At 42.6% G+C, this 288,358-nt stretch overlaps 5 protein-coding genes across 14 annotated transcripts in view; 3 read left to right on the plus strand and 2 right to left on the minus strand.

Annotated features, from left to right (window-relative positions):
• Nucleotides 1–28,529: 28,529 nt before the first annotated feature.
• Nucleotides 28,530–37,270, minus strand: galr1a (galanin receptor 1a). The gene is made up of 3 exons (XM_035745345.2): nucleotides 36,241–37,270; nucleotides 35,926–35,991; nucleotides 28,530–30,597 (listed from the first exon to the last, which is right to left on the minus strand). Exons 1-3 carry the CDS (start codon nucleotides 36,913–36,915, stop codon nucleotides 30,280–30,282), a joined length of 1,059 nt encoding a protein of 352 aa, XP_035601238.1. The 5' UTR covers nucleotides 36,916–37,270; the 3' UTR covers nucleotides 28,530–30,279.
• A 10,125-nt stretch (nucleotides 37,271–47,395) lies between these two features.
• Nucleotides 47,396–98,671, plus strand: LOC127914276 (myelin basic protein-like). The gene is made up of 4 exons (XM_052489339.1): nucleotides 47,396–47,583; nucleotides 63,067–63,125; nucleotides 80,279–80,372; nucleotides 98,373–98,671. Exons 2-4 carry the CDS (start codon nucleotides 63,081–63,083, stop codon nucleotides 98,669–98,671), a joined length of 438 nt encoding a protein of 145 aa, XP_052345299.1. The 5' UTR covers nucleotides 47,396–47,583; nucleotides 63,067–63,080.
• On the plus strand, nucleotides 98,626–114,955 carry LOC118364227 (myelin basic protein-like). 6 transcript variants are annotated; one of them, XM_035745583.2, is made up of 7 exons: nucleotides 98,747–98,897; nucleotides 108,664–108,759; nucleotides 109,105–109,131; nucleotides 109,445–109,474; nucleotides 110,674–110,757; nucleotides 110,970–110,988; nucleotides 113,362–114,955. In XM_035745583.2, the coding sequence occupies exons 1-6, from the start codon at nucleotides 98,784–98,786 to the stop codon at nucleotides 110,970–110,972; spliced, it is 354 nt and encodes a 117-aa protein (XP_035601476.1). In that variant the 5' UTR covers nucleotides 98,747–98,783; the 3' UTR covers nucleotides 110,973–110,988; nucleotides 113,362–114,955. The 6 variants fall into 6 exon arrangements, with proteins under 6 accessions (XP_035601474.1, XP_035601476.1, XP_035601478.1 ...); XM_035745585.2 differs by having other exon boundaries at nucleotides 110,683–110,757; XM_035745581.2 differs by lacking the exon at nucleotides 110,970–110,988 and having other exon boundaries at nucleotides 98,626–98,897.
• Nucleotides 114,956–115,395: 440 nt separating this feature from the next.
• Nucleotides 115,396–212,864, minus strand: LOC118364226 (zinc finger protein 236-like). Of its 3 annotated transcripts, none has more exons than XM_035745579.2 (32): nucleotides 212,533–212,820; nucleotides 208,860–208,993; nucleotides 207,728–207,892; nucleotides 207,166–207,344; nucleotides 206,793–206,923; nucleotides 198,350–198,522; nucleotides 190,000–190,122; nucleotides 189,377–189,538; nucleotides 186,914–187,091; nucleotides 184,805–185,077; nucleotides 173,471–173,674; nucleotides 173,259–173,391; nucleotides 167,054–167,314; nucleotides 166,486–166,742; nucleotides 163,038–163,139; nucleotides 160,946–161,085; nucleotides 159,983–160,092; nucleotides 153,644–153,795; nucleotides 146,688–146,864; nucleotides 145,482–145,770; nucleotides 137,017–137,120; nucleotides 135,499–135,897; nucleotides 133,638–133,783; nucleotides 132,768–132,990; nucleotides 130,791–130,994; nucleotides 127,651–127,794; nucleotides 126,085–126,251; nucleotides 125,621–125,743; nucleotides 125,318–125,512; nucleotides 123,107–123,236; nucleotides 121,582–121,755; nucleotides 115,396–117,472 (listed from the first exon to the last, which is right to left on the minus strand). In XM_035745579.2, the coding sequence occupies exons 1-32, from the start codon at nucleotides 212,582–212,584 to the stop codon at nucleotides 117,330–117,332; spliced, it is 5,547 nt and encodes a 1,848-aa protein (XP_035601472.1). In that variant the 5' UTR covers nucleotides 212,585–212,820; the 3' UTR covers nucleotides 115,396–117,329. The 3 variants fall into 3 exon arrangements, with proteins under 3 accessions (XP_035601472.1, XP_035601473.1, XP_052345296.1); XM_035745580.1 differs by lacking the exon at nucleotides 212,533–212,820 and adding an exon at nucleotides 212,238–212,305; XM_052489336.1 differs by having other exon boundaries at nucleotides 117,331–120,307; nucleotides 212,533–212,864.
• Nucleotides 212,865–245,590: 32,726 nt separating this feature from the next.
• LOC118364230 (zinc finger protein 516-like) overlaps nucleotides 245,591–288,358 on the plus strand; it is a 67,988-nt gene continuing 25,220 nt past the window's right edge. The window contains exon 1 of one of the 3 annotated variants that reach the window (XM_052489338.1): nucleotides 245,591–245,770. The gene's annotated coding sequence lies outside the window, so the exon portion shown is untranslated. Of the gene's footprint in view, nucleotides 245,771–268,861; nucleotides 268,908–288,358 lie in introns of those variants that run through there. The other 2 variants (XM_035745587.2, XM_052489337.1) reach the window with 2 other exon arrangements.

Below are 288,358 nucleotides of genomic sequence, written 5' to 3' on the forward strand. Positions count from 1 at the left end.
CTACAACTTTCTATAGCCGAGGAGACAAAAAAAAGCCTTTGCCTGGGAAGTAATCTAATTCTGTCACTATCAATTGATTAATCTATTCACTTTCTGTTTAAACCCAGACAGCTTTTGGGAAACACTTGTGACCTTCTCCTGCTAAGTTAAGCCACGGATTAAGAATAGCCTGCAGTTAAAGCTTACATTTTTCTGTGTCAGTAGGCCTACTCTGTCTGAGGTGGAAAAGTAGACCTAACTTTTTAAAGTATCATGCTCAGATTCTAATGACTGTCAGTTTTACTAATTATTTGGAAACGGGACAGTTTCATAGCAAACAAGACACAGTGATTTGGCATTTGTACACCGTATGTCTACACGAGATCATTTTGGTTGGTATACACAACCAGAGGTGTAGCGACCGTTACATAAACCTCAAAGTGCTGAAGAGCCATTACCAAAGCGAGTGTCTCCTTCTCGATAGTCGAGTAGTATTTTTGATATGAGGCAAATTTCTTTTAAAAGTATCCCACAGGGTGCTCAACACTTATCGTCTTTCTGTAGGAGCACAGCCCCTGCGCCTCTGTCGCTGACATTGATGTAAAGAGCAAACAGACAATGGGAATCCGGAGCAGCTAGCACCGATGCAGAGAGCAAAAGGATCTTTGTCTTCTCAAAAGCCTGCTGACAGTCGGGGCTCCAACGGACAATGACTTTTGGACTGATCAAATATGTGAGTGGCGCAACAAGTTCTTGCAAAAAGCATGGTAGTAACCAGCCATTCCCAAGAATCTCTGCGGTTCCTGTCGAGAGGCTGGAACTAGAAAGTTATTGATGGCCTCCACTTTTGCAAGGACTGGTCGTACTTTCCCTTGCCCCACCACCTTCCCGAGACATTTCACTGTTGCTTGTGCAATTTCGTTCTTTGACAGGTTAACTGTCAGGTTGGCAGCTGCAAAGACTTGCTTCCATTCAGCCACATGAGCATTAGTGAGTTTGGCCAAATATGTTCAATCGAGTTGAGGTCAGAACTCTGTGAAGGTCAGTTCTTCCACTTCTGATCTCGACAAACCATTTCTGTGTGGACCTCACTTTGTGCACGGGAGCTTTGTCATGCTTAAACAGGAAAGAGCCTTCCCAAAACTTTGCCACAAAGTTGGAAGAACAGACTCGTCTAGAATATCATTGTATTCTGTCGCATTAAGATTTCCCTTCACTGGAGCTAAGGGGTCTAGAGAAACAGCACGAACCATGAGAAACGGCTCCAGAACATTATTCCTCCTCCATCAAACTTCACAGTTGGCACTATGCATTCGGGTAGGTAGCGTTCTCCTGGCATCTGCCAACCCCAGATTTGTCCATCAGACTGCCAGATGATGAAGCGTGATTCATCACTACAGAGAATGTGTTTTCACTGCTCCAAAGTCCAATGGTGGCAAGCTTTATACCACTCCAGGCGAAGCTGGCTTTGGGCATGATGATCTTAGGCTTGTGTGTGTTTGCTCAGCCATGGAAGCCCATTTCATGAAGCTCACAACGAACAGTTCTTGTGCTGACGTTGCTTCCAGCGGCAGTTTGGAACTCGGGAGTGATTGTTGCAACCGAGGAAAAATCATTTTTACACGCTACTCGCTTCAGCACTAAGCGGTCCCATTCTGTGAGCTTGTATGGCCTATCACTTCGTGGCTGAGCTTTTGTTGCTCCTAGACGTTTCCACTCTGATGTTGAGGAAGCAGCTGATTTCGGAACAAAGTGTCAACTGTAGGGACCTTCTCTTCCTTCAGCGGTGCTAAACTCGCTCACATTTGGAGTTTTCAAAGGAGAGGTCAACTCAGGAGGTTTACCAAAATCAGGATCACCCATAAACATCTCAAAAAGATTAATTTACTTACTAGGCAAGTCAGTTAAGAACAAATTCTTATGTTCAATGAGAGCCTAGGAACAGTGGATTAACTGCCTTTGTCCCTTGTCAGCTCGGGGATATGAACTTGCAACCTTTTGGTTATTAGTCCAATGCTCCAAACACTAGGCTACCCTGCCACCCCAAAAAACAGCCATGGTAGGATCGCTGACATTATTCTCAAAACTAGACTTGTTCCCAGTGACTTTCTTAGACATAGCAAGTGTAATGGCAAACGTTGGGAACACTCTAGGGTACTTCTCTGATAACCCATCGGGTTCCTCTACTCAGGGTTCCTTACAAACAACAGGATTTGGCACAACCTTCCCTCTAGCCAAATTGTTTCCCAAAATGAATGAGACCCACTTCACTGGTAGGCTAGAGCTCACTCCAATTACAACGGAACCAGGAATAACACCAGACTCAAATTCCACGCAACACATCTACAAGCCTTGTACTAACATAATGTAACCAGTTGCTGAGGTGTCAGACAAAGGCAAAATGAAGGACTGGGCTGCCCCAGTGTCTCGCAGTATCTTCACCGGCTGCTTAACAGCATCGCCACTCTGCAGAGACTCGAACCCATCTGAAACAAAGGCTTCATACACATCTGATCCAAAATCTTGTTTAGGAGATACACCAGTCCCAACCAGAGACTTAATGGGCAGGAGTACACCCACAAGAAGGAACTACTTTTTTCAGAAACGTTTCTGTTTCAACATAGGACAATGTGTCCTTTCTCACGACAGTAATGACAGATGACGTATATCATTGGGCACTGTAGGAAAAGACTGAAATCTTGCAGTAGGAGGTGATTTGTGTAGGGATTAAGTAGTTTTGTGTCAACACAAACTCATCTGCAAGAGAGATCCTTAAATTTACAGCTGAAGTCGGAAGTTTACATACACTTCGGTTGGAGTCATTAAAACTCGTTGTTCAACCACTCCACACATTTCTTGTTAACAAACTATAGTTTTAGCAAGTCATTTAGGACATGGACTTTGTGCATGACACAAGTCATTTTTCCAACAATCGTTTACATACAGATTTGTTCACATATTGTTCACTGTATCACAATTCCAGTGGGTCAGAAGTTGACTAACACTAAGTTGACTGTGCCTTTAAACAGCTTGGAAAATTCCAGAAAATTAGGTCATGGCTTTAGAAGCTTCCGATAGGCTAATTGACATCATTTGAGTCAATGGGAGGTGTACCTGTGGATGTATTTCAAGGCCTCCCTTCAAACTCAGTGCCTCTTTGCTTGACATAATGGGAAAATCAAAAGAAATCAGCCAAGACCTCAGAAAAACAATTGTAGACCTCCACAAGTCTGGTTCATCCTTGGGAGCAATTTCCAAATGCCTGAAGGTACCACATTCATCTGTACAAGTAATAGTACGCAAGTATAAACACCATGGGTCCACGCAGCCATCATACCGCTCAGGAAGGAGACGCATTCTGTCTCCTAGAGATGAACGTACTTTGGTTCGAAAAGTGCAAATCAATCACAGAACAACAGCAAAGGACCTTGTGAAGATGCTGGAGGAAGCAGGTTCAAAAGTATCTGTGTCCACAGTGAAACGAGTACTATTTCGACATGACCTGAAAAGCTGCTCAGCAAGTAAGAAGCCACTGTTCCAAAACCGCCATAACAAAGCCCGACGACTGTTTGCAACTGCACATGGGGAAATGTCATCTGGTCTGATGAAAAAAAATATAACTGTTTGGCCATAATGACCATCGTTATGTTTGGAGGAAAAAGGGGGACGCTCGCAAGCCGAAGAACACCATCCCATCCAAGAAGCACGGGGGTGGCAGCATCATGTTGTGGGTAACTTTCTGAACATTCGAGACGTGTAGTCCACTTGTCATTCCAATCCCCTTGCATTAGCGTAGCCTCTTCTGTAGCCTGTCAACTATGTGTCTGTCTATCCCTGTTCTCTCCTCTCTGCACAGACCATACAAACGCTCCACACCGCGTGGCCGCGGCCACCCTAATCTGGTGGTCCCAGCGCGTACGACCCACGTGGAGTTCCAGGTCTCCGGTAGCCTCTGGAACTGCCGATCTGCGGCCAACAAGGCAGAGTTCATCTCAGCCTATGCCTCCCTCCAGTCCCTCGACTTCTTGGCACTGACGGAAACATGGATCACCACAGATAACACTGCTGCTCCTACTGCTCTCTCCTCGTCCGCCCACGTGTTCTCGCACACCCCGAGAGCTTCTGGTCAGCGGGGTGGTGGCACCGGGATCCTCATCTCTCCCAAGTGGTCTTTCTCTCTTTCTCCCCTTACCCATCTGTCTATCGCCTCCTTTGAATTCCATGCTGTCACAGTTACCAGCCCTTTCAAGCTTAACATCCTTATCATTTATCGCCCTCCAGGTTCCCTTGGAGAGTTCATCAATGAGCTTGATGCCTTGATAAGCTCCTTTCCTGAGGACGGCTCACCTCTCACAGTTCTGGGTGACTTTAACCTCCCCACGTCTACCTTTGACTCATTCCTCTCTGCCTCCTTCTTTCCACTCCTCTCCTCTTTTGACCTCACCCTCTCACCTTCCCCCTACTCACAAGGCAGGCAATACGCTTGACCTCATCTTTACTAGATGCTGTTCTTCCACTAACCTCATTGCAACTCCCCTCCAAGTCTCCGACCACTACCTTGTATCCTTTTCCCTCTCGCTCTCATCCAACACTTCCCACACTGCCCCTACTCGGATGGTATCGCGCCGTCCCAACCTTCGCTCTCTCTCCCCCGCTACTCTCTCCTCTTCCATCCTATCATCTCTTCCCTCTGCTCAAACTTTCTCCAACCTATCTCCTGATTCTGCCTCCTCAACCCTCCTCTCCTCCCTTTCTGCATCCTTTGACTCTCTATGTCCCCTATCCTCCAGGCCGGCTCGGTCCTCCCCTCCCGCTCCGTGGCTCGACGACTCATTGCGAGCTCACAGAACAGGGCTCCGGGCAGCCGAGTGGAAATGGAGGAAAACTCGCCTCCCTGCGGACCTGGCATCCTTTCACTCCCTCCTCTCTACATTTTCCTCCTCTGTCTCTGCTGCTAAAGCCACTTTCTACCACTCTAAATTCCAAGCATCTGCCTCTAACCCTAGGAAGCTCTTTGCCACCTTCTCCTCCCTCCTGAATCCTCCCCCCCCTCCTCCCTCTCTGCAGATGACTTCGTCAACCATTTTGAAAAGAAGGTTGACGACATCCAATCCTCGTTTGCTAAGTCAAACGACACCGCTGGTTCTGCTCACACTGCCCTACCCTATGCTCTGACCTCTTTCTCCCCTCTCTCCAGATGAAATCTTGCGTCTTGTGACGGCCGGCCGCCCAACAACCTGCCCGCTTGACCCTATCCCCTCCTCTCTTCTCCAGACCATTTCCGGAGACCTTCTCCCTTACCTCACCTCGCTCATCAACTCATCCCTGACCGCTGGCTACGTCCCTTCCGTCTTCAAGAGAGCGAGAGTTGCACCCTTCTGAAAAAACCTACACTCGATCCCTCCGATGTCAACAACTACAGACCAGTATCCCTTCTCTCTTTTCTCTCCAAAACTCTTGAGCGTGCCGTCCTTGGCCAGCTCTACCGCTATCTCTCAGAATGACCTTCTTGATCCAAATCAGTCAGGTTTCAAGACTAGTCATTCAACTGAGACTGCTCTTCTCTGTATCACGGAGGCGCTCCGCACTGCTAAAGCTAACTCTCTCTCCTCTGCTCTCATCCTTCTAGACCTATCGGCTGCCTTCGATACTGTGAACCATCAGATCCTCCTCTCCACCCTCTCCGAGTTGGGCATCTCCGGCGCGGCCCACGCTTGGATTGCGTCCTACCTGACAGGTCGCTCCTACCAGGTGGCGTGGCGAGAATCTGTCTCCTCACCACGCGCTCTCACCACTGGTGTCCCCCAGGGCTCTGTTCTAGGCCCTCTCTTATTCTCGCTATACACCAAGTCACTTGGCTCTGTCATAACCTCACATGGTCTCTCCTATCATTGCTATGCAGACGACACACAATTAATCTTCTCCTTTCCCCCTTCTGATGACCAGGTGGCGAATCGCATCTCTGCATGTCTGGCAGACATATCAGTGTGGATGACGGATCACCACCTCAAGCTGAACCTCAGCAAGACGGAGCTCCTCTTCCTCCCGGGGAAGGACTGCCCGTTCCATGATCTTGCCATCACGGTTGACAACTCCATTGTGTCCTCCTCCCAGAGCGCTAAGAACCTTGGCGTGATCCTGGACAACACCCTGTCGTTCTCAACTAACATCAAGGCGGTGTCCCGTTCCTGTAGGTTCATGCTCTACAACATCCGCAGAGTACGACCCTGCCTCACACAGGAAGCGGCGCAGGTCCTAATCCAGGCACTTGTCATCTCCCGTCTTGATTACTGCAACTCGCTGTTGGCTGGGCTCCCTGCCTGTGCCATTAAACCCCTACAACTCATCCAGAACGCCGCAGCCCGTCTGGTGTTCAACCTTCCCAAGTTCTCTCACGTCACCCCGCTCCTCCGCTCTCTCCACTGGCTTCCAGTTGAAGCTCGCATCCGCTACAAGACCATGGTGCTTGCCTACGGAGCTGTGAGGGGAACGGCACCTCAGTACCTCCAGGCTCTGATCAGGCCCTACACCCAAACAAGGGCACTGCGTTCATCCACCTCTGGCCTGCTCGCCTCCCTACCACTGAGGAAGTACAGTTCCCGCTCAGCCCAGTCAAAACTGTTCGCTGCTCTGGCCCCCAATGGTGGAACAAACTCCCTCACGACGCCAGGACAGCGGAGTCAATCACCACCTTCCGGAGACACCTGAAACCCCACCTCTTCAAGGAATACCTAGGATAGGGTAAGTAATCCTTCTCACCCCCCCTAAAAGATTTAGATGCACTATTGTAAAGTGGCTGTTCCACTGGATGTCATAAGGTGTATGCACCAATTTGTAAGTCGCTCTGGATAAGAGCGTCTGCTAAATGACTTAAATGTAAAATGTTAAATGTTGTGGGGGTGCTTTGCTGCAGGAGGGACTGGTGCACGTCACAAAATAGATGGCATCATGACGAGAGAGAATTATCTGGATATATTGAAGCAACATCTCGACACATCTGTCAGGAAGTTAAAGCTTGGTCGCAAATGGGTCTTCCAAATGGACAATGACCCCAAGCATACTTCCAAAGTTGTGGAAAAATGGCTTAACCTCTCTTGGGCAGTATTTCCATGTCCGGATGAAAAGCGTGCTCAATGTAAACTACCTGTTACTCAGGCCCAGAAGCTAGGATATGCATAATTGGTAGATTTGGATAGAAAATACTCTAAACATTCTAAAACTGTTACAATTATGTCCGTGAGTATAACATAACTGATATGGCAGGTGAAACCCCAAGGACAAACCTTCAGCCTACCACTGTTTTCAATGGCTGTCACTTTTTTATTATAAGGCGAAATCCTCGCAGATTGCAGTTCCTAGGGCTTCCACTAGATGTCAACAGTCTTTAGAAAGAGGTTCATGCTGGTTTTTGGAAAAATGAGCCAGAAAGTTTTTCTAGGTGGCTCCCATTTTGCGACCTTTTGCCACATTTCAGGCTTCAAACATAAAGATATAAAACTGTATTTTTTGTGAAGAATCAACAACAAGTGGGACACAATCATGAAGTGGAACGACATTTATTGGATATTTCAAACTTTTTTAACAAATCAAAAACTGAAAAATTGGATAGACATCGATAGACTGAAATGTATTCCCATTCCTCCTTGCAAAACAGCTCGAGCTCAGTGAGGTTGGACGGAGAGCATTTGTGAACAGCAGTTTTCAGGTCTTTCCACAGATTCTCGATTGGATTCAGGTCTGGACTTTGACTTGGCCATTCTAACACCTGGATATGTTTATTTTTGAACCATTCCATTGTAGATTTTGCTTTATGTTTTGGATCATTGTTTTGTTGGAAGACAAATCTCCGTCCCAGTCTCAGGTCTTTTGCAGACTCCATCAGGTTCTTCCAGAATGGTCCTGTATTTGTATCTTTTTGTATCCTGTATCTGTGTTACGAATCCCTTTTGGCCCGACGGTCTATGGGGGGATGGTAATGAGATCCGTAACATAACTCATGCAAATTATTATTGTGACAAAGTAAAAGTGTGAACGAAATAACCACGACAACAGAAATCTACCGTCAAACTCTAGGTTTATTTATAAACACACAGTAATGGGGGGGGAGCAGGAAAAGGGGCTGAGCTGGACCCAAGGAAAGAAACAATAAGTATACAAAAACACACCCCTAAGCTAGACTAGCCTACTTTAACAACAGCTAACTAACTAACCAAAAATACAGTGGGTGGTCCGCCCAGTTCTAACTAGTGTATTTAACAAAGTTCACCTACGGGTAGTGTATGCCCATGGGCGACTTGTCTTGGTTTCCCCCTTTTCCCACCAGCAACAAACAAATACCATAACCAAAAATAATACTCACAGGTGATGACAAAGTGCTATGAAGTGCTTTAAACAAAAGAGAGGTTAAGACACAAAGCGAGAGTGAAACACAGAGACCTACAGACATGGCATTTACAGAGAGATTGAGCTGAGCTGAGCTCCAGAACAAACAAATGATGGGGTTTTTAAACCATGGGGAAGGAACTGTGATAGGGTAGGAAATAGGAGGAGGTGTGTCTTCTGATTGATGATTGATTGTTGACTGATTGGGGAGTGATGGTTTTCACCTGTGAGGGGAGAAGGAGAGAAAAGAAACACACACACAGGATACACACACACACAGGATAACTGTATCCGTAACAATCTGTATTATAATTTTGCACGCCCAATTTTTCAGTTTTTGATTTGTTAAAAAAGTTTGAAATATCCAATAAATGTCGTTCCACTTGTTGTTGATTCTTAACAAACAAATACAGTTTTATATCTTTATGTTTGAAGCCTGAAATGTGGCAAAAGGTCGCAAAGTTCAAGGGGGCCGAATACTTTCGCAAGGCACTGTGTGTGGGGCGCTGTCCTCAGATGGTGTGCTTTCACCGTAAAGCCTTTTTGAAATCTGACACAGCAGATGGAATAACAAGAAGATGAGCTTTATTTATTTATTTTTGTGATTTTATGAAAGTTAAATATTTATAATTCTGTAGTTTGAATTTCGCACTCTGCAATTTCACCGGATGTTGGCCAGGTGGGACTCTACTGAAGAAGTTAAGGACAACAAAGTCAAGGTTTTGGAGTGGCCATCACAAAGCCCTGACCTCAATCCTATAGAACATTTGTGGGCAGAACTGAAAAGCATGTGCAAGCAAGGAGGCCTACAAACCTGACTCGGTTACACCAGCTCTGTCAGGAGGAATGGGCCAAAATTCATCCAACTTATTGTGGGAAGCTTGTGGAAGGCTATCCAAAACGTTTGTCCCAAGTTAAAAAATGTAAAGGCAATGCTACCAAATACTAATTGAGTATGTAAACTTTTGACCCACTGGGAATGTGATGAAAAAAATAAAAGCTGAAATAAATTCTCTCTACTATTATTCTGATATTTCACAATCTTAAAATAAAGTGGTTATCCTAACTGACCTAAAATGGGGCATTTTTACTAGGATTAAATGTCAGGGATTGTGAAAAACTGAGTTTAAATGTACTTGGCTAAGGTGTATGTAAACTTCCGACTTCACCTATAGGTAGCAACCCTTTTGTGAACGCAATTCTTTAACTACTTGAGAAGTATAAGTGTCTTTAAGTCCTCAAGGTCCTTGACCTCTTGAGAACCACACCAATGATCAAAAAGACATGCTTGTTAACTCAACATGACTTTGGGGTTCTGTCTTTCGTAATTTATAGAACTGTTGTCTGTATGCCTCTGGAACCAACTCATAAGCTCAAAGGATAAGCAGCTTTAACATGTCATAATCTGAACTATGGTCAAGAGTCAGTGGCGTACATTTTCTGAGCTTTTCCCATGGGAACACTTTGGAGGAGCAGTAACCAAATATCTTGGTGCCATTTTAGGAGTGTGGCAATTCGCGGTCCAAGCTCGTGAGGAACATTACAGTGCCTCACGCAGTGTGATCATGCATAGTTTTCTCTTCAGACAACGAGCTCAACTGCCGGGTGAGTCCGTAGCACAGTTTGTCTCCTCCATGAGAGAGCTAGTGGGACCATGCAGATTCGAACCAATAGGATATTACTGCATGGTCGGAACTTGAAGCACAAGCATTTCGCTACACTCGCATTAACATCTGCTAACCATGTATGTGGCAAATACAATTTGATTTGATTTAAGCTGTTCTGTCAGTGGGGGTTGCCCAGCACCCTTATGACAGACAATGGCCAACAGTTTGTCTCAAACAATCGTGCTGCTGCTCCAATTTCAACTGTTCTGCCTGTGTCTATGGAACCCTGACCTGTTCACTTGATGTCCTACATTGTCTCGAACCTGCTGTTTTCAACTTTCTCTCTCTCTACCACACCTGCTGTTTCAAACTCTGAATGCTTGGCTCTGAAAAGCCAACTGACATTTTCTGCTGAGGTGCTGACCTGTTGCACCCTCTACAACCACTGTGATTATTATTATTTGACCCTGCTGGACATTTATGAATGTTTGTTTCTTTCTTTCTTTCGGTCACTCAGAGGACCTGAGCCGTAGGACTACCTGACCTGATGACTCCTTGCTGTCCCCAGTCCACCTGGCCTTTCTGCTGCTCCAGTTTCAACTGTTTTGCCTGCGGCTCTGGAGCCCAGACCTGTTCACCGGACATGCTACCTGTCCCAGACCTGCTGTTTTCAACTCTCTAGAGACCGCAGGAGCGGCAGAGATACTCTGAATCATCGGCTATGAAAATCCAACTGACATTTACTCCTAAGGTGCTGACTTGTTGCACCCGCTGGTCGTCTATGAACATTTGAACATCTTGGCAATGTACTATTATAATCTCCACCCAGCACAGCCAGAAGAGGACTGGCCACCCCTGAGAACCTGGTTCCTCTCTAGGTTTCTTCCTAGGTTCCTACCTTTCTATGGAGTTTTTCTTAGCCACCGTGCTTCCACATCTGCATTTCTTGCTGTTTTAGGCTGGGTTTTTGTATTGCACTTTGTGACCTCGGCTGATGTAAAAAGGGCTTTATAAATAAATTTGATTGAACAGGACCCTGAAGGAAGGAATACGGGTCTACTTGGCTGTGGGACAACCTTTTGATGTGGCTCTGTGCCTTACACTACTCCACATCTGGGGTGTCTCCTGGCTCTCTCATGATTGGCTGTAACTGAAACTGCCTCTCCCAAAAAAAGAACAAGCCTGCTGCAGCAACGCAAGCCTATGTTGGAGCACCACAGCAACAAATGAAACAACTTTATGATATGTCTCAGAGTGAAACAACCAAGCCTGAAGGCCCAGGACTGGGTGCGAATCAGGACTGACAACCATCGGAACAAGCTCTCCTCATTTTGGTCCAAGCCCCTGAGAGTGGGACGACAGCTAGGGCCTGCAACATTCCAACTTCAGGATGGATCCCATTGGCATGCAAATTCCCACAAAGGTCCAACCAGGCTCAGTTCAGGGCCCTTCCACCAGTCAGGCCTCAAATGCCTGCAGTTCCCCTGTCACAGCTCTGAACACTGGGAGACCCCAACGGTTCATAGCTCCTCCCTCGTGGCTTAAAGGCTATGTAAACTAAAGCGAGGAGGTTTTTTTTTGGGGGTGGAATGTTGTGTTCAGTAATATGGTGTCGTAGCTCAGTTGAGTATAGAATACTGTTGCTTTAAGAATGTTTCAGACACATTGTGTGTGAATGGAGGTGTGAGGACTCGATGAGTGAGTTTTGTACGAGTTGTTAACATGTTGATCTGAAGGAAAGACATTCAGTTTAATGGCACAACAAGTCTCCGTGAATCTGTAACACTTACGTTCTCTTTCCTTGTGCTCAAGTTCAAATTTCTGTTGCTCCAACTTTGCCTTTAGTTATAACTCTCGCAGTTGCATGTCTATGGGACTCACTCATTCAGTTTAACGGGACCCTTTTCACCAACCTCCCTCTCCGGAAGGATTTCCTCCTCCACCAAGGCAGTACAGACCAACTCTTTGACTACAGCTTTGGATCGCCAGCTGCCAACTTGATGTCAATATGCTTTGCAATGACAAGCAGATTCACCTTTGTACATTTATCAAACATCTCCCATGTAGGGTTTTACCACAAATGCTTCCAACTTAAAGTCCATGGTTTTAATTTGATAAGCCTGTGTGTTTCGGCAACTTTCAACATGATTGCACCAATGTGGAAACCCCTGTTAGTGAAAGAAACTCTAGTAAAGAACAAGAAGGCCTGTACACTCTTTACGCTCCACCACTTTATTGACTACGTTTCGATCCGAAATGGATCTCCATCAGGTCCAACAAACAAACTGAGTGCTCACTTCCCAAAGTATACATGCAGTACTTCACCTCACATGACCGTAACGCGCAAAACGCATGCTGGGTGTGGAAACAATTCAATTCACTTTAGTGCATAATCAATCATAATTCATTACAGAGGGACATATGGTCATAATGGAGTACACGCTGAGCACATGTTGGCTGCTTTTCCTTCACTCTGCAGTCAAACTCATCCCAAACCATCTCAATTGGGTGGGAGTTCGAGTGATTGTGGAGGCCAGGTCATCTGATGCAGCACTCCATCACCCTCCTAGGTCAAATAGCCCTTATACAGCTTGGAGGTGTGTTTTCTGTCATTGTCCTGTTGAAAACAAATGATAGTCCCGCGTATCGCTGCAGAATGCTGAGGCAGCCATCCTTGTTAAGTTTGTCTTGAATTCTAAATAAATCACTGACAGCGTCACCAGCAAAGAACCCCCATACCATCACAGCTCCTCCTCCATGCTTCACGGTAGGAACCACACATGCGGAGATCATCCGTTCACCTACTCTGCGTCTCCCAAAGACCGAACTGAAAATCTCACATTTGGACTCTTCAGACCAAAGGACAGATTTCCACCGGTCTAATGTCCATTGCTTGTGTTTCTTGGCCCAAACAAGTCTCTTCTTATTATTAGTGTCCTTTAATAGTGGTTTATTTGCAGCAGTCTCCTCTGAACAGTTCATGTGTCTGTTACTGCATTGATTTTGACTGCAATTTCTGAGGCTGGTAACTCTAATGAACTTATCCTCTGCAGCAGAGGTAACTCTGGGTCTTCCTTTCCTGTGGCGGTCCTCATGAGAGCCAGTTTCATCATAGCACTTGATGGTTTTTGCGACTGCACTTGAAGAAACTTTCATAGTTCTTCAAATGTTCTAGATTGACTGACCTTCATGTCATAAAGTAATGATGGACTGTCATTTCTATTTGCTTATTTGAGCTGTTCTTGCCATAATATGGACTTGGTCTTTTACCAAATAGGGCTATCTTCTGTATACCACTCCTACCTTGTCACAACACAACTGATTGGCTCAAACGCATTAAGAAGGAAATACATTCCACAAATTAACTTTTAACAAGGCACACCTGCATTCTACCTCATGAAGCTGGTTGAGAGAATGCCAAGAGTGTGCAAAGCTGTCATCAAGGCAAAGGGTGGCTATTTTGAAGAATCTCAAATATAAAATATATTTTGATTTAACACTTCTTTGGTTACTACATGATTCCATATGTGTTATTTCATAGTTTTGATATCTTCACTATTATTCTACAATTTAGGACATTTAAAAAATAAAGAACCTTTGAATGAGTAGGTGTGTCCAAACTTTTGAATGGTACTTTATATGTACAAAATAACCAAGTAGGAGACCTGAAAGGCAGGACAAATCAACATGACGTATTCTTGTAAGGAATGGTCTGATATCAAACTCTTGGTTCAAACCTTTAGGAGTCATGATACACAAACGATAAATATAATACAATTCCCTTCTCAGTAATAGATTATCAGTATCTCCCCCCTCCTAGAATTCTTATCATGTTCGATACCAATGTATATCAGAGAGCTGTTGTGACGAGTTTCCCAGCTAGCACTCGCAGTGAAATTGACTAGAATGTCAAATTCTAAAATGTTGAAATGTTCTGAGACTGAAGCAAAGGTTTACACTGCAAAGGTATCACAGTTGTAAAAACTATGCATTAATGTGAACCTACACTATGTAACTTCCAAGTACTGTAAATACTACCCAAAACAGTGGGACTTGACTCAACCCTGTCAACCCTGTTCATAATAAACAGACTATTTCAAGTGAGTATTCAGTTGAAGAATGAGATCTCTTCCATATGTTATTTACATAGCTATATGTGACTCACCACCTGGATTCAGTCTTATGTAGTGTTACGGATATAGTTATCCTGTGTGTGTGTATCCTGTGTGTGTGTTTCTTTTCTCTCCTTCTCCCCTCACAGGTGAAAATCATCACTCCCCAATCAATCATCAATCAGAAGACACACCTCCTCCTATTTCCTGACCTATCACAGTTCCTTCCCCATGGTTTAAAAACCCCATCATTTGTTTGTTCTAGAGCTCAGCTCAGCTCAGCTCAGCTCAGCTCAGCTCAGCTCAGCTCAGCTCAGCTCAGCTCAGCTCAGCTCAGCTCAGCTCAATCTCTCTGTAATGCCATGTCTGTAGGTCTCTGTGTTTCACTCTCGCTTTGTGTCTTAAACCTCTCTTTTGTTTAAAGCACCTCCATAGCACTTTGTCATCAGCTGTGAGTATTGTTTTTGGTTATGGTGTTTGTTTGTTGCTGGTGGGAAAAGGGGGAAACCAAGACAAGTCGCCCATGGGCATACACTACCCGTAGGTGAACTTTGTTAAATACACTAGTTAGAACTGGGCGGACCACCCACTGTATTTTTGGTTAGTTAGTTGGCTGTTGTTAAAGTAGGCTAGTCTAGCTTAGGGGTGTTTTTGAATACTTATTGTTTCTTTCCTTGGGTCCAGCTCAGCCCCTTTTCCTGCTCCCCCCATTACCGTGTGTTTATAAATAAACCTAGTTTGACGGTAGATTTCTGTTGTCGTGGTTATTTCGTGCACACTTTTACTTTGTCACAATAATAATTTGCATGAGTTATGTTACGGGTGTCATTACCATCCCCCCTAGACTGTCGGGCCAAAAGGGATTCGTAACAGTAGGAAAATGTGTAATGGTGTTTTTTTACATTGGATAAAATTACAAATGTTTTGGTATGTAGTGAAGAGCTCTTCTTTTCTTCACACATTCACACAATCTTAAACTTTAGTCCCACCCATCTCGAAGCGCTCTCAGAGCATACACTTGATGCTCTGACCTATGATTTATTTACCTCTTGATAACATGAAAACAGCTTACCCAGCTCTGCTGGCAACAATTTCATTACACTTTTTTTTGCTGACATTTACTGACCCTGAGCCTGCCTGACGTCCTGTACCATTTCCCCACTACTCTGGATTAACGACCTCAGCCTGACTTCGGCCTGCCTGCCATCCTGTACCACTACTCTGGATTATCTACCCCTGCCTGCCTTGATCTGTCATTTGCCTGCCCCTGTTGCTGTCATAAACATTGTTATTTCAACACGGTCTGCATTTGCGTCTTACCTGAAACGTGATAGTACGAACTGTCCCTGTCTGATCCAACAGACTTGGACCAGATCCGCAACACCATCTCCTTCCAAAGAGCCCTCATTGGTAGACACAAGGAGTTGCTTTGTGGTCTGATGGAAGGGTTCCAGGACATGGCCGAACGTCATGACCTAGCATTGGACGCTTTGTGGGAGAAATTCCGTGGGTTGCCTACTAGGCAGCCTACCACAACGATAACCTCCCAGTCCCTCAGTAACATGGCTGGTAGCAGCTCCATCACCCCGGATTCCCCGAGCAGCCTTCTTCATTCCCCTCGCACCGCTCGAATATAGTGTACATTATTACGCTGATATCCAGGAGGGCACTCGCCCTGGGCCACGGCGGTGTGGGAGAAACAATTCGCCATCTGCCACAGTCTGGAGGTATTCGTGGCGGAGGTGAGAAAGGTTTGAGGCTCCGGTGACTGGGAGAGAGGCTGCCCGGAAGTTACTCAAGCTTCGTCAGGACTCCCTCAGTGTGGCAGACTATGCGGTGGATTTCTGCACGCAAGCAGCGGAGTGTACCTGGAACCTGGAAGCGCTGTTCGACACTTTCCTGCATGGATTATCGGAGGAAGTAAAGGACGAGCAAGCAGTCTGGGAACTATCGACAGATCTCAACTCACTCATCACTTTAACCAGCTGGATTGATGGTCGGCTACGGGAACGTAGGAGGGACAAGAGGTCTGACTTGCGGCCCCAATCACTCACTCAATGATCCCACCTTGCATCTGATGAACTCCGGAATTCCCCGGCGTCTTCGTCCTTGAGAGGATCTGAGCTTACCGAAGTTCCTCCAAGACCCTCCGAAGACTGCCAATTTTCCACTTCCCAAGCCGATGCAGGGCTAGGCTGTCTCCAGCCGAACGCGTACTCAGACTTTAACACCCAGAGTTGTCTGTATTGTGGTGCTGCCTGTCATTATGTGTCTACCTGTCCCATCAAGAGACCTAGCTCATTGGTAGGAATGAGTACTCTGGTGGGTCTTAATGATAATGTTGCTTCTTCCCCTACTCGCCCCCTTCTCCATACCACCCTGCTGTGGGGTGATCAGTCCATGTCTCTCCAGATACTCATCGACTCGGGGGCCGATATGAGTCTTATGGACGTTACCCTGGTGTCTGAGCTGGGCATCCCCACTCAACCCCTCTCCATTCGCATGTATGTTAGAGCGCTGGACGGGTGCTCTATAGGCCGGGTTACCCACCATATCACCCCCATAAACCTACGAGTGTCGGAACCACAGCGAGACGATAAAATTCCTGCTAATTGAGTCTCTGCGGGTTCCTGTGGTATTGGGATTCTCTTGGCTCAGGTGACCCAATCCCTCGATTGATTGGTCTACTGCTTCATTAAATAGTACCCACAAAACACCACTCAACGTCAACAGTGAAGAGGCAACTCCGGGATGCTGGCCTTCTAGGCGGAGTTCCTCTGTCCAGTGTATGTGTTCTTTTGCCCCTCTTTTCTTCTTATTGGCCAGTCTGAGATATGGCTTTTTCTTTGCATCTCTACCTAGAAGGCCAGCATCCCGGAGTCGCCTCTTCACTGTTAATGTGGAGACTGGTGTTTTGCAGGTACTATTTAATGAAGCTGCCAGTTGAGGACTTGTGAGACGTCTGTTTCTCAAACTAGACACTCTCTAATGTAGTTGTCCTCTTGTACACAGCATTGTACAAGATCTTCAGTTTCTTGGCAATTTATTGCATGGCATAGCCTTCATTTCTCAGAACAAGAATAGACTGATGAGTTTCAGAAGAAAGTCTTTGTTCCTGGCCATTTGGAGCCTATAATCAAACCCACAAATGCTGATGCTCCAAATCAAATCAAATCAAATGTATTTATATAGCCCTTCGTACATCAGCTGATATCTCAAAGTGCTGTACAGAAACCCAGCCTAAAACCCCAAACAGCAAACAATGCAGGTGTAAAAGCACGGTGGCTAGGAAAAACTCCCTAGAAAGGCCAAAACCTAGGAAGAAACCGGGCTATGTGGGGTGGCCAGTCCTCTTCTGGCTGTGCCGGGTAGAGATTATAACAGAACATGACCAAGATGTTCAAATGTTCATAAATGACCAGCATGGTCGAATAATAATAAGGCAGAACAGTTTAAACTGGAGCAGCAGCACAGTCAGGTGGACTGGGGACAGCAAGGAGCCATCATGTCAGGTAGTCCTGGGGCACGGTCCTAGGGCTCAGGTCCTCCGAGAGAGAGAAAGAAAGAGAGAATTAGAGAGAGCATATGTGGGGTGGCCAGTCCTCTTCTGGCTGTGCCGGGTAGAGATTATAACAGAACGTGGCCAAGATGTTCAAATGTTCATAAATGACCAGCATGGTTGAATGATTATATCCAGATGCTCAACTAGTCTAAAGAAGGACAATTTTATTGCGTCTTTAATCAGAACAACAGTTTTCAGTTGTCCTAACATAATTGCAAAGGGGTTTTCTAATGATCAATTAGCCTTTTAAAATTATAAACTTGGATTAGCTAACACAACGTGCCATTAGAACAAAGGAGGGATGGTTGCTGATAATGGGCCTCTGTATGCCTACATAGATATTCCAGACAAAATAGCAGTTTCCAGCTACAGTAGTCATATACAACATTAACAATGTCTACACTGTATTTCTGATCAATTTGATGTTATTTTAATGGACACATTTGTTTTTGCTTTTCTTTCAGAACAAGGACATTTCTAAGTGATCCAAAACTATTGAACGTTAGTGTATATTACTCTTACAGAATTTCCCCGTGGGCGAGGATATTGGAAATGTAACCAAAGCGTACTGGATTTTTAACTAGGACAGAATAATTTATAACTGACTTTTTCCCACATAACATAAAGCAGATCCCCTTATTGTATGGGACACTTGCCTCTAAATGTGCCTTTAGAGGCCATGCAATTCAGTACTCATCTATAAAACAAAAGCAATTTAGGTCAAATGAGTCCATATTAACAAAGGATATAGAAAGACCTACAGTACAGATAGCAATAAAAAACTGTACCACAGAGGCTCAGAATAAGTCAGAGGAAAAACTAAAAGAAATGGAGGAACTTATTTAAGAAAGATCCAGTGTAATATATAAAGCGAACTGGATGGAATATGGGGGAAAATGCACCAAATTATTTTCAATCTTCAACATGGAAATGTTAACAAACCATTGTTTTCCTGAAACTTATTACAAATGATGGAGTCAATCATGATTCACCGAATTAGATTTTGAAAGAGGAAAGCATATGTTTTTGTTTCCGTCTCCTCCATCTCCACTAACCGAAGCTAATTGTATGTTTTTGTTTTCCTATTAATAACATCTGCACAAAAAAAGACTCACGTGAAGGCCACATTACAGAGGAGGAACTTCTTCCAATTAAATTAAAGCCGTTAAGTTTGGGAAAACTCTAAGACTGGATGGTATACCAGTGGAAGTATTCCAAACTTTTTTTGATGTACTCATAGGAACCATTATTAGCACGTTTGAACCACTCCTATGTAAATGGTAGATTATCGGACACTCGAGGTCTGATTTCATTATTGCTGAAACAGGATCCATATAAAAACATTTGGAGGCCTCTTAAACTTCAGTGTTGTGATGCAAAAATTATAGCTAAATGCTAAGCGCATAGAATTTAAAAGGTTTTGTCAGATATTATTCATCCAATACAAATTGGAGATAATATAAGACAAGTACTGGAAACAATAGAACGCTATGACATATCAGGGAAACCAGGCCTGGTTTCCTTAGCTGACTTTGAAAAGGCTTTTGTTAAAGTACGACTGGAGTTTATATATAAATGCCTGGAATACTTCAATTTTGGAGAACCTCTTTATGAAATGGGTTAAAGTTATGTATAGTAACCCTAGGAGTAAAATAGTAAATAATGGCTACATCTCAGGTGTAGGCAGAACATTTTGCGTTCACAGACTGTTTGTGAGAGACGAAAGTGCCTTGGGACACAAGTCATTTTTTATATCTCTCTCATGATTAGAAGGAGAGAGAATCAGAGCAGTAATCAGTCCATACTCCTGCCTGGCAGCAGGTGGCTAATGGGGGCCTTAGGCACCCACATCCTGCCTGCATATAGAACATCTGATTTGCTCCAGTGCATCTGATTGTAATGCATGCTAAATGAAAAACCCTGAGGACTGCAATGTTCTGAGAAGACCAGAGATACTGTACTGCTACCTGGAAGGAACAAATCCAACATACTCAGGATGCAGAGTATGAAACCTATGGTGTTAATTAAAAACTGAATGCATGTGGTTCAATTGAACCACATAATATGCACAACATATCTATGCAATATTATGCCTTGATTTAATTTAATTTCTGTTTTAGGTCTCTGAAAGGGGAAAAGGAAAGTCTGAAAAAGCTAAATGTTATGAGCAAAGGCTAGGTTCGACTTGAGTGCACCATCAGGTTGGGGACACACGTTGTTTCCTAAATGTCTTTCTGGGAAATGTGGCATTGTTGGAGTAATTGTTTTTTTGCACAGGGGTGTTTTGGCAGAGCAAATATCTTGTACGATCACTGTGACCTCAGACATCAGACTTGAGGCCTGAAACTCTACGGTCTTATCTATTTGAAAGAATATACATTTATCTGTTGTTTCTATATCTGTGCACATACAACTGTGTACATGTTTTTTTTCTTCGCTGAAGGAGAGGGACAACAATATTCCTGTGTACTCTGGGCAGCCCAAGGAGCTCAGCATGTGATCTCAAAATCTACCTGCAGAATCCTTCCAGGATCACACATTTCAGATTCTAAAGCTCTGTTCCATGTTTTGCGGTTAGACAAGTTCCAAAGACATCAAGATAGGTTTCTGTGCAGTGTTATACAACGGTTGGGTCTAATCCTGATTGGTTAAAATCGCTTTCCAGCTGGTGTCTATTCCACAAATTGCCACCGGCTAAATCTATGACGTCATAATACCTATTTACTCTGTTCCATCTGGCTGCGCAATGCACCGTCTCATCAGCCCAGACAGGCACTTTAGGAACTTGATCTCCACTATAAAAAGCATCTAGACATTATCTCACATTTGTTTTAGACTAACATTTCATTTTCAACAGCAGAGATTTGTATAGACTTTGATGTCTGTCTGTCCGACATTTGCAACATTGTTTCAATATTCAAATTCGATCTTCTGCTGTCCCATAGTAATGAACGAGACGAGACATACAGGCAGGCAAAGTTTCTCAGCCAGTCGAAATCATGAATCAGCTGGCATCATTTTTATATTTATATACTATATAATATACAAAAAAATCGCGCCTCATTGGCTCATGGATGTATCAAAATAAATGTCAATAGAAAACAGATTAAACAAATGCAAATGCGACTACTTTGGTGTTATTCTCGCTGCACTTTTTGACATGATTGTAAATCAGCCGTAGTTAGCTAGCAAGCAAGGGATAAGAACGTTGCCAGTCAGTAATAGAACATTTAGAACGAACGACTGGGTCTGTGTCCATAGACAGAACAAAAACACTGAACGACTGGGTCGCGTCTCTAGCAACCCTAGATTTGTGTCGGGACTATATCTTGTGGAAGGATGAAATAGTATAAATTAAACAAACTAATTTTTAAATTAAAATATGTAAATAATTATTTTAATATGTTGGTAAAAGTGATAATGCCCTCGAAGCCGGTGTTTGGAGGATATATGCCAACCCTCACTTTATCTCGGGCCTAACAACACCTGTGCCAATATATCCTCCTAACACCGGCTTCTCGAGCATTATCATTTAATAATTCAACAGAGTGAACAGACTGCAAGCACATTGTGTGCTCAATTCAAAGTTGTTTTGTTTTGTTGCAAGAACATCAATTTGTACTAATAATGCTGTTTACATGGACATCTGATAATCAAATGCACAGCAGGTACTTGAATATACAGTACCAGTCAAAAGTTTGGACATACCTACTCATTCAAGGGTTTTTATTTATTTTAATATTTTTTACATTGTAAAACAATAGTGAAGACATCAGAATTATGAAATAACAGATATGGAATCATGTAGTAACCTAAAGTGTTCAACAAATCTACATTTATTTTAGATTTTAGTTTCTTCATAGTAGCCACCCTTTTCCTTGATGACAGCTTTGCACATTATTGGCATTCTCTCAACCAGCTTCATGAGGAATGTTTTTCCAATAGTCTTGAAGGAGTTAGCACGTATGCTGAGCACATGTTGGCTGCTTTTCCTTCACTCTGCGGTCCAACTCATCCCAAACCATCTCAATTGGGTTTGGTTGTGGAGGCCAGGTCATCTGATGCAGCACTCCATCACTCTCCTTCTTGGTCAAATAGCCCTTGGACAGCCTGGAGGTGTGTTTTTGGTCATTGTCCTGTTTGAAAAACAAATGATAGTCCCACTAAGTGCAAACCAGATGTCCTGGTGTATCGCTGCAGAATGCTGTGGTAGCCATGCTGGTTAAGGAGACTGCATGAATCAGGCCTTCATGGTCAAATTTCTGCAAAGAAACCACTACTAAAGGACACCAATAATAAGACGAGACTTGCTTGGGCCAAGAAACAGACGCAATGGACAACAAACCAGTGGAAATCTGTCCTTTGGTCTGATAAATCAAAATGAGAGATTTTTGGTTCCAACCGCCGAGATGCAGAGTTGGTGAACAGATGATCTCCGCATGTGTGCTTCCCACCGTGAAGCATGGAGGAGGAGGTGTGGTGGTGTGGGGGTGCTTTGCTGGTGACACTGTCAGTGATTTATTTCGAATTCAAGGCACACTTAACACACACATATATATATATATATATATATATATATATATATATATATATATATATATATATATATATACAGTATATACAGTGCCTTTGGAGAGTATGCAGACCCCCTGGCTTTTTCCATATTTCGTGACGTTACAGCTTTATTCTCAAATGTATTGGTTTTTTTTCTCATTAATCTATACACAATACCCCATGATGACAAAGCAAAAACAGGTTTTTATCAATTGTGGCAATTATTATTATTTTTTAAAACAAAAATGTCATATTTGCTTAAGTATACAGACCCTTTACTCAGTACTTGTTGAAGCACCTATGGTAGCGATTACAGCATCAAGTCTTCTTGAGTATGACGCTACAAGCTTGGCACACCTGTATTTGGGGAGTTTCTGCCATTCTTCTCTGCAGATCCTCTCAAGCTCTGTCAGGTTGGATGGGGAGCATTGCTGCACAGATATTTTCAGGTCTCTCCAGAGATGTTCGATCAGGTTCAAGTCCGGGCTCTGGCTGGGCCACCCAAGGACAATCAGAGACTTGTCCTGAAGCCACTCTGTGTTGTCTTGGCTGTGTGCTTAAGGCTGTTTGTTCAGTTCATCTTTCCTTCGGTCCTGACTAATCTCCCAGTCCCTGCCGCTGAAAAACATTGTCACAGCATGATGCTATCACCACCATGCTTTACCGTAGGGACGGTGCCAGGTTCCCTCCAGACGTGACGTTTGGCAATCAGGCCAAATAATTCAATGTTGGTTTCATCAGACCTGAGAATCTTGTTTCTCATGATATGAAAGTCTTTAGGTGCCTTTTGGCAAACTCCAAGTGGGCTATCATATGCCTTTTACTGAGGAGTGGCTTCCGTTTTTCCACTCTACCATAAAGGCTGGTGGAGTGCTGCAGAGATTGTTGTCCTTCTGGAATAAACTCCCATCTCCACAGAGGAAGTCTAGAACTCTGTCAGAGTGACAATCAGGTTCTTGGTCACCTCCCTGACCAAGGCCTTTCTCACCCGCTTGCTCAGTTTGACTGAGCAGCCAGCTCTAGGAAGAGTCTTGGTGGTTCCAAACTTCTTCCATTTAAGAATGATGGAGGCCACTGTGTTCTTGGGGACCTTCAATGCTGCAGACATGTTTTGGTACCCTTCCCTAGATCTGTGCCTCGACACAATCCTGTCTCGGAGCTCTATGGACAAGTCCTTTGACCTCATGTCTTGGTTTTTACTCTGACATGCACTGTCAACTGTGGGACCTTATACAGGTGTGTGCCTTTCTAAATCATGTCCAATCAATTGAATTGACCACATGCAGCCAATGAAGTTGTAGAACCATCTCAAGGATGTTCAATGGAAACCTGAGATCAATTCCAAGTCTCATACCAATGGGTCTGAATACTTATTTAAGTAAGGTATTTCTGTTTTTTGCAAAACCTGTTTTGCGCTTTGTCATTATGGGGTGTAGATTGATGAGGAAAAAATTACTTGAATCAATTTCTGAATAAGACTGTAACATAACAAAACGTTGAAAAAGTCAAGTCGTCTGCATACTTCCTGAGTGCAGTGTGTATATATATTTATGGTGTTATGTGCCATGTTTTTCGAAACATATGCAAGACAGGTTTTAGACCATTTAACTAATTACCATTGCCCACAACCTGATCTCAACTAAGTTTGTACAAATGTTGCATAATGAATATAATGACTGAAACAAATTATTCAAGTGACTGAAATGTACAAATATACTGTATATATATTCTTACATGGATATCCAAATTCAACTCCATATCACCGAACATACCTCAACGTCATAGATACTGGGTTCATTTTTCATCCAATATGTAATTGTAGCTGATGTACCATCAACCCACTCTCAGTCTTCGTCTATTTTGATGTGATGCAGGCCAATCCAGACTTTCAGAAATGCTTTGAATCCATATATAAATTCCTGTTCCGCTTCGCTGTTATGGTCACCAGGTCTAACTCTCTCTTCTGACAGTCCTGTCTTCTCTCTTGCCAGGATTTCTTCTCAGTGGAGAGATAATAGATGGATTCTCCAAACGTCCTCTTTCCATTGAGCTCCAAGTCCAGTTTGTTCACCTTTCCTGTAACTGGTCTCTCTCATTCGTGAGGGTGTTGAATCTGGCCTGTTGGTGTTTCCCTGCATGATAGTACTGGCCAAGGAGTCAATTTTATGGAACAGTCAGTCCTATGATCCCAACCATTAGGATAACATGCAGCAGCCCCAGACACATAGCTCTGGAGGGCCTCTTCCACCTCTGAAGATGTAGAGAGACTTGAGCACCAACACCACCCCCAAAATTCATAGTCTTCATTGTGCTGGATTCCTCGTTTTCAAATCCATCTTCCTTTGCAACAAGGTCCTCTGACATCATTACAAACTTGTATGATAAAATACAGTAACTTGTGCTCTTATCTCAGCTCTAATGTGGGGCTTGTACCTGTGTCTCTGCCCATTATAATGCTCTGATTTGTGTGTGTGTGTCTGTGTACATGTGTGTGTGTGTGTGTGTGTGTGTGTGTGTGTGTGTGTGTGTGTGTGTGTGTGTGTGTGTGTGTGTGTGTGTGTGTGTGTGTGTGTGTGTGTGTGTGTGTGTGTGTGTGTGTGTGTGTGTGTGTGTGTGTGTGTGTGGCTTATGCGATTCACTGTTTTTTTTGTAACAGGACACAAAACAAAACAAAAGAGCCCTGTCCTCGTTTGACTCCAAATATTCTTAGTTGGAATGCAGTGTCTGATAATACCACCCTACTGCTCATTACTTTTTATACACCAAAAACATACACTTTTACTCATTACTATTGCCCAAACCTGGTCTAAACTGAGTTTGTACAAAAATACACCCTGCAGCTCACCCTTTTTTGCCAGTATTGTAAATATTGACCAAACATATTTCAGACTTTCCAGAGATAATCCTTATTATCCATTATCCTTAGGAGAAAGCTCTCATCGGTAAGTATATTTATTGCCTGTTCAGAGTATCCCTTAGCTAATGTCTTTTATTCCACAGGAGACAGATTAATGATGTTATTCATATTAATTAGCTTTGGAGGGCAGCATCTCTAAAATATTTACAGTCTCATAACATGGTGTGTACAAACCCTCCCCTACCCGGTGTATAGTCAAATATGAGTCATAATTATGCTGGCAAAACAGTGGCAGCAGTCTTAAACCAAACAGTGCCGTGTTCAAATCAAATTGTATTGGTCACATTCACATGGTTAGCAGATGTTAATGCGAGGATAGCGAAATGCTTGTGCTTCTAGCTAAGACAGTGAAGTAATATCTAACAAGTAATCTAAGAAATTCACAACGACTACCTTACACACAGAAATGTAAAGGGATGAATAAGAATATGTACATATAAATACATGTATATGGATGAGCGATGGCCGTGTGGCATAGGCAAGATGCAGTAGATGGTATAGAATACAGTATATACATATGAGATAAGTACTGTAGGATATGTAGACATTATTAAAGTGCCAATATTTAAATTAATTAGTGATACCTTTATTAAATCAATTTATTACATTTCTTGTGGCCAGAGATTTGAGTCTGTGTGTTGGCAGCAGCCACTCTATGTCAGTCTGATGGCCTTGAGATAGAAGCTGTTTTTCAGTCTCTCGGTCCCAGCTTTGATGCACATGTACTGACCTCGCCTTCTGGATGATAGAGGGGTGAACAGGCAGTGGCTTGGGTGGTTGTTGTCCTTGATTATCTTTTTGGCCTTCCTGTGACATCGGGGGCTGTAGGTGTCCTGGAGGGCAGGTAATTTGCCCTCCAGAACAGTACAGATGCTGTATAATCATAAGTAAATAGTCAAAGCTGTGTGGAAACATAAGTGGGTGGGTGAGATAAAAGCCCTCACATACAGCTAGCATATGTTACATACAAGGGAGGGAGCAGATTGCTTGTTTAGTCAGCTGTTATCTACCTGCTGGGTCGATAAACTAGAATTCAAAGAGCAGATATCTTATCAACTCACAAAATACCAGCCCATCCACGAAAGCACAAAATGTGCAAAATATACTTTAACTACACATTAATATTTGTACCTCAACGTGGGTAGAAAGAACATGACCTTGTACCAAAAAACATATCCCAAAAGCATACCCAGGATGAAACCAGGTTTGAATGGTACAGCCCTCAACAATAGTCAATAATAGCCCTTACTTTCATCCTCTTCAGATTTAAATACATATATCTCAGTCCTCCAAAATCAATTGTACAAGATGTGGTTGGAGTGTGTTTGTGCTTTTGAGAAAAAGAGTGACCTTGATACAGTACTTTACGCTAGAACCATGGATGTTCTCTGCATGATTAAAGAGTTTCATTTATTGCCTAATAAATTTGGTACAGATGTAGGATCTTATTTTGTAGCAGAGAATTTTCCTGAGCCGCAGGAAATGCAGATGAGTTTCGTGATTTGCATAAATTAAATGAAAACCTGCACTAGCACACAGTTATTTTAGTAGTATTGCACTTTTCATGTAGCCTAATTTTGGCCAGGTAATAGCCTAACAACTATTCAAGCAACATTATGGATTAAAGTTCAAATCCATTTGCTGCAGGATTATGCTGTGACAATACTGGCCAAATTAAGATCCTACATCTGTAGGGGACAGCATTATTTATTATTCTTATTGCTGAGCATGGTGACCCATGCATGATGACTCATGGTGACCCTTAAAAGTAAGAGGTAGTAAAATAGCTTGCCAAGAAGATTATGAGTAAGGATAAAGTGTATATTTGGATGGGAGCTAGTGGTGTTTATTGTCCTGAAAGGGAGCATGCTACCAACAAAATTCACCACAAAAAGTTTGCAAGAAATAGTGGTTCTGGTATCAACTTCATCTCCACATTCTTGGAGGGCTATGCTTCCAGGATTAGATTGTTTTCATGTTTAATGTTTTATGTATGTTTTGTGCTCCAAGTGTGTTTACTAAGACTACTAAGTTCTAGAGATGGCATTTTTCACGCTTTCTGATGTGAGACATTTATTCCTGCAGAACTGGGTGGCGCTGGATGATGTGGCTGATGATTGGTTGCTTTCTAGTGCAAAAAAGATAAGCACATTCTGTATTCATGCCTTGCAAACCAATCTATTCTGAGGGATGCCAGTGGTCCATTGCCTGGGCTAAACAGTCCAATTCAGCACATTAGCCAAATGCCACATTCAGGAAATTGATTCTTCTCTCATGGGCCAGCTGGTTGTTACCTATTACCTCAATGGAAACGAAGACTTGATTGAGGGAATAAAAGTGAAATACAGATGGTGAAATTCCAAAACATCTACCTTCATCACAATACTGTATATTGTATGTTCATAGTAGACAAAAATACAACAAATTAAACCAGTGAGTCTTTTCATGAGGAAACATATTGCTTGTCACAACATGATCAACAGTTTAATGTGATATGAACATGTATAAGCACCGCATTGGCAAATTATAAAAGTGTCGATTTTTTCCCAGCATAATATGGCACAAGAAAAAAGCCTTTCACATTTGTCCAAACATTTTAGAAATTGAAATACGGATAGATATTTTACAGAGTGACACGTGTAGAAAGTTTCTTCCATTTCAGAAAATAAACATTTGATTCACTGTGTTCTGGAGCAGAAACTAATTGTGGGGGGATTGAAAGAATCATCAAGAGTCTTAATTCATCAAGAGAGTCTTCATTAATATTAAACACACTGATAATGAGGGATTAAAAGGAATAATTTAACATGATTATCACTTGGTAGTCTCTGGGTTGCATTAATCCGTAAATACAAAATGAAATAATTAGTCGTTCCCAATCATTAGTAGTTCCAACGATTCTATGGGCAGCTGAGTTTGAGTGTAATTGTAAATTTGAGGACGTCCTTATGTGGTGGTGAGTGAAAATGTGACAAGAGTCACATTGCTTTGCAAGGTGGTTGGTTGGTTGGTTTTGGTTGGTTGTGGTGAATGTAAATTGCAGGATTTGCAATCTGTGAGTAGCAGAAGTATCTACTCCATGCATGTTCTTGTTTTCTAACCTTACCCCAACCCGAAAACACTTACCGTAACCACTTGCTACAGTAGCATACCCAAACTTAACCTTACCCTGCCTACCACTTACCCTAACCACTTATTAGCATGCCTAAACCTAACCCATTCTAGATGTTCATTACTGATATTTGTTTATGCTAAGTAAGAGTGTGCAACAGTGCCTCGCTATGGAGAAAGCCACACACCGTACAATGAACACAAAGTGAGTTTCCCATGGCAGTACTGAAATATATACAAATCTGTATTAGATAGTTTTGTCCTATACCATGGATAGAAATAACCAAAGTGCTGTCTCTCCCATGTTTTTAGTTTTTTACTGTTTCATTCTTGTTCTCTATCTACAACCACTGTGATTATTATTATTTGACCCTGCTGGTCATCTATGAACGTTTGAACATCTTGGCCATGTTCTGTTATAACCTCCACCTGGCACAGCCAGAAGAGGACTGGCCAACCCTCAGAACCTGGTTCCTCTCTAGGTTTCTTCCTAGGTTCCTGTCTTTCTAGGGAATAGTTCCTAACCACCGTGCTTCTATATCTGCATTGCTTGCTGTTTGGGGTTTAAGGCTGGGTTTCTGTATAGTACTTTGTGACATCGGGTGATGTAAAAAGGGCTTTATAAATACATTTGATTGATTGATTGATAGAGTAGACAATCCCTGATTGGATTATGTTAACCAAACAAAATATTTAAATATTTAAAGAGTATTAGCTAGCTTTCGACACATAAAATGAGAAGTGACTTTTTCAAATCTCTCTCACATACACTAAACTATCAAACATTAGCTGTGAAAAGGGGCAGGATATACTTTTGTGAGAATAGTTATGTTTTTTTCTGTTTACTTCTGATTGTAAGTGACAAACAAAATCTTGGCAGTCTCTGATCTTTGAAGATTTTTCTTTAGTTTACTCTGTAATGATGAGGGGAAATGGAAGTCAAAGGGTAACGAGATCCCACACAATGCCTTTGAAGCAAGGTTGCTCAGTGATCCAGCACTAAGATAAAACCACATACTGTACCTGTACAAGTTGTAATGTACAAGCCAAAGTCATCACAAAACAATACGCCAGAAAACATGGACTTAAGCTTTCCATATCATACACCAATTTAATAAATAAGATAAAGTAGGCTTATATTGACTAGACATTATACTATTTTTAAATAGTTTATACAATAGTATTATTAAAAGTCCCAACGTGTTTTTTTCTCCATTGAAAACTCTCTATTACAGATGGCAAGACAGGTTTAAGTTATACGGACAACATTTCCCTTGTATACACATTGGCAACTCGCAACAAGAGAATTGGCCATTACAATCAAACAACAAAATGCTTTCTCTTCAAAAAATATTCAACTTTAAAGAGAAAATTACACTGTGCATTTTTTATATTCTGAGCAATATCTAATAGAGCAATAGCTAATATTTTTTTTTAACAATTCAAAACTACTCCATGATAGGATACTATGTACAATATACAGCAGTAACCTCAGGCTTTAATGTGTAGAGTGAAGCTATATTATAGACGCTAATTTCAATAGCTACTTAAGACAGCCTAAATGCAGTGTTAAGAAGGACCAACAATATGCACATGCACAAAATATCTGCACATATAAGAAGGCAAATGACCAAACGTTCACAGTTTTGATTTATAAGAAGAGGGTCAGTGAAATATCAAAGTCCACATTCTTTCCATTCCTGAGAGTCAGACTCAGCAATCTTCCTGTGATAATGACAGAGAGAACGAGAGAGAAAGCAAGATAGAGGGAGAGAGAGGGAGCAAGAGAGAAAGAGAAAGGAAGAGAGATGCTCACTACACATATGATCGTATGTCCAGTATGGCACATCGTCTGGCGTAGCATTATTCTGATGACGGAACAGCGCTGATGTGGACCTATGTGGACCTTGAGTGCATATCCAGTTTTCTTCATATTGTCTTCATACAATCTCTGAATCGAAACATGGAATCTCATTGCATTATATGTCTCAGAAGGCCCCTTGAAAACAACCAATCATCATGTCCGTAGTTGAGCTGGCACTCGGTGTCCTCCAATCAGACGTTGGTGCAGTTGGTGGAGGGTGGTGTGTTGTCCACCTTGCTGCGGAACTCCTTGAGTTCGTTGAGAGGGGAGTTGGTAATCTGACACCTGAACACCTGCTTGTAGGCCTTTCTGAAGTTCTCCGAGAGGAAGGCATAGATGACAGGGTTGACGGAGGAGTTGCTATAGGCCAGGCAGTGGGCCGCCACCCGGAACAAGAAGGACCACTGGGTCAAGGGGAAGTTGCCAAACTCCACCCACAGGTGGACCACATGGTGAGGGAGCCATGACAGGCAGAACACCACCACCACTACAAGAACCGTCTGGGCAGTCTAGTGGGGAGAGAGAGGGGATGCATCTTTTAATGTCAGTACATTGTCTATTTGTTATAACGGTGTGTGTCCACTAAGCATGTGACATGTATAACCTTGTCTCTTTATGAGATTATCTTTCAGTCGAATCTGGGATGTTCTCATGCCTTTTGCCAAAACTAGCAGAGTTAACGGTGGCACCTGTCAGCTGAAATGCCAATTTCATGCTTGCTGGCCTGCTCTGCCTTTCCCCTGCATTCCTGGCTTGCAGATTGATTTACTGTTGTGTTAAATAATTAGCACACAACATGGGAGATATACTAAAGAGCGGGAACATACTAAAAAGGCATTGGGGCTGGGCTGGAGATGTTTACAAATGTCTTGCTTTCCGCTGCTTATTTAGGTAAAAGGGAGGCTTGAGTGTCTGCCTGCCACAGTAGTCCCCGAGCCCCACTAACAGGGTATCCCATGGAGCTTTACAGGAAACTGGGAAATGATGTTGAGAAAAAAGGAGGGAGGGATGGCAGGGGAAAAGATATATGGTCAAAGACCGATAGGAACGCAGGCCATTAAAAACAGACCTGTGGTATAAAGACAGAACGACAGAGAGATCAGACATACAGACACAGAGGGGTAGATGTAACTAAGTAATGACTTGATGAACGGAGGTTTTCAGTAAGCTTGGTGGCATCATGAAAATGTACATAAGTCCAGCTCAAACGCCTACCATTTAGCACTACAACCAGCCCAAAATCAACATCAACCACATTGTTGCAAAAGGCACAGCCACATAAAAAATCTCCCTTTCACCTGTTCCCAGGTCTCCTTTGAAGACTGACAGAACTGACTGTACACTGAACTCCCAATCATTCAGCGCTGTCAAATTGGTATGTGTCGTGTTCAATTGCTCATTGAACAGTCAAATCCCAAATTTAAAACAGAAATAACCTTGGAGGTGTTTGAGTCTATGTGGTGTTTCTCTAGAAAGACCGAGCACAGCTAATTTGACGGTGACAACTTGTGAATCTGTAAATAGGTCTTGGGCTCATATATGGAAAAATAAATATATAAATCACTCTCTTAAGCTACTGTATGTGGTATATAAGAGGAATCTGAATTTGTATGTATAGTACAGCACACACAAATGCCCACGCACACACACACGAACACGCCCACACACACACACACACACACACGAACACGCCCACACACAAACACGCTCACACACACACAAACACGCCCACACACACACACACAAACACGCCCACACACACACACACAAACACGCCCACACACACACACACAAACACACACACACACACACACACACACACACACACACACACACACACACACACACACACACACACACACACACACACACACACACACACACACACACAGTCAGAGGGGCTAAAAATCCTCCAAAAGACAAAATCAATGAAGTGAAACAGTGGAGGTAGAACATTGTGACTACCCCTCTGCCATCCTCACCTTGAAGGGCTTTAGCTCCATATTTAGAGGTTTTTGGAAGAACCAGTCCAGCATTGGCATCCATAACAATTCATGTGTGCTGTTTAAATGCCTAAATGAATGGTAAAACTGTTAAATCTGCTAATGAACTGTACCTCACACCTCCTACATAGGGAATTCATTAAAACATAGTGGCATGCCAATCAAAAACAAACCCGTTTCCTGCTCCAGGGAACACATTTTTTTTTGCAGAACAGCCTAAAGATGTTTTTGTAAGACTGCAATCGCTAACAACCGTCTGTTGACATTTAATTTCTATGAGTATGTTTATTATGAAGTGTCAGAAAGTACTGGAATTCATATGACACATCACATTTATAACCAAGGGCATGATACAAAAATCCGGGTTTATCTGGCCTCGTGTCACGATTCCCTTTATAATAATCCAAACACATTGTCAAGATTATTGTTTTGACATAGACTGACCAGGTGAAACCAGTTGAAAGCTATGATCCCTTGTTAAATCCACTTCAATCTGTGTAGATGAAGGGGAGGAAACAGGTTGAAGACGGATGTTTAAGCCTTGAGACAATTGAGACATGGATTGTGTATGTGTGCCATTCAGAGCGTGAATAGGCAAGACAAATGTTTTTAAGTGCCTTTGAACAGGGTCTGGTAGTAGGTGCCAGGCGCACCGGTTTGTGTCAAGAACTGCAACGCTGCTGGGTTTTTCACACTCAACAGTTTCCCGTGTGCATCAAGAATGGTCCACCACCCAAAGGACATCCAGCCAACTTGACACAACTGTGGGAAGCATTGGCTGTTCTGAGGGCAAAGGTGGGAGGAGGAACTCAATATTAGGAAGGTGTTCTTAATGTTTTGTACACACAGACACACAAACACACAATTTATTATACCTTTAATTGAACACCTTGTCTCTTGATCTGCCTATGGACACAGCCTCAGTTTACTCATTTGATGCATTTAATTGTATCCACAGTGATAGCTTTACCTGTAAACAAAATAAGGCTGGTTGGGTGAGATGATTGACGACTCAAACATGTGCATCGATTTGAACCAGGCAGCAGTATCTCATCAGCTAGGTTTCCATCCAATTTGCGACATATTTTCACACGAGTATACTCTAAAAATCTGCATAAAAACAATATGTGCATTTTCCCACCAGAGATGTGTTCCAATCAAATTGGCTTCTTGTGGCTGTGCTTGATGACGTAGTGCACATAAAAAATCACTTTTGTGGTTAAATTCCCATGTATCAGATAAAAAAAAGATATACGTTAAATGGGTTTCCATCACATATTCAACTCTACTGATGGTTTTGTCACAAAATAAATTGCGTTATATAGCGAACCCTCTGGTATTGGCACGTGCGCCCTTAGCCAACAGCTTGCAGATACAATGTGGGTATAGCCTATATGATGAGATTATATTATGGACAAAATAGCGAGATTGTTTTTATTTGTCAAATAGCAGCCAAGCATCGGTCATCATGTCATCAGAATAAGACCCTCGATATTTATTGGAAAGGAGCATCAAGTTCATCACCTTGCACTTTCACCACCCGGTGAAGTTCATCATAATTTATTTCATTTGTAGCCTAATAAACTGAATTCTTTCCTGAGTCGTAGTGAGAGGACCACACAACATGTAATGGAGTCACGCGATTACGTGATATGATGGTTATTATTAAAAGCGTATCTCGCATAATTGATTTTACTGACACAAAAAGATCCCACCTTGTCTGAAGTATTTAGTTGTGTTGACATTTGGAAAGTTTACCGACAAATTAGCCGTTTCCATCAGGCCTGTTGTGTCATTTATCCGACATGTACTTTACTCGCATGAAAAGGTTGGATGGAACCTGATTATAGCTATTCCCGGAGACAAATATTTCAGTAATCAGAGTTTATACTTATTGAATGACATTGAAACTGTCTAGATGTGACAAAATGAGAATACATTTTTGTGAACACTTTGTTCAGACCATCATTAATATGTTATTCTTTAGTTATGTGTAAGCCATATGGACCCATGTCTGGGCATATTGTAACGGCCAACACTAATGAGCCAATGTATGAAAAAATCTGAGGACACTACTGAACCGTTTATTTGGAGCATATTGGCTAGAACAAATATAGATCTCTGAGGCCCATATTTTGGTGTGTGATACAGTTCTGACAGACGGTCAGAGCCAGGCGAGCAGCAGCAGCGGGTTGGTTTAGACAGGCAAATGGCCATTAAAGAAGAGTAATGGCTGAAAGTCCAGTTTGATTGCACTTTCCCACCCTGCTGCTTCACTCAAGTGTGGTAATTGACAGACGCTTCAGGGACATTGTAAATTGAATGTACCGCCGATACCAAGTGCCGTATATTCAACTTACAATACTGACTAAGTTGATCGGTTATTTTTCTTCGCTAGACTTCTATGTTTGCCTACAAAACTGGCAATGGGAAGTTGGTTCTTCCATGGTATACGTTGCCGCTCTATGCAGGTGAATCATGCACCCCAAAAAATGTGAGCTGGCACAAAGTACGTGAGGATGGCTAGGGGGTGGTCTGGAGGGGATGGAGGTTGGAGATGTTTTCCCTTTTCAAACACCTGAAACAGCTTTTTCCTACCATCTAGAGCCATAATCATTATGATTCATTCTATGTCAATAATATGTATATTTGGCTGCATATCTAAGCATACCTCTTGAGCTGTCTGTGGTTCTTCTTTTAAAGAAACTAATATATGCTTCTCTGCATCTCTGCTAAAATCTGGGTAAAATATTGAAAGGTGTGCGAGTTTTGTTCAGTGCATGTCGTTATTGTTTGTTTTTCTAAAGTCTACCAATCTTGCCAGAAAACATGTCAGCTAAGATAGACAAGATAGCTACTCTAACTTGATTGATTGCATGAAATGGCTTCTTGGTAGCTAGTTATGAGTTTGGGAGATAAGGAATTGATCTGTGCCGGCTAAAGCCAACTTCATAACATTTCTAGGTGGCTAGTGGTATTACAGAGAAACAACAACCATTTATATTTAATGTTTTAAAACAGGACAAAACGGATAATGGACATGACACGTCTGGCTCTATGCTTCTATACACAATGTCTCTGAAAATGGCACATTACTAAACACGGGCTTTCTCAAATGACATTGAGATTGTGTAACGACTTGAACCAAATTGATAATCAACATCATTATAAACATCATCATAAAGTGCATTGAAAAGTAAGAGGGATTGGACATTGCACATTGAACATTGCATGACATGATTATATCTTTGAAAACATCTTATCCAAACAGTGTTTTTAGACTCCTAGAGTTCAAGACAAGATGTATAGAAAAAGTATTCAAGTAAAAATGTTTTTAAAAAACAACAAAACAGGGTCTCCGTCACTTGTTTGCCATATAGCTGAGCTGTGATGAGGCGTAAACTCCTCTCGAAATCATAGAACGCTCTTTAAAATGCAAGGACTGACAGGCCAAGATAGTTCAATCCTAGATATAGTTGAAACCATATTTTCAAGCTATACAATGTTTCTTTGCGTTCTTTGTGTTTGTAAACACGTAATAAAACCTTGTATTTTGGGTTATGATAAAGCAATAGTGGGTCATAGTGCTAAGCTCGTGAGACATGTAATAAGTTATATTCTTCAAGAATCATTAAGTAAATATTAAGAATTGAAATGACCATGCACGGCTTCCTCAATCCCAGACTGTAGCTTTAAATCCTAGACTGCGCCTGGACAACTGGTGTGGGAGACTGTAATACTCAAACATACTGCATGTCTGAGGCTGTACGCCATACAATGAATAATCACCATCAACAGTAAATATGTAAACGTGATGAATGTTTTTTTACATACCTTTTTTTTCGACGCCTCTGACTTTTTGGACATGTTTCTGAGTTTTTTGTGCAGGTGATTTAAAACCTGAAAATGCATAAAGAATTGTGTGATGACATACCAAACGATTGTTTAAAGCCTATACTCTAAAATATATATATATATTTAATAACATTATACTGAAATAATTTCTTTTCAAAAGCTATCTAATTTACGTCTTAGTTATCCACATTTTAGATGACCCAAACTCAGAAATTGACCTATGTAAAGGCATTCATAACTCATTGTGAATACAATTATCTATCAATAATAAATCAATCGGGATTGCTTTCTTACCTTTGCGTAGCAGAACGAAATCAGCAACAGGGGCAATACATAACCAAAAACAAACGTGCAAACAACATAGACTTTCTTTTGGTTTTGATCCGGCCACACTTCCCAGCAATAGGTGTGATTCTCGTCTCTCTGGTATATGTTGTGTATGACCGCGACTGGCGCCGCCATGGCCAAAGACAGTATCCAAATGACCACCACTCCGATCAAAGCGTGCTTTGACACACGGATGGAGGACGATTTTCTGGAGTGAACAATGGCAATGTAACGGTCCACCGACATCGCGGACAAGGTGAAAATACTGACCAGCATAGAAACGGTGAAGAAATAATGAATAAACTTGCAGATGAAGGCACCTAGAACCCATGTCGGCATCATGTAAATAGTTGACTGAAAGGGGATGCAGAAAAGCAGGTAGGACAGGTCGGCGATGCTAAGGTTGAGGATGAATATGTTGGTGGTGCTCCGTGGTTTTCCGGGTTTACTGTGGGCCAGCACCGTGATAACCATGGAGTTTCCCAACACTCCAAGTGTAAAGATGAGTCCGAAAACCAAAAGCGTAATGAAGTTGTCCATGCCAATCCCGAACAAAAGTTTCGGATTTTCCTCCTCGATATCCGTTCTGTTGACATACCATGGTGCAAATTCGGTTAGGTTGTCCAAACCTGACGAGTTCATCACTTTTTCTAGTTCTGAAATATTGTCAAATGTAAGTGAAGGGGGCACAAATGCCTTATTATGTCTTCCAGGGGCGTTTGACACTAGCTGGCAGGCGTTTTTGCCTATTCAGATAATTAAAGCATAATTTGTTTCAAGGTCTCTTGAGTCTCTTGAATGCAGCCATCACACAATATTGTATCTCAATTCGTTGCAATGTTCCTCATTGTTTTTCGATACAATATAAGTGAAGATATTTTTTATGAGACATTTTGTCAATATGTTTGAAGTTAGCTGCCCAGAGTGTACTGTTCTATATATTCTTGGTGCGTAATGCAGTTGTTGTCTCCACCTGATGCGTCCTCAGTCGCTGGATGGCTTCGCTCAAATCCCTCCTCGCCCTATTTCCCCCCACATATTATAGAAGGGGCTGGGCTGCGCGTCTCACGTCAGCTTTCAGTACCACCGCCCAAGATGTACTAAAAAGCACTCCAAAATTAAATTAGCCTGTCCACGTTCTCGTGGCCATAATTATGCACAATGCGATGTATAAGACATCGAATGACATCATTCTCTTCTAGGCTAACATGTGGGGCGATTGCAATTGTTAACAGCAGTCTAATATACACTGAGTGTACAAAATATTCGGAACACCGTCCTAATATTGAGTTGCACCCCCTTTTGGCCTAAGAACATCCTACATTTGTCGGGGCATGGACTCTTCAAGGTGTCAAAAGCATTTCACAGGGATGCTGGCCGATGTTGACTCCAAAGATTCCCACAGTTGGCTGCATGTCCCTCGGCTGGTGAACCATACTTGATACACATGGGACAATTTTGAACGTGAAAACCCCAGCAACGTTGCAGTTCTTGACACACTCAAACCGGTGAGCCTGGCACCTACTACTATACCCCGTTCAAAGGCACTTAAATATTTTGTCTTGCCCATTCACCCTCTGAATAGCACACATACACAATCCATGTCTCAATCCATGGCTCAATGCAAATAGTCCCGGTGGCTATTTGATTAATTGTTCAGCATTAATTGTTCTCTTGATAATGTTGTGTACACTCAGTGTAGTTGGCATTCATAATTTCTATGAAATGGGCTGTTGGCTTATGAAACAAGGTGCTGGATTTGTGCTTAGGTTTAGTGGGCCAGGCCTGACCAACATTATCTCATCCCAAAGTATTATTTTAACAAACAACAAGCATCAGCTCCTATCTGATCATGGCAAATGGTTGTGCCTGGCTCTTGTTCTGGCAGTAGGCCTAGAGCTTGTATTTAGGGATAGGCTACTTTATGAGATAGAGGCATTTACAGAAAAAGATACAGAATCCATAATAGCCCATTAGTATATCCCCCAATGTTCTCCGCACTGGATGGCCAAATCTTGGTGCCATTCCTCCTCTGCTGAACAGCATCAGGACAAAGAAAAGTGTGCTCTCTAGAACAAATCATTTCAGTTGTCTCTGATATCCTTCAATTTGCTTCCATTCGCCCATATAATTTACTAATTGATGTTACAGCCCTCTGGTTAATGTCATTTTTCAGTTGGGAACTCCCTTCATTCTCACATATGTGCAGGACTAAACAGCACAGATGAGATTTATGACTGGTGGATCATGCTTAAAACACACACACACACACACATGCATGCATGGACACACACACACACGCGTGCGCACACACACATACATGCATGGACACACACATACATGCATGGACACACACATACACGCACGGACACACACACACACACACACACACACACACACACACACACACACACACACACACACACACACACACACACACACACACACACACACACACACACACACACACACACACACACACACACACACACACACACACACACACACACACACACACACACACACACACACATGCACACACGCACACAAACACACACATGCATGCAAACAAACACACTATATGTGGGACTTGTACAGTTCCTTGATAGCGTGTGGGAGGGACTCTATAGTACTCTGTGAGTTATGACCTATTGTTCAAGATTGTGGCTGTTGATTAAGATTAGACAGTGTGACACAAAAACCCCGCTGTAGCCTATTGTTGAGGTGTCATATAGCTCTGGGGTATGATTTACCAGTATACATGAGGATATCAAAGAACAACAATAACCATGCTATAACTGGAATTGAGATGGAACTGACCACCATCTCTTCTCAGCACATCCAGGCATTCTGAAGGTTCCTTTTCCTATACCTGTGTTAGTGCAACGGCGCTGGCCTAAACTGGGAGATGAAGTAGAATGTACCTAGAAGTTCAGCGAGCACTGCCCTAGAAGCTATGGCAATAGAGCCACGATGCAAGGTAGAGTGGATTTCCCTCATTGTCCTGGGTCAGGGTCGAGTGGCTTTTCTCAGTCCAGCTCGCGACCAAACGATCAGTGCATACCCAAACACACATTTCCACACAGCACAAATATCATCCCAATCATGGCAGCTGTGTTAACCCACATCAGCAAAGAGTCATCAACAACAAAGGCAGAAAGAAGTAAACCTGCCACTTGAGTCAGAACTTCAAGACCTTTAGCTTCACAGACAACGAAGGCATTGTGTCTGACATGGTTACACAGATACAGGCATCTGGACCACTTTATTGCGTTGACCGATACTTCTGGACAAGGGAGAGTAGATTTATAAACTATAGCGTATTCTTCATTTAGCTGAATGTCATTGTTTACTGCACTCTTTCATTCAATGAACACAAGGAAAAAGTACTTTAGACAGCCCTAGTATTTTCATAAGAAATGATCAATAACATGCAGGTTTTATTCACAGGGCTTAATGTGATTGAGATTAAAATGGAATGATGTGAACAGATTGACACCAAACAAATGAGAGCAATCATAAAGATTATTTCCCAAGTAAATTGATTCTAATTCTAATTCTAAATGAGAGTAAAAAGGAAGGTTTATATAGATATTGGATTTTACATCTGATTTATGTGAAGCCTTTATGACTCCAGATGTTGTTTATGACTCCAGATGTTGTTTATGACTCCAGATGTTGTTTATGACTCCAGATGTTGTTTATGACTCCAGATGTTGTTTATGACTCCAGATGTTGTTCACAGCATCAATAACACACGCACCAAAATGCCTACAAACACAATACATTTAAGAATATTCTTCAATGTACTTAGAACAGATTGATGAATACAACAACATCCCATTTACAGTATTCAACTTATCGGGCATCAACCATTTCAGAATCTTTCATATTGGCAAACAAATAACTGAGATTATTGGCTGTAGAAAAATAGACTACGTGGTTAATATGGAATTTTACTTCCACTAGATGGGGATATTCTATATTGAAGAGATAGGGTTGTCTAAAGCAGCTGTGACTGTACTTTCTTTAGCTGATTAACTGAACTACTTAATTGAATGCTTAATACAGGCCACCTAAATAGGTGTGAAATAAATGATGTTTTTTCATCAAGGCTAGTGCACCAAAATGTCAAATTGGTGCTGTCTGTTTAAGATGTGAGCTTTCTCTGTACTTACAGGAGCAAACATGCAATGAGAATAAAAGCAAACATTTACAATCAAATAAGTACGTAGAATATATATGCAAATATTTGGTTTGGACAACCAACAGATACTGTTTCCTAGACTGTCAGCACTAAAATCTGTATTGTGAACACCCCATGTTGCTGCAACGCAATACAAATAAGACTGTCCCCTTTGTGATTGGTCCGTCATTTTGTCAGATATCAGAGCTTTGTGTTGTGCCTCTATTTGATGCTATTTCATCCTTGGCTCACCTAGCTACAGATAGAATGTCCATTACAGGCTTTCTGAGCACTAGGTGGAAAACCCCCAGAATGGCCTGTCAATTTTCTTCCGGTGTTGTTGCAGTGGACATTGCTGATGTGAAGGTGCCTCCGACTCCAATGATATGGCAATTACCTGGTTGTTGTTGTCCAGGAAAGGAAGCTAGCTGGCTAGCAGCATGCAGGAAACGTTTTGGGAATTATAGGCTACCAGTATACAGTTCTGGTATCAGCACATACTCCTAAGTGGCAGACATAGAGGAAACAGAACAGCAGCTCACTTGTAAAGCCCACTTATTGAGGTTTTAGCCATATGCAAATGTGTAATAGTGAGGACAATGACAATAGCCAACTGAACACATATTGATGCTACAATCTGATTGAGATGGATAACACAGTGACAATGAACAAATCAACGTGATGCCCTAAAATGGAAAGTTCACCGTCTTAATGGTGGTGTCAGCACCCCCCCCCCCCCTCCTCCAAAACACTCTAGATGATTGCCTCCCAAAGGAGAAGCCAAGCCTTCTTGATAATGATCAGAGTTTTACGAGGACGCCATTTACTGATTTTCAACGTGGAGACATTTCATGTGAAAAGGGTGGAAAACAACAATAAAACTTAGTAACATGAGATGGAAAATCTCTATATTTCCTGCTCCTATGTTATCTGAATGGAAAACACATCATCTGTGTCCTAAAGTCTCCAATCAGCATAATTGCGTTGGTCATTATTGATGAGAGACAAACACGGATTCCTGTAATAACCATAAAGAGGTTGTTCAGGGTCTTATTCACTGGGCACCAAAGGAAAGAAAACGGACTGACATCGAGAGGGACTGCTGCAACCTCAACTTGTTCAATTTGCATCACTCGCTTTTGTTTGTTTTGCATTGGTGTGCACTAATGAATACGACCCATGATTGTATGGATTGCTGTATGGTCTATTGCAAATGAATCCTACAGTAAGTGACATTTCCATACAACAGTTGGTCATTTCTTACATGCAAAATAAAACCAGAGATATGTGGACTGAGCTCTGGACCTGGAACTTAGAAAGACTATGAGTTATCACAACCCATTTCTACCATACCTTGCTTTTTTTACTTAATATTTACTGTGTAATTTGATTCCATCTGACAACTATAACGGGGCAGAAAAGCACAAACTGTCAAGGAAATTGAAAGTGAATGGTGAATTTCTTTTGTATTTGCCTCTGAACACCTGGTCCTGTGGGTCTACTGCGTTAATATGCTTTGATACAGCCACCAAACAGATTTAAAATGGGGCAGAGTGGGAATAGCAATTTGATCAAATATTTGCATGAGCAATTTCAATTCTGGGTTTGATTAGAATTCAAGTATAGTCTTTTGAGAAATTGGAAAAATAAATACTTGTGAATTTTTTGTACAAGTGACTTGGTCATTTTACAACAAGGGTGCATGGGTTGTCACAGGACGACATAAATTACATATAATCAAAATTGACAATATTACAATATTCATTTGCGATCTTTCCCCCCCCAAAATTGTTTTTAAATATAGCAACAATTATTGTTAAAAGTGAAAGTGACATTTTCTAGTTGTCGATTTAGCTGTCTATAGTTCAAGAGCTCTCCAGAGCTGACAATGTTATTGGCCTTACTTTGTGCACCTCATTTTAAACAATGTAGAACATAAAACAGGTGTGTGCACTTATTGCCAACACCTACCTAATATGGCGTGGCTTTCTTGCTCTTTTTGTTTGCATGAAGTTGAGCAAGTTTGACCATGGATACTACCAGCGACTGTGTCAAAACAGGCAGAAACGGCATGATTGGTTACCCTGGGGTCCAATGATACTGCTTACCCTGGGATCCAATGATACTGCTTACCCTGGGATCCAATGATACTGCTTACCCTGGGATCCAATGATACTGCTTACCCTGGGATCCAATGATACTGCTTACCCTGGGATCCAATGATACTGCTTACCCTGGGATCCAATGATACTGCTTACCCTGGGATCCGATGATACTGCTTACCCTGGGATCCAATGATACTGCTTACCCTGGGATCCGATGATACTGCTTACCCTGGGATCCAATGATACTGCTTACCCTGGGATCCGATGATACTGCTTACCCTGGGATCCAATGATAGATAGTGCTTACCCTGGGATCCAATGATACTGCTTACCCTGGGATCCAATGATAGATACTGCTTACCCTGGGATCCGATGATACTGCTTACCCTGGGATCCAATGATACTGCTTACCCTGGGATCCAATGATAGATACTGCTTACCCTGGGATCCAATGATACTGCTTACCCTGGGATCCGATGATACTGCATACCCTGGGGTCCAATGATACTGTTGTTTTACTAGTGAAACAATGAGTACAGTGTTCAGTCTGGTTTAATAAGGTTGATGTCTGTGCCTGCGCAGAAATTCAATTAGCACAAAATCTGTCATTTTAAACTAGAGATATCTGTTCACACAATACCGCATAACGACAAAGCAAAAAACAGGGTTTTAGAAATGTTTGCTAATTTATTAAAAAATAAAAAACTGAAATATCACATTTTCACAAGTATTCAGACCCTTTATGCAGTACTTTGTTGAAGCACCTTTGGCAGTGATTACAGCTTCAAGTCTTCTTGGGTATGACACTACAAGCTTGGCACACCTGTATTTAGGGATTTTCTCCCATTCTTTTCTGCAGATTCTCTCAAGCTCTGTCAGGTTGGAAGTGCAGTGTTGCTGCACAGCTATTTTCAGGTCTCTCCAGAGATGTTTGGTCGGGTTCAAGTCCGGGCTCTGGCTGGGCCACTCAAGGACATTCAGAGACTTGTCCAAAAGTCACTCCTGCATTGTCTTGCTGGGTGCTTAAGGTCGTTGTCCTGTTGGAAGGTGAACCTTCGCCCCAGTCTGTTCCTGAGCGCTCTGGAGCAGGTTTTCATCAAGGATCTTTCTGTACTTTGCTTCATTCATCTTTGCCTAGATTCTGACTAGTCTGCCAGTCTCTGCCGCTGAAAAACATCCCCACAGCATGATGCTGCCACCCATGTTTCACCGTAGGGATGGTGCCAAATTTCCTCCAGATGTGACGCTTGGCATTCAGGCCAAAGAGTTCAATCTTGGTTTCATCAGACCAGAGAATCTTGTTTATCATAGTCTGAGAGTCTTTTGGTGTCTTTTGGCAAACTCCAAGCGGGCTGTCATGTGCCTTTTACTGAGGAGTGGCTACCGTCTGGCCACTACCATAAAAGCCTGATTGATGGAGTGCTGCAGAGATGGTTGTCCTTCTGGAATGTTCTCCCATCTCCACAGAGGAACTCTAGAGCTCCGTCAGAGGGACCATTGGGTTCTTGGTCACCTCCCTGAACAAGGCCTCCCCCGATTGCTCAGATTGGCCAGGGGGCAGCTCTAGGAAGAGTCTTGGTGGTTCCAAATTTCTTCCATTTAAGAATGTTGGAGGCCACTGTGTTCTTGGGAACCTTCAATGCTGCAGACATGTTTTGGTACCCTTCCCCAGATCTGTGCCTCGACACAATTCTGTCTCGGAGCTCTACGGACAATTCTGAATACTTTCCGAAGGCACTGTATATGTCGGTTGTTTTGCTTTATGACGCCCACAGGCCTCGCAAGACTTCTGGTACCAGTCTAAAAAATGAATGGAAGTCTACAGTATTCGGACTGTTTAATTCCCAAAATGTGTGGTTAAATACATGCAAAAAAAAAATAATAATAAAAAATCTATCCTGATCTTTCTTATATCTCTCAGATATAGGAGAGACACTTCAGAACAAACTTCCTTTTGATATGTTTTTGGTACTATCTATTGTTTTTTTGTTTTCCTTTATTTAACTAGGCAAGTCAGTTAAGAACAAATTCTTATTTACAATGACAGCCTACCCCAGCCAAACACTAACAAAGCTGGGCCGGCCAATTGTGCACCGCCCTATGGAACTCCCAATCACGGCCTGTTGTGATACAGCCTGGAATCAAACCAGGGTCTGTAGTGACACCTCTAGCACTGAGATGCAATGCCTTAGACGGCTGTGCCACTCGAGAGCCACTCGTTGTTCCATGTCGTGAATCTGTTATTCAACGCATTTGTATGGGCAGTGAGACCAAAAATATTTTTTCATCAAATTATTTTATATATATTTTTTATACTGCAAGGGGTCATACAATTCTAAATCCAATAGCTAAATGATCCTTGGTATGACCTTCTTAGAACAATTCCATATAGCTTAGTAGAAACCCCCAGCCACTTTTTAAACATCATGGAATAATGGCCATTATTCTTCAGCCTGCAGTATGGTGTTTTGTAACATTGCAATTAGGGTAACAAAGTTACCGGTAATTTATCAACGTTACCAGAATCTCCAGTAACTTTGGTATTTAACAGAAAATGTATGGAAGTTATTGTAACTTTATTAATTTATACTTGAATAACAAAACAAAAAAATATATTAAAATATAGTATTAATTTGTTCTGTGTCCATATTGTCCATGGGTTTCTAGTAGATAGGGCATATGGTTAAAGAGAAAATAGCCCAATTAATGAAGAAAGACACATTTTCAATTAACTCTTACAACCCTCTACTGCCACCAGTTTGACGCCAAGACATTGACAACAAATACATTTAGTTGACATAGGCAATTTCCATGCAATTCCCATGAGCACCAACATGTGAAGTTCACAGGAGCATGTGAAATTGGGTTTCCAATGAAAGCGAAGAGTCTATATTTTTGAGAAATTAAGTCATATAAAGTACCAGTCAAAAGTTTGGACACGCCTACTCATTCAAGGGTTTTTCTTTATTTTACTATTTTTTTACATTGTAGAATAGTAGTGAAGACATCAGAGCTAAATACATCACCAACAGTGTCACCAGCAAAGCACCCCCACATCATCACACCTCCTCCTCCATGCTTCATGGTGGGAACCACACATGCAGAGATCATCCGTTCACCTACTCTGCGTCTCATAAAGACACGGCGGTTGGAACCCAAAATCTCATATTTGGACTCATCAGACCAAAGTACAGATTCCCACCAGTTAAATGTCCATTGCTCGTGTTTCTTGGCCCAAGCAAGTCTCTTCTTATTATTGGTGTCCTTTAGTAGTGGTTTATTTGCAGCAATTTGACCATGAAGGCCTGATTCACAGTCTCCTCTGAAAAGTTAATGTTGAGATGTGTCTGTTAGTTGAACTATGTGAAGCATTTATTTGGGCTGCAATTTCTGAGGCTGATAACTCTAAAGAACTTATCCTCTGCAGCACAGGTAACTCCGGGTCTTCCTTTCCTGTGGTGGTTCTCATGAGAGCCAGTTTCATCATAGTGCTTGATGATTTTTGCGACTGCACTTGAAGAAACATTCAATGTTCTTGACATTTTCCGGATTGACTGACCTTCGTGTCTTAATGTAATGATGGACTGTCGTTTCTCTTTGCTTATTTGAAGCTGTTCTTGTCATAATATGGACTTGGTCTTTTTCCAAATAGGGCTATCTTCAGTATACCACCCCTACCTTGTCACAACACAACTGTTTGGCTCAAATGCAATAAGAAGGAAAGAAGTTCACTTGTGTTGGTTGTCTGTAGCTTATGCCTGCCCATACCATAACCCCACTGTCACCATGGGAAAGACTGTTCACAGCTTTGACATCAGTAAACAGCTCGCCCACACAACGTCATACACGAGGTCTGTGGTTGTGAAGCAGGTTGGACGTACTGCCAAAGCGACGTTGGAGGTGGCTCATGGCAGAGAAATGTACATCCAATTCTCTGGCAACAGCTCTGGCGGACATTCCTGCACTCAGCATGCCAATTGCTTGCCCTCTCAGAACTTGAGACATCTGTGGCATTGTGTTGTGTGATAAAACTGCACATTTTAGAGTGGTCTTTTACTGTCCCCAGCACAAGATGCACCTATTTAAGGATCATGCTGTTTAATCAGCTTCTTGATATGCCACACCTGTCAGGTGGATTATCTTGGCAAAGGAAACATTTTCACTAACAAGGATGTAAACAAATGTGTGCACAACATTTGAGAGAAAAAGCTTTTAGTGCCTATTGAACATTGCTGGGTTCTTTTATTTCAGCTCGTTAAACATGGGAGGAACACTTTACATGTTGCATTCACATTTTTGTTCAGTGTACAAAATATTGGAGCAAACTTTAGGGCAGGGAAGTGAACCTGACTTGCTAGCATTGCAGGCAAAACACCCTACTCTTCCGTCAAAAGGCAAACAGCCCATAGGTCGTACCAATAGGATTAACTCACTTGTAGAGAATTGTAACGTGGCTCAAATAGCGAGGATCAGCACAGTATTTTAATTCCTGTGCAATGAATACTGTGTAATTAGTGGCCCTAACTGATTTGAATAAGAAACAGAATTCACCATGTCCAATTCCATTTCATTCAAAGCCTGTGTATGAATCGTATCCTATCTGCATGCTTAGCCTTCTAAAGCAACAGAGTACACTGCCGCAGTTTATGTGTTGCCCGATATACCTCGTTTTACAACAAAATACATTTTCTTCACAAACTCACAAGGGCAGCAACCACTCTATCACACACTTCGAACGAACGTGTCTCGTGACACAGACGTTACAGTAACGTGTGAGGGCATGCTCGGGACTTTTGCCCACATTTCTCTGCGTTGCATCAACATTCCGCCCCACCCCGAAGAAACAACCATCACTGTACGTAAAACAGGAAGCAAACGAGCCGTACATGATTACGAAGAAGGTGAAAACAACGCCGAACCGTGGAAGATAAAACGTTATGGTCCACGAGAAGAGAAACGTCACATCAAAATCACAGCCTCTTATGGTGGATGCATTTGGTTCGATCTAAACGGAGAAGGGTATGTAAAAGACAGCCGAAAAAGAAACTCAAATGATAGTAAATTGTGGTTGGAGCAGCGCCCGTCCATGTGACTGATACATTGCAGCTCTGTTGACAGCCGTTTTGTTGCGCGGCATCAACCGATTTAGTATACATGTATGTTGTCTTTCGCCTATAAGAGCTTGCTAAGTTTCGACCTGCGTAAGAATGTCGAGGAATGTCGTGTTATGCATGAATTCAGTTGAATGTTTGACAACGCGACACATCATGCCTATTGTTAATACGAATATTTCTATAGCCTCACATAAGGCCTACAGAACAAAATGGGCTAGACTGTCACTGTCGGTCGAATATCACGTTTTCCTCCAAGCAGTGCTCACACCAACTCTCAGTTGAATGTTATGCTAGGACTAGGCACCTTGGCCAGAACTATCTCACATTGGAATGGATGGAGAGAGCAGCCCACTCTGCGTAAAACAATACAATTATAAACAGATCGCTGAGGAAGATGTAAACAATACTAACACCATATAGCCTACCTGTAGTCCACCATGAGATGCACTGTCTGGACCTGCTGTGTTATAATCGAATGCCTATTTTATTCTAGTTGGTGAGAGGTTAGTCACCTAACCAGGCTTTTGTGGATCAGAAGAAAACATTTGACCCCAAAGCCATCCTCTCTTGATGTGCTGAGTTCTATAAATAAAAACACTTGTACAGGAGTGGGTTCAAACTGGACACAGATATTTATATTTCAAATACTATTTGAGGCTAGGTCTAAACTGACAGACTTATGTCATCGACATGTATCCTCTTCCATGTGCTGTTTTCAAAGAATGCATCTGGTAGTAGCAAATTAACAAAACACTAACCCCCAACTTAATCGGGGGAAAAAGTAATCTGTAAGATCAATCAATGTATGTTGCACACTCTGTTGTAGTTTTGAACAGAATCGACAGGAAAGTGATAGTTCTAGATTTTCTACTGAATTACAAGGTTATTGGAAGAGATTCCATAATATATTTGAGGTGTTGACTCAGTCAGACACAAATGCTCAGCTGTTTGTTTAACAGTCACATGTCTTGGCGCTTTAACGTTCCTTCATTTGCCTTTCACAAAGCCCTCCTTCTTGCACCTGACACACTGCGTGAACACGGTTTTGAGTGTGTCTATTGGCAATCAATCAAATGTATTTATAAAGCCCTTTATATTGGCTATAACCCTCAGCTTGTGATGATATAAGTTGGGGTGTTTTGTGACTATTCATAGTATTTTGGTTTGCTGCTGTAGAGACCCAGGGGAATGGCGTTGATACACAGGAAACCAGCTCAACAGTAAAGTCTTCTAGTTCTTTCCACAAGCTGGTCCATATTAGACATGCATATATCGGGCAATGAAGTAGCTTACAGAATGAAATGAAAGATGAAAGACTTGAAATGAAAGACTTGAAATGTGTGTTAATGTGTGTGTGTTTATGTTGTCCTGTGTGGGAAAGAACACGGAAGTGTATTTGTGTGTGTGTGTATGTTAGAGAGACTCCTGTTTGCATGTCAAATGTGTATGCGTACGCGTCTGCATGTGCATGCCTGTGCAAGTAGATGAATCACCAAGGTAACTTCTGTCCTCCCACTCTCACCAACTTCCTCCCTTCTGTCTATCTCACTTCCTCTCATGTCTGCACCAGTTTGTGTTGCTTTCGGGCATTTCTCTGCTGTGAAGGTCCTCCAGAAATCACATTTTATAGTCTTCAGTGTTTGGTTCTTCTGCCCAGGGTCTGGGAGAGACTGTGTGGGAGTATGAGAGCTAAGTGATGGACGTGCTGCTGCCAGGAACTGGAAATATCACAGGTCATATGGAGTATCAAGACCAGATGTTATGGACCTGAGAAGAACTGCCCAAACTTCCGACTGTAAAAGACACCGCTGTCCGCATCAATGATTCAGTGCTGACGGAATGGGCCTAAAGCAAAGCTTGGTTCTGCCACTAATGATGGGCTTGCTGTGTCAAACAGGACCACAGTGATGCTGCAATGGGGTTTATACTGGCATTTCTGCTAATCTTGGACCGTGGTGCGACCGTGGTGTTTAATGGTCATCCTTTCTGTGAACTTCTAAAATGACAAAAAACGTCTTGAAGCCCAGTGAACAGGGGAGTAGGACAGTGCCTTGCCCACAAACATGACATTCAAAACACTCACACAGGCATTCAAACACTCACAAATCTCTCTTCCCAGAGCTTGAGGGAGCAGTGGGTAGAGAGCAAAGGAAGGATGGAGAGATATTTAAACAATATCCTCTTTTCCCAGAGATTGAGAGAGATGAGTATAGAGGGAAAAGGAAGAAGTGAAAGCGGAGAACATAAATTGATAGGGATAGAGAAACCTGAGCCTCTCTTCCAAGTAAAGTTTTCTTCCATCCAACTCTGTGTCCAGGTTCATGTTCACTAGACACTAAACGCAATACAAATGTACTGAAACAAGGAAGGGATAACATGGACTTGTCCAATAAGAAAAAAAAAAAGTTTTCTGTTGCAAAAAAAAACGTTATGTTGTGTGCCCTCACAAACATGACCCTGATTGCTGTACACCAGATGCTCTCTCCAAGGACAGTAGTTGACCTCTGACTAGAGGTCGACCGATTAATTAGGGCCGATTTCTAGTTTTCATAACAATTGGAAATCGGTATAATTGGATGACGATTTTGCAGAATTATTATTATTTTTTAAATATATTTTTTTACACCTTTATTTACCGAGGCAAGTCAGTTAAGAACACATTCTTATGTTCAATGACAGCCTAGGAACAGTGGGTAAACTGCCTTGTTCAGGGGCAGAACGATTTTTACCTGGTCAGCTCTGGGATTCAATCTTGCAACCTTACGGTTAACTAGTCCAACGCTCTAACAACCTGCCTCTCAATGCACTCCGTGAGGAGCCTGCCTGTTACGCAAATGCAGTAGAATCCAAGTTAAGTTGCTAGCTAACATTAAACGTATCTTATAAAAAAACAATCAATCAATCATAATCACTAGTTAACTACACATGGTTGATGATATTACTAGTTTACCTAGCGTGTCCTGCGTTGCATATAATCGATGCAACGCTGGGGGATGATTTAACAAAAGCGCATTTGCGAAAAAAGCACAATCATTGCACGACTGACCTAACCATAAACACCAATGCCTTTCTTAAAATCAATACACAGAAGTATATATTTTTAAACCTGCATATATAGCTAAAAGAAATCCAGGTTAGCAGGCAATATATTAACCAGGTGAAATTGTGTCACTTCTCTTGCGTTCATTGCACGCAGAGTCAGGGTATTTGCAACATTTTGGGCCGCCTGGCTCATTGCGAACTAATTTGCCAGAATTTTACGTAATTATGACATAACATTGAAGGTTGTACAATGTAACAACAATATTTAGACTTAGGGATGCCACCCGTTAGATAAAATACCGTACGGTTCACTGAAATAATAAACGTTTTGTTTTTGAAATGATCGTTTCTGGATTCGACCATATTAATGACCTAAGGCTCGTATTTCTGTGTATCATTATGTTATAATTAAGTCTATGATTTGATAGAGCAGTCTGACTGAGCGATGGTAGGCGGCAGCAGGCTCGTAAGCATTCATTCAAACATCACTTTCGTGCGTTTTGCCAGCTAGCTAGTTAGCGGGGTGTGCGGTAATAGCGTTTCAAAAGTCACTCGCTCTGAGACTTGGAGTAGTTATTCCCCTTGCTCTGCAAGGGCCACGGCTTTTATGGCGCGATGGGTAACGCTGCTTCGAGTGTGGCTGTTGTCGATGTGTTCCTGGTTCGAGGCCAGGTAGGGGCAAGGAGAGGGACGGAAGCTATACTGTTACACTGGCAATACTAAAGTGCCTATAAGAACATCCAATAGTCAAAGGTTAATAAAATACAAATGTTATAGAGAGAAATAGTCCTATAAATACTATATTAACTACAACCTAAAACCTCTTACCTTGGAATATAAGTCTCATGTTAAAAAGAACCACCAACTCTCATATGTTCTCATGTTCTGAGCAAAAAACTCAAATGGCACATATTGCACTTTTATTTCTTTAACACTTTGTTTTTGCATTATTTAAACCAAATTGAACATGTTTCATTATTTATTTGAGGCTAAATAGATTTTTATTGATGTATTATATAGGGGTCGACCGATTTTTTTTTTTTAAATTTTTTTTTTTAAATTTTTAATTTTAAATTTTTTAAATTATTTTATTTATTTATTTATTTTTTATTATTTTTTTTAATGATTTTTTAACGCCGATACCGATTATTGGAGGACCCAAAAAGCAGATACCGATGAATCGCCCGTTTAATTTTTGTTTGTTTTTGTAATAATGACAATTCCAACAATACTGAATTAACACTTATTTTAACTTAATATAATACATCAGTAAAATCAATTTAGCCTCAAGTAAATAATGAAACATGTTCAATTTGGTTTAAATAATGCAAAAACAAAGTGTTTGAGAAGAACATGAGAACATATGAAAGCTGGTGGTTCCTTTAAACATGAGTCTTCAATATTCCCAGGTAATAAGTTTTAGGTTGTAGTAATTTATAGGAATTATCGGACTATTCTTTGACTATTGGATGTTCTTATAGACACTTTAGTATTGTCAGTGTAACAGTATAGCTTCCGTCCCTCTCCTCACTCCTCCCTGGGCTCGAACCAGCAACACAACGACAACAGCCACCATAGAAGCAGCGTTACCCATGCAGAGCAAGGGGAACAACTACTAGAAGGCCCAGAGCGAGTGATGTTTGAAATGCTATTAGCGCGCACTAACTAGCTAGCCATTTCACTTCGGTTACACCAGCCTCATCTCGGGAGTTGATAGGCTTGAAGTCATAAACAGCGCAATTCTTGACGCACAACGAAGAGCTGCTGGCAAAATGCACGAAAGTGCTGATTGAATGAATATGTACGCGCCTGCTTCTGCCTACCATCGCTCAGTCAGATACTTGTATGCTTGTATGCTCAGTCAGATTATATGCAACGCAGGACACGCTAGCTAATATCAAGTAATATCATCAACCATGTGTAGTTAACTAGTGATTATGATTGATTGATTTGTTTTTTATAAGATAAGTTTAATGCTAGTTAGCAACTTACCTTGGCTTACTGCATTCGCGTAACAGGCAAGTCTCCTTGTGGAGTGCAACGAGAGAGAGGCAGGTCGTTATTGCGTTGGACTAGTTAACTGTAAGGTTGCAAGATTGGATCCCCCGAGCTGACAAGGTGAAAAGCTGTCGTTCTGCCCCTGAACGAGGCAGTTAACCCACCGTTCATAGGCCGTCATTGAAAATAAGAATGTGTTCTTAACTGACTTACCTAGTTAAATAAAGGTATACATTTTTTTTAATCTGCAAATCGGCACCCAAAAATACCGATTTCCAATTTGTTATGAAAACTTGAAATCGGCCCCAATTAATCGGCCATTCCGATTAAGCGGTCGACCTCTCGTATTATATTAAGTTAAAATAAGTGTTCATTCAGTATTGTTGTAATTGTCATTATTACAACAACAAAATCGTCCGATTAATCGGTGGCTGTTTTTTTGGGCCTCCAATAATCGGTATCGGCGTTGAAAAATAATAATCGGTCGACCTCTGTCACTACCAGGGACTTAGTATCACTGAGTATCTCCAAGTGGGTTACATAAGCCCTTGGGCACCTGGAGGGTTAAATTAAGCACTTGTCCACCATCCACAAGGATGTCTGTATATTATCTAATTTTCCATGGATACATACACACCAGCCCCACACGTTCCTGGCACATATGTATCCATTATCTGATATAATGACAGGAAGTCTGTGTGTGTGTGTGTGAGGAGAGACCGAGATGATGAGTGAGTGTATTGGTTTGCATTCAGCACCATGGAGAGGGCAGTGTTTCTCACCCCTACTAAGACCACACACAGCTGGGAGATGCTACTGGTACTCCTTCTGGGAGTTTATCATTGTGGCTAGTTAACACTGATGATATGAGGACTTAGAGGGAGCGAGTCATGGGACACTTACACCCTGATATCTTAAAATGATATCTTCGTCTCATGGAAAAACTGCTCAGCACCACTGTGAATTGTTTGCTTGTCTTTCCCAATCTCCGGGGCTAACTCCAAATAGTGTCTACTTCACTCAGTGTGCTCGCTGACCTTGTGTTTGGTGCAGTGACCAGAATAACGTGTCAAAGAGGAGGATTCCCATGCAGGCTAAATAGAAACTCCAATGTTTAGAATACCATTTTAGGTTTGTTGTTCTCTGAGCCTGTAAAGTGTATACACCCAATGATGTGAACAAGAATATGTGTTCGTTCTGTCAAACTTGAAGTGTATCGCATTGTGTCTTGGATTTATTGTGCCCGCTGTTTGTATTACAGGGTAATCCATAGTTCCTTCTGTCAGCAATCATAAATAACTGTTTATCCCTAAAGGGCAATTTATGTTGCAGGAAAGTGATATCTGTTTCAGTCTCGCAGGTTGGGAAGCAGAATAAATGAATACTTATTTATCCATTTCTCACTGTAGAGAAGGAAGATAGCTTTTTCTGTTGATACTTAAAACCATCACTCTCGGATGGAGATATGGGGGTATGGCTCATGAATTGAGCTGTGATGCCTTTTATCTCCAAGTTGGTACATGTTAAAAATGATGGGCTCTCCACTCTTACGCTATGGGTGAGCAGTCATTTACATCCTCCCTGGATAGAGCATGAACATAATTTAAACAAACCCCCAGTTTCTTATGGGACTAGTTAAATAAATAAAAACATTAACTACTAGCTATAAAACAAAATACCAGCTGACAGTAGATGGGCAACCAAGTCAGAAGGCAGTATGTTGATATGAGGGAAAGTGTATGAGGTATTTTGTAATGAATTAAGCCTCTCAGCCAGACCAAATCAATATATTTTTTTATTTGATTTTCACAGTATTTGAGTCTCCTGGTCCTAGGTAACAGACAGCAGCAGAGCAATCACACAAGCAGAAGTTAGTCAGAGGGAATATAGATAATTGCTCATATGCATTGATGGCTCTGAGTGCTGCAGTACTGCGAGTGCTGGCCTATGTGAGGAAGGTTGTCCTATAATTAGCATGCCTCCCTGGTGCTGTATCTCCCATACAACCTTCAAATATAATAGGCAAGGTTCATATCCCCAGAGGGGTGTGTGTGAGAGTGTGTGTGTGAGAGTAAGACCTATATGGTTCTCCCTTATCATCCTCATCCACTGTCTCTGTCTCTGTATTTTCGTTTCCGCTGCCTGTAGTCTACCCCCCCCAATTGATTTGCAAAGTGTTTGAGTCATAGAATCTTATAGAGGCCTATGTGCAAAAAGGAAAGGAACGGAGCTTCTTTTGTTGGATTGGAGGCGGCTGTGTAGAAGTTTAATTACAGCATGGATTTTTCTTTCAGTTTTCTGCAACGCCCATGGTATGCAAGTCCTCGCAGGCTCCAGCTGTGGTTATGTCATATTTTTTGTGAGGGGGAAACCTCATCTCATCTGTATCCTCTCACCACTCTTTGTGACATAGATATTCTCTGAATGTTATTTTGGTTTCCCAGAATCTTGCGGATAATACGTTCAGAGTTTCTCACACTCACAACCTTGGGAAGAATGTTAACACATTGTCAGTGTGGTTACTGGAAAAGTGGTCTTGTTCACAGGCAAAGCCATGAACACATTTAAATCTTTCTGGTCTGGAGAAAGATGGCAAAGCGTATTGAAGGGTCGGCGTCTTACTTTGGTTTGCTTGTCTTTGTCAATTCGTTTTCCGCTTTTACGTTTTCATCTAGCCTAGTTGTTTGTTTTTCTTGGTTATACAGTGGGGCAAAAAAGTATTTAGTCAGCCACCAATTGTGCAAGTTCTCCCACTTAAAAAGATGAGAGGCCTGTAATTTATCATAGGTACACTTCAACTATGACAGACAAAATGAGAAAAAAAAATCCAGAAGATCACATTGTAGGATTTTTAATGAATTTATTTTCAAATTATGGTGGAAAATAAGTATTTGGTCAATAACAAAAGTTTATCCCAATACTTTGTTTATATACCCTTTGTTGGCAATGACAGAGGTCAAATGTTTTTTTGGGGGGGGGGGGCTGTTGCTGGGCAACACGGACGTTCCACTCCCTCCAAAGATTTTCTACGGGGTTGAGATCTGGAGACTGGCTTGGACTGGTTCTTATTTTTGGCTGTGTTTGGGGTCATTGTCATGCTGAAAGACCCAGCCACGTTTCATCTTCAATGCCCTTGCTAATGGAAGGAGGTTTTCACTCAATCTCATCATCTTTGGATGCAGAAAAACAGCCCCAAAAGCATGATGTTTCCACCCCCATGCATTATGGTGTTCTTTGGATGCAACTCAGCATTCTTTGTCCTCCAAACACGACGAGTTGAGTTTTTACCAAAAAGTTATATTTTGGTTTCATCTGACCATATGACATTCTCCCAATCTTCTTCTGGATCATCCAAATGCTCTCTAGCAAACTTCAGCAAACTTGGCCATAGTGGAGTTTGGAGTGTGACTGTTTGAGGTGGTGGACAGGTGTCTTTTATACTGATAACAAGTTCAAACCGGTGCCATTAATACAGGTAACGAGTGGAGGACAGAAGAGCCTCTTAAAGAAGAAGTTACAGGTCTGTGAGAGCCAGAAATCTTGCTTGTTTGTAGGTGACCTAATACTTATTTTCCACCATCATTTGCAAATAAATTAATTAAAAATCCTACAATGTGATTTTCTGGATTTTTTTTCTTCTCATTTCGTCTGTCATAGTTGAAGTGTACCTATGATGAAAATTACAGGCCTCATCTTTTTAAGTGGGAGAACTTGCACAATTGGTGGCTGACTAAATACTTTTTTGCCCCACTGTAGCTACTGAAGTACGTAACCATGCTTACTTGATTGAGCCCTCTCACACCAGAGAATGTTGCTTTAAGAAAGGATTAGAACTTGTTTCAGGACCTTGCTCCATAAGAGAGTTGAGCTAGCCAAAGCTTAGGCTATATGGCAGTTGTACAAAGTATGTTATTTTCTGTTAGTACAAGTAGATTAATTCCCAAAGCCAACATGTATTCCGTTTTGTAGTTAGCTGAAGTCGTGGCTGTGCGTGACTACCATAGTTCTTAGGAATCAGAAAAGCCCATGCTTATGTGTTTGGGAGCCTACTGTAAACGAGCCTACTTGCCAACTATTGTGGTGATATATTCTTCGCCCTTTTAAAGGGACAGGGGAACGATCACCTGGCTACTACTCTGATGTGCTAAGACCTCTTTTTGTTTTGAAGGGAAAAGTTGAATTCACAGAGCAACTCTCATACACTGCTTTCTTTGCTTTTAGCAGTCTTCCATAAAGGCCGAAGCAACAAAGCTGGAGTTTTTGGCTCTGGATCTAAAAGACATATTTCATTTGAATGCCTATCAAGATGCTGCTTTGTTCTCTGTTTATAATCTTCAGCCAAATGCAGTAATATACTGTGTGAGACGTCAAGAGCTACATTTGGCCTCTACAAAAATGCACTCATTTGCTCTATACTGTACATGCTGTAGGTAATACTCACTATATTGTGGAGGTAATCATCCTGAGACTGTACATGCTGTAGGTAATACTCACTATATTGTGGAGGTAATCATCCTGAGACTGTACATGCTGTAGGTAATACTCACTATATTGCAGAGGTAATCATCCTGAGACTGTACATGCTGTAGGTAATACTCACTATATTGTGGAGGTAATCATCCTGAGACTGTACATGCTGTAGGTAATACTCACTATATTGTGGAGGTAATCATCCTGAGACTGTACATGCTGTAGGTAATACTCACTATATTGTGGAGGTAATCATCCTGAGACTGTACATGCTGTAGGTAATACTCACTATATTGTGGAGGTAATCATCCTGAGACTGTACATGCTGTAGGTAATACTCACTATATTGTGGAGGTAATCATCCTGAGACTGTACATGCTGTAGGTAATACTCACTATATTGCGGAGGTAATCATCCTGAGACTGTACATGCTGTAGGTAATACTCACTATATTGTGGAGGTAATCATCCTGAGACTGTACATGCTGTAGGTAATACTCACTATATTGCGGAGGTAATCATCCTGAGACTACATGCTGTAGGTAATACTCACTATATTGTGGAGGTAATCATCCTGAGACTACATGCTGTAGGTAATACTCACTATATTGTGGAGGTAATCATCCTGAGACTTACACGCTGTAGGTAATACTCACTATATTGCGGAGGTAATCATCCTGAGACTACATGCTGTAGGTAATAGTCACTATATTGTGGAGATAATCATCCTGAGACTGTACATGCTGTAGGTAATACTCACTATATTGTGGAGGTAATCATCCTGAGACTGTACATGCTGTAGGTAATACTCACTATATTGCGGAGGTAATCATCCTGAGACTACATGCTGTAGGTAATACTCACTATATTGTGGAGGTAATCATCCTGAGACTTACATGCTGTAGGTAATACTCACTATATTGTGGAGGTAATCATCCTGAGACTTACATGCTGTAGGTAATACTCACTATATTGTGGAGATAATCATCCTGAGACTTACATGCTGTAGGTAATACTCACTATATTGTGGAGATAATCATCCTGAGACTACATGCTGTAGGTAATAGTCACTATATTGTGGAGATAATCATCCTGAGACTGTACATGCTGTAGGTAATACTCACTATATTGTGGAGATAATCATCCTGAGACTTACATGCTGTAGGTAATACTCACTATATTGTGGAGATAATCATCCTGAGACTTACATGCTGTAGGTAATACTCACTATATTGTGGAGATAATCATCCTGAGACTTACATGCTGTAGGTAATAGTCACTATATTGTGGAGATAATCATCCTGAGACTACATGCTGTAGGTAATACTCACTATATTGTGGAGATAATCATCCTGAGACTACATGCTGTAGGTAATAGTCACTATATTGCGGAGGTAGTCAACTTGTAACTTTCTTTTATGATGTCCATGAGAAAAGGTTGTTCCCGCATCTTACTTTAAACTCACATTTAAAATCACATCCGCGACACGGTAATCGTAACAGAAAAGTTATTAGATTGTTGCCGCTGCAATCTTGCAAATATTAAAGGGGCAGTCTGCAGTTGAAATAATAATAATACGGCTTCTCTCCACCACTGTTTTGGGAAAAAGCTGAAGGATGGTGCTGGAGAAAAGTAACTTCTCAAATTCATAGACAGAGCTCTGGTTTCAAGGACCAACCATCCATTTTAATAAAAAATATACTTGTTTTGGGGCCGTACAGTGTTTGTTTACGTTTACAAACATTGTAGTAAAACAAGCTTATATTTTGCGTTCTGATGCGGTATGACAGTTGAACTAAGCTCATGAGGTATTTTTAAGTTATTTTCTTCAATAATCAATGAGTATACTATATATAATTAATTTAAAAGTCCCAAAATGGATGTAGCAATCACAGATTGCCCCTTAGGTAGGCCTATTTCTAGTGCAGACCCATGCATTTATGCAGAGGTAAAATAAAGCCTGTCCCCCCCCCCCCTACTGTGAATGCTAAAGCTTATTGAAACAGCTCCCTATTACAGCATGATATCGGGACCCATTTGAAGCCCCATGTGACATAAAATATAACCATCTCACCTCTCGTACTGTAAAGGCTACTGTCACACCTAATTAGGGCCGAGTTCAGTCCCAACAAAAGACAATAACAAAACACTCATTCTTCATCTCATTATTTCATTGTCCAAAAGTATCCTTCAGTTGTTAGGAACAGTGTGTAGTCCTGTGCAAACCCCCTTGGGTAACAGGTCCTGAGATTTGGGATATAGTCAAACGCTATCATGATCTCACTCTCTAATACACTTCTAGTGTCTCATCTGCATTTGAAATGTACAGTAAACAGCGCTCTGCTGCTGCCAGAACAATGAGAAACGTTTCATCAGCTGCACAGTCCATGGCTTTGTCTCCATTTCCAGACTGTTCTGCTCAATGTTTCATGTGGTTATTTGCTTCGGGCATGAGGAAGGATGTGTTCTTTTAAGATATTGACCTTTTGTTAAGGTAAAGATGAGATTGGGACATTGATGCGGGGTTAATTCTTCATTACCTTGTCAATTGGATCGATGTTATTATAGGACACATCCAATTGATTTAATTCTTCGTTATTTTCTGGCCTCTCTGAACTAAAACCTAATTTTGACAAGACAAAGCCTGCCTATTTCTATAATGAATATGAACTGGGTGGGTTGATGTTATTAAGTATAAAAGCACTAATCCTCTCTCTAAAAGCTACAAAAGTTTTTACCTGAACCTAAACTGTTTCTCAAGTAGATTACTAAAACAAGCTTGTTGTTGTTTAAAAATTGCCTTTTTGCTTTTGTGCAGATTGCCCTGTCTAATTTTTGATTAATTAATCAAGTGAAACTTTGTTCAAAGTATCTCTTTTTCAGACAAGCATTGCAGAGTTGGTTTCAATTTCATCCCCCAGAAAAGGGAGAACAAATATTATGGTTGAACTCAAATGTGCTGGTTGATAAAAGACCTTCATGGAAAATATGTTTTGAAAACGGTATTTTGTTTTTAAATTATATTGGAATGGTTGAGTTATCGGAAATGTATAGGAAGGTCTGCTCAATCCAAGATTACAACCAACTGATTAAAGCATTACACCATATCGAGGAGGCAGGTGGCAGCGGGAGGAGGTAGGGAACTGGTCTGTCTGCCCAAGATAAAGGATCAAAACTGGCAGAGGAACAAAAATAGGATAAATTGGAAAGCATACCAGTTTCATTCGAGGACCAGGATGTTGACAGCTGTGTCATACAGATTGCAAAATAGCTGGGAAGTGATTGTTGATGTACTAATTACATGGCACTTGGGGTATGAGTGGATATATAAAACAATGCAAGATTCAAGACTTCGTGCCTTTCAGCTTAAATGATTGTAAGGGAATTCTTGCCACCAACAAAAGGTTGAATATGTGGGGCATACAATCATCACAGCTCTGGTATTGCCCTCAGGTAGCTTATTTCTGGTCTCAGGTTCAGGAATGGCTGAAAATGCGTAACATGAATCTAAAATTGACACTAGAAGTAGCATTGTTGGAGATCTGGAGAGACTTGGTCAGTCAGTTACTAATATACTAATACTCTTATTAGTGAAAGTATTTATCTTCAACTCTCAATCTGTGGATTCTATTCAATTACATTACAATTGTATGTTAAACATCACAGCATAGTTGAAAGATATATACACACACACACACACACACACACACACACACACACACACACAGTGGGGCAGAAAAGTATTTAGTCAGTTCTCCCACCTAAAAAGATGAGAGGCCTGTAGTTTTCATCATAGGTACACTTCAACTATGACAGACAAAATGAGAAAAAAAATCCAGAAAATCACATTGTAGGATTTTTTATGAATTTATTTGCAAATTATGGTGGAAAATAAGTATTTGGTCACCTACAAACAAGCAAGATTTCTGGCTCTCACAGACCTGTAACTTCTTCTTTAAGAGGCTCCTCTGTCCTCCACTCGTTACCTGTATTAATGGCACCTGTTTGAACTTGTTATCAGTCTAAAAGACACCTGTCCACAACCTCAAACAGTCACACTCCAAACTCCACTATGGCCAAGACCAAAGAGCTGTCAAAGGACACCAGAAACAAAATTGTAGACCTGCACCAGGCTGGGAAGACTGAATCTGCAATAGGTAAGCAGCTTGGTTTGAAGAAATCAACTGTGGGAGCAATTATTACGAAATGGAAAACATACAAGACCACTAATAATCTCCCTCGATCTGGGGCTCCACGCAAGATCTCACCCCGTGGGGTCAAAATGATCACAAGAACGGTGAGCAAAAATCCCAGAACCACACGGGGGGACCTAGTGAATGACCTGCAGAGAGCTGGGACCAAAGTAACAAAGCCTACCATCAGTAACACACAACGCCGCCAGGGACTCAAATCCTTCAGTGCCAGACGTGTCCCCCTGCTTAAGCCAGTACATGTCCAGGCCTGTCTGAAGTTTGCTAGAGAGCATTTGGATGATCCAGAAGAAGATTGGGGGAATGTCAGATGAAACCAAAATATAACTTTTTGGTAAAAACTCAACTCGTCGTGTTTGGAGGACAAAGAATGCGGAGTTGCATCCAAAGAACACCATACCTACTGTGAAGCATGGGGGTGGAAACATGCTTTGGGGCTGTTTTTCTGCAAAGGGACCAAGACAACTGATCTGTGTAAAGGAAAGAATGAATGGGGCCATGTATTGTGAGATTTTGAGTGAAAACATCCTTCCATCAGCAAGGGCATTGAAGATGAAACGTGGCTGGGTCTTTCAGCATGACAATGATCCCAAACACACCGCCCGGGCAATGAAGGAGTGGCTTCGTAAGAAGCATTTCAAGGTCCTGGAGTGGCCTAGCCAGTCTCCAGATCTCAACCCCATAGAAAATCTTTGGAGGGAGTTGAAAGTCCGTGTTGCCCAGCAACAGCCCCAAAACATCACTGCTCTAGAGGAGATATGCATAGAGGAATGGGCCAAAATACCAGCAACAGTGTGTGAAAACCTTGTGAAGACTTACAGAAAACGTTTGACCTCTGTCATAGCCAACAAAGGGTATATAACAAAGTATTGAGAAACTTTTGTTATTGACCAAATACTTATGTTCCACCATAATTTGCAAATAAATTAATAAAGAATCCTACAATGTGATTTTCTGGATTTTTTTCCCCTCATTTTGTCTGTCATAGTTGAGGTGTACCTATGATGAAGATCACAGGCCTCATCTGTTTAAGTTGGAAAACTTGCACAATTGGTGGCTGACTAAATACTTTTTTGCCCCCCTTTATGTGTGCCACGTATATGGCACATAGACATCCAAAGAGGGTGGCAGCAGAGATAGGTGGGATTGAAGGAAACTGAGGGTTGGGATGTGGAACTGGAGACAAGTGGGAGTGGAGTTGCTGGGCCGGGGATAGAATGACAGTCAAAGAATATAACTCTCAAATAAAGTTTATTTTAATAAGTAATACGTTTTGAGTGACACTGTGCCTCTTTGCCTGAGGCTGTTGCTGCGCAGGTGCTTGTACACATGCATATACACAAACTTGCATTCAAACACACACATGGGCACACACAGAGACACACACACACATGTAAATAGTGCTACACATGCACTGAAACGTATACAGTTCGCCTTGCTGTTTTGTTTTTGCATTGTTTTCTCTTTTTGTTTTTCTCTTTTTTCCTCTTTTTGTTAATTTTGTTGGTTGTTGGTTCATTGGGGAATGGAGGGAGAGTGATTTATGAAGTCGTGTTTTTCTTACTTTAATGTCAGCTCTGCTGCCACTGAAACCGACAGTCTCAGATTTTTAAGGGAGTGTTGTAATTCCAGATGGGTTTGATACCATTCTTCTCTTTTCTCCACAGTCTCTGTTGACAACATGGGACAGCATCTAGGTAAACGCGAGCCACAGCCGCAGAGCAAGGTAAGCATCTCAGTTGGAAGTGTATGTATGCATGATTTTGTGCAAGTATACAGGACATTAGTGCTCAGCGATGAACTGAAATGTGGGTTTATTTTCGTAAAAAAAATAAAATCAGTAAATGACGAACATTAGGTCAATTATTTTAATTCCATTTAGTAAAAATGTTTTCTGTGCACTCACCCACCGTGCCATTTGTGCCATTTCTCTAGAGCGATTACTCGCTGGGACATGTTGTCCAACCCATCTAAGTGAAGTAAATGTGGTAATTAACTACAATGACCAGAATCCATTACGCCTATAGCTACCTGTTTTCATTGGTTCAAGCCTGCCTGTGGGGCTGGCAGACTGACGCTGAGAGCGATAGAGAGACACGGGTGGGATGGAGAGCAGTTGCATCGGTATCTCTACCCGACAATGCATCTAATAGAGTGACAGGTGTTATTTAGCCGTCTTAAAATCTACCTTGAAGATCTGCTGAAATAGTGATTTTTGTCAGACAGCAGGCAGCTAGCCAGCTAAGCTAGCCTGCTAGCCTGCAGGACGTCTCTTTAGGAAACAGAGGTAGATGGCTGGCTGGCTGTTACTTCCTGAGCAGAGATTAGATAATGCCTCTAAATAAAATGTTGAAATATATATCGATTTAAAAAAAAAAATTTTTTTTATATGTACATAACTGAAATATTTTATTAAAGGAATATGAATGAAGGATGGTTTATTAATAAGTGATGTGCAGATATGGGCAGTCATTGGAGTTGTATTAATGAAATAACATCATCATACTGAAATCAAATGTGTAATATAAACAACCACAATATTTAATTTAAGTAAAAGTCATGTGAATAGATGATGGTTAGAGCCTAATAAGTGATAGTAATGGGCAGTCACTACCATCAATTATTTTATTCTGTGTTGTTGCAGCAGTGAACCCACATAATGCATTTGTTTTAAAGAAATCTGAACCGATATTGAAAATGTCAAAAAGCACTAATTGCTCAGCACTACAAGAGATACACAGTATACGCTTTTAGTGCACAAACAATTTGAAGTCGGAAGTTTACATACACTTAGGTTGGAGTTATTAAAACATGTTTTTCAACCACTCCACACATTTCTTGTTAACAAACTATAGTTTTGGCAAGTCTGTTAGGATATCTACTTTGTGCATGACACAAGTAATTTTTCCAACAATTGTTTACAGACAGATTGTTTCACTTTATAATTCACTGTATCACAATTCCAGTGGGTCAGAAGTGTACATGCACTAAGTTGACTGTGCCTTTAAACAGCTTGTAAAATTCCAGAAAATGATGTCATGGCTTTAGAAGCTTCTAATAGGCTAATTGACATCATTTGAGTCAATTTGAGATGTACCTGTGGATGTATTTTAAGGCCTACCTTCAAACTCAGTGCCTCTTTGCTTGACATCATGGGAAAATCAAAAGAAATCAGCAAAGACCTCAGAAGAACAATTGTAGACCTCCAAAAGTCTGGTTCATCCTTGGGAGCAATTTCCAAATGCCTGAAGGTATCACGTTCATCTGTACAAACAATAGTACGCAAGTATAAACACCATGGAACCACGCAGCTGTCATACTGCTGAGGAAGGAGACACGTTCTGTCTCCTAGAGATGATCGTACTTTGGTGCGAAAAGTGCAAATCAATCCCAGAAAAACAGCAAAGGACTTTGTGAAGATGCTGGAGGAAACAGGTACAAAAGTTCAATTCTTGGACCGACTCTCTTCTCTGTATACATCAATGATGTCGCTCTTGCTTCTGGTGAGTCTCTGATCCACCTCTACGCAGACGACACCATTCTGTATACTTCTGGCCCTTCTTTGGACACTGTTAACAACCCTCCAGGCGAGCTTCAATGCCATACAACTCTTCTTCCGTGGCCTCCAATTGCTCTTAAATACAAGTCAAACTAAATGCATGCTCTTCAACCGATCGCTACCTGCACCTGCCCACCTGTCCAACATCACTACTCTGGACGGCTCTGACTTAGAATACGTGGACAACTACAAATACTTAGGTGTCTGGTTAGACTGTAAACTCTCCTTCCAGACCCATATCACACATCTCCAATCCAAAGTTACATCTAGAATTGGCTTCCTATTTCACAACAAAGCATCCTTCACTCATGCTGCCAAACATACCCTTGTAAAACTGACCATCCTACCAATCCTCGACTTCGGCAATGTAATTTCCAAATAGCCTCCAATACCCTACTCAACAAATTGGCTGCAGTCTATCACAGTGCAATCCGTTTTGTCACCAAAGCCCCATATACTACCCACCATTGCGACCTGTACGCTCTCGTTGGCTGGCCCTCGTTTCATACTCGTCGCCAAACCCACTGGCTCCATGTCATCTACAAGACCCTGCTAGGTAAAGTCCCCCCTTATCTCAGCTCGCTGGTCACCATAGCATCTCCCACCTGCGAAGAACACCATCCCAACCGTGAGGCATGGGGGTGGCAACATCATGTTGTGGGGATGCTTTGCTGCAGGAGGGACTGGTGCACTTCACAAAATAGATGGCATCATGAGGAGGAAAAGTATGTGGATATATTGAAGCAACATCTCAAGACATCAGTTAGGAAGTTAAAGCTTGGTCGCAAATGGGTCTTCCAAATGGACAATGACCCCAAGCATACTTCCAAAGTTGTGGCAAAATGGCTTAAGGACAACAAAGTCAAGGTTTTGGAGTGGCCATCACAAAGCCCTGACCTCAATCCTATAGAAAATTTGTGGGCAGAACTGAAATAGCATGTGCGAGCAAGGAGGCCTACCAACCTGACTCGGTTACACCAGCTCTGTCAGGAGGAATGGGACAAAATTCACGCAACTTATTGTGGGAAGGCTACCCGAAACAAGTTAACGACAATGCTACCAAATACTAATTGAGTGTATGTAAACTCAAAATCATATTGAATGTGAAATCATATTGATTTCACATTCTTAAAATAAAGTGGTGATCCTAACTGACCTAAGACAGGGAATTTTTACTAGGATTAAATGTCAGGAATTGTGAAAAACTGAGTTTAAATGTGTTTGGCTAAGGTGAATGTAAACTGCCGACTTCAACTGTGGATGTGTAAGGTAAGTTTGATCCTTTTTGTTTTCATGGGAATAATACTGACACTGGTGAAGTTCAATGTGATTGTAGACTGTAGAGCCTCTTATCGCAGCTTAAGCCTTTTTATCAGGGAAGTGAGGCAAACCTTTGGACCCTGCTGTGGTTTATTCATGCAGTCCTCCGTCAGAACAATGGTGTTATGACCATAAAGAAGCTCTCAATCAAATCTGAAGCACTCAGAAAAATACAAATGGATTCAAAACGAGTCTGGCGGGGGACTTGAAAAATATAACCCTCAAATGAATGCCAGACAGAGTGCATTCCAAGTGACAACCTTTTCCCTTATGTAGTGCACTTTCATTTTTGGAGCTGAGTGGCGTTTTCCTTTTCAGTTCTAGCACAAGGAAAGGGGAATGGGGTTGTGGTGACTGTTCTGCTGTAGGGGCCAGCTTGTTAACCACTGAGTAAGGATGTGGTGTTTGGTAAATAAGCAAGTCATTTAAGGCCTTATATTTTTCCATGAATTGGTGTTTTTTGGAAGAATGTGAAAGTTAGCTTTTTGTTTTTATGATTTTGTATGTCAATACTGAAATGGTCCCCTCTTGAAATGTGTTGATGTTTGTAGTCATATAGGTAACTGGCAAAATAAAGGAAACACCAACATAGTTTCTTAATAGGGCCACCAAGAGCCAGAACAGCTTCAATGCACCTTTGCATAGATTCTACAAGTGTCTGGAACTCTATTGGAGGGATGCAACCGTTTTGTTGATGGTGGTGGAAAACGCTGTCACAGGCACCACTCCAGAATCTCCCATAAGTGTTCAATTGGGTTGAGATCTGGTGACTGAGAGAGCCATGGCATATGGTTTACATAATTTTTAATACTCATCAAACCATTCAGTGACCACTCGTGCACTGTGGTAAGGCATAGCCACGGTGGCCAAAATAATGGCCTGCTCAGCATTTTTATTCATGACCCTAAGCATGATGGGATGTTTATTGCTTAATTAACTCAGGAATCTCACCAGTGTGGAAAAATCTGCTTTCAATATACTTTTTATCCCACATTTACTGAAGAGTTTCCATTACTTTAGCAGTTACCTGACACTATACTGTAGCTATAGACCAAGTGTGTCAAACATACGACCCGAGCCCATTCAATTTGGCCCACGGTGGTTTGAGTAAATAAATAAACATATATCTGTTCTCATTAAAAAATAGAAATAAATATTCGACATTGAAATAACTCAACTGTATATAGAAGTGATAATGGACCTACAATTATAAACTTTCCACCCTGTCAAGCTTGCTAAAAAGCATTGAAAATTCCCCCCAAAATGTTCATAACGTTTGAAGGCGAGGAAATATACTAAATTGTAAGTGCAGACCTCCAGACCTTAGTGAAGTCCGATTGCGGCACGCAGGGCAAAATGAGCTTGACACCCTTGCTATAGACAGAACTATCTTCTGCATTTTTTTTTTTATCACTCACTCTCTTTTACCCTGCTCCTTCTCTCTCTCCATGCTTCTGGGGAGATGATTTCTTCATGGGCAGTCCAGACCTGAGAGAGGTGCTTCTTTTTTTTTCTGTGGGGGTGTTGCGACTCAGAGCCGCTGAGTCTTCTTATCGACTTGCCAGATCTTAGAGTGGCGGACTGGTGTTGCCAGGCAGTGGTTGATTAGCGACCATCAGAGTGTGCCTGGGTGGTCAGGACACTGGGATTTCAGTAAGTGATGACAAAGCTCGCCTGCTACTTCTGCAGGTCAGCCCGGAGACCCAGCGAGAGGAGGAAAGGTTATGTCAGGTCTCAGGAGCTAGCCTGGTTATAAAACTAGGCCGTTTCAGGTTAATGTTGGATGTGATGTACAGTATCTTTTTATTCATCATTTTCAGTAGATTCATAACCCTTTCTTGTTCGGGTCACAGAATCAGAACGAGGCATTTCAAATTACACACGGATGACTGTTAGAACACTTCTGGTGATGGACTGATTCCAAACTCACATTTCATTTGAAATATCACCCTGTTACACCTCAGAAAGATTACATTTCCTTGCTTGTCATTGCCATGGGTGGGACCCCTATGCAAGCTAAACTGCTCGCTCAAAATCGTAAAATAATCCTAAAATAGAACTCATTAAACTGTAATGAGTGTAGCTGTGCAGGGCACAGTGTTGTTACTTACTCAAGAAGAGTCATTTGTGTGTTATGTTCATTAAAATGGGAAGGACAAAGCAGTATCTGCATGGCACAATGCGTTTTTTGACAGATGGTCGTTTAGACATCCCACCAATGAAATTCTCACTCTTTGGTAGGCATATACAGTGGGGAGAACAAGTATTTGATACACTGCCGATTTTGCAGGTTTTCCTACTTACAAAGCATGTAGAGGTCTGTAATTTTTTATCATAGGTACACTTCAACTGTGAGAGGCGGAATCTAAAACAAAATCCAGAAAATCACATTGTATGATTTTTAAGTAATTAATTTGCATTTTATTGCATGACATAAGTATTTGATACATCAAATACTAATGTTACTAATTGTCAGTGTTACTAATCAACCCTGATGAAGACAGCTTGGCTGTCGAAACATTGGTATTACATTTTTGCATCTGAGCCCCTAGTGTGCGGCTTTCTTTCATTTTCAAGTTTCTACTCCGCTAGCCAGCACCTCGTCTTTATAGGTGTGCGTTTCTTTTTCTTCACTTAATCGTCAGTGTACCAAATACTTGTTCTCCCCACTGTATGTTGCCGTGGTGATATCTGATGCGTTATGTTAGGCCATTCAATGTCAGCGGCTACTTTCATCATCGCGTCACCCACATCCATCCACCCACCCACCTCACACAATACACAGAGACGAAAAAAACATCAGTGACCCATTTCCTTCTGTAAGGATGAATGGACTATCGGGCAGATTATTATGAATTACATTTGACATTTTAGTCATTTATCAGATGCTCTTATCAAGAGAGACTTACAGAAGGGAGTGCCTACATTTTCGTATTTTTTTTTTCGTATGAATCAGCTTATGGTCAATTTCATACTATCATTAGCTCAGGGCCAACGGTCCTGAGCCCAGCTGTCCAATAACGTTGAGCTCATCTCAACCTTCCTACCCAGTGAGTGATGTCATGTTTGATATCACGTCTCAAACACGGGTGCTTTTACCCTTTTGGGAAAAATCTGTCAGTTCCATCATCAGTTAATTAATGTTTTTCTGTTGAACGAGCCTACATTAATGATTAAATTAAAGAGCTTTTAAACGTCAAAAGTATAATCAGTCAATGGGGGTGTTTGGTAGGGATGGGGGGGATAAATCGATACAGTTGAGTGTCGCAATATTATTTTTTACTATAATATATAGACTCTGACTCCAACTATGAATTCTCTAAAAGAATGAAGGTTAAATTAAGCTACTGCTAGTCAGCTTTTCCTGTGCAAGAACTCCAGTATTTCTCCTTCTATAGCTTTTTCTCCATCTTCCTTTTAAAAAGGTAAGCCAACATTTTCAGCATTTTTATTACCATGACTGAAAAAAATCTCTCGTCACTCTGCCTCAGACATATAGTGAGCAATATGTTTGTGACATTAAATTGCAGTATCAAATTGCAATACATGATGGAACTTCCATCAGGAGCTAGCCCCGAGCTAGGCCCATATACCCGCTAATTCTGAGGCTACAATACCTCCTTTGCCAATTGGCCTAGACCTTTTATTGTCGACACGGAGCCCCGCCGATCCATCACGACTGGACTGCCGATGTGATTGCCCGATGTAGTCTCAACAGGCTATTCTGTCACGATGTCGCCAGAGAACCATCTACTAGCCCCGGGCCTGCTAGCTTTTCTGAACGCCGTGTCCCCTGCTCGCCTAGCGTATTAGTGACTACCAAACGGCACCCTGACTCACCTATTGCTGCTCTTTTGACCCTATGATCACTCGGCTACATAGTTGATGCCCCCTGGACTGTTTCAATAACACAGTACCTCATGTTGTTTACCTGTCGGCCCCAGCCTCGAAATCAGGTCCTGTATGTACCTAACTGACCCGCTCTGCCCATTCATCCCCATTTACCTGTTGTCTTAGCTCTCCTGATCAACAGCTGTGATTGCTCATTCTCTCTAATGTCAATATGCCTTGTCTACTGCTGCCGTGGCTAGTTCTTATTGTTTTATTACACTGTAGAGCCCTCAGTCCTGTTCAAAATGCCTTAAATAGCTCTTTTGTCCCACCCCACACACATGCAGAGACCTCACCTGGCTTAACTAGTGCCGCCAGAGACAAAACCTCAAATCGTCACTCAACGCCTAGGTTTACCTCCACTGTACTCACATCTTACCATACCCTTGTCTGTACATTATGCCTTGAATCTATTCTACCATGCCCAGAAATCTGCTCATTTTATTCTCTGTCCTCAACGCACTAGACGACCAGTTCTTATAGCCTTTAGCCGTACCCTCATCCTACTCCTCCTCTGTTCCTCTGGTGATGTAGAGGTTAACCCAGGACCTGTAGCCCCCAGATCCAATCATATTCCCCAGGTGCTATCATTTGTTGACTTCTGTAACCATAAAAGCCTTGGTTTCATGCATGTTATCAGAAGCCTCCTCCCTAAGTTTACTTTATTCACTGCTTTAGCACACTCCACCAACCCTGATGTCCTATCCGCGTCTGAATCCTGGCTTAGGAAGACCACCAAAAATTCTGAAATGTCTATCCCCAACTACAACATTTTCCGCCAAGATAGAACTGCCAATGGGGGTGGAGTACTTTCCTCACCATCTTAAATGTAAGCATGCCCCATTCAAAAAATGTAGAACTAAGAACACATATAGCCCTTAGTTCCCCTAGACTTGACTGTCCTTGACCAGCACAAAAACATCCTGTGGCAAACTGCATTAGCACAGAATAGCCCCCCGCGCTATGCACATTTTCAGGGAAGTTAGGAAACAATATACATGGTCAGTTAGGAAAGCAAAGGCTAGCTTTTTCAAACATACATTTTTCATTCTGTAGTACGAACTCCAAAAGGTTTTGGGACATGGAGAATAAGAGTGCCTCCTCCCAGCTGCCCACTGCACTGAGACTAGGAAAAACCGTCACCACCGATAAATCTACGATAGTCGAGAATTTCAATAAGCATTTTTCTATGGCTGGCCATGCTTTCCACCTGGCTACCCCTACCCCGGTCAACAGCTCTGCACCCCCCACAACAACTTGCCCATGCCTCCCCTATTTCTCCTTCACCCAAATCCAGATAGCTGATGTTCTGAAAGAACTGCAAAATATCGACCCCTACAAATCAGCTCTACTAGACAATCTGGAACCTCTCTTTCTAAAATGATCCACCGCAATTGTTGCAAGCCCTATTACTAGCCTGTTCAACCTCTTTCGTATCGTCTGAGATCCCTAAAGATTGGAAAGCTGCGGTGGTCATTTCCCTCTTCAAAGGGGGAGACACTAGACCCAAACTGTTACTGACTTATATCTATCCCACCCTCCCTTTTCTAATGTCTTCGAAAGCCAAGTGAACAAACAGATCACTGACCATTTTGGAACCCTCCGTACCTGCTCCGCTAGGCAATCTGGTTTCCGAGCTGGTCATGGGTGCACCTCAGCCATGCTCAAGGTCCTAAACAATATCATAACTGCCATCGATAAAAGACAATACTGTGCATCCGTCTTCATCGACCTGGTCAAGGCTTTCGACCCACCCGTAGCACGCTCTCCAGCAGGTATATTTCACTGGTCATCCCCAAAGCCAACTCCTACTTTGGCCGCATTTCCTTCCAGTTCTCTGCTGCCAATGACTGGAATGAATTGCAAAAATCACTGAAGCTGGAGTCTTATCTCCCTCACTAACTTTAAGCATCAGCTGTCAGAGCAGCTTACTGATCATTGCACCTGTACACAGCCCATCTGTAAATATCCCACCCAACTACCGCATCCCCATATTGTTATTTATTTTTTGCTCCTTTGCACCCCAGTATCTCTATTTGCACATTCATCTTCTGCACATCTATCACTCCAGTGTTTAATTGCTCAATTGTAATTATTTCACCACTATGGCCTATTTATTGCCTTACCTCCCTAATCTTACTACATTTGCACATACTGTATATATACATTTCTATTGTGTTATTGACTGTACGTTTGTTTATCCCATGTGTTGTTTGTGTTGTTTGTCACACTGCTTTGCTTGATCTTGGCCAGGTCACAGTTGTAACTGAGAACTTGTTCTCAACTGGCCTACCTGCTTAAATAAATGTAAAATAAAAATAAAACGTATAGAATTGTGATACATATAGAATGGCAATACATACTGTACCATATCGACACCTAAGTAACGTGATAATGTCGCGTTGTGAGATCCTGGCAATTCCATGCCCTAGTGTTTGGGTGGTCATTCTGATGCTGGTTAGCCCTCTGTGGTTTGTCCTGTCCACTCAGTAGAATAAACCGGATTAAGCCAAAGCCTTAGAGAGCCTTTGTGTTCGCTGATGGATGACATTTGTTTGACGTAGCCATTTTAACTTCTAACCGTTGGCTGTATAACACACCTAATCAAAAATGGGACCGTGTCAAACACTTTTGCTCTCAGACACTGGACATTATATCAGTGTTGATGTCTACTGTGTATGAAGTCATTCATCTTAGCCTATAGGCTGGCGTGTTGTTTTATAAACATGAAGATAAAACCTTTGGCTCTGACGTTGCTTGACTCATAGAAAGAAAATAGTAATTCTTCTATTTCTATGGCTTGATGTCTGTAAGGTCTTGGGTGGCTTTGTACTGTAGGTAGTGAATACAACACGTAAGATAAAAACATTATCACCTTTTTTGTTTGATTCATTTGAGTTTCATGTTTATCTCAAGAATTGTCCATATGACCTATGGTTAAAAGCCTAACTTAAAGGCCTACATTTTATATTTTTGAGGTCCATGCTCAGAGTGTTTTGTCTTTTCATAGATGGTCGACCTTTACCTGAAACAGTTTTCAGAAGAGGTTTAATCTGCCGTTATTCCATTTGCTCTATACATAAGGTCAGAGATCATGGCATAAGGACGTCGTCATTGGCGCCATAAAATTTGAAAAACGGATCTAACAAAGTGGATATTTGTCCAATCCGTAGTTATTTTTGTGTCCTAACAGGCCCACAATTTGGTTACTAAAATCTGATCGACATATACTGTATATTTGGTTGTTTTCGATGCATAATATTTAGAAGTTGTCCTTTGTCAGGTTTTTATTTATTCATTTGCTAATGGTTAGCTCTCGCTTGGATAAGGTGGTAGCTAGCCAAATAGAAATCGGTGGTGGAAGTTGAAGTCATTTTTTACTGTAATGTCGTTAATTGGTGATTATGAAACATAACATGCATTGAGGTTGACATCCTAACAAGCCTCATACTTAGATGTGTACCCCAACATAGTGTTGAATACACATGAATAAATGTAGGCTAATTATACGGGCTGCACTGAGAGATATTCTGGATCTATCTCCGACGGGGGGTGCATGGTGTTTCCATGGTTTTCGTTGAACTCTTACCTGTGTTTTGCATATACAGTTGCTGCCTCAATGCTGTGTGGTCCACCGATAAGGACAAGTAGAGGCTCATTTAACAATAACACACCACACTGTTTTCAGTCAGGTTGGGTCTGAGAGCTGCTACTTTACTGAGAAAAAAAAGCAGAATGCGATGCTGCCGCAATTGAACAGAACAAAGATGATTAAGAGGTGAGTTGTTTTCTCTGTGTCTCGCTCTCCGAATCCCGAAATTGCACCCCACCTATTGTTCCTGTCTGTTGCGGTGTGTGGGTGGGGAGGAAAGAGGGGGCTTTAAATGGCGAGTCATGTACTTTAACGACATCAGGTAATTAACCTCCGCCTTGCCGTAGTCAATTTGTCACAGATTTTGAAATTACAGCAGAGAAAATAGGCGCGCCATTAAAATTCAGCTGCGGCTGCAATCAACTTTTGCCCGACTCTTCTCCTCCTCCACCGCATAATGGAATTAGAAAAGACAGAGGAAGAAAAAAAAGGGAAGACAGACTTTTTTTTGAACGGTGTCAGAAGCACAGAATAACGAGGCCTTTAACGTTCCTGGCATGGGCTTACCTAGACAACAGGACAGTGATGGGGAAACCCAGGCTAGGGCCTGCCTGTCCTGGCCACCTGTCCCGGGGTTGATGAGGATGTATGGGGCTCTGTCAGACTCAGCCGGCCTGCTGGGTACCAGAAGAAATAACAGGAGAGCCCAGCCCAGAAAGGCTCACAGTGGTAAGGCAGGCAACTAAATACAGGTTTCAATTGGTTCCCGTTTCTGCAAGGCACACTCTATGAGAGAGCTGAGACCAGAGTGGGGAGGAGGAAAGTGTATGAAGAGAGTTTGCAACTGCTAGATAAGGTGTCAAATCAAAGACTGATGTCATATTTTTAAATATGTATTTGTGTTGCTGTCTTTGTTTTACCTTAGGTCAGTATGTGCTTAGAGACAATATCCGGGTTTCTGTCCAACCTTTTTCTGTGAGTAACACGTTGGATAATAAAAACATGTCATGACAGGCCTAATGGAAACAGCAAATTTGTCGAAAAAAATGAAATATGCTAGACAAGGTGGGATCTTTTTTTATTTATAAAATGTATTGTGTGAAATGTAGGTAGAAACACTTTTTTTTTTGTGCAAATATTTCTATAATAACCATCATATTGAAGTAAACTTGGAGTCACTCGATGACATGCTGTGTGGTCCTCCCATTACTAAAGCATGCAGATTACTAGGCTACAGATGAAATAAGTTACGTTGAACTTCACCATGTGGTGAAAGTGCAAGGCGATGACCTTGATGCTCATTTCCAATACATTTAGATGGTCTTATTCTGGGTACATGATGATCGACGCTTGGTTGCCATTTGACAAATTCAAATCTAGCTATTTTGTTCATGAAAATCTCATCATGTAGGCTGTGCCCGCAAGTAGTCTATGTATCTGCAAGCTGTTGGCTGAGGTGTACGTGCCAGTACCAGAGGGGGCACATTCGCTATGTAACACATTGTTAGTGAGACAACCGTCAGTAGAGTTGAAAATGCGATGGAAACCCATTTTAACTTGTATTTTTATTCAGTACATGGGGATTTAACGGCAAAAGTTATTTTTATGTGGACTCTTGTCATCACGCACAGATTTTTTATCCACAACAAGTTAATTTGATGGAAACACATTTCTGGTGGGAAAATGCACATATTTTATTTGTACAGATTTTTGAATATTCACATGATAATCTGTCAATTGGATGGAAACCGAGCTAAAAATGAATGGCACGATAGAATTAGCGTCTTTAATGACATTTTCAGTGGAGTGGATGGACTAAACACAAAAAGTATTCAATATAAACAATACTTTTTGAGTATTACACTCATGTGATTTAGTAGTATGCATTTAGTATTAGGCATGCTCATTTGACTGCGGTCTTTCTCTCTGGCAGTGTCATCTTCACATTAATCAGAGCGTCGACTTGGTGTTTTATCAACACAGCATTGTGACAGTGCTGAGTGGAAGCGAGAGGACCACATCATGTTTCGAGAAGTCAGTGGAGGTCACATGTTGAATCCAATGCTTCCCATTGGATATCCAATGCTGGATATCCTTTGGGTGGTGACACACTCAAACTGGGGCGCCTGGCACCTACTACCATACCCTGTTCAAAAGCACTTAAATATAAAGAGATCAAAACTTTCACCTGGTCAGTCTATGGCATGGAAAGATCAGGTGTTCCTAATGTTCTGTATATTGAGTTGTAATATTTTTGTATCACAGCTGATATATCCCCCCCCCCACACACACACAACATTGATTCCAAGTCAACCATTATGGTGCTGGCTATAAGGCCTTATGCATACACTGAGACACACGTACATCGGGGATAGGACTATTTATCCATCCTCACAAAGCCGATTTGGGAGACGTGGTTGTGTCTGAGGAAAATGTAATGCATTATCAGGCCTGTGGTAGAATCCAATCTCCTGTCTGATAAGCCTGCATTGTGAACTGTTGTGGAGACCCTAATCCATGTCCAACTTTCAGAGCTGTTGAGCACGTTCTGCCATCTTGAAAGCCACCTTATTGGCTTTTTCTCAGTTTCAAGAGAGTCATGTTGTATCGAGTAAATGCATTGTGGATTAAGAGGAGAAGCAGCGTGTAAATCCAGTCTCCAGTGGAGGGAGCCTGAGGCTCAGTTAGTGATCCTGAAGTTAGGCTATTGTCCACGCATTCCCTGCCCTGAGAGGAGTGTATTTTTGTGGTTTACTGTAACTTACACACTCTCATGTTCCTGCCTGACTGGAATTGTGTTTAGTAGCAGATATGGGTTGAAATACTATTTGAAAGGTTTCAAATACTTTGAGTGTTTGCTTTAGCCTGCCTGGGAGTGCCAAATGGGCAGGGTTTGCAGTTTGGGGCCTTTTTTTATTGGTTCATTAAGCCAGGTTAGTGCAATCGAGCACAGATAAAGTATCTGAAATGATCTCAAATAGTATTGAACCCAGGTTTGTTCAGTATCTTTCCCTAATGTTAAGGGGGTTGTAAGTAGCTCCTTATCATTTGTTCTAAACCTGTTTGTTCATGCTTGGGTAGCCGCAGAAGCGCTACCCTTCCTGTACTTGCTCTCCCCCATGTTACGCAATCATTCCCCATAGTAACATTCATGTTCACTGCTCTCCGAAACAAGGAAGTAAAACACCCCACAACATTCCTTTAAGGTAAAGCGAGTATCTCCGGATATTACTGCTAGAACGCAAATACATTCCACATTTGGAGACCTACGCAGGGACAAATGCAGCATATATATTTATTTCGTATTTAACTTTAATTTTTTACAGAGAAGAACGGATTCTTATTTGCAATGACGACCTGTCGAACACAGCAGACAAGCACAGCAGAAAGTCTTTGACTAGGTAATATTCATGAGACTAGGGTGCCTTGCAGTTGTACAGATGCGTGTTGTTTGATGCTGATACTTGTTTTCACCATTAATGTCACAGCACCACTGACATTTTATCCTATTACATTTTGTGCATGAATATACTTTTGAACACTAATTTGTTTTGCGCATAATTAAAGTGTGATACATGCTGTTAAATTACCAGCTCTTTGTATAATTATTAATTGTAATATTAAATTGTCAATACGCTGAGGGCTGTCATTTTCCCTGATCTCAAGTAATTGCATGTTGGTACTCTGATAAAACACCCTTATAGTTTCAGTTCAATGTGATCCTTCTTTGTCTATTTCCTGACACTGATTTTTATATCTGTGGCCAGCAATATTGCTTTACTCTCTGTTTGAAATGTATTTATCGGGATGCGGATTTAGAAGTTGTACGATCCCTCAGTAAGACTACATCCTTTTCGTCGAGGCCATGCTTTTTGTTTGGTATTGATGAGCTATAGGCTAGAAGTATCCCTTGGGAATAGAGTATTGTTGTTTTTATTGTTTTAAGAACAATGTCAAATTCCTAGGTGGCCACATTACTTGCCATGTCATGGGTGCTTAAGACGTTTGGCTAATTACCCTATACACTAGTTTGGTTGCAGGTGGTTTGAAATAAGTCTATTGAGCAATCATACTTAATGTGAGTAGGTCTGTGCGATTATTGTGAACATTTGCAGTGTGAGCACATCCTGCTGTTTGAGAAGAAATCTGTGGGATGGAGTCTCCAAGTCCCCGTTCACCATTCCTCTCGGGGATGAACACAAACGCTTAAGGGCACAGCTATCAGAGAGGAAACGGATAAGACCGTGACCTTTGACTCTCTAAGAAATTTCTCCAAGTCATGAGAGGTTCCAATCACTACACTCCAAATCCCCCCCCCCCAGACTATAAGAGCTTAGAAAGCTTTTGGAAACTACAAATGGAAAAAAGGAGAACCAGCTCATCTTTTATATACATCCATTCGAAAGCCCATCCAATTGATATTAGATAAAGACATTTTCAAAAGGTAGCATTTCAAGAAATATCAGACTGATAGGCCTAACCTTGGAGACATAGATTGGCATGCTTTATATGAAGAACCTCTTTGAATATAGAGAACAGACAGATTCCGGTTGAGATTGCATTCTCTCCCAGTCGACCTGTTTCTGCAGCAAGAGTAGGTATTATGCTGCTAGATTTAGCATTAACCTCCGCCTCAGCCCTCCTCAAAAAGGTGAATTGTATTCCCCCGCCATTGTGGTGCGAGTGGCTGGTCTTATCTCGTGCTGTGTAGCAGAGGCAGCGAAGCCCCAGGGGCCCATACTGCTGTGCTGCTACCCTCCATCTGTCCTCTCCCCCTGGGATGCTCTTCTCAACAAGATGGAAATATTATCCCTCTATTATGATAAGCAGGTGCAAAGTCACGTCGTTAGAATCTGCCTGCGGATGTTGACAAGAAGGCTAGGCCGCCGCTCATGTGGCTGCATAGCCCACTTTGTAGAAATAAAATAGTTTTCAAAGTCCTCCACGGTTTGTGATAAAAAGCAGTCCGAGAAGCGAGGAGGGGTGCTATCTTTTTGGGAGGAAATGGGGGAAGAAATGTGACTGGAAAGGGGATTTCAAAATGCTTTGAATGGTGAGTAATGGGAAATTAATACAGTATATTGTAAAGTTAATGTACCACCAGTGCTCAGATAATGGTACATTTTAATAGGAATTAATGGAACGGAATGTGTAAGACACTATTGACTTCAAGGTATACTTAAAAAGAACACAATTTCAGTCCAGCTGAGTCACCATAATATCTTGAACACACCATGAGCTTGGTTCCCGGAAACAGCTTCTTTAGACGGACAATTTTCTATATTTCTAATGTATATTTGTTGTTGACGTTTGTGCATGTGCGCTTGTGTGTGTTTGCACGTGCGTTTTTGTGTTTTGTGTGCGCATTTACACTGAGTGTACAAAACATTAAGGACACCTGCTCTTTCCATGACGTCGACTTACCAGGTGAATCCAGGTGAAAGCTATTTCTGTTCCCTTATTGATGCCACTTGTTAAATCCACTTCAATCAGTGTAGATGAAAGGGAGGAGACAGGTTAAATAAGGATTTTTAAGCTTTGAGACAATTGAGACGTTGATTGTGTATTTGTGCCATTCAAAGGGTGAATGGGCAAGACACAATATTTAAGGGCCTTTGAACAGGGTATAGTAGTAGGTGCCAGCCAACTTGACACAACTGTGGGAAGCATTGGAGTCAACATAGGCCAGCATCCCTGTGGAGTGCTTTTGACACCTTGTAGAGTCCACGCCCCGATGAATTGAGGCTGTTCTGAGGGCAAAAGTGGGAGGTGCAACTCAATATTAGGAAGGTGTTCTTAATGTTTTGGGGTCACTTAGAAAGGTTCTTGTTTTTGAAAGAAAAACACTTTTTTTTGTCCATTAAAATAACATAAAATTGATCAGAAATACAGTGTAGACATTAATGTTGTAAATGACTATTGTAGCTGGAAACGGCAGATATCTACATAGGTGTACAGAGGCTCATTATCAGCAACCATCACTTCTGTGTTCAAATGGCACGTTGAGTTAGCTAATCCAAGTTTATCATTTTAAAAGGCTAATTGATCATTAGAAAACCCTTTTGCTAAGCCCTTTCTTCTGAAACTCGTCAGTCTATTCTTGTTCTGAAAATTGAAGGCTATTCCATGTGAGAAATTGCCAAGAAATGGAATATCTTGTACACCACTGTGTGCTACTCCCTTCACAGAACAGCACAACTGGCTCTAATCAGAATAGAAAGAGTGGGAGGCCCCGGTGCACAACTGAACAGTAGTGTGCGTGATGGCGTGTGGGTGTGTAAGTGTTTAGAGGAGAGGGAGGTTAATGCATTTAGCAGTGTTTTTTTTGCTAATATGTACGTCCCCAAAATTCTGCAAATGTGCCTGACTTTTGTGTGCTTGCGATAATTCAGGTAAGGCTCTAAACAAATATCAGATTTGGCTCCATGTGGCTGATAATGAAAAGCCTCTGTTCTGTTGCCATGGTATCTCCGCTCACCTCTTTCTGTTTTGTGCCCTCTCTCTCTCTCTTTTAAAGCCTTTGTCAGCAGAACCAGAAGCAGAACAGACCATAGAACCAGCACCCATTGGTGAGACCATGGCAGAACCCGAATCACAAGACGAGGTCTTTGGTAAGGAGTTTCTTTTTATTTTTGTCGTTTTTGTGATTTTTGGTGAAGAACATAAGCAGACACAAAGCAAATTCTGCCATAATACATACAGTTACAAACGATGGAAAGGGTTGTCGTGATTAAATGATACTTTTTTTCTCCTATGCTACAATACTGTTGCATCATAATGATTTCAAGGTTGTAATAAAAGGTGTTCCCTAAATGCCTGATCTGAAAGCCCCTCACCCGAAAGATCTCTGAAACATTGCTTCAAGTGGAATAAAATAGGTGCCGGTACTCTAGGGTGCCAATATTTTGCATGTGTTTCTGGTACTAAAGTGGAACTTTTGAGTTGCTGGTACTCTATACCAGTCAGCAACGGCCCACTTCAAGCAGTTACCTTAAAGGATTTAGACAGTGTGAACCTTTTTCAGCGGCAAGAAAAAGAAAACTGTGCTTCTTTAACACAAACGCAGACCATCTCTCAATGCGGAGTATCTTTCAGTTCAGGGTCCGGGTCCGGGTGATGACAAGGTATCCGTGGCCCAGGGATTCATTGCTAATGGTGATGGGTGTGACCCAACCTGGTAATGGAAAGAGTGCTACAACCCCTGTTCCCTCCCTCCGCACACTGTCAACCTGTAAAATGAGGCTGTGTTTCATCTACCTCTACTCCTCTAGGCTACTTGGACTGTCTGATCTAATATTAAATTGAGAGCTTTGCACATTTTGAATTCACTGTGGATGCATCCCAGGGTATGACTCGACAAAATAAGAAATGTCGGAATACAAGAAATGTATAAAAAGATGATTGTGCCCTGACTGTAGTACTCCAACCTAACAGGTGAGGGCAGAATCCATTGTGTTCTAGCAGAGCCACAGAAAGCTGACTGAGAGTCCTAGCTGGTTGACCACACTGATTTCTCTACAGTGGTGGTGATGGCTACCAGTAAGGAGGCAAACGGTGCACTTTAGAAATGCTGATGTTAGTTAGTTTCATATTTTACATGCAGTTGAGGTTTCCCATGAAGTGTTCTAAATCAAATTATTTGGACATACAGTACCAGTCAAAAGTTTGGACACCTATTTATTTTTCTTTATTTTTACTATTTTCTACATTGTATAATAATAGTGAAGACATCACAACTATGAAATAACACATGGAATCATGTAGTACATTTTTTTTTAAACAAATTAAAATATATGTTAGATTCTGCAAAGTAGCCACCCTTTTCCTCTGACAGCTTTACACACTCTTGGTATTCTCTCAACCAGCTTCACCTGGAATACTTGGAAGGATTTCCCATATATGCTGAGCACTTTTTGGCTGCTTTTCCTTCGCTCTGTGATCCAACTCATCCCAAGCCACCTCAATTTGGATGAGCTCGGGTGATTGTGGAGGCCAGGTCATCTGATGCATCACTCCATCACTCTCCGTCTTGGTCAAATAGCCCTTTCACAGCCTGGAGGTGTGTTGGGTCATTGTCCTGTTGAAAAACAAATGATAGCCCCACTAAGCGCAAACAGGATGCGATGGCGTATCGCTGCAGAATAATGTGGTAGCCATGCTGGTTATGTTTGCCTTGAATTCTAAATGGATCACTGACAGTGTCACCAGCAAAGCACCATCACACCTCCTCCTCCATGCTTCACGGTGGGAACCACACATGGAGATCATCCGTTCACCTACAAGACACGGCGGTTGCAACCAAAAATCTCCAATTTGGACTGATCAGACCAAAGGACAGATTTCCACCGATCTAATGTCCATTGCTCATGTTTCTTGGTCCAAGCAAGTCTCTTCTTCTTATTGGTGTCTTTTAGTTGTGGTTTCTTTCGAGCAATTAGACCATGAAGGCCTGATTCACGCAGTCTCCTCTGAACAGTTGAGGCTGAGGCGGGTCTGTTACTTGAACGTATTTTTATTTGGGGTGCAGTTTCTGAGGCTGGTAACTGTACTGAACGTATCCTTACTGTGGCTCTCGAGTGGCGCAGTGGTCTAAGGCACTGCTTCTCAGTACTACAGACACCCTGGTTCGATTCGAGCTGTATCACAACCGGCCGTGATTGGGAGTACCATCGGACGGCGCACAATTGGCCCAGTTTCGTCCGGGTTTAGTCGGTGTAGGGCGTCATTGTAAATAAAGAATTTGTTCTTAACTGACTTGCCTAGTTAAATAAAGGGTACATTTGTATTATCCTCTGCAGCAGAGGTAACGCTGGGCCTTCTTTACCTGTAGCGGTCCAGTTGTGCCAGTTTCATCATAGCGATTGTTTTTGCGACTGCGCTAGAATAAACTTTCAAAGTTCTTGACATTTTCCGGATTGACTGACTTTCCTGTCTTAAAGTAATGATGGACTCTCGTTTCTCTTTGCTTGTTTGAGCTGTTCTTGCCATAATATGGACGTGGTCTTTTTCCAAATAGGGCTTTCTTCTGTATTACCACCCTACATTGCCACAACACAACTGAATGGCTCAAACGCATTAAGAAGGAAGAAATTCCCCAAATTAACTTTTAATGCACACCTGTTAATTGAAATGCAGTCCAGGTCACTACCTCATGAAGGTGGTTGAGAGAATACCAACAGTGTGCAAAGCTGTCATCAAGGTAAAAGAATGGCTATTTTGAACAATCTCAAATATAAGATATATTTTGATGGAACCCCTTTTATCCCTAATACAACGGCTGCGCCTAACAATCAAAGCAAAAATGCGAATTTAAGGTATCTACAAAGTATTTGAGCATAAGCTTAACCAGACACATTCATATAAAATATCAACATCTAATTGATAATCTCACCAATCCTAAATCAAAAGCCTCAGCCACACCAGAGACTCTGTGGATTGAACAGCAAACGGTCATTCTCTCCCCTTTTCACCTATATCAGCTCTGATTAAAAGAGCTGAGGTCTGGCTGTTGCACCCGGGGCGTTGGAGTAATGTTCTTTGTGTTCCTGCACATGAGCACAACCCTGGAACACAGTATCGACTGGGAGCCGAACAACAAACAAGCAGCTCGTTGCCGACCCCTGTGGCGCACCACTGCCTCTGATCACTGATCAGACATGGAGGCACATGGAGACACAAAGACAACACTAATTAATGGGGAGCAGTGTGAAGGAGGCAGGGGACAGAGAAGGCCGCTGCCTGTTATTCCTTAATGGTAATGATGACCCTAGTGCTTGTCATGTGGCACAGAGCAAAGGAAGGCCTTAGGACTTTCGTCACTTCTGCATTGAGAGAGGGAAGGGAAGATAAGGGAGGGAGGGGAGAGAGGAAAGGTAGAGAACACTGAAAGAGAATCAGGTAAGAGAGATGTGTACGTTAGAGAGGGAAGAGAGATGGGGCAGGGAGACCGAGGGAGGGAAGAGAGCGAGGGGCTAGGAATGAGGGAAGGAAGAGCAAGAAAGCGGGGAGACTGAGAGAGGGGGGATGGAAGGGGGACAGGGGGAAGGTAGAGAGTGCCCCCAAGTAGCAGAACAAGAGATGAAAGCTCAGTGTGCCCTGGTTACCATGAGCACCAGATCAATAGAAAATACATTTTCTCTGTGTCTCTCACAGCCTGTTTGCACGATGGAGTGATCTGGTCGGGGTGTGTGTGTGGAGGAGAGGTAATGGACAGAGGGAGGTATTCAGGGTTGGGGAACAAGGTTAACTACAGGTCAAGAAGCATGAGATGTAGCATGTAACTGGGATTATTGACTGGTCTAGTGTGTGTTTGTGTGTGTGCGTGTGCGTGCACGTTCTTGCTTACATGTGTACATTTTGTGCGTCTGCATGCGGGTGAGTCTGTGTGCCGTTACGGGCAGGTATTCCTTCATCCTCAATAATGCACCTTGTTATCAGCAGTGGATGTCACAGTGCAGAGCATTTAGATTGATCCATAACTAGATTTCCTCCTGCAGCCAATCCATGTCCCACGAGTTAAACACTTGCCATTGATCAATGCTGAGTGGTCCTAGGCTCTCCAATTGAAAATCAGTTGTTTCAAACCCCCACCTAAAGGAAACCCTGTTTTTAACCTGGCGAGATCAGATATAATATCACCTGATCATAGAATAACATGCAAACAACCTATACACAACTTGTCATTTATTAAACAGAAATGTTTGTCTGTCGGTGTACCTTGCTGATTCTGAGATAGAGGGGAAACCTATTTTAGAAGGCACAAAATGGTCACTGGTGACGTTCGGCAAGGAACGCCAGTGACAAATGATGATTTTATGAAGGTGGTGCATGAGGTGGCAGAAGGGATTAGGTGGGGATGATACCCTTTTGTGTATACTGTACAACGTTGAAAATGGAGAAACTCTTCCTTTAGCTGGAACGTTAGCCTGGCTCAGGTTCTGCTATAAAGTGTTAAGGGATTTGAGAGAGTTCCGATGCAGGTGAAAGTCGTTGATCTCATTAAGAAGAGAGACACTTACCTGGCACATCGAATACAATTATTATCCCTGCAGCCCGTATCAGAATTTTATAGGGATGTAATTTCAAAGTTGTTCTTATACAACCCACCTGGCTGCAACCTAATATAGAGAAAATCACTGGATTGGCTTTTTGATACATTAAGATGAGCAAAACCGGCCGAAGGACAGAGGAAGAGCTTTTGAGGCTTGATCTTTTTTGTTGCTGTTGCACTGACCGCTCTTTTTGAGATGTTATGTCAATGAGATAAATTATTATTACTGTTGTTGTTTATTATTATTCTTAGAAGTGTGGGCTTTTATTAGGGCACGATGCAACAGGTATGTAACATTCAGGGTTGGTGGATGCTGATCTCGAGTCAGTCTGTAGTCCAGGCTCTTTTACTGTGTGCTATTTTATCAGGCGTGGTTAATATTTAACCATTCTTAACAGGCTGTTAGCACGCTGTTATTTTGTCAAATACCTCTTTCTAGAACTCTCATCAACTTCGAGAGGAAAGAACATTCATTATTGCTCTCAACTTCCTGTGGGGTAAGCACGCTGACCGAAACCATTGCTTGGAACAGACAGTATAAAAAAAATATGGAATTTCCCACCAAATTGCCACGGTTAAAGTGGTTTATGAGAGCCAGCTTAGTGGTCTGTTCTGTTTGAGTTGTCATCAGCGAACCGCTCTGATCGCCGAGGCCTCTCGAGCGTTAAAGGTCTCCAATGTATCCACGCTGCACTTTCTGTTAACAGACTTTGCACTCGTTTTCCAGTCCCGAGCAAACACACCCGGTCAGCATTGTCTGCTGTTAAAAGGCCATTATGCCTCCATTACCTTGGTCTGCTCCGGGGCCTACACTCAGGCTGCAGCCACAGTCCCCTTGGTATGTCTGTGTCCGCCCTGGCTCCAGATCCTCCTGACCTGTCTGGCTACCTTAGCTGACCCTCTCCCCTGCCTTTCATTCTGTTCCCCCCTCCCCTTTCCCCGGAATAGAATTAAACAAACAGCAACTGGGACATTCTAATCAGGCTGTCTCGTGGTGCTGTCGCTGTGGTTCTCTTACACTGTCTAGGCTCTCTGAGAACATCCCATTTGCAGGTTAAATGTTTTCTCATGCTGGAGAACGTTTCAGACCATGTGGGTGTATTTTTCTATCAACTTGAACTTGCTCTTTAGGAAAGTGTGGCCAAAGTTTGTGGGACCGCCATTATGAAACCACAACTGTGTTCTCAAGCAGTCAACCTTTTTTAATGTCAAAATAGCTCAAAATGACTCGATTCAGATATTCAATTTGAATTCAAACGCAACTGGAAGGAATTGCTGAAGGTCTTGGATATAAAAGATTATACCGAGAAAAAAACAAATCTAAAGGGGAAAAAAAGAGAGGAAGAGACTTCTACCTTTTTAAAAAAAAAATTATGAACGACCAATCCTGTTCAAGATCTCCACCGTCTTGCCTCTTTCAGGAAAATGTCATGATTTCACCATAAGTCAATTATTACCTATTTCATGTTCGCGTCTTGGTTCTGATTGCATTTGGGACCTGGCCCGTCCTCTGCCTTTCTAATGGGTGTGTTGCTGCCTTGCCTATGCTGCAGCAGACTGCATTAGTCTGTCTCAGGGCTGATTGTGTTAGCGCTCTATGCTCTTCTGTTCTGGCTGAAGGAGAAGAGGATATGAGTGGGTGCTGCCGGTTTTTCAACCTGGCTCCCTTCCCTCCATCGCTCCATCCGCCGTTTGCTCGTTTGTCTGTTCGTTACTAACTCCATTGAGAAGCTCCAAGGGTCAGGATGTAAAATGGAGAGTGAATCACAACATGCCCGGGAATTTGATTTTCTTCTGGGCCTGTTTAAAAGTTGTATTTTCTTGTCTATCAGACAAGACTGAGAGGAATGTGTACTTTAGTAGTTTGTTTGCTGCTTGCACTTTAACAACAGACTGAGCGAGAATACCTCAGTTTTGTCTCGCTCTCTTTCTCTCTCCCGTCCTTTGTTCCTCTCTCTCTTTATATCTACCGTTAACTGAAAAAAAAAAAATGGAAACACTTGAGTGAATGAGTTATACAAAGTACAGTATATTGAAAGCAGGTGCTTCCACACAGGTGTGGTTCCTGAGTGAATTAATCAATTAACATCCCATCATGCTTAGGGTCATGTATAGAAATGCTTGACAGACCATTATTTTGACGATGGCCATGCCGATGCCCCCATCCACAGGGCACGAGTGGTGGTCACTGAATGGTTTGATGAGCATGGAAACGATGTAAGCCATATGCCTTGGCCATCTCAGTCACCAGATCTCAACCCAATTGGACACTTTATGGGAGATTCTGGAGCGACGCCTGAGACGGCGATTTCCACCACCATCAACAAAACCCCATATTATGGAATTTCTCATGGATGAACGGTGTCGATTCCCTACAATAGAGTTCCAGACACTGCAATGTGCATTTATCCCGCCCATCCTCTCTCCTGTAACTATTCTCCACGTCTTTGCTGTAAATGAGAATGTGTTCTCTGTTATTTTATCCTAAAATAAGGGTAAAATAAAACTATTCATTTTTTTTTACTATTGTGTATCATGGTGGTTTCATGATATCAGGGGGTCTTTTCAAACAGCTCTTACACTGAAAATGCATTATCATCATGTTCACAATTTCACAGTGTTGTTCCAACCTCATAGTGTGGAAATGTAAACACAGGAAAATTACATTTTTGACTGCACTGGGCCTTAGTGTTGAGCTTTTTGAGGTCTGTTCGGTTTCTGTTCGATTTATAAAAAATAATCATGGATTTCGGTTTCGATTATGTGGTTTGAATGCTGTAACAACACAGAATCAAACAATTAATACATGATAGTAGTGACTGCCCATTACTGCTTATCACTTATTAACCATCATTTATTCCCTTAGAAAATCACTATTTTGTAGCTCTTTAAAGTAAATAAGGCATACATTCGAATACCATCTATCAATCACTTAGACCATGCCCTTTCAGGTAGAGATGCGTCACGAAGCATCAGCTGCTCTATAATCCCCTCGTAATTGCACGTTCTTTTGCCTCTTCCATAGCAGGTGTAAAAGAAACACAAACCGGACAGGTGGATGCGCAATGGATTCAAGTCATTGTAGTTATTTACCATGTTTTATGCACTAAACTATGTTGAATATTGATTGACCTGTTGGAAACTACAACTCCCTACTACATTGCACAGTTCAGGCTGGATCTGATTTATCTCTAGAGAAACAGTGCAAAGTGCGCATTGAGCTTACTGAAAAAAAAACGGAATGAAATGGAGTTCAAATAATTGAACCGATTTTATAGGTCAATTAGTTAAAAAATTAAATTTTAAAAAGCAATATTCCGGTAAATTGCTCAGCTCTACTGGGCCTTTAATCAGGCTGTCTGTTTTCTAAGGTAAGTGTTTTTTTTTTTTTTTTACCTTCAAATGTGTTGGACATAATATCTGGCTCCTCGACATCCATTGTGTTTCACCTCAAACTGTAGATAAAAGAAATAATAACTGTAATTCCATTTTATTTTCAGTTCCAACCACAGGGGAAAGGTCAGTTAATAATCTGTTAACAGGTTTCCATTTATTTTGTGACATTATTATTTTGAAATGGAAGAACTGTTGAATTGGATATAAAACCATTTAAATGATAAGGATTCCTTTTGGCTGTGTGCTTTATACGGTCTTTGTTGTACTTACAGAATATATTTTCTTTCTTAGTCCAATGTCTATTCGGCAGGAATAATTTATACTTCATGCCTTTATTGGGAACAAATACAAAATAGGTAATCTGTCTATCTTTGTACAGCTATATGGTAGATTAGCTATAGCTATCAAGCATTTTTTTCATCAGTAGAAGTAGATCATCTATTTACTGTACATCTGTGTGCATGTGTATTGTCTCCCTATGTGCATTTAGCTACAGTCGTTCGCTGTGCCTTATGTCAGGCCGTATATAAAAGAGGCTGATGGCTCAGGCATTTGTCTCGGTGGCTGGGGCTACCACTAGCTGGTACAGCGGGCACTAGACCCTGGCACTGCCACAGCAGAGCTCCTGGCCACTCAAAAGCATTGATTGTTGAGAGCCACCATTCATCACTGGGCCAGTGTTCTCTGCTTTGACACCATTGTTCAGATTCTCTCACTGTCTCTTGTCTTTTCTCTCTTTTTTTTCTCACTCTGCCTCTTTCTCAATCTCACTGCCTCTCTCAATCTCACTGCCTCTCTCTCAATCTCACTGCCTCTCTCTCAATCTCACTGCCTCTCTCTCAATCTCACTGCCTCTCTCTCAATCTCACTGCCTCTCTCTCAATCTCACTGCCTCTCTCTCAATCTCACTGCCTCTCTCTCAATCTCACTCCCCATCTCTCATTCTCACTCCCCATCTCTCATTCTCACTGCCTCTCTCTCATTCTCACTGCCTCTCTCTCATTCTCACTGCCTCTCTCTCAATCTCACTGCCTCTCTCTCAATCTCACTGCCTCTCTCTCAATCTCACTGCCTCTCTCTCAATCTCACTGCCTCTCTCTCAATCTCACTGCCTCTCTCTCAATCTCACTGCCTCTCTCTCAATCTCACTGCCTCTCTCTCAATCTCACTCCCCCTCTCTCATTCTCACTGCCTCTCTCTCATTCTCACTGCCTCTCTCTCATTCTCACTGCCTCTCTCTCATTCTCACTCCCCCTCTCTCATTCTCACTCCCCCTCTCTCATTCTCACTCCCCCTCTCTCATTCTCACTCCCCCTCTCTCATTCTCACTCCCCCTCTCTCATTCTCACTCCCCCTCTCTCATTCTCACTCCCCCTCTCTCACTCCCCCTCTCTCATTCTCTCTCACTCCCCCTCTCTCATTCTCTCTCACTCCCTCTCTCTCATTCTCTCTCACTCCCTCTCTCTCATTCTCACTCCCTCTCTTTGTGCATGTGAGAATGGCTGAAGCAAATGTGAGAAGTGGTTCGACAGTGAACTTGCTAACCCATATAGTTGGTGCACTACTTTTGGCCAGAGTCTCCTATCAGGCAATAGAGTACCATTATGGGCACCTACTAGGTTGATATCCATCTGACCAACCGTGTGCTTCACTGGAGGGACTGGTCAATAGGCACTGTATAGGACCTGGGTCCACATAATGCTTCCACAGAGTGAGAGAGTGGCCAATAGAGAAATGTACACTATACATGAGAATGGTCAGCAATGTCTCGTGGAGTCATTCATTCCGTGATTGGACTACATGCACTGGGTGGGAGTTTGTGTGTGCATCGCATGTGTGTGAGTTAGTGGGTCCAGAGTCCCAGGGTCCACGTCATCATAGGGGCGGCAGCGTAGCCTAGTGGTTAGAGCGTTGGACTAGTAACCGGAAGGTTGCGAGTTCAAACCCCGAGCTGACAAGGTCAAATCTGTCGTTCTGCCCCTGAACAGGCAGTTAACCCACTGTTCCCAGGCCTCATGAAAATAAGAATATGTTCTTAACATTGCTGGTTAAATAAAGGTAAAAAAAAATAAAAAATCTTGCCTTGACCATCTGGCTGGACAATCGGGGAGTGTGTGAACAGCTGGTGATGGATAGACGATGGTTATTGTAGAGGAAAGAATGGACATCCATCACTCTGGGAAAGCATTTGGACCTAGTGTAGCCCACTGCTTCCCCAATCCCAAAATGGATTACAATGATTGACGTACAAATAGAACTGTAAATGCCTCCCAAAAACATATACAGTTTTCTGATGCTTCTTTCCTAACAAACTTGCCAGAGTGAGTCACAGATGGCTTTTTACGATTTGCTTTTTGAACTTTCCCTGAACCTGTGTGATAGGAAAGTGTCTTCTGGAAATTGAGTGAGCAGTGTTTTTCTGTCCTGTCGATACCAGTGCAGATGGTAGAGATAGATGTGTCCAGATGGTCTGTTTTTATGGTGTTTTTTCTGACTCTCCACTTGATACAAGCACTCAGGATGATGAGTTAATTATGCCAGTGGTCAGGTAGCGTATTGAACAACGTAACGAAGCTTTGTTGCGCCTTGTTAAATAAGGCAAGGCATTGTAGCAAACAAGTCTTTGGTTGTCTAGGCAACGCCCCCTCCCCCTTCCCTGCAACAGCAGCACACATAGAAATAGAATGAATAGGACAGACTTGGCACCTCTTACCCTGGCAATTTGACTACTAAACTCATGGGTATATTCGTAATGTCTACCTGGTATGGTAATGCAACAATTTCCACGGTAATGTAGAATATAAATTCTAATTATATAAACTAATGTAGCTCATACAATGAAATTTATTTTTTGTAATGTTGAGTTTAAAAAAAGACCAAGTCATATCAAGCCATATTTTATATATTAACAAACAGCTTAATCACATTTTTTTGCACCAATTTGTGAATTAGCATGGACAGGTTGCAGTATGAGATATCCCCAAGGTATGTTTGAGCAAAACACTCACTTGGTAACACCTCTATCTGTAAAACCTGTAAGCGAAATCAGTACAGGAATCCAATTAACCCCCTTGAGTCGATTGACACACTGGTGCGTCAATCTAAGTTGAGTTAATTCAATAAATAACAATCCCCATCAAACTCCTTCTATTTGGTAGTGTCCGAACACAAACTAATGAGACCTCACTGTGGAAAGGGGAGATTCTAACGAGCACGATGGTGTCCTCCGTTTTGCTCTAGGACCCCCACAATTTTCACGGGATGCATCTGAAGGTAACCTGTACGGATAGTTTTTTTTAACTACTGGAAGTATATTTCTTAGATATACACTTCCATTCACTTTTGAAAAAATATATATAAAGAAATATACTTCCATTCGTTTAAAAAAAATCCGTACCGGTTGCCTTCAGATGCATTCAGATGTTCTTTGTTTCTGGCCATTTTGTGCCTGTAATCAAACCCACAACTGCTGACGCTCCAGATACTCATCTAGTCTAAAGAAGGCCAGTTTTATTGCTTCTTTAATCAGCACAGCAGTTTTAAGCTGTGCTAGCATAATTGCAAAAGGGTTTTCTAGTTATTAATTTAACTTTTAAAATGATCAACTTGGTGATAATGGGCCTCTGTATGCATATGTAGATATTCCATTAAAAAGAAATGCCGTTTTCAGCTACATTAGTCAATTTCAACATTAACAATGTCTATCTACACTGTATTTTTGATCAATTTGATGTTACTTTAATGGACAAAACATGTGCTTTTGTTTTAAAAAACAAGGACATTTCTAAGTGACCCCAAACTTTTGAATGGTAGTGTATATACAGTACCATTCAAAAGTTTAGACACACCTACTCATTCAAGGGTTTTTCTTTAGTTTTACTATTTTCTACATTGTAGAATAGTGAAGACATCAAAACTATGAAATAACACATGGAATCATGTAGTAACCAAAAAAGTGTTCAACAAATCAAAATATATGTTATATCGGAGATTCTACAAAGTAGCCACCCTTTGCCTTGATGACAGCTTTGCACACTCCTAGATTTAGGACAGACACTTCAAAACCTTGTTTCTTATGATACATTTTTTGGCTGTCCTTTTTGCCATTCATGAATATGCATTTTCTATGGGTTTAGTAGTGAAGAACAAACTATAGATTTTTTTTCAAATCATTTTTTAAAAATATATACCCAAAGAGGTCCTAAAATTGAAAAATGTAATTTGACCATCTTAAAACAATTCCATATGTCAGCTTAGCACCCCCTCCTCCCCCAACGTCTTAGACTTTAAAGAATTAAACATAATGTAAAGAGGAAATGTCATGAAACAAGAAGAAATGAAGCAATTAGACGAAAGCCCACCGTACATGTTCATCTAAAGCAGAATAATGGTGCGTTGTGCTCGGGGCGTAAACAAACGCCATTGTCACCGACTGGATTTGCTCCTTTTCTGTTTAAATGTGCCAGTGATCCAGGACAGTGGTGGTGGGAGAGGAAACTAACTAGTGTATTCTCTGGGCATACTGTGAAATGTAGGCTGCGTTAGCTCACGTTCACACAGCTCACGGCTGTTTTGTCGAGGAGCTGGCAAGGCAATTGCCCTTCCCCATTAGAGACAACGTCCCTGTATTCAAACCCGCATGCATGCACACAGACACACACACTGTGGATTGATCAATAGCAACCTGTTGATGCCGAATGTGCCTGTTCTGTGCTGTTGTTACCTAACACCTTTTACCTGAGAGAGGAGAGATCACAGGCTAGAAACCCCACGGGAGAGAGAAATATAGAGAGAGAGTAAAAGACGGTGGGAGAGAGAAAGTGAGAAAGTGGAAGAGTAAAATACTGAAGGAAAGAGAGTCAGAGAGAGAGAATGCTCTGAGTGAGATGTTTTTGGCCAGTAAACAGATTAGTGCGAAAAGCATTTTGGGCGGTGTTGACGGAACAGAGTTAAGGTTCCATCATCGCTGGTAATGGTGCCAGCCTCACTGGGACTAGATCAGATTACGATGTAAACCTCAACACTGATGCTAAACAAGAACAGGAAGTGTAACCCAGCAAAGTGGATTTTGTTTTGCATGAGTGCATGCTGAAATAGTGAAGATTGGCACTACCACTGACACATTTTTCTAGATTTTTGTCCTGGGTAAAAGTTGATATCACATACACGCTTAGGGGGAAAAAAGTTCCAGAAGGGTTCTATCACTGTCCCCATAGGAGAAACATTTTTGGTTCCAAGTATAACCCTTTTTGGTTCCAGGTAGAACCCTCTGTGGGAAAGGTTCTACATGGAACCCAAAAGGTTTGTACCTCGAACCAAAAAGGGTTCTTCATAGGGTTCCTCTAAGAGTGTACACAGGTTTGGTTGAACTGTTTCTGACATACACATGATTCCCGACATACACATGATTCCCCATTTGGATTGAGCAGTTGTAGGAAGTGAAGGTCACAGAGGTCATGCAAGGGGCTTGGGGTTTCAAGGACATAGGCGAAAAATAAGGGGTTTAGCTGTAGCGTCTGTAGCATCTCCTCTATCTGCCGCTGAAAAATCTCCAGAGGACGGCCTGACCATGAATGCCTGATAAGTCTGAAGACAGAGGGTCATTCTACCCAGGGCCTGTGGGTGGAGGTCCTTGAGCCATGATGAATGCTGTGGCAGAGTGGGCAGTGGCAGTTTTTTACTTCTGGGTGGGAGGTCTGGTCAAGGGCCACATAACTGCGCTGCTTCTTAGAGGAATACTTCCCGTGCCTGGGTCCCACCACTGTAGGTGGATCCTGGCTGGCTCCTTGTTGTTGTTCCAGACGCTGGTCCACCAGAAGGCCAAACGTCCTCTGCTCTACAGGGGCCTTGAGGAGAGAGCCAAGGCCCACTCGCTGCATTCCTCTTCTCCTCGTCTTGTCTGTTTGTCAAGAGTTTGCCACTGTGGGTTGTCGCTTCTCCTTCTCCTCATCTCTCTCTCGGCACTACAGAGCTTCTTTTTATGGAACGGTCATAGCTTGGTAAATAAACATCTTTAAAGTACATTCTAAGATAAAAAGGGTTCCAAAAGGGTTCGGCGGCCGTCCCCAAAGAAGAACACCTTTTGGTTCCAGGAACCAAATGGGATTCTTTAAGGCTTCTCCCACTTTAAAGGGTTCTCCTATGGAGACAGCCGAATAACCCTTTTTGGTTTTAGACGGCACCTTTTTTTTTCTAAGAGTGGAGATCATTGACGGGCCTGATTGAAGTGGTCCGTCTCCCCAGCGAATATATATATATATATATATATATATATATATATATATATATATATATATATATATATATATATATATATATATATATATATATATATATATATATATAATTCAAAAAGGGTTATTCGGCTGTCTCCATACACTGTATCATGATGAGTGGCTGTGTGCTTTTCATCTGTTCACCAAGGCCTATCATCTGTCTTCAGCCAGGCCCTGTGCCTGCCTCAGCCCTACCCTGTGACGGACACGTTGCCGTGAGATGTTCTCATCGTAAAAGCACATGAATAATACGAAATTGAAGAGAGGGACCAAGAGATCAAGAAAAGTGAGCGCAGTGTGCTACATTGCAAACCCCGAAGCAGCTCTGTAGAGACCCTTCTACCTCCTACCCCCTCCTCAGTGTCATGCATCAGCCCGCACATTCATTTCCCTGAATGTTGTTGACAAGCACCAGTGTTTTATCATCCCCCGCTATCTCTGCTACTGGATCTTTTTTTGGGGAGAGGGGTAAGCATGATTTTGTTCATGTAATAAAGGAGCACACTGGGGATAAATCGCCCCTTTCTCTCTTTCGATCCCTGTATCTCACTGTTTCATCTCTTTTTTCCCCCCCAAAGATGACGCAAATGTTTATTTGCTTTGGGCCTGCTTCTGCCTGATTTTCTTTGACATCCCAGTACCGCTTCATTAGTATATTATAAAGTGACGTTTCTGACACAACTCAGTGTCTCACAGCAATACGGGGAGCGTTAATGAAATGCAATCGTCCACAGGTTTTTAAAGGCGTCGTAGCCGTGCTCCACGCTCCTCTGAGCATATGACTAACAGCATTTCCTAGTAGAATATGGAGTTGTATTAAGCTCCGTTATCTGTAGAGGGAACAGTGCGCTTAACTGATTTGGCAGGGAGAGTGTGTGAGGGAGACTATTTCATCAGCATTCCGCCCTGTTGATTGAATGACTGATGGTATGTGATTAAAGTGGAGACGGTGGCCCGGTGCAGATGTATTCTGAGTGCATCTGCAAGTAGTGGCTGAGCCTAATGGAGACAGAGTCCTGTTCAGGTCTCGGTCACAGTATTGCTGTCAGGGAACCAAAGACAAAAGCATTAAAGGGGTATTCCACTTCAAAATCAAAGTCAGTCAGGTGTTTTTAGACCTTTTTTCAAAGCAGTCTAAAGTCAAGATGACTATCTTTATAAACTTTATTCATAACTATATTTTCTGACAATGCACGCATGTGGAATAGATGGGCAATGCAAAACTATACAATTGTACATTTGTTTGTGTTTAATTTTCAGAGGTGTTTCAATGTCAAAACACTCTGGGTTGTGCACACATAGGTATACAGTTCCTGTCCCAGAGAGTGGGAGAAGGAAAGTGGATAAGACCGATTATTCAGTGTTTTTGTGTTTTCCAAGCATACAAGATACAAAGTGACTTGTCGTCATACTGTAAGTGCAGTGGAAAGTGCTAATCAGAACAATGCTATTTGATGGCAGTTGATGATGGAGGTGATGGTGTGAGATGACTCTGTAACATAACAGGGCCACTGCCGGGAGGGAATAAGTCTGAACAGTTTGCTCATATTGTGGAGCTGCTGGAGTCCCGGAGCACAGGCACGGCTTTCATCATTTTATAACATCAAATCACCGTGTCTTTATAGCACCGTCACAGCGGCACACACCTCAATCACATCTACTGGGAAAATATCTCTCTCCCTCATCCTCTCTCTCATTCTATCTCTCCCTCCTTTTCATACTATTTCCATGTATCCCTCTCCTTTTTATCTTCTCTCCATTATCTCTTTCTCCTGATCTGTCTTTTCTCTTTCCTTGCTCTTCTGGTCTCTCATATTTCATGTTGTGAGGTTTAGGGTCACAATTACAGTTGCCTTTCACCAAGGTGACAAGGGATGTTTGGTTCTGTGATTTTGTTCACTGGGAAAGTATCAAGGTCTTAGTGACTCCTAGAGAAATAAGAAAATACGTGCTGGTGGCGTCCTGGTTCCCCAATGGGCTTTGAGCTTCGGTTGAGACCAGCCGTCCTTCAATCCTTTCACAATCATATCTAAGAGCAATTTGTTTTAATAAGTAAATAGCTTCCGCTACAGAAAACCTGCTTTCATCGTAGATATTTAATTTCAGTGTCGCCCGTTCAAGTGCCTGTGATTTTTGTCGTTGTAGCTGACTCGAGAAGTATGGCTCTACCTCCATGTACATCATTCAAACAACTGTAACAGTTTCTGCTTATGTGCTTTAATTGTACTCAGATCCACGATGGCCCTTTGGAAGATCGCTGATCCGGATTGTAATACGTCTCTTTGATCATAGAATCGGAACATCTGTCAGTAGATCCAGAACTTTGGTTCTCCAAATTGCAAGTTTTAGTTTTTAAAATTCTAAATGCAGTGATATTCTTCCATCTGAACTCCTTGTTGATCCATTTTGAGTCACTGGGGCGGCAGGTAGCTTAGTGGTTAGAGTGTTGGGTCAATAACTGAAAGGTTGCTGGATCGAATCCCTGAGCTGACAAGGTATAAATCTGTCATTCTGCCCCCTGAACAAGGCAGGTAACCCACTGTTCCCCGGTAGGTCGTCACTGTAAATAAGAATTTGTTCTTAGCTGACTTGCCTAGTAAAAGGTTAATTATAAAAAATAAATAGTGTTGAGGTCTTTCACAAACCCAATGATCTGCTCAAACCGGCTCAAACCAACGCCTGCCTTGCAGTTGCTCAGGCATCAGATAAGTGTCACTGTGAATCGGGTTGAAAGTCCATACTTATAGGAGTTATTTTAGTGACACTGGCCTCCTTGTCCCACATAAACAACTATGCGGCTCTGACAATAGACCACTGTTGAGGAAATATTAGCATGCAGATTCCACTGTTGTTTTTTTCTACACCATTTCGTCCAGTATAGTGTTTGCATTGTTCTTCAGGGAGCGCTGCACTCCATGCCCTGTGCTCCGGGAGCTAGTTAGCATGGTGGCTTCTGTCAGAGGTGATAAGTTACAGTTAATGCCGTAGATCTCAGCATCACCCTAATGGCCATAGTGGAAAGCAAATGGAGAAAGTTCTGAATTAGCGTGTCAGCATTGGACATTTAAATGACAAATGACTGACCAAGGGATATGAGTACCACCCTGAATCCCACTGCTGGCCTGAAGCTAAGCAGGGTTGTACCTGGTCGGTCCATGAATGGGGAGACCAGATGCTGCTGGAAGTGGTGTTGGAGGTCCAGTCGGAGGCACTCCTTTCTCTGGTCTAAAAAAATATATTTCCCATTGCACCAGGGCAGTGATTGGAGACATTGCCCTGTGTAGGGGGCCGTCTTTCGAGTGGGATGTTAACCACGGTGTCCTAACTAAATTCCCAATCTGGCCCTCATACCATCGTGGCCACCTAATCATCCCAAGCCTCCAGTTGGCTCATTCATCCCCCTTCCTCTCCCTTGTAACTATTCCCCAGTCATTGCAAATGAGAATGTGTTCTCAGTCAACATACCTGGTAAAATGATTCCCGTACTAGTACAGGAATGTGGAAAGTATGCCATTATCATTCCAAGAGAGCTATTGTGCTTGTGGTGGGGGTTTAGGGGATGATATGTGTGAGCTGTTTTACTTTTTTACAGTATTATAACTGTAAGGAACTTTTGCCATGGACTGAGGAGGAGACATTGTGAAACCGTTTTGATAGTCGGTAATGACCCTTGCTAACCATGTATGGTTTCCCCAGTTGCAGTAATCTCCTAGCTATGTATTTGATCTGTGTTCTAGATCTATTACAGGGCATGTCACTCAGGATCCCTTCTCTGTTGAGTTTCTCTGGCAGAAAGGGCAGGGTCTTGTCAAAGGGACTCATTGTGCAGGGCCCTTGTGCGCCATGCAGGCCCATGGTCCAATAGATAACCCTTGTTTGTTTCTGCGCAGGCCTGGATGAGGCAGATGTGAACCTGAACAATGGCTGCCCCTCTGAGAAGGCGGCGGCGGTGACTGACTCCACGGGCACTGAGGGGCCCAGCAGCTCCTGGAACGAGGCCAGCACAGCTGATGCTGACGATAGCGCCGTGCCACGCCCCCACCTGGTCCGCCTCTTCTCCCGAGATGCCCCGGGCCGCGAGGACAACACCTTCAAAGACCGCCCTTCTGAATCAGATGAGCTACAGACCATCCAAGAGCACAGCGGAGCGGGATCAGAGTGCGGTTCAGAGGATCAGGATCTAGACTAAGTTTGTTTCTTTGCTCTCCTTTCTCTCTCTTAATACCCCCTTCGCTCTTACCTGAGAGACAGAACCCCACTTACAGAGATACTAGCTGCACTACCCAACCCAAACCACTGACATGGCAACTGCAAGCTCCTCTGGACTGTCTAGCCTGGGAAGGAAAAAGAAGTCCCCTGGCCTTATGGATCAAATTGGGAACTTCTTTGGAGGGGACAAGAAGAGGAAGAGCAAGGTGAGGAAAGGAGAGAGTTTGATTTGTTTGAAAGATACACCTCTAATGTACCATGGTTCATTTTTGTGTTCAGCCTTAAGTTGAGTGACTGATGTCTGATTTGTGGTTTTGGCAGATTGTGAGCTGCAAGAAATTTGTCACAAGTTTTTGTTTCAATTTGCTACGATTTTACGTCTTTTTAGAAAATAAAAATCATGTGATCTACCAAAGGTTAAGACATTCACCTGAAATGTACTTATTTGTGATTTAATGGCATTGAAAACCTCATTTAGACACTGGATAACTGATATGGGTGTGGTTTGAGATTGGTGTAGCGCAAAGAGGCTTTGACTTAGTCTTTTGAATAATTGTTTTGTAATTGTTATTTTATCGTGGTACTATCATTAAAATTGTACATTTTATTTCAGCTAGAGCTTCAAAGCATCTGCGGTACTTATATGGTCATAAATATATCTAAAACTGGAGCCATTTTAAAGTTGTGTATCAGGTATTTTTAAGAGAGAATAATGATTCTGCTGATTTCATGGGGAAATTTGAATAAATTAGATGTATTTTGGGAGAGACTGTTATGATTGTTAGGCTACCAATTTTCCTGATTTATTAGCTGTTTGCCATTTTAACTGTGGATGGTCCATAGTGGACAAATATAACCTAAATGCCTTGCGTGGACCTCCATCGGGTACCTCCATTGGGTGTCTTCGACTAGGATTCTCTCAGTCCTTCTTTACAAAGACAACTCTAGACCATAATATTGTACATAATCCAACATAAATAATATAATATACCATAGAATAGGAAAAAACATTTATCTCCGCTAAACCTTATCCTATATGGGTTTGTGTAGGATTCAAGATGCTGCGTTGTGTAGTTGGAGAGCAGGTTCAGATAATATATGTAATTTAGCAGACGCTTTCATCCAAAGCGATTTACTGTCATGCGTGCATACATTTTAAGTATGGGTGGTCCCGGGAATTGAACCCACTACCCTGCCGTAGCAAGCACCACCTGGACCCAGATGTGTGTGGATAACTGTTGCGGTACAGTGAGAATAATGGAGCCCACATTGCCTTGTTTGTCTCTCTCGCTCTCTCTGTGATGTGCTAATTCTAAATCCCAAAGCCTCTCCTTGAGCTGGTGACAAGGGATGTACTGTAGATATAAATTGATATAACAACCCAGTGCACATTTCAGTCAGCTTGCCACTGTTTGTGTCAGTTGTCAACTTTGGAAGCAGAGGAAAGTCTAACACACAACTTACTGGATATTACTACAGTTATGTGTTGAAGTTGGTACAGTGTATTGAAGAGAGAGTCCAACGCTGTTATGTTTTCCAGCTCTGTTTCAGTCCACTCTGGGGATTTGGAGTTAGTTCCTCATTGGTTCAGTGAGGAGAATGGTAGTTTCAGATGATCATCCAATAGGTTGCAGAATGTGGTCTGACAGTCGAGCCTTATAACAACTTCAGAGAGGACAAAAATCTTATGACTTTTGCATATAATTAAATCCCAGCTCAAAGTAATTTTAGTCGTATTTTCTTCTCAGTTTCAGAATGATTTGGTTGTGGGCATTGTAGATCAGATTCTTTCACTTTTTAAACAACATTGAAATGTACTGCTGAAACAGTAGAGTGAAAATGTCAGTGTTTTTGCCTGTCAAAATTGAATGAACAGAATTATTGTAAAAAGAGGCAGTATTCGCTTGCTTTTTAAAAATCTATTTGTTTGAATGTCATTGTCACCGCTCTGCTCTTTCAGGAAATCGTTTTCTACATCAGAGCAGTTAGTTTATGATTAAAAGAAACATGGAAAATATTTTCTACCAAGGGGGTTGCCTTCAGATTTGTGATAAGTGTTTTTAATTTCAAATATATGATACCTAACTCTGTTGCCTTGAGCATAATTTAGTTTCCTGCACTGATCAAAGTTAGAAAAAGGATTAAACAGATGAAACATTTTTATTTATTCTTAAAGGTCCAATGTAGCCGTTTAAAGAAAAATCTAATATCAAATCATTTCTGGGTAACAATCAAGTACCTTTACTGTGAGTGTATTCATTTAAAATGGTAAAAAGAAACAAAAATAGCTTCTTAGCAAAGAGTCATTTCTCAAGCAAGAATGTAGCTAAAACTGTGTGGGAGTGGTTTGAGTGGGGCGGAGCAAACTAGCTGTTATTGGCAGAGGTTTGGAATGCTCTTTCTTATTGGTCTATTAACTAATTGCGGTCAATTAGTAATTAGTAAGTCTGGTAATCCCACCAAAACGGGCTTAAATTTCAGGCTGTCATTTCAAACAGGTTTTAAACTAAAAGGGAATTGTCATAATTTTCACAATTTCACAGTATTATTCCAAACTCATGTGGAAATATTCTGAGTGTACAAAACATTCGGAACACATCCTTTGGGGGGTGGACTATTCTTGATACACACGGGAAGCTGTTGAGCGTGAAAAACCCAGCAGCGTTTACAGTTCCTGACGTACTCAAACCGGTGTGCCTAGGCACCTACTTCCATATCCCGTTCAAATGCATTTCAATTTGTCTTGTCCATTCACCTTCTGAATGGCACACAATACTACAATCCACGTCTCAAGGCTTTAAAATCCTTCTTTAACCTGTCTCCTCCCCTTCAAGTGACACAAATAAGAGCAGGTGTTCCTAATGTTTTGTACACTCCGTGTATATAAAACACAGGGACATCACATTTTTGACTGCACTGGGAATTACATTTTATAAAAAATAGTTTATAACGAAACATCAAATAGGTCTGATGTTTTCAATGCATATTTTCCATAGAAACTCACCATTAGAGGCCATGTCCATTACAGTGTTGAAAGAATGTGACATTTGATGCCCACTGTATCAAATGTCGCTGTGTACTCTTGAGCATGTTCGAGTCATACATTTATAGTTGCTTTCAACTGGTATGGGAGCCTCATATTCATTATCTCCAGCACCAAACCAGTCTACACATGTAAAAACGGTGTGTTTCTATGATCTGTAGTTAAAATAAATAAATAAATAAGACGATAGGTCCTAAAAATATTCAACTCTTCTCATGGTCACAGGGTAGGATTCAAAAAAAAATAAAAGTGATTATCGAAACCTGCAACGAGTCCCCATGTCACCGCGAATCTCATGCTGTTTGAAAATCACTGTTTTTAAAACGTTTGACATTGGGTAGAACTTATTGACTTTATATTTGTTCCTAAACAACGTTGAAATGAGCGGTTTTCACATATGTAGACACTGGTAGTGTGCTGGAGATAATGAAAATGAAGTTGAAAAGTGGTAGAATTCCCCTTTTAACTTTATTTTACTGCAGTGGCTAAACCAGGGTCACAGTGTTTGTTGGTAGTCTTAAACAACTTTTCTTTGACACAAAAGTATACACCTCTCACATGGTTATGGTCTTTAAAAAAACACACAGAAGTCCATCTGTCCCACGTCAGATATAGAGTTGAAATGTATTACATTTTGAGTTTGCGTCCCAATATTACATTTTATATACATCACTAAAGACTGAAATATAATAAAGCCGTTTGACATAGACACACCAGATTTGCCTCGTAATTTGATTTATTATTAATGATGAAATTCTGAAAATATGGATACCATTCCACCCATGACGCCACTACTGTAGGTCCTTTGACTGCAGGAAAGGCCGACTGTTATTGACAGATATGAACGTTCACTATTGAGCCATTGATCCTTTTACAAACTGGAATTTGCTCTTTCTGTTCTTGTCTTGGTTTCACCTCTATTTTTTTTGTTGTCTTTTCATTAGTTTACTCTGGTTTGAAACTAGTTCATGGGAATCTGCATGGTGATGTTATATTTTTCTTTAAGATATCACCAAAAAAACGAAGACAACTGGTTTAACCTCAGGAACTGAAGCCAATTTGTTACCTGTCAAAGCTGATTGATAATCCCTATTATTCAAAAAGGGGAAGACCTTATGAGACTAAATTGATGGATAAATGAGTGTCTATGTGCAGTCACCATGGAACTGAAACCCATGACAGGAAAATAAGCTAATTTAAATATGGGGTCTATTGAGTAACTTTGTGAGAACTAAGACCCGATAGCCTGAGTTTTGCACTCGTCCTTGGACTGAGTACCAATCTGTTTGTGCCATCATGCCAAAAAATGTTTGCTTGACAAGGAGTGGCATGATAGCAGAAGCAGACTGATACCCGGGCTAACTCAAACCCAGTGTCTTGGCCAAAAGCTTCTTAGAGCTGATCTCCTCTCGCCAGCTAGATGGAGCACCTCTCAGGTTCACTGGTGTCTTTTACAGAGACCTGGTTCAAATGCTATTTCAAATACTTCAGCTGCGCTTGATTGTGCTTGCCTGGCACAATGGAACCAATAGAATAGTCGCCAATGTGCAAAACCTGGCCATCTGGAACTCTTGGCAGACTAAAGCAAATGTTGAAAGTATTTTAAAGTATTTGAACCCAGGCTTTCCTTTACCCTGTCAGGAACTGTGTGTGTGGGGGAGTATGTTTGATCCCAGGGTGGATCCATGGATCCCAGGGTGGATCCATGGATCCCATTCGCTGATCTCTTTTGTAATGCTTTGAGATATCTAACCGGTGCTTGTATTTCCTGTGAATTGTAATGACCGACATCTGCTCCTGACCTGATCCTGTTCTGAGCTTTTGGATAAATGGCATGATTAAACTCTCTTAACAACACCCACCCTGAGCAGCGTTTTTGTTTTTTAGGCTTTTGTATTGTTGTTTTTATTATGTAATGTCATTTATTTAACAACCCTCCTCTGATGCAACAGGCGCAGTCACACCACAGAATGTTTGGAACGAAAAGCATAACTGGACACGGTCACACTGATTTGAGCGTCGTGGTTATCGCTGATTTTCACATTGTATTATCTCAATCAGTGACGTTGACTGACAATTCCGTTTCGATCCGGTCTAGCTTGAGGAGAAACCTCTCCTGCTGGGATGAGGTGGTCTATGCTAGGAATGGGTTATGGAGAATCTGGCCCAGTTGAAGAGGGGATGTTCATTGTCAAAACTATTCCCAATTGATTTGTCCTTTCACTTCTTGAGTGGATAAGTCCACACTCTGCAGTAACGGCATGCTTGTCTAGATGAGGCTGGGAGAAGTGTTGTGTAGACTTAATGGAATTACGAGGCCGACTCTTAGCTCAGCTTTTATTAAGTAGCTTAAGGCCATGTAAAAATGATTGTTGTCATGCCAAACAGTCTGGCCTCACCTCGATCTCCATATCTGATCATTCTGTCATTGATGGGCACAGTGAGAAGTTAAGTCGTGTTTGGCATGACAATGACCGTATGATTTGGCAAGACGGCGTTAACAAATCTGGGAATTTTTCTTTTGGAAATTCGTCTTTAGTACTGTCTGCCTTGTCACTTTTATTCATCTGAAAATTATATTTCAGTCACATTTGTATTTGATGCTTTTTTTTTACATTGAAAGTCTTTTAAAATAATTAGTCTTTAATTGAACATCTTGGAAGGTTTATCAAGATCTAGTAAATCAGGATAAAACAACAGTGTTTATTTCTTGTTTTCATTTTGTATTCTGTTTAGCAAAGGGGCAAATGACAGCTATTTTCAAAATCAACCTGAATACAAAATGAAAACAAGAAAGCCTGTCTCACTTTGTCCATCTCACTTTTTGGAGACTTCCAGTTAAGTATTTTCATTCGTAACTGAATATGAATAAGGACTGGAATCGCCAATGAGATGCTACTCGTCATTGAATTCATTAGATGTGCCTCATGGTCAAAAATGAAAGAGTCAATCCTTCCTTGTTCCTATTTTTTTTAAATGTGTATATTTTACAAAATGTAAGACATTTATAGTGATGGCCAGAGTCAAGTTAGTGCAGTCTCATTTGCATTTCTTCTAAAGTGTTCGTACTTGAGAGTGAAACAAGGGACAATGGAAAAATAACCTGAACTTCCTCTGAGCCCTACATTTATTTGACATATAGTTGCCATTTTATTTATTCAGAGTTGATGAGAACTGAGGAGTGTAGACCATACCTTCTATTAACTTACATTCACCTGGCACTGTAAGACAAGCAGGGTCTTTCTTACTCGACGTTCGTCCAGTACCCTGGTTTTGGATGGTAAAGAACCAGTTCAGCTATGGTTTAGTAGATTGTAGTCCACAACTTTATCTTACTGTTGTCAGTGTTAGGGAATGACCTAGAGCTCCACTGCTTTCTAATATGACACTTTTGTTGTAAACGGTCAAACCCCTTTGAGGTAGTTGTCCAATTCCTGCTAGCTTCTCCTAAATAGTTGGAGAAGTTGCAGCACAGAGACAACTGAAGAGGTGATCTGGCAGAAAGTCTGTCCTCCTGAGACTACCAACTGTCAAGTGGATTTCACTCCAAAGGAGTCCGTCGGTGGCTAGTGGATCTGCAACCCGGTGAGTCTTATTAATCAATCGCCGACTTGTCTGTTATGACACTGACGGACATTGACCTTTTGTGATCAATCAAGACCCAAGTCAAATGTAAAGCTGTGATGGGATTGAGAAGGAGCATGCACTGTATATTAATAATTGTAACGTATGGTGCGCGGATGTTTCACCTATTGTGGGTAAGACCTATTCATTTGACAGTGGGCGGTTTGTGATTTGTGTGTGTCCACAATGACTCACACACTGTCTCGATAGGATAGGATGTAGTGATCACTATGTGGCCTTCCTATCCTCCTTTTCCTTCATAAATAATACATTATTACAATGAATTTATTCCGGAATAAATTATTGACCGTGGTCCGTTTTTGAAGGAGTCAGCATCTGTCAAGGTTTGACCTGCACCTCCGAGGAGAGAGGTTTAACACTAATTAAATCCTCAGGGAGGTGTCCTATGAGTCCTGAATACTCTCTCGACCTGGGTTTAGGTGACCTTGTTCTTCACCGCAGGAAACTTTTGGTTACACTTTATTTGACACGTCACTATGACATTAACATGAAGGTGTAAATCTGGTGTCAAACCCATTTACTACTGCGGTTATAACGTATGACTGTTGTCATGATAGAGGTAACGTTTGGCTTTATGACTGTACTGGCCTAATGCCTCTGGATAACAGCCTCTATGTCAGAGGTGAAACTAAGTGTTGCCAAACTTTCTCTACGCCGGCTGGGCTGCCACGCTAGCAGCTAGCTGAGTTTAGAAATGATGAACGGACGTCCACTGCTGTGTAAATCCATTCACGTATGTTGAGGATGAAATGGGCTTTTTAGCTTTATGAAAGTTGGATGACAGTGAGGCATTTTTATAGTTTTTCTTTCCCGCTGTGGAACGAGCTCCTTTGTGAAATCTGAATTGTGGGTAAATAATAAAGCACTTCCGTGCCAGGAACACACACTTATCTCTTATACTCTTCAAACATCAAACCGAGAGAGAACATTTCCTCTATCCATTCCTCCCTCCCGACACAATAATCCCCCGCTCGGCTCTATCCTGAAAGGACTCTCCTTGCGTCAGAATGCCGTTGTCCTTTGAACACTCTTCGTGTTGGAAAATCAAAACCGATACTGACAACGTCTATTGCAAGATGATTCAGTAAAGGACATGTGAAGATCGTAACTGAATATTGTGATCCTTCTTTACAAATATATCAAACGGATTCTAAATTCAGAATTGAATCGTTCAATGTCTCTCTCGCTCTAACTTCTCTCCCTCCACTTTCGGACTCAACTTTCTCTTCCTAACTCTCTCTCAGGCTACTCGATCTCTGGACCTGTATTTAATGGGAACATAAGTGGAACGTCTGTGTGTAGTACCTAACTTTGATGGGAATATGTGACCAAGTCTATGTTCAATGTTCAAAATAAATAATTCCTAATCAACTGCAGGATCGGGTTCTGCAATGGCAATCAGTACTGAACCCCTAGCTGTGCATCCCAAACGACACCCTATTCCCTATAAAGTACACTACCTTTTGATGGGTCTTGGTCAAAAGTAGCGCACTATATATGGAATAGGGTGCCATTTGGGACGCAAAACCAGTTGTCTCCATTTTGGTGACAGAGCTGCTGGAACACACAAAGGATAAGCGTTGAGTCATCCAGTCGCAGCTGCGAGGCAGATCAGTTCTTCACAACAACCACAAGTGGTGAGATTAATTCACCTGTACCAACTCCAGCACAAACACAATGAGCATTTGGTTTGGTTGAAAACAACTTATTTTCCAAGTCTTTTCAACTTCTTTTGCTCATAGGGAACAAACTGACCGACCAACAACCATGCTACCTGGCTATTCTACTGAGCATCTTCTGTATTCATAAATGTGTTGGATATTATCATCCAATTCCAATAGTTTGATAGATTTTAAATTCCCTCTGGTCCTCCGGGTTAGAGGACCCGGGGCTAAGAACAAACACATGTTCTATGTTAATGTGTTTATTTCCTGAGGTCATTTTCTGCTTGAGTCTGCATCCATCCAGCCATCTATCCATCCATATATGGGCTGAAAAGACAGTGAATGAAATGCAAGTGGAAGCACTAATGAGTGTATTATATTGTGAATGATGTACAGGGGTGAAAGTTTGCCTTCTCATTTTGGTAAAGTTCTTTCATGGGGATAATCGCAGTGATTCAGTGAGAGCCTCAGCCTCTCCAGTCTCTTCAATCGCTGACATGAAAGGGGGCATAAAGGCCCCCTCGCTCTCACTCCACAAAATACCACAGAGAGAGAGAGGCACTCATTAGGATGAAATGGGTTTCGCTATATCAAAGGATGTTATTCACAAACATACCCCTAAATAGCCGACTGGGAATAATCAGGGTTATTATTGAGAAAATGACAATGAATCATTGCAGATTCACGCCATTTTAATTAAGGTCCCAGTTGTGTGTGTCTAGAAAGTACATGTTAGAGCCTATTGTGAGAGGGGGGTGCTATATATTCACGTTCAGGAGAATGAGACAGAGCTAATTTTGCATTCATCCCTATCCAATCCTCTAAAGGTTTATTTGTCTGAAGTACTTAATTGTATTGATTTCTACTTAACTTCCCCCTCAACAGCATTTAGTGTTGATATTTATCACACTTTGCAAAGATCCAAAACATTTCTTACTGACTTTATTAATTAATTTATAATTCCTTCATCCAGTTAGTGGATGGGCGTTATCTGTGTATGCCTACGTGAGTCTGCTGTGAATGACTCTGTGATGTAAGAGCTCCCCAGGTAGTCCATCCAGCTGAAGAGGAAGCCGTTCTACAGCCCCAGAAAATGTGCTCCAGCATCCCTGGTGTTTGGCAATATACCACCAGCTGTTTCCAATTCTAACACCTTTCAGGAGCTGGAGAGTGGAGACAGAGTAGAGCCTGGTCTGGTTCAGGGAGCACACTTTCTTGTTAGGTTGTGTTGGGCTATATGTATTCCCTGCGTGCCTTTATAACGTTCTTCCATCCCTCCCTCCTTTCCTTCTTCCATCCCTCCCTCCTTTCCTTCCATCACTCCCTCCTTTCCTTCCATCTCTCCCTCCTTTCCTCCTTCCATCCCTCCCTCCTTTCCTTCTTCCATCCCTCCCTCCTTTCCTTTCCTTCCATCCCTCCCTCCTTTCCTTCCATCACTCCCTCCTTTCCTTCTTCCATCCCTCCCTCCTTTCCTTCCATCACTCCCTCCTTTCCTTCTTCCATCTCTCCCTCCTTTCCTCCTTCCATCCCTCCCTCCTTTCCTCCTTCCATCTCTCCCTCCTTTCCTCCTTCCATCCCTCCTTCCTTTCCTTCTTCCATCCCTCCCTCCATTTCTTCCAGGGTTCCTTCCGTGGCCTGTCCTCCTCTCCTGCCAGACCTGCCAAGGCAGCCCCTAAGGGAGGAGAGAACGCTGTTGTACGCCTCTTCAGAACGATCGTGAGTCACCCCAATTGCATAGTTTGCCTACTATTGTTGATGTTTGACTTGTTGATATGAGGGCGGCAGGTAGTCTACCAGTCAAGAGCAGGTAGCCTAGTGGTTAAGAGCAGGTAGCCTAGTGGTTAAGAGCAGGTAGCCTAGTGGTATAAATAACTTTAGGCCAGTTAACGAAAGGTCACTGGTTCGAATCCCTGAGCCAACGAGGTGAAAAATCTGTTGATGTGCCCTTGAGCAAGGAACTTAACCCTAATTGATCCTGTAAATCGCTCTGGATAAGTGTGTCTGCTGAATGACTCAAATGTAATTGTGTTTCTAAAGGTCTGTGTCACTCTCTCCCCTCAGGTGTCCCCTGCCCCTCCTAAGTCTAGGGTGAGCCCCATTTACCTTACTCTTTGTCATTATTGTCCAATTGAGGAGTTGGTTGTTTTAGTCTTTGGATGTGATTGTATATTTGGCTTTGTTAACATATGATGTCACTGAATGTCATGTACTGTAATGTCACTGAATCTGTGCTCTCTCTGATGACGCGAGCGTCTGCCTTACTCTGCTATGCTCGACCCTGGATGTGGACTCCTCTTCTTGATGCCTTTGCTCTGAGTAAGACCTGAGTGTTTAACTTTCCTTCCCTCACCCCTGTGTCTCACCCCTGTCTGTTCCCTGTCTCTTACATGTCCTTGTCCAGTGGACGGCAATGACTGCGAAACTAGGCCTGGTACGTGGTTAAACGCTACAGCTAAAGAAAGCTAAGAGAAAAATCCCAGGCCGTTCCTTAAACAGTATATTCTGTAGCTATTTTAAGGCTTGAGAGCTTGTTCTAATCCAAGCGTACATGCATAACGCCCTCATCAGTTTTTCTCTTTTATTAAATAATGTTTTGAGTGGTTTTGTTTGGCAAGCTCTCCGCCTCTGGCTCAATTGAATATCCAGTTCTTTATTTGCTGAAGTCATTTTTCCCTTTTCGGTATGATAACCAGCAACTTAATCCTGCTTTTTCTTATTCGCCCTGCTGAATTTGAAGTCTTGTCCTCTTCTCTTGTGCGTGTGTGTCTGTGTGTGCGTGTGTGTCAGTGGTGGCTGCTGAGGGGAGGACGGCTCATAGTAATGCCTGGAATGGATTCAATGGAATTGTATCAACTGCATGGAAACCACGTTTGATACCATTCCATTGACTCCTTTCCAGCTATTATTATTAGCCGTCCTCCCCTCAGAAGCCTCCACTGGTGTGTGTGTGTTGTGGATGTTATGAGTCACACATAACAGCTAACACTGTGTGGGAGTAAAATAACAGAGTGATAAGGGATGAGACCTTTTAAAGCTCTTCTCTGAGGTAAGGGATCTTTAAATAACCCTTTGAAGTTTCCCTCCCCACATTTAATTCACCCTCATGCATGTTTATTGTGAACAGTTCTCAGTCTTTTCACCCTGTGAGAGTCAGAGCAGACACCGCTCCGCTGTTACTGAGATTGCATTGTCCCACCTTTGATTTAGAAAGCGAAACACTTCCACTTTGATTGATTTGCTCCACTGCTTCAATGCCACCGCAAAAGGAGCCACTTTTTGATCTAGGCTGGTTCCAATACTGCATGTAAAATTTCACTCCGTGATGCGCGTCACTGACTCAATAGCCATCTCTTCTATAACCTCGTCACCTGCTGGCTTTCAATTGAGCTCGGAGACGAGGCTATTTGCTTCTGTTGTTTTCACGCAACATGATATTATCAGAAAACCTGGTTTTGTACTAAACGGCCGTGCAATACCCACGTAAGATATGTACATATGATGTCGCTTTAGTCAATTAGTCAATCATTTAGATGAACAAAGACAGAGATGCAAAAGCACACACTGGGCCACCATGATAGGTGACAACAACAGTGTCCCCTGGTGTCTAACCTCACTCCTGCTCTCTTCCAGGCGTCTCAGAAGTCAACAGGATCCGCTAAGGCAAAGAAGGCCGGTGCAGGAGACAGCGGAACCCTGTCCAAGATCTTCAAAATGGTAAACTAAAAAAACAAAAGCCATTTTTAAGTGACAAAAACGCTCTCATCTGCCTTTGACATTAACATAAAAAAAGGGAATATCCCATTATATAATTCCCTTTGTATGTTATTGAAACGAATGCCAGAATGTGCGCTTGATTAAACAGATGGGATCTCTTTCTCTTTTATTCTTCCCTCCTTTCTCTCTCTTTTCTTCTTCTTTCACCTCAGTGATGATACCCAGCACTCAGTGAGTAACAGATGAGTCACGAGCGGCAATATATATGTACTCTTAATTGCTATTATGAATTTATTCAACGTTGATACGCTAAGGTGTCACCTTCCATTGCCTATCATACCGCCAGCAGAATAACAGCACCTTGAGACAGCCTCTAGACAGTGATAATTACAGTGTCTGGCTGATGCTACAGGCTTCATTGCATTAAAGAGTGCAGTTTGACGTCAAAGGTAGTGCTATTTTTGGCTTGGATATGGACATGTAGCGCCTAACATAATTGGCTGCTTACTCGCAGACAGTGACCTTGCACCTGTGGGCCTACACCTGGCTGTGTAATGAATGGATTAGAAACAAGCTTTCGGAATAGTAGCCCTGCTAACTCTTAATGGCTGTTCTAGGAGCTGTGCTAACTGCAATCGGATATGCTTAGCAATTACAATTGTGCCATGTGGTAGCTTTGCTTACTTTGCCGATGGCTTACGCGACTGCATACACACCATAAGGTAAGCCAAGCTATTATGGAAGCAGTGCCGTTCATTCTTTCTACAACTAGGATATTGCACTTTTCATTACATTGACCATCTGGTTCATGCATGTGTGTACCAAGTACACTGTATACGATACTGGGATGTATTACTACACAGGCAGACTTATACAAGGAGGTTTTTCTCCGACCTAGTAGGCCACACAAAGGCAAGGCAGACACACTTATGTGCACTTGAGTGAACATTTCCGGACTTTTCAAGGAGCAGCATAGTACCCCGATGTGTTCCTCTCAAACAGACGACTGAGGTGTTTGAACAGAGAGTATACCCTCCGTATGAGAGTTGATGTATTTGTTGCTACAATCGGCAGCATCCACTATTGACAGACTCTCCCCGTTTATTCCAGGCCACGTTTCTCCCTCTGCTCCTGCTGTAGCGCGACAGGCTCTGAACTGGAGCACATACTTAAGCAGTGCATCCACTTACTGTAATAAGCTGTCAGCAACAGCTGACACGCTCCCTATAACAGTAGAGAGGGAACATGCGCATTGTTGAGCAATGGCACGCTGCCCGTCTCTCTCCTTCTCTCTCTAGCTCAGTCTCTGCCTGTCTTTGTCCATCTTCTGTCTCTACTGTGTCTCTCTCGGCCTCTCTCTTTTGGTCTCTGCCTCTGTCTCTCTCTCTCCTTCTCTCACGCTCTTCGCTTATCTTTCTCACCTCTCACTCTGCGGATAGACTCACGTTCGTTCTCCTGTGAGTATTGACTCGGAGAGCTCCTGCATTCTGAGAGGCTGTTTGTCTCTCCTTGCGTTATCCATGGCATGGTGAATGCTAATCTCTAGGACATGCTCTGGAGGTCTCTGGCAGTTTTAATTATCCAGTCTGGCCCAAGCTTCAGATAGTTATTTTAATTAGGCAGAATAGGCACAGGGAGCATATGTTCTCGTAGGTACAGTCAGCGCACTCACAGTGGGTGTGTTGATTAGCAAGGCAACCAAGCACAGTCATCTTCAGCATACCCTACAGTAGGCCTACTTTGAAAAATGTTTAGAGTATCTGTATATGTTCACGTGCTCCCTGCATGGTGTCTTTGCTAGCTGGACTATGTGGCATTACGATAACTAAAAGATGACGAAGACTATCAAAATCTACAAATGTGTGGGTGAATAGACCACCAAATCTTCTCTTCTTCGCTTCCCCACAATCTCTCTGCCTAATTGGCGTTAAGCTAAAGCCACCATCTAGCGCTTCTGATTCCTCTATCTTGAATCGTTATCTGGGGACGGACTTTTATTTCAAATGTTCATTTGTGTGCTGTTTTCCATTCTCCAGTTCTGTTACTGCTTTCTAATTAGTCTGTTTCGAACCGATAATGATTTTAAGCTCAAATTGCTGTAAGAATGGCTCAGAGCTTGGCCCGTTTCCTCCCATCTCCTTTTGTTTTAGGAGATTTAAAGGCTTTGTACGTTATGGATTATATTCATTCCAATAGTTCTCCGTAAAGAATTGTCTCATTTGTATAATCTTTGTTCCAATCCTCTCCTCTTTCTCCTACTTTTATATCCCCACGAGAAAATGCACAATCTATTCTTAGGGAATGCGCTTGGTACAACACGTCATTGATCAGTTTTGGCAACAACATGCACATTTGAACTGGGAGATGTTTCTTTTTAAGGCATAGCTGAGAATTCACAAAATAAACAATTCTGATAATACCTAGAACTCACCCACTTATTCTAACCAAACAAAAGTACACAATGCTCAAGGCCACATAGACTGTACGACAATATACAGCTGGACATTTGTGTCCTAATGAGCACATCCCTTTAGTGAGCATCGTTAGCGAATGACAAAAACAGTCCATTTCCTGATTGTTATTTCGTCTCTCACTCTCTTGCAGGGCACAAGCCGGACTGGGTCTCTACCCAAAAAATGAGGTCCCCTTTCAAGAGCACAAAGGCAGATGTCAAGAAAAGGGACGCAAGTGGAGGAAAACAAAGAAGATACAAGAACAGATCTTTGTCGACTCACACACCTCTTCTCCCTGCTTTTCTAACACTTTCATTTTATAACTCAAATGCCTCCCCCACTGCACCCGGCTGGTAGATATAGCGACACAATCTGTGCCTCCCCCCACCCCACCCCACCCCTGCTCCACCCTCCTGTGCAACCATCTTGGATGTGAACTGTTGCTGAAGTCATCCGGACCCCCTCTTACAGCCTAAAGGACCCCTGTCATAGCTTTACAGTATCTGTGTCTTCATTTCTATTTCTCTGTCTGTCTGTCTGTATAGTCGTTTAACAAGGCTGGCTAACTGGACCAGACCTGGCTGAAGTAGCTTAGGTCCAATTGACCTGGCCCTGACCGCTTGTGGTTGTGGAAGTATGACCAGGTCTGGTTCTGGTTCAGAAACTAGTGATTATCTGTCGTGTCATGCTCGTCTTTGCACCCCCCCCCACACTCTTCCATTTCTGTACATCCTGACATGAATTCATAGCTAAGCATAGTCTTACTCAGTTGGTCATGTGTTTGTATGTCTCCCCTCCTGTATCATCAGTGTAAGTGTCCTGTCTTAAGTGTTGCTGTCTTTCCATGTTTTTACATTAGGGTCTATGGCTGGCTGTGATCTTCGGTGGTAAAATGACATCGAGCTACTGAAAGCTGTTAACCTACTAAAAGTCTCTTGTCTGTAGTATCCACTGAATTGTAGACGTTAATGGATGATATCATTTCTAATGTTGTTTTCATTTGATTTCCAGTACATGGATTAAGACACTAATGGGAGTTTCCCCATCCAGACACAACTGGGATTCGTCTAAAGTGCACTGTTTTGACCGTTGAAAAGCCAGACACTGACTGCTCTGAAACCAAGCTCACGCTGGACCTGCTACAAAGCATGGCATTTCCAACGGGGGGACAGATTCAGACCCTTCCCCCATTAGTGTAGTCTAGATTCTGTAGTCTTCTCTGTCTTAAGTATCTCTTGCTTTATATATCTATCAAAGCACTGCACACAATATGAATACAAAAACAGCTAGCTAAGCAATGCCATTTCTGACTGCCAAAAACAATGTGGTGTGTTTACTCTGTGTGGATATTAAAAGACCAACACTGTCATAAAGGTGCTCGTTATTTAACCGTGTAAAAGCATAAACGTTATTTAAACAAAAGATACATGGATATAGAGGACGTGGAGTTTGTCGACCAAGGCACGAGCGACAAACTGCTTATTACTGTCCAATACCCCCCCACACCAGTGTCTTTCCTCAATTTGTTTAAAAACAAACGTGTGTCATCTGTAGCATTACTCTGCCTGCCCCCGTCGCCCCTCCCCCATGTCTTAAAGTGTGCGCACGTTTTTGTATGGGTCCTGTGAATGAATGTAAATTAAACTCTTGAGACCCTCATTGTTGTATCTGTAATAAAAAAAATGTACGATCAGCCACTTAACTAGAAGAAATAAATAAAGCAATTAAAAATCATAAAACCGTTATGGGTCTCCGGTTGTGTTTAAAAGTAGTGTACACAGATGATGTAAGGTACAAGAAGTGATGAAACATTCAACACTATTAAGGTCAGGTCATTTGAAGCAGACTCATAAGAGCTGCATCTCACTCCTGGTTCCGAGAGTAATTGTGTTTGCATAATCAAGGAAAGGAACGTAATAATGCCTCAATGTGGGGGAAGCGACATTTGAATTTATAGAAGTTGAAAGTAGTCATGCTTTTTCCATATGCTGTGAAAGTGTAATAACTCTGGGACTAATGAAAGAGGGACAGAAATGGGTTTTGACAATAGATTTTTCATGTGCCTTTCACTTGCCTTTTCTAGATACAAGGTATTGACGCAGAGACATACTAAGATCTTCACGTATTACAGATGAAATGTAATCAACTTCACACATGATTTCTAAAACAATTGGCACACATTAAATCTGTAAAAAAATGAATGGTTTTATTAATTAAATACTTTAACATTACAAAATAACAAAAACACTTAACAGCTTATAGTCTGTAAACTGGTTCAGCAATTGACAAAAAATGTATTGTTCACAACCAATTTGATACGGAATCCAAAAATATATGCAATCTTTCATACACTATTTACATTGCAAAATAAAATAGATTACAAAATGACTGTGCATAAGCTTACAACTAAATTACAATTTCATGCAACACATTGAATGTGGAGAGTCAACCCCTGAAGCCCTCATACAGCAGCCAATAACAGTGGTATCACAGGTCATCATCATTGTCAAAATTACAGGCATAACATTTAAGAAGAGAGGGATCAAATCCACACCAAAACCAAGGTTTAAATACTATTCAAAATCATTATGCTTGATCGAGCTTGCCAGGCACAATGAAACCTATAGAGTAGTCATGTGCAAAATTGCATTCTGCAAACCCACCCATCTGGCACTCCAGGCAGACTAAAGCAAATGATTTCAAAGAGTAGCGTATTTGAACCCAGGTCTGATCCATATGAATGACCCTTAGCACTTTATAGTCTCACCATTCAAGGCTACCTTTAACTTTATGGCCAAAAAAATCACCAAAAACAAACCCTTTAGCTTGCCTTTTAGAAAAGGGTATAGGAGAAATATGCAAAAAAAATAATGTGAATTTAAAAAGAAATTTATTTTTCTGGTAAACTGCACTCCAATGTGTGTGCCTGTTAAAGCACAGCTCAATTGTCAAACAGTTAATGGAGCAGCCCCAGGAGCACGGGAGAGATGGAGTTGCCCGTTATATGCTAAGTGTAGATCTGAAATGATTGGATAGGAATAAGCAATAAGACTAACGTTTCATCCAGCCTTTCAGCGGGCAAGGTGAAGTTCTCACACTATTGCTTATACCTAGTATGTAATAGGTAATATGAAGCAGTTTGTGACTGATTACTGCTGACGTAAAAAAAAAAAAAAGGGCTTTAAAAAAATACATTATATTGATTGACTTATGGACTGCGGATCTACAGGGGTGCCTAGAGAGGGTAGGATCTGTTTGTGGATGGGGCTTGTGAGTGGTTAAACTACTCTACAGGGAGACATGAACCAGTACCGCAGGACTGACAGTGCAGCCATGCAGATCTATAGTGTTTACTCCTCTTATTGGCAAACAGAGTAAACAACAGTCTAGGAACAAACCGCCGGTAGCCTACCTCAGCTTGCTACAGCCCCGACCGGTGAACTGTACTGGGAGGTCAGCGTCTTGATTACCAAATGGCTTATTGACTAAAACGTCTCATAAGGGACTCGTACTAATGAGATTCAGAGCGCAGGCTGATTCAGCAATTTAAGTACCAGTTCTCTGCCTTTAAAGTGACAATCCGCAGTTCTAACAATAACAAAAGAGGGCACCCCGCCACTGATCTGGTAAATAGCTGAGGGATGGGGCAGGAAAAATGTAACCACTCTCAAATTCATGAGACAGAGCTATGGATGCCAGGACTAAACAACCATGATATCAAAAGGATAGTTAACCATAAAATGTTTCTTTACAATTGCTTATTTATTTTAATTTTATTTTGTAGCAATCACAGATTGCCCCTTTAATGCATATCTGAGGACAAGAGAAAAAGGCAGAAATAGCTGCTGCTAAGCCAATGTGTGTAGGTACAGCCGCACACGCTTTCCGTTTTCAGTATTTGATTGGCAACATCTCCGTGGGTATGCTTTAGAAAAAGTGCAGAACTGTCCAACTCAATTAAAAAGCTGTTGGTGGTGGTGGGGGGGGGTGATCTGAGTGCTGTTTTTCCACACCTACTTAGTAGTAAAATCAGTGCTTTGTATCATCAGTGCACAGACTCCTGGTAAAGAGTCTATGCTGGGATGAACAGGGATAGTAAATTAAATTCTGAGTTGGGATCTAAGGGAAGACATTGGGAATGCCACAGTGCCAGTCTCCAGAAGACTCCTGGACAACCTCTTCCATGTCATTCAACTCAGGAGGGACATCCACTTCAGTCTCTGTCCCCTGCTCCAAAGTCATCTCCTGGGTCCGATCGAGACCTGTGTCCAAGAGAAAGACGGAGAGAGACACACAGAAAGAGAGAAGGAGAGAGAGTAAGAAAGAGAAGAGAATGAAAGAGAGGACAGAGTGAGAGGGACAAAGTTACTCATGAACATTGCTGTTAGACTGGAGAGAGTGTCAAGGGAGTCTCAGAGTTTAAGAATGAAAAAAAAATACAGTACAACACACAACACATTTATCACCTGTGAAGTAAGAGGAAGGGGTGAGTTTACCAGAGCTCTTTCTCAACTGTAAAAAGAAAATCCTCGCCTTTCGATGCATTGATCTGGAAGAATTGACAAGGTGACAATGAGTCAGCCTGAGGAGGACGAGTTGCCTTCAGCCATATTGTTTTCCCCAAACTGTGCAGATGAGGAGGTGGTGAGGACAGACGTTTTAAGCAGTCGAGACAGAGCCTTTGTGTCCGGGGTCCATCAATAGACATGAGAGTTAGTTCAGCAGAGGACATTTCCTTTGTACTAACCATCAAACGTTTAAATGGAGGTATACAGAACCAAATAGGCACAAACGGGAGAGTGCGTCACAGCAAGGGTCCATAATTAAACCCATTCTATCTATTGAAAGAACTCACTTCATTTTACTGTCTCTCTCTGACGCTCTCAATAAAAGAGCTATTGTAAATCATCCAAACACATGTCTGCAGGTGAACGTTTGTTAGATATCGCCTTGGAATTTTTTGTTGTTGCTAGCCTTCTCCTATAAAGACTGACTCTCGCACTCACCCCCCACATACACAGACAGTGCCTGGATACAGCCCTTAGCCATGGTATATTGGCCATATACCACAAACCCCCAAGGTGCCTTATTGCTATTAAAAACGGGTAACCAACTTAATTAGAGGAGTAAAAATACATGTTTTGTCGTACCTGTGGTACACGGATTGGTAAACCAAGGCGGTCAGCCAATCAGCATTCAGGGCTCGAACCACCCAGTTTATAATGAGGATTAATCAATTAGCATGTCAAATTAAATGCACAATAATCCTGTGAAAAAGAGCCCTGTTCACATATTTACCATGGAATAGGAAATGCTATATATCACAAAAAGTTAGTGACAGGGTTGCGATATTTCAGATTGATCTAACACCAACAACCAACACAATAATCCATTGAAAATGCCAAATTCTTTTCAAACGTTTGCCACCGCAATATGCTTCACAGTGGGGATGAGGTACTTTTCTGCACGGCAGAAACCCACCTCCAAACCCACCTCCGGTGATTGTTTCCAAAAAGCTATATTTTGGTCTCATCTGACCATAGAACCCGGTCCCATTGAAAGTCCCAGTAACGTTTGGCAAACTCTAGGCGCTTGAGTTTGTTGTTTGATGACAGCAAGGTTTTTTTTTATGGCAACCCTCCCACACAACTTGTGGTTATGTAGGTGGAGTTTTGGAGACTTTCTGACCCCAAGACCCAACTAACGTCTGCAATTCTCCAGCCGTGATCCTTGGAGATTTTTTGGCCACTCGAACCATCCTCCTCACTGTGCGTGGAGTCAAAATAAACACACGTCCATTTTCCAGGCCGATTGTTAACATCTCCAGTTGCTTTAAACTTCTTAATTTTTGACGATAGTGGAAATGGGCATTTTCAACCATTGAGCTACATTCTTATAGCCATTTCCTGATTTGTGCAGCTCAACAACCTTTTGTCGCACATCATTACTGTATTATTGGGTCTTTCCCATAGTTATGGATGACTATGGGAACCTGGCCTGTGTGTCACATCGTATTTATACCCCAGTGAAACAGGAAGTCATGGCTTACCACTTAAGTGGTAAGAATAGATTTACACAGCCTGTTTTGCTCATATTTACCAAGGGTGCCAATATTAGTGGAGGGCTCTGTACATATGAGATGAGTAAAACAGTATGTGAACATTATTAAAGTGACTAGTGTTCCATTATTAAAGTGGCCAGAAATTCCATGTCTATGTACATAGGGCAGCAGCCTCTAAGGTGCAGGGTTGAGTAACCGGGTGGTGGCAGGCTAGTGGTGGCTATTTAACAGTCTGATGGCCTTGAGATAGAAGCTGTTTTTCAGTCTCTCGGTCCCAGCTTTGATGCACCTGTACGGATGATAGTGGGTTGAACAGGCTGGTGATTGTCAAGCAAATAACTGTAAAATTAGTATCTCCTGGCTTCTACACATAACCTACAAGCCATTTTAAAAAGTGTAATCAATCTATGTACTATAGCCTACACCTTCACAATAAATACATTATTAATTTTAGACAGGTCCAAAGAAGCATGATATGTAGTCTATTTCAGAAGAAAATAATAGCATACTCTGAGTTAGGTCCTGATGTGGCTATGCCAAATGGCTGTGGGCCACACGAGTTCATTTAGCTTAGAATTCCGTGGCATTATTTTATAGCATGAAGAATACAATTGAACAAAGCTGAATAAAATATACAGTACCAGTCAAGAGTTTGGACACACCTATCCATTCAAGAGTTTTTCTATTTTCTACATTGAGAATAATAGTGAGGACATCAAAACTATGAAATAACATATGGAATCCTGTAGTAATCAAAAAAGTGTTAAACAAATCAAAATATATTTGATATTTTTTCATTCTTCAAAAGTAGCCACCGTTTGCCTTGATGACAGCTTTGCACACTCTTGGCATTCTGTCAACCAGCTTCACCTGGAATGCATTTCCAACAGTCTTGAAGGAGTTTCCACATATATCGTGCACGTGTTGGCTACTTTTCCTTCACTCCGCGGTCCAACTCATCCCAAACCATCTCAATTGGGTTGATGTCGGGTGATTGTGGAGGCCAGGTCATCTGAAGGTGTGTTGGGTCATTGTCCTGTTGAAAAACAAATGATAGTCCCACTAAGCGCAAACCAGATGGGATGGCGTATCGCTGCGGAATGCTGTGGTATCCATGCTGGTTAAGTGTGCCTTGAATTCTAAATAAATCCGTGTCACTAGAAAAGCACCCCCACACCCCCTCCTCCATGCTTCACGGTGGGAACCACACATGCCGAGATAATCTGTTCACCTATTCTGCGTCTCACAAAGACACGGCGGTTGGACGCAAAAATCTCAAATTTGGACTCAGCAGACCAAAGGACAGATTTCCACACGTTTAATGTCCATTGCTCGTATTTCTTGGCTTCAAAAGACTCTACATATGCACCATCGAGAGCATCCTGACCGGTTGCATCACCACCTGGTATGGCAACTGCTCGGCATCCGACCATAAGGCACTACAGAGGGTAGTATGTACGGCCCATTTAATCACTGGTTGCCAAGCTTCCTGCCATTCAGGACCTATAAACTAGGCGATGTTAGAGGAAGGTTCCAGTCACCCAAGTCATAGACTGTTCTTTCTGCTGTTGCTCGGCAAGCAGAACCGGAGCGCCAAGTCTAGGTCCAAAAGGCTCCTTAACAGCTTCTACCCCGAATCCAAAAGACTGCTGAAAAATTTATCAAATGGCCACCCGGACTATTTACATTGACACCCCTTCGTTTTTACACTGCTGCTACTCGCTGTTTATCATCTATGCAGTCACTTACCTACCCCTACCTACATGTAGGACTAACCAGTACCACCGCACATTGACTCGGTACCGGTACCCTCTGCATATAGCCTCGTTATTGTTATTTGTTACTTTTTATTTAAACAATTATTTTAGTTTATTTAGTAAATATATATTTTTACCTCTATTTCTTTCACTGTATTGTTGGTGGAGGTCTTGTAAGTAAGAATTTCACTGTAAGGTCTACACCTGTTTTATTCGGCACGTCACCAATAAAATTAGATTTGATCCTTGCTTCAGGTCCTAAGCTACAGGCAGTTAGATTTGTGTATGTCATTTTAGGCGGAAATTGAGGGTCCTATCCAGAAAAGGCTAATAGTCACCGTGGGAACAACACCCCCTATACACTTCCTGATGAACTCAGTCACCGTGTCAATGTTATTCTCTGAGGCTACCCAGAACATATCTCAGTCCGTAAAAGAATTTAGAGAAATGGGTGAGAATTTGGGCTGCGGTCCCCATCAATAATGGACTAGCCTCCTCAGAGAGAGAGAGCAAAAGTATTGCGCGTGTTTGAGTGTGTGTGTCCGTGACTCACCGTAGCCGTGCGACCTCTTCATGTGCAGCTTCATGTTGCTCTTCTGTGTGAAGCTGATGCTGCAGATTTCACACTTGTAGGGCTTCTCCCCTGTGTGTTTGACCGTGTGTACCTGTAGGGCACTCTTTTGGTTGAAGGCCTTGTCACACTGGGAACACTTAAAGGGGCGCTCACCTGCACAAACACAGACAGACACCGTCTCAAGAATTTAAATGAGTACAAAGGTTACTTGCTTGCAAATGGCGGTGCAATTCGTCGGATGAATACCAAACACGCATTCTAATTCAATCTTGTGCGCGGTGAAGGCAACAAAACATTGTCTCGCACTAAGATACGTTTGAAATACGGAACAGAAGTACTTCTAAAAAAGTGATTGCGCCTACAGTAATTGATGAGTTGCAGTATATTACTGCAAGCATTAGCAATTTACATCCAATTGAATAAAATTGTTATAAAAAATTAAAGGCCATGTCAGCTTACATTATCTGCTGAGAGATGTGAACCCCTGGCAAAGCGTAAATCAGATTTCCCAATATAACTTGTAGCCTACTGTGCCAATCAGAATAATAGCGTTGCCAGGAGATGCCTCCCATTTAAAAAGGATATGGTCTTTAGAATAATCTTGGAACGTAATGACCTGCCATAATTGGTACCATTACAGTGAAAATACACCGACTTATTTGACTGAAATTAAGGAGACCTGTTATGTCTGCAACTAAGTCCATGGCCATTATTTAAGTACCTCTGCCTCAATCTAAACCATGAAAACTGCACTGTGAGAAAACAGCCACACAATTTGTTGAAGATGATGGAGAGTAAAACCAATTTCCAGTTCGAAGAGCCCCCCCCCCCGTTAGCTTAAAGATGGGCTAAAAGCAACGGTTGTGATTGTGATGCTTTTCTCTTGCTGATGTAACACTAGCAAGCTAGGCTGTCGTGTGTACGAGCTCCCTTACAGTCTCTCCTGCTGGGGACGATAAGAGGTAAGACAGGACCCCCCCCCCCCACACACCGGTTCAGCTGCCCCAGTGGGGCCCTTCAACACACAACATTACAGCAATCTCACTCCGGCCTGCCACTGACACAGCCATTGAGTGGGTGGCCATAAGAGTAGGAAGTAAGTACCAACGAGTCAAAACGTTCAAGTCGCACTTCACCTTAATGACTTACCTCTACAGAACAAAAGGTTCCAATTCAAAAGAAGCAAAAGGCACATCCTACTTTGTCGTGTCGGGTTGTGTTAAATTCACATTAGGAGAGAACATGATTGATGTGCTCTGAAGAAGTGCATTTGGTCATTTTGCCATTGAGGCACATTAAATCATTTTCCTGTTTTTGAAGTGTCCCAAATGCCTGATGGAAGGTCACTCTAGACGAGGACTCGGATGGCAACTTCATTCATATGCTACATTTTCAATTTCGCTCCGTCGAGGCTGGGATGTACAATAGTTCTAAATAAGAATACTAGTCAGAGATTTATTTGAGTGAACGTTGTGTGCGCACGCAGGTGCGTGTGTGGGATTACCTGTGTGTGTGCGGTTGTGTCTCTCTAGTTGGCTGGGCTTGGCGAAGGCTTTATCACAGGAGGAGCATTTGAAGAACTTGGGCCTTTGGGAGCCCAGTGAGGGTCCTCGCTGGTGGACACGCTCGTGCTCCTGTATGAGAAAGAGGTCAGAGGTCCCAGTGACAGAAAATGTGAAACAGAGCAAATATGTTACAAAAACAAATTATGCAATTTGCACGAGAACTGGCCTGCCAATTGCGCCAGCGTACACTTAAAACCATTGGAAAACCCAAAGTCTAATGACAAACCATCCCAAAAAATTCTAATTCTAATGCAGGAACCATCCAGAAACCACCGATTCCAATGATGAACCATCCAGAAACACAAAAGTCTACTGACAAACCATCAATAAAGCTCAAAGTCTAATGAAAAAGACTGAAGAAAACTCCTGCCTAGTCATGAACAAAGAAACAAGGAGGCCAGTCTCGTCATAGGATAGTGTGCTGAGTGAAAAGGATAGTATAGTAGCCCCGATTTTAAGATCAAGGAAAAACTAGCAGCAACTGAACGTTTCTAAAAGAACTTCTTCTACATGTCCCCAGAGTCATAGGAAAGTCTAAGCAAGCAAGCCAACTACACAGACAAATGAGTGTGAGCGTGTGAACATGCGCCCAAAATTTTGGTCTGGTGGGCCAAATGTTGTCCAGGGTGAAGTTTGGCCTGCGGGCCTCACTTTCAGCAGCCTTGGTATTTAACTTTAAATAAAAGCTAATCAACTCCTTAACATTATTGCTAAAAGTACTGGCATCTCCCGCTTAACTATTGCTGAAGCTCCATCTCTAAATTACATCATGAAGTTAATGAACCCAGCAACAGTTAAGTGGAGAAAAAAAAAAAAAAAACATGAATTAATCATTCTCTAATCTCGGACACCCAGAACTAAAATCTGTTGCGTAATTGCATCAAATGCTTAATAAGCTTAATGTACTAACAAAGCATCCACCCCTCTAAACAGAAACTCAAGCCAGTTTCAGGGAAGTCTATGGGCCAAATGTCCCCTCTGGGCTTACATGGGGCTGCTGATTAGCATGGGACAGGCTTTGATACCGTTCTAGCCGCGCTCCACCTACCCAAAGGAGCATTTAATTCCATAAACGAGATGAGGAAAGCATTTGGGAGCAGGATGAGCAAGGAATGAGGGGGGTGTCACTGAGCCAGAGAAGATGTATAAGTATCTTAACACACACGAACGCTCTCTGAATGACGCACAATCAAACACACATGTAATATGCGCTCTCTCTTGTTCATACACATGGACACAGACACACCATCAGGGGATCACACGTGTCATATTAGGTAAAGACGGACACACACTCAGTACACACACAGACAGTACACACACACACAGCCCACACACAGCCCACACACACACACACACACACACACACACAGCACACAGCCAAGGACAGAGGAGGACATTGAGGAGTTGCAGAACAGCATGGCTCTCAGACTGGACGAGAGCAGCTTGTAGGGGGCTGACCTCTGCATATTGACCTACAAATTAGGTCAAGCTCCTGCCTCTCCTCAATGCTTCCCACTGTTTACGTGCTGGAGTTTAGCTATTAAATGGAGAGCCTCTCTTCCTTGGGCAGCCGTATCGTCATGAGTAGATTACGACAGCATTTGTCAGAGGAGACAAAGTGTGCACTCAGCTGTTAACTTTTACCTCTCGCTCCTCCCGGGGCTTATTACCCTGTCACAGGAGGCAGGAGGCGTTTGGGACACAGAGGGAAGAATGACAGTTGGTGTATCGTTCTTACGAGACCACGTCAGAAACTGAAGCAGCAGAAGAGAAGGTTTCAGTCATAGTGCTCAGGTCCTCCAAGGCGATTGTGTTTAAACTCCCCTGAACGCTGAGAAACTCTCAGCTGTTTGACTCCTGTAACCCACTCCTAACCCCGTCCTCCGCCCAGAATACACACAAGAGTACTCAGAGCTGGCCCCATAGGAAACAATTATCCAGAGTTGAACTCTGCTCTGAGGGCAAGGCAGGACAACTACTATCAGGGAATGGAAGGAATACATACAACATATAAACGTGCTGTAGTGTGTGTCTGCCCAGACCTGCGGTGCTTTATTTTGCCACACACTCTGCAAACTTGACAGTGTTCCAAGCTATATAGTCCAGTCTCCAGTGTGTTTGTTGGTGACTGTGTGTCTGTCCCTGCTTACCTTTAAGTGAGTAGCTCTTTTGAAGGCCTTGCCACACACTCTGCAGACGTGGCACCGGTCCTTGCCGTGGGCCTGCCTGCAGTGGCGTCGCAGCGTGTTGGCACTCTGACACACCTGATCGCAGTAGAAACACTGGTTCTGCTTCTGGTTATGCCCCTGGTCCTCCTTCCCCACCGCCTGGCCCTCCTCTGATAGCTGGTTTCAACACAACACACACATCACACACACATTATCATACCCACCACCCTGTCCTTCTTAGACATCTGTTAACAACACAACACACACGCACAGTGGCTGACTGACCCTGTATACATTGTCAGGTTGTCCCTCAGTGACCTGGGGGTGATGACTGATCAGTATGACCTGCTGGGTGGCCTGTTGTCCTGAGAGATCCTGGTCACTGAGCACAGTTTGGTACTGCTGACTCTATGGAGAGAAGATACTCACTGTTACTGTGTGTGTGTGCATGTGTGCGTGTAGCACGTTCAACTATACTTGTGAGTACCAGAAGTCCTCGCAAGAATAGTAAACCAACCAAAATTCAGAGAAATGGTCCTCACTTGTAAAAAGTATATTTTAGGCTTAGGTTTAGATTTAGGGTTAAGTTTAAGGTTAGTGTTTAGGGAAAATGTGATTTTCAATGGGAATATATTGTTTTTCAGAGTGGTTACCTGTGTGTGTGTGTGTGTGTGTGTGTGTGTGTGTGTGTGTGTGTGTGTGTGTGTGTGTGTGTGTGTGTGTGTGTGTGTGTGTTTCAGAGTGGTTACCTGTGCGTTGAAGTTGAGCGTGAATTGAGGTTGAGCGTCCAGCATACCCTGTGTGTCTGCCAGTGTGAGAGTCACGCTGCCGTCACTGGCCATGCTCGATGATGACATCACCAGGCTCTGGGAGCCAGCAGTCTGCGATAGGGAGGTGCTAGGCGGCAGGCTGGTGACTGACAGGAGAGACAGGAAGTAGGTGAGAATTTATCTTGACAGAAATACTTGCGAGATTTTAAAAAGCCATTTTTGTGCCATGCCATTGAAAATGAATTGGCTATGCATTTTCAAATGGGTAGAATGATGCACTGTGGCATATGACAATCGCAAGGAGAGCAAGCCAGCGGAAATTGACTGGGAGTGGATTGGGCAGATACCTGAAAACGCCACATGAACAGCAAATACGTGAAAAAAAAGCACATTTTATGAGAAGTTATCAGATCATTTACTTTTTCTCTGCGGCATCATTTAAAATTGTGGTGTGACAGTGTCAAGGGAAATTAGGCCTAGCAGCTTGCCATCACTCACCACTACAAGGAATCCTGGCAACAATGTTCCACAGTGTAAAAATGTGAAAGGCCAAGAACCCCTTAGGCCTAAACCTCAAATAAATCTTGTAATGAATGACGTGGAAATTGAGTAAGTTGAGGTGACTAAACTGCTTGGAGTAACTCTGGATTGTAAAACTGCCGTGGTCAAAACATGTTGATACAAAAGTAGCTAAGATAGGGAGAAGTCTGTCCATAATCTTAACAACACTATCGACAAGGCAGGTCCTACAGGCCCTGGTTTTGTCGCACCTGGACTACTGTTCAGTCGTGTGGTCAAGTGCCACAAAGAGGGACGTTGGAAAATTACAATTGGCTCTGAACAGGGCAGCATGGCTGGCCCTTAAATGTACAATGATATGCATTTCAATCTCTCATGGCTCAAAGTAGAGGAGAGATAGACTTCATCACTACTTATTTTTGAAAGAAATGTTGACATGCTGATTGCGCCGAGGTGTCTGTTTAAACTACTGGCACACAGCTCGGACACCCGTGCATACACCACAAGACATGCCACCGGAGGTCTCTTCACAATCCTCAGGTCCAGAACAGACTATGGGAGGCACACAGTCCTACATTGAGCCATTGCTACATGGAACTCTATTCCACATCAGGGAACTGACGCAAGCAGTAGAATCATATTTCTTTTTTTAAACGATAAAAATACACCCTATGGGATAGCGGGGACTGTGAAGATGCAAACACACATGAACAGACACGCATACCAAAACGACCAAACTCCTCGCAACGCCTATTCATTGTTTGTAACAGAATGTTGTCCACTTGAGTTGAGAGGAGATCGATGACGATGGCTCTGGGAAGTTGACGAAACTCCACAAGTGATGAGCGTTGAGAGGTACTGCAATCAGAGTGTTAATTGACCCATCTCTCCAGCTCTCCCGCTGAACGAATCACTCAACACACTTTACGTCACAGGCCTTTCACTGTGCGCTCCAAGCGGGCTGCACAATGGGTGAGTAGATGCAAACATACACACACAGCAGTCAGTGCTGCTGCCAGCCCTTACCAGTCATGCCCGCGTTGCTCTGAGGTAGAAGGTGGTCATTGCCAATGGTGAGGGTGGCACCTGTGGTTTGGTGGGATGCCAGCCTGATCCCGCCAATCATCTCTCCGCCACCATGGGTGCCGTGCTGCTGGAGGAGGTCTTGACCTTCAGGATGAGAGAAAATACATTTCATCTCCATCCAACAGTGACGTGACTAAATTATCTTCCCCCGCCCCTTTTTCCTCTTTCTTCGTCCTACAGTCTTCATCTCTCCGTTAATTGGCTTTGTTTACATTCATGCAAAGTTTGGTCACAGAATGACGGCACAAGAAGCACGAACCAGCATTCTGTTATAAAACTTAGCATCTGCACTGTTCGTCAAGTAAATGTGTTTTTGCACATTTTTCTGTGGAAATTGTTAAAAGTCGCACTTGTGCATAGAGTTGTATGTTTAACTTTGAAATCATTGGTTTTTGTTTGGCATAAAACCATTTTTAGTTTCAGCATCACTCCATTAAATTGCTACCGTGAAATTGCCTCTCTGTGATGAAGCACTTTAAATTTTATGACTTAAATTTAATTCCCGGGCAGAGTGGAGGGGAACTGATTCTGAGCTGGATATAGGTATACCGGATTAAGTTTTGGCTATTGTAGGAGGATGTTTGAATGTGTATGCATTAGAGTGAATCAAACTTGTGCCTGTGAGTGTGTGTGTGTGTGTGTGTGTGTGAGTGACTGTGTCCAGTATGTCAATTGACACACAAACACCTAACTTACATTTCTGTGGAATGTGAGTGCCACAATGACATATTTAGGGCAAAAAAGTATTTAGTCAGCCACCAGTTGTGCAAGTTCTCCCACTTAAAGATGAGAGAGGCCTGTAATATTCATCGTGGGTACACGTCAACGATGACAGACAAAATTAGAGAAAAAAATCCAGAATATCACATTGTAGGATTTTTAATGAATTTACTTGCAAATTATGGTGGAAAATAAGTATTTGGTCACCTACAAAGAAGCAAGATTTCTGGCTCTCACAGACCTGTAACTTCTTCTTTAAGAGGCTCCTCTGTCCTCCACTCGTTACCTGTATTAATGGCACCTGTTTGAACTTGTTATCAGTATAAAATACACCTGTCCACAACCTCAAACAGTCACACTCCAAACTCCACTATGGCCAAGACCAAAGAGCTGTCAAAGGACACCAGAAACAAAATTGTAGACCTGCACCAGGCTGGGAAGACTGAATCTGCAATAGGTAAGCAGCTTGATTTGAAGAAAATCAACAGTGGGAGCAATTATTAGGAAATGGAAGACATACAAGACCACTGATAACCTCCCTCGATCTGGGGCTCCACGCAAGATCTCACCCCGTGGGGTCAAAATGATCACAAGAACGGTGAGCAAAAATCCCAGAACCACACGGGGGGACCTAGTGAATGACCTGCCGAGAGCTGGGACCAAAATAACAAAGCCTACCATCAGTAACACACTACGCCGCCAGGGACTCAAATCCTGCAGTGCCAGACGTGTCCCCCTGCTTAAGCCAGTACATGTCCAGGCCCATCTGAAGTTTGCTAGAGAGCATTTGGATGATCCAGAAGAAAATTGGGAGAATGTCATATGGTCAGATGAAACCAAAATATAACTTTTTGGTAAAAACTCAACTCGTCATGTTTGGAGGACAAAGAATGCTGAGTTGCATCCAAAGAACACCATACCTACTGTGAAGCATGGGGGTGGAAACATCATGCTTTGGGGCTGTTTTTCTGCTAAAGGGACCAGGACGACTGATCCGTGTAAAGGAACGAATGAATGGGGCCATGTATCGTGAGATTTTGAGTGAAAACCTTCTTCCATCAGCAAGGGCATTGAAGATGAAACGTGGCTGGGTCTTTCAGCATGACAATGATCCCAAACACACCGCCCGGGCAAGGAAGGAGTGGCTTCGTAAGAAGCATTTCAAGGTCCTGGTGTGGCCTAGCCAGTCTCCAGATCTTAACCCCATAGAAAATCTTTGGAGGGAGTTGAAAGTCCGTGTTGCCCAGCAACAGCCCCAAAACATCATTGCTCTAGAGGAGATCTGCATGGAGGAATGGGCCAAAATACCAGCAACAGTGTGTGAAAACCTTGCGAAGACTTACAGAAAACGTTTGACCTCTGTCATTGCCAACAAAGGGTATATAACAAAGTATTGAGATAAACCTTTGTTATTGACCAAATACTTATTTTCCACCATAATTTGCAAATAAATTCATTACATATCCTACAATGTGATTTTCAGGATTTTTTTCTCTCATTTTGTCTGTCATAGTTGAAGTGTACCTATGATGAAAATTACAGGCCTCATCTTTTTAAATGGGAGAACTTGCACAATTGATGGCTGACTAAATACTTTTTTGCCCCACTGTATCTCACGATTAAGTATCCTTGAAGCGCTGTTGATGCATCTGTACAGTATACCAATTATAGTCTCATGAAAAGATGTGTTACTGACCTTTTTATCCCTACAATCTCTTTGTGAACTTGGTTTGTTGAATTAAAGTGAAGGGGAAAATAGATGATTGTACTCCTGTGAGCCAGCTTGTTTAGCTGTCACGTGTGTGTGGGCATGAGCGAGTGAGTACCTATGGTGAGTGTCTGCATGTTTGTCTGTAGCTGCATGTGTGTGTGTTTTCCCAAAGTGCGCACTGTGTACAATATGTAATTTTTTGGGAAACTCTACCAAATTCACATAAAAATGTGTGTTATGCAATTCTCATTGAAAGCAAGCCTAAGAAGCGGTAGATCTGTTCTATGTGCACCTCTTCTATGCTTCCCTTTCTTAAGTTTAGTTTTTGAGTCTTACACTTTCGATTTTGCACACTAGCTTCAAACAGCTGGGGGACAAAATGTGGTTTTGGAAAATATATTTCTCAGCGTTTTTGATGATACAATGATTTGCTACACTATACTTGCTTGTTTTGTCGCATAAACTGAAATTCAGTCAACCAGGAAATGGCAGAGCAATTCCTGCATAGTGCATCTTTAAAAGCATATTGGATTGGTGCAAGCATTAGCTGGAGAGTTTCCTTCTTTGTTAAATCCATGATGGGGAGCGTGCAAGTGTACACTTTGGGAGAAGTATGGAGAATAGGGACAGATCATTTGTGTGTGTCTACCTGATATGGTGAGTGTGATCTCCTGGGGGTGGTTGCCTGCAGCAGTGTTGCCCCCAGCAGCAGCGTTGGCCTGGGCCTGGACATGAGCTAGAGCCTGGGTGAGGCTGGAGTTGTTGATGGTCAGGGTGATCTCCTGAGCACCATGAGCCCCACTGGACACCAGGCCTGGAGCATTCATCACATGGCTCAGGTCCTGATGAGAACCTAAAGGGGGAAGGAGAGAAAACAGGGAGATACAGAAGCCATCATTAACTAATTGACTCTCTTCACTTCTATCCTTCCTCTCTTTTTTTCCTCTCCTATCCTCTCCCCTTTTCATCCCTCTTCTCCTTATCCCCATTTTACTCCCTCCCTCCATCTATTCTCTCCTCTCCTCTCCCGCCATCTCCCATGGCTTAGGCTGACACCCTATGCTGTCAAAGTAGGTCCAGCTGGTGTGAAAGCATGGCTGTGGAACAAACTCATTGTGACAGTTTCCTCAAGGTGGAGCCACACATCACATACCACTCATATCAACAAAATAAAGCTGTAGAGCCCAAAAGAGAGGAGAGGATATGAGTAGAAGAGACATCGTCAGCTGCACACATTAGTTAAGAAACACTTTAGTGAAACATCTACCCATTTTAAGTTTGGCTGCAAGGAAGCAAAAAGGATTCGGCGTCGTCGAGGAAAATCCAGAATTGTATTAATTATTGATAATGACCACGTTTACATGCCCACCAATATCCTGTTATTATTCACAATACTCAAGTATTCTGTTTTTGAGTTGATGTATATAAACATCATATCCCGTTTACAATAACCCAAAAAAGCTTGCATCCCGGTTATGAGAAACCCGGAAAATGATGCCTGGGATATGCAGATCGAAGACGGGATACTGTGGCATGTAAAAATCGTATCCCCCTTAATGTTCTTTTTGCGGTCTGCGGAGGCTGAGTTTAGCTTTTCATGGGTGTTGTGTGATGTTTTCATCTGATTGTCAAACAAATCACATCAAAAAGTAGGCTCCCTGCGCAGTTCCATCCACCATAATATATATATATATATTTTTTATTCTGCTTATAATTTCCGACATTTGGTAGGCCATATTATAATTTCCGACATTTGGTAGTCCATTTGTCAACTAAAGTTTGATACATGCAGTGTCCATATTTCCGTTACTATTCGATTTAACCCATATGACCTTAAATGAGGAACATTCTGTTTATTCATGGTTACAGGGATAAGACTTTAAGCGGGATATGAACTACAACCTGGAACACAGTGTGCATGTAAACGTGGTCAATGTTAGTATAGGAATGCATATGAGAGGTATGGGGGAGAAGACGGGAGCACCATGCACCTGTGTTGTCAAATAAAATGTATGCATCTGTTGAGGGAACAGGTCAATTGAGGAGAAGAAAATGTGTACATCGAAAAGGCACTCCAGTTTCTGCTTTGAACAGAAAATGCTCCATCTTGAAAAACGTGAATGCTGACATGCACAATGCTTTGGGATTGTAATGGACTAATAAACTAATAAACATAACCAACTGACATTTACTCTTGAGGTGCTGACTTGTTGCACCCTCGACAACTACTGTGATTATTATTAATTATTATGAACATTTAAACATCTTGGCCATGTTCTGTTATAATCTCCACCCGGCACAGCCAGGAGAGGACTGGCCACCCCTCATAGCCTGGTTCCTCTTTAGGGTTCTTCCTAGGTTTTGTCCTTTCTTGGGAGTTTTTCCTAGCCACCATGCTTCTACGCCTGCATTGCTTGCTATTTGGGGTTTTAGGCTGGGTTTCTGTACAGCACTTTGATATATCAGCTGATGTCAGAAGGGCTATATAAATACATTTGATTTGAATTTGATTTGATAACACAAGTGAACTTTCCGAGGGAACTACCCCTTCAATTCTCCTGAGGGATCATGTTAGTATAGGAACAGAAATGCGAAATTCCTGGGTGAAGACGGGACCACCATGCACCTGTGATGTCGTGCTCGCCAAGGCTACCCATGGTGACGTGGCCGGGGCCGATAGCGGGGGGGTGCAGAGCCAGGCTGGTGAGCGGGTGCAGGACCAAATTGGAGCTGGACGCCGAGGGGTCTCCCGTGGCCATGAGGTGGGCACCAGGGTGGCTGGTCAGGCTTCCGTCTCCTGTCAGGGCGTGGGAGAGGAGACCTCCCTGCTGGAGGATGGCTGGGTCAATCTGGAGGGGATGGGAGAATACCAATGAGTCAACACAAGAGAGGGGTAGGAGGGAGAGAGAGAGCGAGAGAAAGAGAGGTGAAAGAGAGAGAGAGAGAGAGAGAGGAGAGAGATTTTAAAAAAAGAGATGAAACAGAGAGAGCGAGAGAGAGAAAGAGAGAGATGAAAGAGAGAGAGAGGGAGAGAGAGGTGAAAGAGAGAGAGGTAAAATAGAGAGAGAGGGAGAGAGAGAGGAAGAGAGAGATGAAAGAGAGAGAGAGGGAGAGAGAGGTGAAAGAGAGAGAGGTAAAATAGAGAGAGAGGGAGAAAGAGAGGAAGAGAGAGGTGAAAGAGAGAGAGAGAGGAAGAGAGAGGTGAAAGAGAGAGAGAGAAAGACAGAGATGAATGAGAAAGAGAAAGCGATAGGGGAGCAGAGGAGAGTTAGGACAGATGATGAAAAAGAGGGAACAAAGGGAGAAGGAGAGGTGGAGCAAAGGAGAGGAAAGAGAGGGTGAGAAGTAGGTGACACTGGCAGTGACAAGCACACACGAACACACACACACACACACACACACACACACACACACACACACACACACACACACACACACACACACACACACACACACACACACACACACACACACACACACACACACACCTCATTACCTGCAGTGTGATGTTGTTGATGTTGCTGGAGTCGATGCCAGAGATTTGGACGTTGGGACACACTAGGTTGGCAGAGGTGAGCTGGAGGTGGATGCCCTCCAGAGTAGCCAGACCCTCCGACAGAGACACTGTCAGGTCACCACCCGCTACAATAGAATCACAAACCACACTATTAGATTAGAAGACCTTAATTGTCCCAGGCTTGGATAATTCGACTTGCATTTTAAGGCATCGAGTTTGTACACATAACGGGCTGTTATAAAAAGCAGACTCCCATTCTGTGATATTTATAGACATTTTCTATCGTTTAAATGAATCACAAAACACCCATCTATTCTGGAAGAATGGCACTTAGAAATGCATGATGAGCCCAGTTCACCTGTCTAGACTCTAAACCCACCATAAACCAAAGTATAAGGTGTAGGACTTTCAGAAATAATTGACATAATAAAAAAATGAATGGTAATAATTCCGATTTTTCTGTGTTTGCTCAATGTGCTTTCCGTCTGCTCGAACAGATAAGAGGAGTGGCTCAGAGTAACTTATCATCCAACGGGGGATCTTCGAGGGAACTAGAGAGAGAGGGAGAGAGAGAGAGAGAGGCTGCCAGGAGCACCCCGAGTTGTGTGCCAGCAATGAGCACGGTGCGTGGAAGCCATTTCTAAGTCATTTCGAAGCCCTACTAGATTCTCGAACAGCGCTGTGAGGGGAATTCATTTCATGGCTGCTTTTTTGGATGGCTTCCCCCTCGCCGCCAGTTTGAACAAACAACAGATTAGAGGTGAAGTGAGCCAGAGTTCAGTCAAAACATTTCAACTCTTAAGTGTTGATGCTTTTCAGACTCCACAAATGTTGCTTCAGACTCCTTATTTCATCCGAGTCTGTAGATCTAACTAACAGATACGTCATACTGTAGTTGAAGCCGAGAATGTCTTAATAAATTGGATTGAACAAATATTTATTTTCCATGATGATGGGAAACTTGTCTTTAGACCGTCCCCTCGCCCATAACCTGGCGCGAACCAGGGACCCTCTGCACACATCAACAACAGTCCCCCAGGAAGCATCGTTACCCATCGCTCCACAAAAGCCGCGGCCCTTGCAGAGCAAGGGGAACTACTACTTCAAGGTCTCAGAGCAAGTGACGTCACTGATTGAAACGCTATTTAGCGGGCACCGCTAACTAAGCTAGCCGTTTCACATCCATTACACTCACACAAGGAAAACTACAGGAAAAGTGCTTTTAAATATTTGCAGAACATTGGTCTTGCTTATGAACCAGGCGTGAAGGACGTTGCCTGGCTACCTAGACTCCTTGCTCCAGCCAAATACTACACCACGCCCATGGACGTTAGTATCTTCTCCACAATGAGTCTGGATCGGAGTGCCTCCTCGACCCCTCATGAATTGAAACACATTCGGGGCCGTCTTATTGGTCCAGAAACCAATGGGTTGGGCCAGAGCCAGAACACAAGTGGGTAAAGCGTCAGTTTGGAAAATTGCCATTGGCGTTGATACTCTGATTGGTTAGAGACGATCCAATCGCTGATGACTTTGTTTTGTACAACACCCCTCGTGCCCCTCTTCACCACAAACTATTTCAATGATGGCAGTCTCAGACACCAGTCATCAGCTCTTCCTTGGCTGGCTACTGAGAACAGACTGTACTTGGACTCAGGCTTCAAACCTCTCCTCTCAGTCTCAAACTATGGTTTGAATGTAGACTAGGTTAGGGCGGACTGTTCAGGTGAAATATGGTTGCTGTGCTGAGCAGCACTGAGGAACCCATGTTCAATTCAATATATTCATTGAATTGGAATTTACCCCCAACCCTGATGTGAGTGAGTGAGTGGGCCCTTACCGGACATGGAGGTAGGCAGGATAGCCTGGCCCACCAGGCCTTGCTGCAGCAAGTTCTGGTCAAACTGGCCTGCGAGGACCTGGTTGGCTGGGAGGTAGATGTTATGGTCTGTGGTGTTAGCCTGGAGCAGGCCCACAGGGTGGAGGATCTCTGGGTTAGCCGGGTGCTGCTGGTTCTGGTTACTTCTGGACGATGCCGCTCGCTTGGCCTTCCGACCCTCTGAGCTGGGCCGGTAGTGACACTGGATGTGGGTCTTGCGGTGGCCTGAGGTGCGGAAGCGGAGCTCGCAGAAGGGGCATTTGAAGGGCTTGGAGCCTGTGTGGAGACGCATGTGGACTTTCAGACTCCCTTTGGTGGAAAAGGATGTGTTGCACATGTGACAGTTGAACAGCTTCTGACCTGCAGGGGGAGAACAACAGAATGATAGCATTGTTAACGGTAGGTTTCTTCTTGTTTTCCCCTATAGTATGTAGCCCTAATGGGGATTTACTGTGTACCACTGATTCTCATTATTTAACAAAGTGGTAGGTTTGGCAACAATGTGACTGAGGTCTGGGATCGAGTGAGGGCCACCAGGGGTTTGTTTGGAGTGGGGGTTGGGTGTTAGGTCCAAAATGTGTATTGTGACTCTAGATTGATGTGAACCAATAAAAAAATATATATTCTCAAAACACTTTTGCCAATGATGTCCTGAAACAGAGTTTGAATGTCATTGTTCCATTGATGAACGTTTGGCACCTCCGTTCTGACAAGATGCCGTTTCCTCGATTTCTCCCCTAGAGTACCAATGAAACGAGTCACTTTTCTAATCACTGCAGTTCCAAAAGTTAATTCAGACGTCCCTACAGAGAATACTGATCCACAGCTCTTCAACAATAACTTGGGACTATTAGGCCTGCTTAGCAAATGTCTGGGCCTTCTCATTAATCAGGGAGAATGAGTGTGTCTGCTCCAGGGTCAGAGTGTCAAACCACAGTAATTACCAAAAGAGAACAAGGTGTGAGGAGATATCTCCTAATATCCCTTGAATAACAAAACTTTTCTGCTGCCATCTTGCGCCGGCGATCAAACCTACAACTCCGTCCCATAAATCATCAGGCACAATTACTCCCCACTGCGCCGTTAGATGATAAGACATGCAAATGAGGCCGATTTAAATATTGTTTATAACAAATTAGGACTACGTGTCCAAGAATTTATAAACTCTTGTTTTTGAGTACGGACCCGCTTTCACTGCATTTACTGATTGATTTACATAATGTAACTCTTAAATCATGGATCAAAGTGCACTCTACACCCACAGAGTTGGACCATACTGAGAACATATTGCAGCTAATGTAGCAACAACCCTAACATCACTTAAACTAATTAACAGGGACAGATCAGCCTACGCTACTCCCACGGTGGCATTTGAACCAACGTTCCCCTCCTACAGTGTTTCCTCTGATCCCCCCCCCCCATGATCAGATGGAGTGGAAGTACACGCTGTGTACTACACGCTGTGTACTGCACGCTGACCTGTGTGGGTCTTTATGTGGCAGTCCAGGGTGGACTTCACGGTGAAGTTCTTCCCACACTCGTCACACTTGTAAGGACGCTCTCCTGTGTGGATCCGGATATGTCTAGAGAGAGCGAGGAGGGAAGGAGAGAAAGAGCGAGCGAGAAAGTTACTCATGAACATTCCTGTTAGAATGGAGAGCGTGTCAAGGGAACGCTTTAGGTTAAGTTTCAGAGTCTAAGAATTAATTAAAATAAGTTAAATTAAAAGAAGATGAATTAAAAGAAGGTTCACATTCTTTTCATTAAAAAAAAGACAGTGTAACACACAATGCATTTATCACCTGTGGCCATTCTGATGTTTTCCTATTTTCATTTTGCATGCTTTGTGCTTACCAAGGCTCCCAGGAAATTAAATCAAACCTGAATGTCATCTCTCCTGAATTTGAATCTGCAAGTTTCAGGCACAAGGCCACTGACTCAGCAAAATTGTTAGTTTACTCCCTCTCATAACCTGAGCAGGGATACGTTATTTTTATATTACGACATTCTTTTTGCTGACAAAGCAGAACGTTTGCTATTAGAATGGGTAGCTTGTCGGGGTAACTTGTCTTTGTCAAAAACGCGTCAGCTTTATTGTTTTGATAAAAGAGCACCATGAAATGAAGTGAATACATCTTTGTTGCAGCCATCTCCGGGGTGTTGCTGTCATTTCTCCTTGTTTTCGGGTAGGCTTAGTGACTCCATAATTATATTAGGCTACTTTTGAAGAGCTTCCGAAATGAAAAGCTAAGCCTATCCCATAAATACTTCAATATGTCCTTGAGTTATGGCTGGTCGGGGGGGTTTGACGAAGCCATAATGATCATTACTTAAGATCTGACAAGCTCATTACTTAATATCTTAATACCCCAATCTAATATTCCTCGCCATTAATTGCAAACCAACGTTTATGGTCCAGTATAACCTATTCTCTTGTTAGCAGAACATTTTATGCTCGGATTGCAATGAATGATGGACCGAAATTTCACTAACTAAAAGTTACTGCTCGAAAACACTGCAGTAAAGAAATGAGCCGTTGATATGGCACCTCTGTCCATTTCATAGCATTATTTTCTCTTCTTCTTACAAGATGACTCCATAAACCGATGGGACAATTCCAGCTGTCAAACTAGATTCTGCCTCTCCTCACTCAGCTCCGCTCATGTTAAGCGGAGGCATCCTTCCTTAAAGGGGCAATCTGTGATTGCTACGCCCATGATATATGCCCCATTGATTTTTGAAGAACATCACATGCTTCATGAGCTTAGTTCAACTGCCGAACCCCAACAGAAAGCAACATCTAACATTGTTTTACTCCAATGTTTGTAAACAAAAAAAACACTGTATAGCCTCAAAACATGATTTAAAATATACATGTGCAATATACATAGCCAGTCCTTGCATCCAAACATCTTTCTTTGAATTTGAGAGTGGTTACATTTCTCCAGCCCCATCGCTCAGCAGTTTTAAGGGGGACCGCTGTGTTATTGTTTCAACTGCAGATTGACACTTTAAGAAACATTTCGCCTGTCACGCACTGTTCACACACCGGTGCAACACTAGTGCAAAACAAGAGGGAAATGAAGAGGGAAACAACTCATTTCTCCACACACCGGTGCAACACTAGTGCAAAACAAGAGGGAAATGAAGAGGGAAACAACTCATTTCTCCAGCGCCTGACGATGACAATCGTTCACAGGGGAGATGTTTTTTTTTGGGCTGTTTAGCAGCTTGTTTGGCGGTGATCTGATGAATGAACTCCCCAGTAAACACGTGTGTGTGTATTGGCAGGTGATAAGCACCCCAATAACACGAACCCTGTCAGCCAGCCTGTGAGTGCTGTGGGCTGTGTTAATAACTTCAGATAGGGTCTATTGTGGAGCCCCTCTCAGAGCAGAGGTCTGCAGTAGAAACTGTTGTAGTGACTGGGAGGAGGGCTCTTCTTCTGGGAGAGAGGTTGGGTCAGGGCTGCAGTTTGGAGCCTGTTCAGGGCCCTGTAATTGGGATCTCTGTAGTGGAGGGCTCTTCTGGGATATAGGATGGGTTTGGGGGGGTGGGACACAATGAGCTGGGCATTGCTCTTTGAGAGGTCCAGGAGGAGAGGGCGGCTGGAACGACAAGGTAACTCTTCAACTGCTGGGAAAGACAATCATGACAGAATAATGAGAAGGAGAGAGAGAGAGTGAGAGAGAGAGAGGTGGAGATGGACGTAGAGGTGGACTCGCGGGCTGGACTGCACCTGAACATGAGAGGAGCCCCTCTCAGAGAGCTCAGAGAGGTGGGGGAAACATCAAACCCAAGAGCAAGATATTCAGATACACTGAGAGAGTCTGAGTCGCTCAGAGTCAGAGCATGAGGGGGAATAGGACCAGGGCCTAAACGAACACCTGCCATGTCTATTTCAGCAGCCACGTTGTCGGTTGGTCAGGGCTCCACAGTGCAAGCATTTTTCAATGCTAGAGTTTGCTTCAACTGCTATCGAAGACACATTTAAAAAATTAAATAAATTATATATATATATAATATATACATACATACATACACACTGCTCAAAAAAATAAAGGGAACACTTAAACAACACAATGTAACTCCAAGTCAATCACACTTCTGTGAAATCAAACTGTCCCCTTAGGAAGCAACACTGATTGACAATACATTTCACATGCTGTTGTGCAAATGGAATAGACAACAGGTGGAAATAATAGGCAATTAGCAAGACACCCCCAATAAAGGAGTGGTTCTGCAGTTGGTGACCACAGACTACTTCTCAGTTCCTAGATGGAGTCTACAACCCACACAAGTGGCTCAGGTAGTGCAGCTCATCCAGGATGGCACATAAATGCGAACTGTGGCAAGAAGGTTTGCTGTGTCTGTCAGCGTAGTGTCCAGAGCATGGAGGCGCTACCAGGAGACAGGCCAGTATATCAGGAGACGTGGAGGAGGCCGTAGGAGGGCAACAACCCAGCAGCAGGACCGCTACCTCCGCCTTTGTGCAAGGAGGAGCAGGAGGAGCACTGCCAGAGCCCTGCAAAATGACCTCCAGCAGGCCTCAAATGTGCATGTGTCTGCTCAAACGGTCAGAAACAGACTCCATGAGGGTGGTATGAGGGCCCGACGTCCACAGATGGGGGTTGTGCTTACAGCCCAACACCGTGCAGGACGTTTGGCATTTGCCAGAGAACACCAAGATTGGCAAATTCGCCACTGGCGCTCTGTGCTCTTCACAGATGAAAGCAGGTTCACACTGAGCACATGTGACAGACGTGACAGAGTCTGGAGACGCCGTGGAGAACGTTCTGCTGCCTGCAACATCCTCCAGCATGACCGGTGGGTCAGTCATGGTGTGGGGTGGCATTTCTTTGGGGGGCCGCACAGCCCTCCATGTGCTCGCCAGGTTCCTCCCAATGCAAGACAATGCTAGACCTCATGTGGCTGGAGTGTGTCAGCATTTCCTGCAAGAGGAAGGCATTGATGCTATGGACTGGCCCACCCGTTCCCCAGACCTGAATCCAATTGAGCACATCTGGGACATCATGTCTCGCTCCATCCACCAGACTGTCCAGGAGTTGGCGGATGCTTTAGTCCAGGTCTGGGAGGAGACCCCTCAGGAGACCATCCGCAACCTCATCAGGAGCATGCCCAGGCATTGTAGGGAGGTCATACAAGCACGTGGAGGCCAAACACACTACTGAGCCTCATTTTGACTTGTTTTAAGGACATTACATCAAAGTTGGATCACCCTGTAGTGTAGGTTTTCCACTTTAATTTTGAGTGTGACTCCAAATCCAGACGTCCATGGGTTGATAAATTTGATTACCATCGATTATTTGCGTGTGATTTTGTTGTCAGCACATTCAACTATGTAAAGAAAAAAGTATTTAATAAGAATATTTAATTCATTCAGATCTAGGATGTGTTATTTTAGTGTTCCCTTTATTTTTTTGAGCAGTGTGTATGTATATATATATATATATATATATATATATATATATATATATATATTTCACCTTTATTTAACCAAGTTCTCATTTACAACTGCCACCTGGCCAAGATAAAGCAAAGCGACACAAACAACAACACAGAGTTACACATGGAATAAACAAGCGTACATTCAACAACACAATAGAAAAAAGAAAGTCTATATAGAGTGCGTGCAAATGGCATGAGATGGTAAGGCAATAAATAGGCCATAGTAGCGAAGTAATTACAATTTAGCAAATTAACACTGGAGTGATAGATGAGCAGATGATGATGTGCAAGTAGAAATACTGGTGTGCAAAAGAGCAGAAAAGTAAATAAAAACAATATGGGGATGAGGTAGGTAAATTAGGTGGGCTATTTACAGATGGGCCATGTACAGCTGCAGCGATCGGTTAACTGCTGAGATAGCTGATGTTTAAAGTTAGTGAGGGAAAAGTGAGGGAAATATAAGTCTCCCGCTTCGCCGATTTTTGCAATTCGTTCCATTCATTGGCAGCAGAGAACTTGAAGAAAAGGCGGCCAAAGGAGGTGTTGGCTTTGGGGATGACCAGATACACCTGCTGGAGCGCGTGCTACGGGTGGGTGTTGTTATCGTGACCAGTGGGTGGGTGCTGCTATGGTGACCAGTGAGCTGAGATAAGGCGTAGCTTTACCTAGCATAGACTTATAGATGACCTGGAGCCAGTGGGTCTGGCGACGAATATGTAGCGAGGGCCAGCCGACTAGAGCATACAGGCCGCAGTGGTGGGTGGTAAAAGGGGTTTTGGTGACAAAACGGATGGCACTGTGATAGACTGCATCCAATTTCCTGAGTAGTGTTGGAGGCTATTTTGTAAATGACATCGCCGAAGTCGAGGATCGGTAGGATAGTCAGTTTTACGACGGTATGTTTGGCGGCGTGAGTGAAGGAGGCTTTTTTTGCGAAATAGGAAGCCGATTCTAGGTTTAATTTTGGATTGGAGATGTTTAATGAGTCTGGAAGGAGAGTTTACAGTCTAGCCAGACACCTAGGTATATATATATATATATATATATATTCTAATTCAGAACAGTCCAGAGCAGTGATGCTAGTCGGGCGGGCGGGTGCAGGCAGCGAACGGTTGAAAAGCATGTATTTGGTTTTCCTAGCATTTAAGAGCAGTTGGAGGCCACGGAGGGAGTGTTGCATGGCATTGAAGCTTGTTTGGACGTTAGTTAACACAGTGTTCAAAGAAGGGCCAGATGTATACAGAATGGTGTCGTCTGCATAGAGGTTTATCTGGGAATTACCCGCAGCAAGAGCGACATCAGTGATGTATAGAGTCGGCCCGTGAATTGAACCCTGTGGTACCCCCATAGAGACTGCTAGAGGTCCGGACAACAGGCCCTCCGATTTGACACAGTGAACTCTGTCTGAGAAGTAGTTGGTGAACCAGGTGAGGCAGTCATTTGAGAAACCAAGGCTGTTGAGTCTGCCGATAAGAATATGGTGATTGACAGAGTCGAAAGCCTTGGCCAGGTCGATGAAGATGGCTGCACAGTACTGTCTTTTATCGATGGCGGTTATGATATCATTTAGTACCTTGAGCGTGGCTGAGGTGCACCCGTGACCAGCTCGAAAACCGGATTGCACAGCGGAGAAGGTAAGGATCGAAATGGTCAGTGATCTGTTTATTAACTTGGCTTTCGAAGACTATAGAAAGGCAGGGTAGGATGGATATAGGTCTATAATAGTTAGGGTCTAGTGTGTCACCCCATTTGAAGAGGGGGATGACTGCGGCAGATTTAGATATTTAGGGATCTCGGACGATACGAAAGAGGTTGAACAGACTGGTAATAGGGGTTGCAACAATGGCGGTGGAATATTTTAGAAAGAGAGGGTCCAGATTGTCTAGCCCAGCTGATTTGTACGGGTCCAGGTTTTGCAGCTCTTTCAGAACATCTGCTGTCTGGATTTGGGTGAATGGAGAAGCTGGGTAGGCTTGGGCAAGTAGCTGGGGCGGGTGCGGAGCTGTTGGCGTAGCAAGGAGGAAAGCATGGCCAGCTGTAGAGAAATGCTTATTGAAATTCTCGATTATCGTGGACTTAGCCTCAGGGCAGTGGACCTAGCCTCAGTGCAGTGGCCAGCTGGGAGGAGGACTTTACAGTGTCCCAAAACTTTTTGGAGTTAGAGCTACAGGATACAAATTTCTGTTTGAAAAAGCTAGCCTTTGCTTTCCTGGCTGACTGTGTATTGGTTACTGGCTTCCCTGAAAAGTTGCACATCGTGGGGACTATTTGATGCTAGGGCAGTACGCCACAGGATGTTTTTGTGCTGGTCGAGGGCAGTCAGGTCTGGAGTGAACCAAGGGCTATATCTGTTCTTAGTTCTACATTTTTTGAAAGGGGCATGCTTATTTAAGATGTTGAGGAAATTACTTTTAAAGAACAACTAGAGCGGCATGACTGCCCTGGTTGTCATGGTAACCTACCTCCCTTAAAGGAAAAATCCACCCAAAACCACTAATTCCTATAATTTACAGTGTTAATTAACAATATTATGTGAGAACAATATTTTTGTGAACAAATGTTTTATTTTATCGTTATAATAAGGTTGGTACCAACATGTGAAAATGGATGTGGAAACATGGAAATCTGTTCAGCATGTGAAGTAGCTAGTAAGTGCAGTTTGTTTTGGCAATTTTACAGCTATCAATTTAGAAGTCCATGTTCAACCTGCAGTCTGACATTCACAACAGCACCATGCAATGCACCCTGTCCTGAAGAGGCAGACAAACAGGAGAAATGTGCTAGACCCTCTCTTCAATTACACATTTCTCCAGGAAGGAATATCGCAAAAATATGATCAATGGCTCAATCGAAGACAACCTCTCGCGTTATGACATCGAACAGTATTTAAATCTGACATGTATGACAGGTGTTTTGTGATCTAAAAGTCATATTCCTATTAACTTCCAATGTAGTGAGATGCTTCATAACAGCCAAATTCCTGCCTGCTTGAACAGCAATAGCTCAGATACACATGAAAACATGAATTGACCCAGGGAATCGATAGAACATCGCTCAAAATGGGTGAATCTTTCCTTTAAAGGGGCAGCTGAATTTTTTGGTCTCATCTGTGATATTTTGATTAAAAAGTATTATTATTATTGTCTCCTATCATTGCTATGCAGACGACACACAATTAATCTTCTCCTTTCCTCCTTCTGATGACCAGGTGGTGAATCGCATCTCTGCATGTCTGGCAGACATATCAGTGTGGATGACGGATCACCACCTCAAGCTGAACCTCGGCAAGACGGAGCTGCTCTTCCTCCCGGGGAAGGACTGCCCGTTCCATGATCTCGCCATCACGGTTGACAACTCCATTGTGTCCTCCTCCCAGAGCGCTAAGAACCTTGGCGTGATCCTGGACAACACCCTGTCGTTCTCAACTAACATCAAGGCGGTGGCCCGTTCCTGTAGGTTCATGCTCTACAACATCCGCAGAGTACGACCCTGCCTCACACAGGAAGCGGCGCAGGTCCTAATCCAGGCACTTGTCATCTCCCGTCTGGATTACTGCAACTCGCTGTTGGCTGGGCTCTCTGCCTGTGCCATTAAACCCCTACAACTCATCCAGAACGCCGCAGCCCGTCTGGTGTTCAACCTTCCCAAGTTCTCTCACGTCACCCGCTCCTCCGCTCTCTCCACTGGCTTCCAGTTGAAGCTCGCATCCGCTACAAGACCATGGTGCTTGCCTACGGAGCTGTGAGGGGAACGGCACCTCAGTACCTCCAGGCTCTGATCAGGCCCTACACCCAAACAAGGGCACTGCGTTCATCCACCTCTGGCCTGCTCGCCTCCCTACCACTGAGGAAGTACAGTTCCCGCTCAGCCCAGTCAAAACTGTTCGCTGCTCTGGCTCCCCAATGGTGGAACACACTCCCTCACGACGCCAGGACAGCGGAGTCAATCACCACCTTCCGGGGACACCTGAAACCCCACCTCTTTAAGGAATACCTAGGATAGGATAAAGTAATCCTTCTCACCCCCCTTAAAAGATTTAGATGCACTATTGTAAAGTGGCTGTTCCACTGGATGTCATAAGGTGAATGCACCAATTTGTAAGTCGCTCTGGATAAGAGCGTCTGCTAAATGACTTAAATGTAAATGTAAATGTAAAAGACTAAGGTCACAAAACTTGAAATAGCATCGGGCAATATAAAACATCACTTCTTACTAGTAAAACATTTCTTATTTTAGAGGCATCTCCTCTGTTTTGGGGGGGAAGGTTTTGGTGTAATTATGGAGAAAAAACATTGTGGCTAGTTAAAATGAGTGGCTGGTCAATTTTTAAATCTACCTGCCACAGAATGGCTGGCGGAACAAAACGTTAGTTTCAGGCCCTGAATAGGACAGAGAAAGTAGATGAAGAGAGAGTGAGAAAGAGCATATAAGAGAGTACAGGACAGAGGGAGACAGTTCTCTGACACTCAGCTCACCTGACGAGGTCGCTGGGCTTCTTGAAGCTCTTGGGGCAGAAGTTACAGCAGTTGGCGAACTTGGGCTCCGTCTCCAGCTCCACCGCCTTGTCCTTGATCTCGCTGATGCGGTCGCGCTCCGCCGCCGACTGGGCCAGCACCTTCTCCGACACGGACGCCTCGTCACCAGGGTCATTCTTGGCCAGCTCCTCCGCCTGCTCCTCGGTGAAGGTTATGATGTTGGCCCGGTTCCTTTTCATCACGGTCTGCTCACCCTCCTCTTCCTCCTCGCCATCCTCATCCTCCAGCCCTGCGAGGGGAGAGACACATAGGAGGAAAGGATTCACATGCTTCTTGAGTGTCAATCAACATCACGCCCACAACTCGAACTCAGACCTGGGTCCATTTCAGATGCATTTCAAATAATTGCTGCTTGTCAATTGTGCATGGTGATCTTAGGCTTGTTCGGCCATGGAAACCCATCTCATGAAGCACCCGACAAACAGTTATTGTGCGGATGTTGCATTCAGAGGCAGTTTGGAACTCGGTATTGAGGACAGACTATTTTTACGCGCTTCAGCGGTCCCGTTCTGTGAGCAGATGTGGCCTACCACTTCGCGGCTGAGCCGTTGTTGCTCCTAGACGTTTCCACTTCACAATAACAGCACTTCCAGTTCACCGGGGCAGCTCCAGCAGCACAGAAATTTGACAAACTGACTTGTTGGAAAGGTGGCATCCTATGACAGCGCCACGTTGAAAGTAACTGAACTCTTCAGTAAGGCCCCTCTAATGATAATGTTAATCTATCTTTTTAAGGATTTTGTAAATACTACATCTCTGTACTTATATAATTAAATGGGACATTGACCAATATGGCTGCCATTATCAACAAAATCTAGAGCTAAACAGATCTATGACACTAGCCGCTCTAAATAAAAATTGTATTGGTCACATACACATATTTAGCAGATGTTGTGGTGGGTGTAGCGAAATGCTTGTATAGTATATATCTCTATGGCTATGTCCCAAATTCCTCTCATTCCTTCCTAAGTGTGCACTTGTTCACTTCCCTTCACTGATTTAGAAGGAAATGACTGGTATAAGAAATATCATAGAAACACCTACTAGCCTCCACCAATCCAATGCTTTTAGATTTGTGGGAAGTAGTGAAGGAATGCATACTTTAGGAGAAAGGAGATATTATTGGGACGCAGGCTATGTCTGTACCTCTGTCCACTTCGGCGTGGTCCTTCTTCAAGTGCTTCCTATACAGCACATTGTTGCGGAAGCTGTCCTCACACATGTGACACTTGTAGGGCTTCAGGTGGACAACCATGTGGCGGTTCAGACTGCCGTTGGTGGTGAAGGAAGTGTCACACATGTTACACTTATAGGCCTTCACTCCTAGGAGCGGGAGCAAAGGAGACGGAGATATAAATAACCATATGTTTCATCAGTGTATTGACCAAAAAGGTTTAGCTTTCCCCAGAGGTGGAAAAAGTACCCCAATGTCATACTTGAGTAAAAGTAAAGATCAATTCATAGTAAAATACTCCTTGAGTAAAAGTCTAAAAGTATTTGGTTTTAAATATAAGCATCAAAAGTCAACGTAATTGCAAAAAATTTGCAATGAACCTCTCTAGGTTAGGGGACGGTATTATCACGTCCGGATGAAAAGCGTGCCCAAAGTAAACTGCCTGCTACTCAGGCCCAGAAGCTAGGATATGCATATTAGTAGATTTGGATAGAAATCACTCTGAATTTTCAAAAATTGTTTGAATGATTTCTGTGAGTATAACAAAACTTATTTGGCAGGCGAAACCCCGAAAACAAACCAACCAGAAAAAAGAAATTGAGGTCACTCTCTTTTCAATGAGTTTTCTATGGGGATCTGGATTTCTAAGGCACTTGCTTGCAGTTCCCATCGCTTCCACTGGATGTCAACAGTCTTTAGAAATTGGTTGATGTTTTTCATTTGTGTAATGAAGAAGTAGCCCTGTCCAGAACAAGGGTCGTGTGAAATGTACTGTTTGATAGAGGCGTGTGACCTAAAAGCACCCCCCACTTTGTTTTCTTCCGGTATTGAACACAGTTTATCCCGTCTTAAATTTTATTGATTATTTACGTTAAAAATACCTAAAGTTGTATTTGGAAAGTTGTTTGAAATGTTTGGAGAAAGATTACCGGTAACTTATGAGATATTTTGTAGCCATGTTGCGCGAGTTGGAATAGGTGTTTTTCTGGATCAAACGCGCCAAATAAATGCACATTTTGGATATATAACGACGGAATTAATCGGAATTAATTGTGCAAGTTCTCCCACTTAAAAAGATGAGGCCTGTAATTTTCATCATAGGTACACTTCAACTATGACAGACAAAATGAGAAGAAAAAAATCCAGAAAATCACATTGTAGGATTTTTTATGAATTTATTTGCAAATTATGGTGGAAAATAAGTATTTGGTCAATAACAAAAGTTTCCCAATACTTTGTTATATACCCTTTGTTGGCAATGTCAGAGGTCAAACGTTTTCTGTAAGTCTTCACAAGGTTTTCACACACTGTTGCTGGTATTTTGGCCCATTCCTCCATGCAGATCTCCTCTAGAGCAGTGATGTTTTGGGGCTGTTGCTGGGCAACACGGACTTTCAACTCCCTTCAAAGATTTTTTATAGGGTTGAGATCTGGAGACTGGCTAGGCCACACCAGGACCTTGAAATGCTTCTTACGAAGCCACTCCTTCGTTGCCCGACTCAGCCACGTTTCATCTTCAATGCCCTTGCTGATGGAAGGAGGTTTTCACTCAAAATCTCACGATACATGGCCCCATTCATTCGTTCCTTTACACGGATCAGTCGTCCTGGTCCCTTTCGCAGAAAAACAGCCCCAAAGCATGATGTTTCCACCCCCATGCTTCACAGTAGGTATGGTGTTCTTTGGATGCAACTCAGCATTCTTTGTCCTCCAAACATGACGAGTTGAGTTTTTACCAAATAGTTATATTTTGGTTTCATCTGACCATATGACATTCTCCCAATTGTCTTCTGGATCATCCAAATGCTCTCTAGCAAACTTCAGATGGGCCTGGACATGTACTGGCTTAAGCAGGGGGACACGTCTGGCACTGCAGGATTTGAGTCCCTGGCGGCGTAGTGTGTTAGTGATGGTAGGCTTTGTTACTTTGGTCCCAGCTCTCTGCAGGTCATTCACTAGGTCCCCCCGTGTGGTTCTGGGATTTTTGTTCAACGTTCTTGTGATCATTTTGACCCCACGGGGTGAGATCTTGCGTGGAGCCCCAGATCGAGGGAGATTATCAGTGGTCTTGTATCTCTTCCATTTCCTAATAATTGCTTACCTATTGCAGATTCAGTCTTCCCAGCCTGGTGCAATTCTACAATTTTGTTTCTGGTGTCCTTTGACAGCTCTTTGGTCTTGGCCATAGTGGAGTTTGGAGTGTGACTGTTTGAGGTTGTGGGCAGGTGTATTTTATACTGATAACAAGTTCAAATAGGTGCCATTAATACAGGTAACGAGTGGAGGCCAGAGGAGCCTCTGAAAGAAGAAGTTACAGGTCTGTGAGAGCCAGAAATCTTGCTTGTTTGTAGGTGACCAAATAAATTCATAAAAAATCCTACAATGTGATCTTCTGGATTTTCTTTTCTCATTTTGTCTGTTGAAGTGTACCTATGATGACAATTACAGGCCTCTCTCATCTTTTTAAGTGGGAGAACTTGCACAATTGGTGGCTGACTAAATACTTTTTTGCCCCCGCTGTATTGGGAGTGCCAACAGAAGAAGCTCGTCAAAGGTAAGGCATGAATTATATTATTAGTTTCGTGTCGTGCCTGGTGGGTTGAATTATGATTGTCTGTGTTTGTTTGGTGGGGTGCTATCCTCAGAAATTCGCATGGATTGCTTTCGCTGTAAAGCCTTTCTGACATGTTGGCTGGATTAACAACAAGTGTAGCTTTAATTTGGTGTATTGCATGTGTGATTTCATGAAAGTTTAATTTTTATAGTAATTTAATTTGAATTTGGCGCTCTGCCATTTCACCGGATGTTGTCAAATCGATTCCGATAAAGGAAGTTTTAATTGCAAAGTCCCTCTTTGCCATGCAAATATGCTGAATCCCCCCAAAAACATTTACACTGCATTTCAGCCCTGCCACAAAAGGACCAGCTGACATGTCAGTGATTCTCTCGTTAACACAGGTGTGAGTGTTGACGAGGACAAGGCTGGAGATCACTGTCATGCTGACCGAGTTCGAATAACAGACTAGAAGCTTCAAAAGGAGGATGGTGCTGGGAATCATTGTTCTTCCTCTGTCAATCACGGTTACCTGAAAGGAAACACAAGCCGTCATCATTGCTTTGCAAAAAAAGGGCTTCACGGGCAAGGATATTGCTGCCAGTAAGATTGCACCTAAATCAACCATTTATCGGATCACCAAGAACTTCAAGGAGAGCGGTTCAATTGTTGTGAAGAAGGCTTCAGGGCACCCAAGAAAGTCCAGCAAGCGCCAGGACCATCTCCTAAAGTTTATTCAGCTGCGGGATCGGTGCACCACCAGTACAGAGCTTGCTCAGGAATAGCAGCAGGCAGGTGTGAGTGCATCTGCACTCGAGGTCGACCGATTACTCGGAATGGCCGATTAATTAGGGCCGATATCAAGTTTTCATAACAATCAGAAATCGGTATTTTTGGACACCGATTCGGCAGATTTTTTTTTACACACCTTTATTTAACTAGGCAAGTCAGTTAAGAACACATTCTTATTTTCAATGACGGCCTCGGAACGGTGGGTTAACTGCCTCGTTCAGGGGCAGAATGACAGATTTTCTCCTTGTCAGCTCGGGGATTCAATCTTGCAACCTTACAGTAAACTAGTCCAACGCTCTAACCACCTGCCTCTCATTGCACTCCACGAGGAGACTGCCTGTTACGCGAACGCAGTAAGCCAAGGTAAGTTGCTAGCTAGCATTAAACTTATCTTATAAAAATCAAACAATCATAATCACTAGTTAACTATACATGGTTGATGATATTACTAGTTTATCTAGCGTGTCCTGCGTTGCACGTAATCGATGCGAATCGTTGCACCAATGTGTACCTAACCATGAACATCAATGCCTTTCTTAAAATCAATACACAGAAGTATATATTTTTAAACCTGTATATTTAGCTAAAAGAAATCCAGGTTGGCAGGCAATATTAACCAGGTGAAATTGTGTCACTTCTCTTGCATTCATTGCACGCAGTCAGTGTATATGCAACAGTTTGGGTCGCCTAATTTGCCAGAATTTTACGTAATTATGACATAACATTGAAGGTTGTGCAATGTAACAGGAATATTTAGACTAATGGATGCCAGCCCCTAGATAAAATACGGAACGGTTCCGTATTTCACTGAAAGAATAAACATTTTGTTTTCGAGATAATATAATGATAGTTTCCGGATTCTACCATATTAATGACTTAAGGCTCGTATTTCTGTGTGTTATTATGTTATAACTAAGTCTATGATTTGATAGAGCAGTCTGACTGAGCGGTGGTAGGCAGCAGCAGGCTCGTAAGCATTCATTCAAACAGCACTTTCGTGTGTTTTGCCAGCAGCTCTTCGTTGTGCGTCAAGCATTGCACTGTTTATGACTTCATGCCTATCAACTCCCGAGATTAGGCTGGTGTAACCGATGTGAAATGGCTAGCTAGTTAGCGGGGTGTGCGCTAATAGCGTTTCAAACGTCACTCGCTCTGGGACTCTGCATGGGTAACGCTGCTTCGGGGGTGGCTGTTGTCATTGTGTTCCTGGTTCGAGCGTAGGGAGGAGTGAGGAGAGGGACGGAAGCTAAACTGTTACACTGGCAATACTAAAGTGCCTATAAGAACATCCAATAGTCAAAGGTTAACGAAATACAAATGGTATAGAGAGAAATAGTCCTATAATTCCTATAATAACTACAACCTAAAACTTCTTACCTGGGAATATTGAAGACTCATGTTAAAAGGAACAACCAGCTTTCATATGTTCTCATGTTCTGAGCAAGGAACTTAAACGTTAGCTTTCTTACATGGCATATATTGCACTTTTACTTTCTTTTCCAACACTTTGTTTTTGCATTATTTAAACCAAATTGAACATGTTTCATTATTTATTTGAGGCTAAATATATTTTTATTGATGTATTATATTAAGTTAAAATAAGTGTTCATTCAGTATTGTTGTAATTGTCATTATTATTACAAATACATTATTTTCTAAATATATTTTTTATATATGATTATTTATTTATTTTTTAAATCAGCCGATGAATTAGTATCGGCTTTTTTTGGTCATCCAATAATCGGTATCGGTGTTGAAAAATCAGTCGGTCGACCTCTAATCTGCACGCACAGTGAGGCGAAGACTTTTGGAGGATGGCCTGGTGTCAAGCAGGGCAGCAAAGAAGCCACTTCTCTCCAGGAAAAACATCAGGGACAGACTTGACATTCTGCAAACGGTACAGGGATCGGACTGCTGAGGACTGGGGTAAAGTCATTTTCTCTGATGAATCCCCTTTCTGATTGTTTGGGGCATCTGGAAAAAAGCGTGTACGAAGAAGACAAGGTGAGCGCTACCATCAGTCCTGTGTCATGCCAACAGTAAAGCATCCTGAAACCATTCATGTGTGGGGTTGCTGCCAAGGGAGTGGGCTCACTCACAATTTTGCCTAAGAACACAGCCATGAATAAAGAATGGTACCAACACATCCTCGAGAGCAACTTCTCCCAACCATCCAGGAACAGTTTGGTGACGAACAATGCCTTTTCTAGTATGATGAAGCACCTAGCCATAAGGCAAAAGTGATAACTAAGTAGCTCGGGGAACAAAACATCGATATTTTGGGTCCATGGCCATGAAACTCCCCAGACCTTAATCCCATTGAGAACTTGTGGTCAATCCTCAAAAGGCGAGTGGACAAACAAAACCCCACAAATTCTGACAAACTCCAAGGATTGATTATGCAAGAACGGGCTGCCATCAGTCAGGATGTGGCCCAGAAGTTAATTGACAGCATGCCAAAACGGATTGCAGAGGTCTTGAAAAAGAAGGGTCAACACTGCAAATATTGATTCTTTGCATCAACTGCATGTAATTGTCAATAAAAGCCTTTGACACTTATGAAATGCTTGTAATTATACTTCAGTATTCCATAGTAACATCTGAAAGAAATATCTAAAGACACTGAAGCAGCAAACTTCGTGAAAATTCATATTTGTGTCATTCTCAAAACTTTTGGCCACGACTGTACAATCATTGAGATGAGATTGGAGATGTTGGTTAGAGCTGCCCTGCCCTATAAAAAAACAACATTTGAGTTTGCTATTCAACAAGAAGCATTGCCTGATGTGAACCATGCCTTAAACAAAAAGAGATCTCAAAAGACCTAAGATGAAGAATGGTTGACTTGCATAAAGCTGGAAAGGGTTACAAAAGTATCTCTAAAAGCCTTGATGTTCACCACGGTAAGACAAATTGTCTATATCTATGGAGAAAGTTCAGGGCCTGGACACCTTGCTATCATCGTCGGAAAAATTAATTCTTAAGTGTATCAAGATATTTTGGCTATCTGTCCGCCAATTGAAGTTCAAGAGAAGTTGGGTGATGCAACAGGACAACAACCCAAAACACAGAAGTAAATCAACAACAGAATGGCTTCAACAGAAGAAAATAAGCCTTCTGGAGGGGCCCAGAAGTCCTGACCTCAACCCGATTGAGATGCTGTGGGATGACCTCAAGAGAGCGGTTCACACCAGACATCCCAAGAATATTGCTGAACTGAAACAGTTTTGTAAAGAGGACTGGTCCAAAATTCCTAATGACCGTTGTGCAGGTATGATCCGCAACTACAGAAAATGTTTGGTTGAGGTTATTGCTGTCAAAGGAGGCTCAACTAGTTATTAAATCCAAGGGTTCACATACTTTTACCACCCTATACTATGAATGTTTAGAAGGGTGTTCAATAAATAAAGAATTGTTTGTGCATTATTAGTTTAAGCAGACTGTGTCTGTCTACTGTTGTGACTTAGATGAAGATCAGATCAAATGTTATGACCAATCTATGCAGAAGTCCAGGTAATTCCAAAGGGTTAACATACTTTTCTTGCCACTGTATGCAGGCGTGCTGAGGTACACTGTTCTTACCTGTGTGTGTGTTGAGGTGGGACTTGAGGACCCCCGCTGAGACGAAGCATCGGCCACAAATGTTGCAGCAGTAGGGTTTCTCTCCGGTGTGGGAGCGCACGTGTTGCTTCAGATGGCTGGACTTCTTAAAAGGTTTATTACACATGGTGCACCTGGGGGGAATCAAACACACAGGTCGTGTTCATTAGGAATCAAACTCAAGAAAACAGACTAAAACAGGGAGGGACTAACTGACCGCCAAAAGGAAACACTTATTTGGTCTGTTGCAAAACCCTTTCCATCGAATGCCCTAATAGAGACGGTCTGTTTCTGTCAATGAGATGTGTATCAATAAAGCTCCTATAAAGTCACAAATCATCAGTTAACAATACTGACAACAGGAATCATTTCAAAATTCCACCATCAATTCACAAAGCAAGTTGGAGTTTATAAAAGTACATCAGACTTTTTGGGAAGTTGGAGAATTGAAAACCAAACCTTTCTTTGGAAAGGTCACTAACTCAGCCCTATGGCATCTGTTTGTGCTTTCTGTTTGGAAGGTGTGAGTTATGGGTTGAAGCTTTAAAAATTGCAGCGTACTGCGGCGCAGCATGCATGGTGCAGCAGAATTCTATGGCACGTTATTTAAGTGTGAACCACTGGTACTATTGATTCTAGTTAGTGCTAGTTTGACTACCAGAGAGCATCTTTGAGAAGCATTTGATAGCCTTCAATAGTGTCTGTACTAGAGAATGCAGGCACGCGGGAGACCGGGGTTCAATTCCCTGATGGGGAGGAAGGAGTAGGCTGTCCTTGTAAATAATAATTTGTTCATAACTGATTCCATGTGTGTTATTTCATAGTTGTTTCATAAATGTCTTCTATTATTCTACAATGTAGAAAATAGTCCAAATAAAGAAAAACCCTGTATTGAGAAGGTGTGTCTAAACTTTTGACTGGTACTTGCTTATTTAATTTGATTAACATTATGTTGTTTCTATTCCAGGAAAATTTCCATTAGAATGGAACAGAAAATATCGCAATGTACAACGTAACGGCCGGGAGTACATTACTGGGCTATTTAGCTAAAGAATCCCAGTGTCGTGCAGGCACGCAGGACACCGGGGTTCAATTCCCCGACGAGGAGGAAGGAGTAGGCTGTCCTTGTATATAAGAATTTGTTCTTAACTGACTTGCCTAGTTAAATAAAGGTAACACTAAGAGCATAAAATTTCTTCACCCTAATTTTCAAATTCTAGTCTTAACCAACACCCAAACAGAGATTCAATGAAAATTTAAAAAAATCTCCTTGATTTAAAACAGTTGTAGGCTATTGCTTCTGAATTAATAATAATAAAATTGTTTAAAAAATAAAAAATATTTTGGAGATGATTTTGTTTTCAAATAACGTAAAATGAGCGAGAAAAAGGCAAATCTTGAACATGGGGTGAGACAATGTTACTAATTTCTAAATAAAGCCAGTTTATTATTTAGAATGATTTATTTATGTTTTTAGAGGGGAGAGAAAACAAAAACCAACAATCATCTCACGGGTCTCACAGTAGAGGGCGGCGCGGGTATTGAACCAGCATCTGTAGCAACACAGCTAATAATCCTGTCTTATACAGCACCTGAGTGGTGCAACGGTCTAACGTGACCGGTCGGGAGTGGCCTACAGTAAGAGCAAAATAATCCTAACAAAATAAAAACCTTAGCGTAACAACAGTTTTAGTAAGTAATACTGAAGTCGACCACAATTATCAGTTTCTATTTAGGTTTATGTCACCCATTCATTGTCAGTTAGAGACACAGTAGGACTCAAAAGCATAGTTAGTGATCTAACTCCCCCCTTGTGCTGGTCTGAAGCAACGAAGTGGTGACGCAGGGTACTGTACTAAACCACAAATGACCTCTAAGCCCAGCAGCATAAGTCACAAAAATGTAAGTGGAGCAACCACTGTCTGCACAGGCTTTAGAATGAGACAGAGAGAGATAATCAACCCATATACAGTGGGGAGAACAAGTATTTGATACACTGCCGATTTTGCAGGTTTTCTTACTTACAAAGCATGTAGAGGTCTGTAATTTTTATCAGAGGTACACTTCAACTGTGAGAGACGGAATCTAAAACAAAAATCCAGAAAATCACATTGTATGATGGTTTTAAATCCAAAAATGAAAATACTGCCCTCTAGTCACAAAAGGTTAAAGAAAAACTAAACAGGTCTGTGAGAGCCGGAATTCTTACGGGTTGGTAGGTGATCAAATACTTATGTAAGGCAATAAAATGCTAATTAATTACTTAAAACCATCATACAATGTGATTTTCTGGATTTTTGTTTTGGATTCCGTCTCTCACAGTTGAAGTGTACCTATGATACAAATGACAGACCTCTACATGCTTTATAAGTGGGAAAACCTGCAAAATCAGCAGTGTATCAAATACTTGTTCTCCCCACTGTATATGATGTGTATGTGTGTACTTATCTAAACAGAATGTCGAGTCTAATTTTGATACATATATAGGACTCCATACAGAGCATTACACACAAACTGAAGTCACACTATACCACACACTACTCTTTTCTCACTGTTAAAACCTTGGTCTTGATTACATCTGTGTCGTATCTGAAGGAGAAAATTCAGTAGTTTACAATCTCAAATATATATTCCCCTTATCCATCTACGTCCTCCTTTCTCTTGTTTTGTCTATACCGCTAGTCGTTTCATCCTAGACATGCATTAATAACGCATTGTGTGCTGACGTGGTAGGGGATTTTGTAAGTCTTTTTTTTTTGCATCCGTTCTGAGTGCCATGGGGAACAACTGAGGGAACAACTGAATAAAAGCATGACGCATTACTCAGTCCCCTTCCCGTCCCACTCTCTGTTTCCACAACGCAACAACATCCGTGGCTAGTGTCCTCTGCTACATCTGACGCACAAGTTAGTTGGAGAACTAAGAGCTTGTAGCAACACAAGCTGCCACCGTCACCTCTACAGACATCTGACGCACAAGTTAGTCACAAAACAAAAAGCTTGGAGCAACACAAGCTGGCACAGTCACCTTTACAGATAGGAAGCTAGCAGAGTTAACTCATTGTCTGATTTCCAAATGGCAACATATGGGCCATGGTCAAAAGTAGTACACTTGATAGGGAATAGGGTGCCGTTTGGGACAGTTATTTAGTTGAACATTGTGTCATATACACACAAGATGGTGCCGGAGAACAAGGCTGACGTTTGACACATTCCTAACCAGATTGTTAGTTTCTTTGCGTTTTGTTGTAAGTTATTTTGTACAATGATGCTGCTACTTTCTCTTATGACCAAAAATAACTTCTAGAACTCAGAAATGCGATTACTCACCACGGACTGGCAGAATCATTTTTTTCCTATAACGACTCCGACGAGCCCGATGTGAATGACATACTGCTTTCCTGGGAACAGGCCCAGATCCTTGTCATTTGCGTGAAGAGAATGCGAAGAAAAAGGGTCCAGACAGCGGCCTGCCTTCTGAAAATTCATAGGCGATCGACTAAAACCCCACTTCCTTCCATTCTGCTCGCAAATGTGCAATCATTGGAAAATAAAATGACCTACGCGAAACTACCATCGGGACTATGTCGTTTTGTAATAACAGCTGGTGCACGATATCGAAAGAAGTCTTGAGCTATTGCCCGCCTGAGGTAGAGTATTTCATGATAAGCTGTAGACCACACTATTTACCTAGAGAGTTTTCATCTGTATATTTCGTAGCTGTCTACATTCCACCACAGACCGGTGATGGCACTAAGACCACACTGAATGAGCTGTATTCCGCCATAAGTAAACAGGAGCAAACAAGCTCACCCAGAGGTGGTGCTCCGAGTAGCCGGGGACTTTAATGCAGGGAAACTTAAATCCATCTTACCAAATTTCTATCATCATGTTAAATGTGCAACCAGAGGGGAAAAAACCCTGGATCACCTTTAACAACACAGAGACGCATACAAAGCTCTCCCTAGCCCTCCATTTGGCAAATATGACCATAATTCTATCCTGCTGATTCCTGATTAAAAGCACAAATTAAAGCAGAAAGCACCAGTGACTCGATCAATTAAAAAAAAGTGGTCGGATGAAGCAGATGCTAAGCTACAGTACTGGTTTGCTAGCACAGACTGGAATATGATAAGGGATTCCAGCGATGGCATTGAGGAGTACACTAAACCAGTTATTGGCTTCATCAATATGTGTACCGATGACGTCATCCTCACATTGATCGTACGTACATACCCCTACCAGAAGCTATGGATTACAGGCAACATCTGCATTGAGCGAAAAGCTAGAGCTGCTGCTTTCAAGGAGCGGGACTCTAATCCGGAAGCTTATAAGAAATCCCGCTATGCCCTCCAACGAACCATCATACAGGCAAAGAGTCAATACAGGACTAAGATCAAATTGTACTACACCGGCTCTGACGCTCGTCGCATGTGGCAGGGCTTACAAACCAAACGGACTACAGCCGAGAACTGCCCAGTGACACGAGCCTACCAGACGAGCTAAACTACGTCTATGCTCACTTTGAGGCAAACAACACTAAAACATGCATGAGAGCGCCAGCTGTTCCGGGAAGACTGTGATCATGCTCTCCGCAGCCGATGTGAGTAAGACCTTTAAACAGGTCAACATTCACAAGGCCACAGGGCCAGACGGTTTACCAGGACGTGTACTGCGACCATGCGCTGATCGACTGGCAAGTGTCTTCACTGACACTTTAAACCTCTCCCTGTCCAAGTCTGTAATACCAACATGTTTTAAGCAGACCACCATAGTCCCTGTGCCCAAGAACACTAAGGTAACCTGCCTAAATGACTACCGCCTCGTAGCACTCATGTCTGTAGCCATGAAGTGATTTGAAAGGCTGGTCATGGCTCACATCAACACCATTATTCCAGAAACCCTAGACCCACTCCAATTTGCATACTACCCTAACAGAGTCACAGATGATGCCATCTCTATTGCACTCCACACTGCTCTTTCCCACCAGGACAAAAGTTGTTCATTGACTACAGCTCAGCGTTCAACACCAGAGTGACTTCAAAGCTCATCAATAAGCTAAGGACCCTGGGACTAAACACCTCCCTTGCAACTGGATCCTGGACATCGTGACTGGCCTCCCCCAAGTGGTAAGGGTAGGTAACAACACATCCGTCACGCTGATCCTCAACACAGGGGCCCCTCAGGGTGCATGCTCAGACCCCTCCTGTACTCCCTGTTCACTCATGACTGCACGCCAGGTACGACTCCAACACTATCCTATGTTTACCGATGACACAGTAGTTACCGATGACACATATTTTACACCGCTGCTACTCTCTGTTGTTGTCATCTATGCATAGTGATTTTAATAACTACCTAAAACCCTTGCCAACAAGAGGTTTTGCCACCAAGTACTAGGACAATACTTATTTCCCTCATTAAAATGCAAATCAATTTACAACATTTTTGACATGCGTTTTTCTGGATTCTTTTGTTGTTATTCTGTCTCTCACTGTTCAAATAAACCACCATTAAAATTATAGACTGATCATTTCTTTGTCAGTTGGCAAACGTACAAAATCAGCAGGGGATCAAATACTATTTTCCTCTCACTGTACATGTATATATTACCTCAACTAACCAGTGCCCCCGCACATTGACTCCGGTACCGGTACCCTCCTGTATATAGTCTCGCTATTGTTTTAACTGCTGCTCTTTAATTACTAGTTACTTTTATTTATTTTTGAACTGCATTGTTGGTTAGGGGCTTGTAAAGTAAGCATTTCCTTCGAAGGTCTACACCTGTTTTTTGCAGCACATGTGATGAAAAAAATTTGATTTGACATGTCTCGCACTCAAAATGATCACTTTATCAGGAGACAATAACAGCAACGGAGGTGCGTTTCTGATAGTGTTATCTTTGTTTTGCATTCCTCCGTGTCGACTGCTAATGCTGTTACAGCCCTAGAGCACAACTTTTGATAAAAGGTGCATAACAGTGTTATCTGCTGACGAGCTGGGAACAATTGACAGAAAGTAAAAGCATCCATTACTTGCCGAAAATTATAGGCTCGCTGTCGCTTACAGACATTTATATTTTAGTCATTTAGCAGAGGCTCTTATCCAAAACGACAGCAGTGAGTGCATACATTTTTCTAACTTTTTATTCTTGTACTGGTCCCTGTGGGAATCGAACCCACAACCATTGCAAGCACCATGAACTACCAACTGAGCCAAAGACACACACACACACTGGACCAACACACACACTGGACAAACACACACACTGGACAAACACACACACTGGACAAACACACACACTGGACAAACACACACACACCTGTAAGCCCTCTTGCTGTTGTCCTCGCTGTCTTCTGGGTCTTGGTAGTCTTGCGTCTGGTCAGACAGCTGGAGGTCTCCTTGGCTAGTCTCCTGGAGCAGGCCACTTGTCTAAACAGAAGTATATGCAACCATTAATTAACTACATTGTGAATAAATCACTGAATATTTGAACTGACTACTTAAGGCTACATTTAATTTAGTCGTTTTTGGCTTGATAGAACACCCGTTAAGTTAGGATGGCAAACAGGTTCTGAGATGGCTTCTACCCCCAAGCCATATGATTGCTAATAGCCAGAATGCTAAATAGTTCATTAATGTTACCCAAACTATCTGCACTGACTTTATCTTGCACTGACCCTACGCACATTCACTAGACTTTATATACACACCATATACACAAATCACACACTACACTGTCACTCCCCCACACATCCCTCACTCAAACACTACATACACACACATAACACAGACTTTTAGACACACAATTTGCTGCTGCTACGCGGTTTATTATTTTATGTTCATTATTATCTATCTGGATGCGTAGTCACTTTACCCTGCCTTCATGTACATATCTACCTCAAGTATCTCTGCACATTGATCTGGTACTGGTACTCCCTGTATATAGCTCCATTCTTGTGTATTTTATTTATTTTGAGTTAGTTCATATTTATTTATTATTATAATTTTTTAAAACTCTGCATCGTTGGGAAAAGTTTGTAAGCAAGCATTCCACTGTAAAGTCTACACTAGTTGTATTCGACAGGTGATGAAAAAAAATGTGAATTGAAATTTCCCAAAGACCCTGGGTTTTTCAGAAAATCCCTATGGAAGGGTTTACTGAGAACTTGGGGAAATTGTGCAACCCTACTCTACATAGATCCAATGCCACGCTATGATGGTGAGATGGAAGCCCCCTGTGGAAGAGGCTGACGGTAGAGGCTGACGGTGCTGGATTCACCACCTCTTGGCTGGGCACATGGAGCAGGTTCTGGGGATGGTAGCTGGAGGAGAGGGCCTGAGACTCCAGTGTGCTGGAGTCCTGTAGCTGCTGCACAGTAGAGAACTGAGCCTGGGGATAGCCCTCTGCGGTGATGGTGAAACCTGCAGGAGGACACAAAGGGGTACAGTCAGCAATGGGTTAACCCTGTATGAGAACTTAAGGGACCCTAGCAACTCCAAAGGAGGATGTACAGTGCATTCGGAAAGTATTCAGGCTTCTTGAATTTTTCCACACCTTATTCCAATGTATGTAATGACAGAGAAAATCTTTCTTTTTTTATTCAGACCCTTTGCTATGAGACTCAAAATTGAGAATTTTTTGACTCAAAATTGAGTCTCATAGCAAAATTGACTCAAAATTGAGCTCAGGTGCATCCTGTTACCATTGATCATCCTTTAGATGTTTCTACAACTTTATTGGAGTACACCTGTGGTAAATTCAATTGATTGGATCTGTCTATATAAAAGGTCCCACAGTTGACAGTGCATGTCAGAGCAAAAACCAAGCCATGAGGTCGAAGGAATTGTCTGTAGAGCTCAGAGACATACTTTTTCGAGACACAGATCTGGGGAAGGGTACCAAAATAATTCTGCAGCATCGAAGGTCTCCAAGAACACAGTGGCCTCCATCATTCTTAAATGGAAGAAGTTTAGAACCACCAAGACTCTTCTTTTGGGGATATAGTGGCACAGCGGTCTAAGACACTGCATCGCAGTGCTAGAGGCGTCACTACAGACCCGGATTCGATCCAGGGCTGTTCTCATAACTGGCCATGATCAGGAATCCCATAGGGCGGCGCACAATTGGCCCAGCGTATACACATGTGGAGGCTTGAAATAGAAGGACGGGCTCACTGTAATGGCTGTAAGGGAATGAATGTGTTTGATACCATTCCATTCATTTTAATTCCAGGAATCTGTCCTCTGATTTCTCCCCCCACTGCTACACACATTGTACCTTAGAATAGATTAATTGATTACACAGATAGAAGTGGATTTGAAAAGCCTATTATGGACAAACTTCACATTCAGCACCACAGCACAGAATTAGTTAACCCTGTATATCTGGCTAGAGGCTAGAGCCTTTGCCAAATTAGAAGAGTCGGAGGAGGACATGAATTAATTACTGCAAACATGACATGGCTAAAAGTGTGATTGGAAAAGTTAAACAAAAGCTAATTAAGGATTGCTACGGCTCACCCTCCTACAACGCGCCATTAACAGACTGATGCTTCCAGAGCCCATGCCGCCAGTCTGCGTGTGTGCGTGCGTGTGTGTGGACAAAGACTGTGCAGGAAACTTCCTGTGCCTATGCCACCAGTCGGATTGTCTTAGGGGACTCTGAACCACACAGGCATTCATTAAAGCTCCACTCACTGATATTAACAAATGGCCACGATTCATTAAATACTAGCAGACAGCAGAGAGAAGTTCTAGGAATGTTCAAATAATTCCTTACTTTCCTTCTTGAAAAGAAGAAGAGAGGAGAGGAAATGTATAGAAGTCCATCTCGTGGAGTGCCACACACATGCTAATAAGAAACACAGATACGCATTCAGACACAGACATCAATATCCTCCCTGCTGTTGGTCTCTGGTTTATTTATGACATCAAAACTTTTTACTTTAGCAAAACTGTGCAGAGAGTATAGGAGGCCTAGGATGAGGCGGGAAACCTGCCGCAAGACAAAGTGTTCTACTGATTAATGCACCACTGTAGGAGAGCATACTTGTTGTGGGCGATAGAGGCTGGATGCAATCATCACGGAGACAAAAGGTTAAGCTACCCATTGTGAAAATCAAATATGTGATGTGTCAAGCAGATGCTTTCTGACAGTCCTCGCTGTAAATGGGCTCTTCTCATTCAGAGGTCAGAGACAACAATGGCGTTATCCATTACACTGGAGTCAGACAGTCGCGGGCTGCCAACGTGTGCGCGTGTGTGCGTGTAATTTACCCCAGGTTAACTCACGGACATTGTTAAATGTGCTGAGAGAAAGGTTTGTGTGCCACCACCATGCAGGGGGTGTTTTTGTGTGTACGTGCATGAGTTACCTTGAGTAAGTGCTTGCTGGTCAAAGCCAGGCTGTGGGAGTGTCTGCGTCTCAAAGTGGCTAATATTCTGAGGCAGAGCATGCTGGGTAGTCACGAAGGTGTCTGGAGTCAGAGGGGGAGAGATAAGAGGAGAGAGGAACAAAGCCGGTTAGTCTGGCTAAACTGTATAAATTAAGGCCAAAGTATTACGATTCAATTAAATAAATATAAATAAATAAATAAAAAGGTCCAATGCAGCTGGGATTTTTGTCAAATGGTCAAAAAGAAACAAAACCAACAATACTGTAGCTTCATGGCAAAGAAAAATGTCTCAAGCAAGATAAAAATAAAAAATAAACATTTTGTTAGGACTTGTATGGGAGTGATTTGAGTGGGGAGGGGAAAACAAACAAATGTGCAGTTATAGGCAGAGAGGTTTGGAAATCTTTCTTATTGGTCTATTAACTAATTTACTGTATGGTGATGTCATGATGGTCTTTTCAAACAGCTCTTACACTAAAAGGGCATTATCTTCATTTTCACACTACTACTGCAACCTCAGAGTGGAAATATACACTACCATTCAAAAGCTTGGGGTCACATAGGGGAGGCAGGGTAGCCTTGTGGTTAGGGCGTTGGACGAGTAAACAAAAGGTTGCTAGTTCATATCCCTGAGCTGACAAGGTACAAATCTGTCGTTCTGCCCCTGAACAGGCAGTTAACCCACTATTCCTAGGCCGTCATTGAAGATAAGAATTTGTTCTTAACTGACTTGCCTAGTTAAATAAAGGTAAAACAAAATAGACATGTCCTTGTTTTTGAAAGAACAGCACAATCTTTGTCTATTAAAATAACATAAAATTGATCAGAAACACAGTGTGGACATTGTTAACGTCAGGAAAAAATATATATCTGTTAAATATTACATATATATACATTTTACCTGTATTTAAGTAGACAAGTCAGTTAAAAACAAATACTTATTTTCAATGACGGCCTAGGAACAGTGGATTAACTGCCTTGTTCAGGGGCAGAACAACAGATCTTTTACCTTGTCAGCTCGGGGATTTGATCTTGCAACCTTTCGGTTACAAGTCCAATGCTCTAACCACTAGGCTACCTGCCGCCCCAATGACTATTGTAGCTGGAAACGGCAGATTTTTTATGGAATATCTACATAGGCGTACAGAGGTCCATTATCAGCAACCATCACTCCTATGTTCCAATGGCACGTTGTGTTAGCTAATCCAAGTTTATTATTTTAAAAGGCTAATTGATCATTAGAAAAACATTTTGCAATGTTAGTACAGTGTTAGCACAGCTAAAAACTGTCAGCTTCATTAAATAGTACCAGAAAAACACCAGTCTCAACGTCAACAGTGAAGAGGCGACTCCGGGATGCTGGCCTTCTAGGCAGAGTTCCAAAGAAAAAGCCATCTCTCAGACAAGGCAATAAAAATAAAAGATTAAGATGGGCAAAATAACACAGACATTGGACAAAGGAACTCTGCCTAGAAGGCCAGCATCCCGGAGTCGCCTCTTCACTGTTGACGTTGAGACTGGTTTTCTGTGGGTACTATTTAATGAAGCTGCCAGTTGAGGACTTGTGAAGCGTCTGTTTCTCAAACTAGACACTAATGTACTTGTCCTCTTGCTCAGTTGTGCTCCGGGGCCTCCCACTCCTCTTTCTATTCTGGTTAGGGCCAGTTTGCACTGTTCTGTGAAGGGAGTAGTACACAGCGTTGCACGAGATCTTCACTTTCTTGTCAATTTCTCGCATGGAATAGCCTTCATTTCTCAGAACAAGAATAGACTGACGAGTTTCAGAAGAAAGTAATTTGTTTCTGGCCATTTTGAGCCTGTAATTGAACCCACAAATGCTGATGCTCCAGATACTCAATTAGTCTAAAGGCCAGTTTTACTGCTTCTTTAAATCAGGACAGTTTTCAGCTGTGCTAACATAATTGAATTTTTTTTTCCTAATGATCAATTAGCCTTTTAAAATGATAAACTTGGATTAGCTAACACAACATGCCATTGGAACACAGAAGTGATGGTTGCTGATAATGGGCCTCTGTACACCTATGTAGACATTGCATTTGTTTGTTTTTACTGCCGTTTCCAGCTACAATAGTCATTTACAACTTTATCAATGTCTACACTGTATTTCTGATCAATTTGAAATTATTTTAAATGGACAAAGAAAATGTGCTTTTCTTTCAAAAACAAGTACATTTCTAAGTGACCCCAAACTTTTGAACAGTAGTGTATATATATTTATTCACTCCACAGGCATAAGTGAATCAAGTCAAGAGGTTATCTGTTCTCTCTGTGAATGGGTCGGGGTTACCTCATGCATTTAAGCCTTTTTTTTTTAACTGTTAAAGGACTTTACCGAAGGCTGAGAGGACGAATACTAATCTAAATCACATACAATCGTAAAGCTAGGGTAAGTTTCTTTTATTTTTTTCCCCCTTTCAGTTCTCTTTTAATCACTGTGAACTCTTGAGGTTGAAAGGGTAGTGTAGCAATTTTAATGAGGATTGAAGCTTGACCTCTGGCCCGGTTTCATTTGTTGTGCGTTGCTCTTCTATTTTTGTTCTGAGGTTAAATATAGTATACATTGGAACTGTTTTAAATATTAAAGCTACAAGGTCAAGGAGGGGGTTCGGTCAGTCACACACCATGAATCCTAATGAGATGTATCCAAAAACCCATTGAAATAACAATTCCAAGAAAGCCATCAATAAGAAAATAGAAGGTTTTTGAAGATCCAGCATTGGGATGGAAATAGTGTTTGAGTAATGGACAGATAAAAAGTCTTGAGAGTGAAATAAATGGACACACTATTTGGAGTGGAGGAAGGAATAGAGATGGAGGAGATATACAGACGGGCAAGATGAGAAACTCAGATTTTTGCCCTTTGCTATCTTAAAGGAGTGTCGTTCAGAAAGATTGTTATTCAAAATATTAACAAGATTCCATATTCAACAGTTCCTTGCTTTATTTGCTAACACAGTTGAAGCCAACTATTGTCACCTGAAAACGAAACACCTTGCAGCGTAGACTGGCCAAATGAAAAATACAATCTAAGATCAAGAGAGATGGGTAGAGAGCAAGACTGTATCTCTGTAGAAATGTCTGTTGATGTTGGGAAGGGTTCAGACACCTTCTAGGGGTGGATCACTTTGTTCACATCATCCTTTGTACATCCAACATAGAACTACGTGGATCCCCCATTGAAAGTTAGAGGGCTGTGGCAGCAGGCCTATAACGTTATGGCATGATTGTCATCGACATTAAAAGACTATGTTCGAGATCAACTACAAAATATATTGACGTCAGACTGCAACAGAATCACTGATCCTCGAATCCCCATGCGTCCCTAATAACTACGTATTACGTGTTCAAGACCAGTGAGTCTGTGCCTTGTCCAAACTGTTGCCCTCTAATACGCTGACACTCTTACCCTCTTCCTGTCCCAGGGGCTGGTCACTTAGCTGGGTCTCCAGCGACACCTGTTGGCCGCCGTCCACCACCTGCGCCTGGTCCAGTCCCAGCATGCCCTGCTGCTCTGAGCCCACCGTGGGAGGAGCCTCCTGCTGTAGGGTGCCGTCCTCCAGCTCCACCTGCAGGTTGTGGGTCACGGTGGTGCCGTCCATGGGGTCGTCCAGCGTCGAGGGCTCCGGGTTCAGCTGTTGGTGGAGCTGCTGGGCCAACTCATACCTTGGAGGGGGAATGGGGAGGTGAATTCAGGTTGTTTACTACTTTAATCTACAAAACAAACAGAAATCAGCCATTTTTTATGGAAAGATTTGACATCTAGAGATTTAGAGTTGAAAGTTTCAATTTCACACAAATTTCAGCAACATGACAATAACCAAATTGGGAGAGCGACGCTCTCGCTAGCCACTTAGCTTGTCAGCATTCCCGATGACACGACCTGAATTACGGCTTGTAGTTTTCGCTTTTTCCACCTGGTCAGATCACATGACCTGAAACAACTCTGTGCCTGACAACACATGAGCATTACTAACCTGTGGGTCTTCATGTGCTTCCTGCAGTTGGGTGAGGACTTGAAGGTCTTCTGGCAGTAAGGGCACATGTAGGGCCGCATGTCGCTGTGGGTGGTCATATGGCGGCGCAGGCTGCCGCTGGTGGTGAATGTGGTGTCACAAATTAGGCACTTGTAGGCCTTGAGGCCCGAGTGGGTCCGGATGTGAGCCTTCAGCACCCCAGAGGAGGCAAAGCCCTTACTGCACTGGACACACTTGTACGGCCTCTCTCCCGTGTGAGACCTGATGGAAGATGTTAATATCATGAGACATTAAGAAAGTATTCAGACCCCTTGACCTTCCCACATTTTATTACGTTACAGCCTTATTCTAAAACGGATATAAAAATATATATATCCTCAATCTACACACATTACCCCATAATGACAAAGCAAAAACAGGTTACAGATATTTTTGCAAAGTTATTACAAATAAAAAAACAGAAAAACCTTATTTACACAAGTACTCAGACCCTTTGTTATGTGACTTGAAATTGAGCTCAGGTGCATCCTGTTTCCATTGATCATCCTTGAGAAGTTTCTACAACTTTATTGGAGATCACCTGCGGTAAATTAAATTGTTTGGACATGATTTGGAAAGCCACACACCTGTCTATATAAGGTCCCACAGTTGACAGTGCATGTCAGAGCAAATAGCAAGCCATGAGGTCGAAGGAATTGTCAGTAGAGCTCCGAGACACAGATCTGGGGAAGGGTACCAAAACATTTCTGCAGCACTGAAGGTCACCAAGAACACAGAGGCCAGGTTAGCAGGCAATATTAACCAGGTGAAATTGTGTCACTTCTCTTGCGTTCATTGCATGCAGAGTCAGGGTATATGCGATAATAATAAAAAAAAATGTTTTCTTCTAAATGATAGTTTCTGGATTCAACCATATTAATGACCAAAGGCTCGTATGTCTGTGTGTTATTATGTTATAATTAAGTCTATGATTTGATATTTGATAGAGCAGTCTGACTGAGCGATGGTAGGTAGCAGCAGGCTTGTAAGCATTCATTCAAACAGCACTTTCGTACGTTTTGCCAGCAGCTCTTAGTAATGCTTCAAGCATTGCGCTGTTTATAACTTCAAACCTATAAACTCCCGAGATTAGGCCGAGATTAGGCTGGTGTAACCGATGTGAAATGGCTAGCTGGTTAGCAGGGTGCGCACTAATAGCGTTTCAAACGTCACTCGCTCTGAGACTTGGAGACGTTGTTCTGCAAGGGACGCGGATTTTGTGGAGCGATGGGTAACGCTGCTTCGGCGGCTGTTGTCGATGTGTTCCTGGTTCGAGCACCTAAAGGACTCTGACCACGAGAAACAAGATTCTCTGGTCTGATGAAACCAAGAGTGTAGTCTTTGGCCTGAATGCCAAGCATCACGTTTGGAGGAAACCTGGCACCATACCTACAGTGAAGCATGGTGGCGGCAGCAAAATGCTGTGGGGATGTTTTTCAACGGCAGGGACTGGGAGACTAGTCAGGGTCGAGGGAAAGATGAACACAGCAAAAGTAGAGAGAGATCCTTGGCGAAAAACTGCTCCAGAGCGCTCAGGACCTCAGACTAGAGCGTAGGTTCGTCTTCCAACAGGCACACAGTCAAGACAACGCAGGAGCGGCTTTGAGTCTCTGAATGTAAATGAGTGGCCCAGCCAGAGCCCGGGCTTAAACCCACAGCTATTTTGCAAAAACTTTGCGTATCAACCCTGGGTGTAGTAGAATGTTATGAATGTAATGTAATGTTATGACAGGTGATGTTATGACTGGGTGTGTTATGGTCTGAGTCAAACGGCTCAAATTAGGAAGAATAAATGTCAAGGGTCTCTAATTTGCAAATCCTAAAAAAACAGTAAGCATTATACATTGTGCATGGTGTATGCAGTAAATTCCCTCTGACTGAGGAACAAGTTTATTAGTATAATGTGACAGAGTTTTGACTTGTTCTCTGTCATAGTGTGAGGTAAACAGACACTAGGGAATACAGAACATCAATCTCAGATATCCTGAGTGGAGCAGCGAAGGCAACGTTGTTATTAAGGTTAACTTTTGTTTCCTCGTTTATCGAGACTGTGACCTTTATTATATAGGCTGTTACTTTTCTTTTCCTCACAGTAGTAAAATGAAGAAACATTTTAGTAAAAGGGAAGATTCGATGTGTCAGCCCAAAGGGCAAAAAGACATCTTGAGAGAATCAATGAATATTGCTCTGGAAATTACTCCTTGGAGCCCTAAACTTCAATCTCCCATTTATCTCATCCTTAGAAAAAAAGGCAGAAACTGAATACAATACTCATTTTAGAGGGATTTTTTCTTGTGGTAAATGGCAGGGTGACATTTTCCAAATACATTTGCTAGTTAATGGACCTTTAATGACTTAGGCTACTGAAAACAAAAATAAGACTTATCCACCACTGTGACATTACACGTTATTCCTGACAACAACCTGGAGATTAAACCAGACGAAAATAAAATGGCTCGGCACACATTTTAGTCATTTAGCAGAAGCTCTTATCCAGAGTGACTTACAGGAGCAATTACTGTTATGGTTACTGGCTCACCCCACACTATATCTGAATATTTTCTCTCCCCCTCTCTGTACCTAAATCCCCTCAGATCTCTTCCCTCTGTACATTTATTCCTCTCTACCTGGCCTGTCTTATCATAAACCAGGCCCACAGGGCATAGACAGCACAGACGTTAGCCAGACCTGGGCTCAAATAGTATTTGTTTTCTATACTTGAACTACACTACATGACTAAAAGTGGAAACCTGCTCCACACTATGTGGACACCTGCTCGTTTAACATCGAATTGCAAAACAATAGGCATTCATATGGAGTTGGTCCCCTCTTTGCTGCTATAACAGACTCTACTCTTCTGGGAAGGCTTTCCATTAGATGTTGGAACATTTCTGCGGGGGACTTGCTTCCATTCAGCCACAGGAGCATAAGTGAGGTCGGGCACTGATGTTAGGCGATTAGGCCTGGCTCGCAGTCGGCATTCCAATTCATCCCAAAGGTGTTTGATAGGGTTGAGGTTAGGGCTCTGTGCAGGCCAGTCAAGTTCTTCCACACGCACCTCGCTTTGTGCACGAGGGAATTGTCATACAAAAACAGGAAAGGGCCTTCCCCAAACTGTTAACACAAAGTTGGAAGCACAGAATCGTCTAGAATGTAATTGTATGCTGTAGCGTTAAGGGGCATAGCCCAGACCATTATTCCTCATCCACCGAACTTTATAGTTGGCACTATGCATTAGGGCAGGTAGTGTTCTCCTGGCATCCGCTAAACCCAGATTCATCACTCCAGAGAACGCGTTTCCACTGCTCTAGTCCAGTGGTGGAGAGCTTTACACCGCACCAGCCGATGCTTGGCTTTTTGCGCAAGGATCCACAGATTTGAAGGGGTGTCCAAGTACTTATGTACAGTTGAAGTCAGAAGTTTACATACACCTTAGCCAAATGCATTTAAACTCATTTTTCACAATTCCTGATACTTAATCCTTGTAAAAAAGTCCATGTCTTAGGTCAGTTAGGATCAACACTTTATTTTAAGAATGTGAAATGTCAGAATAATAGTAGAGAGAATTATTTATTTCAGCTTTTACTTATTTCATCACATTCCCATTGGGTCAGAAGTTAACATACACTCAATCCGTATTTGGTAGCATGCCGACTGCTTAACTCGGGTCAAACGTTTCAGGTAGCCTTCCACAAGCTTCCCACAATAAGTTGATTTTGTGGGAAGTGAATTTTGGCCCATTCCTCCTGAGTGTAAAGGTGTAACTGAGTCAGGTTTGTTGGAATCCATGCTCGCACACGCTTTTTCAGTTCTTCCCACAGATTTTCTATAGGATTGAGGTCAGGGCTTTGTGATGGCGACTCCAATACCTTGACATTGTTGTCCTTAAGCCATTTTGCCACAACTTTGGAAGTATGCTTGGGGTCATTGTCCATTTGGAAGACCCATTTGTGACCAAGCTTGAACTTCCTGACTGATGTCTTGAAATGTTGCTTCAATATATATCTACGTAATTTTCCTCCTCATGATGCCATCTATTTTGTGAAGTACACCAGTCCCTCTTGCAGCAAAGCACCCCCACAACATGATGCTGCCACCCCCGTGATTCGGCTTGCAAGCATCCCCCTTTTCCCTCCAAACCTAACGATGGTCATTATGACCAAACAGCTTTATTTCTTTTTTCATCCGACCAGAGGACATTTCTCAAAAAAGTATAATCTTTGTCCCCCCCATGTGCAGCTGCAAACCGTAGTCTGTCTTTTGTCTTTTTTTATGGCGGTTTTGGGGCAGTGGCTTCTTCCTTGCTGAACGGCCTTTCAGGTTATGTCGATATTGGACTCATTTTACTGTGGATATAGATATTTTTGTACCGTTTCCTCCAACATCTTCACAAGGACCTTTGCTGTTGTTCTGGAATTGATTTGCACTTTTCGCACCAAAGTACATTCATCCCTAGGAGACAGAATGTGTCTCCTTCATGAGCGCTATGACGGCTGCGTGGTCCCATGGTGTTTATACTTGCGTACTATTGTTTGTACAGATGAACGTGGTACTTTCAGGCATTTGGAAATTGCTCCCAAGGATGAACCAGACTTGTGGAGGTCAACATTTTTTTTCTGAGGTCTTGGCTGATTTCTTTTGATTTTTCCATGATGTCAAGCAAAGAGGCACTGAGTTTGAAGGTAGGCCTTGACATACATCCACAGATACACCTCCAATTGACTCAAATGATCTCAATTAGCCTATCAGAAGCTTCTAAAGCCATGACATCATTTTCTGGAATTTTTCAAGCTGTTTAAAGGCACAGTCAAATTAGTGTATGTAAACTTCTGACCCACTAGAATTGTGATACAGTGAAGTGAAACAATCTGTCTGTAAAAGTAGATGTCCTAACTGACTTGCCAAAACTATAGAAAGTTTTAACGTCTCCAACCTAAGTGTATGTAAACTTCCGACTCAACTGGGGCGGCAGCGTAGCCTAGTGGTTAGAGCGTTGGACTAGTAACCGGAAGGTTGCGAGTTCAAACCCCCGAGCTGACAAGGTACAAATCTGTCGTTCTGCCCCTGAACAGGCAGTTAACCCACTGTTCCCAGGCCATCATTGAAAATAAGAATATGTTCTTAACTGACTTGCCTGGTTAAATAAAGGTAAAAAAAAAAATATATAAAAAAAATAAATAAAACTGTATATCTAGTTTACTTTAGCTGTGCTTGATCGAGTTTGCCTCAATAAAACCCTCAAAGTTTTTGAAAGAAAACAAATACTACTCTAACCCAGCCATCTGCCAGTGGCTCAAACCCTCTGCCATGTGCTGAGCCTTCCTCCTCCTGCCTCCTTGTCCATCCCCATGCTCTGCTCAGCCCAGCTCATCCCTCTAGCATCAAATGAGGAGCTAATCCCACTAAGCCACAGGGGTGGACTCTAACTCCACTGATAACAGCAGCTGTCTGACAGGCTTATCCCACTTTTCTTTTAAAATTTCTATTTCATTTACCTAGGCAAGTCAGTTTAGAACAAATTCTTAGTTACTATGACGGCCTAGGAACACTGTCTTGTTCAGGTACAGAACAACAGATTTTTATCTTGTCAGCTCAGCGATTCGATCTAGCAACCTTTCGGTTACTGGCCCAATGCTTTAACCACTACGCTACCTGCCACCCCAATGACAAAGTACAAGAGGATCTAAACTGAGGCTAAATATATAACTTCCTCTCACAACTATATATCCATGCACTCAATCAGAAATACATTCACTGGTATATGTTGGCAATGCCAGCTGCTTTAGAGAGGATGATATTTCGAAAGGAATACATGTGAAAACAAACTAAGTGTGTGTGTGTGTGTGTGTGCTTGTATTACTATCCTTGTGGGTACCAGAGATCCCCAAAAGTCCCCACTAGGATAGCAAAACAAGTAAATTGTCCCTCATGGGGACATTTCCGTCGAAGACAAAGGCTATTTTAGGCTTAGGGGTTAGATTTAGGGTTATGGTTAGACCAGGATTTTCAATGGAAATCCATTTTAGGCCCCCACAAGGACAGTAAAACATTTGCTGTGTGCGTCAAATCAAATTTTATTGGTCACATACGCATGGTTAGCAGATGTTATTGCAAGTGTAGCGAAATTCTTGTGGGAGTGTGTGACACGTGTAGCGAATAGCTGTACCTAACGTGCTGCTTGAGGTGGCTGGATTTCTTATAGGCCTTGTTACAGCAGGGACACTTGTATGGCCGATCATTGTCCACCATCTCCAGGTACGTCTGAAAGGCCAGGCGAGGGTTCTGGGATTGGATGAGACCTGGGGAGGAGGGGACAATATGAACAAAGTGCGTGTGTGTGCGTGCTTGTGAGGGAGCGAGTGAGCATGCATGCGTTACCAAGGTCCGTGATAAGTATGGGCTCTTGCAGGGGGATATCAGGCAGAGGTATGTTGCTCTTGGACACCTTGGTTTTATGGGATTTGCGTGGGAACTTGTGCTTCTTCTGCTGCAGACTCTTGAAGTGGGAGGCGATGTGTGTTTTTCTGTGGCCCGATGTACGGAAGATCTTGTCACAGTGAGGGCACGGGAACGGACGCACACCTGACAACAAGAACATAAACCTCAGTTAGCACGTAGAATTAAATTCAGACAATAACGAGAACAAACTGCATCAGTTCTGAAATGGAAATGTATTCATGTCAGTTTAATCAAGAGACAAGTTAGAGAATATACAAACTTAAATAGTGTCGTATTGAGTAGGCCGAAATCGATTTAACGTACCAATGTCTCATGAGAGATTAGATCAAATCAAAAGAAACCTGTGGAACGCCAACCCCTAAAGTTGTCAGCATACTAGCATGCTGGCATTCTCCCTTAAAAGACCTTCTTTTGAAATAAAATGCATAATTTGTACTGTTTGTCCATTTTGAAATACCATAGCTAGTATACGATTCATCAAAAAAGGTCTGAATTAATATAACAAGAAATCGATCATCCATTTTTGTTTTTGCCGAAAAGATCTTCGTCGCGAATTTACATCAAGCTAAGATGTTTGGTGCAGTATTTTCCAATAATTTAATTTTGCATGAAAACAAGTCGTCTCTCTTTGAATGACAAAGACTTTATTGAAGAATCCCTACTGTTAACCAATCACAGACGAAGGGGCGTAGACTCGGCTTGACTCCAGCTGCCAAAACTAACAAAATGTTGTCATAATATATGCAAACTCGGAAGCATGACTAAACCACAGTAACCTAAATGTTGCATTGTTGTTGTTTTTTTCTTAAATTAATATCTTTTTTTATATCATGCATTACATAATTCAGAATCTAATCGTATGACATGTGAATAAATGAAATAAACTTGAATTTGAACGAAATCACAAAACACTCATAACAGCTCAGCTACACATGAAAACAAGTGTGCTTTCATGACCCGTTCCGTATAGACCTGGTCAGATCCAGACACGGTCTGATCCGAGTGATGGAAGCAGCAGAAAAGTCATTTTTAAGCTACTTGATTAACCCTAGCTGATAAAGCGCAAAAGAGGTGCAGCTCTAGCAGGAGGGGAAGGGCCATACTGTGAGTTAGTGACACAGGGAGCAGTGAGGGAGAGACAAGAGACAGCAACCAACCAACAAGCCGACTCGCACTATAGTAGACTAATAGCTGCCATAGCTAGGTTATTAATTATCAAATATGATTACGTAGTACCTGTCTTGACGTTAGCTAGTGTTAACAATTTATGTTATTCTTTAACACAGACCCCAAAGCAAACCAGGGGGAGGAAAATAGGTTTATTCGAAGAGGGCGGTAAATGGTCATTCTCCCCTGTCCTCAGTGATGCTCTCTCCAGTGATTATCTCCAATGGTTCTCTCCCCAGAAAAAAGGACAGCATGTAGTTTTATAACCCAGCCCTAGCCTGTGGTTGACAAACTAGAATTCCTTGCAATAAAACTCACCAATGGCCAAATAACAAGTATCCTATTTCAGAAGACATATTCCTCCCATGTCTAGACTTCTAAATAACAACAACTACATGAGGAATATTAAGCAGCACCCTAACGGTTGGCTCTTGGTCATTGTAGCCTATCCTTCTCCTTTAACTTTTAATTCTGTCATTTTCATTCCATCTTCTTTTGATTAGATATCGCCTAACATTTGCCACTCACGGAGGGTCTATGACTGTAACCTATTGCGGCTTTAATGACTTATGATTGCCTACAACAACAAGCTACACGCTCCACAATCCTCTCTCGTGAAAAGCAAGAGCAGCAGCATAAATTATATAATGTCTCTCTCGACTGCAGCAGTTGCACTCGTATCGGTACGGGCCCTTTCGGACACGTCAGTTAAAATTACACATACCCGAGACTTGTGACAATCATATTAGATCCGACCCAGACCCGTGTCATTATTTAGAATTCTGGATCCAGACTTTGCATCAATCAACTCTAACACCAACAGACGGGTACGTGGCTACGTTAAAGGGCAACATTCTAAAAGACGAAGCCATACCAGTAATCAAATCTTCATGCAAATGAGAGATGAAGCCATGGGTTTAGAGGCATCTGGGTTAATTGTGTGTGTGTGTTAATTAAATAATTATGGAAGGCCAAGTGTTACATAGCACCACATAATTTACCCAGACATCTTAATCTTGACTGTGAAACGAAATCCCAACCACTGCAATCAGTGAAAGGGGACCACGAACGTCACCTCTGTAAACAACCGCGTATCAAAAGCTTTACATCGGCAACACTAGGCACATCGACATGTTCACCGGCAACACTAGGCTGATTAACGCTTATCATAGCTTGGGTGCACCACTGTGCATTCGATCTAAAACAGGGGTGCTCAACTACTATTTGAAAAGGTCTGGTCTTCCTAGGTGGCAAAGGTCCGGATGGATATTTATCAGCGTAGTAATAAACCCCGACCTCGCAACCCATACAACCCGAAACAGTTTAAACTGTTCACACACCTCGTTTGCGTAGAGAAAATATTTCCATTTTAAATTTGCTGCAATCTTACACCTTTTGCAATGGGCGCGCGAGAAAATGTTGCAGTTTTAAAGCTAATTTAAAAGTAATTCTACACCTTTTGCCATGGCTTGTATGTTCATAGGAGTGACTCAACAAAATAAAAAAAATAAAAAAATTGGGCCCCCCCCCGGGGATCGAGGCCTCTAGGAATGTAATCTGGCCATGATAACTACAGGATTTTGATAACTGGTTAGCTTAACTGACCTATCTAGCTAGCTAACATGGGCTAGTAGTTGATCAACTAGATATTTCTGACAGGTTATACAATGCTTTCACTGTATTCCCTTGACTAATTCCACATTTTGTTGTTAGAGAATGAATTAAAAATGTATTTAAAAAAGAAAAATCCCCTCACCCATCTACACACAATATCCCATAATTTTTACACATTTATTAAAAATGAAATACAAAAATATCTCATTTACATAAGTATTCACACACCTGAGTCAATACATGTTAGTCAGTCACCTTAGGCACCGTTTACAGCTGTGAGTCTTTCTGGGTGAGTCTAAGTTTTGCACACCTGAATTGTACAATATTTGCATTCTATATGTATTCTTTTGAAATTCTTCAAGAGCTGTCAAGTTGGTTGTTAATCATTGCTAAACATTTTAAAATCTTGCCATAGATTTTCAAGCCCAATTAAGTCAAAACTGTAACTAGGCCACTCAGGAACATTCAATGTCGTCTTCGTAAGCAACTCCAGTGTATATTTAATGTTGTGTTTTAGGTGACGGTTGGAAAGCTGACTAAACCAGGTTTTCCTCGAGGAAATTTTGCCTGTGCTTAGATCTATTCTGTTTCTTTTTATCCTAAAAAACAAACTCCCTAGTCCTTGCCGATGACAAGCATACCCATAACATGATGCAGCCACCACCATGCTTGAAAATATGAAGAGTGGTACTAAGTAATGTGTTGTGTTGGATTTGCCCAAACATAACGCTTTGTATTCAGGACATAAAGTTCATTTCTTTGCCACATTTCTTGCAGTTTTACTTTAGTGCCTTATACAGGACGTGTGTATTCTGTACAGGCTTCCTTCTTTTCACTCTGTAATTTAGGTTAGTATTGTGGAGTAACTACAATGTTGATCCACCCTCAGGTTTCTCCTATCAAAGCCATTAAACTCTAACTGTTTTCGTCAACTATTGACCTTATGGTGAAAACCCTGAGCAGTTTCCTTCCTCTCCTGCATCTGAGTTAGGAAGGATCCTGGATGACTGTGTGATGACACTCTCGGTAGCCGATGTGAGCAAGACCTTTAAACAGGTCAGCATTCACAAAGCCGCGGGGCCAGACGGATTACCAGGACGTGTTCACAAAACATGCGCTGACCAACTGGCAAGTGTCTTGATTGACATTTTCACCTTCTCCCAGACCGAGTCTGTAATACCTAAATGTTTCAAGCAGACCACCAAAGTCCCTGTGCCCAAAGAAGCAAAGGTAAATTATTACCGCCCCGTAGCACTCACGTCGGTAGCCATGAAGTGCTTTGAAAGGCTGGTCATGGCTCATATCAACACCATTATCACGAACACCCTAGACCCACGCCAATTCCCATAATGCCCCAACAGATCCACAGATTTCGCAATCTCAATCGCACTTCACAGTGCCCTTTCCCACCTGGATAAAAGGAACACCTATGTGAGAATAATGTTCATTGACTAAAGCTCAGAGTTCAACACCATAGTGCCCATGAAGCTCATCACCCTGGTACTAAACACCTCCCTCTGCAACTGGATCCTGGACTTCCTGACGGGCCACCCCCAGGTGGTAAGGGTAGGCAACAACACGTCTGCCACGCTAATTCTCAAAACTGGGGCCCTTCAGGGGTATGTACTCAGTCCCCTCCTGTACTCCCTGTTCACCCATGACTGCGTGGCCAAACATGACTCCAACACCATCATTAAGTTTGTTGACGACAACAGTGGTAGGCCTGATCACTGACAACGATGAGACATCCTACAGGGAGGAAGTCAGAGAACTGCGGGCTGGAACAAGCCCCCATTAACATTGACGGGGCTGTAGTGAAGCGAGACGAGAGTTTCAAGTCCCTTGGTGTCGACATCACCAACGAACTATCATGGTCCGAACACACCAAGACAGCCATGAAGAGGGCACGACAAAACCTATTCCCCCTTAGGAGTGAAAAGATTTGGCATGGGTCCCCAGATCCTCAAAACGTTCTACAGCTGCACCATCGAGAGCATCCATACCAGTTGCACCACCGCCTGGTATGGCAACTGCTCTGCCTCCGACCGTAAGGAGCTACAGAAGGTAGTGCGTATGGCCCAGTACAACACTGTGGCCAAGCTTCCTGCCATCCAGGACCAACATGCAGTTGAAGTCGGAAGTTTTCATACACTTAGGTTGCAGTCATTAAAACTCGTTTTTCAACCACTCCACAAATTTCTTGTTTACAAACTATAGTTTTGGCAAGTCGGTTAGGACATCTACTTTGTGCATGACAAGTAGTTTTTCCAACAATTGTTTACATACAGATTATTTCACTTATTCACTGTATCGCAATTCCAGTGAGTCAGAAGTTTACATACACTAAGTTGACTGTGCCTTTAAACAGCTTGGAAAATTCCAGAAAATGACGTAATGGCTTTAGAAGCTTCTTATAGGCTGATTGACATCATTTGAGTCAATTGGAGGTATACCTGTGGATGTATCTCAAGGCCTACCTTCAGTGTCTCTTTGCTTGACATCATGGGAAAATCAAAAGAAATCAGCCAAGACCTCAGAAAAACAATTGTAGACCTCCACAAGTCTGGTTCATCCTTGGGAGCAATTTCCAAATGCCTGAAGGTACCACGTTCATCTGTACAAACAATAGTACACAAGTATAAACACCATGGGACCACGCAGCCGTCATACCGCTCAGGAAGGAGACAAGTTCTGTCTCCTAGAGATTAAAGTAATTTGGTGCAAAAAGTGCAAATCAATCCCAGAACAACAGCAAAATACCTTGTGAAGATGCTGTGGGGACAAAGATCGTACTTTTTGGAGAAATGTCCTCTGGTCTGATGAAAAAATATATATAACTATTTGGCCATAATGACCATTAAGTTTGGAGGAAAAATGGGGAGGCTTGCAAGCCGAAGAACACCATCCCAACCGTGAAGCACGGGGGTGGCAGCATCATGTTGTGTGGGTGCTTTGCTGCAGGAGGGACTGGTGCACTTCACAAAATAGATGGCATCATGAGAGGGGAATATTATGTGGATATATTGAAGCAACATCTCAAGACATCAGTCAGGAAGTTCAAGCTTGGTCGCAAATGGGTCTTCCAAATGGACAATGACCCCAAGCATACTTTCAAAGTTGTGGCAAAATGGCTTAAGGACAACAATGTCAAGGTATTGGAGTGGCCATCACAAAGCCATGACCTCAATCCTATAGAACATTTGTGGGCAGAACTGTACGAGCAAGGATGCCTACAAACCTCAGTTACACCAGCTCTGTCAGGAGGAATGGGCCAAAATTCACCCAACTTATTGTGGGGAGCTTGTGGAAGGCTACCTGAAACGTTTAACCCAAGTTAAACAATTTAAAGGCAATGCTACCAAATACTGAATGAGTATGTAAACTTCTGACCCCCCATGTGATGAAATAAATAAAAGCTGAAATAAATAATTCTCTACTATTATTCTGAGATTTCACATTCTTAAAATAAAGTGGTGATCCTAACTGACAGGGAAGTTTTACTAGGATTAAATGTCAGGAATTGTGAAAAACTGAGTTTAAATGTATTTTGCTAAGGTGCGTGTGAACTTCCAACTTCAACTGTAACAGGCGGTGTCAGAGGAAAGCCCATAAAATTGTCAGACTCCAGTCACCCAAGTCATAGACTGTTTTCTCTGCTACCGTATGGCAAGCGGTACCAGAGCGTCAAGTCTAGGACCAAAAGGCTCCTTAAAAGCTTCTACCCCCAAGCCATAAGACTGCTGATCAATTAATCAAATGGCCACCGGACTATTTACATTGACACCCCCCCTTCCCCTCCATTTGTTTTGTACACTGCTGCTACTCACCGTTTATTATCTATGCATAGTCACTTCACCCCTACATGTACAAATGACCTCAACTAACCTGTACCCCCGCACACTGGCACGGTATCGGTACCCCCTGTATATAGCCTCATTATTGTTATTTTATTCTGCTACTTTTTTTTTTTTTACTTTAGTTTATTTGGTAAACATTTCTTAACTCTTCTTGAACTGCACTGTTGGTTAAGGGCTTGTAAGTAAGCATTTCACGGTAAGGTCGACACTTATTGTATTCCCTTTATCTTTGTAGTGACTGGGTGTATTGACACACCATTCAACATGTAATTAATAACTTCAAAGGGTTATATAATCAAATGTTTTTTTGTTTTTACCCATCGACCAATACGTGCCCTTCTTTGCAAGGCATTGAAAAACTTCCCTGGTCTTTGTGGCTGAATCTGTTTTTCAAATCATATTTATTTGTCACATACATATGGTTAGCAGATGTTAATGCGAGTGTAGCGAAATGCTTGTGCTTCTAGTTCCGACAATGCAGTAATAACCAACGAGTAATCTAACCTAACAATTCCAAAACTACTACCTTATACACACAAGTGTAAAGGGATAAAGAATATGTACATAAAGATATATGAATGAGTGATGGTACAGAACGGCATAGGCAAGATGCAGTAGATGGTATCGAGTACAGTATAAACATATGAGATGAGTAATGTAGGGTATGTAGACAAAGTGGCATCGTTTAAAGTGGCTAGTGATACATGTATTACAGAAAGATGCAGTAGATGATATAGGGTACAGTATATACATATACATATGAGATGAGTAATGTAGGGTATGTAAACATTAAGTAGCAATGTTTAAAGTGGCTAGTGATACTTTACATCAATTTCTATCAATTCCCATTATTAAAGTGGCTGGAGTTGAGTCAGTGTGTTGGCAGCAGCCACTCAATGTTAGTGGTGGCTGTTTAACAGTCTGATGGCCTTGAGATAGAAGCTGTTTTTCAGTCTCTCGGTCCCAGCTTTGATGCACCTGTACTGACCTCGCCTTCTGGATGATAGCGGGGTGAACAGGCAGTGGCTCGGGTGGTTGTTGTCCTTGATGATCTTTACGGCCTTCCTGTGACATCGGGTGGTGTAGGTGTCCTGGAGGGCAGGTAGTTTGCCCCCGGTGATGCGTTGTGCAGACATCACTACCCTCTGGAGAGCCTTACGGTTGTGGGCGGAGCAGTTGCCGTATCAGGCGGTGATACAGCCCGACAGGATGCTCTCGATTGTGCATCTGTAGAAGTTTGTGAGTGCTTTTGGTGACAAGCCGAATTTCTTCAGCGTCCTGAGGTTGAAGAGGCGCTGCTGCGCCTTCTTCACGACTGTCTGTGTGGGTGGACCAATTCAGTTTGTACGTGATGTGTACGCCGAGACACTTAAAACTTACTACCCTCTCCTCTACTGTTCCATCGATGTGGATAGGGGGGTGTTCCCTCTGCTGTTTCCTGAAGTCCACAATCATCTCCTTAGTTTTGTTGACGTTGAGTGTGAGGTTATTTTCCTGACACCACACTCCGGGGGCCCTCACCCCCTCCCTATAGGCCGTCTAGTCGTTGTTGGTAATCAAACCTACCACTGTAGTGTCGTCCGCAAACTTGATGATTGAGTTGGAGGCGTGCATGGCCACTGATCGACTAAGAGTAGGGCTGTTGCGGTGACCGTATTATCTCCACACCGGTGGTCTCGAGTCATGAAGGCAGTCAAATCCCACATAACCATTTAGTCACGGTAATTAGGCTTCTCCAAGCTCTGATGCTGCTGATGGTCATTAGCAGCCTGCCAAACTTGCTAACTGACTGGTACTCAGCACTCTATTGTCCCTCTAATCACTCTGACATCAATGCAAATTTAATCTAAACAAACGCTTCATGAGAGCCCATGAGCTCATGTTGGCTATGCAATTGCGTGAGAAAACAGAGTGATGGCCTATATTAAAAGAGGAGGATCCCATCAGCTTTCTATAGGCTAGGCCTACTATTTTAATTTCTCAACTTTCCTAATATTAAGCAAATATCAAGCACATTGCTTATCTTTACAACGGGAGTATAAACTACCTGGCTGGCATGAAAATTAACCACAAGAAAATCCTCCATTCGTTATTTAACTGTAGAGATATTTTTTCCCATGCCCCTGTTTTGAGACAGAGTCCATTCTAAATCAAATTCCACACACACATTATTTAGTATATGTAAATACGAGATTAAATCAAGAATAGTCTGATGGGTGTCAATATTAGCATATCACATGTGAATTATATATTATCACTTATGAATGATGCCCCAGCGTAAGGCAATGTGCAACTTTTTCTAATCAAAATCGCACACCTCATGTAGCCTAGCCCATAGGCCTATATGTTTTGATAAGGTTTGTATCACAACTAAAGTGGCCAAATAACTTAAATAACTTTAAGGTGACTTAAAATGAAGCACATTAATCTGCTGAGCATGGGGTGTAGAACCTTACATAAGCAATGCAAGTTTCAACTTTGGGGAAGATCATTTTCACCACAAAAAAATGTCGCCTTTATAATAAAAAGGCATTACATGCATATTTGCATTTGCGGTCACTTTTGATAATGGTGATGTCCCCGCTAATGGAAGATTTGCGCATATAGCCTACAACTGCGTGCGTATTGCTGAGCTTATAATGTGAAGAAATAGCCAAATAGCTTATCAACATTTCAAACTAAACGTTCTGATCTGTTGCTTCAGCCTCATTGAGTAAAACAGTTTTTTTATGCTAGTGGTTATGTTAATTTGGGATCTATTGTGTCCCAAAACTGTCCCAGACTATGTATGGAATATTTACTTCTCGCACAGAATAGGTCAACCTGTCTTATAGGGGATAGTAGATTGACATAGGCTCGTGCTTTTGCTGTACGTTAGGTCTACTCATCTTGTTGACAGACAAAAGTATGGACACAGCTACTCATTCAAGGTTTTTTTTTTTTTTTTTTTACTATTGTCTACATGGTAGAAACTATGAAACTATGAAATAACACATATGGAATCATGTAATAACCAAAAAAAGTTGTTGCACATTCCTGGCATTTTCTCAACCAGCTTCATGCATTGTAAAAATGAATTTGTGGAATTTCTTTCCTTCTTAATGTGTTTGATCAGTTGTGTTGTGACAAGGTAGGGGTGGTATACAGAATATAGCCCTATTTGATGAAAGACCAAGTCCATATTATGGCAAAAACATCTCAAATAAGCGAAGAGAAACGACAGTCCATCATTCCTTTAAGAAAATATATTTTTTTAGGGTGCATTATGGCCACACAAAGACATTATCAAGTGCTTCTCAAATTTTGAATGAGAGACTGAGGGTGTGTACGGCCTGCGCTAAAAAAACAAAGCAGAGCTCATTCCTTTCAAGCTAGTTTTTTCAAATCATCATTAAAGTCACATCACGCAGCCTTACAATGTATTAACATCAACACATATAGCCCAACGTCTGTAGAACAACTAAAGTTAAATTAATAACTCTAAATTAAGTATATAGGAGTACCTACCGTATCTCTTTGTTAACTGCTCAACACAGAATAGCTATTTTATTCAGCTTTGTTTAATTGGATTCTTCACACTATAAAATAATGACAAAGAATTCAAAGCAAATCTTGTCTGCTAAATGAACGAGTGTAGCCCACAGCCACATGGCATAGCCAGATCAGGATCTAACGTTAAGGACATCTCAAAGTATGCCGTCCTTTTCTTTTGAAATAAAACTACATTTTCTTCATATCATGTTTCTTTAGACCTGTCTAAAATAAATAATGTATTTATTGTGAAGGTGTAGGCTATATTACATGGATTTATTAGACTTTTTAAAATGTAGATGTTCAAAAGGTCTGCATCAGTGGCTTGTAGGCTGTGTGGAAGCCAGGAGATGCTGAATGTGTTTATGTTAATTAACGGTCAATTACCGTGAGATCGACAGTTATTTGCTTGACAATCACCACAGCCCTAACTAAGAAACCTGATAATTGTATGTGTGGGGTACGCAGATTAGGTAGTCATTCAAAAATCATGTCAATCACTATTATTGCACAAGGAGAGTCCATGCAACTTATTATGTAGCATTTTTACTCCTGAACTTATTTAGGCTTTCCATAACAAAGGTGTTGAATAGTTATTGAATGAAGACATTTCAGCTTTTAATGAATGTATAAACATCTCTAAACATAATTCAACTTTGATATTATGGGATATATTGTTTGTAGGCCAGTGAAACAAAATCTCAATTTAATCCATTTTAAATTCAGGCTGTGTCAAGAGGTGTGAATATTTTCTGAAGGCACTGTAATTAATACACAAAACAACAAGAGGACAAATAGGACAAATTAATAAAAGAAAATAGGACTTTTTCCAACCTTATAAGTCTAATAAATCCATGTAATCAAGTTAAATCGTCAAAACCAGAGTATGACACCAACGTTAATCATAATAAATCTTAATCACAAATTCAGAATTATGTACAAAAGCAACCTTCCTGCAAACCTGACAACACAGTCACATGCATGACCATTATGGAGTGATATAGGTGACAACAGGAACTAAATGTGTATCTACGAATACAATCAAAATATCACTCCATAATAACAACACAATAATATCACTCACCTGTATGTAGGCGCATGTGGACTTTCCTGCTTCCCGACGTGGAGAAGCACTTCATGCAGCACTGGCACTCGAAGGCCTTGATGCCTGTGTGCGTCTTCATGTGGGCAGTAAGGGTGCTCTTGACGGCAAAGGCGCGAAAGCACTGCTTGCACTTGAAGGGCTTCTCGTGTGTATGGATGCGGATGTGGCGCACCAGGTCGCTGGGCTTCTTGAACTCCTTGTTGCAGTAAGGGCAGCTGTGCCACCGCACGCCGTTCTCCTCCCTGATGGAGCCTAGGGGAAGGGGGACAGAAAGAGGTGACATGGGTTGTGTTCTACAAGGCATCAAACGGAAGAAAATGGACTGAAACAGGGAGAGACTACTTGGATCTGGCCAATAACAACCATTCATTTTTGTGTTATGTTTCAAAACATTTGTTATAGGGTGCCCTAATGGATACGACACTGGTCCCACATGAGATGAGCAGGCACAGAGCTGAGACCAAATACACTTAAGTTCAGGGAATCAATTGAAACTCTCAATATATAGCGCATTTGGAAAGTATTCAGACCCCTTGACTTTTTCCACATTTTGTCATGTTACAGCCTTATTCAACAATTATTTAAATTGTTTGTACCCCATAATGACAAAGCAAATGTTTGCACATTTATTTTTTTTTTTTAAATGTCAAACTGAAATATCACATTTACTTAAGTATTTAGACCCTTTACTCTGTTCTTTGTTTAAGCACATTTGGCAGAAATTACAGCCTTGATTCTTCTTGGGTATGACGCTACAAGCTTGGCACACCTGTTTTCTGGGGAGGTTCTCCCAATCTTCTCTGCTCGGTCAGGTTGGATGGGGAGCAACGTTGCACAGCTATTTTCAAGTGCCTCCAGAGGTGTTAGATTGGGTACAAGTCCAGCTGGGCCACTCAAGGACATTCAGAGACTTGTCCCGAAGCCACTCCTGCGTTGTCTTGGCTGTGTGCTTAGGGTCGTTGTCCTGTTTGAAGGTGAACCTTCACCCCAATCTGAGGTCGTGAGTGCTCTGGAACCGGTTTTCATCAAGGACCTCTGTACTTTGCTCTGTTCATCTTTCCCTCGATCCTGACTAGATCCATTCATCTTCCCCTCGATCCCGCAGGGATGGTTTCAGGTTTCCTTCAGACGTGACGTCTGGTATTCAGGCCAAGTAGTTCAATCATGGTTTCATCAGACCAGAGAATCTTGTTTCTCGTGGTCAGAGTCGTTTAGGTGCCTTTTGGCAAACTAAGTGGGCTGTCATTTGCCTTTTAATGAGGAATGGCTTCCATCTGGCCACTCCACCACTAAGGCCTGATTGGTGGAGTGCTGCAGAGATTGTCCTTCTGGAAGGTTATCCCATCTCCACAGAGGAACTCTGTCAGTTCTTGGTCACCTCCCTGACCAAGGCCCTTTCCCCCGATTTCTCAGTCTGGCCAGGTGGCCAGCTCTAGGAAGAGTCTTGGTGGTTCAAAACTTCTCCCATTTAAGAATGGAGGCCACTGTGTTCTTGGGGACCTTCAAAGCTGTAGACATTTTTTGGCAGACCTTCCCCAGATCTGTGCCTCGACACAATCCTGTCTTTATGTACAATTCCTTTGACCTCATGGCTTGGTTTTTGCTCTGACATGCACTGTCAACTGTGGGACCTTACATAGACAGGTGTGTGCCTTTCCAAATCATATCCAATCAATTTAATTTACCACAGGTGGACTCCAGTCAAGTTGTAGAAACATCTCAAGGATGACCAATGGAAACAGCAGGCACCTGAGCTCAATTTCGAGTCTACTAGCAAAGGGTCTGAATACATGTAAACAAAGTATTTCTGTTTTTTAATAATTAAAAAAATTAAAACACTTTTTTCGCTTTGTCATTATTGGGTATTGATGAGATTTTTTTTTTTATTTAACCCATTTTAGAATAAGGCTAATGTCACAATGTGGAAAAAGGGAAGGGGTCTGAATATTTTCCGAATGCACTGTGTGCAATATACCGGTTTATGGTCAATGGACATTTAATGAGCAAGTAAATTTATGGAGTTGAAATGGAACTGAGAGACGGTGACATGCACAAGCACACATGGATGTTATTTGGGGTATGCCCTACCTGGCATCTGTACAGGTTTTCTGAAGATACTTTTCTTCTCCTTCTTGGTGGTTTTGTCCTGGCCTGGTAACTTCTTACTGTCAGGTAAAGCCCCCTCGGAGGCATGGCTCTGAGTCTGTCTGGCCACTCCGTTGGTCTGGGACTGAACCACGCTCAACCCACTGTTCTCCAGGGCTTGCTGTGTGGGTTCAGGGGTGACAGGGTTTAACAAAAACTGTGACTAATACTATGTATCAGTACATTTTCCCATCCATAGTATTGGGCAATACTGTGCTGTATGCCCAAGCTAGGCTTCATGACACTAGGGATTAACATCGGTAACCGGGATCCCGGGACTGTCGGTGGCTCACTCTTTACATTTGCCAAAAAAAGGGAAATTACAACACTTTCCCCCAATGTCATACTAATGCAATTCCCTGAAATACACAACACGCGCAGCAGCAGATAGGCAAAAAATAGAATAGCACATTATCCAAACAGGTTGTTGCATAGAATCCTTTAGCCTAGCGTATTTACTTCACACAAAGTCATCACAAATTCAAAGCACACGCATAATTGACACTGCCAGACTGCACACGAGACCCGAATGGCGTTCTCATCAGAAGCATAACTGAAAGTTCGATCCCGGTCCGGCCCAAGCCTGGTGAACTGAAGCCCAAGCCTGGTCCCACATTTAAATGAGCCAGAAACCGATTTCCATTCAAAACAAAGTTGAAAACCAAGATATGCCAGGGTTCACAAAATAAGATTGTCGCTGTGCCACTATTTAAAGATTTCACAGCAAGTGAAACTGACATTTAGTAATGACACAGTAACTTTGATCGCCAATGACATTGTTGTGAATTGCAAAATCATGTTCCTCAATTAATTCAGCGCATTTCAGCAGTAGGCCTAGGCCATCTCGACACAGAGCACACACAGAGTGCACCCAGAGCAGCAGGCTATAGTGTTGTCGAATAATACCAACTTTTCAATTGCAGTCAAACAAAAGTAAATTGAGCAAAATTGCTAAACTTGCTAGATAACCTCCTACGAATGACAGAACATCTCCCATTTGGCTAAATCTAGATGATTATGCAGATCGCAGATCAGCTCATGAATAACGGGGAGATGAAGAGAGGAAATTGTTTAAATATCAAGGTATCTTATATATTTTTTATCTACGTTTAAAAGTAAAATATCCATATCTACTCCCACCGTTTGTTGATCACACATTCTCTACCCGAAGCGCAGAGAAGTGGGTGAACTGTTATAGCTGTATTTTGACATGCATAGGCCAGATGTGCTTTGATAATCCAACAGAATAAAGATGACAGAATAAAGTCAGGATTTTTCATACGAGACAGGACTGAGGATTTTGGGTTTCAGTGGAATTGGGACGATAGCCTAGGCTCTATATAAGGCTACTACGTAAGACAATAGATAACCAATCAATTTGATTTAGGCTACCGTATTTCATGCTAAATGTTTCTGATCAGTGAACAAATAAATGCTTCCACTTGTCCAGCCAGAGATCAATTAACCAAATATACAGACAGACAAACAAACAAAATCACATTGATTGATTATGAGACAAGTTCCAGGCTTTTGGACGGGAGTAAGACAGGCTACTATGCAAGTGAAGAGCAAAATCCACTTGTATAACATGCTAGCAAAATGTTCTGATCAGCTAATATAATGAGCAAACTAGTATAAAGATGATCATTAGCACTCACCTCAATTTAGCTAACATTTCCCCAGCTTAATTGTTACCAAATATCCAAATGGAGATTCAGTGAGAAAGAAAAAAATCCCCCACGCTTGTCTCAAAGCAGTGCGATGGCTTGTCCCAATCAAAACAGTGCCGAAATGATCACCTAGGTGACCACACACACACACGACTATTGCTTTAAATGAGTATAAAAGGTTGGATATTTTCATCATTCAGTCCAAGCAAGAATTTGATACATGCCTTCAATTGCATTAGCCTACTTTATTTTAATATTTTCATCATTCAGTTGATCATAACTAAGGTCAGTTTTTCTCTCTGTGCTTTTTCTAGGGCCAATGGCTGTTTCCCTGTCTCCTCACTCCGCTGCCGTCCACCTCTGCCGCGTTGTTCTCAACACCAGTTTAAATCAATATAACCTACTGTTTTCTAGAAATCAGTACCAGAAGTCCTCACAAGAATAGTAGACTAAAATTAGTAGATTCAGAGAAATTCTAACATTTTGGCAGTCCTCACTTGTAAAAAGGCTATTTTAGGCTTAGGGGTTAAGTTTAAGATAAGGGTTACAATTAGGGTTAAGGTTAGGGTAAGGTTTAGGGAAAATAGGACTTTGAATTGGTCCCCAAAAAGTTCTCTCAAGTATAGTAAGACAGCTGTGTATGTACATGTACACGTGAGTGAGTGCTTTCGTGTGTCTGTGTGTGTACGCTTTTGCGCATGTGTATCTACGTGTATTCCTGTGTTATGGTTCCCACCTGTAGGATGTCCTGGTTGATGGCTGTCTCCTCTTCTTGGGTCTGTGACTGGGTCCCCTCCCCTGTCACCTGCTCTGACAGCTCTAGGAGCTGCTGGATCACGTCAGTCACCACCTCGCTGCCCTCTGACCCCGCCACTCCCTGACCCGACTCCTCTACCTCCTACGGGACAGCGAGGGAGGGTGTGAAGTTGGAGAGAATGAGAAGAGAAAAGGGAATACTGAGAATGGCAGAGGTGAGCTGATCTGAGCAGCGTAGAGCATTTTCTATCTTGTTTTGTTTTTTGCAGTGCATCAGAGATGAGCAAATTTTTATGGAAGCCTAGTTCACCTAATTAATAGTGTATCTGAACACCTGATTTTCAAGGTTCCATTTATTTACAAAAACACAATGCCATATTATGAAAATGAGAGGCTTCTTTATATTGAGACCCACTCTGAAATAATCACATAAAAATCTGCATGTAGTGGTAGAGCTACAGGGAAGTTCCAGTGTGGGTGTGTGTGTCTGATCCCTCAGCATCAAGCTAGCTGCAGCGTGAGGCAGCAAACTGAATGCAGAGGTCAGAAACCGAATCAGGAGAAACTTCTAGAAGTTCACATCATCTACATGCACTCACTCACCTGTGTGTTGGCCGATTCCTCGATGAGCAAGATGTGCATCTTGCTGATGTGAGCGTTGAGACTGCCCAGCTTTTTGAACACACAGCTACAGTCCATGCACGGGAACAGTGGTACTCCCGTAAGCTGAAGAGACACATAAACAGGAAACAAAGTCAGTACACATACAACTGTGATTATCAATTAATATTAATGTGCTGTTAAAGGCCTAAATGCTTTCATTGGATATGATGCCATTGGGAATTAGCTGAAGTCTGCATTCTTAGTACATTTTTTATATTAAAAATAAATTATTTTGTCTTAGGTAAAAACAATACAAAATGACCTAATACCAAGTCATTATAATTTAATACCAACTACGATATACAGTACACTGAGTGTACAAAACATTTGGAACACCTTCCTAATATTGAGTTGCTCCTCCCACTTTTGCCCTCAGAACAGCCTCAATTCATTGGGGCATAGGTGTCGAAAGCATTTCACAGGGATGCTGGCCTGTTGACTCCAATGCTTCCCACAGTTGTGTCAAGTTGCCTGTATTTCCTAATGACCTCAGAGTCAGGACACCCGTTTAACGTCCCATCCGAAAGACGGCACCCTACACTGGGCAGTGTCCCCAATCATTGCCCTGGGGCATTGGGATATTTTTTATTTTTTTTAGACCAGAGGAAAGAGTGCCTCCTACTGGCCCTCCAACACCACTTCCAGCAGCATCTGGTCTTCCAACCAGGAACTGACCAGGACCAACCCTGCTTAGCTTCAGAAGCAAGCCAGCAGTGGTATTTAACTAACTAACTAAAAAAAATCCCAATGCCCCAGGGCAGTGAATGGGGACACTGCCCTGTGTAGGGTGCCATCTTTCGGATGGGACGTTAAACGGGTGTCCTGACTCTCTGAGGTCATTAAAGATCCCATGGCACTTATTGTAAGTGTAGGTGTGCCCCGGTGTCCTGGCTAAATTCCCAATCTGGCCCTCAACCCATCATGGTCACCTAATAATCCCCAGTTTACAATTGGCATGTCGTTGCTGTAAATGAGAAGGTGTTCTCAGTCAACTTAACTGGTTAAATAACGGATAAATAAATAAATAATAAATCAACTAGGCAAGTCAGTTAAGAATTTGTTCTTATTTACAATGACGGCCTAGGAACAGTGGGTTAACTGCCTTGTTCAGGGGCAGAACGACAGATTTTTACCCAACGCTCTTACCACTAGGCTACCTGCCACCCATTTTGTCCTGCCCATTCACCCTCTGAATGGCACACATACACAACCAATTGTTACAAGACTTAAAAATCCTTCTTTAACCCGTCTCCTCCCCTTCATCTACAATGATTGAAGTGGATTTAACAAGTGACAATAAGGGATCATAGCCTTCACCTGGATTCACCTGGTCAGTCCATGCCATGGAAAGAGCAGGTGTTTCTAACTGTATATATTATACATATTGTATCTTCAGCCAAGAGGGATATTAAAAATATTCATCTTCTGATTATTTTAAAGGGCAATCTAATATAAGGCAGCGATTAGGATAGAGAACAATTTCATGCAAAAACTTTGGGGTAATCTAAAACCAGTCCCACTTCCCTGTCCATATTTCAGATGCTTCTGCTTATGAAATGTATTCCCACTCACATTTGACTTTAATATATTCATAAAGTCCGTTCATAAAGCCGAGGTCCTGACTGCCAGAGTATGTGGAGGAACACTCCTGAGAATCACATGCATTATTCAAAAATGTTGAACAGCTGCGGTTTGGGGCTTCAGGGGAGATTCAATCAACTCACTTCATCATTGTCAGTTAGCGTTTTTTGACCGTCAGTGCTACGGACGCTCTTTAAAATCTCTTCCCCATTTGTAAAAAAATATATATATTATTTGACGGGCTCCGTAAAAAAATGTTTGGTTGATAAAATTATCACATGTATTTGTTGTGAGGGGTGGGGAAAATTGAAAGGCTAGCTGATTAAGTTGGCCACTCAATAAAAAGGACAAAGCCTCACATTTGCATGTCCTCATTTGCACAGATGTAAGTAATGGTGACTAGCGGACACAAATACGATGAAAGTAGCACTCAGGTCCAGAAGAGTGTACATTCAGTCACTCACTCAAAACATCTGCCTATAAACACCAACTCCTAGACTGCAATCATCAACCAGAATTACCCTGAGACTGCTTTCCATTTAAGCTCATTATTTTCCCATGGAACGTCAAATACAGTGGGGCAAAAAAGTATTTAGTCAGCCACCAATTGTGCAAGTTCTCCCACTTAAAAAGATGAGAGGCCAGTCATTTTCATCATAGGTACACTTCAACAGACTAAATTAGAAAAAAAAATCCAGAAAATCATATTGTAGGATTTTTAATGAATTTATTTGCAAATTATGGTGGAAAATAAGTATTTGGTCAATAACAAAAGTTTCTCAATACTTTGTTATAAACCCTTTGTTGGCAATGACAGAGGTCAAACGTTTTCTGTAAGTCTTCACAAGGTTTTCACACACTGTTGCTGGTATTTTGGCCCATTCCTCCATGCAGATCTCCTCTAGAGCAGTGATTTTTTGGGGCTGTTGCTGGGCAACACGGACTTTCAACTCCCTCCAAAGATTTTCTATGGGGTTGAGATCTGGAGACTGGCTAGGCCACTCCAGGACCTTGAAATGCTTCTTACGGAGCCACTCCTTCATTGCCCGGGCGGTGTGTTTGTGATCATTGTCATGCTGAAAGACCCAGCCACGTTTCATCTTCAATGCCCTTGCTGATGGAAGGAGGTTTTCACTCAAAATCTCACGATACATGGCCCCATTCATTCTTTCCTTTACACGGATCAGTCGTCCTGGTCCCTTTGCATAAAAACAGCCCCAAAGCATGATGTTTCCACCCCCATTCTTCACAGTAGGTATGGTGTTCTTTGGATGCAACGCAGCATTCTTTGTCCTCCAAACAAGACAAGTTGAGTTTTTACCAAAAAGTTATATTTTGGTTTCATCTGACCATATGACATTCTCCCAATCTTCTTCTGGATCATCCAAATGCTCTCTAGCAAACTTCAGATGGGCCTGGACATGTACTAGCTTAAGCAGGGGGACACGTCTGGCCCTGCAGGATTTGAATCCCTGGCGGCGTAGTGTGTTACTGATGGTAGGCTTTGTTACTTTGGTCCCAGCTCTGTGGTTTTGGGATTTTTGCTCACTGTTCTTGTGATCATTTTGACCCAACGGGGTGACATCTTGCGTGGAGTCCCAGATCGAGGGAGATTATCAGTGGTCTTGTATGTCTTCCATTTCCTAATAATTGCTCCCACAGTTGATTTCTTCAAACCAATATGCTTACCTATTGCAGATTCAGTCTTCCCAGCCTGGTGCAGGTCTACAATTTTGTTTCTGGTGTCCTTTGACAGCTCTTTGGTCTTGTCCATAGTGGAGTTTGGAGTGTGACTGTTTGAGGTTGTGGACAGGTGTCTTTTATACTGATAACAAGTTCAAACAGGTGCCATTAATACATGTAACAAGTTGAGGACAGAGGAGCCTCTTAAAGAAGAAGTTACAGGTCTGTGAGAGCCAGAAATCTTGCTTGTTTGTAGGTGACCAAATACTTATTTTCCTTCATATTTTGAAAATAAATTCATTAAAAATCCTACAATGTGATTTTCTGGATTTCTTTTCTAATTTTGTCTGTATTAGTTGAAGTGTACCTATGATGAAAATTACAGTTCTCTCTCATCTTTTTAAGTGGGAGAACTTGCACAATTGGTGGCTGACTAAATACTTTTTTGCCCCACTGTATGTGACAATATCACAGATGTGTGCAATGTTGCTACATCAGTAATATAAGCTTCTGTTTCATAATAATGTTCTATATTATTCCTGTATATCAAACTGATTAAAGACAAAGGGGGGATCAAAGGTCTTAAAACACAAGACCCTCCCCATATCAAATCCATTTCTTACTAATGACAATGTATGATTTGTCTGTCATCTGAATGTATGCAGAGGCTTTTTTAAATTAACAAGCTCTGTTGCAGACAGTGTAATAGAATGGAAGCCTTCTTTTCTGAGTGGTAAAGTCAGTCATGCCAATTGTCACATCTATATGAAACCTGGCACCATCACTACAGAGCCTTAGACTCTACACTAAATGGCATATACAGTGGGGTCCGAAATTATGGACACCCTTGATTAAGATCAGTGGTGGAAAAAGTACCCAATTATCATACTTGAGTAAAAGATAACTTAATAGAAAATGACTCAAGAAAAAGTGAAAGTCACTCAGTAAAATACCAATTGAGTAAAAGTCTAAAAGGTACTTGGCTTAAAATGTACTTAAGTATCAAAAGTAAATGTAATTGCTAAAATATACAGCACCAGTCAAAAGTTAGGACACGCCTACTCATTCCAGAGTTTTTCATTATTTTTTACTATTTTCTGCATGGTAGTAGAACAGTGAAGACATCAAAACTATGAAATAACACATATGGAATCATGTAGTAACCAAAAGAAGTGTCAAACAAATCAAAATATATTTTAGATTCATCAAAGAAGCCACCATTTGTCTTGATGACAGCTTTGCACACTCTTGGCATTCTCTCAACCAGCTGCATGAGGTAGTCACCTGGAATGCATTAAATTAACCTCCCTAGGGTAGAGGGCAGCATTCGGAATTTTGGATGAAAAGCATGCCCAAATTAAACGGCCTGCTACTCGGGCCCAGAAGATATATGCATATAACTGGTAGATTTGGATAGAAAACACTAAAGTTTCCAAAACTGTTATAATAGTGTCTGTGAGTATAATAGAACTGATTTGGCAGGCCAAAACCTGAAAAAAATCCATTCAGGAAGTTTTTTTGGTGGGGGTTGTAGTTTTTTCTATTCAATGCCATTACATTATCCATTGACTTAGGACTCAATTTGCAGTTCCTATGTCTTCCACTAGATGTCAACAGTCTTTAGAAATTGTTTCATGCTTGTATTCTTATAAATGAGGGAGTAAGACCAGTCTGAATGAGTGGACCCTTGTCGTGTCACAGAGCTTTTTCATGCTCAATCCCGAGAGAGTGCATTTCTTGTTTACCAACTATATTGATGACGTTATTGACCGGTCCAAATATTATAGATCATTTAGGCTAAAAACAACCTGAGGAATGAATATAAACATCGTTTGATCCTTATCATCCTTCTAGACCTATCGGCTGCCTTCGATACTGTGAACCATCAGATCCTCCTCTCCACCCTCTCCGAGTTGGGCATCTCCGGCGCGGCCCACGCTTGGATTGCGTCCTACCTGACAGGTCGCTCCTACCAGGTGGCGTGGCGAGAATCTGTCTCCTCACCACGCGCTCTCACCACTGGTGTCCCCCAGGGCTCTGTTCTAGGCCCTCTCCTATTCTCGCTATACACCAAGTCACTTGGCTCTGTCATAACCTCACATGGTCTCTCCTATCATTGCTATGCAGACGACACACAATTAATCTTCTCCTTTCCCCCTTCTGATGACCAGGTGGCGAATCGCATCTCTGCATGTCTGGCAGACATATCAGTGTGGATGACGGATCACCACCTCAAGCTGAACCTCGGCAAGACGGAGCTGCTCTTCCTCCCGGGGAAGGACTGCCCGTTCCATGATCTCGCCATCACGGTTGACAACTCCATTGTGTCCTCCTCCCAGAGCGCTAAGAACCTTGGCGTGATCAACAAACATCAAGGCGGTGGCCCGTTCCTGTAGGTTCATGCTCTACAACATCCGCAGAGTACGACCCTGCCTCACACAGGAAGCGGCGCAGGTCCTAATCCAGGCACTTGTCATCTCTCGTCTGGATTACTGCAACTCGCTGTTGGCTGGGCTCCCTGCCTGTGCCATTAAACCCCTACAACTCATCCAGAACGCCGCAGCCCGTCTGGTGTTCAACCTTCCCAAGTTCGCAGAGTACGACCCTGCCTCACACAGGAAGCGGCGCAGGTCCTAATCCAGGCACTTGTCATCTCTCGTCTGGATTACTGCAACTCGCTGTTGGCTGGGCTCCCTGCCTGTGCCATTAAACCCCTACAACTCATCCAGAACGCCGCAGCCCGTCTGGTGTTCAACCTTCCCAAGTTCTCTCACGTCACCCCGCTCCTCCGCTCTCTCCACTGGCTTCCAGTTGAAGCTCGCATCCGCTACAAGACCATGGTGCTTGCCTACGGAGCTGTGAGGGGAACGGCACCTCAGTACCTCCAGGCTCTGATCAGGCCCTACACCCAAACAAGGGCACTGCGTTCATCCACCTCTGGCCTGCTCGCCTCCCTACCACTGAGGAAGTACAGTTCCCGCTAAGCCCAGTCAAAACTGTTCGCTGCTCTGGCCCGCCAATGGTGAAACAAACTCCCTCACGACGCCAGGACAGCGGAGTCAATCACCACCTTCCGGAGACACCTGAAACCCCACCTCTTTAAGGAATACCTAGGATAGGATAAAGTAATCCTTCTCACCCCCCTAAAAGATTTAGATGCACTATTGTAAAGTGGCTGTTCCACTGGATGTCATAAGGTGAATGCACCAATTTGTAAGTCGCTCTGGATAAGAGCGTCTGCTAAATGACTTAAATGTAAATGTAAATGTTTGACATGTTTCTATGAACTTTACAGATACAATTTGGATTTTTTTTGTCTGCCTGTTTTGACTGTGTTTGAGACTGTGGAAAACGCAAACAAAACTGAGGTGTTTGGATATAAAGAGACTATCAAACAAAAGGAATATTTATTGAGTAAATTAATGTCTTCTGAGTGCCACCATATGAAGATCATCAAAGGTAAGAGATTCATTTTATCTCTATATCTGAGTTTTGTAACACTTCTGCTTGGCTGGTTACTGTTTAATCATTTGTCAACTGGGCTATGTTCTCAAATAATCCTAAGGTATGCTTTCGCCGTAAAGCATTTTAAAAATCTGACACCGTGGTTGGATTCACAAGAAGATCATCTTTAAACCTATGTAAAATATGTTTTGTTTTCTGAATTTTTATAAATGAGTATTTCTGTATTTGAATTTGGCGCCCTGTAATCTCACTGGATGTTGGCCAGATGGGATGCTTAGCGTCCCACATACCCTAGAGAGGTTAACAGGTGTGCCTTGTTAAAAGTTCATTTGTGGAATGTCTTTCCTTCTTAATGCGTTTGAGCCAATCAGTTGTGTTGTGACAAGGTAGGAGTGGTATACAGAATATAGCCCTATTTGGTAAAAGACCAAGTCCATATTATGGCAAGAACAGCTCAAATAAACAAAGAGAAATGAGAGTCCATCATTCCTTAAGACATAAAGGTCAGTCAATCCGGAAAATTTGAACGTTTCTTAAAGTGAAGTCGCAAAAAGCATCAAGCGCTATAATGAAACTGGCTCTCATGAGGACTGCCACAGGAAAGGAAGACCCATAGTTACCTCTGCTGCAGAGGACAAGTTCATTAGAGTTAACTGCACCTCAGATTGCAGCCCAAATAAATGCTTCACATTGTTACTTGAACTGACACATCTCAACATCAACTGTTCAGAGGAGACTGCGTGAATCAGGCTTTCATGTTCAAATTGCTGCAAAGAAACCACTACTAAAGGACACCAATAAGAAGAGACTTAAACCGGTGGAAATCTATCCTTTGGTCTGATGAGTCCAAATTTGAGAGTTTTGGTGAGTAGGTGAACGGATGATTATTTAGAATTCAAGTCACACTTAACCAGCATGGCTACCACAGCATTCTGCAGCGATACACCATCCCATCTGGTTTGCACTTAGTGGGACTATCACTTGTTTTTCAACAGGACAATGGCCAAAAACACATCAAGGCTGTGTAACGGCTATTTGACCAATGAGAGTAATGGAGTACTGCATCAGATGACATGGCGTCCACAATCCCCCGACCTCAACCCAATTGAGATGGATTGGGATGAGTTGGACCACAGAGTGAAGGAAAAGCAGCCAACAAGTGCTCAGCATATGTGGGAACTCCTTCAAAACTGTTGGAAAAACATTCCTCGTGAAGCTGGTTGAGAGAATGCCAAGAGTGGGAAAAGGGTGGCTATTTTGAAGAATATAAAATATAAAATATACTTGGATTTGTTTTACTGTTTTTGGTTACTACACGATTCCATATGATTTATTTCATAGTTTTGATGTCTTCACTATTATTCAACAATGTAAAACACTAAAAGGAGTAGGTGTGTCCAAACTTTTGAATGGTACTGTATATACACACATTACCTGTAGACACTAGCGGACAACTTTGGAGGATCATACCGGTGAAAGTAACAAGAATTACATCCAGCCTACTGATTAAAGACGAGGGCAACATAGATGTGCAAGGTGATGTAGTTAGTTGGTTGTTTACCTCAGAGTGCACTCTCTGGACGTGCGAGTGCAGGTTGCCCTTCTGCGAGAAGGAAGCGGGGCAAAAGATGCAGAGGTGGGGCTTCTCTCCCGTGTGCCTCACCATATGGGTCTGCAGCACCACTTTCTGGTTGAAGGCCTTGCTACAGTGGCTGCACTTGTACGGCCGCTCGCCTGGGTGGGAGAGGAGAGAGGATAGATGGGAGAGAGAACACAACTCAATACACCTGGGTGGTATAGATCAGTGGTTCTCAAATTGTAGGTCGGCAGGTGTGGGAGGGGGCTGAACTGTTATGAAACTCAGTCAGGCTTTCAACTTAGTCTTGAAAGTTGTAATAGTAGAATCCACAAGATGCAATTGGGTATTGCATCATCAGTTTTCCTGTTGTCATGTCAGTTATTGCATACTTCAGAGAGCTATTTATTTATTTATAAGAAATTTCAAGATCAATTAGCCCATGTCAGCTAATGTGTTTTTGCCCATAGATTTTGTTGTAATATTTGAGTCACTTAAATAACACATGAATACACATTAGACATTGCAAAATGTATAGAATTGCAAGAAAATGTGCTTTAAAACTGAAAAATGTTCTCTGTACCCCATGATAAAATGTGAGAGGGAGAGAGAAGAAGGCAGAGAAAGAACTCGAAAGGGATAATCAATAAGGGGCTGTGCGTTCTCTGGAAAATAAAGCATGGCGTGGAAGGTGTGTTCCACAACACTTCTGCGGAGTTGCATTATTTGACAGAGAATGCATAGGGCCCTGAGGTGATTATCTACATGTATACCATGGCTATAAGTTTACTAGCTAGCTAGAGTAGTTGCCTTGGTAACCAAACAAATAGACTTGCTAGCTTAGCTAACTAAACCAATATCCTAGCTTGCTATTATGAAAATCGAATTGAACATTGCCAATGATATTTTCAATTGAGCTTTTGCTTTCAAAAGCAGCAAAAAAAAATGTAAGAATTAACTTCATTACCATTGAATTATACCGTGCAATTATACTGTGCACTATAGGGAAATAATGCACGCCATTCAAGCCAATCAGAAACAAGTATTCAACAATCCGATGGTATAAAACTCGGTGGTTTGAGCCCTGAATTCTGATAGACCATATACCACAGGTATGGCAAAACATTTAGTTTTACTACTCTAATTACATTAGTAACCAGTTTATAATAGCAACAAGGCTCCTTGTGGGGGGGTTTGTGATATATAGCCAATTTCCCACGGCTAAGGGCTGCACTCCACGTTGCGTCGTGCATAAGAACAGCCCTTAACCGTGGTCATACACTACACCTCCTCTGACCTTATTGCTTAAGTATACCTTGTTGGTATGGAGAGAAAGAGAGGGAGAGAATGGTAAAGAGCTAACACACACTACTCAATACACCTGGGGGGTAGAGATACACCTGAAGGGTACAAAGGGAAAGGAGAGAGAGGACCTGACACACCAGTAAATAGACCCTTTCCCAGCATACAACACATTTTACTGGTGGTAGTTGAAGTGTTAATATAATGCAGTTGATTTGCAAGGACACACCATTATATTAAGCAGAAAATTCACAAGAGCCTTAAATATCCAATTTATAATCCAAAAGTACTGTGAAATGCACTCATAAGCAACATGTAAATAGAGGCTTTTTTTGCAGGCATTCTATTAGAACTCCCCCTTATTCTGCCACCAACTTGCACACATCGCCCTCGTGTGGCAATGTTTGTAAACACAGAAAAGGTGTCTATATCCCGCAGGAAAACTACTGCTTACATTTACATTTTAGTCCCGAGATGAGGAAGAGGATCATTTAAGATACTGTTTGAAGAGGTAGAGTTTCAGATGTTTTCGGAAGTTGGGCAGGGACTCTGCTGTCCTGGCTTCAGGTTGGAAGCTGGTTCCACCATTGGGGTGCCAGGACAGAGAGGAGCTTGGACTGTGCTGTGTGGGAGCTGCCCTCCCGTAGGGATGGGAGGGCCAAGAGTCCTGAGGTGGCAGAACAGGGTGCTCGGGTTGGAGTGTAGGGCTTGAGCATAGCCTGAATGTAGGGAGGGGCAGTTCCTCTTGCTGTTCTGTAGGTAAGCACCATGGTCTTGTAGTGGATGCGAGCTTCGACTGGAAGCCAGTGGAGTGTGTGGAGGAGCGAGGTTACATGAGAGAACTTGGGAAGGTAAAAAACCAGGCAGGCTGTAGAATTCTGGATATGTTGCAGGGATTTGATGGCACAAGCGGAGGCCAGCCAACAGCGAGTTGAAGTAATCCAGAAGGGAGAGGACAGTGCCTGGATTAGGACCTGCGCCGCTTCCTGTGTAAAGAGCAGCTCCATCTTGTCTAAGTTGAGCTTGAGGTGGTGGGCCGACATCCAAGTTGAGATATCTGCCAGGCATGCAGAGATGTCGTCACCTGGGTGTCAGAAATGGTGAAGGGGAAAAGTAGTTGAGTGTCATTCGCATGGCAATGATAGGAGAGACCATGTGAGGATATGACAGAGCCGAGTGACTTGGTATATAGAGAGAAGAGGAGAGGGCTGGGAGACACCAGTAGAGTACATGGTGCAGCCACAGATCCTCTCCACGTCACCTGGTAAAAACGGCCTACCAGGTAGGATGCAATCCAAGAGTGTGCAGAACATGAGATGCCCAGCCCTGAGAGGGTGGAGAGGAGGATATGATGGTTCACGGTGTCGAAGGCAGGAGATTGTTCTTAACCTCCTAGACCTGAGGAGAGAGAGTCAGCTTTGGCAGTGAAGAGCCTCCGTGACACAGAGAAGAGCAGTCTTGGTTGAGTGAACCGTTGTGAAGCCTGACTGCTCAGGGAGATCTGAGTTTAGCTAAGCTGAGAAGCCCACATGGACTAACCTGCCTTGCTTTAGACAATGAGGATGTGGAATCAGAGCAGAGGAGGATACTTAGCTGACGATACCGGCTTTAGTTTCAGATAGCTGACTGGAGCCCGCAGGCTGAGCTTGAAGCCCCATAGTTCCCCTTCAGCACGTCCGCTTAACGTGCTATTTGAGATTCAGAGCACAGGCCAACCATCTCCAGCACAGCATTAGTCATCCATCTAGCCCACAAATTAACATTAAGATGAGGTGGCATGGAGGGGCTCAGTGAGGAAGGATAGCTGAAGCTCTGAATGAACTGAGAGGAGTCTGGGTTGGGAGTCTGCGCTTAAAAACCTGTTAAAGATAGGGCTGACTACTGCCCCCTTTGGAGGAATTGCGTGCCCATAGTAAACAGAAATCTGTCCAAAATTGCTAATATATGCATATAATAATTATAATTGAATAGAAAACACTCTAAAGCTTCTAAAAACATTGAAATCATGTCTGTATGTAAAGCAGAACTCTCAGGGCAGCCATTCTCCCAAACTCTCTCTTGTCATCATGAAAGTTGGGCCAACTTTGACGTCATCGCCCCCTCCCTTCCCAACCAGCTACAGATCTGGGAACAGTTTCTATCTATTCAGCGCAATGTCTGCTTTCAGGGGGGCCTGTCATTGTGAGAATCGCACGCTCCCTCCACTTTTGGCGGGCTGAAACCTTCAGGTCACGGGAAAATACATGCACTTTGATGCGCGGTTCCGGAACGGTTCTGTATTTCACTGAAATAATAAACGTTTGGTTTTCGAAATGATAGTTTCCGGATTCAACCATATTAATGACCAAAGGCTCGTATTTCTGTGTGTTATTATGTTATAATTAAGTCTATGATTTGATATTCGACAGAGCAGTCTGACTGAGCGGTGGTAGGCAGCAGCAGGCTCGTAAGCATTCATTCAAACAGCACTTTTGTGCGTTTTGCCAGCAGCTCTTCACTGTGCTTCAAGCATTGCGGTACTTATGACTTCAATCCTATCAACTCCCGAGATTAGGCTGGTGGAACCGATGTGAAACGGCTAGCTAGTTAGCAGGGTGCGCGCTAATAGCGTTTCAAACGTCACTCGCTCTGAGACTTGGAGTGGTTGTTCCCCTTGCTCTGCATGGGTAATGCTGCTTCGAGGGTGGCTGTTGTCGATGTGTTCCTGATTTGAGCCCAGGTAGCGGCGAGGAGAGGGACGGGAACTATACTGTTACACTGGCAATACTAAAGTGCCTATAAGAACATCTAATAGTCAAAGGTATATGGAATACAAATGGTATAGAGAGAAATAGTCCTATAAATACTATAACTACAACCTAAAACCTCTTACCTTGGAATAGTGAAGTGTCATGTTAAAAGGAACCACCAGCTTTGACATGTTCTCATGTTCTGAGCAAGGAACTTAAACGTTAGCTTTTTTACATGGCACATATTGCACTTTTACTTTCTTCTCCAACACTTTATTTATGCATGTTTCATTATTTATTCGAGGCAACATTGATTTTTATTGATGTATTATATTAAGTTAAAATAAGTGTTCATTCAGTATTGTTGTAATTGTCATTATTACAAAAAAAAAATGGCCGATTAATCGGTATCAGCTTTTTTTGGTCCTCCAATAATTGCTATCGGAGTTGAAAAATTATAATCGGTCGACCTCTAGTTGAAACCCAGGGCCTCCAGTTTAATGATGAGCTTGGAGGGTACTATGGTGTTAAATGCTGAGCTGTAGTCAGTAAAAAGCATTCTTACATAGGTATTCCTCTCGTCCAGATGGGATAGGGCAGTGTGCAGTGTGATGGCGATTGCATCGTCTGTCGACCTGTTGGGGTGGTTTGCAAACTGAAGTGGGTCTAGGGTGGCAGGTAAAGTGGAGGCGATATGATCCTTGACAGGTCTCTCAAAGCACTTCAGGATGACAGAAGTGTGTGCTATGGGATGGTAGTAATTTAGTTCAGTTACCTTCTTGGGTACAAGAACAAGGTGGCCATCTTGAAGCATGTGGGCACAGCAGACTGGGATAGGGAGCATTTGAATATGTCCATAAACACATCAGCCAGCTGGTCTGCAGCCCTGCAAGGGTTAACACGTTTGAATGTCTTACTCACAATGGCCACTGAGAAGGATAGCCCACAGTCGTTGGTAGCGAGCGCGTCAGTGGCGCTGTATTATCCTCAAAGCGGGCAAAGATGGTGTTTGTGTGTCTGTAAGCGAGATGTCGGTGTCCATAACGTGGCTGGTTTTCTTTTTGTAGACCGTGTTTTCCTGTTTTCCTGTCTGTGTCTGAGCCGTTGAATTGCGACTCCACTTTGTCCCTATACTGACATTTTGCTTGTTTGATTGCCTTGCAGAGGGAATAACTACACTGTTTATATATTTCGGCCATATTCCCAGTCCTCTTTCCATGGTTAAATTTTGCGTGAATGCCGCCATCCATCCATGGTTTCTGGTTAGGGTAGGTTTTAACCTTTCTAGGGTAGGGGGCAGTATTTTGACATCCGGATGAAAAGCGTGCCCAAATTAAACTGCCTGTTACTCAGGCCCAGAAGCTAGGATATGCATATGCATGGTAGTATTGGATAGAAAACACTCAAGTTTCCAAAACTGTTAAAATAATGTATGTGAGTATAACAGAACCGATATGGCACTCAAAAACATGAGGAAAAGCCACCCAGGAAGTGGCATTCTTTTGAATTGAGTGTTTTTCATTGAAAGCATATCCACCATATAAAAATGGATGGGACATGGATTGCAGTTCCTATGGCTTCCACTAGATGTCAGTCTTTAGACATTGTTTCAGGCTTTTATTCTGAAAAATTAGTAAGAATGACAACATTTTCTGAGTGGTCGCTCGAATGAACAAGAGCTTTTGCGCCAGCGACCGGGAGCACTCACCCCATCCTATTTCTTTTGTATTGAGTACGCTATTGTCCGGTTTCGACAAACTTTACCGGTACTATTTGGATCTATTCGTCTGCCTGTTGTGACCGCCATTGAGCCAGTGGATTACTGAACAAAACACGCCAACAAAACAGAGTTTTTTGGATATAAAGAGGGACTTCATCGAACAAAACAAACATTTATTGTGTAACATGGAGTCTTGTGGGTGCAAATATGAAGATCATCAAAGGTAAGTGATTAATTGTATCACTATTTCTGACTTTCGTGACTAATCTACATGGCTGGAAAATGTTTGCATGCTTTTGTAAGCGGGGCGCAATCCTCAGATAATCACATGGTATACTTTCGCCGTAAAGCCTTTTTTAAATCTGACACAGCGGCTGGATTAACAAGAAGTTAATCTTTAAGCCGGTGTATAACACTTGTATATTTTATGAATGTTTATTTTGAGTTTCTGTATTTTGAATTTGGCGCTCTGCAATTTCACCGGATGTTGGCCAGGTGGGACACAAGCATAGTCACAGTGGGTACAACATCTCCAATGCACTTCCTTATAAATACACTCACAGAGTCAGCATATAGATCAGTGTTATTCTCAGAGGCTGACCAGAACATTTCCCAGTCCGCGTGATCAAAACAATCTTGAAGCGTGGATTCTAAATTGGTCAGACCAGCGTTGAATGGTTCTCGTCACGGGTACATCCTGTTTGAGTTTTTGCCTATAAGACGGTAGGAGCAAGAGGGCGAGGGAGGGCCTTGTATGCATTGCGGAAGTTAGAGTAGCAGTGATCAAGTGTATTGCCCGTGCGAGTGCGGCAATTAATATGCTGATAGAATTTAGGTAGCCTTGTTCCCAAATGTATTTTGTTAAAATCCCCTGCTCCAATAAATGCATGGTCAGAATATATGGATTCCAGTTTACGTCGAGTCCAGTGAAGGTCCTTGAGGGCCGTCGTGGTGTCTGCTTGAGCGGGTATATACACAGCTCTGACGATAACTGACAAGAATTCTCCTAACATGCATGAATCCAAGGCTTTTGCGGTTACAGAAGTCAACAAATGAGAGCACCTGGAGGGACACTGGGCCTGGGTTAACCTCTACATCACCAGAGGAACAGAGGAGGATGAGGGTACGGCTAAAGGCTATAAGAACTGGTCATCTAGAGCGTTGGGAACAGAGAATAAAAGGAGCAGATTTCTGGGCGTGGTAGGATAGATTCAGGGTATCATGTACAGACGTATGGTAGGGTGGAGTACAGTGTAGGTAAACCTAGGCATTGAGTGACGATGAGAGAAGTTGCATCTCTGGATGCGCCAATTAAGTTAGGTGCACTCTCCGCATGTGTGGGGGATGGGACAACGGAGCTATCTGAGGCATGTTGAGCGGGACTAGGTGCTCCGAAGTAAAATAAAACAATGAGAGCTACCCTAAACAACAGTATACAAGGCATATTGACATGAGAGGCATAAAGCAATCGCAGGTGTTGATTGGGACAACAACGGGTAAGACAACAATGGGTAAACACCTAAGACAACAACAACGGGTAAATGGTTATGAATGGGCAAAGAGGGTCAGTTAGCTACACACAGGGCCTGAGTTCGAGACTGGGGCCGACAGATAAACAAAACGAAGTACTGTGTTAATGAACAGTCCAGAAGGCATCAGCTGTGTAGCCGAGTGATCATAGGGACCACTGAGCAGCAATAGATGGAACAGGGAGCAATTCAGTAGTCGTTACTACGCTAGGCGAGCGTAGAAAAGCTAGCGGCCAGGGCTAGCAGATGGGTCTTCACAGACATCCACGACGCAGAGGCCGGTTGAGAGCACATTGGCCGAATTACGTCAGCAGACAAGCAAACCAGTCGTGATGGATCGGCGGGCTTCCGTGTCAACAAAGGGTCCAGGCCGAATGGCAAGAGAGGTTGGGTAGTTGGTGTTCTTCGTTTGCTAGCCAAGAGATGGGCCTAGCTCGAGGCTAACTGGTGCTTGCTCCTGGACAAGGGCGATAGCCAAAATAGCCACTCGGTAGCAGCTAGCTTGCTGCGACGATCCGGTGTAATGGTCCAGAGCTTGCGACAAGAATCCGGAGATGTAGTGGGAAAAAAAGCAGTCCGATATGCTCAGGGCTGATATCGCGCTGTGCAGACTGGCAGGTATTATCCGGGCTAAAGCGGCTGGTAATTATATAACTGGTAGCTAATTATCTGGCTAGCTTCTTATGGAGGTTCCAGTTATAAGGTCTAAAATAAATAGCAGATCCGTACCACATTGGGTGAGGCAGGTTGCAGGAAGGTATATTTAATCAGAAAATGGAAAAAAAGAGATTGAAATGTATACAAAAAAATGAAGAAAAAAAAACAGAATATTTACACGAGACAAAAACAAACAAGTCTTTCCCATCTTGGATATCTTGATGAGAGGCAAGGATCATGGTAGAGACCCCTGGTGTCCAACAGTGATACATCATACTGACTGAAGCCATTATTTTATTTCATGCTCTCCATTTAATTCCCTTTCAAAATCAACAAATCCAAATCTTGTATAAAGCAGAACAAGCCTTGGTCGTGTTCATTAGGCATGAAACAGAAGAATACCAAATGAAACAGGGAGGGACTCATTTTAATTTGCTAAATGTTTTTTGATGCGTGCCATAATGAACATGACCCAGCTGTCTTTTGCTTACCTGTGTGTATTCGTGTGTGTCGAACAAGCTGGCTGGGCTTTTTAAATGTCTTGCCACAGTGCTGACAGCTGTTGGTGAATCCACTCCGATCGATATTCTTCTTGTAGTTTCTGGAATTCGAACTGAGTGGCCTGACGGAAAAAACAAGTGCAGAGAAACAGAAATCAACCCAATGTGGAAACAGTATTTGGTCAGGTTGTTCTTTTGAAACACAATTTAACTGGTGGTCCTCCAAATGAAAAATAGCAAACAGAAAGACACAGGGAGATAAGAGTACTCAATACACTTAGTAATGTGTTGCTAAACAAGCACTTTGGACAACAGTATCAATCAACCCGAGACCCTCTGTGCTACTGTCCCCTCGCTCTCTAACCTCATCTTGACGTGGGTCTTGGTGTGCTCCTTGAGCTGGCCCGCCATCTTGAACTCCTTGCTGCAGGTCTTGCAGGTGTACACCTTGGCCCCAGACAGCTCTTTGCGATGCTCCTCCAGATGCAGCATGAGCTGACTGTGGAGAATGAACTCGTCACCACACTCTGTACAGATCAGATTCTAGAGGACAAAGGGAAAGAACAGAGGGGGGGAAAGAAATGAGAAGATGAGGTCACAGACAAGAGGAGGATGGAGAAGGACCACAATTCAGAAGACACGCATGAGTCGATCATACAAACGTCTTTGCGGTTTAGAAAGTTTTCACCTATATAAATGATATGTATTATCATTATTATTATGAGGATGGTTGTGACCTGATGTGAAAACGTCCACAGATGTTTATTGATTCATTGAATTAATAAGATAATTAATAGTAGGCTAATCCACCAGCTACAAATTACATTTTTAGCTTCGATAAAAAACATATTTCCCAGCAGATTCAAGACAATTACATTTTTTAAAATATGTTTCAATGGGTTCAATCATATCACTGATTGACAAACCTCCTCCTTCTCATGCAGCATGATATGGGACTTGAGACTGGCCACGCGGGAGAACTTCTTGTGGCACACCGGGCAGGTGGGGTTTGAGGTGGCGTGTGTGGACTTGTGGAGCATGAGGTTGAACTCCACGTTAAACGTCTGAGCACACTGGTCGCACCGGTGAAGCTGGAAGGGAGGAAGAGAGAAAAGGCAGTTCATGAGTGAGTAAGTGAGCGAGTGTGCACAAGTGAGTGACTGTGTGGGCTGCAGGTAGCCTAGTGGTTAAGAGTGTTGGGCCAGTAACCGAAATCACCAAGCAGAGTGGGTGAAAAATCTTCCGATGTGCCCTTGCAAGGCACTTAACCCTTATTGATCCTGAAGTCAACCTGGATAGGACAGTCTGCTAAATGACATAAAAGTTTTTAAAAATTGTGAATGAGTAACTGAGTCCTACAATAACAGTCAAGCAAACAGTTCTACCTTATATTATAATTTTCAGGTAAATGCCAGTTGGTCTGTTTGGCTGAAGGTCTTATTTCCTGGGTATATTTCTAATATATTTATTTCTTCAATAACTCTGTGTCAGTTGCATTTGCTTTCTAGTGCCACTACATTTCCCTCATACACTGGGCTATTTGTCTTAAGAGGATGTTCCCTCGGTCTGTCTGTCGGTCTGTCTGAATGTTTGCTCACTGCCCTGCAAAGAGGCTCTCCCACTCTGACAGCTGAATAATGAATAGTACACACAAACTTAAATCCTCTCATACTGTATCTCTGTGGACAAGCTACAACTGTCATCTGAGGACAACTCATCCGTGTGTCAGGCAGAAACATCAGTAAAAGGACTAGGCCTATATGCTGGTACTTTTTGGGGTTCTTCACCTTAATCAACAATGGATGTAACGTATATCTAATGTTTTCACATCCGGCACACCATTCATACATATACAAAATCAATCATGTGAGTGAAGGACATTTCTATCCATATCAAATGAGATCATTAAGGTAGGTCTGTACTAGCCCAGTCCCAGATGGCTAAACATGGGCATGACAATTCCATAAGGAGTTGGCGAAAGAGACAGGCTGGAAAGACCTAGCCTGGGTGCCAGTGTTGTGTCAGACAGCCTCGTCTGGCCCTTTGCACTGTGCTTGCCTTGTCGTTGGCCTCATGGTCGCGCTGGTGCCTCTGTAGCTGGCTCTCAGTGGTGAAGCTCTGGGAGCAGACGGTGCACTTGTTGTCCTTGGAATCCCCATGGCTGTTGTCCTGCTTGGCTCCAGATATACCCTCTGTTGGCAAAAAGAGAGAGGGAGACAAAGACACTCATATTACCATGGTGTTCATAATTAGGTTACTTAAATGGTACCTGCAATCTCCCTAATGTTTTGGTCCACCAGCCTATTTCCCAGCAGATTCCAGTAAAATATTAGGTTAAGGATTTGCAGGGTTCTCTCCAGGATTTTTTTTAACAGGGTGGTGCTGCTATGTATGGAAACGGGGAGACGCGGAGGGGGGCAGCTTTTGAACAACTGAAACTGCCATTTCATGTAATCTAGAGAAAATAATGGCCTTATATGATAACAGTTTTAAAATATATTCACATAGTGGTGCAAGCAGTCCACAAGGTGGCACAGCACCTCTTACAGTCTTTGGGGAAAACCCTGGGTTTGTATGCATTTTTCAGTCTGATTGATGTGTGGAAAGGAGATATTTCAAACTAAACTAATCCAAATAACAAACAGACAAGCAAAGTAATAGCCTAATAATCACATTTATTGAAATTTTCATAACTAAACTAAAAAGAAGGTTAAGACAGGATGGTAGGAGCGACAGGTAACCTAGTGGTTAGAGCGTTGGACTAGTAACCGACAGGTTGCAAGATCGAATCTCAGAGCCGACAAGGTAAAAATCTGTCATTCTGCCCCGGATCAAGACAGTTAACCCACTGTTCCTAGGCCGTCATTGAAAATAAGAATTTGTTCTTAACCGACTTGCCTAGTTAAATAAAGGAAAAATAAACAGAGCATCCACCAATATGATTTGGTCAGGTAATGGGCAGGCCTACATAGGGTAACAGATGGGCCTGTCCCAAATCACTACCAACCCCTTCCCCTTGGTACTAGCCTAATCTTTCAATGTTTGCAAATCTGAAAGGTCTGGATAGGTAGCCTACGCAGTGCAGTGGTGATGCTACCACCACATTGATAGGTCAGACTGACCTTACAGATCTGCAAGCATTGAAGGATTAAGGCGAGGGGCACAGGCTACAGAGCAAATATGGAGTTCAGTTTCAACAGTACGCACAACGCTCAAAATTATTTGTTATTTAAGTCTATGAAATTAGTGAACACCAGGGGCCACATGAAATGTCAGGGGCCGAATTTGAATATCAGGGGGACGAGGAGTTCTTTCTGGATTGGGCCTACTTTTAATGACAACTGTTGCACTCAACTTGGTCATTTTGTATATATATAGGCCTGTATGTTTTCTGGAACTACTACATGTGCCCAGCTCATTGATATAAAATTAGAGGTACACAAGTTGTTTTTGAAAGAGGTCACTGTAATTATATCTACAGACATTGCGCATGTTGCATGTAATGATCATATGTCGTGGTGGTAGTAGGCTACATCACGTGACTCCAAGTTTACTGTGACATTATGGTTTTTCTATCAATATTTGCACATAAAAGGGTTTCCACCACAATTGACCAAAAAATATCCCACCTTGTCTAGCGTATTTTGTTTTGTCAACATTGATTTTGAAACATTTCATGTGTCTGAAGGTATGAACTCTGCCTTCCTGGCGTGCCCGGAGAGCAAATCAAGTGCACTATAGGCCTAACTCTGACCAATCAGATGGCTAAGATTACAGTGTCTGCAGCAACATAGCAGGCGTAAAAGTAAGCTACAGAAAAGTAGATACTGTGAGATTTCAAAACTTTTAAAGACATTACTTGAGACTGTCGACAAATACATCACAGAGCTGATGTTTTTGAGTGAGTCCTTGTTTTTACTCCGCACTGTCAACACCTTTTATAAGACATAAAATGTGGGTTCTTCCTTACTTCCACTACAACCAGCACTAAGTTGTAATGAATGACTAGGAAAGTGTATCGATAGGCTTGCATTATTATTAGCGGCTTGGGTCTTTATTTTTTATATCATGGAATATTTCACTCTGTTCATAGGAGTAACATGAATTTGTGCATGAAGCGGACATAATGCGGTGTGACTCGAGTTTCAGCATCAACTGGAAGACTTGTCACTTTTTGGTCAGTGTCATAGGAGGAAAGGGAGTGTAGGGACGTTGAAAGGCAGACCCTCAGTCTTCTGCCCTCTCTTTCTCCACTGAGACTGACCAGATGCAGGCACCATCAGCCCAGTAAATTAAAAAACAAAATTATTGAAATGTATGCTCACTCAGCCATACCTCACAAGTAATACAACAACTGACTATTACTGGTGTGATCCTATAACTTACCTCAAATGTTGAAATATAAATATATTTCAATTATATATAAATATATATCTTTTTTTTTTTTAAATGGTCCAAACAACAATGCATTGACAGGGCAATTCAAGCAATGCGGTGACAATATATTGGGCCTATAGGCTAGTGCACGAACCTCATTACTACAGTACTGTTTTTAAAACGTTAATGTTGCATAGGCTTACTTTTAAGTCATGTTCAAAACAAATCTGAGCGATAGATCTGATCTCACCTTGCATTTTGACACAGAAATGGTTGGTGACCATTGTACTGTAACACTGGTGTGTAATCATCAAACTGTTGAACGAAAACTAGCGTTTCTATTGGACCGATCAGCAAATAGGGATGGACCTACCTGAATCTGACCAATAGAAACGCTAGTTTTCTAGGAGTAATGATTACACACCTGATGGCCTAGCTGGTTGGAGATACTTTTTTTTATTTAACTAGGCAAGTCATGTTTACGCTAACTTGGACGAGTTAGTAGGCTGTCAAAACTAAACATGACAAAATACCCTAACCTGTACTATAGCTAGCTCTTGTCTAACGTTATTACTCTTACGATACTAGCTACCAATTGACTTAATTCTGGCATAGGGACATTCTTCGTTTTTTTTAATTACACCTAGCCAAGACAATTTGCAGCTGGAGTGCATTGTTTCTGTGCTGTTAGCTTGCTAGCTCAGGTGTATCTAGCTAGCAACGCGTTAGCTAGCTATGGGATAGCAACAAACTTAGCCACATGCAGAAACCCCATTCTCTTCTGATCACTCGACTTGAACGCTAACTAGCTAAACTAATGTTGGTTAGCTAGTTAACGGTTGTATTATAAGTCGCAAATGTGGATATCGTATCGAGCTGCAGCGAACCGAGAGAGACTGGATGGTGAAACACTACTTTCCTGATGGTTTGGCTAGCTGAGTGACATCTAGCTAGCGGTCTTCTCGCATACACAAATTAAAAACAAAGGCTAGCCTGTTAGCCAACTGCCAAGCACCAACATGCTAACACATGAGTCAGAAAACCACTAACTGACGTTACCTAGCCAAATGCCCTATATTTGACGGGACACTACGAGAGCTGTTGCCTCACCGAAGAGTAAATTAGACTGAATCCGGATAAGTAGAGCCACCGAAATGTTATTAATATCATTCCGCCTCAATCACCACTTTACAGCACAAAGCAATGGACACCCGCAATACTATATCCGGGGACTATATACACTATATTCAAGTGAGTTTATCTCAGCTACGCAAAAGCTTGTCCATTCATTATGAACTTGTGTAAACAGCATGGTCGCTGCCTTTTTTATTCGTGACATTTTGGAACTGATTACCTGTTCCGTCGTTGGTTTTATCCCTCAGTTTGCGAGGCCGGCCCCGCGGCATAGTTCCAGGTTTCAGGGTGGGTGTACTGTGAACGATTTGGGTTTCAAAATGGCGACTGCCTCACGACGAGCACCTCGCGGACACAGAAATCAGCGAACACATGAACACTTCAGTGCGGTAGTAGTGCACTTCGAGCTAGGCTACTTGTTGTGAGGCTCTGATGCATGGAGGAGGGAGACATCTAGCGGTAATGTATGTGCATTGTCTAAAGGAGGAGCATGAGTGTCATCCAATTCTTTATAAGAATAGGGAATAAAGTATATATATATTTTTTTAATGTCCATTGACAGCATACAATTACGACTTTTATAAAGGAGGCACAATTCCTTTTCAAAATCATGCAAGAAAAAGCAATATTGAGCTACTATAGGATGGGGGAAGGCAACATTGAAGCATTAATACATGTATTGAGATGTAAACTCAGCAAAAAAAGAAACGTCTTGAGTTTATTTTCAGCGAACGTACATGTGTAAATATTTGTTTGGACATAAGATTCAACGACTGAGACATAAACTGAACAAGTTCCACAGACATGTGACTAACAGAAATGGAATAATAAGTCCCTGAACAAAATCAAAATAAATAGTCAATATCTGGTGTGGCCACCAGCTGCATTAAGTACTGCAGTGCATCTCCTCCTCATGGAATGCACCAGAGTTGCCAGTTCTTGTTATGAGATGTTACCCCACTCTTCCACCAAGGCACCTGCAAGTTCCCGGACATTTCTGTGGGTGAATGGCCCTAGCCCTCACCCTACGATCCAACAGGTCACAGACGTGCTCAATGGGATTGAGATACAGGCTATTCGCTGGCCATGGCAAATCACGCACATAACAAGCAGTATGGCTGGTGGCATTGTCATGCTGGAGGGTCATGTCAGGATGAGCCTGCAGGAAGGGTACCACATGAGGGAGGAGGGTGTCTTCCCTGTAACGCACAGCGTTGAGATTGCCTGCAATGACAACAAGCTCAGTCCGATGATGCTGTGACACACCGCCCCAGATCATGACGGACCCTCCACCTCCTAATCGATCCCGCTCCAGAGTACAGGCCTTGGTGTAACGCTCATTCCTTCGATGATAAACGCAAATCCGACCATCACCCCTGGTGAGACAAAACCGCTACTCGCCAGAGAAGAGCACTTTTTGCCAGTCCTGTCTGGTCCAGTGACGGTGGGTTTGTGCCCATAGGCGACGTTGTTGCCGGTAATGTCTGGTGAGGACCTGCCTTACAACAAGGCCTACAAGCCCTCAGTCCAGCCTCTCTCAGCCTATTGTGGACAGTCTGAGCACTGATGGAGGGATTGTGCGTTCCTGGTGTAATTCGGGCAGTTTTTGTTGCCATCCTGTACCTGTCCCGCAGGTGTGATGTTCGGATGTACCGATCCTGTGCAGGTGTTGTTACACGTGGTCTGCCACTGCGAGGATGATCAGCTGTCCGTCCTGTCTCCCTTAGGCGTCTCACAGTAACGATATTGCAATTTATTGCCCTGGCCATATCTGCAGTCATCATGCCTCCTTGCAGCATGCCTAAGGCACGTTCACGCAGATGAGCAGGGACCCTGGGCATCTTTCTTTTGGTGTTTTTCAGAGTCAGTTGGAAGGCCTTTTTAGTGTCCTAAGTTGTCATAACTGTGACCTTAATTGCCTACCGTCTGTAAGCTTTTAGTGTCTTACAGATGCATGTTCATGAATTGTTTATGTTTTTTTTATTTTTTTATTTCACCTTTATTTAACCAGGTAGGCTAGTTGAGAACAAGTTCTCATTTGCAACTGCGACCTGGCCAAGATAAAGCATAGCAGTGTGAACAGACAACACAGAGTTACACATGGAGTAAACAATTAACAAGTCAATAACACAGTAGAAAAAAAGGGGAGTCTATATACATTGTATGTAAAAGGCATGAGTAGGTAGGTGAATAATTACAATTTTGCAGATTAACACTGGAGTGATAAATGATCAGATGGTCATGTACAGGTAGAGATATTGGTGTGCAAAAGAGCAGAAAAGTAAATTAATAAAAACAGTATGGGGATGCCTAGTAGAGGGTCCAGATTGTCAAGCCCAGCTGATTTGTACGGGTCCAGGTTTTGCAGCTCTTTCAGAACATCTGCTATCTGGATTTGGGTAAAGGAGAACCTGGAGAGGCTTGGGCGAGGAGCTGCGGGAGCGGCGGAGCTGTTGGCCGAGGTTGGAGTAGCCAGGCGGAAGGCATGGCCAGCCGTTGAGAAATGCTTGTTGAAGTTTTCGATAATCATGGATTTATCGGTGGAGACCGTGTTTCCTAGCCTCAGTGCAGTGGGCAGCTGGGAGGAGGTGATCTTGTTCTCCATGGACTTCACAGTGTCCCAGAACTTTTTGGAGCTGGAGCTACAGGATGCAAACTTCTGCCTGAAGAAGCTGGTGTAACGGATGTGAAACTGCTAGCTTAGTTAGCGGTGTGCGCTAAATAGCGTTTCAATCGGTTACGTCACTTGCTCTGAGACCTTGAAGTAGTAGTTCCCCTTGCTCTGCAAGGGCCGCGGCTTTTGTGGAGCGATGGGTAACGATGCTTCGTGGGTGACTGTTGTTGATGTGTGCAGAGAGTCCCTGGTTCGCGCCCGGGTATGGGCGAGGGGACGGTCTAAAGTTATTCTGTTTCACTGGCCTTAGCTTTCCTGACTGACTGCGTGTATTGGTTCCTGACTTCCCTGAACAGTTGCATATCGCGGGGACTATTCGATGCTATTGCAATCCGCCACAGGATGTTTTTGTGCTGGTCGAGGGCAGTCAGGTCTGGAGTGAACCAAGGGCTGTATCTGTTCTTAGTTCTGCATTTTTTGAACGGAGCATGCTTATCTAAAATGGTGAGGAAGTTACTTTTAAAGAATGACCAGGCATCCTCAACTGACGGGATGAGGTCAATGGTTCATTGAACAAGCATTGGAAACAGTGTTTAAACCCTTTACAATGAAGATCTGGGAAGTTACTTGGATTTTTACGAATTACCTTTGAAAGACAGGGTCCTGAAAAAGGGACGTTTCTTTTTTTGCTGAGTTTATATAGGGATTGATTGTTTATATATATATATATATATATATATATATATATATATTTATTGTTTATATATTAAGGGTATGTGTGACAAGGAATATGTACCTGTTCATAGTTGTTTATTAGGAACAGAAACTATATTAATTATCGGATGCTGTGAAACAAACAAAAATTGTCTGTCATTGTATGTTGTCATTACGATCGCCGCCTAACCTTGTCGTATTCCCCCTTTCCATTTTCAAAGGGACCACAATGGAAATAAGCTGTTAAACTTTATTGTGTTATCCTTGGTCATTTTCTTAAATTGTATGTGGAGGCGGCACCAGCTGGAGCGCCCTTATGTAGGGATTTTTCAAATTGTCAAATAAATTCAATCAATCAATCAACGGTCTCTGTGACTTGGCACAGTAAAATAGGTTTCAGAGTTACTGGCTAGAGAGGTATACTACGAAAGAAGCTAGATTTCCTCAGGCGTTTATAAAGCTAGCCATCTTCATGTAGCTTCACATTCCCGCTCAGGCTTCATCTGTTCTACAACGGTGAATATTGCTCGTCAGCCTGCCGCTTGCAACTGGGCGCGCATGTCGCACGTGGCTGGTCGAACTCTGTCCTACACAATATAAATATAATTACTATTGTGATGCATAATTGCCATGGTTTACTATTGTGATGCATAGTTGCCATGGTAATTGTCAATATCCAGTCAATGAACGTTATGGACAATGTACTAATACTACAGATTCAAAATTGGCCAACAAATGCTTACAACGTTCTCATTATGACAGCATGATATCCCAAGCAACTATGGCATTCCAAACACACAGAAAATGGAAATAATTGTTTTCATTATTTAACCTTCAAGGTCTATTTTACCAAATTAAATAGATTACAGAAAATACACACATCAAAATATCAATACAAAATGCAAGCGGAAAGAAAAACATGGTCATGAAAAAAACCCACATTAATCAGTAACAAGGTCCTCAAATTTAAAAACACTTTGAAGATTGTTCCATAGATAAGGTGCAAGAAAACTAAAAGCTGATTTTCCTAACTCAGTAGAGACCAAAGGAATATCCAGAATTAGCCATCCCCGAGACCTTGTGTGGTAACTCCTACTGTATGTCCAAAGTTTAGTAATGACGTTCGGTACAGTGGGATTTTATAACATGGCTTTAGAAATTAAAACACAGCAAGGTATCAACCTAAGTGACATCAATGAGGGCCAACCAACTTTTTGTTAAAGAATGCAGCGATGAGTACTAAAATTGTTGTCCGTAATATAGTGCAGTGCTCTATGATAAACTGCATCTAGCGGCTTTAATGAAGTGGCAGCTGCGTTCATATAGATGATGTCGCGGTAGTCTAGGACTGATAGGAACGTCGACAAAATCTACTTTCTACTATTTAGATAGAGGCAGGGCCTATTTGTTTAGAAGAAGCCCAATTGTGTTCTCAGCTTTTTAACTAACTTATCGATATGTTTTTTAAAAGACAGCTTTTCATCTATCCAGATGCCCAGATATTTGTAATCACGGACACAATCCATATGGACACCATCCAAAGTACTTATGCTTAAATCATCAGACTTGGGTTTTTTTTGGTACTCTAGAGAACAACATATACTTAGTTTTACCTGCACTCAGTACAAGTCCAGATTTTAATTTTTACAGAAAAGTCAATATTGTTAATGTGAACAGTAAAAAGTACAGAACTGAGAATCAACCCATGAGGGACACCTTTCGTAATATCCTGGAAAGCTGATTTAATACCATCAGTAGCAATACATTGAGTTCTGTCTGTCAAAAACCTCTGAATTAGCATTGAATGATCAGTATCAAAAGCCTTTGACAGGTCAATGAAGAGGGCAGCACAATGTTGCTTTTTATCCATACAGTTAAACCCATCATGTATAACCAGGAAAGCAGCAGAGGTAGTACTTAGATCTGGTCTAAAACCTGTCTGATGTACATTTAGAATACATTTCAAAGATAAGAAAGATCTTAGCTGAGAATTAATCAGGGATTCCAATATTTTAGCTAGGCAAGAAAGTTTAGAAATAGGCCGATAATTATTTAGGTCACAAGGGTCACCGCCTTTGTGAAGGGGGAGTACATGGGCCGCATTCCAAACCTTGAGGATAGCACCAGATATAATCAACAGATTAAAAACATGGGTTAATGATTCAGCAATCGGGGTGCAAAGCATCACTTATCCCAATCTTCTCAGTTATGATGTCAGAGACAGACAGGACTAGCTTAGGCAGGGAAAATGAGGAATCTACACTTCGGTACATTTACTGTTATTTAAAATTGAGAAGGATCACCATCAGGGTGAGAGATAGAAAATTAGCTTAATTTAGCTTTCTTAATCAAGACAATACAGTTGAAGTCGGAATTTTACATGCACTTAGGTTGGAGTCATTAAAACTCGTTTTTCAACCACCGCTCAAATTTCTTGTTAATAAACTATAGTTTTGGCAAGTCGGTTAGGACATCTACTTTGTGCATGACACAAGTAATCTTTCCAACAATTGTTTACAGACAGATTATTTTACTTATAATTCACTGTATCACAAGTCCGGTGGATCAGAAGTTCACATACACTAAGTTTACTGTGCCTTTAAACAGCTTGGAAAATTCCAGAAAATTATGTCATGGCTTTAGAAGCTTCTTATAGGCTACTTGACATCATTTGAGTCAATTGGAGGTGTACCTGTGGATGTATTTCAAGGCCTGCCTACAAACTCAGTGCCTCTTTGCTTGACATCATGGGAAAATGAAAATATATCAGCAAAGACCTCAGAAAACCAATTGGAGACCTCCACAAGTCTGGTTCATCCTTGGGAGCAATTTCCAAATGCCTGAAGTTACCACGTTCATCTGTTCAAACAAAAGTATGCATGTATAAACACCATGGGACCACGCAGCCGTCATACCGTTCAGGAAGGAGACACGTTCTGTCTCCTAGAGATGAACGTACTTTGGTGTGAAAAGTGCAAATTAATCTCAGAACAACAGCAAAGATCCTTGTGAAGATGCTGGAGAAAAAAGGTACAAAAGTATCTATATCCACAGTAAAACGAGTCCTATATCGACATAACCTGAATGGCCGCTCAGCAAGGATGAAGCCACTGCTCCAAAACCGTCATAAAAAAGACTACGGTTTGCAACTGCACATGGGGACAAAGATCGTACTTTTTTAGAGAAATGTCCTCTAGTTTGTTGAAACAAAAATTGAACTGTTTGGCCATAATGACCATTGTTATGTTTGGAGGGAAAAGGGGGAAGCTTGCAAACCGAAGAACACCATCCCAACCGTGAAGTATTGGGGTGGCAGCATCATGTTGTGGGGGTGCTTTGCTGCATGAGGGACCGGTGCACTTCACAAAATAAATGGTCTCATGAGAAAGGCAAATTATGTGGATATATTGAAGCAACATCTCAAGACATCAGTCAGGAAGTTCAAGCTTGGTCGCAAATGGGTCTTCCAAATGGACAATAACTCCAATCATACTTCCAAAGTGGTGGCAAAATTGCTTAAGGACAACGAAGTCTAGGTATTGGAGTGGCCATCACAAAGCCCTGACCTCAATCCTATAGAAAATTTGTGGGCAGAACTGAAAAAGCATGTTTGAGCAAGGAGGCCTACAAAACCTTACTCAGTTACACCAGCTCTGCCAAGGGGAATGGGCCAAAATTCACAAAATTTATTGTGGGAAGCTTGTGGAAGGCTACCTGAAATGTTTTACCCAAGTTAAACAATTTAAAGGCAATGCTAACAAATACTAATTGAGTGTATGTAAACTTCTGACCCACTGGGAATGTCATGAAAGAAATAAAAGCTGAAATAAATAATTCTCTCTACTATTATTCTGACATTTCACATTCTTTAAATAAAGTGGTGATCCTAACTGACCTAAGACAGGGAATTTTACTTGGATTTAATATCAGGAATTGTGAAAAACTGAGTTTAAATGTCTTTGGCTAAGGTTTATGTAATCTTCCGACTTCAACTGTACGTCTGTTTTTCAATTGTCTGAAAGATTTGCTTGTCCACTAAAGAGTCAGTTGTCTTTGCTTTGGCCCAGGCCTGATTTCTACTCTGAATGAGCTCAGATATTTCAGAAAGATCAAACCTTTGGTTATCTTTGACTCTGGTTTGTTTAAATGGGGCGTGTTTATCTGCCAGACAAATAAATATGGAGGATACATTTTCTAGAGCCAACTCATGGTCAGGAATACTGGAGATAGTGGCTAAATCAGAGTAGAACATGTCATGTAAAAACCATTAAGCAAAAAAACGTTTTAAAAATGTCTCATCTTAATTAAACAAAGATTATTATTTTGCTGTTTCCTATCTCTAATATGTTTCCTATCTCTAATACTATGGGACAATGATCACTGAGATCATATGCAAATTCAACACTAGATAAATATTTATGGGGGTTATTAGTAAGAATTAAATCAATCAGTGAAAAGTTAACAAGGTTTTTCACATATAGTCGTGTAGGTTTTGATATCCATTGAGTCAGATAGCGTCCACCATGGCAGTAGGGGGGAGGTAAAAGCTCAGCAACAAATAAATGTGTATTCTGGTTTATGGATACATCTACAACCAGGGGCTCAAAGTTCTTGGGAACAGTAATATTTAAAGATTGGGATGCCACAAAATTTGACTTTACATTTTTTTTTTCATTTTTGGGGGTTTAACCTTTATTTAACTAGGCAAGCCAGTTAAGAACAAATTTTTATTAACAATGACGGCCTTCCAGAAGGGAAAAGTCCTCCTGCGGGGACGGGGGCTGAGATTCAAAATAAAAAATCAATAAAAAATATAGGACAAAACACACATCACGACAAGAGAGACACCACGGCACTACATAAAGGGGGCCTATGGCAGCAACACATGAAAACACAGCAAGGTAGCAACACAACATGGCAGCAGCACAACATGGTAGCAGCACAAAACATGGTACGAACATTATTGGGCACAGACAACGGCACAAAAGGCAAGAAGGTAGAGACAACAATACATCATGCGAAGCAGCCACAACTGTCAGTAAGAGTGTCCATGATTGAGTCTTTGAATGAAGAGATGGAGATAAAACTGTCCAGTTTGAGTGTTTATTGCAGCTCATTCCAGTCACTAGCTGCAGTCAACTGAAAAGAGGAGCGACCCAGGGATGTGTGTGCTTTGGGAACCTTTAACAGAATGTGACTGGCAGAACGGGTGTTGTATGTGGAGGATGAGGACTGCAGTATGTATGTCAGATAGGATGGAGTGAGGTGTAAGAGGGTTTTATAAATGAGCATCAACCAGTGGGTCTTGTGACGGGTATACAGAGATTACCAGTTTACAGAGGAGTATAGAGTGCGGTGATGTGTCCTATAGGGAGCATTGGTGCAAATCTGATGCCCGAACGGTAAAGAACATCTAGCCGCTCGAGAGCACCCTTACCTGCCGATCTATAAATTATGTCTCCATAATCTAGTATGGGTAGGATTGTCATCTGAATCAGGGTTAGTTTGGCAGCTGTGGTGAAAGAGGAGCGATTACGATAGAGGAAACCAAGTCTAGATTTAACCTGAGCCTGCAGCTTTGATATGTGCTGAGAAAAGGACAGTGCACCATCGAGTACCTCAGAGGTACTAATCACACCGGTGGGGAGAGGGGCATTCTTCTTACCAAACCACATGACCTTTGTTTTGGAGGTGTTCAGAACAAGGTTAAGGGCAGAGAAAGCTTGTTGGACGCTAAGTAAGATTTGTTGTTTAACACAAAATCCGGGGAGAGGCCAGTTGAGTATAAGACTGTATCATCTGCATATAAATGAATGAGAAAGCTTTCTAATGCTTGAGCTATGTTGTTGATGTAAATTGAGATGAGCATCGAGCCTTGGTGTACTGACAGGCAGTGGCTGAGACAGCAGATGTTCTAATTTATACACTGCACTCTTTGAGAGAGGAATTAGCAAACCAGGCCAAATACCCCTCAGAGACACCAATACTCCTTAGCCGGCCCAGAAGAATGGAATTGTCTCCCATATCAAAAGCTTTGGCCAAGTAAATAAAAAAAGCAGCGCAACATTACTTCGAATAAATACAGCACCAGTCAAAAGTTGGGACACACCTACTCATTCAAGGGTTTTTATTTATTTGTACTATTTTCTATTTGTATAATAATAGTTAAAACTTCAAATCTATGAAATAACACATAAGGAATCATGTTGTAACCAAAAAAGTGTTAAACATATCAAAATATATTTTATATTTGAGATTCTTCAAAGAGCCACCCTTTGCCTAAATGACAGCTATGCACACTCTTGGCATTCCCTCAACCAGCTTCATGAGGTAGTCACCTGGAATGCATTTCAATTAACAGGTGTGCCTTATAAAAAGTTCATTTGTGGAATGTCTTTTCTTCTTAATGTGTTTGATCCAGTCAGTTGTGTTGTGACAAAGTAAGGGTGGTATACATAAGATGGCCCTATTTGGTAAAAGACCAAGTCCATTTTATGGCAAGAACAACTCCAATAAGCAAAGAGAAACGAAAGTTAATCATTATTTTAAGATATGAAGGTCAGTCAATCTGTAAAATGTAAAGAAATTTGAACGTTTCTTCAAATGCAGTCGCAAAAACCATCAAGTGCTATGATGAAACTGGCTCTCATGAGGACCGCCACAGGAAAGGAAGACCCAGAGTTACCTTCTGCTGTAGAGAATAAGTTCATTAGAGTTACCAGCCTCAGAAATTGCAGCCCAAATAAATGCTTCCCAGAGTTCAAGTAACAGACACATCTCAACATCAACTGTTCAAATCAAATCTATTTATATAGCCCTTCTTACATCAGCTGATATCTCAAAGTGCTGTACAGAAACCCAGCCTAAAACCCCAAGCAGCAAGCAACCAGGTACACCTGGTAGAAGCAAGGTGGCTAGGAAAAACTCCCTAGAAAGGCCAAAACCTAGGAAGAAACCTAGAGAGGAACCAGACTATGAGGGGTGGCCAGTCCTCTTCTGGCTGTGCCGGGTGGAGATTATAACAGATTCTAACATTTTCATAGCCGATCATTAGGAGCATCTCTACCGCTCCTGCTGTCTAGAGAGTTTAAAACAGCAGATCTGAGACAGGTAGCACGTCCGGTGAACAGGTCAGGGTTCCATAGCCGCAGGCAGAACAGTTGAAACTGGAGCAGCAGCACGGCCAGGTGGACTGGGGACAGCAAGGAGTCATCATGCCAGGTAGTCCTGAGGCATGGTCCTCCGAGAGAGAGAAAGAAAGAGAGAATTAGAGAGAACATACTTAAATTCACACAGGACACCGGATAAGACAGGGGAAGTACTCCAGATTTAACAAACTGACCCTAGCCCCCCGACACATAAACTACTGCAGCATAAATACTGGAGGCTGAGACGGAAGGGGTCAGGAGACACTGTGGTCCCATCCGATGATACCCCCGGACAGGGCCAAACAGGAAGGATATAACCCCACCCACTTTGCCAAAGCACAGCCCCCACACCACTAGAGGGATATATTCAACCACCAACTTACCATCCTGAGACAAGGCCGAGTATAGCCCACAAAGATCTCCGCCACGGCACAAACCAAGGGGGGCGGCAACCCAGACAGGTAGACCAGTCAGTGACTCAACCCACTCAAGTGACGCACCCCTCCTAGGGACGGCATGAAAGAACACCAGTAAGCCAGTGACTCAGCCCCTGTAATAGGGTTAGAGGCAGAGAATCCCAGTGGAGAGAGGGGAACCGGACAGGCAGAGACAGCAAGGGCGGTTCGTTGCTCCAGAGCCAGACTACACTCAATCATATGACCCACTGAAGAGATGAGTCTTCAGTAAAGACTTAAAGGTTGAGACCGAGTCTGCGTCTCTCACATGGGTAGGCAGACCATTCCATAAAAATGGAGCTCTATAGGAGAAAGCCCTTCCTCCAGCTGTTTGCTTAGAAATTCTAGGGTCAATTAGGAGGCATGCATCTTGTGACCGTAGAGTACGTGTAGGTATGTACGGCAGACCAAATCAGAAAGATAGGTAGGAGCAAGCCCATGTAATGCTTTGTAGTTTCGCAGTAAAACCGTGAAATCAGCCCTTACCTTAACAGGAAGCCAGTGTAAGGAGGCTAGCACTGAAGTAATATGATCCAATTTTTTGGTTCTAGTCAGGATTCTAGCAGCCGTATTTAGCACGAACTGAAGTTTATTTAGTGCTTTATCCGGGTAGCCGGAAAGTAAAGCATTACAGTAGTCTAACCTAGAAGTAACAAAACCATGCATTAATTTTTCTGCATCATTTTTGGGCAGAAAGTTTCTGATTTTTGCAATGTTACGTAGATGGAAAAAAGCTGTCCTTGAAACAGTCTTGATATGTTCGTCAAAAGAGAGATTAGGGTCCAGAGTAACGCCGAGGTCCTTCACAGTTTTATTTGAGACGACTGTACAACCATTAAGATTAATTGTCAGATTCAACAGAAGATCTCTTTGTTTCTTGGGACCTAAAACAAGCATCTCTGTTTTGTCCAAGTTTAAAAGTAGAACGTTTGTAGCAATCCACTTCCTTATGTCTGAAACACATGCTTTTAGAGGGGCAATTTTGGGGCTTCACCATGTTTCATTGAAATGTACAGCTGTGTGTCATCCGCATAGCAGTGAAAGTTAAAAAAAATTGTTTTACCCCTTTTTCTCCCCAATTGTGTGGTATCCAATTGTTGTAGTAGCTACTATCTTGTCTCATCGCTACAACTCCCGTACGGGCTCGGGAGAGAGAAAGGTTGAAAGTCATGCGTCCCCCGATACACAACCCAACATGCCGTACTGCTTCTTAAAACAGCGCGCATCCAACCCGGAAGCCAGCCGCACCAATGTGTCAGATGGTACATCGTGCACCTGGCAACCTTGGTTAGCGCGCACTGCGCCCGGCCCGCCACAGGAGACGCTGGTGCGCGATGAGACAAGGACATCCCTACCGACCAAGCCCTCCCTAACCCAGACGACACTGACACTAGGCCAATTGTGCATCGCCCCACGGACCTCCCGGTCGCGGCCGGTTACGACAGAGCCTGGGCGCGAACCCAGGGACTCTAATGGCACAGCTGGCGCTGCAGTACAGCGCCCTTAACCACTGTGCCACCCGGGAGGCTGACAGCAGTGAAAGTTAACATTATATTTTCGAATTACATCCCCAAGAGGTAAAATGTATAGTGAAAACAATAGTGGTCCTAAAACAGAACCTTGAGGAACACCGACATTTACAGTTGATTTGTCAGAGGACAAACCATTCACAGAGACAAACTGATATCTTTCCGACAGATAAGATCTAAACCAGGCCAGAACTTGTCCGAGTAGACCAATTTGGGTTTCCAATCTCTCCAAAAGAATGTGGTGATCAATGGTATCAAAAGGAGCACGAGGACAGATACAGAGCCTCGGTCTGACTCCATTAAAAGGTAATTTACCACCTTCACAAGTGCAGTCTCAGTGCTATGATGGGGTCTAAAACCAAAACTGTTCAGAGGAGACTGTGTGAATCAGGTCTTCATGGTCGATTTTGCTGCAAAGACACCACTACTAAAGGACACCAATAAGAAGAAGAGACTTGCTTGGGCCAAGAAACACAAGCAATGGACTTTAGACCGGTGGAAATCTCCTTCAAAACTGTTGGAAAAGCATTCCTCATGAAGCTGGTTGAGGTAATGTGCAAAGCTGTCATCAAGGCAAAGGGTGGCTACTTTGAAGAATCTCAAATATAACATGTATTTCTTTAACACTTTTTTGGTTACTCCATGATTCCATGTGTTATTTAATAGTTTTGATTTCTTCACTGTTATTCTACAATGTAGAAAATTGTCAGATATATTTTAAAAACCTGGAATTAGTAGGTGTGTCCAAACTTTTGACTGATACTGTATAAACAGTATTTCATGAACATATTGCAAATATATTTAAATGTATTTCAAACTTATTATTTAATTAAACTTTCAGTAGGGGTACAATTCACTGTGAGTCATTAGTCTCTCTCTATGTTTCGTGCCGTGCTTGTACTGGAGCACTAAAAGACCCTTTGTTTTGATGTGAACCTTTCCCTTTCCCTCACTCTGAGGTCACACAGCACCTCCATATCCATCACAGGGCAAAAACTAAGCACCTCTGGTGGACACGTGTGTATGCTCTCCAGATTGCATAAACCTACACACACACACACACACACACACACACACACACACACACACACACACACACACACACACACACACACACACACACACACACACACACACACACACACACACACACACACACACACACACACACACACACACACACACACAGTATCTTGGGTTGGTTTCGGTGTGTGAAAAAAGGTAAATATATCTACCAGTAGAGGACAGCAGTGAGTTGTGAATTTTTGCCATAGTTGCTACAGAAGCGATAATCTGAAAATTATCAACAGGCTGCCATTGCTGCTAAAGTAAGATACGGTCCATTGAGATCAGTTGATCTGCCTAGAGAGGCAATCTCAACTTCCTGTATCTTGTAAAAATGATGAGTTGTTGGTCCTCATCTCCTCGTTAGCCTCCTTTTGGCAAGAAAGGACAAGTATATCCTCCACAGAAGACGTTTGAAATGTATCTTTAGAATCAGCTATTGTTTTCTAGAAAGAGGAAAACATGCAAACATTGAAAAAACGATATGTTACTTATCCTTTTATCTATACTTGCACAACTAGCTACATTTGTTTTTATCACTTTATACATTTACATTGGGATACCACCCTGTACACTTAGTTTGCCTGATAACGCGCAATTGGATGAGAGTATAATTTCATACAAGTGCATGTTCGTCCACTCCTTTTTCAAACGGGGGCCAGGGAGGAAGGAGGAGAGATGACAAAGGAGGTGAGCAAATCTAATTGAGAAAAGGCCAATTACAATCCTCTGCTTAGTCACTCCTGCTGAAAGGGAGAATCACCTGAATGTTAAATGTTTGTCCTTGGCAGTGAATGACCTGTGACAAGTATTAAGAACAACGCTTTCATACACTGACAATGACAAGAAGTTGGGAGAATTGATGTTTGTGATTCAATGTGACAAAAATAGTGGCTCTGTGGAATCAAGCCCATTATAGCCGAGCTGGCAGAGAGAGAGCGCGAGAGGAGCCTCAAAAATGAACACAAAGGGTAGGGGGAAGCATGGGGAGAGAGTGAAAAGAAAACTCGAAAACGTATTCCACAGCCTTTCAGCGCTTGTTGATAATATGATGTTGTGGGTTTGCATGGCAATTCTCTTACATTTTTAAATTGGGACATGAAATTAACTCCCTCCATAACTTGGTTTTATGTGTTTACATGCCTGTTATGTATAGTTATTGGAATGCAGTGTGGCTCCCAGTTGATTTCTGGTTGGAGGAAGCCACACTCTCGACTCCGACCGATGAAGAGATCCATGTTCATTGTGTTAGAACATCTATTCCTGCCACCTGATCTACACTCATAGAAAAAAAGCTTTCCAAAAGAGTTATTTGGCTGTCCCCATAGAACCCTTTTTGTTTCCAGGTAGAACCCCTTTGGGTTCCATGTAGAACCGTCAATGAAAAGGGTTCTTCATACAACCCAAAAGGGTTCTACCTGGAACCAGAAAGGGTTCTTCAAAGGGGCTTTCCTATGTTGGACAGCAAGAGAACACTTTTAGGTTCTAGATAGCACCTTTGTTTCTAAAAGTTTATTCTGCCTGTCTTGGCATCCATAAGTACACACCACCGAGCCTAACTATAGACAAATCAAACTCCAATACATCACACACCTCAAGCACATGTCCAGTACAGACAGGACAATGAAGAGTGTTCGCTCTTTCAAGTCTGACTCAATGTCTGGAAAGCCAGACACTCAGTATCATTGATGTCAGTGTAAGCAGAGCAACTTGTTAGTGGGAAGGCTTTGGACTAGGGCAGAGATGAGGTTATCACAATGTTCTCATCACATTTCCTTCATGTTTTTGCCGTGTCCCTCAGTGTGTCCCTCAGTGTGTCCCTCTCTAACAGAGAGGTGGGCTTCACAATCACCCTGCCATTGGCAGTGACAATCTTCATGATTGATCACTCCCCTCTTCACCGTGGAGAGAGAGAAACAGACTACTGGATAAGAAAGGAGAGAAAAACAGGGGCGTTGAGGATCCCTCAAGGTCAGTGTGATGTCCAGGCTTTTGTTTTCATCACTCAGATCAGTGGTCCAGGCGAACCACGAGGGAGGGAAGCCAGGCTTCCCCCCCCAAAATTGACCGATTAATAAAAAAATAAAAAACATAAAATAACGTATCTTTTGTCTCTTTGTGTTTCATAATTTGCAAGAGGTTGAATGAATCCCACCGGAGAAAGCATATGAGCGAGCAAAACAGCGGCCCTCTTTCTCAGTATGTGAAGCCCAAGCCCATCTATCTGATGCTGTCTGGTCTGTCTGCATCTCGTTGAGTTGTTGTCCTCCAGTGGCTAGCTAGCTAACTAAAATTGTCCCTCTTTCCTAAATTAGCCATGGATGGAGATAGTGATTTAGACTTGTGGTTTTACTTAATTGTCTGTACTGGCCAATGATTACAACCAAGATTCTGATCCAACCATAAATGAAAACGTTGTGTCCCTGGCCTGAAAGGATGGACGTTCCATATGTAGCTAGATGTAGTAGGCTAATGTTAACTAGCTGGCCTGGCTCATCGTTACCCATGAAAGGAAGTAATAGTGTAGGACAACAAAAACTAACTGCGAGCACTGTATAACAGAGTCATAGACCGTTTAGGCAACATGGAAGAGAGGAGGATGTCCTTTCTACAAGTAGGGTGAGTCAACATGTTTTTTTTTCTACTTGCAAGCACACACGTTACGTTATGGTAGTCCATCGTATCCAATGATCACTTCCACTTCTGAGGTAACGGTCAATTCTTTGGTGACTGTAGAGTCCAATATGCAGTCTGTGTTGGCGGGGGCAGGCATGGTTATATGTCTCCTGAGCTGTTTTTGCTGGTTCTTTGTGCTCCTCTCCTCCCACCTCTGTACACCGCTCTGGCAGAGCTGCCGCCAGGTGGAAAGGTTGGCAGCAGCAACCTCCATGTCTGTGGGTTTGATGTTGCACTTATTCAGTGACGTTTTCATCTGCCCCCCTGCAGACCGCCGACCAAGGTGTAGCTGGGCATATAGGATCTTCCGTGGCAAGCGCTCCTGAGACATTCTAATGACATTGTTATGCCGAGTGGAATAGGGGAGCCCAAGAGCAGACTCAGACGAGGAGACTGGGATCAAGTAAGCAATATATTTATTGAAACACAAGCGGAAGATGGAGTGCAGATCAGGGGAAGCTCAGGCGGGTTGCAGGAAACCAGGTGCTGAGGCTGGAGCGAGAGGGGTTGGGACAGGGTAAGCAGGTCCGGGAGGGGAATCCAAAGGAGTAGTAAGAGTGGGGAATCCAGGACAGAGTAGCAGGATGACAAGACATGAGACTGGAGACAAGGACCAGAGACAGAGCAGGCAGAATGTTAGCGGAGAGGAGAACAGCATCAGGCAAGGAATACAGGCACAGCAGGATAGAGAGAGAGGAAAAGAGCACTCGGGGAGGCGGCAGGTCAAGGAGACACAGGATGAGCAGTAGAGGGAGTTGCAGAAGCCGATGTGACAGACATGCCCAAGCCAGCGCAGTTGGTGTTGGGTGACCATGGCCTCCATACTCTTGTAGTTGGTCTTAGCAAGTATTTCTGTACGGGGCACACGGTGACACCAGGTGATTGCCAGGATGCGCTGCAGGCATCTTATGTGGAATTGCTCGAGCTGCTTGTTATGGCGACTGTAAGTGACCACAGCTGCGTTTTGACAGACGGCGACTTTGATGTGGAGTTAGAGATCCCTGTTTAGGAAAACCCTGCGTCTGAATTTCCTGAAGCCAGATGATGCTTGCTTGATCCTGTTTTGAATTTTGAGGTCGATGCTGCAGTCCTCCGAGAGGATGCTGCCCAGGTATTTGAATAACGGGACTATTGCCAGTGATTTGTGTTCAATGGTGAAGACAGGCATTGTGGGTGGAGGGCTGGATATTCATTGGCAGACCAGTATGAAAAGACCACCTCCGTCTTGGTGGTGTTGATAGACATTCCCATCCTGCTATAGACCCTCACAGCCGCTACAAGGACGTACTGAAGGTCTTCTGGAGTGTGGGCCACAAGAGCACATCATTAGCATACTGCAGCTAAAGAACCCGCTCTGTCAAAACCTTAATGGTTGTTTGTAGCCTCCTGATGTTGTCCACCGCAACACCGCTGCTGTCCTCAAGCTCCTTATGGAGAAGCTGGGTGACACATAGGATGAAGATTTGAAATGGTACAGGTGCCAGCACACACCCCTGTCTCCGATGCTTACTCAAGGGGGCATTGACTCCTGCCCTCCGATTGCCACCGAGCCATTATCCCATTATGGAACTGGCAAAGGATGTTAACAAATTTGTCTGGAGAGCCAAATTTGAGTAGACACACACACACACACACACACGCAGCCAGATCATATTTATCTTACGTTGATTGGACAAAATAGTTTTTGGTATCTTTTAGTTTTGTCACAGTATTAGACTAAGCGTAGGTGATTTGATGATGTTGGAGTTGAAGTGGTGCTGGAATGGTTGGACGCAGCTCCTGTTTTCTTTGTGACTTGTGGAAACTCTCTGTTGTTCTAAATCAATAGTTGTTTGGCAGTATGAAAATGTTGGAAACATTAACTTGCTTGACCATGCTGTATGTCATGTAACTGTTTGTTACATGTAAAATGCTTTGTGGATTCCACCAGACAGAGGTTGCTCTCCGGTTTTGTGATGAACCAAAGGTTCGGTTGAATTTATTCTGCCATTGTGTCTTCTTATTGTCTTGACATTTAGGTCTATATATCAAGGTCGCTAGGCATACGAATTAACAAGCTATTGAGTGGCTTTTTTCCCCCTGGCTTGGCTTCCCCGGTGGTTGGCTTCCCCGGTGGTTGGCTTCCCCGGTGGTTGGCTTCTCAGGTGATTTTACCCACACACCGCTACTGTTTAGGCTAACACCAGAAAGAGCAGTAACCGTTATGCCTACATAATGTTGTGATGTCACCTGAATATCCATGAGTTAAGTAAATCTTGTTTGCTGAGGGGGTATTATTCATCTTCGTACGCATTTCAACAAAATGTCGTCTCCAGAGATGTAGAACAACATATTTCCTTTACTAAAAAACATGTAATTATCATATCAGCCATTTCCTACACACATGAATACATCTGTCAGAACATAAAAAAATCTAATAAATAAGATGTTAACAAAAAAAATCTAGTCATTTGAATTGATCCTCTAATTATTATCAAACCTATTCTGTGTTTTGTCCATTAGTAAGACTTGGCATAATTATATGGGTTATATGTGATGTGTGACAGGTGTAGAGATGAGCCGACGACCTCTGGTATGACCTTGTACTGACTACGTTTCCCATCCTGCCCATACGTCATGTCCCAGGTGTGGTAACCACGGTGATGGGTCCCCTCTGCTGTCAGAGAGGGGCAACTGGATCTATGAACCCAATCATTCTTAGGCATCATGGAAATAACATCTGACAGGGTGGCTCAGTGCTCGCTATGGGCATTCCTCCCCTGTGGCCTCTCGACAAGGGACAGAGGAAGCACAGCCATGTGCTCTCAGCATCTCTCAGTGTCTCTATCTATCTCCCCTGTAAAATAGTACAACTGAAATCCTTTATGAATAAATAAAGTAATTAAATTAAACTCAGGGATTCTTGAGTGCATTACTGTGAGCTGAGAATTCAAAAAAACGCATCACAATTTCTCACAAGGCATGTACGATTACCAATATTATTGCAATCAATACACAGTTATTCAATTAGAAATAACATTTAATTAATATATGTAGGCTGATAAATGTGGGTATCAGGTCAAATATTAGATAATTGGTCGAATATACAAAAGGAATCAATGTGTTCGCTGTTAGAATCAATGCTGCTTGTTTTATTTTGTATTTCCAATTTCCCCTGCCTTGATTTGTATTGTATCTTCATATTTCTACATTGTCTTGCATTTTTGAATTCATATTAGGTTAGGTTATTTCACTTAATATGCAGCAACTCTGTACTTTAGAGTCAATGCATGAGATATCTATTCTACATGACACTTGGGAGCCATTTCCTGTATCTGACCACAGTCATCTTTCTTTTTTTCTTTCTTTCTTTCATTCATTCATTCTTTCTTTCATTCTTTCTTTCTTTCTTTCTCACACACACACACACACAAATGGACACAAACGTCTTGTTTTTCTCATTTCTCATCTCTTATTTGGCTGATATCAAATAGTGTCTGCCAGCTTGCGTAGCAGGGTGTATAGAGTCCCCTTATCTGTGCTGTTAAAGGTCTGCTTGACGAAACGACACATCTATCAATAGGTAAATAGGTTTCATACTACATGAAAAGGGCATTGCATTGCTCTCTCTTGAAGAAAGATGGTATTACAAACTTTTTTTGGTTTGATGGGGCTCTTTCACCATACTTTCAAATGCCTGCAATGAGCTTCAGACTATAACTGCATGTTGAACATAGCCAGTAGAGGAACACAAGCTAGCTGAAAGGAAATGGCCTCTTTTTCAATGTAGATGAGGGGGAGTTGTTATGGAAGGGACCGTCGGCTTGTGAACAACAGAACAGAGAGGAGAGGTAAGGAAGATGTCACTCCAGTTATACCATCCAGCCTCCATGTGGGTTTTCAAACAAGAAGGGGTCGGGAGAGAGACCGTGGGGAAGAGAGATAACAACGAACAAACAAACAAACAGACGCAACCGATTAACACCATTTCATCACACGTTTTATAGCAGAAAAACCTGAATTGCTATAATGTGTTCTCTCAAATGTACTTCCATAGGCGACACAGTACATAGCACTGTTGAAGTTTTTTGTGATCAATAATGCACGGCTGTCCATCTTGGGAGATGAGACACACCAGAAACACACCGGAGGCATTATCCTTCGTTTTCATATCATCGTGAAGGTCACTGAAGCGATGTGCGTGTCTGCAGTACAGCTGCACCAGAGACAGGAAGTAAATAAAAGAGATGCTGGATTCACTCCTCTCTTTTATAGAGCACTTGGATAATAGACTTTAACCCTCCTCTTTCAGATAATGTGTTGTTAAGCCAGTGCATGCATTTGAGTAGGCAAAGAATGTGATTGCCCTCTTCTATTTGTCCACCTATTTCTATGTTGTACAAATTACAATGCTGGAAATCTGGAAGCCGGATCACTGGGTAAGCTGTAGGTTCAAGGCTACTATCTTAATTCATTAATGTTTTCCTGATTCACTCACATCTCATCTGGAAGGCAATTATAGCAACCCCATGCAGCCACCCCTCACCCACAACCGTACACACACACACACACACACACACACACACACACACACACACACACACACACACACACACACACACACACACACACACACACACACACACACACACACACACACACACACACACACACACACACACACACACACACAATACTAATGCTAATCCTTTCAGGATGACACATGTAGATAATCGCCCCCCGACCGTATGAAGCCATGGCCACATGACAGACCAGGTCAATTAGACACCATTAAGGGCTGGTCCCAGAACAGCGGTAAGGACTTCCTGATGTCTTGTTTTTCTCTGCATGGTGCTGCAAACCAAATCCATCTTCTCCCTCACCCAAACCTAATTACAGGTATAGATAGTCTGGGCGAGATGAAAAGCTGGAAGATGCTTTGATGGATGGTAAGGCCTCTGCAAAGAGAACAAACAGGGCATTAACATGACAATGGGGATGATGCAATGGCCTCACACAAAAGACACAGGAGAGTAGAGGTGGGGGAGAGAAGAAAGAGAGCGAAAAGCAAAATAGCAGGAGCCGTGAGAGACCAGTAGTGAATAAACTTTGAAGCCTGGGGGGAAACAGAAATCTATCATTTCAATACAACGATAGTGGAGTGATGGTAGTGTGGAATGAGAGAGAACACCTCCACTCCCTCCTCACATAGTTTCTCCCAGCCCTGTTTTTTATAAGGGATTTGAGCGTGAGCGCTGGGTTAATGGGGATGTTGGAAGCAGGCAGTAGGGAGTGAATAAATGATTTATCCTTCAACAAAGTATACCTCATTAATATTGCACCAGAACGTATTTTAAGGTAAACCATGAAAGCGTGGGGCTGTTGCATGATAGTTGTATCAGTTTTAAAGGTCACATCTGTGGCAGTAGAAGTAGCGCTCTTCCAATTCAGAAGATTCAGTTCAGTTTGTGCCTTGGAGTGTGAACAGTGTCAATACGCAGTGTGGGTATGGAGTAAATACGTATGGGGGTCTTTCTGCCCCTCCTCCTCTTCTTCTCCCTCTCTCTTTCTTTCTTTTTTTCTCTCTCTCTCTCTTTCTCTCTCTCTCTCTCTTTCTCTCTCTCTCTCTCTCTCTCTCTCTCTCTCTCTCTCCTTTCATAAACTAAGTGCTGAACAGCTTCCTGTATGCAATGGAAAAGTACAACTCTGACTGATTTCTGACTGTTGTTTTTGTTTGCGTTGATGGAAGATTAAATAAACGTATATCTGATCTCAATTTCCCCTTCGATGCGTTTTCACTGAAGTAACGTTTTTATTATTTGGATAAAATAAACATTTGGTTCGGAAACCACATTGATTGGTGTTTAGCTGAGATCCAAATGAGTTTGGTTATCATTGACAACGTTCGGTCGACACACAGCTCTACTTGTTTGAGAAGCTCTCACTGAATTAGGCCAGATCAAGTGCCATCAACATTTACGATGACTCCAATTAAGAATGAAATTTGCTAAAAGTTTTGGGAAAAATACTGCCTCCAATGAAGAGGTCCGTGTCATCACTCTAAAAGGGATTTACAGATGACAGGCATGCAGGGCAGTTCTTGGAAGACGGGAGGGAGGTTTTAGACAGAGCAGACAAGACCCAGAGCAAGGCCCCAGCCCAGCGAGTAGGAGGATGGGGCACCCTGCTGTGACCCTCATTAGATAAGGACTTACATCATCCAGAGGATGTGATCATTCCTTTGTTTATTTGTATTTTTTACCTTTATTTAGCTAGGCAAGTCAGTTAAGAACAAATTCTTATTTACAATGACAGCCTAGGAACAGTGGGTTAACTGGCCTAGGAACAGTGGGTTAACTGGCCTAGGAACAGTGGGTTAACTGGCCTAGGAACAGTGGGTTAACTGCCTTGTTCAGGGGCAGAATGACAGATTTGGACCTTGTCAGCTCGGGGATTTGATCTTGCAACCTTTCGGTTACTAGTCCAACGGTCTAACCACTAGGCTACCCTGCCGCCCCAAAGGACTGTCTCAATGATGATGATGATGATGATGATTGATGTGCACATTGAGTGAGTGAACCGTAAAGGCAAAAAGTGTTTTTGCAATTTCCATTATCCATAGTGTGTCAACTGTGTAGCATCCTATTAATACGCATTTCCTTTAGTTGACGAGAATAAAACTGTTCCACTGTCCCATGCTTAGAAATGTCCTCTAAATGTATTGACTCCATAACATATCCTATAACTACACGCCGACACAAATACTTTGACAGAGGATGTGTACTGTGCTTCTCTCAAGTTTGAGATATGTTGTTCTTCACTTGTTTATTGTATTTCAGGGTGTAGAGAGTGTTTTTCTTCAAGCACTCGAACAAAGATGAGAAGAGAGAACAGAGGAAGAGGGAGGAGGGAGAATCTAAAAACCACCCATCCCCCCTCTCACAAAAAGCGGTAGCTCCATGATTTCCTCCATTACCTTCTGATGTTGGCGCTGTTCTTTTCCCTTCTTTCTCTCCCTCTTTCTTTTTCTGAAACAATTCCATCTGCGCTTCTCGCACTTCAGGCTACTGCTGCTTCAACAACAACAAAATGAGTTGCCCTAATGTGAAATAGACTCAATCCTGTCAAGAATGCAACAGGTTTCCCAAACATATGAGAGAAAATGTACTTCGGTTATTAATACAGATAACATAACATTGTAGATGTAGTCGCTAAATTCTGAAATGTACTCATATCTCACTCCTAAAAGCTGGAAACATTTTCTCATTCACCTGTCGGATGATACTATATATCTCAAAGTCAGCTGGGCTTCTGTTGGCTTCAGCTATTATTGTCTGGAGTGTGTGTGAGTGAGTTCTTTTGTGTGTGCATGTGTCAGTTTGGGGGAGGGGTAGTGTGTCGAGGAGGCAGGAATTGGAGTTTGGGGATTCCAGTTCCTCTATTTTTTTCCACTACTCACTAAACTGAAGCGTTTGTCTAATTACAAGACGGGTTGAGCACTCAGCCCTACACAAACAACAGCTGTCTCTGACACACACACACACACACACACACACACACACACACACACACACACACACACACACACACACACACACACACACACACACACACACACACACACACACACACACACACACACACACACACACGTGCAAACACAAACACGTGCACACACGCACGCACGCACACAAGCACACACACACAGTACTTACTTAGATGTAATTAGTGTGATCAAGATGAGTGAGGAGATAAGCAATAAATCTACATTGAGCCTGTGAATGTCCTAGTATGTGTTATACTGGTCTTGCAATATAATTGTACTTTGACATTTCAATTCTATAGACACCTAAAAGCAAGGCATTGGATTTGCATTATTTTGTAACATTTAATTTTAAGAATAAGTGTTTAGGTTTTATTATGAGTCTACTGAGGATATCTCAGCAGCAGTGTGCGAGCTGGAGAGCCCAGTCAATTGGGCTAATAGAATCCTAATGTCAGACCATGATGTGCATCAAAACGTTTAGAAGCTGCCGAGATGGTAAAATAAGATGATCAAATCAAGTAAAAAATCTAATCAAATGTTATTTGTCACCTGCTTCTTAAACAATAGGTGTAGATGAACAGTGAAATGCTTACTTCCTGGCGGATCGCCCCCAGGTGGTAAGGGTAGGTAACAACACATCTGCCACGCTGATCCTCAACACAGGGGCCCCTCAAGGGTTCGTGCTCAGCCCCCTCCTGTAATCCCTGTTCACTCATGACAGCACAGCCAGGGACGACTCCAACACCATCATTACATTTGCCGATGACACAGCAGTGGTAGGCCTGATCACCGACAACAACGAGACAGCCAATAGGGAGGAGGTCAGAGACCTGGCCGTGTGGTGCCAGGACAACAACCTCTCCCTCAACGTGATCAAGACAAAGGAGATGATTGTGGACTACAGGAAAAGGAGGGCCCAAGCACGCCCCCATTCTCAGAGGAGCAGGTTGAAAGCTTAAAGTTCCTTGGTGTCCACATCACCAACAAACTAACATGGTCCAAGCACACCATGACAGTCATGAAGCGGGCACGACAAAACCTATTCCCCCTCAGGAGAATGAAAAGACTTGGCATGGGTCCCCAGATCCTCAAAAGGTTCTACAGCTGCACCATCAAGAGCATCCTGACTGGTTGCATCACTTCCTGGTATGGACACTGCTCGGCCTCCGACCGCAAGGCACTAAAGACGGTAATGTAAACGGACCAGTACATCACTGGGGCCAAGCTTCCTGCCATCCAGGACCTCTATACCAGGCGGTGTCAGAGGAAGGCCCTAAAAATTGTCAAAGACTCCAGCCACCCGAGTCATAGACTGTTCTCTCTGCTACCACACGGCAAGCGGTACAGGAGCGCCAAGTCTTGGTCCAAGAGGCTTCTAAACAGCTTACCGGTACCGCTTGCCGTGTGGTAACAGAGAGAACAGTCTATGACTTGGGTGGCTAGAGTCTTTGACAATTTTTAGGGCATTCCTCTGATAGTGCCTGGTATAGAGGTCTTGGATGGCAGGGAGCTCGGCCCCAGTGATGTACTGTGCCGTACACACTACCCTTTGTAGCACCTTGTGGTCAGATGCCAAGTAGTGATGCAGCCAGTCAAGATGCTCTCAATGGCGCATCTGTATAACTTTTTCTACAATTGCATGCCAAATATTTTCAGCATCCCGAGGGCGAAGAGGCATTGTTCTGCCTTTACTTCATGACTGTGTTGGTGAGTGTGGACCATGATATGTCCTTAGTGATGTGGACACAGAGGAACTTGAAGCTCTCGACCCGCTCCAATACAGCCCTGTCGATGTGAATGGGGGTGTACTCGGCCCTCCGTTTCCTGGAGTCCACGATCAGCTCCTTTGTCTTGCTGACATTGAGGGAGAGGTTGTTGTCCTGGCACCACACTGCCAGGTCTCTGACCTCAATATACCGGAGGCTGATCAGCTCTGATTAGGTCTACCACCGTAGTGTCGTCAGCAAACTTAATGAATGCTGTTGGAGTCTTGCGTGGCTATGCAGTCGTGGGTGAACAAGAAGTACCATCTAAGGCACTGCATCTCAGTGCTAGAAGGTCAATGCTGGGTCGAATCCAGGCTGTATCACAACCGGCCGTGATTGGGCGGCACACAGTTGGCCCAGTGTCTTCTGGGTTTGGCCCGGTGTGGGGCGTCATTGTAAATTAGAATTTGTTCTTAACTTACTTGCCTAGTCAGGAAGTCCAGGATCAAGTTGCAGAGTGAGGTGTTCAGTCCCAGTGTCCTTAGCTTAGTGATGAGTTTGGAGGGCACTATGGTGTTCAATGCTGAGCTGTAGTCAATGAACAGCATTCTCACATGGCTGCTCCTCTTGTCAAAGCGGGCGCGGGCAGTGTGGAGTGCAATAGAGATTTCGTCACCTGTGGATCTGTTCGGCGGAATGCGAATTGGAGTGGGTCCAGGGTGTCTTGGATGATGGTGGTGGTGTGAGCCATGACCAGCCTTTCAAAGAATGTCATGGCTACAGATGAGAGGGATACACGTCGATAGTCATTTAAACTGATTACCTTGGCATTCTTGGCCACAGGGACTATGGTGGTCTGCTTGAAACATGTAGGCATTAACAAAACGGCATGTTTTGAATTAAATGACTGGTGGCTCACTCTACCTGATGAACTGTTACATGAAGTGTTACAATGACAAATAAACAAGGGGCTTATGTACATTTTAGAACAATGTCATTGGACAACCTAAGCAGCAAAAAGTGCAACCAGCTAGCCAGTGACGTTATAGTACGACAGCTAACGTCTTGTATTGGAGTGTGCCAACGTAAAATGAGCTTGATAATCAGAACATTTCACGAGCTGAGTTGCCACTCACACAGGCACACAGACACAACCATACACACCGTGTTGGTAGAAATGTCTGTTCGACATGATTCAAGGGATAGTTCACCCAATCTACAAGATATTGGCTTCCTTACCCTGTAAGAGGACAAGGTAAGACATTAAACCATGCTTTGGTTATGTTTACCTGGCCACTATCCTCAAATGCTAACTTTTTAGCATTACAAAACCAATACAAGTCAATATTATGTTAGCATTCTTTGCTCTTCATATCCAAATCATCTTAAAGTTACTATACCCCTAAATGCATAAGTGCATATTATGCATTATTTTGTCACTATGAATAGCATCAAATACACTATATATACAAAAGAATGTGGACACCCCTTCAAATTAGTGGATTCAGCTATTTCAGCCACACCTGTTGTTGGGAAAGGCCCTTTCCTGTTTCCGCATAACAATGTCCCGTGCACAAATTGAGGTCCATACAGAAATGGTTTGGAAGAACTTGACTGTCCTACACAGAGCCCTGACCTCAACTCCATCGAACACCTCTGGGATGAATTGGAACGCCGACTCCGAGCCAAGCCTAATCGCCCAACATCAGTGCCCGACCTCACTAATAATAATAATAATATATGCCATTTAGCAGACGCTTTTTATCCAAAGCGACTTACAGTCATGTGTGCATACATTCTACGTATGGGTGGTCCCGGGGATCGAACCCACTACCCTGGCGTTACAAGCGCCATGCTCTACCAACTGAGCTACAGAAGGACCACTAATGCTCTTGTGGCTGAATAGAAGCAAGTCCCTACAGTAATGTTCCAACATCAAGTGGAAAGCCTTCCCAGAAGAGTGGGGGCTGTTATAGCAGCAAAGAGGGGACCAACTCCATATTAATTCCCATGATTTTGAAATTATATGTCCGACGAGCAGGTGTCCACATATTTTTGGTCATGTTGTGTACTTCCTTCAAGGGCAATGGGGTATTCAACGAATTGTCAACAAGTAAAAGCCGTCTTAATGCATTCAAACAGCTACAAATGACCCTGCTAGAGGCAAGCGCAGCCCTGTATTTAAAAGATACTGATGAGGAGGGAAGGTTTTTTCTTCCTTTCTCCTCCATATAATGTGTCCTCAGCCACATACGATGAGGCCATCATCGAAAGAGAAACCATGCATGGCAAGGAATGAGAAAGTACTTCCTGCCTCTGTGCTCCAAAACAGGATATGTATACAATGTATTCAATAAGCTGTAAAGGTAGGGTACGATGACAATGTGCAGTTCACCTCCTCAGCTCAGGAATCATATTACACTCTTTGTATCTTTGTATAAAACACATACATTCATGTCATAGACTCCTGATGTTTTGTTTTTGTTGTTTGTTCTCGCGGCACCTGGTCTGTGTGCTTCTCTTGCTTTGAATGGTCTCGTTCCTATACGTGTGGCAGCCGGGACTGCATGTGTGAGTGAGATAGGGGGGATACAGTGGTTTTGCAGAAGGGAGTATAGTGTGTGTGTGTGCATGTGTGTGTGTCTGCATGTGTGTTTGTGCCTGCGTACATGCATGTGTGTGTGTGCCTGTATGCGTGCGTGCGTGCATATCTGCATGAGTGAGTGTGTGCCTGCATGCAAGTTGGCGTGCAGATGTATGTCGAGGAGAGTGGGTTTTAGACAGTGATAATTCTGGGGAAGAGAGGCAGAGGAGGGGTAGGTGGGTGGAGAAAGGAGAGCTGAAGAAGACAATGTCAGCGCTGCAGTGGCATCACTGTGTGCCATATCCATCAGGCTCCCTCCTCCTCCTCCTCCTCCTGCAGTCACTGCTGTTAAAATGCACTGCCAGAGACACACACACACACACACACACACACACACACACACACACACACACAGCCCCCACAGGAAATGGGTTCACTTCCTGGGTTGGCTACTGGCTGCGCAGGAGTCCACTTTCTCATCCAAGATAGGATTAGCACGATATTACATGATTACACCACATGATTATATTAGCGGAGGAGGATGCAACCTGGGACTTCCCAATCAATTGCCTTATTCCCTATCTGAGGCAGTACTTGTCAACACAATCACACACCCAATGAACAATGACGGGCATCTATTCATATTACACAACAATGTGGACCTGCATCAATATCCACTTCAATAGTAAAATGCAGACGAGACCAATGTGCAATGCCTAGATGTCAAGTATCGTCACCTTTTTATTAACGGTGCATAACACCTTTTTACAAAAGAACAGCATTTTAATGTGTGTGTGACGCCGTATGGTGTTCACTACCAACCCCGGTTGGTTGCCTGTTCTGTTGGCATTGATAACAGGGGTTGTTGTGATGTAATGCTTTGTGTTGCATGTCAAGGCCTGTGGTCGGATGTGTTCCCCGGTCCTGAACGACGTGGCTAAAATAGCATGATCAATGATGGGGGCGGATCCCCTCTCTAAGGCCACAGTGGAACATGATAAGAGGGAAAATCAAACAGTGCTTTAAAAAGACAGCGAGGTGGAGGAGAGAGACAAAGGGGAGGGTGGAGAGAGAGAGAGAGAGAGAGAGAGAGAGAGAGAGAGAGAGAGAGAGAGAGAGAGAGAGAGAGAGAGAGAGAGAGAGAGAGAGAGAGAGAGAGAGAGAGAGAGAGAGAGAGAGAGAGAGAGAGAGAGAGAGAGAGAGAGAGAGAGAGAGAGAGAGAGAGAGAGAGAGAGAGAGAGAGAGAGAGAGAGAGAGAGAGAGAGAGAGAGAGAGAGAGAGAGAGGGGGGCGTTAAGGAAACTGATTTAAAAAACAACGAAGGATAAGGGATAGAACACAGAGGGTAAATAGAGTGTTAGTTATTTGGCTCTTATTCAAAACAAGTAATCTGATATATCACATGAATATTTGATATTGTATAGCCTTATGGTGGGGATTGCGTGTGCTCATGATGTGGTCATTGGCCGTGAGGTAACAAAGCCCTCCCCTTCAATCCCTGTGGTAAGGCAGTAAGGTTATCGGTGCACACCAAACAGCTGACAATTAGCAAGGTGTCAAAATTTCACTGGGAGATAATTGAGCACAAGGGGCTGTGGTGTCAGTCAGTTGTGTAACACACCTTCACTGTTACTACAAACTAACTCAACTGAAGGGCTTTTATAAATATAGTCTCTGTCGCGTTCCTGTATGAGTGGAATATTACATAGCGTATGGCATTGTGGTGAATACAAGTAGAAGCTATTAAAAGCCTGTCCTGAGGTTAGGACCAGCATGTGATTGTGTGTGTGTGTGTTTGTGTGTGTGTGTGTGTTTTTGTGTGTATGTGTGTTTGAGTGCGTGTGCACTACCCTAGTTACTTGTGTGTGAGTATGAATGAAGCCTAGAAGGCTAGGGTGACATTGCTTCGAATGACTCGTTGAAGTTTTGTTTACAACCCTGAAAGCAGCGTTATTGCTGAATAAAGAACCTGCAACAGGACATTTGACAAATGACAGGGAAGCCTCTTGAATGAGTGGCTTACAGAGGACACCTTGTCTCTTGACCCTCCCTGCCTCTCAGATGGTAGAGATAGAGGGAGCTTGGAGTACGACCCCTCTATTGTGACAAGATGCATCTCAGAGCACTAGTCTAAGTCACTGCAGAAAAACTTAAAGAGGAAGGGAGCTCTATAGTCATGGTGTTATTATATGATATTGTGTGTACTGTACACATGTACAGTGCATACACATTTTTTAAAAGGGTAAGTACCTCTCCCAAAATAATGGTTTATTCGCTTGTCTTTGTGTATGTGTGTGTGCGCGCGTGTGTGTGAATATACAGTGCCTTCAGAAAATATTCAGGACCCCTTGACTTTTTTCACATTTTGTTACGTTACAGCCTTATTCTAAAATTGATTAAATTGATTTTCTCCCTCATCAATCTACACACAATAACCCATAATGACGAAGCAAAAACAGGTTTTTAGAATATTTTGCAAATGTATAATTTAAAAACTATATATACTGTATATAAATATTACATGTACATAAGTATTCAGACCCTTTACTCAGTACTTTGTAGAAGTACCTTTGGCAGCGATTACAGCATTGTGTATATTTGGGTATGATGCTACAAGCTTGGCACACCTGTATCTGGGAAGTTTCTTCCATTCTTCTCTGCAAATTCTCTCCAGCTCTGTCAGGTTGGATGGGGAGCATTGCTGCACAACTATTTTGAGGTCTTTCCAGAGATGTTCGATTGGGTTCAAGTCCGGGCTCTGGCTGGGCTACTCGAGGACATTCAGAGACTTGTCCCGAAGCCACTTCTGCAGCTGTGTGCTTAGAGTTGTTGTCCTGTTGGAAGGTGAACCTTCGACCCAGTCTGAGGTTATGAGCATGTTTTTTTCAAGGTTTTTATGATCTCTCTGTACTTTGCTCCATTCAACTTTGCCTCGAACCTGACTAGTCTCCCAGTCCCAAATGCAGAAAAATATCCCCACAGCATGATGCTACTACCACCATGCTTCACCGTAGGGTTGGTGCCAGGTTTCCTCCAGACGTGACGCTTGGCATTCAGGCCAAAGGCTTCAATTTTGTTTTCCTCAGTCCAGAGAATCTTGTTTCTCGTGGTCTGAGAGTCTTTAGGTTCCTTTTGGCAAACTCCAAGAGGGCTGCCTTTTACTGAGGAGTGGCTTCCGTCTGGCCACTCTACCATAAAGGCCTGATTGGTTTAGTGCTGCAGAGAAGGTTGTCCTTCTGGAAGGTTCTCCCATCTCCACAGAGGAACTCTTTAGCTCTGTCAGAGTGACCATAGAATTCTTGGTCACCTCCCTGACCAAGGCCTGATTGCTCAGTTTGGCCAGGAAGCCAGGTCTAGGAAGAGTCTTGGTGGTTCCAAACCTCTTCCATTTAAGAATGATGGAGGCCACTGTGTTCTTTGGGACCTTCAATGATTCAGAAATGTTTTGGTACTGTTCCCCAGACCTGTGCCTCGACACAATCCTCTCGGCACTCTGTGGACAATTCCTTCGACCTCATGGCTTGGTCTTTGTTCTGACATGCACTGTCAACTATGGGACCTTATAAAGATAGGTGTGTGCCTTTCCAAATCATGTCCAATCAATTTAATTTACCACAGGTGGACTCCAATCAAGTTGTAGACATATCTCAAAAAATTGTCAAAACATGTTGTCGCTTTGTCATTATGGGGTATTGTGTGTAGACTGCTGAAAAAAAATATTTGATCAATTTTAGAATAAAGCTGTAACCTAACAAAATGTGGAAAAAGTAAAGGGGTCTGAACATTTTCCAAAGGCACTGTATATGTGCATGCCCATGGAAGCCATTGTGAGCTGGAGGGTGGTGTGTCAGTGCATACCGATTCAAGGGCTTGTGGTTGATAAGATGTGTCAGTGGCTTAAATCACTGGTACATCAGAAGTTAGGAAGAAGGCTTCTTCCCTATGCATGCTAAGAAAACACCCCTATCCATGGCTTACTCACTGCAATGCAGATGTGAATCTACCCACAATCTAAATTTAACTCAAAGTGTAACAATTTAAATGTATTATCATATTATCTAGGCCTCTTAGTTTAAATTCAACCTACCATAGACTAAAGTCAATTTAGGCTGTTCAAGAAATAACTCTCAATTTATATTTCAAATCGGTGTGCTTATACAGCCTTCCTATGCTAGTGAGTCTACAAAAACCGGCCAACCTACCACGCAGATATTTTTTTCACTGAAAAAATACATTATTATTTTGACCTCTTAACACCACAAGTTGATTCCACTGTATCAAAAATAATAGATTAGGTTACAACATATCCTGTATTAATACAATTGACAAATTAATACACTTTGCTTTTAGCTATTTTTACAGAATAAAAATGTAATTACACCTTTGTAAAGGTTTTAATATAGCTAATGCATGTTTAATGAAATATATTTTAATAAAATGCCATGGTGTTGCAGCGAACGGAGGGAGCGGGAAGCTTACTGGGTCTCTGGAAAGGCAAACACCGTATGCATCGTACCAATAGGGTTAACTCACTTTGTGGAATTGTAATGTGGCTCAAACAACGAGGGCTTCACTGCCCCGTCCGAGCAGGAAGGTACGTCCCCATGCTTCGACTAACTTCAGTCTTACGATGCAATCCGATGGCCCCACTGCCCCCATCCCATTTCTGACACCGATATAGCTAACGAAGGGCGTGGGAAGCGAACCAGGGCCTATGTGAAAGGCATACTACGTGAAACCAACGCATCTTGCCAATATGTTAACTCGATGGGAATTGAAACGTGGCTCATATATATACAGTATATTACTTATAATTACTTAGGCCAATTAGAAGTTAGCCTAGTTGAACTAGCCTATCTGTTTGGGATTTATCTGATTCCTCTGTCTGTAACTGCATGCATTCCAAACGGCTGTTGTCTATGACGTCCGTAAAAGCAGGTTTGAGAACCTGTCTGAATTTAATCCAAATGATAATACATTTGATACTCAATATTTTGGCGAATATACAAGTTTTAGGCCTACATGTCATGTCGTCGTGTATGTCAACCGAACACTTTATTTTGTATAGTATCAATAACTTTGTGCTGATGGAGACAATAGTAAATAGTTCATTTAATGCGGGAGAGACCATCCACAGCACTGAAAGGTGTTTCTATGAAACGATCGAGGCGCAAACGTCTTGGTTTTGCTCATAATGTAACACAGTCCAGGAAATAGGCTATACTTAGGAGTTAAAGAAGCAATTGGAGGCTTTGCTTATCGTCATTGCTCGAGAGGAATCAAGCTCTTAGTGCATTGAATGCTTGGAGACCGATGACTATCCCTATGTCACAGTGGTTTCGACTCACTCAATCATATGCACTTCAACATACAGCGCATGCTGCTTTCGCCTATTCTTTGGGAGTGCTTGCAGGATATGTTTCGATCACACACTTGCACACAGGTACGTAACTATATTAGATTACATTGATGTTTCGCTTCCGTGTGTTTTGGTGAGGGTTTTGAATGGCAGCCGAGTCGAGGAGTATGAGTAGGAATATGAGCGAATACGAACCTATTAACCCACTCGAGACTATATCAAACAAACCAACAAACATAATACACGTTCCATTAGCAATAGTCTGTATCGGTATCAATGACGACGTTAGTACGTGGTTATATCATATGGTTTTGATAGAGCTGCCCTAATATAGGCTACCTTTGCTTTGTCATATTCTTGAAAATGTGAAGTTGAAAAACGTTGCTCTTTTAACATCAAAACCCAAGGGATTAATCAGTTTGGGGGAACGTTATTGGAAGAGATTGGTTGACTAGATTCATGACTGTTGTTATATAATCATAGTCAATTATTAAATGGCTATTTAATAGACTTTGTTGTTTGTTCCTTAAAACAGGCAGAGACAGAGGAAAACAACCATATTAGGAAGTCAAATGTCCTACACATAGGCCTAATGGACATGACATAGCTGTCATTTAGTTAGAGGAACATGGCACAAATGTCATGCGTACATAATAGCTGATTTTGAGATCGCTGACTCAAAAGTCCCCAACATCTTAAATAGCCTAGCATCAAAATTAGTTGGAGTTCATTAACATGTGGCGGGGGTGGGGAGTCGAAAGATGCGGGCTGAGTGGGGGTGTCGGGAAACAGCACAACTTTTGAACCACATGGTATTCATGTTTTATTGTCCTTCATAAACTTCAATAAACCATTGTGGACGTATGTCCTATGCTCTATATGGGGAAGCCTAAATCTCCTATACATGGAGATGTGTGTGACATTGTGGAAGGAAGAAAAGCAGGAGGGATGTGCCTTAACAATCGCAAAGTAGTGTCCACGTAGCGCAAGGGAGAATATCACAAGTCTGCGCACAGATTTCCGGCAATTAGTCTAAGCGTAGCCTATTCAAACCTCGTATATAAAAAAACATGTATTTACATATTTGACTTGTTTTATTTACTGGCACAAAGGCTATAGGCACAGTACCCACATCTATTGCCGTATAGGCTAACAATGAAAGACGAAGGCCTAAACAATTTAAGCCAGCTGTGGGTTAGTATGCAATGAATAATGTTGATAAAACTTTTCTGTTTCCCTTTTCTGTCCTCGGTTCTAGTTGCAGGGACATCACGCGGGTGCTCTACATTCTTAGCGCAAGTGACACGAGAAAGAGAGCGAGAGAGAGAGAGAGAGAGAGAGAGAGAGAGAGAGAGAGAGAGAAGAGAGAGAGAGAGAGAGAGAGAGAGAGAGAGAGAGAGAGAAAAGACAGACAGACAGACAGACAGAGCATGGAATCTGTACAGTCCTAGGGCAAAAAGAGAGCAGCACGAGGAAAGTACGCTAGAAACGTGTCATGCAATGGAACTAATAATGCATAGAATAAAAATATGATAGTGGAACCGGCACTCTCGAAATAGTGCCCCAAGTCGTCTAGGCCTATCTGGAGTAATTCCCTCATACTGCATAACCATATCTCTCCTAAGGGAAAACGGTTGTCAACTGTCTTACTGGGAAGGAAGTAGCTACATACATATTATTGTTCCTGGTTGCAGGTCGGAATGGTATTATAGCCTCAGACAGACTTCGTTGACTAGCCAAAGATTCAAAGCATTCATTTCCTTGCCCCTGTGAATACAGTGTTACAGTGTTAGTTTTACTTGATGAGGAATGGGAGTGGTCATTAAATTAGGCTACTATTTAGTTTTATTTGCTTGTGCCCTGATTTGAAGAATGTCATAACATCAAAACATGGCTGTTTTGTTTCGAGGACATTGCAACAGTGTATCCGTATAGCAGTGTACTTGTCGGGCTACATTTCGGCAACAATGTAGTGTACAATCAGTGAGTGTTTTGAATGACCCTGCATGCTGAAAAAAAGTTATGATGTAGTCCTACAACAAGACAAAACTTGAAAGATGGAAAAATAACCTGACATGTTTGATACAAAGCAGACTTTAGCAGGCTTATAACAGTGCAGCGGTCAGCATTGGGGACAGTTTCCTTAGCCTTTTGCACACCTGTTTCACAGAATGCCGTTGTTATCTCTGGCGGAGTCAGGTTTCAGATTTATAGGAAAATTGTATTCACCTTTCAAAAGTCCGCTGATGAAAACAGTTTTTTTTTGCGACCCACAATCTCTTCCGTGACATTTGGACACGATTGCAACACATGACGTAGCCTAATTGTTATTCTCCCTCAGAACTGAGTAGCCAATGAAATTAGAATGATAATCCACTGGAGAGCCGCCGCCTGATGTAATAGGACTATATATTATCTTCAAATTCATTACAGTGAAAAGGTATCCATCCAACCTTTTTTATGAGAGTAAATCACGTCGCATAAACAAAATGTCATGACAGGCCTGATGGAAACGTCAAATTTTGTCGGTAAACTTTCCAAATGTCAACGAAACAAATAGGCTATGCAAGGTGGGATCTTTTTGTGTTGGTAAAATGTATTATGCGAGAAATGGCTCTGGAAATGCTTTTGTGCGCAAATATTGATGTAATAACCGTTATATCAATTTGGAGTCACCAAATGAGATGTTATTTAGTCCTCCCACTACGACTCGGGGAAGCATGCAGTTTATTAGGCTACTGTAGGCCTTGTACGCAGTCTGTTGGTTAGAGCGAATGTGCATGTGCTAATACCGGATTGGGCACATTAGCTAAATGAAGCTTCTTTTTTTGTTTGTGACAAAACCATTAGTAGAGTTGAAAATGCGTCGGAAATTATTTTCATTTTTATTAGGTACATGGGAATTTAACCCTCTATGGCATGACTTTTTTTTGTCGCTGGGGAAAACGATATGCTACGAGGGTACTGAAACACCAAGGTTTTCTATAATACATATAAGTGGAATAACGAAAACAAGCAATATATGCATTAGAAAAAGTTTTATTTTGACAAACATCAACCACAAATGGTTCCGACCAATCACAATCAGAAGCTTTAAAGTCAAAACATCAAACAATCAAACGAACAAACCACTACTAATTACAACTAACACCTCATGTATAAATGTTTCTCACATTTCATATGAGCATATAAACCAACATCCAAATGTCTGTGTGTGTTTGTGTGTGTGGAGGGGTTAGCCTGTGTGTGCGGGTATATGTGCGAGTGTGTTTCAGTGTGTCTGAATGTGTGTTTGCTTGGGTGATTGTTTGAATCAGTGTTTCTCTTTTTGACAAAGCATACTTTGATTTCCTATTCTGTGTGGAACCTCAGGAAGCAGTTGCTGTTGGATGTGAAACAGAGGTGGACATCACATTTCCAGGCACTTGGCTTTTGGTGTACATGTGCACCCTGGCACCTTGCATCTCCCCTTTATTTCAGCCATAATCATACAGTAGGCTGTGGCATCCAGGCACACATCAGGGACTAGAATTGGAGCAGCGGGTCCTCCTCTTCTCCTCATACTCACCGGCAATTGTGGAACCTCGACGACCTATCTTGAGCTCCCGACTCTTTCCACTTTGGCATAGGCCTTCAGCGATGTATAACTTGAAGGTTTGCAGCTTCATTTGTTCCTTCTCTCTTTCGGTAGAGCAGCCAGGTGGTCACAATGATCATATCCAAGAAGTGGAACACCAGCTGGTGGTACCACTTCTTTGATCCAATTTTGTTCCGGTACAGTGCAATCAGTGAGTCAAGCAGATCCACCCCACCCATATTCTTGTTGTATTCTTTCACCACAGCAGGGCAGGGGACTTTGGTGATCATCTTTTGAAGACAACGTTGCCACTTGCTCCCACATCTGCTAGCTCAGGGTTGTACAACTCTCCCTTTGCAGATTTCTAAGTTGTGCGGGACACCATCAGAGCCAGCCAAGACGAGTATCTTGTAGCCCCATTTCTTTGGTTTTGATGGCAGGTATTGCTTCAATCTATTTCTTCACCTGGAATGCGACCATCTGCTCATCAACAGCCACCTAGATAGATGTCAGTTTTGAGGTTAAATGAGTGACCAGTGGTCAGATGTTGTGGAGTGGATCATCATTTTCCTCCTGTCTCTCTTCATTGTTACTGAAGTGCAGGGACTTTTTTGATGGCCTCCCATCTATTCAGTATCATGGTGTCAGCTACTTGGGACACTTGGCAGGCTTTGTTCCAAAACATGAAGGTGCCTGGTAAACCAAACAATGACATGTACACCACAATACTCAGGAACTGCTCCAATTATTTTGTAGTGAGGTTAAGGGGCTTGTTTGCATTACATTGTATCACATATAGAATTGACTGCCCTACAATAACTTCCAGAATGTCTTCAGATAAAAACTGCTTGAAGTACTGGAGGGGGGCATGATATCATCAGATCTTGAAAGCAGTTCCTGCCATTCTGAGTAAGCATTGAAGTACGCATTGTGGGGTGTTCTCCACCAGGGTAGGCGTGGAACATCAATCTCTGCTACATCTTCATCCTCAGACTCAGTCTCATTGTCAACAGACATATACCCATCTTCATCCACTGACATGCACGCACACACACACACACACACACGGTACTTTGCTGACTGACCCCTAACTGACCCCTGACCTCCTAACTGTCTCTCAAACCTGATTCGGGGATCCACTCTTCCTGACTCTCCTCAAGCTCTGTCCTCACTGTCAGAGGGAATGACCCTAACTGCTTGATCATGTTCCTTCCGTCCATAAAATGTTCTTGTGTCCATTTCCTGTAAGTATCAGTAGATAGTAAAGTAAATACATTGACTGTTGACTAAGGTCATAATTATGCTTTCAAGCACATCTCCACACTTTAGCATGATATTGCCAGAACAAAAGTGGTCTAACTGCACATTGTTGCCCTTTGGCAACGAACCAAAAAACAGAGTTTTAGTATATAAATAAAAACGAAATAAGTATTTAAACAATCAAACATACTTCTATACATACTCATGCACATGTATATATTTTTTTTACATAAAGTTTTTTCAATTTAAACATGTTAAAATTGATTTAATCTTACCAATTGGTGGCTCTGTGTCCCATGCGGCTTTGTTTCCTGAAAGGACTGCTCCACCCCCAGACAAAAGGCCACACCAACTTCAGCCCCTTATTTCATTGGACACAGACATGTCAGGTGATATTATATATATATATTTTTAAATAAAGGGGCGGTGTGAGGTCCAAAAAGGTTGTTTGTTACCTGAGGGCAACACCATGCCATTGAGGGTGAACTGCAAAAGTAATTTTATGTGCACTAGAAAGGCTTTTATGCACAATTTTCAAGTTGATGGAAACACATCTCTGATGAGGAAATGTGTGTTTTATGCAGATTTTAGAATATTAACTGTTGCAATTGGATGGAAACCTAGCTACTAACCATGTTTCCATCCACTGTTGTTATGCGAGTAAAGTCATACCGTTTGAAAAAAAATAATATTGACAGCTGTGATTTTCTAAATGTTGACAGATAATTTTTCATTTGACAATGGTGGTGGAAAAGCCTTTATGCAATATTTTGATATGATAATCATCATATTCAATGTAAACTTGAAGTCACGCGATGATATGGCGTCTGGTCCTCCCACTATGACTTGAGAAACCATGCAGTTTATTAGGCTACAGATTAAGTAAGTTATTATGGACTTCACAGGGTGTTGAAAGTGCACAGTGATTTTGATGCTTTTCTATAAATATCGAGGGTCTTATTCTGGTGACATGATGATTGAGGCTTGACTGCCATTTGACAAATACAAATATTCTCGCTCTTATCCATAATCATCTCATGTAGACTAGCCTACCCGCACAACCAATCTGCGAGCTGTCGGCTAAAGCTCACATGCCAAGACCACAGTAGCCACATATGCGATTTAACTCAACAGCCTTTGTGACAAACTCTCAGTAGAGTTGAAAATGCAATGGAAACACATTGAACTTTCAACTTGTTTTCGGTACATGAAAACGTAAGTGATAAAGTACATTTTGCGTGCACTATGTCATCACGGACTGACTTTTTTCCCGCAACAAGTCTGTTTGGTCGGAACACGTCAATGTTGTTCTTTATGTGGAATTTAGAATATTCACATTCAAATCTGTCGCCAATTGAATGGAAACCAAGCTTGTGACTCAATGCGATAGATTTGTATGGCTTTGTGAGAATGACACTTGACAGGCACATTTACTAGTCTTTTTGTAAGTAACATTTTTTACAAGAGTAGGGGATGTTATTGTTGTTGTGTCAGTTGAATTAAAGTCTGACATGAATTGAAATATTATGGTCATAATAGTCTAAAACTAAAGTACAGTACCAGTCAGAAGTTTGGACACACCTACTCACTCAAGGGTTTTTCTTCATCTTTACTACTTTCTACATTGTTGAATAATAGTGAGGACATCAAAACTATGACATAACACGTGATGGTGCTTTGCTTGTGACACTGTCTGTGATTTATTTAGAATTCAAGGCACACTTAACCAGCATGGCTACCACAGCATTCTGCAGCGATACGCCATCCCATCTGGTTTGCGCTTTGAAAAAAAACAAAGATTTCACCTTTATTTAACCACGTAGGCTAGTTGAGAACAACTTCTCATTTACAACTGCGACCTGGCCAAGATAAAGCAACGCAGTGCGACACAAACAACAACACAGAGTTACACATGGAATAAACAAACATACAGTCAATAATACAATAGAAAAAAGTCTATATACAGTGTGTGTAAATGAGGTAGGATAAGGGAGGTAAAGGCAATAAATAGGCTACATTGGCGAAATTATTACCATATAGCAATTAAATATTGGAGTGATAGATGTGCAGAAGATGAGTGCAAGTAGAGATACTGGGGTACAAAGGAGCAAATTAAATGGGGATGAGGTAGTTGGATGGGCTATTTACAGATGGGCTATGTACAGGTGCAGTTATCTGTGAGCTGCTCTGACAGCTGGTGCTTAAAGTTAGTAGGGAGATATGAGTCTCCAGCTTCAGTGATTTTTGCAGTTTGTTCCAGTCATTGGCAGCAGATTGCACATTGGCACATTGTAGCGCAGCAGGAGATAATTTCATCACTAGCACATTGAGATTGATTAATAGCCATTCATCTAAATAATTTGTAAAAAAAATGTATAGCAGAAACACTTTCATAGATGGACAGTCTTTAGTGCTTGGGCACCCAATCATTTAGAACCATCTCAGAGTGTCAGGGGTTTAAAAACCAAAGAGGAACAGCCCCATCGACAATGCATTTTTAACTTTGGAAAGCAGTGTGGGTGTGGTAGAAAGGCAGCCAAATGAGGAATTGGCTTTTGGGGGTGACCAGTGAAATATAACCTGCTGGAGCCCTACGGGTGGGTCCTGCGGGTGGGTGCTGCTATGGTGACCAGTGAGCTGAGATAAGGCGGGGCTTTCCCTAGCAAAGACTTATAGATGACCTGGAGCCAGTGGGTTTGGCGACAAATATGAAGCAAGGGCCAGCTAACGAGAGCATACAGGTCACAGTGGTGGGTAGTATATGGGGCTTTGGTGACAAAACAGATGGCACTGTGATAGACAGCATCCAATTTGCTGAGTAGAGTGTTGGAGGCTATTTTGTAAATGACATCGCCGAGGTCAAGGATCTGTAGGATAGTCAGTTTTACGAGGGTATGTTTGGAACATGAGTGAAGGAGGCTTTGTTTCGAAATAGGAAGCCGCTTTCTAGATTTAATGTTGGATTGGAGATGCTTAATGTGAGTCTGGAAGGAGAGTTTAGTGTAACCAGACACCTAGGTATTTGTAGTTGTCCACATATTCTAAGTCAGAACCGTCCAGAGTAGTGATGCTGGACGGGCGGGCAGGTGTGGGCAGCGATCGGTTGAAGAGCATAGTTAACACCGTATCCAAAGAAGGGCCAGAAGTATACAGAATGGTGTCGTCTGCATAGAGGTGGATCAGAGAATCACGAGCAGGAAGAGCAACATCATTGATGTATACAGAGAAGAGAGTCGGCACGAGAATTGAACCTTGTGGCACCCCCATAGAGACTGCCAGAGGTTTGGACAACAGGCCCTCCGATTTGACACACTGAACTCTGTCTGAGAAGTAGTTGGCGAACCAGGCGAGGCAGTCGTCTGAGAAACCAAAGCTGTTGAGTCTGCCAATAAGAATGTGGATATTGACAGAGTCGAAAGCCTTGGCCAGGTCGATGAATACAGCCGCACAGTATTGTCTCTTAATGATGGTGGTTATGATATCGTTTAGGACCTTGAGCGTGGCTGTAGTGCACCCATGACCAGCTCGGAAATCAGTTTGCATAGCGGAGAAGGTATGGTGGGATTCGAAATGGGCGGTGATCTGTTTGTTAACTTGGCTTTCGAAGACCTTAGAAAGGCAGGGCAGGATGGATATAGGTCTGTAGCAGTTTGGGTCTAGAGTGTCTCCCCCTTTGAAGAGATGGATGACCGTGGCAGCTTTCCAATCTTTGGGGATCTCAGACGATGCGAAAGAGAGGTTGAACAGGCAAGTAATAGGGGTTGCAACAATTTTAGAAAGAGAGTGTCCAGATTGTATAGCCCGGCTTTCTGAACATAAGCCATTTGGATTTGGGTGATGGAGAAATGGGGGAGGCATGGGCAAGTTGCTGTGGGAGGTGCAGGGCTGTTGACTGGGGTGTGGGTATCCAGGTGGAAAGCATGGCCAGCCGTAGAAAAATGCTTATTGAAAATTCTCAATTATCGTGGATTTATCGGTGGTGACAGTGTTTCCTAGCCTCAGTGCAGTGGGCAGCTGGGAGGAGGTGCTCTTATTCTCCATGGACTTCATAGTGTCCCAGAACTTTTTGGAGTTTGTGCTACAGGATGCAAATGTATATTTGAAAAAGCGTGCCTTTGCTTTTCTAACTGCCTGTGTATATTGGTTCCTAACTTCCCTGAAAAGTTGCATATTGCGGGGGCTATTCGATGCTAATGCAGTACGCCACAGGATGTTTTTGTGCTGGTCAAGGGCAGTCAGGTCTGGAGTGAACCAAGGGCTATATCTGTTCCTGGTTCAAAATGTTTATTTTTTATTATTATTTAGTTTACCTTTATTTAACTAGGCAAGTCAGTTAAGAACAAATTCTTATTTTCAATGACGGCCTGGGAACAGTGGTTTAACTTTCTGTTCAGGGGCAGAACGACAGATTTGTACCTTGTCAGCTCGGGGGTTCGAACTTGCAACCTTCCAGTTACTAGTCCAATACTCTAACCACTAGGCTACCCTTGAATGGGGCATGTATATTTAAGATGGTGAGGAAAGCACTTTTAAAGAATAACCAGGCATCCTCAACTGACGGAATGAGGTCAATATCCTCCCAGGATACCCGGACCAGGTCGTTTAGACAGGCCTGCTTGCTGAAGTGTTTTAGGGAGCGTTTGTCATTGATGAGGGGTGGTCGTTTGACGCAGACCCATTTCGGACGCAGACAATGAGGCAGTGATCGCTGAGATCCTGGTTGAAAACAGCAAGAGGTGTATTTGGATTGCAGGTTGTTTAGGATGATATCTATGAGGGTTCCCATGTTTATGGATTTGAGGTTGTACCTGGAAGGTTCATTGATCATTTGTGTGAGATTGAGGGCATCAAGCTTAGATTGTAGGATGGCCGGGGTGCTAAGCATGTCCCAGTTTAGGTCACCTAATTGCACGAGCTCTGAAGATTGATGGGGGCAATCAATTCACATATGGTGTCCAGGGCACAGCTGGGGGCAGAAGGTGGTCTATAGCAAGTGGCAATGGTGAGAGACTTGTTTTTGAAAAGGTGGATTTTTAAAAGTAGAAGCTCATTGTTTGGGCACAGACCTGGATAGTAAGACAGAACCCTGCAGGCAGATTGCAACTCCACCCCTTTTTGGCAGTTCTATCTTGTCTGAAAATGTTATAGTTAGTGGTGGAAATGTCAGGGTTTTTGGTGGTCTTCCTAAACTAGGATTCAGACACGACTAGGACATCCAGGTTGGCAGAGTGTGCTAAAGCAGTGAATAAAGCAAACTTAGGGAGGAGGCTTTTAATGTTAACATGCATGAACCCAAGGCTTTTACGGTTACAGAAGTCAACAAATGAGAGCGCCTGGGGAATGGGAGTGGAGCTAGGCACTGCAGGGCCTGGATTAACCTCTACATCACCAGAGGAACAGAGGAGTAGGATAAGGGTATGGCTAAAGACTATAAGAACTGGTTGTCTAGTACTTTTGGAACAGTGAGTAAAAGGAGCAGGTTTCTGGGCACGGTAGAATAGGTTCAAGGCATAATGTACAGACAAAGATATGTCAGGATTTGAATACAGTGGAGTTACATCTATGCATTGAGTGACGATGAGAGACATGAGGTCACCCCATGTGTGGGAGGTGGAACTAAAGGGTTAACTATTATTTATTTTTTATTTTCATTTTTTTATTTCACCTTTATTTAACCAGGTAGGCTAGTTGAGAACAAGTTCTCATTTACAACTGCGACCTGGCCAAGATAAAGCATAGCAGTGTGAACAGACAACACAGAGTTGCACATGGAGTAAACAATTAACAAGTCAATAACACAGTAGAAAAAAAGGGGAGTCTATATACAATGTGTGCAAAAGGCATGAGGAGGTAGGCGAATAATTACTAACTAAGGCAGATTGAGCAGGGCTAGAGGCTGAGCAGGGCTCGAGGCTCTACAGTGAAATAAAGCAATAATCCCTAACCAAAACAGTAATGGACAAGGCATATTGACATTAGGGAGAGGCATGCGTAGCCGAGTGATCATAAGGGTCCAGTGAGTAGTTACACGGTGATTCAGACAGCTGGCAGGCCGGGGCTAGCAAGCTATCAGAAGGGCCTGAGTGGGACGTCGTGACCGAAGATGTCTGTTGTAGCCCCCTCGTGCGGTTACGTAGGCAGACCAGTCGTGATGGATCAGCAGGGCTCCTTGTAGCAAAAGGGTCCAGGCCAATTGGCAAAATAGGTATAGTGGCCCAAGAAATTGGCCAATGGGCCGCTTCAGCTAACAGTCCGATATGCTCTTGACAGCTAGCAGGCCGCGGCTAGCAAACTAACAGATGGGCATTCAGTGGACGTCGCGATGAAGGAAAAGTTTGAAAAAAACCCTTGGGCAGATTACGTCGGTAGTCTAGTCGTGATGGATCGGCAGTTAAAGGGGTCCAGGCCAAATGGCAAAATAGGTATTGTAGCCCAAGGAGTGGCTGATGGACCTCTTCAACTAGCCGGGAGATGGGACTAGCATAGACTAGCTCCAGGGAAATTGGTGCTTGCCTCAGGACAGAGACGTTAGCCAGGAGTGGCCACTTGGGTAGCAGCTAGCTAGCTGAGATGATCCAGGTGAAAAGTTTCAGAGCTTGTGATAGGAATCCGGAGATATGGAGAAAAATAAGTCCGATATGCTCTGGTTTGAATCGCCCTCTGCGGACTGGCAAGAGTTGTCTGGGCTAAAGGTTAGCCGATGACCGTTAGCAGCGGCTAGCTGACTAATATCTAGTAGCTAGTTAGCTGGCTATCTCATGTTTGGGTTCCGGTTCTAAAGTAAAGAATATCGCAGATCCATACCAGATTAGGTGTGAGGCAGATTGCAGGAGAGTATGTTGAAGTTGAGATTAAGAGAAATATAACAAAAAAAGATACGCAAAGAAAAAAGATACATGAAGATATATACACAGGACACGACAAGACGAAGACAAAGACGTCTGACTGATTACGCCATCTTGGAAATCCAAATCCATTTAAGGATCAACATTGTAGCAGCTGATCCTGTTGGAGCTCCAACAATGCAGAGCTTCACAAAAGAAAGCCACTGGTCGAAAAGCCTGTTACAATGTTTTATATTCAGGAATTCACACAGTGGCTCATACAGTACATGACCGAACAGAGATTTTATTTGATTGGGAAAGGGGGATACCTAGTCAGTTGCTCAACTGAATGCATTCGACCAAAATGTGCCTTCCACATTTAACCCAACCCCTCTGAATCAGAGATATGCAGTGGGCTGCCTTAATAAACATCCACATTATCAGCACCCAGGGAGCAGTTGTTGTTTGGGGACAATTGCCTTGCTCAAGGGCGGAATGGTAGATTTTTCCACCTTGCTGGCTCAGGGATTTGAACCAGCGACCTTTCAGTTACTGGCCCAACGCTTTTAACCACCTGCCTTTTACCATCATGTGTTTTTTGACTCCAAATGAATGATGAATAAAATAAATCAATTGAAACATTGGTTTTTCTGTACAACTTTACTTTCCATCTCTTGGCTTATCACACTTAAACTTTACACACTGTACCACAAAATGTCTTTCACAGACGTTTTGTTATAGTTCCCCCTCCCTTTCTCTATCTGTAGGAGTCAAATTAGCGATTTCATTTTTTTTGACCCGAACGTGTTTTATCGGCCTATGTGAAACAATGAGGACAAGGAAGGCCTTTGTGGTGGCTGCAATGCATTTTTAACTCATGTGAATGGTGCCTCACATTCCACAGCAGCAGGCCCTAGCTGAATGGCACCAGTAACTCCCTCTGCTGTTTTCATTGCTGATTACTCTGTTGGGCTTTTTGATCAACACACACACACACACACACACACACACACACACACACACACACACACACACACACACACACACACACACACACACACACACACACACACACACACACACACACACACACACACACACACACACACACACACACACACACACACACACAGGAGTCATACACGTCTTAATATATCTTATATCATGTCATTATGGAAGATCCATAGAACCCCATTTGGAGACGCTGGTTATGCCTCTTCATTTCCTGTGTATCCAGTCTCTTTGTCCAGATAAAATACACACAGTTGGTGTGTCTTTTGTTTCCTCCATTTTTGTCTACCATGGCGACACCTTTATGGGCTAGTCCGATGTGGTAATCACACCACACCTCTACTACAGTCTAGGATATATAAGATACGTAAGATACGTATAACCTGTTTCTACAGTAGAAAATACTTCCTATCGTCTTTTATCCATACACACAGTGTTGACTCTTTTCTTTGTGGCTCACTTGGTTTTGGGTAAAACAGCTACAACAGCTATTTGTTTTTATGAAATGAATTTACTGTAATGGAATCTCTACCTGATGGCTATCGACAGACAATCTCATAATTAGTTTATCGTCAGACTGATAGGAAGTGGTACCGGGCTGTGTTAAGTTTGGGGCCATGGCATTGATTTCAGCTGCACAGTGGGACTCCTCATGTGAAAGGGCAGTCTCTCTCTGCCAGCTCTGAAAGACTGGCTCCTGGATTAAATTATAAATGAGCCCCTCCATAGGAAACTCATTGCTTATGTCCTCAGTATAATCAAAAGGAATGCATTTGGCAAAAGACTGACTGCAGTCCCTTTAAGGCACTGCTGTATCTTCTCTCATCATCACCACACACACACACACACACACACACACACACACACACACACACACACACACACACACACACACACACACACACACACACACACACACACACACACACACACACACACACACACACGTGTGTTTTCTCCAAATTCTGAGCAAGGGGCAACAGCTGGGTGTGTAATCCCCATATTTGGGTCACACCTGTAACTCCATGGCTGGATCAATAAAATGCCATGCTTCGTAAGCATGGGCTTGATAGTAAGCTATCTAGCAAGATATCTGGCCAAATTAGACAGGAAGAAAATGATTTAGTCACCGGGGGATTAGGGGTTAGAGGAGAGGGGTTGGAATGAGGTTGGGAGGAGGCTGTGGCCAAGGGATTTAACGTGGCACATTTGAGACTGCATGGTTAGGTAGTGAAGAGGCTGTGCTGTTGTGATGGGGGCTCAGTTAATATGGTGTATTGGTAACACTTGATAACACACATTCATGAATAAGCATAAAAAAATAAACATTAGAAGCATTATATTTGTAAACATTAGAAGCATTATATAAAAAAAATGTGTTACTGTTGTTTTTCAGGGACTGTTGTTGCGAAACTGATTTTGGAATGAGGCATGCACCTGAGACTGAGTGAGGAGTTTCAATGGAAGGTTTGATTGGGGGATTCCGAGACTGCCTGGTGTGTGTTAGATTTATCTTCTTACACATATAAATGCTTCCTTTCCAATTAACACATCATGCCTATTATTGGCCATTCATCTCACATGAGAGAGCGGGAGAGAACGATTGAACACCATGTTGATTATGCATCTGTCCCACTCCTGGTGAGTCAACATCTTACCCCCACAGCAGATCACAAATACATTCTTAAAACACTACTTTGATTACAGTAATTATTTGAATCCCCATCGGTTGTGGTATGCTATAATAAAAAGAACATAAATCTAATAGATTGTTTGCCTGCTCTGTGAACCAATGGTGGCATTGTTGCTCTGATTGCTAAGGGATTAAAGAAGAGAAATACGATTAGGGAGAAGTAGCCCTGAGCCACGTGGATGCAATCGGGGATTGGAAAGAGACTCCGTGTGTGTGTGTGTGTGTGTGTGTGTGTATGTGTGTGTGTGTATTCGCGCACGCGCTGGGGCTAGCTCATTGTCCAGCCCAGATGTCACTAGCGACTAGCTCACTGGTATTATTGATCCCCTTTTTATAGACCCACTGCTCAATAGAATAATGACATTATAAGCAGACAGTGTGTTGAATAGGACCGACATGATACAGTAAAAATGACTGTTGGTAAACGCTCGCTAATAGAATCATATTTTGTCTTTGATCAGTTACCTTCTTCCATTGCCTTTTTATTCAAATGACAAACGTCATCAAATGAAATTGATTCAATTATTGGCCTTTCGCTTTTGAACATGCCTCTTCCGTAAACAAAGAAAACCTTTTGGTAAAATGTACCAGTCGATCAAATGATAATCATTAAATCAATAATAAGTGGGACTTGAAGGAGGCCATTGCTCCTGTTTTGTCTACATTAGCAGGTAATATGTCCTCAATATATTTGTTTTACCCTTTGTGGTATCTCTCTATGCAGATACAGATAAAAACAGGTTATCCATCATCCCGTCCGGTGGTGACTGTCTTGACTGCATCAAACCAATGTAAAGAAGCTTGCTAAGCTAGCTACCAAGGCTACTTGAAGCTTTTCTGTTGCGCTTTCCATCCTTGTCCACAACAGCTCCATTCAGATTAAACAACAGCCTACCTGATGGTTGCTCATTGTAGCCTACTCCTTCTCATTTAACTATCTTAATTCTGAAATTTTAACTCCATTTTGCATTGATTAGAGATCTCTCACGTTGGTTGCTACACATGGAGCCACTGACAGTGCCACTTTGATTTGCCAACAATAGCAACAAACGTGTGAAACTGGTGTAGGTTTCGCAAGTAGTCAAACACTAACATCCGTTCGGATATTTGAATAACCGTGCCCATTCCTACCTAACACTACTAGTGCCCTAACACTATTCCCCCAACACTATGCCTTCCACTGGCCATGCCTCTGTGTCTGTCTCTGCTGTGTGACTGAGGCCGTGGCCTTCCTCACGACCTTGTTCATATTTGATGAGCCACGCGAGTCGCTAAGCCCCAGCGAGCTCTAAACATCCACTGTCAGGCCTGAAGAGAGGAGAGGTGGAGGGTGGGAGGGGTGCAAGGGTGCAGGGGTAAAGGGGAAGAGAGGTGGAGGGATTGGGGTGAAGGGGTGGAGAGATGACGACACTTACAAACTTATTCCAAACTCTGTGTTCTAAAGGGAAACAAAGTGGGGTGGGGGTTGGGCCAACGATTCTCAAAGGAGCCTCCTCTGTCCATGGTTTTGGCCTATATCGCACTCAAATCTCGAGAGGTGACCACCGTTTTTAATGACAACGCTGGTTTAAAAATACATACTACTGTTTTTCTGCCACAGAAGTGGTGCTTCGAATTCCTTTGAATCCCAGTCGGATACAGAGCTCTTATACTTGTAAACAAACAGGTCATTTAGCTGAGATTTATGTAGAGTGGGACAACTAGCTGGCATGTTATTTTTGCTGGTCCATGAAGTGAACAACAGGAGATGTGATCCTGCTGTGAGTGAGGCTGCTTGATGGTGGTTAGTGAATGTTCTTATTAGATGAGATTAGCTCGGCATCGTAGGCTGGACAGGCTCACACAAAGACCACACCCAACAGTCACAGTCGTACATACAAATAGCCCAGCAGACTCATTGAAGCATATTTAAAGTGGCTATATGGAACTTTTGCCTCTGGGTTGCACTTGAGCCAAAAGGGGTCCCGTAAAATAGACTGAACTATTGTCAAGAAAATACCTCATTGGAATGAAAGGGGCATATATTTAATAATAATAATAACACATATTTCCATAATCGTGAGCCAAAACATATATTGTTTACCCAAAACAAAGGATCTGTTTGGTCATCCCTAATATTTGTGGATGACAAATGTATTTCATTTATTTCCTTTAACCCTTATTTAACTAGGCAAGTCAGTTAAGAACAAATTCTTATTTACAATGGTGGCCTACCAAAAAGCAAAAGGCCTCCTGCGGTGACGGGGGCCTGGGATTAACAATAAAAAATAAATACAATATAAATATAGGACAAAACACACATCACAACAAGAGACAACACAACACTACATGATGAGAGACCTATGACAACAACATAGCAAGGCAGCAACACATGGCAACACAGCATGGTAGCAACACAACACAACAACAACATGATAGCAACACAACATGGTAGTAGCACAAAACATGGTACAAACATTATTGGGCACAGACAACAGCACAAAGGTCAAGAAGGTAGAGACAACAATACATCACACAAAGCAGCCACAAATGTCAGTAAGAGTGTCCATGATTGAGCCTTTGAATGAAGAGATTGAGATAAAACTGTCCAGTTTGTGTTTTGTTGCAGCTCGTTCCAGTCGCAAGCTGCAGCAAACTGAAAAGAGGAGCAACCCAGGGATGTGTGTGCTTTGGGGACCTTTAACAGAATGTGACTGGCAGAACGGGTGTTGTATGTGGAGGATGAGGACTGCAGTAGATATCTCAGATATGGGGGAGTGAGGCCTAAGATGGTCTTGCGACGAGTATAAAGAAATGACCAGTTTACAGAAGGGTATAGAGTGCAGTGATTTGTCCTATAAGGAGCATTGGTGGCAAATCTGATGGCGAATGGTAAAGAACATCTAGCCGCTCGAGAGCACCCTTACCTGCCGATCTATAAATTATGTCTCCAAAATCTAGCATGGGTAGGATGGTCATCTGAATCAGGGTTAGTTTGGCAGCTGTGGTGAAAGAGGAGCGATTACGATAGAGGAAACCAAGTCTAGATTTAACCTGAGCCTGCAGCTTTGATATGTGCTGAGAGAAGGACACTAGCCATACTCCCAAGTACTTGTATGAGGTGACTACCTGTAATAACACCTGTGGTAAGAGGGGCATTATTCTTACCAAACCACATGACCTTTGCTTTGGAGGTGTTCAGAACAAGGTTAGAGAAAGCTTGTTGGACACAAAAAATGCTTTGTTGTAAAGCATTTAACACAAAATCCGGGGAGGGGCCAACTGAGTATAAGACTGCATCATCTGCATATAAATGGGTGAGAGAGCTTCCTACTGCCTGGGCTATGTTGTTGATGTAAATTGAGAAGAGGATAGGATCGAGCCTTGGGGTACTCCTTTGGTGACAGACAGTGGCTGAGAGCAGATTTTCTGACTTTATACACTGCACTCTTTGAGAGAGGTAATTAGCAAATCAGGCCAAAGACCCTTCAGAGACACCAATACTCCTTAGCAGGCCCATAAGAATGGAATTGTCTACCATATCAAAAGCTTTGGCCAAGTCAATAAAAATAGCAGCACAACATTGCTTAGAATCAAGGGCAATGGCGACATCATTGAGGACCTTTAAGGTTGCAGTGACACATCCATAACCTGAGCGGAAACCAGATTGCATACCAGAGAGAATACTATAGACTGAAAAGAAAGCCAGTCAGTTGATTATAGATACGTTTTTCCAACGCTTTTGATAAACAGGGCAAAATAGTAATAGGCCTATAACAGTTAGGATCAGCTTGATCTCCCCATTTAAATAAAGGACAAACCGTGGCTGCCTTCCAAGCAATGGGAACCTCCCCAGAAAGGAGAGACAGGTTAAAACAGTTGGAGATAGGCTTGGCAATGATATGGGGCAGCAACCTTAAAGAAGAAAGAGTCTAAACCATCTGACCCAGATGGGTTTTTGGGGTCAAGTTTAAGGAGCTCCTTTAGCACCTCGGACTCAGTGACTGCCTGCAGGGAGAAACTTTAAAGAATAACTCGAAAACAAAATAGAACAGAAGTTATGTTTCTGCTTTCCACTTAACTTGAATTCTATGACGATGATCTAGTTTCTAGATAAAGACACTGAGTAGATGTGGGTTTTGAGAGTGGAACAGGATGGATGTAGGCCTAGTTATTGTGCTCTTTGAAGCCTGGTGATGTTAGATGTCTGAATGACTTAGGGAAACAAGCTGGAAATGTCTCTGGGCTACAGCTAATCATTCACCACAGAGGAACTGATCGTTAGCCACTGATGTCAACCTAACCTTGCCATGATGGAGGGGGATATTTCTGTTCCTATTTGTATGGGTGTGTATTGGGTTGTGTGTGTGTACATGCATGTGTGTGTGTGTGCATTCGTGCTTGCGTGTGTGTGCTTGGGTGTGTGAGGGAGGGGCCTCCCCCAGTAGCCAGGCCCAGCTGTTGTTAAACACACTACTTCACTAGAATTGTGTTTCTGTGTGTGAGTGTGTGCCTACGTGCGTACATATGTCCCAGTAGTACAGAACAGTAGTTCTGCTTTTACTTACTGTAATAAAGTGCTTTCATTATAGTATCCCCCCCCCAAAAAAAAAAAAAAAACCTGGGGGGGGGGAAAAAAAAAGATCCCTGTTCGTTGTGGTTGTATTCTCTCTTAGTTAGCATCTCTCTCACAAAGCGACTCATGTGGAAAGCCAGACGGAGGGAGGGATAGTCTAGGATGGTTATTTGATTTCTCTGTTTCTGTCAGTAGCTGTGTCTGCATTCTCAGAATGAGGGAGAGAGATGGAGACAGAGAAAGGGAGAGTGAGGGAGTGAGAGTGAGAGAGGGAGAGAGAGAATCCATATTTATGTTTATTTAGGTTGTACTTGAACATTTTCTACATCGTTACAACACTGTATATAAGACATAATAGGACATTTGAACATATGTTTCCCATGCCAATAAAGCTCCTTAAGTTGAAATTCAGAGAGAGAGAGAGAGAGAGAGAGCGAGCTGTGGAAAAGGGAGACAGCGGCAGACTGGTTTTGAGGTCACTGAGGATGGGGGTGAGGATGATGACTGCCAGGGGCTAATGAACTTGCCCCATAGCCACGTGTGGAGCTGAATGTAAAGCTGGACAGAGGTAGCTACCACATTATCCACTGACTATGCTGGCCTCTCTCCACTACATCAGCCAAGGCAATGAAACATCACTGCTTCCTGAGTGGCATTTCTCTCTTCCACCCACCCCTCATCCTCTCTCTTTGCCTCCTCCCATCCTCTCTCTGCTGAAAGGCTCCACTATTGTCCCAAACTAGGCTTTTTAATTTTTTTTATTTAACTAGGCAAGTCAGTTAAGAACAAATTCTTATTTACAACGATGGCCTACTGGGGAACAGTGGGTTAACTCTCTTGTTCAGGGGCAGAACAACAGATTTTTACCTTGTCAGCTCGGGGATTCAATCCAGCAACCTTACAGTTACTGGACCAATGCTCTAGCCACTAGGCTACCTGCCGCCCCTGCTGCTACTTGCCGCACTCGGCTTAATCTGAGTCTGGGAACCCCACCCTCTATGTTTTCCACCTTCCTTTAGTCCAGATTCGGTCTTCTACCTTCTGTCTTCGATGGGCTACTGCTGCCAGCGACCAGTGTTTTCCGCTGGGGTTGTACGTTTCCCAGCTGCTGCCTCTGTACCTCTCGCCCTGTGACTTGGTGGTGTAGTAGAGGTTCAGATAGGGGAAACCAACGTCAGAGAGCTCTTAGCAATGACCCCCGACCCCCCTACTTTCCCCTCCTCATTGGTCCATTGGTGTTTTTTAAAGACCTAGATCTCTTTGCACTCCCCCCGTATACTCCCCTATCCCGCTGACCTCGGTGTCCTATTCCCACATTATATCCAGATGTGTGTGTGTGTGTGTCCTGTATATGTGTGTGTGTGTGTGAGGGAGGGAGGGGCCCCCCAGTAGCCAGGCCCAGACTCAGATTATCTGAAGCTGCTGTTAAACACACTCATTCACGAGCCTTCTCTGTTTACCCTACTACTGAGAGAAAGGAAGTCAGATTTCATCATGATGAACTGACTACCATGCCCTCTTACAACTCTTTCAATCTACATGTATTTCCATGTAAATAAACATTTGGCATTTTCCAGGGTCGAGCAGGAACCTGCCAGTAAGCATTTCGCTGGACGTTGTATACCATGTGTACCCTGTACATACGACTACTATTATAATTTTTTTTAAAGCATGCTTCCTTCCCCCCTTCCTTGAAGCATCACTTATCCGGCATGACAATAGGTGAATGGAACTCTTGCTGTCACAGTTAGTGTCAGAACACTGATAACTTCAAGGATGGTAGAAAGGGTACGTTAAGTATTCAAACAGGGCCCTGGAGATATCTAACCTCGCTTCTCTTAGCGCTACTGGGTTATAAACACTTTAGGAATCACAACAAACTCTTTGTCGTGGTCTCGTTTTTGTTTCCGCGATTCACTGTAACTCGACTCATTTCAAATCACATTTGATTTGTCACGTGCTTTGTAAACAGCAGGTGTAGACTAACAGTGAACTGCTTACTTACGACCGACAATGCAAAGAACAATAAAAACAATCAAATATATTTGATAAACGAGGTATAAATAGAAGTATAATAACACAAGGAATAAATACACAATGAGTAACGATAACTTGGCTATATACACGGGGTACGAGGTAATTGAGGTAGATGTGTACATACATATAAATCAAATCAAATGTTATTTGTCACATACATATGGTTAGCAGATGTTAATGCGAGTGTAGCGAAATGCTTGTGCTTCTAGTTCCGACAATGCAGTAATAACCAACGAGTAATCTAACCTAACAATACCACAACTACTATCTTATACACACAAGTGTAAAGGGATAAAGAATATGTACATAAAGATATATGAATGAGTGATGGTACAGAACGGCATAGGCAAGATGCAGTAGATGGTATTGAGTACAGTATATAGATATGAGATGAGTAATGTAGGGTATGTAAACAAAGTGGCATAGTTTAAAGTGGCTAGTGATACATGTATTACATAAAGATGCAGTAGATGATATAGGGTACAGTATATACATATACATATGAGATGAGTAATGTAGGGTATATAAACATTATATTAGGTAGCATTGTTTAAAGTGGCTAGTGATATTTTACATCAATTCCCATCAATTTCCATTATTAAAGTGGCTGGAGTTGAGTCAGTGTGTTGGCAGCAGCCACTCAATGTTAGTGGTATGTTAGTGGTGGCTGTTTAACAGTCTGATGGCCTTGAGATAGAAGCTGTTTTTCAGTCTCTGCTTTGATGCACCTGTACTGCCCTCGCCTTCTGGATGATAGCGGGGTGAACAGGCAGTGGCTCGGGTGGTTGTTGTCCTTGATGATCTTTATGGCCTTCCTGTGACATATAGGTAGTGATAAAGTGACTAGGCATTGGGAAAGATAATAAACAGTAGCAGCAGTGTATGTGATAAAATGTAAATGTAAATGTGATGAGTCAAAAGAGATTAGTGCAAAAAGGGTCACTGCAAATATGCTGGGTAGTTTATTGGTTAACTATTTAAGAAACTATTTAGCAGTCTTATAGCTTGGGGGTAGACACTCTTCATGGTCCTGTTGGTTCCAGAGAACACTATGACTTGGTTGACTGGATTATTTGACCATTTTTAGGGCCTTTCTCTGACACCGCCTGGTATAGAGGTCCTGGATGCCAGGGAGCCCGGCCACAGTGATGTACTGGGCCATAAGCACTACCCTCTGCAGCACCTTGCGGTCAGATGACAAACAGTTGCCATACCAAGCGGCGATGCAGCCAGTCAAGATGCTCTCAATGGAGCAGCAGCTGTAGAACTTTTTGAGGATCTGAGGGCCTATGCTGAATCTTTTCAGCCTCCTGAAGGGAAACAGTCTGTCGTGCCCTCTTTACGACTGTGTTGATGTGTGTGGACCATGATAGTTCCTTTAGTAATGTGGACACCAAGGAAATTCAAGCTCTCGCCCTGTTCCACAAAAAGCTCCATCGATGTGGATGGGGGGTGTGCTCGGCCCTCCGATTCCTGTAGTCCACGATCAGCTGCATAGTCTTGCTGACGTTGAAAGAGAGGTTGTTGTCCTGGCATCACACTGCCGGGTATCTGACATCCGCCCTGTAGGCTGTCTCCTCGTAGTTGGTGATCAGGCCTACCACCGTTGTGTCTTCTGCGATCTTAATGATAAGAATAGTTTGCAAGCCCTGTCACATCCGATGAGTGTTGGAGTCGGTGTAGTATGACTCGATCTCGGTCCTGTATTGACACTTTGCCTTTTTGATGGTTTGTTGGAGGGCGTAGCGGGATTTCTTCTACGTGTCCGGATTAGTGTTGCGCTCATTGAAGGCGGCAGCTCTAGCCTTTAGCTCAGTGAGGATGTCGCCTGTAATCCATGGCTTCTAGTTGGGATATGCTCTATATCTCCGGTCACTGTGGGGACGTCGTCGATGCAGTTATTAATGAAGCCGGTGACTGATGTGGTAAACTCCTTAATGCTATCGGATGAATCCCGGAACATGTTCCAGTCTGTGCTAGCGATACAGTCCTGTAGTTTAGCATCCACTTCATCAGAACACTTCCATATTGAGCGTGGTACTTCCTTACAGGTTTTTGCTTGTAAACATGAATCAGGAGGATAGAGTTATGATCATATTTGCTAAAAGTGAGGGTGAGGGAGAGCTTGTGTGTGTCTTTGTGTGTACAGTAAAGGTGATCTAGAGTTTTTTTCGCCTCTAATTGCACAGGTCACGTGCTGGGGAAATGAGGTAAAACAGTTTTCCTGCATTAAAGTCACCGGCCACTAGGAGCACCGCCTTTGGGTGAGGATTTTCTTGTTTTCTTACTGCCATATAAGGCTCGTTGAGTGCGTTCTTAGTGCCAGCATTGGTTTGTGGTGGTAAATAGACAGGTACGCAAAATATTACCATGAGGGCCTCCTGAGTGTCGCAGTGGTCTAAGGCACTCTATCGCAGTGCTAACTGTGCCACTGGAGATTCTGGGTTCGAGTCCAGGCTCTGTCGCAGCCGGCCACGACCGGGAGGCCCATGGGGCGGCGCACAATTGGCCTAGCGTCGTCCGGGTTAGGGAGGGTTTGGCCGGCAGGGATGTCCTTTTCTTATCGCGTACTAGCGACTCCTGTGGCGGGCCAGGCACAGTGCACGCTGACACGGTCGCCAGGTGTACGGTGTTTCCTCCAACACATTGGTGCGGCTGGCTTCCGGGTTGGATGGGCATTGTGTCAAGAAGCAGTGCGGCTCGGTTGGGTTGTGTTTCGGAGGATGCATGGCTCTCGACCTTCGACCTCTCCCGAGTCCGTACAGGAGTTGCAGCGATGAGACAAGACTGTAACTACTACCAATTGGATACCATGAAATTGAGGAGAAAAAAGGGAGAAAAATAAAATAAAATTTTAAAACATATATATATTTCCATGAGAATTGCAGAAGTTGTTTGGTCTCTAGCATTGCTTCAAGTTTGACCTGTGTCACCATAGGAAAACCTTGCCATGCAAAAAACGACACTTGTTTTTGCTGAGCCCACATATGAATGGTAATCTAATAGACCTCGGAGAGTCAGAGCTCATTGTCAGAATATTATTGATTAGAGGTGACACACACACAGAGACCTTCTCGAATAACACTATCTTGCTCGGAATGATTGTTGTCATGGTATTCCCATAACAAAGTCAACGAGACAGAGGCTCTTTTGATCTTGAGGCTCTTGGCCGGGATAATCTAATCTCTGGCCACAGAACTCTATTTAAAGAGCAAACTAATCTCATTAGATTATACCTGGCCGACTACCACAAAATCACCCAGTTCATGCCCCGTCCCGTGGCCATGGGTGGAAAATTCTGTTCGCCGCCATAACCGATGGAATATACAGGAGGGCTGTGTTCATTTGAGCATGACGCATAAAATGTTCAAAAACATTTAGTAACAGAAAACAAAAATGTCTGTTCCTTATTGGACAAGTCGAGGTAGTCCCCCCCCCCTGGTTCAGTCTCTCTTGTCTTGTTTGGTGCCTAATGAACACGACCCTTGCTATTAAGGCAGAAAGGGAGTCAGTTTACAGGGGGCTGCAGGCAGGTGTCATTGGCCCAGATAATGCTAGCGGACAATTGTGAAGTGAACACTTGTGTTGTCTGCAGCCTGTTCCGTTGTGCTGCTATGTTACAGTGGTCCTTTGTCTCTGTGGATCTTTACAGTCAGTGTACCACCACTACCTTATACTGTATGTCTTCAACTGTCTTCAGCTGTGCCAATATGTTTTTCTCTCCTCTCGTCGGTGCTCGTCTATTCTGTTCTAAACCACCTCATTCTGTGCAGTGCAGACATCACTGACATGAGTTCTATATAGGCTAGTGTATTGCTCTGTGCAGGGCGCTGTAGCACTGAGCTGCTGTGTGTGTTTGTGTTCCACTGTGCTGTTCCATGCTGCTGATTTACACAGAATACACACCCATACCTATGTCTGCTATTATATGCTGCTCTCTACAGTCATGACGCCCTTCTCTGCGCTTATAGACACATACGTGTACATAAGACAAACACACAGACATACAGATGTCATATCTTAATTTGACCAGTTTCTCACAGCCGAAAAATTATCCTGCAGCAACAGGCAATGTGAATTATTGTGTGGATTATAAGAAATTGCCATTTTTGTAGGGGTTAATACATTTGTTGTTAGGGGAAATCAAGTCTGACATTATATAATTTTATTTTGTATATATATATATTTGTTGTATTTTACCCCCTTTTTTTCTCCCCAATTCATGATCTCCAATTGCGATCCAATTACAATCTTGTCTCATAGTTGCAACTCCCGAACGGGCTCGGGAGAGGCGAAGGTCGAGTCATACGTCCTCCATACCGCCATACCGTGCTGTAGCGACAAGGAGTTGCCAAGTAAAGCTACCCCGGCCAAACTCTCCCCTAACCCGGATGACGCAGGGCCAATTGTGCACCGCCCTATGGGTCACGGCCGGTTGTTGAAATCGCAAACTTTAGAAACCTTTTTAAACCTTGCATAAACCTACACCCCTCAAATGCAAATATGGTCCTCGAAGCCAGTGCCATTGCGTTTTTTCATTATTCCATTGTAATCAGGGATTGATTTAGACCTGGGACACCAGGTGGATGCAATTCATTTTCAGATACAACAGAAAACCAGAATTCTCCAGACCTCATAGGGTAATAGTTGAATACCCCCCCCCACTACATGTTTGCATTTCCTGCAACAACTGGGGAATCAAATTAAGAGCGTACACCTGTGCCGGTCTCGTTGATGTTTCCATCAGTAATGCATCCTCACCCAGCTACAGTATATACGAGAAACCATGCAAGACATCTAGCCTAAATGCTGCAAAAGCACACTCTCACACACACATATACACACAGACAAAGTGTGTTGTGTAAGGAAGGGCAATTAGCTCGGCCTGATGTGAAAAGAACTACATGAGTAGTAATCCTTTGCTTATTTGTTGTGCAACAGGGCTGAGGGTTTAGCATCGCTTGGGCAGACAGAGAGAGACGCGCACAGCCCAGGTCTCTGTCGTCACGGCAACCTGGCGGGCCCGCCTGGCAGGTGAATCCCGTTGGAATCATTGAGCTCCGTCACTGACTGTCTTGAGTTCTCCAGAGACCTGTAGACATGCTGTAATCACCACTGTTTACAGTATGGTTATGTTCAGCTGTGTGTGTTCAGCTTAGCCGTGCATATTAGTCCGCGCAAACCCTCTGATGACATCATTGTCTATGCTACTTTACCTTACTCATCGTTTACCTCACATTACTGTACTGTCTAAAACCAGTGCAGAAATCTCATTATCTCACCCCAGGTTAATATGCCCCACCGGGACACTAACATTATGTTATAAGTGACTGGTACACTGTTAAAATGGAGTGTTTTGTAACACTAAAACTAGTAGCAACTAAGCTGCCACCATCGTTAAGGAGACAAAACCTTAACTTTCCTCGAGTTTTAAAACACATGGGTGTAAGGGTGTACTGAAACATTCATCCTGAGGTGTTCTGTAACATGGAATAGTGTGTCGTAACAACACTTGATCAAGAGTCGGGCAACAACTTGCAAGAGACTGGGAGTGCTTACCCGGAAAAGGTTGAGTACACTATTATGTCGTTTCGAGTCCTGTCTAATGCAGAGTTTGATCCCTTATCTTTTGGTGCTGTTTCCTCTCTCTTAAGCTCCTAAACACCGGTATGGTGTGTCGAATCCTGTCTAGTGCCGGTACCTCTCTCTTAAGCTCCTAAACACCGGTATGGTGTGTCGAATCCTGTCTAGTGCCGGTACCTCTCTCTTAAGCTCCTAAACACCGGTATGGTGTGTCGAATCCTGTCTAGTGCCGTTTCCTCTCTCTTAAGCTCCTAAACACCGGTATGGTGTGTCGAATCCTGTCTAGTGCCGGTACCTCTCTCTTAAGCTCCTAAACACCGGTATGGTGTGTCGAATCCTGTCTAGTGCCGGTACCTCTCTCTTAAGCTCCTAAACACCGGTATGGTGTGTCGAATCCTGTCTAGTGCCGGTACCTCTCTCTTAAGCTCCTAAACACCGGTATGGTGTGTCGAATCCTGTCTAGTGCCGTTTCCTCTCTCTTAAGCTCCTAAACACCGGTATGGTGTGTCGAATCCTGTCTAGTGCCGGTACCTCTCTCTTAAGCTCCTAAACACCGGTATGGTGTGTCGAATCCTGTCTAGTGCCGGTACCTCTCTCTTAAGCTCCTAAACACCGGTATGGTGTGTCGAATCCTGTCTAGTGCCGGTACCTCTCTCTTAAGCTCCTAAACACCGGTATGGTGTGTCGAATCCTGTCTAGTGCCGGTACCTCTCTCTTAAGCTCCTAAACACCGGTATGGTGTGTCGAATCCTGTCTAGTGCCGGTACCTCTCTCTTAAGCTCCTAAACACCGGTATGGTGTGTCGAATCCTGTCTAGTGCCGGTACCTCTCTCTTAAGCTCCTAAACACCGGTATGGTGTGTCGAATCCTGTCTAGTGCAAAAAAAGTTTCCAAATACTGTAAATGGGAGTCCCTCCTCTTGTTGTATATTCCTTGCTCTTATATGGTGTGCTGATAAACGCCTCATTGGTCATTCCCAAAGGTCAAATATACAGTATTATGCTCAAACAAAGGGTAAAAGAAAATGTCGTTTTGTGAAAGTACAAATGAATACGTTTGTCCAGGATAATAATTCATGAGCACAAAATTTATTTTTCAAGAAATGATTTTGAAGCTTCAAATGCTTACTTTTCTTTGCAAATGTATTTGTTCTGTTACCTCATTTTACCTCTGCTGCTATAACTCACATAGCCCTAAATATTGTGATTGTAACATAATTTATAATCTCACAATGGGCTTGGCAACTGTAGCCTGTAATTAGTGTCATTGCCTACCCTAGGAAAAGCATTCAACTCCCACAGTCTTCTTTAAAATGTTAATTAAAGAATCAATATGTTCGCTATAAACTATTGGCATTTCAAAATCATTGAAATGATTGTATGAGATGCACAGTTTGCCAAAATCAGCTTTTTGTGTTTTGATGTTGCCTTTTACATGCACTGAAACACCAACAATGGTTTTCACAAGACTCTTAAAAACATGAATATTTCTCTTTTTCAGAGTACTTCCATTCTGTTTTTTTTAGATACATTGTATTATAACACTTACATTGGGTTTACATTCAAACACCGCCCACAGATTTACAGCCATGTGCCTTATCTCAAATCGACCCCTTACCCCTACGTCTGCATTTCCCAAACTCGGTCCTGGGGACCCCGAGAGGTACACGTTTAGTTTTTTGCCCTATCACTACGTAGCTGATTCCTTTAATGAACTAATCATCAAGCTTGGATTATTTGAATCCGCTGTGTAGTGCTAGAGCGAAACAACAAAAGGTGCTTCTCTTGGGGTCCGCCACGACCCAAGTTTGGAAAATGCTGACGTATGTCTAAGCAATGTGGTGAACGTTTCACCTCGCTTATCAAAGGGCGAGGTAGATTTAGAACCATATCAATCAAATTCTCTCCGATCGTCACTGTTAATTGTACCTTTAATTCTACAGGGAGTCTCATTGAGACCAAGGTCTTTTTCACAAGGGAGCCTAACATTTGACAATTTCACACATTTTACAAAATAGAAGAGAATTTAAATAAAAAATTACATAGGACATGCTATGCTAACACACAGTGACTGTGGCGTTATACTTGGTTGCCTTTGGGATGCAGAAAGAGACTCCTGTCTTCAACATGCATGTAGCATCCATAAGCTATAAACTGACAGAAAGAGGAAGCCTCTGAAATACTAATTCTATCAGATTCTCCCCCACAGGAGCTTTCTTGGCTAGGAGTGTTTGGAGAGCATGTAGCATTTCCTTGGTGTGGTTTGAGCCTGCGGTTTACCCTCTCTCTGTGTCTCTCTTTCAATCATTCACACAATATCTTTTGTTTTCTCTTCATCTTGCTTTCTCATACTCTTTATATCTCTCTATCTCTCTCTCAACCTTCCTCCCCTCTCCCTCCGCCATGCTCTTTTCAGAGGGAGCTTTCACTACTGCTTTCCTTCTTAGTTTATACTTTCCACTTGGTGAGATAACAAGCAAGGCTGATGTTCACCAGCGGGAATCAGTCAGCCCTGTAAAGACATGACCCAGATGTCCATGGTTCTGCTATCAATCACATCATTAAGCTCATTGTAATGTCTCAGAGGCAGTTTGAAGGAACTATTTTACATGTAGCTTCCTTGTAAACAGACCTGGGTTCAAATGCTATTTTAAATCATGTCAAATACTTTATCTGTGCTTGATTGATCTGGTCTGGCTCAATAAACCAATATAATAGTTCCAAAACACCAAACCTTGCCATTCTGGCACTCCCGACTGGCTAGAGCAAACTCTCATGGTATTCAAAAGATTTCAAGTACTATTTGAACCCAGGTCGGCTTGTGAACTCCTTGTAAAGTCCTGTGTGAAACTGTGAAATATCAAACACCTAAAGTAGTGGTTTTCCTGTGTGCTGTTTCTGACTTATTGTTGTTGGCTCCGAGGCCTCGAGCAGATGTTTCTTTCTGTTCCCAGTCCAATAGTGAAGTGGACTCCGTGACACAATAACAAAGTGTTTGTGGCGAAGAAATTGGATTTCACCCACTGGTTATTTTATTTAGGTTGCACCTCTTTGTGTTATTGTATTTGATTTGAACAGCTTGAGCCAAGTTAGTGTTTGAGCATCCACAGTCTCCATTGAGCTGAGGAGTTCTCTGTGAAAACACATATCCTTGAGGGAGAGAGAGATATTTTCTCCATATAAAGTTTTCCATTCTCTCCATCCCTATTTGTCGTGCCTCTTCATCTCATCCGCCTATGCACTTCATTTTCTATAATGTACACATGCTATGTTATCATTAGGTTTTTACCTCAAGTTAGACCACAATATTAAAAAGGATTAGATTGGAATAGACCACAAAGAAAAGACAGAGGAGAAACCCTGGCACAGCTATACATTGATAATGTCCTTCTTTCCATCCATTATTTTTGTTCCCGATTTGTTTGTGGTGTGTGTGTGTTGCTTTGGGGCTGGCTGGAAGTGTCTCACGTGGGCCTGCGCTGCAGAGGGGGAATGCACGGGGAGTTCAGGGGGAATGCACGGGGAGTTCAGTGGCCTAATTGCATTCCAGAGAGGCTCATTTAAGTTGCTGTTCCAGGGTTTATTCTGGGCTGCCTACACAGGTGGGCGTAGTGAGAGAAGACCCTGGGATGGAGGTTCCAAATGGGAGTCTCATCCCAGCCTACTACGCTCTCCCTCGCCTCAGTCACACCAAGTCCATAAGAAACCTGTTAGAACTGGTTTGGCAAAGAGCTCAACATGAAATGACCAAAAACAAACAAATGCATCTTATCACTGTCCAAGTGTGTTTATAGTTCCAACATCTTGTAACGGCTGTTGGTGGAAGAAGATGAGGACCAAAGCGCAGCACGTGTTTATGTTATTTATTAAACTGAACACTAAATACAACAAGTAAAAAAAGAACAACCGAAACAGCTCCGTCAGGTGCAAACCAAACCAACCTGGGAACAGGCTACCTAAGTATGGTTCTCAATCAGAGACAACGATAGACAGCTGCCTCTGATTGAGAACCACACCGGCCAAACAACACAGAAATCCAAAACATAGAAAATGAACATAGAATGCCCACCCTAGTCACATCTACTATTTTTGTTTGAATTTTTCTGTTAAACCAGATGTCTTGTCTTGGGACCTTAAACCGGATTTCTTGTTTTAATAGTAAGACAAATCCTATATTCACGCGAGCTCTAGCGATCTCTCATTTAGGGCTGGGAATTGCCAGGGACCTCACAATATGATATTATCGCGATACATAGGTGCTGATATGATATGTATTGCTATTCTCACGATTGCGACTCGATATTGTGATTTTATTGCGATTCGATGTTCCGAACATATTGTTCACTATATCTGCTGCAGAGAGACGAGATCGAATGAGAACTAGTTTTGATCAGTCAGGCAAATAGAAGTGCTGAAAACACGTTGGCTCACTATTAATAAGGAAGATGCAGAACAAGCTATAGGATGGACCAGAGTTTGGCGCAAGTGCAGTCGACTAGCGGTACAACAAAAAAAAAATGGCCGCAGTCTCCGTACTAACCATGCGATTAGCAAAAAAAAAAGTATAGATACAAATGTTCTCCTCCACTCCTGACTGCATGTGCTGCCATTCAAGTCCATGGTGGCGTAATGAGTGGACTGGTGGCCATTGTGAGTGTATCCATAGGGGCAAATCAGGAAATAAAAGCAGGAAGTGTACCCATCAATATTTGTTGATTCAACTCAGCTGACGTTACAAAAATACATTTGATTGCGTGAGCCATATCAGTTTACGTTCGTAAGTGTTCTTAAACTTGCTCTTCTTTCTACTCCAATTTCAGAGCACTCTCATCTGAGTTGTTCTCTAATTTATGTCTGGAAGTAGCTAGCAAGCTAACTAGTTTGCTTGGGTGCTTGACTGCCATTGTGTGGTCCGAACACTCTGATCAACCCTACTCACCGGCCAGAGCATCCAGTGTGCTCTCTTAACGCTCCGAGATCTGACAACTCTCTGAATTTACAAACACCCAGAGCGCACTCTGGCACTCCAGAGTGAGAGAGAGTTAGAGTGAGAACGCACCCTACATCATTTGAATGAACATTCTAAATGATTGCATCACAATACCAGGCAGCTATTGTGAGTGTACCCATGGTTTTACCATTAAAATGTCCACAGTTATGGGTTCCAAGTCTGTTCTATTTATTCTAATTCTATGTGTGCTGCTGCTGCATTGTGGATGTTTGCTCCAGCGCCTTGCTTGTTTCAGAAAGGAACAACTAAGTTTTATCACATTGCTAAGAGTCCATGTTACCGCAGAAACTAAATTGCCCCCCGGAAACTAAATTGACTAAATTACCCCGCAGAAACTAAATTGACTAAATTGCCCCGCAGAAACTAAATTGACTAAATTGCCCCGCAGAAACTAAATTGACTAAATTGCCCCGCAGAAACTAAACTTGACTAAATTTCCCCGCCGTCCTTTCTTCAGTCAGCTGTTAGTTGATGCAATCATTTCCATGGTAATGAAGAAGATTCATTCAAAGGATGTAAACTGATGGGGCCATACCAAGTACCAAAAAAATCAACTTAAAACAACAGTAGTGTATACTTGTTGTCTGTATGTTGGTCTGTCGAGTCCAAATGTGAGAAGGATCTGAAAAAAAGGGAAGCACACTAAGGCTGCCCGCTTATGAAAGACATCCTTAACTGGCCCTCACATCTGCAGGGTTAACTCCAGAGGGCTTTGTTTGTTATATATATGTATATATAAAAGTTGGTTTAAACTGAGTTTAAATGTATTTGGCTCAGGTATATGTAAACTTCCGACTTCAACTGTATATATATACAGATACATATATACAAATACATTTAAACTCAGTTTAAACCAAGCTTTATATATATATATATATATATATATATATATATACAATTTTTTTTTTATATATACTGTATATACAGTTGAAGTCGGAAGTTTACATACACCTGAGCCAAGTACATTTAAACTTCGTTTTTCACAATTCCTGACATTTAATCCTAATAAAAATTCCCTGTTTTTGGTCAGTTAGGATCACCACTTTATTTTAAGAATGTGAAATATCAGAATAATTGCAGAGAGAACGTTTTAGTTCAGCTTTTATTTTTTTCAGCACATTACCAGTGGGTCAGAAGTTTACATACACTTAATTAGTATTTGGTAGCATTGCCTTTACATTTTTTAACTTCGGTCAAACGTTTCAAGTAGCCTTTCACAGGATTCCCAAATTAAGTTGGGTGAATTTTGGGCCATTCCTCCTGACAGAGCTGGTGTAAGTGAGTTAGTTTGAAGGCCTCCTTGCTCGCACACACTTTTTCAGTTCTGCCCACAAATGTTCTATAGGATTCAGGTCAGGGCTTTGACTTTCTTGTCCTTAAGCCATTTTGCCACAACTTTGGAAGTATGCTTGGGGTCATTGTCCACTTGGAAGACCTATTTGCGACCAAGCTTTAACTTCCTGACTGATGTCTTGAGATGTTGCTTCAATATATCCACATAATATTCCCCTCTCATGAAGCAATCTATTTTGTGAAGTGCACCAGTCCCTCCTGCAGCAAAGCACCCCCACAACATGATGCTGCGACCCCCGTGCATCACGGTTAAGATGGTGTTCTTCGGCTTGCAATCCTCCCCCTTTTTCCTCCAAACTTAATGGTCATTATGGCCAAACAGTTCTATTTTGGCTCGTTGCGAACTGTGTGAAGTCCATTTATTCCTAACAAAGACTGTAAATTAACTTGCCAGAATTGTACATAATTATGACATTGAAGGTTGTACAATGTAACAGCAATATTTAGACTTATGGATGCCACCCGTTAGATAAAATACGGAACGGTTCCGTATTTCACTGAAAGAATAAATGTTTTCTTTAATGATTTCCGGATTCGACCATATTAATGACTAAAGGCTCGTATTTCTGTGTGTTATGTTATAATTAAGTCTATGATTTGATAGAGCAGTCTGACTGAGCGGTGGTAGGCAGCAGCAGGCTCGTAAAGCATTCATTCAAACAGCACTTTCGTGCGTTTGCCAGCAGCTCCTCGCAATGCTTCAAGCATTGAGCTGTTTATGACTTCAAGCCTATCAACTCCCGAGATTAGGCTGGTGTAACCGAAGTGAAATGGCTAGCTAGTTAGCGGGTGCGAGCTAATAGCGTTTCAATCGGTGACGTCACTCGCTCTGAGACTTGGAGTAGTTGTTGAGTAGTTGTTCCTCTTGCAGAAGCGGCTATTGTGGAGCGATGGGTAACGATGCTTCGAGGGTGGCTGTTGTCGATGTGTTCCTGGTTCGAGCCCAGGTAGGGGCGAGGAGAGGGACGGAAACTATACTGTTACACTGGCAATACTAAAGTGCCTATAAGAACATCTAATAGTCAAAGGTATATGAAATACAAATGGTAGAGAGAAATAGTCCTATAAATACTATAACTACAACCTAAAACCTCTTAGAACCTCTTGGAATATTGAAGTGTCATGTTAAAAGGAACCACCAGCTTTCACATGTTCTCATGTTCTGAGCAAGGAACTTAAATGTTAGCTTTTTTACATGGCACATACTTTTACTTTCTTCTCCAACACTTTGTTTTTGCATTATTTAAACCAAATTGAACATGTTTCATTATTTATTTGAGGCTAAATTGATTTTATTGATGTATTATATTAAGTTAAAATAAGTGTTCATTCAATATTGTTGTAATTGTCACTATTACAAATAAAATAAAAACGGCTGATTAATCGGTATCGGCTTTTTTTTTTGGGTCCTCCAATAATCGGTATCGGTATTGGCGTTGAAAAATCGGTCGACCTCTAGTGTGTGTGTGTGTGTGTGTGTATATATATATATATATATGTGATTTAGGTAGTTTATGCAGACTCTTAACGTGATAAAACTTTGCTGACCCTTGTTACAACAAGCAAGGTGTTGTAGAAAACTATTCTTCAGTTGCCTAGGCAATGCCCCCTACACTGCAGCAGCATACATTAAAACATAATTATTACAACAGACTTGGAACCTCTAACCCTGGAAATTTGAATATTAAAAAAAAAAAAAAAGGTTTCAATTTTATTTTCAGTTTACGCAGTTATATGTTAATTGTGCCATCCTTAATCACTACTTTCAATGTAAAGCCACTGCTGTATCTCTCAATCTCTCTGGGTGGTTTAGCTCAGTAGTAGTTCGTTTGGTTAAGTTAAGTGGCCAACTCTGCATCTTTGTGTGGAATGCTATCATGAGTAGAAGAGGTCATTCAGATTTATACAAACAGGGCGTTCCTGTGGGAGCAGCTAGGGGTTAACGAGTGGTGTGAGAAAAACAGACAGGGGTGGTGGGGGGAGGGAGAGTGAAGCATTCACACAAACGGCCCTCTGGAGTTAACCCTGCAGATGTGAGGGCCAGTTGGGGGACAGCCTCAGTGTGTTTCCCTCTTTCTCACATTTGGATTATACAGCACAACATACAGGAAACCAGTATACAGTACACTCCACTCCACTCTTAGAAATGAAAGGGTTATTCAGCTGTCCCCATAGGAGAACCCTTTTACGTTCCAGGTAAAAAAAACTTTTTGGTTCCAGGTAGAACCCTTTGGGGTTCCACGTAGGACCTTCTGTGGAAAGGGTTCGACATCAAACCCAAAAGGGTTCTACCTGGAACCAAAACGGGTTCTTCAAAGGGTTCTCCTTTAGGTTCTAGATTGCACCTTTATTTCTAAGAGTGTACTGTTGTTTTAAGTTGTTTTGTTTGGTAATTGGTATGGTTTCTTACTAGAAATGAGTAAGCTGCTGCCAGTAAAGCACATAGAATCAATTAGCAAAGTAGACAATGTGAGAACAACTCAAACAGATTCCAAGGTGTCCAGAAAAATTCAATTCAATTTAAGGGGCTTTATTGGCATGGGAAACATGTTTGCATTGCCAAAACAAGTGAAATAGATCATTAACAAAAGTGACTGCAAACGTTACTAACAAAAGTTCCAAAAGAATGAAGACATTTCAAATGTCATATTATGTCTATATACAGTGTTGCAATGATGTGCTAATAGTTAAAGTACAAAAGGGAAAATAAATAAACATAAATATAGGTTGTATTTACAATGGTGTTTGTTCTTCACTTGTTGCCCTTTTCTTGTGGCAACAGGTCACACATCTTGCTGCTGTGATGGCACACTGTGGTATTTCACCCAATAGATATGGGAGTTTATCAAAATTGGATTTGTTTTCAATTTCTTTGTGGGTCTGTGTAATCTGAGGGAAATATGTGTCAATTTGGTGTTTGTCCCATTTTGTGGATTCTTGGTTGTTGAGCGGACCCCAGACCTCACTACCATAAAGGGCAATGGGTTCTATAATGGATTCAAGTATTTTTTTTTGCCAAATCCTAACTGGTGTGTCTAATTTTATATTCCTTTTGATGGCATAGAAGGCCCTTTCTTGCCTTGTCTCTCAGATCGTTCACAGCTTTGTGGAAGTTACCTGTGGCACTGATGTTTAGGTTCGAGGTATGTATTGTTTTTTTTGTGTGCCCTAGGGCAACTGTGTCTAGATGGAATTTGTATTCGTGGTCCTGGGAACTGGACCATTTTTGCAACACCATTATTTTTGTCTTACTGAGATTTGCTGTCAGGGCCCAGAATCTGTGCAGAAGATCTAGGTGCTGCTGTAGGCCCTCCTTTGTTGGTGACAGAAGCACCAGATTATCAGCAAACAGTAGACATTTGACTTCAGATTCTAGTGGTGGGAGGCCGGGTGCTGCAGAACAACAGTTTTTTGTGGTTGAAAACCCCTCCCTCCTTTCCTTGACCATGGAGTAAATCCAGCAGCACGGCCCATTCTCCGAAATCTAACATGACATTGTTGACCCAAACACCTGCTCTGGCCCCTGTTCTCTCCTACAGCCCTGCTATATACACCCAAGCAGGGATCCAGTGAGTGCTTTTCATTTGTAAGACCCTTCTCACGTAAATAGAGAGACCCCCACCCTCCTCTTCCACCCACCACCCTCCTCCCATCCCACTTATCAAAGGTCTGGAGACAACCAGAGACAGAAAGAGAGAGAGAGAGAGAGAGGGAGAGAGACGATCCCTTCATTGTTTTGTCTATGCTGACACATTAAAGGTGGGTTTCTGTTGGGGCTGTGGCTGGGGTTGGTTGGGGGGGTATGATTGGTATGGGTATAGGGGATGGAGAATGGGGGAGGGGTAATGGACGCCGTGAGCCCCCCGCTGGTCTCCCAGTCTGTGAGCTTGACCTGCTTTGACAGTCCTAGACCCAGACCTTGGCCCAGGCAGTCCACAGAGTGCTGGGTTATGGGACTCTGCTGCCCTCCACCCAAACACTACATGGGCCTGTCCCACACACACACCACAGTGCTCATGCACAAATGAATGCATGCGCACACACACACACACACACACACACACACACACACACACACACACACACACACACACACACACACACACACACACACACACACACACACACACACACACACACACACACACACACACAGCAGGACTGGGACTGCACTAGAACGCAAAGCCTCATTATTGTCATTGAAGCTAATACATTCAGCTATATGAACAGGGAGCATGACAAGAAGAGTTAAACAACAAAGTAAGCTACAGAGAATCAAATTGATTAGATTTTTATTTGTATGCTACAGCCGACACCAATTGGTCATACGCACATGTCCATTAACATGCATTGCATACGTACACAAGTCATTAGATAACATAACTCCACTTTGTCTGAAAAGTTGTATGCAGAAGTAGTAGCCTATGCTTTTCCAAACTGGGCATGCCATGGGTCGTCTACTGCCCTGTCCTCCTGTCGTTGTTTATCCCTCTCTTCTTCTGGTTCTCTCCATCACACAGCTTACAGCAGGGCTCTTTGTCTGCCTGCCGGGAGTGGGGAGGCAAAGCAGAGTTTGTTCATAATGGATTATTGATTGGTCTGAGAATCCGCTGGCTTGGGGTTGATGGAGGGAGAGGCGAGGGGACGGGGGCTCTGTCCACACCACTGCTGTCCCGCTCTGAGCACTGAATGTCCACTTTATGAGCCCCTGTCTCTGTACTGTGTGTGTGTGTGTGTGTGTGTGTGTGTGTGTGTGTGTGTGTGTGTGTGTGTGTGTGTGTGTGTGTGTGTGTGTGTGTGTGTGTGTGTGTGTGTGTGTGTGTGTGTGTGTGTGTGTGTGTGATTTTAAAGAGTTCTCTGTGTCTAATGCCCAAAGCACACATGTGACTGACTGCAACTCTCAGTAATGTACCAGTCACTTTCAAAGCTTACTCTCTCTCTCTCTCTGTATGGAGCAGTGTTAGAAGCTCACAGTGTGCGTGGACCTCGTCGAAATCTGGGTGGATAACTTTTGTAAAGCACCCCTCTGTTTGGCAATTTCATTTCTGTGTGCGTGTTTCTGTGTGAGTGTGCAGGCGTGTGTATGTGTGTGTTTGTGCATTTGTTCAAGCATGTGTGTGGGAATAAGCAGTCCACTTTTCAGTTTCTTTCCGTACAGGTTCCTCTTAAAAAAATGTATTTATTTTTATTTCACCTTTATTTAACCAGGTAGGCCAGTTGAGAACAAGCTCTCATTTACAACTGTGACCTGGCCAAGATAAAGCAAAGCAGTGTGACAAAAACAACAACACAGAGTTACACATAAACAAGGTAGGCAGTAAATAGGGCCTAGAGGCGAAAATAATTACAATTTAGCATTAATACTGGAGTAATAGATGTGCAGATGATGATGTGCAAGTAGAGATACTGGGGTGCAGAAGAGCAAGAGTGTAAGTAATAATATGGGGATGAGGTAGTCAAGTTTGCTATTTACAGATTTGCTTTGTACAGGTACAGTGATCGGTAAGCTGCTCTGACAGCTGATGCTTAAAGTTAGAGAGGGAGATATAAGACTCCAGCTTCAGAGATTTTTGCAATTTGTTCCAGTCATTGACAGCAGAGAACTGGAAGGAAAGGTGGCCAAAGGAAGTGTTGGCTTTGGGGATGACCAGTGCAATACACCTGCTGGTGTTGCTATGGTGACAAGTGAGCTGAGATAAGGCGGGGCTTTACCTAGCAAAGACTTATAGATGACCTGGAGCCAATGAGTTTGGCGACGGATATGTATTGAGGGCCAGCCAACGAGAGCATACCATGCTGTGCTCTGTGTAACCAATGAGTCCAAAACATGCCCCACACTGAAATGGCCACTGAAATGGCCCTGAGCCATTTGCTTTAATAAAGCGTATAGTGAGTGAGAAGGAGAGAGAGAAAGTGTGTTTTTAAAGGCCAAATCACCCCCCTCTCCTCTGTGTTTGGAGATGTGTGCTGCATCTCCGTCTCTCTTTGCGCTGTTTGTTGTGATTGAGAGCCCTCCCTCTGGCTGACAGTGTCGTCCATCACAGCGATGAGAGTAAAGCTCTGGCCCTCCGCTCTCCTCACCCTCCTGCCCCTCCTTCCTTGTCTCTCTCCCTGCCTGACACACAGATGAATGTGCTGCAAGACCAGCTCCAGATGTCCTAAGAACCTCCCTGAGATCTGAGATGGAAATAGGCCCCCTTCTTTGAAGGGCTCTGGACCGATGGGAAAATTAAGAGCGGATTTCCTTGTTTCACACAGCAGCTAGACCTTCAGCTGTCTGAGTTCAACATTTTGCGTGTGTGTGTGTGGGGGGGGTTTTGTCTTCCTCTCCACTAACACCCCCCTTATCTCAGCTGATAACGGTTATTTGGGTTTTAAACTCATGGTACGATACATTTATAGAGCTACAGTGTAATAGACTTAGCCCTTCTCAAACCATCACGTCTGCTTCAGGGTTGGGATCAACGCTAGCAAGATGGAGTGGGCTACATGACAGCCAAGGCAGTCATTTCAAGGTTGGGCTTATCATGTATATGAGGATCTTTTTGGATCAGTGGGGTGGGGAGAATGGGGGTGGCACATGTTGAAATCATGTCTTTGATTCATCACAGAAGTCATAATAATGAATGGTAACATTGTCCCTCTGGGGACACACACACACAAAGTATTGTACAGCTAACCTCGTGGAGACGCACAATTTAGTCCCATTCAATATCCTATTTTCCCTAACCCCTAAACCTAACCCTAACTCGTACTCTTACCTAACTTTAACCCAAAAACCTAACCTTAATCTTAACCCTAGCTTCTAACCCTGGCCCTAAACCTAATTCTAACACTAATTCTAACCTTAACCGTAAACCCCCTAGAAATAGCATTTGACCTTGTGGGGATAAACAAAATGACCTCAGTTGGTCAGATTTTTGTTTGTTTACTATTCTGGTGAGGACTTCTGGTCCCTACCAGAATAGTTAAACACGTCCACAGAGACACACATACACTATTAGCCAATTTGTCCTTTTTTTCTTACTTCGTGTTGAGAGGGGAACACATTGTTTCTCCTTCAGCTAGGCTAATCTCATTACAGTTTAATTTGGACATGTGATCGTCTGGTGGATGACAGGCTTAATGCTCGCCGAATACTTACCCAATCAGCAAACCCCATTTAATAACAAATAAGATCATTATCCTCTTTTTTTTACGATTAAACAGTAAGAAATAAACCAGGAAGTATTTATTGAAGGGGCAATCTGCAGTTCGAACAATAACGAAGTGAACTCCCCGTCACTGATTTGGTTAACAGCTGAGGAATGGGGCTGGAGAAATGTAACCACTCTCAGACTAAATGGGGTAAGAGACAGATGGGAGGGATATTAAGGAAGAAAAAGGGGGAGAATGAAGATCTGTTCAGATCAAGGTGTTTACTTGTCAGTCCTTTCCAGCAACGTGAATTCCTTATGGGCGATTCCAAGGTATTTACGCTTTGACTTTAAAATGGATGCCAAACAAAAACCATTGATTTCAAAGTATAACTCTATGCACAAGGAATAGTTTTAACCATTTCTACAGAAAAGTTTACAAAAACAAATTAATTGGAATAACTGTGCAGATGCAAACTTTGGTAACAGAGTTATGGTAAAATCTCAGGTTTTTATGCGACCACGTTTTCCAAAAGCTCTGTTAAATATATGCTCCAAATTATGATTCAAAGATGTCTGCGGAAGAATGGGGTGTCAGCTATGACATGGTACCTTGAATTTGAAAAAAATCTCTTGGTTATTGAACTACAGTAACTGAAGTGGATTTACACCCGGTAACGGAATTACGGTATCGGAATTACATGATCTGTACTACACAGAAATGCATAATTATGGATCTGAATCTCATTCTTCTCATGTTTCACAAGTTTGGACATCACAGTGCAGCACAGCAGAGTACAGTGCAGTACAAAACAGCACAGCAGGACAGGATGGAGTAGAATAGAGTAGGGCAGTAATGTAGGGTAGAGTACAGTGCAGTAGAGCACAGTAGAGTTCAGTACATGACAGTAAAGTAGAGTATAGTTCAGTACAGTAAAAATAATCTCTAGTGTGCTATACTATACAAACTTGTGAATCATATGTTTATGATAGGTTCAGATTTGTCCCAGTGTAACGGTTTTCTTCCTCTTCTGACGAGGAGTATGAAGGATCGGACCAATGCGCAGCGTGGTAAGTGTTCATGTTATTTTATTGGAACAGAAAAACTAAACAAAATAACAAAGAGAATGAAAGTAACGAAACAAGGCGCAGCAACACAAAACAGAAAACAACTACCCACAACCCATAGTGGGAAAACAGGCTGCCTAAGTATGGTTCTCAATCAGAGACAACGATTGACAGCTGCCTCTGATTGGGAACCATACCAGGCCAAAAACAAAAAACAAAAACAAAAACATAGAGAAAAAAAACAAAAACATAGAATGCCCACCCCAACTCACGCCCTGACCAAACTAAAATGGAGACATAAAAAAGGAACTAAGGTCAGGACGTGACACCCAGTCCAGTATGTCTGTGGACGTTAACATCAACACCAGTGTGGACTGACCAAATTTCAACTACTTTTCAATGTCCATGGACGTCCAGTGCTTCGTGGGTGAAAATGCTGGTTACAGTAAATGGAAAGAGAGGGTGCTTATGGGTAGGTGTCAGTAAGAGCTGGGAGAGGTGACCTGGAGAGGGAGAGAGATCGAGGGAGGAGTTGTCTAGACTCAGACTGTATTATATGTCAGCAAAATAACTATAGCTAATTGATGGGTCTACCTTTACTTGTTACTTCTGTGAGCTTTCATTATCCTCCTTCCTCGCGAGGGAGAGATATTTGAAAATATCTTAAAGATATGTAGGTTTTTGGTTACGGAATTACAAGGCACAAGGCCATATTGCTTAAACCTACAGAAGGTCAACAAAAACTAAATATAAGTGTTGATATTAGTTGGCAAGGTCTGTACGTCAACATTATTGTGTTTGATGTATTTTTGATACCTTTTAGTGTGAGTCATTGAAGTCTCTTTTCGTTTTTTTTTTTTTTTTTTGCGATAACTACTATCTGTGTTTTGAGGCTCAATGCTCTGCCAGTAAAATCATTCTTAGACTTGACTTTGATCAAATCAAATCACGGTGTATTGGTCGCGAACACGGATTTGTAGATGTTGTCGCAGGTGCAGCGGAATTGTCAGTTGTCAAATGTTTCTAGCTCCAACAGTGCACTAATATCTAGCAATACAATAGCAATCCACACATAATCCAATAAGTAGAAAAAGAATAGCAAGAAGTTGAGAAATATCCGAAGGAGCTATGTCAGAGACCGGAATACAAAAACAGCAGGAGCACCTGCTCTTTTCATGATACAGGCTGACCAGGTGAATTCAGGCGAAAACTATGATCCCTTATTTACGTCACCTTTTATAAACCACTGCAATCAGTGTAGATGAAGATTAAATAAGGATTGTTAAACCTTGAGACAATCGAGACATGGATTGCGTACGTGTGCCATTCAGAGGGTGAATGGGCAAGACAACATATTTAAGTGCCTTTGAACAGGGTCTGGTAGAAGGTGCCAGGCGCACCGGTTTGAGTGTGTCAAGAACTGCAACGCTGCTGGGTTTTTCACACTCAACAGTTTCCCGTGTGCATCAAGAATGGTCCACCACCCAAAGGACATCCAGCCAACTTGACACAACTGTGAGAAGCACTGGAGTCAACACGGGCCAGCATCCCTGTGGAACACTTTC

Source organism: Oncorhynchus keta, chromosome 31, assembly GCF_023373465.1.
Source record: "Oncorhynchus keta strain PuntledgeMale-10-30-2019 chromosome 31, Oket_V2, whole genome shotgun sequence".
Classification (NCBI taxonomy): domain Eukaryota; kingdom Metazoa; phylum Chordata; class Actinopteri; order Salmoniformes; family Salmonidae; genus Oncorhynchus; species Oncorhynchus keta.

What these genes read in the sequence shown, in the direction of transcription:
- LOC118364226 (XM_035745579.2), bottom strand. Translation starts at nt 212,584, where the DNA reads ATGCCGCGGGGCCGGCCTCGCAAACTGAGGGATAAAACCAACGACGGA. An exon ending in CCAGCAAGCACTTACTCAAG is followed by an intron (nt 161,086 to 163,037) that starts GTAACTCATGCA and finishes GTCCTCCTGCAG; the next exon opens with GTTTCACCATCACCGCAGAG. An exon ending in GATCACACTCACCATATCAG is followed by an intron (nt 127,795 to 130,790) that starts GTAGACACACAC and finishes CTCATCCTGAAG; the next exon opens with GTCAAGACCTCCTCCAGCAG.
- LOC118364227 (XM_035745581.2), top strand. Translation starts at nt 98,784, where the DNA reads ATGGCAACTGCAAGCTCCTCTGGACTGTCTAGCCTGGGAAGGAAAAAG. An exon ending in CTGCCCCTCCTAAGTCTAGG is followed by an intron (nt 109,132 to 109,444) that starts GTGAGCCCCATT and finishes GTCCTTGTCCAG; the next exon opens with TGGACGGCAATGACTGCGAA. An exon ending in TGACTGCGAAACTAGGCCTG is followed by an intron (nt 109,475 to 110,673) that starts GTACGTGGTTAA and finishes GCTCTCTTCCAG; the next exon opens with GCGTCTCAGAAGTCAACAGG.
- LOC127914276 (XM_052489339.1), top strand. Translation starts at nt 63,081, where the DNA reads ATGGGACAGCATCTAGGTAAACGCGAGCCACAGCCGCAGAGCAAG. An exon ending in AGCCACAGCCGCAGAGCAAG is followed by an intron (nt 63,126 to 80,278) that starts GTAAGCATCTCA and finishes TCTCTTTTAAAG; the next exon opens with CCTTTGTCAGCAGAACCAGA. An exon ending in ATCACAAGACGAGGTCTTTG is followed by an intron (nt 80,373 to 98,372) that starts GTAAGGAGTTTC and finishes GTTTCTGCGCAG; the next exon opens with GCCTGGATGAGGCAGATGTG.
- galr1a (XM_035745345.2), bottom strand. Translation starts at nt 36,915, where the DNA reads ATGAACTCGTCAGGTTTGGACAACCTAACCGAATTTGCACCATGGTAT. An exon ending in TTTCGTTCTGCTACGCAAAG is followed by an intron (nt 35,992 to 36,240) that starts GTAAGAAAGCAA and finishes ATGCATTTTCAG; the next exon opens with GTTTTAAATCACCTGCACAA. An exon ending in CAGAGGCGTCGAAAAAAAAG is followed by an intron (nt 30,598 to 35,925) that starts GTATGTAAAAAA and finishes TCTCCCCACTAG; the next exon opens with ACTGCCCAGACGGTTCTTGT.